The sequence below is a fragment of the Dermochelys coriacea genome, chromosome 10 (assembly GCF_009764565.3).
Source record: "Dermochelys coriacea isolate rDerCor1 chromosome 10, rDerCor1.pri.v4, whole genome shotgun sequence".
NCBI lineage: Eukaryota > Metazoa > Chordata > Testudines > Dermochelyidae > Dermochelys > Dermochelys coriacea.
This window is the reverse complement of record NC_050077.1, coordinates 82,702,076-82,990,433: the sequence shown is the minus strand read 5'-3', so window position 1 is coordinate 82,990,433 and position 288,358 is coordinate 82,702,076. Positions and strand designations below refer to the sequence as shown.

Sequence of the window (288,358 nt, the reverse complement as noted above, 5' to 3'; positions counted from 1 at the left end):
ATCTCTCCCCCGCTGAGCGTGATCGTCTGTGTCTGAGACGAACTGGAGGTGCAGTCTGATCAGAGTGGAAAAGGAACCAGAAGAAATAAGCATAATCAGTAATTAAAGTGCAGCTTTTCAGGCCTGGTTAAAATGTATTTGGAAGAAGACCAAAATTTCATCTCTAAACTTTTAATCAGAATTGATCTTGCAGGGAACCATTACTGACACACTTACTATTAGAATTACACTTAGGCCAACTCATTCTTTGCAGTTTTAATTAAGTTCTACGTAGTTGGATGGATTCCTTAACCAGAACTTCAGACAAAAGAATTTAAACTTTTTTGCAGCAGTTCTCAAATGTCCAGCCAAACTATGAATTCTACACACATTAAACAGGCCTGAAAAAGCAGTTACGCAAGATAGTTTCCATGGACGCATTCCTGGGTCAAATGGTTTGTTTCTCAGGTATAAAGGGAGCAGATTCATGGCACAGATTTTAGGAGGCGTTACTTCAGCAGAGTCACTCAAAGATGGGAGGCCTTAAGTGTATTTCTGGGTAAATACTGTGGAGAAGGAAGAAGCTTGACATTAGCCCCTCTTTCCAGAGCGAGACTGGTCTGGCACTCAGTTGCTGGAATGTATCAGAAGTTATTGATGTGTGGATACCTCTACTCTACCCGCACACCACCCACCCTCTGCTGGGCAGAACTAGAAGTATGTTTTAACCTGCAACAGAAGATCTGTTAAATATGGACCCTCTTATGAGATCACAGGTGAAAATGTTACAAGAGGTAGTATTATTATGCAAGAAAATAAGCTTCATGCTGAGATCTTCTCTGAAAGTTAAGCAGAAGGATGGCTGAAGTCTCAGAAGGGGCAACGTAATCCTCTTCTTAAGAAAGAATTTGAGGGACCTCTGACACAAGGCCGTGATTTATGTTCATCAAACTGAAATCATTCTTGACCAAGACATGACTTTAACAAGGTGCATATTTTAAATGCTGCTCTTGATGTGGAGCTGAAGACCAACCATGGAGGGGCCAATCTGAACACCACACTGAAGGGATGAAGTTATAATGGTACTTCCCACTACCTTCTTTTGAACTGCATAACTGGGTGACTAAGTACCAACCCTTATTCTACAGAGAGCTAGATTCAGGATCAGAGTCTAGAAGTAAAATCCCAGCCGCAAAGAACAATTATATATACTGTTGTCCCCCTGCCAAATAAACTCTACAGCAGAGGTCACTTAATATCCTTCCAATGAGGTGCAGGGAAGAAGAGGGGAAAAAGGGCCTCTTTTTGATCCATCCAAAGTACACAAGATCTCCATTCAGTCACACAGTTCACTGTCCCCATCAAATTCAGCCTTTTCCGCCTATCATGCGAGAGTTTACATTGCTCAGTTTTAAGAGAAGTAAGATGAAACTAGCAAGACCACTCATATGGGTAAGTGTTCCTCTGCTATCAGGCTCTGGGAACTAACAGCTGTAAATAATAAGGGGAGATTTTACACTTCTGTCTCACATATACACCCAATGAAAATCCATTTCATTAGTGACATGTGGCAAGACCACCCAACTCAGCTCCATGGATATTAAACCCATCCACTGCACTTCCAAGACTTGAGCATTGATTGCATTGTATTTTAGCAACAGGTATAAGGCTTACAGTGCACCCTCTTGATAGGTCTCTTCTCAGAAGCCCCAAACACTGTTTACAAGCATCTATGTTATCAAAAACTACATGCTGCCAGGATGTAGAAAGCAACATTAAGATTTGGGCAAAGAGAAGTTTTCAAGGCTCACCTAAAGCTACCTACAGTAACCGTTTTTTTTGGCTGGGTGAGTGAAGTATTCATTTTCCAATTGGTAATTTTTTGAGACAGTTCTGAAAAGCTGCCTTAGGAGTTTAGATCCTTAAAAAAGGGTGCACTGTATTTGACAATAGACAATGTTCCTTAACTTGCTACCAACAGGGGTTAAGATAAAGTTTAATTTGAATGGCATTAGTATGAAATGCATCAAAAAGTTTCTGTTACAGGAACTTTGTTTGTAATACAATTAAGGGAGTCCAAGATATGGATTCACAATGTAACAGAGATTTTACTCCTGTTTACAACGTCTCAGAATAATCTGGTATTTGTATTTGTCTATTAGTTTTACCTGAACCCCTATAGCAAGAATGTGATGATAAAGCGAATAGTGTTAAGACAAGCATCTCCTTGATATGAACTGGTACACAAAAGAATCACTTAGACCAATTAAAACTGAATGAGAACTGCAAGTAAAACCACCAGTTTTATTACAAATATTCAAATTTAGTAAGAACATTTTAATGGTTGTATGAATCCCAGACTCAGCTCATTACAAGTGAGACTGCTTGTCCAAACAGTTTCCAGCTGATAAATGAAATTTCCACAAACAGCTCATGAGATCTTTAATCTGCCCAAAAATGACTGGCAATTGCAGACTGCCAAATAAGTTTAAGAGACAGACAAATGGAGACACAAGGAGGTTTATAGTCAGAAAAATTAAATTGTTGTTCCTGGAGAGAACTATACACACGCTGACGAGACACAGACAGACATACTCCTTTAAGGGCTTTTATATGCTGACTTTAGAAACCAAATTAGACCATGTTTTGCAAGTGCCATGACACATAACTTGGAGGCAGCAGTCAAGCATGGAGAAAATTTGTAAAATTGGGTCCAATTCCATTTCAGGGGTGAGCTCACATATGGCAGCACACACTAAGCTTAGCAATGGTTTGAGAATGGTAATCTTCTGAGCCACAGCAACCAAGCACTGCTACATGTAACCATTGCTAGGAGTAGCACTAACCCTGCAGCATTGGTCCTCTTCTATTTCTATCTCATCTCTACGGCTGGGGACCTCAATGACTCCAGTCCAGTGCATCCCTCGCCTTCTGTCTGACACATTACAGTTTCTATTTTGCTCTGGTTCCTGTTGTCTACTCCTTGCCTTAGGTGTGCCAATGGTATGCTTGTTGTATGGAGGAATTTTCTGCTCCCACTCCGAAATACAGGATGCCACACAAATGCTGCTACAAGAGTTAGAGCGTCTATGCAGCTGTGGCTGGCTCATGAGAGGTTGGCTGTTAGGGACTTGAGTAACATAGTTACTAGAAAACTGAAGAAAATGGGAGAGAAGTTAGTGAACACATACAATTTTGAATTGGTAAAGTATAACACTTCTCAGAAATCATCCTATATGGCTGACTTGCGTATATGCAGAGAGTAATAAACGCAAGTACTTCACATAATTAGGGGTTTCATTGTCAGCTTTAAAAAGCCAGGGCACTCTTTCAATTTGTCAAGTGTAAGGTAAAAGAGCATGCAGAGACAACACACTAGAGGGGAAAAAAAAAAACCTTAAGGAATTTAGTAGAGCCCAAAACATACTCATTCTCGTGTCCCATTCCCAACAACTAGAGAGAAAAATAATCAGCTACATTTAGCTTTATAAAACCTGTTTGTCTCTGCACTGACGTACAAAGAGATTCACATATAACATACTGGTGCTGGCGGGGGAGACACAGATCTCTGAAAAACCTTCTCCCGATCCTTCTCCCGTGAAGGCCTCTCTGGTTTTTCATTCTTTGGTTCAGTAACAATAGCTTTCAGTTGCTTCAGTTTCTCATCTTTGACCCAGAGCTTGTTCTGCATCTCCAGCTGTTTTGCCGCCACACGGCGCTCCTGCAGGTGAGAACAGAGTGGAGGATATTGTTGTAAATAAAAACCAAATTAGACAAGCATACATTATTGTGATGACAAGTGAACTGAGGAGAGCTGTGTATTTCAAATGGAATGAAGACTTTCCAGCCAAGATGTGGACTTGTCAAAGTAGTCACTATGTACACTAGGCCTGGCCAACTTTGAAAGCTATCTAGCATCTTCAACATCCTAATTGAAGAACAAAGTGATTACATTCATTTAGTAGCACACATCACTCATATTGTAGTGGCTAAGTCTCTAGCTCAGGTAATGGATCACTATAGCAGGTTGGTTCCTCAGAAGCTATTCCCCCCCCCCCACACACACAATTGGCAGAAAATTTGCTGTTGCTAATATACCACGGGAAGAGCAGAACCCTTATGGCTAGGTCAATGACGACAAATGACAAAGAAAATCTGATTTTGGGAGGCAAAAAAGTTATGAACCAGAAGGAAACAATGCTAAACTGTTTAAAAAAAGCAAATATTTGTAAAATAATTTTTAACAAAATTTACCAAGTTTACATCAATACCCTTCTAGAAAAATTCTACTTCAGCATAAGATCACACTTGTCAAATTTCAAGATGAGAGTGGATGGTCTGGTCTCTGTCTCTCAAAACTGGATATACAAAGAAAAATTAATTTCAGCCTTAGCTTGGTACAACGAACATTGCTCCATTAAGCATTTCTAACAGATACGATAGTGTACTTACACATTCCTTCTCCCACTTCATTGTTGTCTCTGTCACCATGCCTTGCAATCGTGCTTCCAATCTACGCTTATCAGAAGCCTGCCGCTGCAATTTCTGACTCTTGCTTTCTAGCTCTTGCTGCAAATTACGTTTGTCTTCTTCATAAATTGTAGTAGTTTTCTCTAAAATCTCAATCTGGAGGAAAGACCATAGCATTTTTTCTTTTAAGTTTCACATTTAATTGCTCACAAAGCATTTTCTCAAAGAGGTGCACAATAGAGCAAAGGAGCTAATCATATTTTAACATGCTTTAGACCACAATCAGCAATTTTAGAACAGACAAACACTCCAGTAAGATCCCTTGAAATTTCAAAGACAATTTCAGAAGTTTGTAGCACATACTGTATATACTCGTTCATAAGCCGACTCCCCAAGATGGATAGGTAAAAACAGTAAAAACTGTACGACTCTTTCATAAGCCAACCCTGTATTTCAGGGGTTGGCAAACTTTAGCTCCCAGCCAGTCAGGATACGCCACTGGGGGGTCGGGACAGTTTGTTTACCTGGAGCGTTCTCAGGCACGGAGCCCCTCAGTTCCCTGTGGCCGCAGTTCGCCGTTCCCAGCCAATGGGAGCTGTGAACCGCGGCCACAGGGAACTGAGGGGCTCCGTGCCTGCAGATGCTCTGGGTAAACAAAACGACAATGTATTAGATATTCAATTCAATGATTTCAGAGTTTAAAAATCATCAAATTTGGTGTAGACCCATTTATAAGCCGATCCCTGCTCTTTGATGCGTCACTTTTTTACCAAAAATATTCAGCTTATGAACAAGTACATACGGTAGTTTAGCAATTTCTGGTTTTCTTGAAAGAAACTTAACTTTAACTCATGCTAAAGCCAAAACAAGTAAGACATTTTGATTAATATCCCCACCAAATGAGAGAAAAAACAATTAACTAAACTATTTTGAGAAAACCGTATGTGGAAAAAACTTCTGTCTTTGAATTAAAAATTTGCCATTTGCTAAGTAAGGTATAAATTTTGTGCCTAAGAACTGAGTAATTTAAGATTATGCAAGAACAAACCTTGTACTCTAACGTTTTAGTTTTCTTTTCCAGTCGTTCAATCTCCATTTTCTGTCCTGCTATCATTTTCTCCTTTTCAGTGAGTTTTCCTTGAGCGTAGTTTTCCTTGGATACAATGCTGCTATCAAATTCCTGCAGCATAGTTTTAAATGCGAGTACTGGAATAGATTCAGACATTGTAATCCATATAAATTCACTTAGGGAGAATCTTTGCACTCCCTCCCCAGAACATTAAACTAGATCAACTTTTGCCTCTTCCCTGCTAGCTTGAAATATGAAGATTGCCTTATTTTGCTTGCTGACACAACCCTGCCAAATGCCTGAGTATTTATATCAAACCACAATGAAGTTTTGAAGCATCATTCACGAATTTAGGCAAATTAGATATTTTCCGCCATGTGCCCACTGGGATAGAAGATATAGCTAATTTACTCCAGTTGCTTTGCACAACTGCCTTTCATGTATTGATTAGCAGAGGAATGGTTTCATATGGAGAATCAGAGTAGCAGCCATGTTAGTCTGTATTCACAAAAAGAAAAGGAAAAGGAGTACTCGTGGCATCTTAGAGACTAACAAATTTATTTGAGCATAAGCTTTCATGAGCTACAACTCACTTCATCGGATGAATTCGGTGGAAAATACAGTGGGGAGATTTATACACACACACACACACACACACACACACACACACACACACACACACACACACACACACACACACACACACACACACACACACACACACAGAGAACACGAAACAATGGGTTTTATCATACACACTGTAAGGAGAGTGATCACTTAAGATGAGCTATTACCAGCAGGAAGTGGGGGGAGGGGGAAGAAGGAAAACCTTTTATGGTGATAATCAAGGTGGGCCATTTCCAGCAGTTAACAAGAATGTCTGGTTTCAGAGTAGCAGCTGTGTTAGTCTGTATTCGCAAAAAGAAAATGAGTACTTGTGGCACCTTAGAGACTAACAAATTTATTTGAGCATAAGCTTGCATCCAGTGAAGTGGGCTGTAGCTCACGAAAGCTTATGCTCTAATAAATTTGTTATTCTCTAAGGTGCCACAAGTACTCCTTTTCTTTTTAAGAATGTCTGAGGAACAGTGGGGGGGGAGGGAACACGACAAAGAAAGAAAATAACAGAACACCACTAGCCATCACCTTCAGCCCCCAACTAAAATCTCTCCAACGCATCATCGGGGAGAATATATATGGAGAATCAATGCTCACCATTTTTGGTGAACTCTTCTGACAACATCTGCCGCATTCTGTGGCGTTTCTCAAGGACTTCAATCAGTCTAGGAAGTGTTTGGTCATCATTCACGTCCAGTAGTTCACATGATGGTAATGGAGGGAAGTTCTGCAGAAGAATTTCTGTCACAGACTGTTCTTCTGTTTCTGTAAGGATTTAAAGCAGACAATCCATGACAGCAAGCTATTCTAAAACTACTTCAATATTACAGCACACAGACTGAAGCCACCCACTCACTCCCTCTCACCCCAAAGCATTTTGGAAATATAAAAGCCTGGACATTTTAATCAGGAAGAGTTTCCACCACCTAGATGGTAGCTGATCAGGCACAACTGTACCAAAAGAAGGGTTTGAATGTGACACTGCTGCATGTAATAAGTGTTTCAATTAGAGAAGCTATAAACAAAAGGTAGGTGTAAAGGGAAGCTTGGAAATTTAAGAGAGATTAAAAGTCCTTTGAGCATACAATTTTTTATCCAGTTTAAAAATTATTTTTGTCCAAATATTGCTGTATTTCTAGATCCATGACCTCCCTCAAGGGAGGGGCTAAGGGAAAAGTTCATCTACGTCTGTTACCACTATATCAAAAATGTATATTGGAACTAGTAATATGTGCACTAAAACCAACTTTGTTCATTATAATTTATAACCCTGCAGTATAAACCCAAGGTAACAAATATACTTATGACTTCATTGTATCGGTTAAGTTATAGATTATGTAAGAGATTTTTGTTTTATTTTAATGTTATTTTTCTATTAGTCAGAAGTCTGGACTTAAGTCTGTGCTATGAAACCATGTATCGTCATTCCAGTTTTTACCTCCGCCGATTGGGCCACCTCGAATCTCAAGTCTTCGTGAGAGTTCATCCTTAAAGGCCTGGTTTCTAAATCGGCGTCCTGGGGTTAAGCCACACAGTGGTTTATCAACAGGTCTTGCAACTTCAACTTCTTGGGTCATTTCTGCAAATCGCATGACTTGCTATGATAGAACAATATGCAGTTTTAGATACTCCGTATTTAGTTACCACAATCTTTAGCCACAGTGTGAACTTGCAAGTATCTAGATACATATTAAAAGGGACATTATCAAGTTGAGATGGCTTTTAAAAGCCAAGTTACAGGTAGTTCCAACTATTACAGCTCCTGCCCAGTTTCCCTGGTGGTTTTACAAGGGTGTAAAACCCTCCCCACCCTCTCCCTGATGCTGCCAACAAACGAAACAGTGAAAGTGACTATACAGAGTGTTGGCAAACAGTTAAGGCCTAGGAGAAATGTGGCTTCTTTCAGTTATAGTATTCTTCAATGCCATTTCTAGGAATAAGGAGTGTGATTGTTAGGTTGGGGGTTTCCCTTTAAAGTTTGTTTGTTCCTTGTGAGATGAAGTGAGAGATTCCCTCCCCTTTATATTTTCTCTCTCTTCATATTCATTTCATCAGTTTGGTGGGAATGGAATGGGGAGGGGGGGGGGGAGAAGAATCAGATGCAAGTTACCAAGCTTTCCTCATAGTCCTCAGCCTTGGGGTTAACGCACACGACCATACGCACTTTTCCTTCTCCATCAAAGTAGTTCTTGAACAGATGGGTTAATTTGGAGTCTCGATAAGGGACCATCTAAAAAGAATGAAAAAAAACCCCAACAACATTTTCAAGCAAAAGTCTTGACAGGTTAAACGACAGTAAGGAGGTGGGTTGTCATATACCTTGTTGGTTCCATACATTTGGTTCTCCCGTAGAACTTCAATACATGTTCTTAATGTCATAAGTGACTGGTTAATATTACCTGAAAGAAACAGAGCTAGTGTTAAGCGCTCAGATGGATATTGCCCCTTAGTTACAATATTCCAAAGTTAGTGGCCAATTTATGCCTAAAATTGCATTGTTTGTGGGGGATAAACTATTCTGATTAAATTAGGAATACCTCAAGCCTTTTCTAGTTACTTTAAGACAATGAGTAAATGATACAATGGGTAGTATCCAGCTTTCCAGACAAGGGGATTTAAGAGTCATTTGACTTAATAGAACAAAAAGACACCCCACCAGGATATTTATCTTGAGCCAGGAGGCACTACCATATGACCAGCTTTCTAGTCCACAAAACAATAGTTGCATATGAGCATATAAGCAACAGACCATCCAAGCCAACTATACCTGCTTCACGTAGTCTGTTTCCTTCAGCTTTTGTCCTATTCGTTCTTTCACTTCCAGCTAAATCAACCAAGGACAGCTGGCTTAAAGTTATTTGTTCTCTCTCCTGTTCAAGAAAAAAAATAAAATGTTTAATGCCATTTGCAACGTCCCAAATATAGGGGAAGAAATAAAATTACATGAGACTTTTAAGCCTTACATAAATGTTGTAAGTTAACACTTAATAAAGGTTAAGGAGAGAATTGAAGATCTCTCTTATAATTATGTGAGAGGCTATGAGCTACTAATGGTTTAGTGCCCTAGCATTCCAGGTTCTGGAATCCAGGATCCATGTTCTATTTCAGGCAGTCTCAAACTACAAATGGCCTCTCCCAAAACCTCTCCCAATTTCTATATGCTTAGTTTTTGCGTAACAGTAGCCAAGACAAAGAGCAAGGGAACAACAAACTTTGCTTATTTTATTAATGCTCACCTTGACAGAGGGAGCTTTGACTTATGAGGCGTTTAAAAAGTGCAACTGGAAACTAGTAATTAGAACATCCCAGAGAGGAGCCATTGTCTAGGTCATCACCGCCCTTCCCACACACTCATTGTGCTCTTTAAAATAATTAGCCTCTGAATTTCACCTGCAGGACATTATCTCCATCTGCATCCAGTGGCGCCTGAGCCAACTTAATCATAAACACGCTGTGAGAACGACTAGATTCGCGATTCAGCTGAGTGTTAGCAATGCGCCTTTTCTTTTGACCTGTTAAACAAGAGAGCCCTTTAATCTGAGTGGCAGACCAGTAGAGGCCATGCAGATCTTCATGCCTCAGATATACATGACTAAAGTGACCACTACTCCTGAACATTTCTTACCTCTCCAAAAAACTTCAAAAGCTTCTTCAGTAGATTTTACCTCTACTTCGGTGCATCCTATAACATACATGTTGTGATTCTGGTCCTCACGGAGTACTTTGGATTGTGGAGGTCTGCAAAGAGCATGGTTTAGATCAAGCTGACAGGCAGCAAGGCTTTTAAAGCAAGCACCATGCAAATCCTTATGTTTAAAGATAGATGTCATACATAGATGTCAAACATTATCCCACACTAACAGAACGGAGAGCCAATACAAATGCATGGGGAAATATTTAGGCAGGACTAGATACAGTTCAGTTATTGCTTTGCTTTTACACATTTAATTGCAATGCATAGTAGGCACTATGAGACTGGAGGACTATTGCTACATTCCTACATGCATAAGCTCATACAGAATCATATAATAGACTTCATCAGCATTATTCTGAATTTCCTAGAGAAGCAGAGAAAGGGATGGGGTCTGAATTTATTTACAGCAACACCATACAATAAATTCAGCTTCTCCATTTTTAATAGAAAGGAGAATATGCTGGGCACATACATAAAATCACCATTCCGCACAGGAGTGTTGCAACTGTTCCACCTATCAAGGGAATAGGGTAAAATATTACAGCACCCATAGCAACCTCTTAACATTTTAATCATTGTAGTTTGCACAACAGGAAATAATGTAAAAGTTAAGACCAAGTTATGGAAACGTTTAACAAGATGGTGATCCTCTAGTTAGAGCTTAACAAGTGGTTAAACAAAATAATAATAATAACAACAAAACAAAATAATTGCAATTCTCCTCTTAAAGCCTCATGACATAGCCAATATGTTCTATTGGTTTGTGGACCCTATTCAGAGAATTAGATCCAAAGACCTCAGGCCAGAGCCATGACAAATCTGTGTGCATTAATTGTTCTGCCATAAGCGTGTCAAGTTTCACAAAGATATTTGTACACCAGTAGCTATTTGTGAGAACCTTAATTTTAGATCCATTTAAACAGAAGCACAAAGCAGAGAGTTAACGTGGAGACAAGACAAAAGTTTAGAGGTGCGCTTGTGTTGTCCCTAAAGGGCACTGTTTTCCCAAAAGTTCCCAAACACTGTAATGGTGGGAGGGAGCTCACCCAAAGGCTGCCTCCAAAAGCCAGAGTTTCAAACTGACACCCAACGTTTCTGTTCCTGTTTCAATGAAGCATGAAGCTGATTAACAGTGAGTCAAGGTCACCAAGCCAGTATCAGTTTCTTTGGAAACAGGAGTAGGAATGGCAGCTAAGAAGTTGTATAGATTGCAAGTTGTAGTCATCAGTCAAGAGTGCTGTTTGTAAGACAACATGAACAGATTTGGGAGTTCCACAGGTTCCAAGAGCCTGTACCAATGTAACAAACTTAAGTTCCTCTTTTTATATTCCCTTTAGAGTGTGTTACAATTTAGCACCAGCAATAAGACACCTGTTCCACAGTTTTAGATCCTGCTGTAGAAACTTAAAACAAGCCAACTCCACACTACCTCACAGCAAGTTCCCATTTTTCAGATGAGGTTTAGGCAGACTTGTACAAGGCTATGGAGGGTGTCAGTGGCAAAATCAGATTCAACTGTCTGGTTCACAGTCTTGTCTCCACACCACTGTACCCAATATTCCTTTCTTGAGTAATTTCGTTTGGACTCAAGACAAAGAGGTGGGGATTGTGAGCATGTCTCGAGGTAACCCAATATTAATTACAACCTGGAGAGGTGGTAAATCACTCAAAGAGGCATATTTAAAAAAAAAAAAAAACACTTACTTTGGTTTTATTGGATCGAAGGGAACTTCCTCCAACAGGTCATATATGTAGTTATTGTAGATTTCAATATACGAGACAAACACACTGTAGACGTTGTCTTCTTCAACCTCTTCCACTTTGCAATGATCTCGTACACTGATCATATCAGCAAATTCTGGATCTATTTGTCGTCTGTTAAAACCATGCATGACATTATTACAATACAGCATCCATGACAAGCGGATAACTCATCACATATACCCTAGAATTAGAAGCTATACTAAAAGCAGCATAGTCTAAGGGTATGTCTACACTGCAATTAAAACCTGTAGGTGGACTAGGCCAGCTGACTTTGGCTCAGGCTAAGGCACCATTTAAATGCAGAGTAGATGTTTTCAGGCTCAGGCTGGAGCCCAGGCTCTAGTACACTGTGGGGGTCCCTGAGCTCAGAACGCAGCCTGAGCCCAAATGTCTACACTGCAATTAAACAGCCTCTTAGCCAGAGTCAGCTGGCATTGGCCAGCCACGGGTATATAACTACAGTCACAAAAATGCCCACGTTGAACACTGATGCCATGTATCCAGTTCTCCTCCAAAAAGAAAGAGCTAGAGCACTTGTGAAAGCAGTAAAAAGCTTAAATAGAGTCATGTTTATTACTATATATTGTGATGAAAAATTTTCAGATGTAGTTGTGTTACCTGGTCAATTACCAAGCAGTTACAGTTAGTCAGCCCTATGCAGAGCTCATTAATACTTTGTACTTATAGCATCTTCCATTCATTGAACTCAAACACTTTTTAAATTTAACATATCTTTTACTAACAGGAAAGGCTAAACCACAGACAATTTAAGTGACTTAACCAAGGTAATGCTACGAATCATATTGCAAAGAATAGAACCTAGGTTGCCTGCCTCCAAGTACTCAGCTTTAAATGTTGACTAGACTATGCTTTATCTCACCAGAAGAAAAAGGAAGAGTGATACATTAACGCTTCCTGAAAATGGCGAGAAGCGTTCATGAAGGGTGTCTAAGTCATCAAAACTCAAGTTTTGGAATGACGTGCATCAACAGAGATAAGGTAGATGAGGTAATCTCTTTTATAGACAAATTTACAAGATTACACAGAGCTCTTCTTCAGGTCTGGGAAATGTACTTTGAGTGTCACAACTAAATAAACTCTCAGAAAAATGAGAGGCCAAAAACACCATATCACCTGTGGGTGAACACTTTTCACCTCTATCGGACCTTCAGTCCTCATCCTCAAAGGAATTCTGTACAATACCATCAAAAGTAGCCTGGGAGCTTAAATGAATAACTTTTCTAGATACTAAAAATCATGGATTGAACAGAGACACTGGATATATGGCTTATTACAACAGTCTATAATCTGCCTCCCCCACCAATTCTTGCCCCATTTTCTCTTTTCCCCCCATGCCTGGAAAGCTTGTAGCTCAAAAGCTTGTCTCTCTCCCCAACAGAGGTTGGTTCAATAAAAGATACTGCCTTACCCACCTTGTCTCTCTAATATTCTGGGACTGACACAGCCACAAAATTTCATACATATGTATTAATACACCATTTCATTCTACTTACTTGCCAGATGGAGTCTTTGGAATTGGCATGGCATCTCTTTTCTGACGCTCTAACAAAGCATCAACTTCACACTGCACATCCACACCGTTCTTGTCATCAAGTTTAAAAACCTGAGGGCAGCAAATGGGGTTAGCGGTCATGTGACGATCTTAAACACTGGAAATGGTAGTTCGTAGCGAGGGTTAATTGTGATAAAAATGTCAGCCCGATAAGAGTGAAAATATGACTAATGATCTCTGAGATAGTCAGACCTAACTACTTCATTGACGTGCCATCCTGTAGTCATTCTCCATTTTTGACCAGGCTCTGCTTCTGATGCAGATGTTTTGTTAGATTACTTTATTTTGATTAAAGGACTGTAAGGTTATTCTTACAATTTAACAATTTAGAACAGAGAATAACTTTGACTGTGTTTAGGCTGTTACTGGGGAAGTTTCTCTAAAGACTTAAAACAAAGCAACTCACAAATCGCTTGGCCTGAAATGGTCCTATGCTGTTGAAGATCATGTCTAAGCACCGGGGAAGAAGTCCTCCATCACCAGGAGAACCTGTCATTGTGTGTGTTTTCCCACTACCTGTCACACCATAGGTGAAAAGGAGACCTAGGAGTAAAACAGTTACAGTTAAATGTTCCTAATTGGACCTTATTAACAAGAAAACCTTCAACTTGAACTGTCACTTGATCCTATCCAATAAAGACAGAGGTGCGGGGGAGACTTCCTCATTTGGAATGGTTAACATGAATACTCAAGACATGTTGGTACCATCCCAAAGGTGAGAAAGGAAAGAGTTAGTCCAAAGGAGGAAAGACCACAGCTGCATGTCTTCAGTGCAGTGACTGCCCAGAGAGCAGGACTGGGCCAGCGAGTGTAAAGCCATTCCCCCCAGCACACTGTAATGCTGCTCAGGACAAGACTAGCTGGCACTAGCAGAAAGACCTCAGGAAAGTACTAGAAACGAACAGTTTTTAACAAACTCTAGCTGCTCAGAGTTCCCCTTTCTGGTTAAGTACATTAGAAATGAGAGTGAAGGCAGCCATTTTGACCATTGCTTAAAACCTGACGGCGGGAAGATTGTTTGTTTTTATTCTGCTCTGAAGAGCTTCAGATACAGCAGCCAGATGGACCTGAAGAACCTGGCCTCATGGTATCAGACAGGTTTTGATAGTTCACATGAGCCAATCACCAAATTACCACCACTATATAGCTATTCAATAGTATTTTTCATCCGTAGATCTCAAAGCTCTTTTCAAAGAAAGTCGGCATATTATCCCTATTTTACAGGTGAGGAAACTGAGGCATGGAGTAGGGGAGTGACTTCCCAAGGTATCCCCAGCAGGCCGGTGGCTGAACCCAAAGTAGAACATAGAGCAAGCACTGGATTGGGATTCAGGAGATCTACTAGGCCAAACTGCTTGCCAATCAAGACTCTAGTCTATTTACCAAAATTATACATCATGGTTTTGTAGACAAAAGCCTCTACAGTTGATTGGTATGCAAGAAAATTAAGCCTCAATATAAATATCTTGCATGTATCTGAAATAGGAGTAATTTAGAATTGGGGGGGGGCGGGGTTCTTTGCACTTTGTTACAAGGAAGTTGTTTCTATTTTCATAAAAGAATAGGACTATTTGAAAACTCGTTTTCAGAAGACAAACTGAGAAACCTTGACATTTTTGGGGAGTGCCACAACAAAGTAAACCTGAAGAAAAGAAGTATCCTTAAGTTTTGAACAGCCTTAACAACAGTGGTTAAAAAAAGATTCCAGGAGAAAGGCAACCAAACAAGAGTAAAAAATAAATGGTTTTAGCTATGCACTTCCACTACAGCATGTTAAATACAAAACAGCTGCATACCATTCTTTCCACGAATGAGATCTTCTACTAGAGGTCTAGCCACAACATCAAAGAGTGCTTTCTGAGTGACAAGAGTTCCAAATACTTCCTTAAACGTATACTGCGTCTGGGGAAAAGAAAAAACATTAGCACATTCCAGACAGAAGAAAAAGCCACCCTCCTTCCCGCAAGATAATAAGAGGTTAGAACTGTATTTGAGTAGGAGGATGAGGAACTGGATGTGTGCACAGTGTGTGGTCCCATGATGGAACTGAAGGGGAATGTGTTGCAGAGCTGAAGCCTGTTTCAACATGCGTTGAAGTCAGACAGATTCTTTCCACTGACTTCAATGAGCATTAGATCAGGCCCTTGATAGTATGTTAACATATTATGCTTGGGAATTAAAGGCATGCGAGTTGAGGTTATTGTGGATGTTAATTGGTTAGTTCCCTGATTAATAGCAATTGAGTTTAAGCCATTTAACTCTAAATTAAGAGCTTAGTGTGAGAATAAATACATAGTTTAATCAAACAGTTTACAAAAAAGTGAAATACAAATTTTAGAAGCCAGCCCTCTGTAGATTGATATACGAACTGTATGGCACGCCTATGATAAACAGATTAGGTCCAAAGTTTGCTGGACAAAGTCAGCATGAGCATTAGCTATCAACTTGTCCATTTTAAATTTGTTTCTACTGCTAGTCTTAAAAAGTACTATACCTCCCTGTATTCCCCATTCCGGAATATTCTGTATCCATCAGGAGGATGAATCTGAACTGTTGTTTCACTGATCACTTCTATGCAACACTCCTGATCCTGAACACTTAGGGGACGCACTCTGCAGTACACCTGATGGAACAGAAGTTTGTTTTCTTAGAATAAAAAGAAGTAATAATAAATAATAATAATAATAAAAAAAGGCAGTCTACTTTGGTTCAGGTTTCAGACTAGCAGCCATGTTAGTCTGTACTCGCAAAAAGAAAAGGAGTACTTGTGGCACCTTAAATTTGTTAGTCTCTAAGGTGCCACAAGTACTCCTTTTCTTTTTACTTTGGTTCAGTTTTTTTGACACAACAAGATGAAATTAACATTTTGATGTTTGCCACTACAGTTTACATGCACCTTAGAAAGTTAAAAACATTTATACATAAAGTTTATTTTAATACCCCAAGACATTTGGTCAATTGAATCTACATTAGCCAACCATTCCCAACTAGTGATATTTGTGCAGTGTATTTCATGCTGCAGAATGCTTAATTTATTCTACTTGAAAGTCACCAAAGAAATCGTTTTATCTCAGCATCTTATAATTGTGTACCAGATCATATGTACTTGAAAATACACGTGATGTACAAAAACAAAAAAAAACCACAACAACCCACATGAAGAAATTCCCTGGCTGCTTCTCTTCAGAGAAATTCCTACTATGGCAGTGACAGGACAATTTTAAGACCCCCGTTGCCCCCCAAAAAAATTTGTCCAATGCCATTAGCAGATTAACAAAGTCACTCTTTTAACAGATTTGTGTCTACTTCTGTCACTTGCCACTGCATACTGACAGTGCTGTCCTTGAAAATCTTTCTACTCTAAATTACCACACAAGAGTCCCAGATTTAGATTCTGGAGCACACAAAGCCCTTGTGGGAAAAGGACTGTCTGTCAAGTGCCGCCCATCAACTCAGGAGTGCCACTGACGGATTCTTATGATCCCATACAATCCTTGTTGGCAAGAAGTAAAGTTATAACTCGGGACCTTGAACCACATAATCAGGGAAAGATGAGAGGGGAGTAAAACTCTGCTGGGGATGGGGAAAAAAAGAGAGAAATTGAGGGAATAGTCTCTGCCACTACATGGCTTTCCTCCCCCTTCATTCCCCAGAACTATAGATGGGATTCACCAGAAAGGAAGCAGAAAAACATTGAAGAAATGGATTAGAAATGCATAAGCCTGATCACAACAAGTGGATTCCAAAAAGACTTAAACACAGGTATAAATAAGTCTGTACAACAGGAGGAGAGGTAGGGGCTGCTTTCACCACATCAGCATTATGTCAGGCACACACAAAACAAGGAGACCACAGTGCTAGTAGAAAGTTAATCATAGAATTTAGACTCACTGGGCTGCCATTCAGCTGCTTTGTAGAAACATTCTCAGACATTAACACTATGGCACCATTTCTGAAATGTTATTAAGATTTACCCCAAACAGCCTCTCAAAGCTACAGTAGGTTTGCTTTCCAGTTGACCTGGAAGAGCAAGAGGGGAAAGCAAGACACCTTACCCCAACTGGATCTTTCAGATTTGTGTTGGATGACTTCTTTAGCACTGGTTTTCTAGGAGTTTTAGTTCTACTGAAAATAAAGAACTGAAAGTTAGACTTGTCATCTAGTCACACGATACATATATTGATTAGCATAGTTCTACCTAAAGAACATTAACTTGCCTCTCCCCAACAATCTTTTAGACTAACTTTCCAACAGCAATGATCTACCTACATCTCTTTAGGAAAACACTGGCCACTTATGGAAACAGGACACCATTGCTCCAAAATGGCAAGTCATAGGCTCCTCAGGCCTTGTATTCACTACTGAAGGCTTTTGTTTTTGATTCTTATCTCAGGGTAAAAAACATGAGAGCTATCCCGAGATACAGACACAGTGAAGACAAAGCATTTTACTTTTACCTAAGGTAAAATAGGAGAGGTCAGGATTGTACTGTAATACTTACTTAAAGAGGGATTTATTGCAACTAAACTTGGACAGATTAGATTTTTTGTGATCGATACGTGTCAATAACGTTGGGCGCAGAGAATTTTAGGGAGAGGGATAGCTCAGTGGTTTGAGAATTGGTCTGCTAAACCCAAGATTGTGAGTTCAATCCTTGAGGGGGGCCATTTAGGGATCTGGGGCAAAAATTGGGGATTAGTCCTGCTTTGAGCAAGGGGTTGGACTAGATGACCTCCTGAGGTCCCTTCCAATCCCGATAGTCTATGATGAAAGTATTTTTTTAGTTTGTGTGTTTATGATTAAATTGATGTTTATTGATGCATATCGATTACAAAAGCTAATCTGTCCAAGTTTAGTTGCAATAAATCCCTGTTTAAGTAAGTATTACAGTACAATCCTGACCTCTCCTATTTTACCGATAATCATCAAAATTTATAGATAGGCATAGAAAAAAATGCTGCCTGAAAACTGTTTGATTTAAGACTATTTACTATGTATATTTTGACATGTGATGTTGACAATGTGTTTTAACAGTATAAAGCTTTAATTTTTTGAATCAACATTGTCATTAAATAATTATTGTCTGACCAGCTCCCAAAAATTGGGGATTGGTCCTGCTTTGAGCAGGGGGTTGGACTAGATGACCTCCTGAGGTCCCTTCCAACCCTAATATTCTATATCAAATTCTGCCACACCTAATAACAGAAAAACTAATAATAAATAATAAAAATATTTTCAAAAAGAAAAGGAGTACTTGTGGCACCTTAGAAACTAACAAATTTATTAGAGCATAAGCTTTCGTGAGCTACAGCTCACTTCATCGGATGCATTCCGATTCTGTAGCTCACGAAAGCTTATGCTCTAATAAATTTGTTAGTCTCTAAGGTGCCACAAGTACTCCTTTTCTTTTTGCGAATACAGACTAACACGGCTGCTACTCTGAAAAATATTTTCAGAACCCTCTCTTCTGGTCTTCAAACCCCCAACCTCATCATCACAAGCAAGTGACCCACACACCAGGACTCACCAACTCAAAGCGGTAACAGAACCTGCCATAGCGACAGATGCAAAACCTGCAGACATATCCCCACTGTTACGAAGATCAATAATCCCACATCAGACCTTTCAAGATCCATGGGTCTTACAAATGCCCATCACATCATGTGATGTACCTGACCAGTGCACTAAATGTCCCCAGTAAAAATGATATGGGTGAAAACAGACAGACAATCACTAAGCTCTCAAATGACATACCAAAAAAAGATAAAAGACAAACACACCATATCACCCAAGAGTAAACATTTTTCACAATACAATTACTCCAGTTCTGATCTCTCAGTCGTCATCTGCAAAGGAAACCTGCACAACGCCTTCTAACACAAGTCTGGGAGTTTAAATTCATAACTTTGCTAGACCCTAAAAATCACAGTCTAAAGGATACTGGATTTCTGGTTTATTACTACAATCTGTAACTCACTAACCCCCCTTTTTTGTCTTATAACTCCAGTGGGGTTAACAGCCATTTCACCTTGAATGGTCCCTTACAATGTGCAACTACTTATGATAAACAATCTTTTCCAGGTTTCAGAGTAGCAGCCGTGTTAGTCTGTATTCGCAAAAAGAAAAGGAGTACTTGTGGCACCTTAGAGACTAACAAATTTATTAGAGCATAAGCTTTCGTGATCCCGATGAAGTGAGCTGTAGCTCACGAAAGCTTATGCTCTAATAAATTTGTTAATCTTTTCCACTATGTATTTAGTTGTGACACTCTGAGTACTTTTCCCAGACAAGATGAAGAGCTCTGTGTAGTTGGAAAGCTTGTCTCTCTTACCAGTAGAAGCTGTTCCAGTAAAAGATAACATCTCGCTCACCTTGTTACTTTAAGGCTTGGTCTACACTAGAGTTAGGTCAACATAAGGCAGCTTCACACTCCAGCCTTGCTCCCACTGATGTAAGTGCCCTACACAACACTGACATTATAACCACCTCCACGAGAGGAGTAGGGCTTATGTCGGTGTAGGTAGGGTGACGCAGTGTGGGTGTAGACACTGTGTTAATCCGCTGTTGGCTGTCACTCATGCAGGAGCCATGAAACTGACAAGAAAGCTAGGCTCCTGGCAGGGAGGAGCTGTGTGTGGAGCTGACAGCCCAGGCTCTCAGCCCCCCACACTGCCCCTGTTAACTCAGTATAAGCACTCCTCATGGGGGTGGGCGCACCACAGACAAAAGCAGGGTAGCGGGGACATAAGCCACTGCAGTAATCACTGTGATGATTGTAAATCGACCTAACACAGGCCAATGTAGACATACCCTAATCCCCTGGGGCCAACACAGCAAACAAGCCTAGTGACAGAGACAAGGTGGGTGAGGTTTATTGGACCAACTCCTGTCGGTGAAAGAGAGGGGCTTTCGAGCTTCCACAGCGCTCTTTGTCTCGCTAGCATCCCGGGACAAACAGGGCTCCACCGCCGCTGCAAAGCCGAAGAACATACCAGACAAGGGCCTCACAGGAAGCTAAAGAGCCAACACCCTCTACTGGGAGGGGGCTGATCACTACCGTACCCACGTGGGGCTGACCTCGCTGGACAACTGCACGGCCTGCTTTCCCCTGGCGGCAGAGTTGCTGTAGCCGTGCGGGTCCCGGCACCTCGGAGGGGGGTGTGCCCGCGGGGGGGGGGGGGAGGGGGAGGAGGTACTGGCTGGGATTGAGTCAACTTCGCCGTCTCTTTACCGCAAGCGGGGATTTCTCAGGCCCGCTGCTCGGCCCCGCTGGCAGCGGCCAGCCCCCGTCACGCCGCTGGTTGCACACGCGGGATCTTTGCCGGGTGCGGGGTGGGCAGGGCAGGGGGTGACTTAGGCCAGGCCAGGCCAGGCGCCCCCCCCACCACACACACACACACACACACTCGCGCGCACACGCGCGCGCGCTTCCCCCTCGCTGCGCTCGGCGGGGCGGCTCAGCCAGCCGCCCCGCCCCCTTCGGGCGCGCCCGCCGCCGGGGCCTTTCTAGCCGCCGCCGGCCTCGAGTGGGGCAAGAGCTGGGCTGGCCGGGGGAGGGCGGGGACCCGAGTGGAGCCGGGCCGAGCCGAGGTCTGCCCCATACTCACGCCGCCTTCATGGTGCCGAGGCCGCTCTCTCGGGTCGCGGGACGGTGGCCGGGCGGGCCGGGGCCGGGCCTGGGTCGCGGGACGGTGGCCGGGCGGGGCCGCTCTAGCCGAGGCCTGGCCGCGGTGCCGGCCGGAGGGTGGGTCGGTCGCGCTCGCGCTCGCTCGCTCGCTTCAGGGATGATTCGATTTCAATCCTCCGCTCCCATCGGGCCGCGCGCTGCTGTGATTCAAATCCGGCCAATCAGAGGGCGCCGTGCGGCTGAGCGTCGCCACGCAACGCGTATGGCGGGCCGGAGCGTCACGCACCGTCGTCGTCTCCATGGAGACGCCGACAATAACGCCCAGGCTGCAGGTGGGGGGCTGAGGCCCGGTCCCGTGCAGCGCAGTGGGGGGACTGCCCCCGGGCAGACACAGAGAGGGGCGGGAGCGCTCGGGGCAGGCCCAGAGGGGAGAGAGCCCCCCCCGGGGACCCGCTGCCTCGGACGTTACCCGGGGCGGGTTTCCCGTTTCTTTTCCTCCCCTGGTGGCTGCAGGGCAGCTGGGGCCGGTGTGATGCAGGGAACCCGGGGGCAGGCGAGAGCTTGTATAAAATGTTCCCTCCCCCACCTTGTCTCTCCACTTCCCTCCAATCCCGGGCAGGAGAGAAGGGGCCGTCGCCCCCGAGTGCCTGAAGCCTGAGCCTCTAGGCACCTGCCTTCCTGGGGGTTACATTTCTACGCCTTGAAGTTACTGAAGACAGCAGTAAATTGTTCATTTCTTTTAGCAAGGGACTGTCCACGAGGAAACTATCCTTAGTGCTGAACCCTAAAGTGTGGTAATTAGGACACGTGACAGCAGCCAGAAAGCTAACAAACAAGCCCAATGAGGGACCCAAAGTGGGTAGATGAACGGGCCAAATGCCCTAGCTTCATGTTCTTATTTACTATAGTAGTTATCCATCATTTAGATTTATATAAACTGTAAGAAGAGTAGTCCATCTAGTGCTCTGGGCACCCTTGCTATAAATATATCTATTTAACTACACAAAAATAAGCAGATGTATCAGTTTCCCTAGATCAACTTAATTACACAGCAGCAATATGACTATAGCTGAAATGAATCAATCCCCTGAGTCCCACCCTCTGCCCTACTTGTTTCCTCTGGACCTCAGGAGAAAAGGTGGTGCCTCTACTGGGCCCTGAAGGCTGACAAAGTTGGGCTGTTTCAGACCTGGAGAGGAAGCAAGTTCCAAAGGCCCAGTGCTCTAACAGAATATCCTGCCTGCTAGCCAGTTTCCAAATAATTTAATATGGAGAGCATACTACAGTGTCTAATCTCAAGGTGACAAAGGCATAAGTGATGGTTGCAAAGCCTGAATCCAAAAAAAAAAAAGGGGGTGGGGGGGTGCATTACCTCCTAGCTCTCCATAGATGGAAAAAGGATAACTTGGCAATAGCAGCTACCTGATCTTCTAGCAACAGCCATGATCTGATTGCTCTGAAGATTGCAAATCCCAGCCCCCAAAAACAGGACCACACCTCAGTCAGTGGGCAGAAAACCCACTTCTCTCTTCTGGTTGCTTTTTGTCAGTCAACCAACATCACCTCAGGCTTATGTGAACTGCATCTCAGCCAGTTAGCCCTCATCCATGCCCCAGTTTTTCAACGACAGTAAGTAATACATTCAACAGCTCCTGATAATCAGTGGGGTGGAGATGGAGAACATTGGACCTAAGAGGTGGACTAATATAATTCTCAGACTAAGGAGGGGATTAGGGCTAGGCATAATATTATGGGAACAGAGTTAGTGTTGGGAGCCTGGAGTAAAATAAAGACTAGGGTTAAAAATAAGGAAGAGGTTAAATTCAAGAGATAGCGTCATACTATGTAAAATCCTGACCAATGTTCCCTTTAGTTTTTTTTACATCCATGTGCAGAATGAATTTTGTTATATGCACCAATATGGAGGTGATATGTGGCGGGAGTGAAGCCAAGGGGTTCAGGGGGTGGGAGGGGGCTTAGGGCTGGGGCAGAGGATTCAGATGCAGGGTAGTGAGGGCTCTGGCTGGGGGTGTGGGCTCTGGGGTTGGGCTGGGAATGAGGCACGTGGGGTGCAGGCTGCCCTATGGCTGCGGCAGGGAGAGAGGATTCCCCCTAGCCCTCTCTTGCCCACAGCAGCCCAGGGCTGGGGAGAGTGCCTCTCCCCGGTGGCAACGGCAGCTTCAGCGGGGGCAGGGCCGAGGCACCTCTCCCCCCTGCGTGGCTGCACAGCTTAGAGGGAACTTAGAGCCTGGCACTGGATCAGAATGGATAGAAATGACAGACACATCCAGGGGTGAAAGTAAGTTAGAGGACTTACCAGTACAGTGGAGTCCTGAGTAGGAGGCGTGGCCTCAACCAGAAGAGGCAGGGCCTTAAATGCCCGGGCCCTTTAAATCACTGAGAAGCTCTGGGGGCTCCCGGCTGCCACCGCTACTCGGGGCTCTGGCAGAGCTTAAAGGGCCTGGGGCTCTGCTGTGGTAGTAGCTGCCGGAGCACTTTAAATCCCCGCCTGAGCCCTGCTGCCCAAAGCCCTGGGGTAGCGGCGGCAGGGCTCTGGCAGGGATTTAAAGGATTCCGGCAGCCGCTACCACCCCGGCCCTTTAAATCCCTTCTGGAGCTCCGCCACCACTACTCATGGCTTCAGCAGCAGGGCTCCGGCAGGGATTTAAAGGCCCGGGGGGGTAGCAGCGGCTGGAGCTCTGGAACCCTTTAAATCCCTGCCAGAGCCCCGCTGTTGCTACCCCAGGGCTGTGGCAGCAGGGCTAAGGCGGAGATTTAAAGGGCTCCGGAGCTCCAGCAGCCGCTACTGCCCTTTAAATCCCCTCTGGAGCCCCGCCGCAGCTACTCCAGGGCTCCGGCAGCAGGGCTCCAGGGAGGATTTAAAGGGACAGAGATGGCAGGTATCTGTCCAGGATAAAGATAAACACTGTTTGGGACATGTCCAGAGGTGAAAGTAAGCCGATATGCCCTGATACGGTGTACCAGTAAGAGCCGGTGCGCCGTTTCGGGACCAGCTTTCCCAGACAGCAGTTTAAAGTCCTGGGGTAGTGGCGGCTGGAGCTCTGTGGCCCTTTAAATCCCCGCTGGAGCCCCGCCGCCACTACCCCAGGGCTTTAAATTGCTGTCTGGGAAAGCCAGTCCTGGAACGGCGCACCGGCTCTTACTGGTTCACCGTACCAGGGCATACCGGCTTACTTTCACCTCTGGACATATCCCAAACAGTGTTTAACTTTATCCTGGACAGATACCTGCCATCTCTGTCTCCTTTTTACACTTTTGCCACACTTGTATAGCTTGCCATGCCAATAAAGTATCACTGAATTGAAATATATAACTGAAATAATCTTCAAGTTTAAGACCAAATAAATCTAGAAGGGCTTTCCCTATTTCTTGGTTGGGAGTCTGATGAACAGGATGCAAGTTAAGGTCAGTGTTTGGGACAGGATAGGTCAAACATTGCCCTTCAGTTTACAGGACTCTGTGTTTGGAATACAGACATGGTAGAGAGGGTGAAGGAAACAAACAGTTATTCTGGCATTCTTCACATGTAATAATATGACAAGACCAATTCTTTATAAATAGACTTTATTTCTTTACATTTGTATAGCTTAATTTATTGCATAGTTTTGAATGTGTATCTCACACACTATAATGAATCTGGCTTCTCTTTCCATATGCTGTGCCAAGATCAGAAAATGTCTGATTTGCTCTATTAAAATGTGTAAGTGTCAGACCAGATCCCCATGTGACACTACTGTAGGGTCTAGAAGGATGAAGGAGCAGCTACCATGTTGAACAGAAACCAGTTTTACAGGTAGTTCTCCTATGAACCGCTGCATATTTGAAGTTACCTAATTGTGGGTGTGTAATAGTCACAGAAAATAGGACTTATTGAATCTGAAAAGTTAGACTACCAACTGAGAAAGAAGTTGTACTGGTTAATTAATTAATGCTGTAGAATCTTAAATCACTTCTTGCAAACAAAACCCGACTCTTTCCCAGTTATACTAAAAGACAAGATAAACAGATCAACAGCACATATTAGCACTTTTCTTGTCATGGTTATGATTTTTTTAATTAAATAAAATGTTGGATAAGATCATTATGTTTCAGTGCTAATAAATGTTAATAGAAATCATGATCAGCTCTCAGAAGAAAGTAAGATCATTTCCAAGTTGTGTTTTTCCCAGAATATATTTAAAGATTTTGTTGTACTGTCAACCCAAAGTGCATCTATTACACCTCGATGGAGGCTACTATTTACAAAACATATAATAAACCCATACAATTATCAGGAAGCTTGATAATCTCATTGTAATTTTCTGCATTACATGTTTATGTACCTAATAAAAATATGTTCCAAGGTATTAGATAATCCAATATGCAATCAAGTCACAAATAACCTCAAAGCCTGAGACATAGTAGTACCACTCCTGTGTATAAAAAACAATAGTGAAAATACTCTAACGGACATTACAACCTGGCCTAGTACCTCTCTGGTCACCAGCTGAGTGCAAGTCGGTCCAATCGCAGGATGCCACCTGCTTCCAAGCCAAAATTTATGACCCCAGGTTGCAATTTTGATGGCTTCTCAGTGATAGTTTTTCAATGAGGTATCTGCTACAGCAGGTGCATATTGGGGGGAGGTTTAATTAGGAGCAATGGAGGCTTGATTCTCCTCTCATTCACATTACTGTAAATCAGGAGTAATGTGGAAGTCAGTGGAACTACCCCAATATAAGACTGATGTAAGGGCCCGAATTACAGCTCATTGTACTCAATGGAAAACACCCACTGACTGATCAGGCCAAGGAAATTTAGACTGAATGTCAGAAAAACATACTAACAGTGAACTCAGACTGGAATAATCTCCAGAGGGAAGAACTGAAAGGCCCAATCCTAGGGACATTTCAACTAGGATTCTACAGTGAAATCCTGGCTCTTACTGAAGTCTGTTGTAAAAAAGTGCCATTTACTTCAATAGGCTCAAGATGTTGCCCTACTTATTAAATATATAAAATATAGACACTTATGCCTATGAACTGACATAAGCACAATGTACCATCATGTTATAATCAAAATCAAGTTTCCTGGTTCCTCCCTAAAGCAGTCAATTGAAATCAATACAGATAAATGGCCATTGACTTAGAAGATGGTATCACAGTGAGTTTTATCATTTGGATTAAATCTGCCCTTCAAATACTGGCTTGCAAAATATGACACTTCTCCCTTTTACAGTGTTTTGATTTTTTTCTAAATAATTTCATGCTAAAATATCAACTTTTCCCGATTTAAAACCATTTCACAATCTGGTCTCCAACTTTAAAGTCATATGTACAAAAAGCAGTGCAATATAAAATGGTTCACTCTTGAAAACCCCTTGAGTGAGCGTCTTTCCCAAGAAAAACAATCAAAAAATCTCATCACCTTCATTGATCCAGTGCTAATGTTACTTGGTATTTCTCATTTGCAGCAATGTAACTAAAAATCAATCTCTACTTAAAGTTTAATGCCTATGTAGTTTTTCTTTCCTAGAGGACATTGGTGTTGAATAGAGAGCCAGTGAGAAAGCCCCAATGATAGTTAGACTAATGATAATGGAGATACCAACTGAACCAACTGTTTGAGAATGAGAGAGAAGTGGTGAGGAAGCTAAGAGCCAGTCTCGGCGAGCATTCATGTCTATAAAGATGGCCTCCATTTGGAAGTGTGTGCCAATGATCCCACATATATGGAAAAGCTGGTGGCTGTGCCCTGCAATAGAGTCAAAAATATTTAACAAGAAATTTCTCTAGGTTTCATTAAAATACACCTATGACAGCTTATCAAGTCTTATGTGCAAAAATTCTATTTATTTTATTAATTTATATAGCTCTTATTGTGATGCTACTAAACTAAGACAATTGTCCATTTGGAAACTCACTGAATCCCTGCGTACCATAAATCAAAGTTCTAGGTATATTGCTTTGTGCTGTGATTCTGCCAGAGACTACAAGCTAAGTAGGACTAGACTGGAGCTCTGCTTGGATGGGAGATCACCAAGAAACACCTGTGTGCTGCAAGAACTGGTATTGGTGAGTCAGTCTTTCTTCCAACTCAGTACTGTATAGCATGGCACTATGGTGTAGATTTTTGGATGGCAAAGGACCACTTTGTGGTCATTAAAGATTCTATGATACTTCCTGAAACAGCAGGTCATTGGAGATGGCTTCTTGTACAACTATGCATGGTTATTCTAACCATGAGCATGAAACAGTGAATGCGTTTTCCTGATATGAACCATTTACTCTGCTCCAGATATATTATATCCCTCATGAGATGCCCAAGCTTCTGTGCTCTTAAATGCTGGAAATAAAGAATAAAGAATCAGTGTTCTGAACTCACCAATATAGTCAAAGCATCCCGGTGCAAGTCTCTCAGGCAGATGTGCAGCAAAAATGAAACAAGTGAGGAAGGCAAACACACAGTGCCTGTAGTGGACTGGGATTACGCTTTCCATGCAGCTCTCCCCAGTACACAGATATAGCTGTGATATCAAAAGGAAAAATTACACATGGGGGTACCAAGAAACGGAAAGTTAGAGAACTAGTGAAGAATACCTCTTGATTGGGGCCAGATTTGCTGCTCTGCTAAGGTCGCCTGGCCTCATAAAATGGCTGGAGGTGGCTGGTGGAGTAGTTACCCACACACCAGAACTTTCCACTAGCAGAAAGCTTGCATAGGCAGTTCCCCTGCCTTCTGCACTAGCCACTTCTTCACTTCCAGTGTAAGCAGAGAGTGGGGCTAGGGCAGGGGCATTCATACACTGGGGCATGAGTGGGATGGACAATGAAGTGGGTGTGCCTATATCTGAGTCTTATTTGCCACTGGTGTAAGGTCCCTACGGGCCCTTATGCCAGTGTTGTAAATTAAAGCCTTTTTCCTGGAGTTTCAGTTTAGACTGTGGCCGGGAATCAGATAGCCTCAGTCAGCTCCTGTGCCCTCCCTGCTAGGTCACAGTGGAGAATCAAGCCCAGGCTGTCTATATTTAATGGCTTTCTTGTCTGTTGCATGTTTCCAAAGAACATACCACCTATTCCTGTAGCCCAGTATACCAAGATAATGAGGCTTTGCCATCTTAGTCTCAGGACTAAGAGTGGCCACTTGGTCAGGCTGGATTATTGTATGGTGGGATCTGGAACACCGTGGGCAGAACCCAGTAGTAGATATGAGAGCAGATGCAATCATCTCCATTTTATGCAAATTATGGTCCAAATACTGATGACCTTACTCAGATTTTGCTCAGGTAGAACTCCCACTGACATCCAAGAATTGGGCCTAGAGGCAGCTTTTGGGCTCATGGTAAATTGCTAATATGTTTGAGTGCCCCTGTACTGAACACAAAATAATCTGTACATCAACAGGTATTTGCTAAAAATAGCCAAACACCGTTCTCTAACTCGTATAGTTTTCCTTTAAAAAAAAGTCTGTATATTTTCCTAAATATGTGCAGTCTCATGTTCATAAGCGATAGTTACTTCACTGCAGGAAGCCAATGTATTTTATGGCATCTTAATAGAAGTTGAATGTTCAGCGCATACCCTGTAGAAGAGAGGGGTGCTGTCGAACAGGTACGGATATGCAAAAGCCAGCGTGCGAAGAGATTTACTGAGCCGGGGCTGCTGTATCTCAGGGAACCTACATAAAAAAGCATTTCAAATTACAAAATCAAGGCAAATAAGGATTGTGCAACTGCCAGGGATATTTTCGAAGGAACTGTGGCTTGCAGAATGTGCTTTTCGTGTAAGTTTTTTGCACAAGCTATATTTTCATAGCTGTTGTAATCTATACTAGGATACAAAAAGCTGTCTTTAAGTCCAGAAGTGGGGCTGGAGAAATTGAAGTCAAATTACAGCCATCCTCAATTTGTTTATGCAACTAAATTATTGTAAAACATGTGGGAGACAAACAAGCCACATAAATGTCCATGTTTGTTTGAACAATGGCCTTGTTTATAATGTATCAACCAATCTTTGCATAATTCAGCTGATTAAAATTGTGGGCCTGGCCCAACCCTACTAAAGGCAATCGAAAGATTCCCATTGCCTTTACCATGCATGGATCAGGCCTTTTGAGACGGGGAACCCACAATCATTCCACATTAATCATTCCCCATCGATTCCTCACCTCCTTGGCTCTCATGTTGTAGATAAGACAATTAAATTGAAAATAGCTGAATCTTGCACTAATACAGGAGTATAGCAGGCCAGTCATCGTTAATAATAAGGAATGACGAATGGAGCAGAGGCATATCTTGATTCTAAAAACTGTTCCATGTTGGGCCTCCAGTCTGATTGCTAGTATTGTGGTGTGATGCTGTGTCATTGAGGTGACAGAGTCCAGCATAAACAGACACTGGGAGCAGTGTTGGAATTGCTGGTTCCTTGTGTGGTTTACTATAACAATCTTCCCAATCGTTTTCTGCAGGCCACAGTAGAATTAGCAGCATATTGAGGAACCTGTAGCCATTTCCACCATGAGGGCTGAATCACACAAATTTATTTCCCAGATTACAAGATTCTTACCATTGTGTAAAATCACACAACAGAAAACAAATCAGACACAATTTTCTAAGCTCTGATTGGCTAAAATGACGTCTCTTCTAGATGTAGATTAGCATGCACCAGGCTCTTCAACACAGACTCTGAGCAGTTTTGAAAGCATGAAATCTTTTTACATCATCTTGGCACACATTTCAAAGCAGTATTAATGGCCTAAGGCAAAATACTGAGAAAGTGCTTCCTTTAAAATTTAGCAACATATATCATATGTCAGCTGGAAAAAACACAGAGTTTACTTCTTTAAATAGTTGCCAAAGTTATAGTTTTTTGACCTAGTTTTTGTACTGCTTGATCACAGGAGCTAGATATTGAACTCAGTGTTGTCATAAAGAGAGATCTATTTATATTGGATTACAAGGCCTTGTAAGTAAAGCAGCATTCATGCCATGGTCACTGATGTTGATTCATTAAGTTGAATCACAGTTTGTTTATAATGCCTGACACATATCTGAGAATACTTATATTTTACATCCAGCCAAGATTTTGTAAATGCAATATTTCAGGGAATACAAACATATCAGCTAAAATCCAAAATAAATCCGGCCCTTATTACCTTTCTATGATATCACGGTTATAATGGAGGTATGGAGCACCAAGCCTGTTGGTTACAATCATATGGTAAATGAGAAGGAAAGGGTACGTTTGGGTGGAGAAATATATGCTGGAATTTGTTAGCACGACAAAGAAAATTGTTGAGATGCACTTTATACTTAGTTGGTGCAAAGTCTAAACATAATTTAACAGTCCTCAACAAATGTGCAAAGAGCTGAAAGAAGTGGTAATTGTGCCAAAAAAGAGTTAGAAAGAACACCTCGCCTTTCAGCAGAAAGAAACATGTTCACAGGTGTTCACATGTTCTGATGAAGAGCCTGAGATTCCAAACCAAGATAGAACCAGCAAGACACACATTATTGCTCAGTGGTTCACATACAAAGTTCATAGTAAATGCAATGTATCACAATTGTATCCAGATCAGAAATCCAGTTGGAATATCAGTGATCGCAGACACTTCACTTATCCCTTAGAGTCAGATTCCTCTTTATGTCCGATATGGCAGTCACTCCACACACAGGACTCCCAGTGCAATGAGCCCAATTCATCTGGTGTCATTTATAAAGTGGGTGTAAAATGACACCATACTAATTTGGTAACATCAAGCACCCAGTTTGCATTGGTGAATGAAGATGCCAATTGCAGGGCACTTCTCCATGTGATTTTTCTCATGGATTGAACAGAAAAGGCCCAGTGTTTACAAAGATATTCAACTTCACAGGCAAGGCCAGTGGGAGGTTATGGGCACACGTTCAGTAGTCTGTGTTTTCACTTGATTTGAATTATGAAAGATCTGCTCCCTCACTGTTAAGAATTTTCCATACGAAAGAGCTCTACTACCGATGCAATCTCAAACGTACACTGGAAGGAAGCGAAAAGAGTTCAGATAGGTTGTGAGGGGCCCTGCCCTAATGGACCCAGTCCTGTTCCCCTGACCTCAGTAGGAATTTTGCCACCAAGTTCAGCGCAAGTAGGATATGGCCCAGTTTCTTTTTCACGGCCATTCATTTGTAAACTTCATGTGCATTTGCATGACAGTTACTGCAGTGCACAACCCATAGCCCTGATCTGATACTCACTAATCAAGGAATGAACACAGTGTCCATTGGTTTTGTATTTGCATTTTATTTATTTTAAAACTAAAACCAAAAAAAAACAACCAAAGATGGGGAGTGGACAGTACAAATGGGGATGAAACCAGATAATTTCCAACCCCAAAATTCCTGGAAGAGAAAAATGGAAGCCTCAGTTAAAACTATTATTTGCAACTCTCGTGGTACTCTGGGATATTTAGTTGTGTGAAAGTGGTTTCTCATTGAAGACTCAACTGTGTTTTTTTACCTTTCATTTCTTTTAGCATCCTAAAAAGAGAAGAGACAGGCCTTGATCCTGTAAATCCTTGAGTGGCATAGCACAAGTGGAGGCTACATGTGAGGGCAAGGAAAGTTAAGCATGGGGTGTAGTAAGGCGAAAGTAAGCCTCAAATCTCCTTCATGCCTGCTCTCAGTGTGGTTACATACAGTGCATTGAATGGGTGTGTTTTGATGCTAATTTGGGTCTTCTTAACTCTGCACTTTTCTTAGGTCTTATTCTTGCTATCAAGGAGAACTAACTTAGTAGCCGCACACCAGCTGTTTCATTGCTGCAAGTTCAAGTTCCTCACTGCTCCTTGCACCTTCTCCATGCAGCACTCTGCGCTCAGGTCATCTAAGTGCCAACTTCTTAGCTCATTTAACGCCCCCTCCCTGCAAAACAATTCTTTGTAACTATCTGGACTTTCTGAGCAATGAACTAGAGCAGTGTCTATCAAGTGTCTTTTGTACTTGTAACCCATTTCACACAGCAAACCTATGAGTGCGACCCCCCCCTTATAAATTAAGCATTTTTTTTTTGTATTTAACACTATTATAAATGCTGGAGGCAAAGTGGGGTTTGGGGGTGGAGGCTGACAGCTCACAGCCCCCCATATAATAACCTGGTGACCCCCTGAGGGCCACAACCCCCAGTTTGAGAACCCCTGAATTAGATACTTACTAGTGCTCTTCAAATCAGATGTGTAGCTGGCAAGCTAGCCCCCAACAAAGCTCTGACACAATTTGGATTTCTGTGAAAGCCTGTTGTAGCTCTGCAGACTTTGGGTATGAAAAATGATGGTGAGAAGATCCTATTGGCTTTCTTTTTACCCTCCTTGTAGGGTGCTGAGCTTCAGGTGCAAGTGAAGCTTCCATACTGTCCTGCATGTCAGCATGCCACCCATTCAAATACTGCTATTATTTGCCCCGCATTTTGCTACTTCTTTTTAGCAATGTACAAATCTACATTTACTTCCATTTCTGAAACATAACACCAGTTCTTCAGACCAGGTGCGTAATAATCCATGGGATTTTAAAGTTTAAGTGAGATGCAACCAATCCCAGAAATACTTCTGTTTTCTTCTATACGTCCAGTCTTTATTCTAGATCCATGTGGGAATCTGAAGGGAGATTCCCAAGTTTTCAAGCATGCAAGAGATATTGAGATGTGACTGCTGCACAGATGTTAATTCAGTGGGTGAGAAGGATATGGGAAGAAGTAGGAAGTTCTCAGTGAGAGCAATGGAGGCATCCTGCTTCCCCTAAAACTCAAAAATATGTTTTCAGCCATTTTTATACACTTTTACATTTGACAAGTCAGTATTCGTAAAGTACATAAAAGGAAAAAATGCTTTATTACTGACTCACCAACCAACTATCCAGTATTGAAAGAAATTCCTGAGAAGTTAGTAAGAGCTGGTATGGCAGCTTTATAGAAACCCATTAACTTTTTTCTGATGACCAGGATAAAGTTCCTGCCTTCATCAAGAAGTTCCATCTTCATGCTGATACACTGATTCATATTCCTGTTGATCTTCATGAGGAACAGTATGAAGTGGTTAAGATGGATGGATACATAGAATCATAGAAATGTAGGTCTGGAAGGGATCTTGAGAGGTCATCTAGTCTAATCCCCTGTGCTGAGGCAGGACCAAGTAAACCTTATTCTGCTGCTCTCGCTTTCCTTTCCTTAGAATCATGAAATCTATCATGGTCACTTTCACGCAAATTGCCTTCCACCTTCAGATCTGCTACCAATTCCTCCCTGTTGGTCAGAATCCAGTCTAAAATGGCTCTTGCCCTAGTTATTTCCTCCCCCTTCTGAAATAAAAAGTTGTCCAAAATACATTCCAAGAACTTATTGGACATTTTGTACTTTGCTGCATTATTTTTCTAACAGTTGTCTGGATAGTTAAAGTGCCCCATTACTACCAGGTCTTTTTTTTTTTTTTTTGGATATTTCTATTTGTTCTAGAAATGTCTGATCCACTACTTCTTCCTGATCTCGTGATCTATAGTAGCCCCCTACCATGATGTCACTCCTATTTTTTCCCCCTTTTATCTTTACTCAGGGATTTTCAACTGGTATGCTTCTCACCTCCTTTTAGACCTCAAAACAAGTGTATATATTCTTGATATATAGTGCAACATCTCCTGCCTTTTTCCATGCTGGTCCTTCCTACACAATATTCCAGTCATGAGATTTATCCCACCAAGTCTCTGTGATGCCAATTAAGTCATAATTTAGCTTATGTACTAATATTTGCAGTCCTTCCTGTTTATTCCCCATACTTCTTACATTTAAGTATAGGCATGCTTGTTGTTAAAGGCTCCAAGTACCCTGAGGAATCCTACCAGGTCCCAAGAATCTTTCTCCATTTTTAATTATTGTAGAGCAAGTGAAAATAGTTGCCAACTGCTTGATGTCCCATCCGGACAGGTTAATACTGAGCTGGCTGTAATCTGGAGCTGCAGGTTGTCTGATGGTAATGGCTACAGACTTAGTTTTGTTGGGATTAATAACCAGACCTATGCAAGCTACTTTGCTGTTTACAACCAGCTCAATATTAACCTGTCCGAATGGGACATGGAGCAGCTGCCAGCTGTCAAATACTTGAGTAGCGTCAAAGACAATGCTGAACGATGCTTGAAAAATGTGGATGCTTGTATAGCAGCATCCATGGTTCAGGCCCTTCAGCGGCCTCTGTGGGGACCTCATGACATCAAGCTTTCTATGAACATGCAGGTCTATAGAATGACAGTTACACCAACCTTGTTGCACAGAAATGAAACGTGGGCAGATCGGAGGGCTGAAGATCACTGGACTGATAGTTCTAATTTTCATTGTCTCCGTCAGCTGCTCCATATGAAGTGCCAAGGCAAGATCAGAAATTAAGATATTCAAAGCCAAATCCAACAATCATCTCCATCAGGACTGGAACGGTTCCAGCAGTTTTGTTGGTATGGATATATTATAAAAATGGAAGACCAATGAGTTCCGATGCATGCATGCACGCCAATGAATGCTGCTACCCCTCCGGTCACCAGATGGGTGCTAAATGCTTCGGTGGCATGACAAGGTTGCCAGTGATGGACAGAAACCTCAACATACAACCAGACAACCTTAAGCACCTTGCCAAAGATCGATCCGGATGGTGATTGCTTTACAAGAAGGCCACATCCCTTTGGGATTTGCCAAGATGATGATGATGAAATGCAAATGGCCTCAGTATTAATCAACCTGAAATCGTTATACCGTATTGTTGCAACGACATCTTTTATTCACTAAAATAATCTACATGCCTATGAAAGTTAGCGCCCAGTACTTTTGGAGGAGTGGAAGATGCTTATTGGAAGATGTGGTTGTGACGGGATCCCCCAGGGTACAGCCTGAGATTGTGGGATCACTGTGCTCCCTTAACTCTCTCCATCCTGGGCTGTCTCTCACAATGCCTTGATAGTGACCAGCAGCAAACCCTGCCAGGCGCTGTGGTCACTCAGCACAACTGCATGTGGAGCCCCACACCCAGCTAGATTGCATGAATGCTCCCAGAGCCACTCAAGAATCACACAGAGAAAGGCACCAGAGCCAGATCCCCCCAGCTCCCAGCACTGTACCCCAGGAATATACCATCTTGCACTGCTCAAGACGAGCAATACAGATTTATTAATTGGTTCACCACTTCATCAATGGAAAGTGGACATACACCTGAGCAGATTTGCCACGTCATACAAACTCACTGGTAAAGAAACAGTAAAACAAATGTATTGATTATAAAAGATAGATTTTAAATGATAGGCAAAAAGTCAGAATTAGTTACCAGAAGAAATAAAACATGACCATGTGGTCTAAACTCTCAATCCTATTAGACTGGGCAACAACTAGATTAAGCAGTTTTTCTCACCCCACTGGATATTGCAGCCCTTAGTATACAGATTTCCCCCTTGAAATCTGTGCCAATCTCCTCTGTTGGAGTCTTTTCTTCTCAGTTTGTTAGTTGCTTGTAGCATAGGTGGGAGAAGGAGAAAGGCCAAGCATATGGCCACTCTGTCTGTTTTATACCCTCAGTCCATGTACTTGGAAAACACAAGTCCTGGCATGTCTGGGTGGGCCTTGCTGAGTCTCTAGGCAAGGCTGAGCAATTCCCCTGGTGTGGCCTCATGCAGGTGAATCATTACATCCTAGCTCCCTTGCTGGACAACGGTTGTTGATTGCGCCACCTGGGCATTGGTCACTTTCCTTGCTGTTGCCTCTGGGGAGCTAATTCCTGGTCGATTCCCCAACTTACAGCATGTTTTAGTGACCACCATACAACACAATTCTCAGAACTTTACATACATTAATGATACACATATGAACAGAGAAATGACTTTCAGCAGGTCATAACCTTTTCCCTGATACCTTACAAGGCCTGCTTTATATAAATGAGGAATATGGGGGTTCCAGGACACTCCCCCAAGGTATAGACTGTCACTGTTTTTTCTGTGAAAGGTCATAAAAGCTATGATAGATGTGGATGGCCCAAGATTGCATTGGCTTACTACTAAGTGTTTTTTTTTTTTAAAGACAAGAGAGAGATTCATGGGTGGCTGCACTTCTAAACATGTTAGACTGCATTGCTACCAACACTGTCCATTCTGCAATTTGGACCAAATTTTGCTCTGTTATAACTCACACTGATTTTGAGGAAGAGATGCACTGGCATAACTCAGCAGAATCGGCTCCTTTCGCTATAGCAATTAAGATTATGGAAAAATTCTGTGTTGTATGCAAGCAAATGAGATTTACTGCGGTCACTGAACACTAAATTTCCTTCATGGTGCTAAATGCCTTAAACTCCCAGGGACTCAGTCAGGCCCTTAAATTCTCTCCCATTTTCTCTGCAATGTTTTCCTGTTGGAGCAGGCTCTCTGCCCCTCACGTGGCTCATGCACCCTTTGGGGATGCAATCGTGAGTTAGCCACTTACATAAACAAGGAAGAGGACTTTGGCGAAGAGACATTCACAAAACTATGGATTTTACAGAACTGTGCACTCCTAGTGTATTTCACTGAACATCAAGCCCCCTGGGGAAAGTGATTCCATGCCACAGGGTGGCATTGCTCTTCCTCTGCAGCTGTGGGCCAGAGCCTAAAAGAAAAAAAGAAAGGAGAGAGACAGACAAAAAGAAAAGAGGAGATGCAGAGTCTGGTAGCTAACAAATTCATTGCTGGCACAGTACAAGCTGAAGCTCCATGCTACTGCAGTTCATTTGACAGGGAAGCTCTATTTTGCGTGAATGAAGTTAGGGAAATATATAAAAGCTTCTAATAAGAGTTCAACATCAACTGCACAGAGATTCTCTGATTTTATTGTATGTTTATTATGAATAATAGAGAAGTTACCTATTCACAGGGGACAACATTGCACTGCTGATTGTGAAGCAATGGGATGGTTTGGGTAGGAAGAGGAAGATGTCTCTAGAATTCAAGAATGATAACTAGGGCAAGAACTATTATCCCATCAGAGATGGCCATTAGAAATCAGTGGGCCTGATTCTCCACTCAGAGTGGTATAAATCAGGAATAATATTATTTGAGTCAATGTAATCATCCTGGTGTAAAGTTAGAGCAGAATCAGGCCCAATACCCACAATTTCTGCTCATTTGGGAACTTTTTTTTAATTTGTTAAAAAGGTGACATTTGATGCACAGGTCCAATTGACACTTCAGCATTGCTGAGACAATAATGTTACACTGTCTTATCCGATCTAGTTAGTGCTGTACAAATTTGTACATGACCATCTCTACAATTCTGCAATTGGGTGATACTGGCATTTCAATTTGTAAATTAGAAAGAATTTAAAATAGGTTAAAAAAGCTACACTTGGACTGGTCAAATTCATTGACATTTCATAACTGTGTTAGCCTGGTAATATTTGAAATTGTAAAAGCTAGAGTTAACCCATTGTCACCCGTCTTCATTTGTCTAACCAGACAACAGAAATCAAAAGTCAACCAACACAAAGGAGGAGGGAAAACAAACAAAAGAAGAAGAAAAACAGAAAAAAAGGAAAAAGGAGTGGGGGGGGAAGGCAAGACAAGTGGAGTGGTCTAAAATATCAGTTCCTAATTCTGCAGTTCACATAATACTTGGTACTAAAATTAAAATGATGGAGGCAAACCTGCAACCCTGACTCTAGTGAGTAGTCCTTTGCAAGTACCCTACTGAACTCAGTAGAGCTACTTCTGTGAGTAAGTGGCTGGATCAGGACGCATCTGGGACACCCAAGCTTTGCAGCATGATTTTTGGTAGACCCATGTACTGCTACGCTATCAATTTGTTCCCCCCTGGAGTTGCTTTTTTTCTCTGCTACAGCAGAATCACCTCTGCTACTGTTCCATTTTGTTTTGGTGCTTTACCTTTAGGAATTCAAGCAAACCTATGTTATCCTGTGTTTCTTGTAGGCAGATCCTAAATATATTTCAGAGGTGATGAGCACTTGTAGCTCCTTCTGCAATTAAAGAAAGCTGCAAGGAAGGACAGGATTTCAGCACCTTGGAAAATGAAACCATTGATTTTTAAATAAGCCTCCAGATTCAGGGGCAAGACTATCAGAAAAAGTCCATTGTTGTTTGAAGCTGACTGATACTGGATATGTAGTGTTGTTGTAGCTGTGCTGGTCTAGAGACAAGGTGGTTGAGGTGATATTTTATTGGAGCAACTTCAGTTGCTGAGAGAGATGTCCGTCTCTTTCACCAACAGTTGGTCCAGTAAAAGACATTATCTCATCTATCTTTGTCTCTCTGATAGTGGATAGTCTGCCATTGACTTGATCAGAAGCGTCTGCGAGTGGACTAGGGACCTTAATTTAACACACGTGAAAGACAAAATAAGGAAAAAAGTTTCATCATTTCAGATACTAGGTTAAACACTTCGTTAATTAGAGCTTAGGTCTGTATCACACAGGAGAGAAACAAATTGACTTAGGACAATAGCATTCCCCTATTTATTGGCAGCCCAAACAGATAACATTCTATTCTATCTATGTTTATACATCTTTTTCTGTTAGAAAAAAATAAGGCAAATTATGTGGCTCTGGGATGATTCTCTTCTCACTCACATTGGGTTTTATGCCTGTGCAATGCCATTGACTTCAGTGGAGTCCCTCTTGATTGACTCCAGTGTAAGCGAGAGAAGAATCTGGCACAGAACCTGTTTTTTTCCTGTTGTAAAGTGAAAGGAGCAGCTGAAGCAAACTAAAATTCTATCAGGTATTTTACAAAAAACAAACAAAGAGCCCAACCCTACAGCCAGTCCTAACTCAGGTATTCCTCCCCTCCAGTGACCGATAGGGCTAAGTCAGTACTGCAAAATTGGTCCATTCAATGGATTTTTTAAAAATTGCAGTGGAGATGTTCTTACGTCTCTGTTGTACTTATGTGGTTGCCAGTGTATACACTTTCTTTAGTGTCATTCATATTTATGCTTGATTTATTTCATTAAGTGCTGAAGATAACTTTATTGTTCCAGTTGCTGTCAGCAGGACTTCCTTGTAACAGAGATCATGCATCCCACAGGGCCCATTCCTTTATAAATATAATAAATAAACCCAAAGGCAGTAACTTCATGTCAGGATATCTCTGATTTATAAGCAAGACGGCCAGGTCCCTCTGGATCCTTATGTAGATGCGGTTAGACACATCACAGAGGGGAAACTCTGACTCAGAGCAGAGTACTTTCAGCATCCCCTTGTATGACTGTGGACTGATAAGAATTACCAGCAACTTCAAAGGAAGCTGGACATGTCACATGATAATAGATAAAGCATGCTATGTTGGCACTGCACAAATGTAGAACATCTGAACCAGCAGGTTAGGGCTAATTTGCTTTACTTCATGGGCGGGGGGGCTATTGGGATGTGGAGCTATTTGGATCCTGCGATTTCATCCTTTTACTCTGAGCATTAGCAAAATGGCAAAATCTAAAAACGTTGGTGACACACGTTTTACAAGCCATGGGCCACTCCAAACCGAAACAGCCAGTGAAACCCACTGTGAACAAAAGCATGGGATTAATTCACAAATGGTTAGATGGCCTGCATCTCCCTTGATGGTATCAGTAAAAAAAACACAGCTATTCTCACACAGGTTACATGTACTCAGCATCCTTTCTATAGAGCCATAAGGCTACCGCTTTGATCCCCTCTTCCTCCGAGATTAACCATTAATACACAGCACAGGTTCATGATAGAAAAAAGTCACAGTTTTACTTCAGCACTCCCAGGCAGAGTGACTTTACCAAATGTTAACATGCAGGACTGTACTTCAACATTCTGTGGATGGTAGTACAAGTATCTAGGAAGCCATCTCTGACTTCGGCAGGTATCAGAGTTGGATTAAGTGTGTGTGTATGTCTGTCTCAAGCCCTGGGTGTGTCTTCAACACAGTCATGTTGCAATAGTTAAGGACTAGAGGTCCTTCAATCTCCCCTTGCTAATCGGTGGAGCAGGATTTCAAGGTGGCATGTGAAGGAAGCACTAGTGAGATGGACCCAACAGCTCCAGAGAGATGTCATCCGCCAGGCAGGCAGCAGGATAAGTCCTCTAGCTGGCTGGCAGCAGCATGCACCAGCCAGGGCAAATGCCATGTCTTTCCAAAAGAACAACTGTCCCACTGTGCCTCCCATAGTCACCCCAGAGAACCCAGCCCTGGGAGTCAGGATTCAAGCAGCAGAACATGAACCATCAGAGCCCTCAGTTCCAGTCCAGGGAGCATTTCATCTCTAATCTTGCTGTGGTTGCATAAAGGGAAAGGACCCCAATTTTGGGGTTGATGCAGGACTTGACTGGGGGGACCAAAGGTAGCTTTAAGCCACTTTTCATCTGTCAATCTCTTGGTTCCTGGCATAAATATCAGCAGCCTCGGGACTTCCTGTGTGACTTCAGACAAGGCATTTCAACTCTCTGTGCTTTAGTTTCTGTAACATAGGTATGACAATACTTCCAGACCTCATGAAGGTGTTGTGAGCCTTACTTCATTAATGTTCATTAAGTGATTTGAGATCCTTGAATGGAAGGTGCAATTTAAGTGCAAAGCATGAATTAACTGAAAAACACCTACAGCAATCCCAAAATACTTAAGGCATTAAAGACGAATGAGAAAAAAAATTAGACATTGGGCAACTTTTTCAAAAGCGCCTAAATGACTTAAAAGCCTAAGTCCTATTTTCAAAAGTGAATTAGGTGCCCATGTTCCATTGACTTTTAATTAGATTTAGGCTCCTAAATGCCAAAGTCACTTTTGAAAATGGGGCTTAGGCCCAGATCTTTAAAGGTATTTAGGTACATTATTCTTACTGATATCAATGGGAGCTAGGGGCCTAAATACCTTTGAAGATCTGGGCCCTAAGTCACTTGGATGCTTCTGAAGATGTTGCCAATTATTCGGTTACATATTTAACAAGACAATGTTTGGAGACTCTTACCTAAGCTGTACATACTAAGGGCACCATAATCAAAGAAATAACAAATATGTCTCGCCTGGGTGGACATCGTACTGAACGTGTGGGCACAGCTGGATGTGAACGGATAAATACAGCACGTGAGCATGTAGGCAAGAAAGGGCCAGGCATACATGTCATTCCAGATATCCAGCGAATAGGCCAAAGCAAACAACTTCCATAGGAAGTACCTGAAATACAGAGTACTGAGTTAGTACCTTGTGCGTTACTAGTGAAATCCCGCCCCGTTGAAATCAGTGGCAAAACTCCCACTCCCGAGGATTTCACCCTCACTGATTATTGTATTTTTGTCAGAAATACCATGAATGCATTGATTATTTGAGTTCTCAATTATATTTTCCTTGTCCCTCCATTAGAATACAGTACATTTCCCACCCAGGTCCCAAAATCAACCCCCCCCCATCACAAAGAGCCATCTACTTAGGGTGATTTTAAACATTTGAAAATACAGCAGTTAATAAAAACCAGCTCAAGTACCAGGCAGGCAAAAAATGTGTCCATATATTTAGTGTTTCATTTGTCATCTGGAAGACACTGAGGAGACAGTCTGCTGCAGAGCTTCTTGGATGGCGATACCCAAACAGGATGCCCTGTTCTCGAAACACCTGCAAAGGGATGATTAGAAGCGCGTCGTTTAGATGGACAGTACAGTCTGTATATTTCACACTGTGTCACAGGAACTGGAGCATAAGCATGAGATGCCCCGTCCTGCAGCAAAACTCCCACTAAACGTCTCCCTGTAAACGGAGAACTTTATCAAGCTGCAGTGCAGAATATTGGTAACTATTTAATTCAGAAAACATGCTACAAAGGAAGGAGAACACATGTTAACGGTGCAGAAAAATGGGTTCATGATCTCATCTAGGAGATGAGCTCGTGGGGTGAGGAACAATCGAGGTAATAGCTGTTAAACAGGGTCATAAGAACATAAGAGCAGCCATACTGGGTCAGACCAAAGGTCCATTTAGCCCAATGTCCTGTCTTCTGACAGTGGCCAATGCCAGGTGTCCCAGAGAAAATTAACAGAACAGGCAATCATCAAGGGATCCATCCCCTGTCACCCATTCCCAGCTTCTAGCAGAAGACTGAGAATACTGGGGAAATTCTTGATTAGGACCTTGAACTCAAGTCACAGGACATCTACATATAGGAGATGACCCTCTACCTGCAAGCCTGCAGCAGAACTGTTGGCAATGGCTGGTCCCCCAGATGCTGACTGCTCCTAGCCTCTGTTCCCTCAGTGGCATGCAGAAGCTAGGCTAGAGCTCAGCTCCAGCCCAGCCCATTTCTGCAAAATTAGGTCATTCCAAAAACAGCCACTGATTTGCAGTGCCTCCATTTGGGAGCCACATTTGAGACACTTTGGGCCTGATTTTCAGAGTTGTTGAAGAAAATAGCAGCTGCTGGGTCCTCAGCAATTCTGAAAATGAGCCCACTTAGTTAGGTGCCCACATCTGGACTACACTGCGTCTGGGAAGGAGCCTCTCAGCCTGGGTCCACAGAGTTGTGCTGACAGGACTTGTGCCAGCACATTGTAAATATCAGTAGGGCTGTTGCAGCTCTGGCTGGCGCTGGCTCTCAAACCAAATAAAATACTTTTATTTGAACTAAAAATATTTTAATCCAATAAATGGCTTTTCTTGTGAAAATGAAATTTTATGCAACAAAACTCAACATTTTTCCTTTTTCACAAAAAAAAATCTTGTTTTTAGTGTGAGTGAGCGAGCACGCTTACAGGTATTTAAATGAATTAAAACTATTATTGAAAATGATCATCAAAATATTTGATCAAAAACCTGGTTTTTGGTGAATGCAAGTTTTATAACCATTTTATAATGTTTTCAATTAAAAAAATTAAAAATACGCTGAAAAAAATTCTCTGGGCTATTTTTTCAATGCCGCTCTTTCAAACTCTTCAAAACAAAAACTTGACACAAAACAAAACAAATTCACCATTTCAAAAATTTTCCACAAAAATAGGTTCTTTTCCCAGCCAGGTCGAGGGCCACTGATTTGGACATAGGGTTTGGCCAACATGCTTTAATCAAGAGATTCACATTTAGAGCATTAGAAGAAAGTTATAATTAAAAAGAGAAGTTGTCGCTGAGGTTTTATTAGGCTACTGAGCCCACAGATTAGCAGTCAAATAGGAGATACATTTAACAAAAGCTTACTTACTTTAGGCACTTGATTAATACCGAGTTGCCTGGGCAATTTCCAACTCAGCATGGTGCGTTGGGCTAGGTGGTGTTGATTTTGGCTCGGAATGCTTGTTAAATCTTCACCTTAGAGACAGACTCCTGCGTAGTCTTCATCTATGGCCTCAGGCCAAACTCATCCTTATTTACACCTTCCTGTCTCCTCGCCCAGCTCTTGTCGCCAAGGCCCCCCAAGTGCTTTGGTGCTAGGGAGAGCAAGAGAACAAAACAAGGCAAATTGCTATAAAAATTGTTGAAGTAGGTCAGTTCTTTAAACCTGTTTGTATATTACAGTAATCGTTAAAAAATGTGTAATGTTAATAAATACATAGGTTTGATGAAACAAAGTAGTAGTTCTTAACGTGCCTGTGCTTAATTTGTGTTTTCAATGATTTACCTTCTAAAAAAATCTGGCATGTCTCGCAACCCCAGGGGGTGCGTGCACCCAGGTTAAGAACCACTGCCCTAAAGGAATGAGTAGGTAGAGAGACTCGGAACTCAGCACCAGACGCTGCAGGCCTTACTCAGGGTTTGATCAGTCCCACTGCTTTTGAGAGCAGAGGGTACCCAGAGCTGGAAGACACAGCTTCGAGGCACAGAAAGGAGAACGGTGTCTCCATGGCAATGCCCTTCCTCCTAATCCCAAGAAAGCCTCTTCATGGAATGAGGTATTACAGGGCTAGGCCCAGCGTGTACTTTGTGAGACCCCAGCCCTCTGGGAACTAGCAGGGGCTCTCCAAGTAGGAAAGCAGGGTGTTGTATAACACAGATCCCCTGCAAGTGAGGGAAATCCCTGCAATATGGGTCAGTCGTCAAGCCTCTACAGCACTGGCACAGGGGCTGGGAAACAGGATAGATGTATTGGATCTCTGCATGGGTGACCCTTGAATACTGCATGCAGATGTGTTTGTCCCAGATATATTGGAATTGGAAAAGGTACACAAGGGCAACAAAAATGATTAGGGGTATGGAACAGCTTCCATATGAGGAGAGATTAATAAAACTGGGACTTTTCAGCTTGGGAAAAAGACAACTAAGGTGGCATATGATAGAGGTCTATAAAATCATGACTGGTGTGGAGAAAATAAACAAGGAAGTGTTATTTACTCCTTCTCATAACACATAAGAACTAGGGGTCACCGTATGAAATTAATAGGCAGCAGGTTTAAAACAAACAAAAGGAAGTATTTCTTCACACAATGCACAGTCAACCTATGGAACCCATTGCCAGAGGATGTTGTGAAGGTCAAGACCATAACAGGGTTCAAAAAAGAACTAGATAAATTCATGGAGGATAGGTCCATCAATGGCTATTAGCCAGGAAGGGCAGAGATGGTGTCCTCTAGCCTTTATTTGCCAGAAGCTGGGAATGATCGACAGGGAACGGATCTGTTCTGTTCATTCCCTCTGGGGCACTTGGCATTGGCCACTGTTGGAAGACAGGACACTGGGCTAGACAGACCTTTGGTCTGTCCGAGTATGGCCATTCTTATACCTATGTGGACCTTGGAGACCTGTAAGTTTGGGCTAGAGCTGAGCGAATAATCAGTATTTCAGTTTGGTGGCTGAGCTGAAAAAAAACGGGAAAAACACGTTATGGATCACACCAAAATGAATACATTTCTGATTTCCTGGCAAAATTAAAAAATTGAAATAATTTCATTTTGTTTCATTCTGATGGGTTTTAAGACATAATTTAGGAAAATTCAAAACTGGAACATCTCGCCAAAACAAAAATATCAAAATGTTTCATTCTGGAACATTTCTGAAACTTCCCCCCACCCCCCTTTTTTTCTTTTGGACTGAGACTATTTGCCAAAATCTAGCCAAATTCACGGATTGTTTTGGTCACCTCACAACTGTATTTTTTTTTTGTGGAAAAAAAAAAAACTAGTCATGAAAAACTTTACCGAAGTCTAGTTTGGGCCCTGCCTATTTGGTCCTGGGATCCAAACTCCCCACCGTCGATGGAAGTATTGAGAGGAAGCTCAGACGCCCACTTGTCTTGACATTCTGAGGCCTGATGCTGCCAATTAATCCTCACTGAAAGCTCCCATCTGAATTGACATTTGCTCCATTCAAGGCAGGATTGGCCCCTTTGCAGAATGTCACTTGTTTCCCATATTCTTCTGTAAGTGGTTCCAGTTATGAGTGGGTGTCATGGGGAATATGCCGCGTGAGTAGCATTTCCTTAACACTCCATCTAGCGGCGTCTGAGATTTCCATTTATCATCAGACACCAAAAAAAAAAAAAATCACTCAGGAGACAACTGGTGAAATGGCAAGAGGACCAGCTTTCCATGTGTAGTACCCAGCCTTCCATGTGTAGTACCGTGCTACCACGCAGATGGTCTCTGCTGCTCAGTGATGTCCTTGGACATCAATAGACTGGGGAGGTGAGCTCTCCTTAAAGGAGTGGGGAGATGGGGGTGGAATCCAGGCAATGCTGCCAAACCTGCAGCTATTTGGGGTAATCTCAGTCATGGGAGCCCCTCCTTGTTCCAGCTGGTATCAGCCAAAATGCAAGTTTAAGTGCTTATTGCTCCCAGTCCAATACCACAAGGTGTGGAGTACAAACTCCTCCATGCCCAGTGACAGCTCAGTGGTATTAATAACATGCAGCCCCTGGGAAATCAGTACATCTCCCCCTTTATCTCAACCCCTATTGGCAACTTTCCCTAACAGTAAAACTCCATCTGTCCAGCCCTCTGGCCCCAGCTGGCATTGCTGAGGAGGTTGGGAGGTGGGTGGGAGACTGTCAGATGCTGAATCATGGGCATTGGCAACTAAGGGTTAGCTTGAATGCCCTGGCAGGAAGGCCCAGATGTGTTGGAATAGGACAGTCCTGGGGGAAGAGATACAAGCTGCCAGCTTCTACAGCAACCGAAAGGAGCCACGCTGCACTCCTGATGTCGGAAAATGCAAAAGGATAAAGGGTGGGCATTGCAACAGTCTGCAGTTGTTAGAGGCGCAAACTCAGGACTCCTGGGTTCTAATCCCAAGTTTGCCACTGACTCAGTTTGTGAGCTTGGACAAGTCCCTTCACCATGCTGAGCCTTAGCGTCTCAGCTGTAAAAAGAGAGTAACAAAACCTGCCTCACCAGGGTGTTGTGATGCTGGAAGAGCTAATGTATTTAAACCTGGAAGGACTCTGTCTGGGACAGAGGCAGGGGAGGGGAAGGGAGGGGATAGCCCTTTTCCATTGTTTCATCAAACTCCCAGCCTCTAACATGTGCAGTGATGGTCAAAAGTGCTCCTAAGCCTTTCAGAATTAAGCAACATTGCTGTCAGCTTCACTTTAAATTACAACATAAACAGAGCATTGGCAGTGAACGCCTATGGAAAGGTGTTTGTAGCACCATCTACAGGAAACTACACAGCACAGAAAAGGACCGAGGTTTCCCATACTGTCCCATAACTTGCTAACTCACAGATCCATGAAGTGAGTTCATTAAAACAAACGTTCTGCTGAAACCATTTCTAAGAACACTCAGTTTTCAAACCACCTCCTTTTTCAATTTGTTGGCTCACAATTAGCATGTTGCTATTACTCCTGGCATGGGAATGGTTTTCTGACAACAGTTACAATCGTGTGCATTTATTCCCAAGCTCTTATTTCAAGCTTACCTGCACAGTGCTAGTTTGGCAGACTAATTCCTGAAGTTTCCTCTGAAGGGGTGCGTTAGGGGGCTTATTCCTTCACACACTTACTTCCCTGGTCCTTCTCGCATGAACAGACAGCAACAATACCCAAAGTCCAAAGGTGCAAACAATTCAATATTTATTGGGGTGAACTTCCAGCAAGCATGATTCCAGTTTCCTTCCTGAGTGTCCCCCTTCCCAGCTCTGACACCACAGAGCCTTACACCTGTGCCCTTAGCCAAACATGATTCCAATTCCCCCACCCCCATTCCCTGTTCCCATTTCCCACACCCACCCACTTCCTGATTGACTGCAGACTATATACTAAAACTTGACTTCTGCTTCGCTATACCTTAACCAATCATTTTCCTGAAATTTAACTAACCAATCATAATGTATTGTAACATGATTATGTAACCAATTATATCCCACCACCTTAATTAGGTTACACCCAGCAAAATTAATTATTCAGCAGACAGAAACAATCACAGAACCAGACAAAGATTATGCAGACAAAGAATGGGGAAATGGGGACTACAATGATAAAACAATAGAAGTGAGGATTTCACATCCCAGCTATGGATAAGTGAGTTCTTGCCAGACAGGATGCTATCAAACTAAGTTTCCTTTTACATCTTCTAGGCACTTCCCTTTCTCTGGAGGTGACGGGTGTTATCAGGACAGGATTGTATCCTAACGACCCAATAGCACCTGATTTCAATGTGACTAGGTTGGGATGCGAGGAGGTGACCGGTCGCTTCCCAGCTTATGGCTGCCCCTGCTGCTTAGCCAGAGATCTTAGCCTAAGCACAGGGCCTCAGACTGTCACAGTAAGAGAAGGACCTTACGCGGCAGACAGTGATTTTGATTCTCTCTTTTATACCTCCAGAACTAGCCAAGTGATAGGAATACACCTACATTCTTAGAGTCTAGGCCTTTACAGACAGGCCTGAATATCTATATCCTAACAGAGTGGGCATGCCAGGAATGCATTCAGGGCCCGGGGATGCCCCTCTTTGGAGTAGCAGGTGAACAGTGAAATATCTGTGCATTGCTTACAGTTCCCCAGAGCTTTTTTTGGTCTCTGTTTCTGCAAAACCTTTTCAAACGTCTAACTCAGGCAGCCTCTTCCAAGTCCTCACAGCTTTCTTTCCGCATTAGAGAGACCGCTTTCTTTCCTTTTTTGACCACTGAGCCCTATTTCCACGATCTGTGCTAACCTGTTGCAGGCTGCTGGAGTTTAAATAGGCAGGCTCTCTAGCTCCAGGTCCCCAGACTTCTTACAGCCTGAACACGTGTGCTACTGCATAGTCAAAGATTGTGGAGAAGGGTCATTTAAGGGTGAGTATCCAAACACATATTTTATCAGCTTGCCTCGCCTTCCAGTAGGCCTGTAGCCAAGTGTTACAAACAGTCACATACCAATCGCAGTGCCTGGACAATATTTAAAACAGTATTATCCAAGTGACAGAAACTGGCACCACAAACTTAGATTTGAAAATGGCAGTTTCATTATTTTCTGTATCAGTACACACTTCTTGTGACAGACAGCCCAATTATTCCATCTTCCCCTTTTCTCTTGTGCGGAACATCCCAGTCACAACTTCAGAGCTGAGGGGCATTAGCCCAGTACAGAATCAGACTAAGTGCGGGACTGATTCCACATAGACACACAGCACCAGCGGTAGAGAAACTCCATATCAAGCAAAATCTTTGATATCCTTTTCCACCCTACAATTATTCTCTACCCGGAGAATTAAACACATTCCCCTTTTATTTTCCTGCAAATGCCCCACACCTTGTAATTAGAGTTTGCCTCACTCTCTCAGATCCAACCTTCCAACTCTATTAAACAAAGTTTGTGGCTGTGCAACTCACGAGCTGCACTGCATAATGGGAGAAGTGTTGTAGTCCACCATGCAAAGCTACTTCCCAGAAAAAAAGGGTTAGATGTTCACTCATCTGTTTTAAAAGAAGAAAATGAATACAGCCCTGAAATTTAATGTGTGACATAAAAACAATCAGAAATGCTTTTGAAGTTTACACTTCATGTCTGATTTTTTCCATGATCTGTAATTACTTTACTTCTTTCAGATTTATAACAAGGGTTTTACAGGCTAAGAGTTTTGTCTTGTTACATGCAGAGTATGGTCTGTTAAGGTCCCCTTTTTAGTTACGCATTTTTCTCACTGCAGTACAAGCGATGGGCCGAATCCTGTGGGGGAATGCTCCAGATCCCCATTGAAAGCATTCCACACCGTGCAGAATTGGGCCCTCCAATACTCACCTGGATTCTCAAGATCTGGAACAAGCTCTACCCGTTCCTATCCTTTGCCAGAACACCTTTGCTATGAACACAAATGAAGGAAGCCATGGGACAGAAAAAATACAAACTGTTATTTTAGTGAAACTGGAAAAGATGGGAGCTGCTCAACATATTTGTTACACCGTGCCGTGGTTTACATGTTGGATCATTGATCAGCACATGACCCATATTTTTAGTCTCAGACAAAGCCAAGTACCTGATATGGTGGGTTACCAGGTTGCAAATCAGCTAACTGGGCATACAACTGACTAGCCACTGACTGTCCATGTATTTAGGTTCTTGTACTGGCATCCATCAGCGTAGTATCTAAGAGCAGCTGATAATACTTTCAGAAATGTGTCCTGGAGGAGCAATATGCCCTCACTAGTGAGTTACTATGTTGTGTATCAATATAAACAAATTCACATAGGATTAGAAGGGACCTCCCGGGTCATCATGTCCAGGCCTGTACTTTTCCAGGCAGCCCCATCATATAATCCCATTCTGAAATGTATCAAATGTATCCATCTTCAAACTAGTTTGGTTGTTTGCCTGTATTAGGGCTAATGAGAGGCTGTTCCAAAACCTCACTCCTCTGATAGTTGGGAACCTTCTCATTTCCAGCTTTGATTTCGTCATGGCAAACCGTTTTCCCTTGTGCACAACTAGCTTGCCTGTCCGCCCTCCAAGCTGGCATTCACTGCTGACCAGAGAATCAAAGTACCCAAAAAGCTATGTTGATATGAATACATCTAATTACACGCTACTGAAACAGTGAATTGTCTTCTGGTCTCACTGTCCAAGTGTCAGAAATATAGTCCCCTCTCTAAAGCTCAGAGTAAACTATGCACAACTCTAGAACCAATGAAAAGACTAGGAAGGACAGACAACCCACCCTACGGTCCCATTTCCCTCTGCTCCCACAGCAAGACTCCTGTGGCCTCTGGGACGATACCAGTGGTGCTAGCAGAAATCATTTTTTGCTGGTACTGCACTCATGGAAGGGACATAAGGAGGGGCACGTGACCTTCCTACATGACCCTCCATGTGACTCCTCCCCATCCCACCTCCAGCCCAGGGCCCCCACACTCTTCCACCCCCCCTTTGTATATATAATCATCAACATACTTAACTACTCACTCTCCCTCTCCCCCCCCATATGTAGTATTCAATCTGTTTATATAGAATAGGGGAGTTGTATGAGGAGCCATTTCAGCATATGTATGACTTATTAAAAGATGCATTTTAAGTAGAATTGTATCCTAAACTGCTTTACAGTGTTGTACCCAAACATTGCATTTCAATGTGGGATTCAACTTCCTTTATAGGAACAGACTCCTGAAACACTTACCAGTCCACAAAAGTGTCCCATAGTCATGCAAATAGTCCTGTTGTCTTCCATGGGACAGATCAAATGATTAATGGTTTATAATGTTAGGTTACAAGTTTGTAAATTGTTCTGGATGAAGCTGACAAGGCCTGAGCTGTCAGATCAGAAGGAGCGTCATTCGACTAAAGGTGGGGAGACGTGTGATACGTCTTAGCTCCGTTGCTAAGGTGAGAAACATCTTTTCAGCAAAGTTCTTGGCAGATTCCTGAGGCAGCTGGTTTAAGGCTGTCAGTGTCCCGCATTATAATCTTCACTTATAGTTCTCTCACCCACAAATCTGGAAAATGAGGCATTTGTTTTGCTGCTCCAGTTCCAGTTCACAAAATGCATGAAAGGGTATGTCTACACAGCCAATGTTAAAGTGCTGCCACGGCAGTGCTTTAATATGGCTGTGCAGTCACGGCTCTAGCACTGGGGGAGAGCTCTTCCAGCCCTGTAAAAAACCCACCTCCATGAGGGGAGTAGCTCCCAGCGCTGGTGCAGTGTCTACACTGGCACTTTACAGTGCTGAAACTTGCATCGCTGGAGGGGGGAGGAGGTGTTTTTTCACACCCCTGAGTGCGGAAAGTTTCAGAGCTGCAAGAGGCGGTGTAGACAAGCCGTTAGACTAGTTTGGCTGCGAAGAAGAATTCTAGGTACACTGGGGACAAGACCTGATTCCTGTCAGGCTGCAGAACTGGGCTGACATCAGAATCCAAATCTCCTCTGGTCAGTGCAAGCAGAGGCATTGCTCTACTGATCTGGACTTGATGTGATGCAGTATGAACGTGGATTATTCAGACCAATGGGGAGAAACAGAATCAAAAACACTATTGAAACAACTTCCATCTCGCTCACCCCTCCCCTTTTGAGGACTTCTGACCAATACAAAAGCACAATACATATGCTAACAAACTTAATGCCTTTGTTTATGTTTGTTAGCATATGTATTGTGCTGTTAAAGCCATATAAAGAATGAATGTCCTCCCTAGCCGTGTTCTGTTCCTTTAAGGAGCAGAGGGCAGCCCCTCCCCCAAGGGGAGGAGGGGGGCTAGCCCCAAGTCTTTCCAGTACCCCGTACCCACTAAAAATTTCTTGCCGGTACTGCGCACTGCAGGGTACCACCCTACATGCACTCTTGGAAACTGCACTAATTTGAATAAGGGAAACATTAACAAGCAGCCAGAAAGTGGCTTATGAAGGGTGGTAAGGTGCACATGCAAGTGAGTTCTGCATGCAGTTGTGAGGATAAAGAGAGTTCTTTGTAAAAGTTACAACCTCCCACCCCAAAGACAAAAAGAAAAGGAGTACTTGTGGCACCTTAGAGACTAACAAATTTATTAGAGCATAAGCTTTCGTGAGCTACAGCTCACTTCATCGGATGAGACACAAACTTTCTCACAGTTTGTCCAACTCCCTTTAACACAACTTCCCCTTGTGCACGTCTCATGTTACTCTCCATTGAGTTCCAGGGGAGCAACATGCACCTAAGGGCTTCATGGTCCTGGTCCAAATTTGGCTTTGAAGCTTGAATACAGAGAAGCGTCTCCCTGCTTATCTTGCAAATGCAAGAAAGCATATGTTCACACATGCCAAGTAGATATTTTTACAAAATATACTACATACGGTGCACGCCCATATCTCCAATGGCAGGAGCCAGCCATTCTTCTGCTGTTAAGTTTACACAGGAATATTTCAGCCTGACTGTTTAATTTCCAGTTTTTGCAGATGGGTTTCTGTAAATGAGAAGCCCTGACATTCCCCCCCTCTTCTACAAGGGCGTGCTTTTTATTCAGGAAAATATGGGCCTAGGGTAAACAGGTCTGCCTGAAGCACAACCTTCCATTGTAGGGTTTCTATAGTTACATTTATTAGTACTGGCTGCATGGCAGACACAATCAGAGTTAAAATACAACAGTGCACACAGAATGATTTAAATTCAAGAAAAATGTTTTAGCTGTTAATTATTAACCTTTATGATTTACTCTGTACAGCACAAGAGAGAATTATTAAACTATAAAACTAGTGACTGAGCCATCCTGCATAATCACCACTAAAGGTAACATAAGAAATGCCAAACCCTTGTAGGCAGAACGGTGAGGAATTCATAATAGATTTATTATTATTATATCATTTATTACTTGTTTAGGGCCCAACACAGCAAAGCATTTAAAACACAAAGAAAAAGTTGTAAGTGTTTGCTTAAGTCCCATTGAAGTCACTTTCAGGCAGACTTAAGCATGGGCTAAGATGCTTTGTGGAATCCAGGGTGATCAGATTTCTACTAGACCCCAGAAATGGCTGCATTTCAGTGGCGTATATGTCTGCTTGTAAAGCGTCTTGGAATGACAGTGCAAATGCTATTATACACTTAAGATATTATTGTTACAGTATGAATGCACGAAGGAAGCAACTTCTTAAAATAAACAAATTGTGTCCCTCTCTCTCTCTCTCTCGATATAATTTTATATGAGTGGGCATGAGAAAGCTCAAACTTTTGCTTGCAGATTGCATATAGTTGGGTTTGGCAGAATTATTTTTAAAAAAAATCAAAATTTGACAGATAATATTGAGTTTTATTTTTAAAGTTATTTATTGGTTTAAATTTTCACAGTTGTGCAAAACTATGGGGTTTAAGCATTTTTTTTTGTTTATTTACATTTTCACAGTTGTGTGAAATTATGGGTTGGTCAGACAAGGGGGGGTTACACAATAATTGTTTAATGATAAATGTGGAGATTCAAAAAGTGAAAGCTTTATAATCATTAAAACACAAATTCCCAATATCACATGTCAAAATACACAAAGTAAATATCCTTCCATTAAACTCAAATAAGTATTCATGCAGCATTTTTCTTACTTTGTCTAGCTGTTAATTTTGATTTTCAGTGGAAATATTTTTTCGTTGGTTTCTGTGTGTTCGATGAAATCTACATTTACCAATAAAAATTTAATCCTTCCATGCCTAGTTACAGTCCAAGTGCTGTTTGCATTTCTTATATAAAGATTCAGTACATTTCACTACAAGCAACACAAAAGATCATCAAAAATGCTATATAAAATCCAGAAGCGTTGCTGGGAAGCAAATATGCACAGTACTTACATCTCTGCCTCGGGAGCCGGGATGCACGCACTAGTGCCCTAATAACCAGAGGAGCTGGCAGCCCCCCTCAGCACCAGGATGTCAGTACTTCTTCTTTATACAATGGAAAATGCACAGATCAGCCCTGTGCTAGAAATGTGGTAAGTAGCAGAATTGTTTGGGGCTGAGCTGGAGTGTAGACAGCAGCTCAGTGAGAGTAAGTGGGCCGACAGGTTTGCAAAAGAAACAAAACCAACCTGTTGACCTCCTAAGGGTAGGGCAACAGAAGCAGAGAAACTCTGCGCAAGATATGCTTGCAGCAGCCACTTGGCCAGGCAGTACATACACATTAACGAGCTGTGGTGTGGCATGCAGCATGCTGGCTCAGGGTAAGGGAAGGCGGTTAAGCATGCATGCTGCTCTCTGGGATTAGGAGCAAATTAATTCTGACTCACGTTTTATTGGAAATAACTGAGTCCAAAATAATATCAGATTATGTTCTGGATTAAGTTTACTAAGACCTACAGGAAGCAGAATACAGGTACACAGTGTATAAATCCACAGGCCTCTTTAGTGTCCCAAATTCAACCTTTCTGTGCCTCCGTTTCCCCACCTCTGAAATGGAGATAAAAAAACATGCCTGCCTACCTTCAATGGTCTAGAAATCTTACATCATTCGTGTCAAAGAGCTTTAAGCAATCAAATACTATAGAAACAGATGGTTATATTGGGCCCAATCCTGTCACATCTATACACGAATCATACCATACTTCACACGTAGTTCCACAGATTTCAGTGGAGATAGTTGTGGAGTAAGGGACTATTCAGTGTGAGTAAGAGGGGCAGAATCTGTCCCATTGTGATCATAATTCAAACAGAAAGAACAGGGGAAAGAGCCTGGCATATCTCAAAAACTGGTCAAACAAACAGAAATCATCCATTTTGGATTAAAATGTGCTTACGACAAACTCAGCTGCTGGGATCATCCAGAGCCTAAATTGTCCCTTTGCGCGGAGGACTACATTTCCCAAGAACAGCAGGGAGGAGAACACAGGGCAGCATATGGTGTCAGTTCCCTTTTGTAACATCCAAAGAGGTTACAAAACTGGGATTGCTTAAAAGTGCAGTTATGGGCAGGAAAGTGACTATGTGAAAATGGCACCTTCTTACTCCACAGATCAGCTCCCTGAGTTTTTGAGTCACAACAGCTTGCTCTATACCCTAGTCAGCCACAGAAGAGTGAGCTGGATTCTGTTCTAGGGCTGCCAACACTGTATTCCAGTATCATCATCACCATGATTAATAATAATAAGCAGGAGTCACCTGCATTCGCCTGAGGTATTTCTTGCTGCTTTTTGCACAGCTCAGCAACTCCCGATCTTGTTGTACAGAGAAGAAAAAATAAGGGACGTCCCTTGTAATAAGGGACCGTTGGGAGCCCTAATTCTGACTCATGCACCATCCACAGAATTGTTAACTATGCACCAGCCTCAACATCCTTATCTGACAAATAGCAATGGCACATAAGCCAGAGAACCCAGCTTGTGTCTCAGAGCTTGCGTGAGGTCTGCAGAGCTGGCAGTTAGGGGACTGGGGGGCAGGGGGGGAGAATAATCCAAAACATCATTTTTGGTTGAAACTGCACCTACTTGTGCTTGAGCCTCTGAGACACAATCGATATGAGGTCTCCCATCACGGTTCCTCAGAGTAAAACCACACACTCCAGCCTCGATCCTGCTCCCATGGAAGTAAATGGCAAAACTTCCTGTGACTTTAATGGGACAGGATCAGGCCCTTAAAAAAGAAACATAAAATGCCAGAAAAGAGATGGATGGGGCAAACAAGGGTGGGCAAGGTGATAGCCTCCCTCCCCTCTGACCGGGGGACGGAGATAGCACACCAGAGGGGAGGAGAATAAGCAGTCCCATCTGAACGTCTGGAACAGATCATATGCCCAACGTACCCAGGGAAACTCTTTTGACTAGTCAAAGTTACTGTATGCAAAACCAAATGCATTCTTCTTTGATAAAGCCCCTATATTTACTTTAGCCCTCGCAGCCATGAGTAACATATTTCAAAATATTTGACTATAACAGACTAAGAGCCTTGAATCACTGAAGTGTGATACAAGGTCATTACTCTAGTATTATTAAGTAGTTAAAAAACTATATTGAGGCACAATGCATTATTCACAGATCACGAAGAGCAGAAATAATGGTCATTTTAAATCAGGCCTCATGAATATGCAACAATGTCCCAGGTTTTAATCACAAGGGGGGAAAAGAATCTTGACATAAAATTTAAAATCTGGGCATGTTAACCCTCCCTTTTCTAGCTCCAGAATTTTAATCATGGCTTTTCTTTGGATGAGAATTACCTAGTGCTCTTATTGCTGCTTTTAAAACTTCTCTCTTTAACCTCAGACTGAAATATATAAACCTGCATCGCATCTGTTCTGCAATCTCTTTTCAGCGTCATTTCCTTCAGTGGGACTATAAAATTATCCACACAAGGCAGCAATTTCAAATACAATGCCAACAAAGTGCTAAGGACAATGCAATAGACACATTATTGGTATCAGCATGTACAATGCAAAAACGAAAAGCAATGTTCTTCATGGTCTTGCTGGCTCTGAATTTGTACAAGAAATCACACCTAAGATTAGCTAGCGAAGTATTCCAGACCTCTTGCTAAACACAACCTCTGTCATATTTATAAAAAGAAAAGGAGTACTTGTGACAACTTAGAGACTAAAATTTATTTGAGCATAAGCTTTCATCCGGATGTATCCGATGAAGTGAGCTGTAGCTCACAAAAGCTTATGCGCAAATAAATGTGTTAGTCTCTAAGATGCCACAAGTACTCCTTTTCTTTTTGCGAATACAGACTAACATGGCTGCTACTCTGAAACCTGTCATATTTATGACATAGATCTAGTAAAATAATGATAAAACAGATCTATGCATACAACAAACAGTTCACATTCGGTTCCGTGCTGGTTGTGGGGTCATGCTGGTCAGTATTTCTGAACATTCAGGCGATCACTGGAGCTTTCAGAAAACTTTTCCCAATCCCTGGAGGTTTCGCACATTCATGCCAGAAGCACGTTTTTTGGCATTTGATGTTGTCCTGCTAACAGTTTGTCATCCACTCAGGAAGCAGAACCAAATATCACGTGACCAGCTGCACATTACAAATAGTCCAAATGCACAATTCACAAACAACCACCCATTGTTACAGGTATTCATAGAAACCATTTTGCGCTAATACTTACACCTTGGCCCGGACTAGCACCAACAACTGCTGACTGCACGCACAGCTAACAGGACTGGCTCTCACATGACTCAACACTCATATCAGAAAAGGCAAAACCCTCTGATTTCCAGCTGCGTGACTACAACAAGACCAGCTTTGGTATCACGGAGCAATTGAAGAAGCTTGGTCAATCGCAGCAGTGAACACTTGCCTTTGCTATCAAGAATAAATGAAAAAAAATTCCAGACATACCAAATGCTCCACCAGTCAAACATTGAGAACTGGGTGTGTCTCCAAGGTGCTTATTGTTAGTTTAGCATTGGGGAAGTACGTGCAGGGCAGCAGATCTGCACCCAGGAAAGGCAACTGGAGTGGGTGTGGGGAAAGAATGCAGAATCCAGCCCATTATGTGGTTAACGTTGCACATACACCCTGCGCCGAAGCCACAGAAAAGCCCGACTGCTAAGAAATCAATGCAGGTAGTTTCACTACATGGAAAAAGTAAGCATGCAAAAGCAGATGCCAGGCTGTAAATACGGCCCTGGAAGCAACAGTGGGCCTCATGACACAACCTGACAGGATCCTTGCCAAGTTACACAGTCACATAAAGCAGTTTTTTCAGAACCCTAGGAAATGAATTTTCCAACTGGAGGTGAGTCACTGGTCCCATTAGACAGACAGATGTCTCTGGATAAAGGTCAGGCGTGGGCCTCCTTTTGGTACAATCCGTAAACAGCTGATTTATTTGGATTAACAAAGTCAATTCATCCCTCATGACACACACACCAACATTACACCACAACATCCTCTGGTTCTGGAACACTATCCTGGAGAACAAAATGCTCTTTGGCTGCACAAAGTGGATGCATATTTTTTCCCCATTGGCCAGCAAATTGGCAAAAAATACTGATTTACTAGGAAGCAAATTGATGGGTAAACACGTCATTGGTGAACTGGACATTTGGCGAGTGCCTCTGCATCCAGCTGCGGTTCAGAGCCTGCGTCTAGTCCCAGTAAAGCCAGTGGGAACGCTGCCATTAACTTCACTCAGTGGGAGCAGGATTGGGGCCCCGCTTCGTAAATGCTTTATATTCTTGAGCCCCAAGTTATATCGCCGAAAAATGCGGAGAGCAAAGGAAAGCTGCCGGCTTTCTGCCCACTCCTTGCAGTCAGTGTGGACTGTATACGTCAAACCCATTTTCTGTACCTCTGTCTATGTTCAGCCATGCTCTCTGACTATTTCCTGACCATTCATCAGGCCTCTGGGTCTTGAAACTGGGGGCACTCCATGCCTTACAGGGAAGGGCGCAATGTCCCGGAAGCCATCATCTGTGCAATGACATTTTAATATCAGCAGACTGGCCTCTCCCAGACATGGCTAAGAGAGCCCCCTAGGTAAAACATGCTCCAAGTTCTCTTCCATCTCATGCAGGTACGGGATAAATGACATTGCACAGAGTTACACCGACTGTAGTCTGTGCCCTGGGATCTGATCAACATACGCACCATATTTCTGAACCAGATAACTACGCTGAAAGGGACACAGAACAGGTGTTATCCATTCATTATTGTGGGGCAGTTCTCTGACCTGTGTCATACAGGAGGACAGACTAGATGATCACAACTGTCCCTTCTGGCCTTGAAATCTGTGGGTCCATCTGCACTGCAATAAAAAAACCCCGGCACAGAGTCTTAGAGTCACCTGACTCAGGTTCCTGGGGCTCGGACTGCAGGGCTGAAAACAGCAGGGCAGACGGTCAGGCTCAGGCTGCAGCCCGGCCTCTAAACCCTCTCCCCCTGGGGAGTCTCAGAGCCCTGGCTCCAATCCAAGTGCCTACACGATTTTTTAGCCTTGCAGCCTGAGCCCAAGTCAATTGGCCCAAAGTGGTGCCGCGAGGTTTTGGGTTTGTTTGTTTGTTTGTTTTTTGCTGTGTAGACAGACCCTATGAATTGATTAATCTGCTCAAGTTGTAGAAAAGAAAAGGAGTACTTGTGGCACCTTAGAGACTAACAAATTTATTTACCTACAAGTTGTAGGTAGCTCTCTGATTCTACTTTTCCCCTATCTGAAAATTTAGGTGTAGAGTTATGCAACCTACTTCCATCTACTGTACCATGGCCAATCAAACAAGCTGGAAAAAATAAAACCAGCTGCTGTATCATGATAAACTAACTAAACACTTGCAAATGACTCCTGGCTTCCCTTTTTTTTTTTTTTTTTTTTTTTTAAAAACCACAATAGTTGACACAAACCCATCCAATAATTCAGGGCAGTGATTCCCAGTTACTAAAGCTGGCTCACTAATGGAGCAGCAGCAGTTTTTCATGATGCACTGCCAAGAATTAATAGATTTATAACAGACTGCTAGATCCAGCTCAGCTGGTAACAGAAAGAACTCCCACTGAAGCCAGTGGGGACTCTAGATCTAGGTGCTTATATAGCCCTTACCACTGTAGTAGCTGAGTAACTCAGTCATGAATGGATTGTTTTCTTTACACATTTTTGTAAGGCAAGGAAGAATTATCCTTTTCCAAAGGGGAAACTGAGGCACAAGGAAAATTAAGTGACATGCCCAACGTCACACAAACTGTATGGATAAGCTGAAAATGGAACGCTGGTCTTCTGAATCCCAGTCCAGTGCATTATCCACTAGACCCTCTTTTCTACCCTGGGATCTATTGAGCCCTTTTAAAGATCCCATACCTAGGGTCTAGTCATGTGCCTGACACAGTTCATATTTCCAAATCAACTGTGTACACACACACACACACACACGGGAGAGAGCAAGATAGTATCTCATGTAACCAGAAGAGGCTGTGAAGGGCATTACAGTCATGCCTTGTGCACTAGAAACTGGTATAACAAGTTTCGATTCAGTGGAAACTTACCAGTTAAACATCGTTTTCAGATATCAAACTTTTGGCACAACCTTAGCTACAGTTTTTGCGAAAGCAATGCTGTAGTCAAATTAAGACTCAAAAGAAAACCGTGTTAGCAGGAAGTTCTAGGTACTTGTAAAACAGGAACAAAAGCAAAAGAAATTGGAGTTTAGGCTCTCTGTTTCCTCGGGTCATGAGCCGTTTCCTCTGGGGAAACTGCAAAACCGTCCCGGGATTGCCACACTTTAAAAACCTCCCAGTGCTATGACCTTCAGGTGACAGCCCTCTTCAGACACAATACAAATTCAGTGGTTGTGGGGAAATATAGCTTTCAACCCATGTTCTGGGGTGTCTGGGATGATACTGATATTGATACTGGAATTAAACCGTATCTGTACTTCATAATTGCTCAGATAGTGTCACAGCATTATCTAGACAATCCTTCATTATGCTTAGATCTACTATGTCAACTTGAGAGAGAGAGCGCGAGCGCTTTTATTCCATGAATCCATTCACATTAAGTTTAAAGGTGCAGAGTTAAAGACTCTTTGATGTGGTGCAGCCTCTTTTGTACCCCATTGCTGGCAAAATCTGCCCCTAAAAAGGCAACTGAACAGCCCTGGAGGGATCTTCTCCAGTGCAGAGATGACCCTCCAGTACTATAGATCTGGCCGAGGGTCCCTTATGGTATTCCTCTCCCTCAGGCCTGCAGAACAGGCTCCGGGCGGAGGGGCAGCAGCCACATGGCAAGGGCTAGGGCTGTGCAGCCCAGCAGCTGCTGACAGGGGTGCTCTGGGGTACATGGCACTGCGCAAGGGCCAGGTGTGTGCTGCGGTAGGGGTAGGGTTGCCAACCCTCCAGGATTGTCCTGGAGTCTCCAGGAATTAAAGATGAATCTTTAATTAAAGGTTATGTCATGTGACGAAATCAACAGGAATTTGTCCAACCAAAGCTGGCAACCCTAGCTGGCGGAGTGGCTGGCACTGGCTGTCACAGGCTCCCCATGGCCAGTGTGGAGCCAGCAAGGCAGGGGCGGCTCCAGCTGCACAGATCAGTCTGGTGGAGCCACATGCTGGGGGCCGGGGCTTGCGACAAAGCCCAGGAGCAGGCACTGCTCATGCCCAGCTGCAGGCTGGAGGGAAGGGGGCTGGGAGACAGACAAAGGGGAAGCACAGACAGAGGGGCAAACACCCACAGACAGACAGACAAAGGGGGAACCAGACAGACAGACACAGGGAAAGAGACTGACACAGACAGACGAGCTGGGCTGAGACAGACAAGGACACAAACATGGCCCCCGCCCCCAGAGACTTGGGAAGAAGAAGAATTATTGATAAAAAACATTCCAAAATCCCAGGGGCTGATTTCAGCGGTGCCTCCCCACCCAGAGCTACCAGGGACTCGGCTGGGACGGTTTGTGGGGAGAAAGCAGTCTCCAACATGAACAAGGGGGCCAGAACCTGGCCTGAAAGGCCTTTTTGGAGCATCTGCACAGCTTCCAGAAAACAAAGCCTGGCTGGATGGTATCATTATGGTTTGGAGTTTTTTAATGGAAAAGGAGGGAAGGAAGGAGGGGTGTGGCTTTTTTTTTTTTTGGACTCTGAAGAACATAGAAATTACCAGCTTGTCAACTCAAGGGTCCTTTTCATCCAGAATCTTGCCGCTGCCAGTGGCCAGCACCAGATGCTTCAGAGAAAGGTACACGTTCTGGGGCAAGCTGCCCAAAGAAAGTTGCCTCTAACCCACAACACAGTAGCATTTTTAAGTGCAAACATGCAACCTCTCAATACCGAGTGGCACGGAGAACATTCGCTGTGATTTTTATAGACCCACATGTGATAGCGTGACCTGTATCTGACTGTTCCAACAGCATCTAATCTCTTTCTGTCTGCTCATGCCGCTGTGGGAGCTGGGTCTTGCGGGCATCAGGCTGTAAGTCGTATTTAAAAGAGCGCACACAAATTATGCAGCAGCGCCAAATACATGTGCACTTGCATTAAGTGGCTGCAAACAAGAGGCGTCCACTGGGGCACATCGGACATAAGGGCATTGCCATAGCTGCTACTGTGTGAGCAGAGGAAAACACAGGCCAGAGCAACAGATCTCCAGCCACACTGTGGAATGTGGGGCTGGATGGCACTCAGATACCGCAGCCAGAGCCGATACAGAACAGGACAGAAGGCAGCAATCAGAGTGAAAACCAGAACTGTTGCTACGAGTCATCAGTGTAAGAAATCCCAAGGACCTCCGGGAACCGAGCAGTAGAGAGGGAAGCATCAATGAATGTCATTGACAAAAGGGGATTTTTTTTTCCTGAGACTGAGCCAAACAAAAAGCAGCACAGCTGGTGCTCCCATCTCTCCTAGGTGATGATGGAACTGAAAATAGGAGACCTGGGATCCCCATTGTCTTAACATACGGCAGGGCATAAGCACTTGAGAATACAGCGAGTCCTCCCCGTCCCCCACAGTTTATCCACCAAGTACTCACCTGTCAGGGATAGTCTGGGTTTAATACGTCTCCAGGCCGTGTTTTACTTACAGCCAGCTAGCAAGAGGCAGGGGCAGTTGTTCCTGTAGACAGTCTCTAAGAAAAGGAAAACTTTTACCATGGACAAACTTCTGCCTTCAGAATGACTCTACTGGGTGCTGCAAGGACGTACGTTGAGGACACATGTGGGCCTGTGTATAAATTCATATCAGCAGACACTTGGGTTACAATCACTTGAGGTTGCTGAAGTACCAAACCCATCGACGCAGACTCGTGGAAATAGCAGGTGGAGACTGACTACTTACCAGCTCTTAGCACCCTCACATCCTGGTAACCACAGACATTGACAGATTCCAAACCTCCGCAAGAAAGTGTCTTCCATCTCCAACCTATAAACACACACAGCAAATTCCTACAGCTCCCACTGACACAAAGCCTGGACTCCATCCTAAATTATATTAATATACATGTAACAGACAGATGTGCTTTAGGTGTTAGTTGCAGAGTTAAGATTTCATATGCATTTTCGGTTGCTTAACTTCAGGCTGAAATTTTCCATGTTTGGTCTCTGCTTCTGGTTGGATCTTTAGGAAAACTTTGGGCCAAAACTCTTCAGCTGATTTTGAGAATGAGATTAATGAAATATATAGTTTTTACTATATATTTTACATATAGTGAACTTTTGCCAAAGATCCAACCTGAGGTAGAGACCCAGTGTGGAAAATTTCAGCCTGAAGTTATAAGCAACCAAAATCAGGGTTAATAATGGAAAGTGTTGCACAGTCTTCACTATAGGTAAAAAGAAAAAAAGAGTACTTGTGGCCACAAGTTCTCCTTTTCCTTTTGCGAATACAGACTAATATGGCTGCTACTCTGAAACTTAACTATAGGTGTCACTGCTGCTCCTTCTATGCGTGTGTGGACTATAGGGCTATTTTCAAAAGTGCCAGTTTCAGAGTAGCAGCCGTGTTAGTCTGTATTCGCAAAAAAGAAAAGGAGGACTTGTGGCACCTTAGAGACCAACAAATTTATTTGAGCATAAGCTTTCGTGAGCTATAGCTCACTTCATCGGATGCATTTCAAAATAACAGACTCAGGAGCACAAGACCTAGTGAAAGTCAGTCGGATATGTGCTCCCAACCTTCTTTGGCACTTTTGACAATCTCCCTTTAGATACTCGATAAACACACAAAATCTTCATTTAGTGACAGCTAGGGACACCACATCAACGCAGACCCTGAAAAGGGAAAAGTCCCCAGAATTCCTTGCTGCTTTCACATTGCCTGTAACAGCCCTGTGGATCATACCCTTCAGGGTACTTTCATTTCCACCTCCGACATAGCAATAAGTACTCCAGCTTCAGCGAACTCTGTCTAGTGCAAAACCCTAACAGCAGCCTCAGACCCTCTTGTACCAGCAGATCAGCACAGCTGCCACTCATTCCATGCATTATCATTCCATGCTGTAACGTTGCTGAGGTCACCGTGGTGTGAGTTTGATGAAGGAGGTTGTGACAATCAGGGTCCAGACGCCCCAGTGGGAGAACAGAAGGTTTAAACTCGGAAAAGCAAGCTGTCAAACCAACTGATTGCATCCTATGTTATTTTACTGTAAGGACATATTGAGTAAGATCTTTTATAAAATCTTGTAATGCACCAAACTAAAAAATCATTACGAGAGCCATATACACTTGATAGTTATGAAGGGCAGGGGCTGTATTCATAGAAATTTGTAACTGTGATGCAATTTCAGCATCACCTCACAAGAGGACATTGAAGAAATCAGGCAGGGAGGGGCTACATCCCCAACCACAGGAGACTAGCTTCAAACACCATTGTCCAGCCAGAGGAACCATCAAAGCAAACGGAAACCAAGAAAGGAGGGAGTTTTCCCCACTTTGAATATCTGTAGTGAATGAAGAAAAACAAACAAACGGCAAACCCTTTTAAACGGAAGGGGTTTGAACTGAAGACCAGACAGAATTTGGGGGCTAGTCCCAGAGCAGGAGGCTGTCCGTGGACACTGGATATCTCCTATTGCTAAGGGTTACACTGGGAAGCTATTTTAAGGCAACAGGTAACTGATTGGAAAAGAGATTTTATCTAATATGGAAATGTAATACCTGAGGTTGTGTCTTTATGTTCATTTTCTGTGCAACTTGTATTTTATTTGCTCTCCCCAGGCTATTCAGTCTTTGAATCTGTGGTTTTATCATATGTTTAGTTTTATTGTCAGCAGATCCCTGGTGTGCAAATGGTGTGGAGTATGTGTGCCAAAGCGAGCTGATAACTGGAGGGCTGGTTTCACACTTTCAGGAGTGCTAAACTACAGGGGATTGGTCTGAGTGTCTGGTCATTAAGAACTTGGGGAGGATGGATTAGGGAAGACCTGGGCCTGGAAGGGATGTTGGTGTCAGCCTGTTTAAGCTGGTGAGAGCCAGGGTGAGACTGGTGGTCTGGCTGTTTGTGTCAAGGATCTGAACCCCAGCCGCACAGCACACAGGCCCCACAAGTTGCAGGGCAGGCAACAGGCCCCCTTACTGCTCTGGGTGGATCCCAAAATGTCACAGTGGTAAAAACCCTTGTCATCTAACCCTGCATGGATCCGGTCTAGACAACATGGCGATGCAAATACCACAGGCTGCTGGCACTTTGTCCATCAGGAAGCTTCCACTGACTTCAGTGGAAGATGGATCAGGCCAATTATTATTTCTTGTAACAGAGCTCAGGGCCCCATTGAGCGTGGCACAATACCAACACGTAATATGAAACAGATCCTGCCCTGCAGGCTCTCAGTATAAATAGACAAGGCAGACAAAGTAGGAGAAAGGGATTATGATCATGCTCCATTTTATAGCTGGATAACAGGGCACAGTAAAATTAAGTGAGATATAGAAGTTTTTCATGTTTGTTTTAATTGAATCACCACACTCCATAAACCCTCCATTGCATACACTACATGAGTACAGTAGATTTCTCCCATGCTATTAATAGTAATTCAGTGCATTGCTATGTATTTCTCTAATTAAACTAGTTTTTTTAAATATTGCAAATGGATTTTAATGCATTTGACTCGGCCTGTATCTAACTTCTGTCAATTTCTCTTTATTACCACTTACTTAACTGGACAGCTACTTCAAAAATGTTTTTTTTGCCACAGAGTATCCATTCAGGTTAACCAGTTTGTTAATTTAATCCAGTAAACAACATCTGAATGGAGCTTCCAATAGAATTCAATTAGGCATAACCTCAGTGCACATCAGTTTTGATCAATTTGCCTCAATGCAAATTCATGGCAGCCAATTACAGTAAAGAGAGGTGAAATAAAAACAACAACAACTAGCTTGTTCCCGTTTACCAATTGATCCCTTCTCACTGAAAAAGCCAAAGAGCCTTGTGTGATTACACCACGCATTAGCGGTTATCACTGCTGGTGCTTTGACTTTGTAAGGGATTTCTTCTTCGTAGACCTCCCAGCACTTTACAAGGTGGGGAGCATTATCTCCAGCGTCCAGAGGGGGACACGGTGGTGCAAAGGGGAAGAAACTTGCCTGCAGTTGCACAGTGACTCAGTGACCGACTGCAGCCAGGCTGGAGATGCAGCTCAGGCATGCGTCCCCAGGCAAGCCTGGATGAATTTAGCAAGCTAACATTAGCGATGCAGCCGCTAAGCTGCCCCGAGTGCAATCCCACCCGCCACACCACCTGTGCACTCCACTCAGCCAGCCGCCATGGCAACTCTTCATCTTCAGCCCGCTAGCTCGAAGCTGGAAGCGACACCTCCAGTGTAGACCTAGCCAGAGTCAGCAATAGAACCTCTGCCTCCCGACGCCCTATCCCCCTCGAGGTCGCATGACCACGTTAAGTGGAGGCCGTGTGCCATCTGAAATGCAGCGCTACTGAGAGAACAACTCTCCTCTGGGAAAGGCCCAATTCCACCAGTCCTCCCGCTCCCTGCTGCATGCAGGACTCCAGCAAAGCCCCTGGGAGTTCAGGGCACTCAGGGTTTTCAGGAGCAGCCTCAAAGTGAAGAGAAACAACGAGGAGTCCTTGTGGCACCTTAGAAACTAACAAGTTACTGTCATGCCACCAGCACCACTTCCTCCGTCAGAGTTGTCTACTGCTCCAGCTCAGCTCGCTGGACTGCCACATGCTGGATCCAAAGCCCACTGAAGTTAGGAGTCTGTCCATTGACTTCAGTGGGTTTTGGGTCAGAACCTCTGCCAGCTACGTTTTAACCCGTACCTAAATGAACACAATTACTGTATTGTTTCCCCATCCTTCGCTCTTCCTTCCTGTCCGTAAGTGCTAATTGCCGGGAGCCCTCACATGCTTGGCATGCTGGGTTCCGGCTTAGGGTTTATGCAGAGATGGGGTAATTTTCAATGGGAGTGCCTTCTTCCTCATTTTATTCCAGGAGATTCTAGGCATAAGGAATTAATGCACGGAGTGGAATAAGCAGCCAACATCTATGCAAACACATGCATATGTAAGTAAATTTATGCACATCTGTATTGGGTTTTTTATTTGCAAGTATAGATGGATACGGATTCTGCCCTCAACCAAGCACAGGCATGCACCATTGTAGTCTTCGATGAATGTAGAAAATATAAGCTCTTTGGAGCCGGGATTGTATTAATAGATTTTAATACATCAACTAGCACAATGGGGTCCTGCCTCCTGATTGGAATCCTTTGAATGCTACCATAATACCAATCCATTCATAAATCCTGATAACATCATAACCTCTGTGCTTCTTTCTCCTCCCCCAGGCTAAGTTCAGCTGTTTTGGAGAGTTAACTAGCTGGATCATTCAGCGGATATAATGATCTATTCTCATGTTCACAGACCAGTAATAAGTGTTGCACAACCTTGGTCCCTGTTTGAGTTCACCAGAAATGCCTGTTTTGTATCAGACGAATATCACCACAGCATGGGCAACTTTTTGTAAACTATCCAGTTATCGTTTAAAAACCATCCTCAAACCCACCCTGAATAAGACAAAACGAGAAGGGCAGGAAGAACATGCAATTGAGTGTGGACATGGGCTACTTGAAAAGGAGATGTCGTCAAGAAAATGGAGTCCTACTAGCCACAAATCAGACAAGCTCCTGAGTTATAAATTGTGTATGAAAATGCTCTTCAGAGCCCCTTCTAAATATTCTAGCGTCATAGGGGAGTCACTAAAGGAGAAGTGAAAGGATAACTAGGTTAATATTTAATTTAGCCCTAAGCCAGTATCTTTAATAAGAACGTAAGAATGGCCATACTGGGTCAGACAAAAGATCCATCCAGCCCAGTATCCTGTCTATTGACAATGGCCAATGCCAGGTGCCCCAGAGGGAGTGAACTTAACAGGTAATGATCTAGTGATCTCTCTCCTGCCATCCATCTCCACACTCTGACAAACAGAGGCTAAGGACACCATTCCTTACCCATCCTGGCTAATAGCCATTAATGGACTTAACCTCCATGAATTTATCCAGTTCTCTCAAACCCTGTTATAGTCCTAGCCTTCACAACCTCCTTAGGCAAGGAGTTCCACAGGGTGACTGTGTGCTGAGTGAAGAATTTCCTTTTATTTGTTTAAACCTGCAACCCATTAATTTCATTTGGTGGCCCCTAGTTCTTATATTATGGGAACAAGTAAATAACTTTTCCTTATTCACTCTCTCCACACCACTCATGATTTTACAGACCTCGATCATATCCTCCCTTAGTCTCCTCTTTTCCAAGCTGAAAAGTCCTAGTCTCTTTAATCTCTCCTCATATGGGACCCGTTCCAAACCCCTAAATCATTTTAGTTGCCCTATTCTGAACCTTTTCTAATGCCAATATATCTTTTTTGAGATGAGGGGACCACATCAGTACGCAGTATTCAAGATGTGGGCGTACCATGGATTTATAGAAGGGCAATAAGATATTCTCCATCTTATTCTCTATCCCTTTTTTAATGATTCCTAACATCCCGTTTGCTTTTTTGACCACCGCTGCACACTGCATGGACATCTTTAGAGAACTATCCACGATGACTCCAAGATCTTTCTCCTGATTAGTTTTAGCTAAATTAGCCCCCATCATATTGTGTGTATAGTTAGGGTTATTTTTTTTCCAAAGTGCATTACTTTACATTTATCCACATTAAACTTAATTTGCCATTTTGTTACCCAATCACTTAGTTTTGTGAGATCTCTTGAAGTTCTTCACAGTCTGCTTTGGTCTTAACTATGTTGAGCAGTTTAGTATCGTCTGCAAACTTTGCCACCTGACTGTTTACCCCTTTCTCCAGATCATTTATGAATAGGTTGAATAGGACTGGTCCTAGGACTGACCCTTGGGGAACACCTCTAGTTATCGCCTCTCTAGTCTGAAAATTTACCATTTATTCCTATCCTTCGTTCCCTGTCTTTTAACCAGTTCTCAATCCATGAAAGGATCTTCCCTCTTAACCCATGACAACTTAATTTACGTAAGAGCCTGTGGTGAGGGACCTTGCCAAAGGCTTTCTGGAAATCTAAGTACACTATGTCCACTGGATCCCCCTTGTCCACGTTTGTTGACCCCTGCAAAGAACTCTAATAGATTAGTAAGATGTGATCTCCCTTTACAGAAACCATGTAGACTTTTGCGCAACAATTTATGTTCTCCTATGTGTCTGACAATTTTATTCTTAACTATCATTCAACTAATTTGCCTGGTACAGACGTTAGACTTACTGGTCTGTAATTGCCAGGATCACCTCTAGAGCCCTTCTTAAATACTGGCGTTACATTAGCTATCTTCCAGTCATTGGGTACGGTAGCTGATTTAAAGGACAGGTTACAAACCCTAGTTAATAGTTCCGCAATCTCACATTTGGGTTCTTTCAGATCTCTTCGGTGAATACCATCGCATCCTGGTGACTTGTTACTGTTAAGTTTCTCAATTAATTCCAAAACCTCCTCTAGTGACACTTCAATCTGTGACAATTCCTCAGTTTTGTCACCTACAAAATATACATTTAATTCTTTGCCCTTATTATTCAGAGTGTAACCTGACCTACTGGGCTTCATAGAATCATGGAAATGTCAGGCTGGAAGGGACCTGGAAGAGTTAACAAGTCCAGCTGCCTGAGCTGAGGCAGGACCAAGTTAACCTAGACCATCCCTGGGAGGTGTTTGTCCAGCCTGTTCTTAAAAACCTCCAATAATGGGGATTCCACAACCCCCCTTGTAAGCCTATTCCAGAGCTTAATTACTCTTATATTTGGAAAGTTTTTTCCTAATATCTAACAAATCTTTCTTGTTGCATATTAAGCCCACTACTTCTTGTCTTACCTTCGGTGCACATGGAGAACAATTTGTCACTGTCCTCTTTCTAACAGCCCTTAACGTACGTGCTAGCTGTTCTCAGTCCACCTCAGTCTTCTTTTCTCAAGACTAAACATGCAGAGGGTTTTTTAAGCCTTTCCTCATACATCAGATTTTCTAAACCTTGATCATTTTGGTTGCTCTCCTCTGGACTCTCTCCAGTTTATCCACATCCCTCCCAAAGTGTGACACCTAGAACCAGACACAGCGCTCCAGCTGAGGCCTCACCAGTGCTGAATAGAGCAGGACAATCACCGCCCCTGTCTAACATACCACACTGCTGTTAATACCTCCCTAGAATAATATTAGCCTTTTTTGAAGCTGCATCAGAGGGTCGACTAATATTCAGTTTGTGATCCACCATAATATCATATGATCCTTTCCGGCAGTACCCACCGCCTAGCCAGTTATTCCCCATTCTGTAGCTGTGCACCATAAGCTCAACTTAGGGTTTGATCCAGCACCCATTAAGGTCAATGGAAAGACTCCTATTGACTTTAGTGGTGCAGGATCAATCCCTTTGGCCCCCGTCCTGAAAAGACTCATGAATGTGCTTAACTTTAATCAGAACATTTAAAGGGCTTAAACTTAATGGAGGTTATTCTCAATGCATAAAATTAAGCACGTGCATGCGTCTTTGCAGGACTGGGGCCTTGCACTGCAAACTCTACAGAAACTAGAAGTTTTTTTGGACAGAGACCGACTTCGTTATGTGCATGTGCAGCACCTAGTTCCATGGAGACCTGACCCTTGAGTGAGACTTGTAGGTGCTACCACAATACAAATATCCAATAGGAACAATGTAGAGGATTGAGACTGTGGAATATAAAAGCAACTTTTTATTCTAAGAAGTTGTTCTCGTCCCATAAAAGGGAGTCAGCTACCTAGCCAGTTAGTTGTCGTGACCCAGAACTGTTGTAAAGAAAGGAAATCACTTGTACCATAACCTGTTTTCACGCAAAAGAACCACACAAAACATTAGCAAGCCTTCTAGTTCACTATGAATCGAACGTGCAGTACTGGAAAATGTCAATAGGTAACAAAAGGCCAAGCGGTCTCTTGCTTTAGGTATTGAAATGCTGACCAAACCAGTAGAGCAAAACATGTGGGCAGGTGCTTTACTTCATTGGGACTTACGCTGATATACTTAACAGCTTTCCTGCCCCTAGACCCATGTTCTGTTTATTCTGGATATGATGCCGCTCTTGAGTTGGCATAGTCCAGGGAGCACGGATAGCATCATTGGAGTGTAGTATAACAGGTTTCAGAGTAGCAGCCGTGTTAGTCTGTATTCGCAAAAAAGAAAAAGAGTACTTGTGGCACCTTAGAGACTAACAAATTTATTTGCGCATAAGCTTTCGTGAGCTACAGCTCACACCGAATGCAGCAGATGATGTGAGCTGTAGCTCACGAAAGCTTATGCTCAAATAAATTTGTTAGTCGCTAAAGTGCCACAAGTACTCCTTTTCTTTTTTGGAGTGTAGTGTAGCTCCCTTGAAATCAGTGATGTACACTCACCATTGTCCAAATGCTTGAAGAAAGTCGTTGTGTAAGGAGGCAGAATGGGCAAGTCAACAGGGCACAGGACCGAGAGCCAGGAGATTAGAGCTCTATTATTGGCTCTTCCAATTATTGGCTATGTGACACTGAGCAAGTCATTTCCAAACTTTCTGGGCCGCAGCTCCTCCCGAGTGTAGAACGGAGAAAATGCTACTTAGCAGTGGTTTCCCCAGGAATTGAAATGGGGGGGGGGTATTCCAATTTACAGGAAGGGGTGTCAGGGCCTTTGAGGGGTGAGACTGTGAGGATGAAGGTGGGCTGTATGGCACCATAGTAAAAACTGAAAAATGTTTCATTTTATTAGATTTAACTCATGTTTTTAAAATCATCATACTAATTAAAGTTGGCTACTCAAGCCTTCTATGAAGCACTACGTCTACATCCTTCTTAGTTTGTTATAATTTTGCACAACTCTGTTATTGAACTTCTTGAATGCAATGTATTCATCTTTGGTGGCTTCTCGTGTGTCCAGTACTTCCATTCCTTCAACTGATATGCTCATTAGTTCATTCACATGATCAGGCAGAAGGTGACTTTTTTCAGAACACAAAATTCTATTCAATGATGAAAAAGAACGCTCAACTGTAGCTATTGTGACTGGGAGTAGCAAGAAATGAATTCCTACTTCTTTCTTCCCAGGAAACAAAACACAAAGATTGGGTCGAGCCACTACTGATGATAAAAAAAGTTGAAGTCAAATCTTCATTCATTCGTCGTATGATATTCCACTCTGTGTTCAAATTCTCTATTCTGTCCTGAGCACATGGCAGCCCCATTGCTGGGAGTGCCTCACTCCACTCAACTGTTGGTGTTTTATAGGACAGGCATCTGTAAAAGCTATGTAGAGGTTGAGTAGAATCTAGAAGTCGCTGTTGTAGATTTTTAAGAATCAAGTCTGTGTACTTTTTCAGTTGTCTTAAACACTTCTTGTCTTCTTCACTCAAGGATTCAATATAAATGCCTTCATTAGTCAACTTCTAGACTGAAGTCTTGCTTCTTCCAATACTTTTTCAATGGATAGCTCTCTGATTGATCCAAATGTAGCTTCTATTGCTGGACAAAGATCTACTACTGTTGTAGCAGATGCCTGGATGGCATTGTTTAATGACCCAAGTGGTTTCAACAGTAGATTTATGAGAGAGAGAATGGCAATAGTCTTCTCTGAATGTAGTAGCAAAAGTAATCCACCAGCCTTACTACTTAGATCCATCCCATCTTGGTAGATACTTTCCAAAGCCAGTAATAACGGCTGGAGTAATTTTAAGACAACAGCCAAGGATTGCTCATGAGAAAGCCAGCAGGTTTTCCCAGGTTGGACCAATTTGAACTTCAGTCCCAGTATATCTTCTATATTTTCCAAGATATTCAGTCTTTTTGGACTCTTGCTGAAAAAAGAATATAATGAAGACATTAAATGTATAGCTTTTTAAATGTCTTTTGAAGATTCTGCAGCTTGTACTAGCGCTAGTTGGAGTAGATGGCCTCTGCTGTGTGTATAGGAGAGATTAGGGTAACACTTTTCTCTGAGCAAAGTTTGTGCTCCACCGTGTCTTCCAGAGAAGTTTGCAGCTCCATCAAATGCACAAGCAGCCATCTGTTTGGGGTCCAATTGACAAGCATTTAACTCTTCTAAGATGTGGGTTGTCACAGATGCAGCTGATGTGTCTTCTATAACTTGAACATCTAGAAATGTATCTATTGGCCTACCCCAGACATCAAGATAACAAACAATGACTTAATACTTGATGCCCATTTGCATCGGTGCATTCATCAGCCATGTGGTGAGAGAGTTCTTCACTTTTTCAACTGTTGAGTCTTTCGCTGTTGCATTGCATGCTTCTAGCCAATCAGTTGAGTTTCTTGCAGAAAGATAGTGAGCATTTGCTGGTCTTGTTCAGAACCAGTGTTCAACTTCAAGATGAACAAGTGACAATGCACTTAACATTAGCCTCCAGTTAGTAGTGTGTGGTATCTCTTGCTTAAATAGAAAGTAGGATGCCACAGCCACGTTTGTTTGCATGAACTGGTTGCGTCTCCAGCATTCTTAACAGCCTCATTAAGTACTTCAACAACAACTGCCTGGAAAGCGATTCAAGATCCTCGGAGGAAAGGTGCTATCGAAGTCCCAAGTATTGCTATAAATCATTGTTATTAACTACTTCTAAATCAAGACTGCAGGTGTCTCTGAAAGATCTGCTCTAGTTCAAACAGGAATTAATTCAGGGAAGTCCTATGACTAGTATTATATGGGAGGTCAAATGAGATGATCCCCAGTGGTCTTGGACTCTAGGAAATCAAAATGTATATTTAAATGTGTTCATATAAACAAAGTCTCCACTGCAATGAATGGGTTCAAACACACAGAGAAGCGAAGTGGGCTAGTGCACATGACTGGAACTCAGGAGACAAAGGATCGATCTGCCACTGACCTGCTTTGGAGTCATGGTCAAGTCACACCTCTCCGCTGTCGTCCACGCACCCCACTGTTTGCCTGTCTTGTCTTTTTAGCTTGTAAGCTCGTCGGGGCAAGGAGACGGGCTCTGACTGTGTTGGGGGGCTGCCATCTTAGTTTGGCTCTCCAGGTGCTCCATAATCTGAATAATTGCTAAGAGCTGCTGTATATTGCTGCCTCGAGCAAGCCATTTCCAGTACACTGCAACCGTTTATTGATTCTACAAACCCCAGGGATGCGGCTGTAGTTGAGTGCCATCTACTGGCACTTTATGAACTATTTCCTTTTATACATAGAGCTCTGTGGTAACAGCAATAAGTGGCCCACGCTCATGCCCATTGACACCAAAGAGTTTTCACCTGGATTTTAATGGGAGTAGGAGCAGACCTTTTATCCACGTTGTTTTGTCTTTTCTTGGCTGTCAACAAAAGGCAGCTGAGTTCTTCTTGTTTACCAGTGTCTAAACACCTTCTGATCCATCTGGTGTGTTTCTAGCCCTGCTGTGTTGATACACGGATGCTGCTAAGCCAAGTCAGGTGCAAAGTAATTACTGTGTAGATGCTAGGTGAGTAAAAAATGTTGCTGCTAGTGGTATTGTCAGGAATGTAGCAATCCTGGCTCAAATTCTGTGTAATGAGCTACCGACACCCCGCAAGTGTAGCTAGGCATATGGACTAGATAAAGCCAGCACAACCAGAATGAATGAAGTGTATATGGGGCCACATTTTCCTAAGTCATCTTACCCATTGCAAACTGTGCTTGCTCCCTTTGCAGAACGTATGAAAAAGGTGCTTCCCAGTAAACCGTCAGGTACTTGCAGATGGCAGCGTTTTTGCTCAGTTACAGGGAGGGAGTCAGTGAAAAAAATTTCCCAGACAAAAACCACTTTCAGTTACTTGGACACAAAGATCACAGACAGATGGGAAAGTCAGGTCAGCCAGCCCAACTCCCCGTCAATACAGCACTGTCCCTGCAGGACACGGGCCAATGTTTGGGTTCAGTCTATTTTAAAAGTCCCAAGTGATGGAGTGACAGTGCTGCCTTCCTCCCATCTGGGTCAACCATACTCTCTAGGTTTGATGTTGCTGGAGTCTCCATTGAAACACCCTCTTACACCCATCTTTCCTGTGGCGTGCCCACAACATTGTCTTCTTCCCACAACTCAGGCTCAGGATTCTCCTGCTGTAGAACCCTAAGTGGTGTGTTGTCCATAAAGTCCTTGGAGGTTTCTTTAAAACTTTCCTGAGCTCCTACAATTTCACCTCACTATCTGTCCATTGTCCATTTGCACTTGAGATGATCTTAATTGGTTTCCTGGTTGCACCAGTGTAGCTGTGTGCCAGAACTTACCCCGTTTGTTAATGGTTGTATCTGCACTTTGTCACCCAGCTCCAGATCTGTTAGATCTCTCACAGATCTGTTGTAGTAAAATGTTTGTCATTTTGGTTGGTTTCTCCATAGTTCACCAAGTGAAGCACCTGATTATTCAGGCTCTAACAATCTTCCGCTTGTCATCAAGAGTGTCCACATTCTCTGGCTCAACAGTCTTTGGGCCGGACTAGAATTTAGGCCTTATGAGGGAATATTCCTGTGATCTAATAGTGCTACGTATGGGTCAACCTCAGCAGTTTTTCCTTTTTTTCCCCCAACATCCCAGTCCTTACTGAACTTCCAGAACTCTCCTGAAAATAAACGGTGGTCTGTTATCGGAAAACACTATCTGGTATCCCGTACTGTAAAAAATGTGCTTTATCTTCCGTACGACCGTTCTCAATGCTGTGTCTGGTCAACAGTCTATGGCCCAGAAATTGGAAAAATAGTCTACAATGATCATGTATCCTTTGTCTTCAAAGGTAAAGAAATCCACTCCCACCTTTGCCCATGGACTTTCTGGAACTTCATGTTGTCACAGGGTCTCTTTCGGTTGACAGTCTTCCCAGGATCTGCATACATCACACACTTCCATAAAAGTCCATAATTGCTCATTCATTCCTGGCCAGTATATAGTCTCTCTGGCTTGCCTTAAGCAACCTTCAGTTCCCAGATATGACAAATGAACTTTGTGCATATTCTCATTCCTAAGAGCTGCAGGAATAACTCTTCTTTCTCTCCAAAATAGAATACCATTCTACACACACAAATCATCTCTTATCTGAAAGAACGCTGTTCTCTTTTTAGGTCTTTTGTCACTGGCCAGCCTTGTAGGATCATTAGTTTCGTCATGCTCTGTACCTTTCAGCATCTCTCGCCTTTCTTCTGAGATAGATATGTACTGTACCATATTTATTGTCTCCAACTCAGCCTCTATGGATCCCTCCTTTCTGGATTCTGTCAGGTATGCACAGCTCAAGGTGTGCATCAACACCAACTCTCCGCCTGGGCAATCCTTGATCTGTATGTTGTACCCCTGCAGTCTTATCTTCTGTAAGCACTTTGGTGCACTGAGTAATGGCTTTCTCCAGATGCTTTTGAGAGGTTTATGGTCTGTCCATGATGCAACTCTAAGCGCATTGGTAAAATTTTTCCATTCCAAAGAGTATTGCTAGCAACTCTTTCAATTTGAGCATAGTCCTTCTCTGTCACAGACAATGCTCTGCTTGCAAATACAACAGATTGTCCCCCTTGCAGCATAGTAGCTATCAAACTGTCTGGACTGGCTCACAGCCATGAGTTCCAGCCTCAGGGCAGACCGTTAAGAAGCATGGCACAAACCCCAAACTGGTTCTGAGCTCTACACTAGATTTCACCAGCCAAGTATCAAGTCTGAACTCCCCAGGCACTACAACAGCTTTAACATGGAGTCGCAGACAATCCCCTTGAGTTCTCCTGTCTATTTTACCCCCAGGCAATTTTGCCTTTGTGATGGATGGTCCCTTACACCAAAAATCACAGCAATATTCAAGTTATTCCCAGTCCCAAAGGACGAGTCACTTACCCCAGGTCAGTTGTACCTCAGATCTGTCACCAAAGACAAACGCTTGTAGCCAATCCTGTAATAAACTAACTAAAGATTTATTAATTAAGGAAAAGAGCTGTTTACAAGGTTAAAGCAGCTAAAAATACACACAAATGAGTTACAGTCTTAAGTTCCAAAAGACGATAGAAGCTGTTGCAAGTCCCATGCTCTGTGTCCTTTAGGGCTAACCCAAACTGAACAGCCAGGGATCCTTTGCTTATGCCTAGAAGTCTTGCTTTCTCCCTGAAGTCCAGACAGCACAGGGATAACAATTGCTCCTTGATAGGGATTTTACTACCTTCCCCTAGAGCTCAAACTGATGGGATGAGTGTTCTTCATGGGTGTGTGGGAGAAGCGATCAACAAGGTCTTTTGTCCACTGATGTTCCACAGAGGCCTATGGGCCTTCTTTTGTTGGGCAAAAGAGGACAGCTGTTGTTGTAAACTAGCATTTCACACTTGGTAAAGCTTCTCACCTGACCGGGGGTGGGTGTGTGTGTTACAATTTCAGAGAAAACATTTTTATGGTTAGGGACCAAACACTTAAATATTACCTTATAACATGGGATAGAGATATTGTAAGTGTGATTACTGAACGCAGCAACTCTCAAGTATTTCATAAAGTCTAAACACAAACACATTTTTGATAAATCTGATGCCTATTTTAACAATGCTAACCCACAGGTGAGTCAGACTAGTTTCTAGCTATGCACTTGTCAGTGTTCAACAGAGTCCGAGAGGCCTTGGCATGAGCTAGCACCTATTCTGCCACCATCAGAGTAGCCCTTAGATCTGACTTGGATGCATTACATTGCAGCATCAGAGGTTCCTATGCATTGTAATATTTCACAATGGGAGCCCCCCCAATCATCTCTTTTCCTTCCTGGGAAAAGCTTGCTCACATTGGTCCATCCATTCCCATATGGTGTTGTGATGTGTCAGCTGTTTCAGGATTTCACAGCTCTCAGACAGACGGGTGTAAAACTTTGCTAAATAATTGATCATTCCCAGGAATCTACAGGCTCCTTTAACTTCGTGGGGTCTTGGCATTTTTCTAATTGCCCTCACTGTCTCTGGGTCTACTTTCAGGCCTTTGGAGGTCAACAAATGTCCAAAGGATGGCACCTCTGTTACTTGTCTAAGTTCAATTTAATATTCTCTGTGCATTTCTGTAAAAACTCTTTGTGCTTGTTCTAGATCCCCATTCTTTCCCTCTAGTAGCACATTGTCCAGATTCCTGTCAAGCCCTCCAATGCTTGGGACAATCTTCTCTGGAATACCTCCAGTATCACACTGATTCCCATTGGCATCCTTAATCCAAATAAAGTTGCAAAGGTTGTCAAGTAACAATTTTTCATTCAGTTCGATGAGCCAGAATCTCAGAATATATCGCATATTGAAAATAGTCTGGGTTTAGACAGATCTGGTAATTTGTCCTCAATTGTAGGCAGAGGGAAATGGTTCAATTTCAAAACATTATTTAAAGGCTTTGGGTCTGTGCATATTCTTAGTTTTCCAGATGGCTTTCTTACCACCACAAGACTGCTTATCCAGTCTGTGCTCTTCTCTACAGGCTGTAGAAATCAACAATTCCATGGGCTCTGTGGTTTGTCTCGCAGGGGCTGTAATAATGCAATGGGTACTTTTCTTTTGGGGCATTTAACTGGCTTCATGCTCTCAAAAGAGAGTGTCAATCTCTATTTTATAAACACCATCTAGTTGTCTGTCTCCTTGAAATATCTTCTCCTGGTCCCAGGTAAATCATCCAAGGTATCTTCAATCACTCCACGTTTCCTTTCATTATGTTCTGGAACTGTACTTTTCTCAGGCTCATTGCTTGGACAGCCTTGCTGCTGTCTCATCTATGACCACAAACTCCAGGCTCTATTTCTTTTTGTTCCTTTGATGTCTTAATTTAATTTTATATTTCCCAATGGGCTTTAATGTGGTATGGTTGTACATTGTTAACAGCCAGTTAACCTCTTCCAGCTGTATGTCTGGGTTCACTAGACTGGTTGGCATAACATTACCACTTGTGCCACAATCTAATTGAAATCATATCACTTTCTTCCCAAGTAACATGGCTGCGTACATCTGTTTCTGGTGCTTACTAGGGTCTTCTTGCACTGTGTTTACCAGCTGTTTGGTCACTCACATTATGGTCTCATACTCATTGCTGCTCTCTTCAGTTACTGTGTGTACCTTGAATTTGTTTCTCTTTTCCTGGGACAAACTCTTGGCTGAAAATGATTAAATTTGTCACAGATATGGCACTTTCCCCAAAAAGCTGGACACTTTTCTTTCTGATTTATGTTTTCTTCCACAGTATTTGCATTTGTACTGTTGTCCTCTACTGATTATGTATCTGGTTTCCATTTCTCTTTCTTTCATATTGCATGGACAGGTTCTGCCAACTGCCCTACCAGGTTCTAATCCTCTCTTTGGACAGCCCTGTATAGTGCCAAGCTTTTCCCACAGTTAAGTCGGGTTCTCTCAGCAACCGCTCTTGTATTTGCACATCTCATGTCCCACACACTATCCAGTCTCTTATCAATGAATCTTTAACAGTTCCAAAATTGCAACTTTCTGCCAGAACTTTTCCACTAGCACTATACTCAGCAATAGCCTCCCCAGCTGCTTGATCCCAAGTAAAGAAATTCTATCTTTCCACACTTTCATTCTTCCTGGGGTTACAGCGAGAATCAAAACAGCCCATTATTGCTTCCAAGGTGCATTGAGCTTGGGAAATTTCTGCACACAGAGTCTGACTTAGCTCTCTCCCCTTTTCTCCAGTCTGGTAACAAACCAAGTTTATTTTCATAGCATCCTCTTTATGAGCCATAGCAATGCCTACACAGAGGTTAAATTCCTCTTTCCAGCTCTTCCATACCTGAGCTAAATTCTTAGTTGGAGATTTAATGTCCTCAGAAAATTCCGCCCCTTCATATCCTGTTATCAGCCTGGTCTTGTCAAACAAACTGCGCACTCAGACGTATTCTGTTCTCTGCAGTGCAGCTCTGAACGGTCTCAGGTTTGATTATCACTGCCACCATGTTATATGCTTCATTGTCTCTGGATCATCAGCCTTATGAGAGCTCACTCTGGCACATGGTTAATTAACCCACTTCACCCGCATGGCTTCACAGACCCTTCCAAACAGTCCCCTCCAGGAAACAGTCTGCTGCCTGAACGCATCTGCTAGCGCTTCCATATTGTTACATGCAGGAGGGCATGCAGCCCCCCCACATAGGTTAATGGCTGCTTTGCAGCTGCCTAACAGCAACAAAGCACCACAGATGTACAGTGGCCAAAACACAAGTGCGAATTCCCTTACTTTCTCTAGGCAGCAAGGAGACAGACAGTGACCCCAAATGTTGGCTTTTGCTGCACAGTGCAAGAGCAAGGCCAGCACCACCCACTGATCTCAGACGAGGCTCCTGCCCTCGCTCATATCACGGGGATGGGATGGGTTGATGAAGCTGGCTTAGGGTGTTCCCCCCGCTTCCACCCCAGGAGTGGTTCCCCTAGACCGGGAGTGGTTCAGGGTGCATGTGTGTGTGTGTGGGGGGGGGGTCCATCCATCCTGCAATGAGTCAGTGCTAAAGAAGCCCTGTGCCAAAAATGGACTTGTTCGAATGCACCCACCTGGCATTTGAATCTGGAGTGTGGTGCTGGGTGTTTGTGCTTACTCATGCCAGCAGGTCACTGAGTGTGTGTGTAGCCCCGCTTTGTCCGCCCTCTTTCATTGGGGCAGGTTTTTAGTCTATTTGATTATATTGTTCATTTCTTTTAGCAGCTGGTGTCCATATTTCCCATTCGGGGCTTAGCTTTACATTGATTTCCTTTGGTGCCTAACTCCAGATGGCACTGTTGTTCAGATCATGCTATTCCACAAGCTACACAGGGCTAACAATCAAGTTGTTTTGTTCGCTGGCCATTGCACCCATTTCAGCAACACACTGCTACTCCTGGGGGCTGGAAGGATAGGCAAGAGAATATCATTTTATTGACCCCGGGCAACTTTCCTTATGGTGATAGGCAGGGACTTTTCTTCCCCATCAAACCTTCAGTTCACATGCTGCACTCGTAGATCTCACCAAGTGCACTCTGGGGGTTAGTGACTGGTGTTAGCACAGTGGCTGCACTACCTTGAGGAAGAGTACTGAACGGGGAGAACAGGTAAATTGGTAAATGACTGTTGACTGGACCACACTGGAAACTACTGACCTCGGCTATTCACTTTCCTTCAGGTGGGGAAGCATTTGATTAGCGCCTGTATTGTGCGTGCCAATGAAGTGGCAACACCTTCACTCAAATGACTTCCGTCAGGCACATACTTGAGAGCTTCATGGATCACGGTTTGCTGTACAAATAGCTCCATTGCACTGGCACCATGCCTGAGTCCTGTTTCAACATGCACTGAGCTCACTGACTTCTGCTTTGGAGCTGGGCATAGTCTCCTCTTTGCTCAGGAACACCAGGGGTTGGCCACAGGACCTGAGAGAGCGCACTGGAAGATTTTCCTGAAAATAACTCTGGGGAAGGGGGACAAAATGGTTTGGGGAAGGGGAAAGTCTCTGGCTGCAAGAAAAGAGTCAGTAACAGAAGACGGTTGATGATTGTATTAACTGGGGCTTGGGCTGGGATCCTAGGAGAGGGGAGAATCACTACTTGACATTTACCAGTTAATCAGGGATTGAGATGAGATTCTGCACCTTCTCTCTCTAGCATACATCTCTCTGGTTGGTGTAATGTTTGAGAAATCACATGGATTTTATAATGAACAAAACTTCATCCTGATCCGTGAGTGGCAGTCGTCCAATGGCATAAGTGGCAGCGAGGTGGGCTGATAAACCTGCAGCTTAGCAGATAGAAATGAGGAGGGGCCAGCAGCACGGGCCCAATTGCTCTTTCCTGGCCATAGACTGAGATTTCTCCAGCCTTGCCACATCCTGGAAGTTTATTTTACTTTGCTCCTTGCAGAAGAAGTTAAGCCAACTGCCAGCTCCAGCCTACAGTCTTTATCTGTCTTAATTAGTATTTTTAATTACAAAACTACTGTGCTGACAAGAGCAGCGTAGGGGCCTGTCAACCTGCCGAATGTGTCAGTGCAGCCGCTTGAATTCAAGGCCTGCATGTACTACGAACAAGAACCACCTCCTAACGATGGGTGGCGGGTTACACTCACCATTGCTTGTTCTTGGCGTTCTTTTTAAACTGTTTGCTTGGGTAGAGGAGGCTATTGGGACAGATGGACAGTGAGGTGGGGAAGGAGTGGGACAAAAAATAGGGGAAGGAGTGAGGAATCAGCATTGTGTGACTGTAGGATGCAGCGATGCTGACTGATATTAGGGTCCCTCCGTGCTAGGTGCATCAGAACAGTCCTCATAGAATCATAGAATCATAGAATATCAGGGTTGGAAGGGACCCCAGAAGGTCATCTAGTCCAACCCCCTGCTCAAAGCAGGACCAAGTCCCAGTTAAATCATCCCAGCCAGGGCTTTGTCAAGCCTGACCTTAAAAACCTCTAAGGAAGGAGATTCTACCACCTCCCTAGGTAACGCATTCCAGTGTTTCACCACCCTCTTAGTGAAAAAGTTTTTCCTAATATCCAATCTAAACCTCCCCCATTGCAACTTGAGACCATTACTCCTCGTTCTGTCATCTGCTACCATTGAGAACAGTCTAGAGCCATCCTCTTTGAAACCCCCTTTCAGGTAGTTGAAAGCAGCTATCAAATCCCCCCTCATTCTTCTCTTCTGCAGACTAAACAATCCCAGCTCCCTCAGCCTCTCCTCATAAGTCATGTGCTCTAGACCCCTAATCATTTTTGTTGCCCTTCGCTGTACTCTTTCCAATTTATCCACATCCTTCCTGTAGTGTGGGGCCCAAAACTGGACACAGTACTCCAGATGAGGCCTCACCAGTGTCGAATAGAGGGGAACGATCACGTCCCTCGATCTGCTCGCTATGCCCCTACTTATACATCCCAAAATGCCATTGGCCTTCTTGGCAACAAGGGCACACTGCTGACTCATATCCAGCTTCTCGTCCACTGTCACCCCTAGGTCCTTTTCCGCAGAACTGCTGCCGAGCCATTCGGTCCCTAGTCTGTAGCGGTGCATTGGATTCTTCCATCCTAAGTGCAGGACCCTGCATTTATCCTTATTGAACCTCATTAGATTTCTTTTGGCCCAATCCTCCAATTTGTCTAGGTCCTTCTGTATCCTATCCCTCCCCTCCAGCGTATCTACCACTCCTCCCAGTTTAGTATCATCCGCAAATTTGCTGAGAGTGCAATCCACACCATCCTCCAGATCATTTATGAAGATATTGAACAAAACGGGCCCCAGGACCGACCCCTGGGGCACTCCACTTGACACCGGCTGCCAACTAGACATGGAGCCATTGATCACTACCCGTTGAGCCCGACAATCTAGCCAGCTTTCTACCCACCTTATAGTGCATTCATCCAGCCCATACTTCCTTAACTTGCTGACAAGAATGCTGTGGGAGACCGTGTCAAAAGCTTTGCTAAAGTCAAGAAACAATACATCCACTGCTTTCCCTTCATCCACAGAACCAGTAATCTCATCATAAAAGGCGATTAGATTAGTCAGGCATGACCTTCCCTTGGTGAATCCATGCTGACTGTTCCTGATCACTTTCCTCTCCTCTAAGTGCTTCAGGATTGATTCTTTGAGGACCTGCTCCATGATTTTTCCAGGGACTGAGGTGAGGCTGACCGGCCTGTAGTTCCCAGGATCCTCCTTCTTCCCTTTTTTAAAGATGGGCACTACATTAGCCTTTTTCCAGTCATCCGGGACTTCCCCCGTTCGCCACGAGTTTTCAAAGATAATGGCCAAGGGCTCTGCAATCACAGCCGCCAATTCCTTCAGCACTCTCGGATGCAATTCGTCCGGCCCCATGGACTTGTGCACGTCCAGCTTTTCTAAATAGTCCCTAACCACCTCTATCTCTACAGAGGGCTGGCCATCTCTTCCCCGTTTTGTGTTGCCCAGCACAGCAGTCTGGGAGCTGACCTTGTTAGTGAAAACAGAGGCAAAAAAAGCATTGAGTACATTAGCTTTTTCCACATCCTCTGTCACTAGCTTGCCTCCCTCATTCAGTAAGGGGCCCACACTTTCCTTGGCTTTCTTCTTGTTGCCAACATACCTGAAGAAACCCTTCTTGTTACTCTTGACATCTCTTGCTAGCTGCAGCTCCAGGTGCGATTTGGCCCTCCTGATATCTTTCCTACATGCCCGAGCAATATTTTTATACTCTTCCCTGGTCATATGTCCAAGCTTCCACTTCTTGTAAGCTTCTTTTTTATGTTTAAGATCCGCTAGGATTTCACCATTAAGCCAAGCTGGTCGCCTGCCATATTTACTATTCTTTCGACTCATCGGGATGGTTTGTCCCTGTAACCTCAACAGGGATTCCTTGAAATACAGCCAGCTCTCCTGGACTCCCTTCCCTTTCATGTTAGTCCCCCAGGGGATCCTGGCCATCTGTTCCCTGAGGGAGTCAAAGTCTGCTTTCCTGAAGTCCAGGGTCCGTATCCTGCTGCTTACCTTTCTTCCCTGCGTCAGGATCCTGAACTCAACCAACTCATGGTCACTGCCTCCCAGATTCCCATCCACTTTTGCTTCCCCCACTAATTCTACCCGGTTTGTGAGCAGCAGGTCAAGAAAAGCGCTCCCCCTAGTTGGCTCCCCTAGCACTTGCACCAGGAAATTGTCCCCTACGCTTTCCAAAAACTTCCTGGATTGTCTATGCACCGCTGTATTGCTCTCCCAGCAGATATCAGGAAAATTAAAGTCACCCATGAGAATCAGGGCATGCGATCTAGTAGCTTCCGTGAGTTGCCGGAAGAAAGCCTCATCCACCTCATCCCCCTGGTCCGGTGGTCTATAGCAGACTCCCACCATGACATCACTCTTGTTGCACACACTTCTAAACTTAATCCAGAGACACTCAGGTTTTTCCACAGTTTCGTACCGGAGCTCTGAGCAGTCATACTGCTCCCTTACATACAGTGCTACTCCCCCACCTTTTCTGCCCTGCCTGTCCTTCCTGAACAGTTTATAACCATCCATGACTGTACTCCAGTCATGTGAGTTATCCCACCAAGTCTCTGTTATTCCAATCACGTCATAATTCCTTGACATCACCAGGACCCCAGCTAGCTTAGATAAGACAAGGCAAAAGCATGAAAGAGGACCCAGAGGCTCATGCTGCTGCCCAGGGGAAAGGGGAGCATTGGGCCGGGGGCAGGGGGAGAGAAGAGGGCGACAACACTAGGACAATGTAAAGGAATGACTTTCGAAAATTAAGGAAATTAGTTAGGGAAGTGGATTGGACTGAAGAACTTATGGATCTAAAGGTAGAGGAGGCTTGGGATTACTTCAAATCAAAGCTGCAGAAGCTATTGGAAGCCTGTATCCCAAGAAAGGGGAAAAAATTAATAGGAAGGAGTTGTAGACCAAGCATCTTAGAGGTGATTAAGAAGAAGCAGAAAGCATACAGGGAGTGGAAGATGGGAGGGATCAGCAAGGAAAGCTACCTAATTGAGGTCAGAACATGTAGGGATAAAGTGAGACAGGCTAAAAGTCGAGTAGAATTGGACCTTGCAAAGGGAATTAAAACCAATAGTAAAAGGTTCTATAGCCATATAAATAAGAAGAAAACTAAGAAGGAAGAAGTGGGGCCGCTTAACACTGAGGATGAAGTGGAGGTTAAAGATAATCTAGGCATGGCCCAATATCTAAACAAATACTTTGCCTCAGTCTTTAATAAAGCTAAAGAGGATCTTGGGGATAATGGTAGCATGACAAATGGGAATGAGGATATGGAGGTAGATATTACCATATCTGAGGTAGAAGCGAAACTGAAACAGCTTAATGGGACTAAATCGGGGGACCCAGATAATCTTCATCCAAGAATATTAAAGGAATCGGCACCTGAAATTGCAAGCCCATTAGCAAGAATTTTTAATGAATCTGTAAACTCAGGAATAGTACCGAATGATTGGAGAATTGCTAATATAGTTCCTATTTTTAAGAAAGGAAAAAAAAGTGATCCGGGTAACTACAGGCCAGTTAGTTTGACATCTGTAGTATGCAAGGTCCTGGAAAAAATTTTGAAGGAGAAATTAGTTAAGGACATTGAAGTCAATGGTAAATGGGACAAAATACAACATGGTTTTACAAAAGGTAGATCGTGCCAAACCAACCTAATCTCCTTTTTTGAAAAGGTCACAGATTTTTTAGATAAAGGAAATGCAGTGGATCTAATTTACCTAGATTTCAGTAAGACATTTGATACCGTGCCACATGGGGAATTATTAGTTAAATTGGAGAAGATGGGGATCAATATGAACATCAAAAGGTGGATAAGGAATTGGTTAAAGGGGAGACTGCAACGGGTCCTACTGAAAGGCGAACTGTCAGACTGGAGGGAGGTTACCAGTGGAGTTCCTCAGGGATCGGTTTTGGGACCAATCTTATTTAATCTTTTTATTACTGACCTTGGCACAAAAAGTGGGAGTGTGCTAATAAAGTTTGCAGATGATACAAAGCTGGGAGGTATTGCCAATTCGGAGAAGGATCGGGATATTATACAGGAGGATCTGGATGACCTTGTAAACTGGAGTAATAGTAATAGGATGAAATTTAATAGTGAGAAGCGTAAGGTTATGCATTTAGGGATTAATAACAAGAATTTTAGTTATAAGTTGGGGACGCATCAATTAGAAGTAACGGAAGAGGAGAAGGACCTTGGAGTATTGGTTGATCATAGGATGACTATGAGCTGCCAATGTGATATGGCTGTGAAAAAAGCTAATGCAGTTTTGGGATGCATCAGGAGAGGCATTTCCAGTAGGGATAAGGAGGTTTTAGTACCATTATACAAGGCACTGGTGAGACCTCACCTAGAATACTGTGTGCAGTTCTGGTCTCCCATGTTTAGAAAGGATGAATTCAAACTGGAGCAGGTACAGAGAAGGGCTACTAGGATGATCCGAGGAATGGAAAACTTGTCTTATGAAAGGAGACTTAAGGAGCTTGGCTTGTTTAGCCTAACTAAAAGAAGGTTGAGGGGAGATATGATTGCTCTCTATAAATATATCAGAGGGATAAATACAGGAGAGGGAGAGGAATTATTTCAGCTCAGGACAATGTGGACACAAGAACAAATGGGTATAAACTGGCCACCAGGAAGTTTAGACTTGAAATCAGACGAAGGTTTCTCACCATCAGAGGAGTGAAGTTTTGGAATAGCCTTCCAAGGGAAGCAGTGGGGGGCAAAAGATCTATCTGGTTTTAAGATTCTACTTGATAAGTTTATGGAGGAGATGGTATGATGGGATAATGGGATTTTGGTAAGTAATTGATCTTTAAATATTCAGGGTAAATAGGCCTAATCCCCTGAGATGGGATATTAGATGGATGGGATCTGAGTTACCCAGGAAAGAATTTTCTGTAGTATCTGGCTGGTGAATCTTGCCCATATGCTCAGGGTTTAGCTGATCGCCATATCTGGGGTCGGGAAGGAATTTTCCTCCAGGGCAGATTGGAGACGCCCTGGAGGTTTTTCGCCTTCCTCTGTAGCATGGGGCATGGTTGACTTGAGGGAGGCTTCTCTGCTCCTTGAAGTCTTTAAACCATGATTTAAGGACTTCAATAGCTCAGACATGGGTGAGGTTTTTCATAGGAGTGGGTGGGTGAGATTCTGTGGCCTGCGCTGTGCAGGAGGTTGGACTAGATGATCAGAATGGTCCCTTCTGACCTTAGTATCTATGAATGGCAATGCGGCCGGGGGCTCACTGAGCACCTGAAGGGGGAAGGGTGGGATGGGGCTGTGGCAGAGGAGGATGAAGGGAGAATAATAACCAGGCTGCGAGAGGAGAGGGAACGCAGGACTGGCCAGCTTCTGAGTCAGAGTTTAAGGGTGAAGGGTTATCTTGTCTGACCTCCTGCACCTTTCAGTGTCGTGGGATCTGCATTTTTGCCAAAAATTGGATGAAGCCATGCTGGGGTTTTCTAAACTCCATTACTTTGGTTGTATTTAAACTGGCCCTACATGTGTTACATCCTCCCATGTAGTAAAGGGTGCTGACTCAGTCAGCTGGGCTCACTACGAGGGTGCCTCTTTCCCCCTTTTTTGTTTAAAAGCTCTTTGTATTTGGGATTCAAAACCCCATGCAAAGCGTTTTGCAGATGTAGAAGAGAGCTAAAATTCTGCTGCACCTCCTGCCACGGGAGGAGGCAGCTAATTAACACCAAACGTCTCCATTTCTTTCCCCAGGAAGGTGGCCGGGGCTGCTGGTGTTTCTCTGGCAGCGTCCTTGTTGAAATGCACTCGCAGCTGGATTCACAGCTTCCTTTCAGCGCCCCTTTTCCCCCACTGATTTTCTTCCAGTCCCTCGGTTGCTTGCTCTTCGCTGCTACGCAGCTCCCTGTCCCCCAGCCAGGAGGGCAGCCTGCTCCAGTCCCTAAGACAGAGGTGTCCCAGAGCTGATTGAATCCCAAATACTCAAAAATTCAAGCCCCGACTTGCACTCCCAGCCCTAGAGTCCATGCCTGCCTCCATTTTCCTTAGCCTCCTGGGTCTGCCATACAATCAGTGCTTTCCTGTGCCAATAACCGCGGGCAAAACCAGACCCTTTCGTAAACCCTCCTGGTGCTTCTCTCTCAAACTCCCGTCAGTGCCCAGACTGGCTGCAGCCAAGTGAGGAGGAAACTCATCCCGCTAAAGCTGCTCTGGACAGAGTCCAGACGATGACATTGCCAAACCCTTGACATCAGAGCCAGCGGGGCCAGCTGAGAGGCCTCGAGCAAGGGATACACACGAGCAGCGCTGAGGACCGGATCCCGGGTAGATTCCTGGGATCTTGCTGCCGGAGGGAGTCTCTGTAACGAGATGGTTTCCCTCCCTGTGTGGCATGGCTGTTGGGGTGGGGAGGAATGTGGCGGAGGTGGCAGGAGAAGTGGGAGCCCCGGGTAGGAAGGGGTCAGAAAGGCTGGCTCTCGCCCAGGGAAATGGCAGGTGCATAGACGGGGTGGCTCACGGCTACGCGCAGGAAATGCTGCTTTTAGGGCTCCTCTACACTAGACATGCTACAGCGGCCCGGCCGCAGCACCACCATTTGCTACAAGACACAAGGGGTTTTTGCATCCAGCCCTGGAGAGGCAGCAGTGGGGGCTATACCAGGGCTTTGGGCAGCGTAACTCCGTCTCTCAGGGCTGGCCGACGTAGGTAGGACAGCCCAGGCTGTGGGTGTAGACGTCTCAGGCAGCCGGGGGTTGGCAGCCGCACGTGGCCCCTGCCTCGTGAATTCCTGTATTCTTGTCTGTGGCGCTTCCTCCCTGGGGCGTTCGATAGACGGGAACCGGGCCCCCAGGAGCTCCCCCTCCGAGTTAGTCTGGTAGCAAATACTGACACTAGAGACCCGCGGGCAGGAGAGGAACGAAGGCAGATCGTAAAGAACGAGTCCAGAGGAGCTGCCTGCACAAGCTGGCCTGGTTTCCAGGCACTTCTGGCTCATTACAACACCCTTCTTAAGGGGCTTTTAAAATGTGAATTTAGTGTCCCACGGGTTTAATAGGGCCTGGGTTTTAAAACGTGCTGGAGACTAGTGGAAGGACTGCAAGGAAGGGGGGGAGGGATAGCTCAGTGGTTTGAGCATTGGCCTGCTAAACCCAGGGTTGTGAGTTCAATCCTTGAGGGAGCCGTTTAGGGATCTGGGGCAAAAATTGGGATTGATCCTGCTTTGAGCAGGGGGTTGGACTAGATGACCTCCTGAGGTCCCTTCCAACCCTGATATTCTATGAAGGCAGGGCTGCTGGGGCCCTAGGGCACAGGGAGAAGGGAAACCAGACTGCTACACTGTGAGGACCACCACAGGGCAGGCTCCCAAGAGCAGGAGAGAGGTTTCCTATCAATCACCGAGGACAACAAGCTGGGATTGCAATGGCCACAGTCTTGTCGAAGTTAGACACCAAACCCGGGGGAGCAGGTAATGACATGCCAGCGTTCAGAGTGCACGTCGATGGGGCACAGGGCAGGAACCCGAGTGGGACAGCAGCTGTCCTGCTCAGAGGAGTTTCTTCAGAGGAACAGGGGCCGTTCTCAGGCAGGGAGAGGAGAGAAGTCCTAGGAAAAGGACGATTCCCCTTTGGCTCAGGAAGGCTGCTCTTTCCGTGCAGCCCATACAATGGGTTCAGTTACATAGGCAGATGGCTCAGGTCCAGGGAGGGCGACGATTATTTCTGGCAGCTGTGTGCAGGCCCCGGGCGACCGTGTGTGTTTTTAAACTTGCCTCCTTTTACGGGTTTATTTTTTTCCCCCCCTTAAAGAATCCCCAAACTGCGGCCCCACTGAGATTCAGTGTCGCCTTCCCCGGAGATCCAGGAGTCACACAGAGGAGCCCGCTTCTGGGGCAGTAGCTTTAGCCTGAGCTTCCAAGCAGGGGCATGTTCAGCAGGCAGGAGGGCTGGCACAGTTTGAGCTGATCCCCGATCCTCTCTGCCTCTCGTTGGCTTTGAAATCCAGCCGCCCATGCAGGGAGCTAGTGCAGTCAGCCACGCTGATTTCAGAACACGGATGCCCTGGAAGGCTAAGGCGGGATTGTTGGCTGCATGGGACTTGAGCCTTGGCTGCTTTCCAGCCCCGTTCCCAGCACGCCTGCACCGCGAGCTGGACGTGTGGCTCTCATCTGCAGGAGACGTTCTTGCGCCAGCTTGCTCAGAGCGGTCAGGCTAACAGCAGAGCATAGCGGCAGGAGGGCTAGGTGCCTGAGCTGCTACGCACATGCTCAGGGCGGCTGGCCCCCTCCTGCTGCCGCGGCCATGCGTGTTTGAGCGTGCTGGCTCGACGGCGGCCACCGCGGGGCTGGCTCCTGGAGCCGGGAAGCACACGCCCAGCTCAAAGTCCGGACGTACCTTTGGGCGGAGCAGAGGGCTTTGAGACATGACTTGGCTGGTCTAAGGAAGCAGTTTCCGGGGCTTAAACAGTTGAGCTGGCAAACGCTAGCACTCGAAGCGACAGTCATAATGAAGCCCTGGACACGTCGGTTGCTATGCGATCGTGCGTGGCCTTTGGGCTCACTGGAGACAGCTAACTAGGGTGGCAGCCAGCATCCAATGGGATATTTTCCTCCTTGCGGGACTCTGACGGGTACTAACACTTCTCTCCCACAGCATTGAGCAGCAAAGGAAGCCTTTGGCCCGGGGCTGGTCTGGCCTGGCACTCCTGGGCTGTAGGGGCACGCGTGCCAGTGACAAGCAGTGCCGTTGGGGTGCATTCACAGTTGGGAGGGGAAGCCGGCCCTTTGCACTGGCTGGCCCAGCTGCCTGAGGGTGGATGTCAGGTCCATGAATTACAACCTTTGCTCTTTTAAGGAACTTCCATTTTAAACTCTGACATCAACACCGCCAGCAGATTCACCACGGCATGCGACAGCTGCCCACATTAACTAGGGGCACCTTGGCCGACTCCAGCTAATCCAGCACTAAGAGGAGCAGCCACAGCCAACAAATAGCGTGAAAACCCACCAATGCCAGGAGGCTACGTTGCTTTTCCAAGGTTTCCCAACAGCCTCCATCCAGAGCTCTCAGCCACAAGGAAACCAGGGCAAGGCAAGGCGAGCCTAGTGGTTCTCACACTCTCCGCTGCACCATGGGGGGCTCTGCAGAGACACTGCACTGCACAGAATGAGCCACAGATGAAGGGGGTGGAGATCAGCTGCCTAGTGGGTTTTTTCTTTTACAATGTCATCTGCAGATGGAAAAAGCTGGAGCAGCCGGGCAAGAGCCATTAACACCACAGAGGGTCACCTATTTCCTGCACCTCGCACATCTTACAACCCCTGCGGATCTCGTTGTCCCTGTCCATCCCCCCCACCTGACATCACAGCCAATGCCCCATCATTACGTTACATTGCTGAGGCCCTGCCTTGAGGAACTGACATTTGGAAAGTCCTGGTTACACTGTTGCAAAGGCCTATGAAAGTCATCCGTACACACTCACGCACAGCTCTAGCTTCGGTGTGTGTGAGGCGTACAAAGGCTGGGAATACACTAATCCCAGAAAGGAGTCGAGTCGCAGCTGGTTAGTGTTTTGAACTACATAAATAAGGTTTAGTGCATTAAAAGGCCAGTACACAGTATTAATATTTAATTCACTCTAAGCAGCTCATCTCCCGATTAAGCACACAGCAGCCGAAGCTGCACTCCCTAAACAGACAAAAAAGGCAGTTTACCACCAGCTGCTTCCGCTGACATTTGATTGTTCAAACAAGCCACAGTAAAAACAACACCGAAACAGTGGAATATGAGTATTTAATAAGATCCGACCTACCCAGGCTAGTACTTGGGATAAAGAAGGGATTTTAATAAGGCCTCTTTATGATCCAATTAATGGAGTCACATTCCCCAGCTAAGCGGTGCCATTTGAACATTGGCAGTAATGGGCTTTGCAGAAGCAAATCCTTTTAGATGCTTCATGCGCATTGGGCCCAAATTGCTGAAAATGCCTCCCTTAATGCCCCAAAGGTCCTGACTAATTTTGTACATTACAGGGCACCCTGTAAATGTCATTTTAATTTCCGAGGCAGGAGGCAGCGAAAGGCATTTCAACAGTCAGACGCTGCTGCTGAGTGTGAACATCTCGCTGACAGCATTCCCTTCAGCACAATGGGGAACTTTTGGACACAGAATCCTACAGTCTCAAAATTAGACACCACAAACTATTCATCACTGATCCTTAATAGGCAAGAGGGGGCACCAATGAGCTGCCCCTGGTGGTATGTTCCTGCAGAGGGCTCAGTACATGGCCTTTGCACAAGTCCCAGAGACTCGGAAGCAGCATTGGTGAATGTCCATACAAGCATGGGCCGGATCCACAGCAAGTGGCTATCAGCACATTCCTACTGACGTCAATGGAGATACTCCAGGGGACAGCAGCTGAGGATCCTTTCTGCACAAGTCCAAGTTCGGGAGTGGATGGCTCAAGGAGCCAGTCATGGGATTAGGAGACTACCCTCTTTAGTTCACTGGTTCCATCCCAGAGCTCCCCAGTACCTACCCAAGGCTTTCAGCACCATCCTGCCTCCTTTTACATCAGGCAACAGGATCATTTTGGCGTTGCAGTGACCGGGCTGTCATGGGTTCAGGTCAAGCCTTCAGCTCAGGGCTGGACTATGTGACAGAGGGGGAGCACGCACTGTCACCGTCCATTTGGGGTTTATCACATCACCGCAGGGCAGTCCACCACCTCTCAGACTGACTAGGTTAGAGCACGTCCCGTTTCTCCAAACACCACTTGACTTTGCAGGCCTTGTGGGAAGAGTAGCAGTTCTGTTTTAATTTACTGGAAACAAAAGCACTTACTGCTCTGGCTGGTTTCCATCCACGCTAATCCTCTACAGTTGTGTGGCTCTGTCGCTTGGAAACAATGGCCCCAGGCTTACTGTGGTGCCAACTCCTGACGTTCTGGCTGCTTCTCTAGGACAGCCTGGCGCTCGCTCTCAGGCCCCCTACAGTGCACAAAAAGTTCATTTTTTACATTATTTTTTCCAAGTGCCTGTAATTGCCTTTGTTGTTTAGAACCATGATTCCAGACTAGATGGAAGAACAAAGTAGGAACGAGCCACCCCCAGACAGAGCACAGTCCTGGGCTATCACACACACTAGGCCTCTCCCATCCACTCTGCCATGCTTCCCTTTAGAGCAGAGAAATTCTTCTGCCTTGTCATTTAATTTTGTAAGATTACAGAAGTTGCCTCAATAGGAGCAAAGCCCAGATACCAGCCAAAGGTGGGTTCTCTCCCTCCATGTGTTGATTACTGTACCGTGCAGGCAAGGTTAACAGAGAGTCAGGTGACCACCATGGCAGCTGTACATCTCCAGGAAGTTCCTACAATTCTTTCATCCTATTCCTTAGTACCTGGCTATTCTCACAGTCGGGGTGCGTGTGTGGAGGTAACTCTAGAACTACAGCAGGAATTTACCAACATGAGTGACTGATATTCTCACGACTGCACATGTAAACTAGGAAAACTGAGGCCAGAGTCTCTGCTAGCCCATTAATATGTCATAGCATTTGGGATCAGTAGATGACTCTGAAACTACCTACAGAGAGGCAAATCTATTGCTATAAATAATCAATGATCCTAGTAAAAGAGCACATTGCTGAACTCTGACGTAAGCTTTCTCTAGGATTTCTGGTTTATAAGAAAGCGTGTTAGGTCATACCGTAGACAAAAGGCAGCTCAATGAAACTTGCTCCAGATTTGCAGTCTAGTGGAGAGATAGTAGAGATGTTTCTCCAGAAACAAGACAATTAGGATCCCAAAAACGCAAAGAAAGGATGGGAAATAGGGAAGTTATGCCAATGCAGGCTGCCAGGATGTGCTTTACAACTGCAAGGTTGAGATGCCTAGTCCCAAAAGTGAGCATGCGTAAAATTCTACTAGACAGAGCAAGCAAACGTGTGCTCCAAATACAAACACAATGAATGTTTAAATAGTTACAACAGTCCAAACTCTCCAGTAGAATTCACAAGGCCCCACAGCAAGTAGATAGCCAACAATACAAGCCTTCTTTTAAGTCAGACTTCAACAGGGCCTCTTTATACCAACAAATACTTTCACCCACACAAAATGACAGGTACAGATAGATATCAAACTGTCTATGCTCACAATTCATGTATACGTCTAACTGCTACCATTTGAGCCCAGCAGTCATTGTTGGTGCAAAAATGGAGAAGCCGTCTTTGTGGATGCACAACTGCCTCTGTAAAAACAGGGATCATTACTAGAAATCAGGCCCATTTTGAGCCCAGAAATATAAGAATCCAGGGAAATGCAGGAACCAAGGCAGGAAGTTCATATAAAAATAGCCCAGTGTTACTATATATTTTCCTAGCCCTGTAAGCACCAAACCTGCACAAGCCACTACTTACCATAGTCACACAGAGAAGCAAAGATGATCAAATGACCAGGAAATTACACTTCACAGACAGAATGTGGATGAAACCTTTTCTTTGTTGCCTATCAATAAAATATTACTGAGTCTTTCTTCGGGGCTGTACAAAACACAGTGATGGTGGTAGAGACTGGCTCATGTGCATTCTTATAAGCGGGAAGCCACACAAAAAACAGAGCAAGTTGCATTAGTAGCTAAGCAAAGCACATTGAGAACGAAAACAACTGCAGTCTACGGCATGATCATGGCCTCTCAGTGGCTTTCCCGAGTCCTTAGTGGAGGAGATGAAAGCGATGTCACTCACCAATGGTATAGGTTAATGAATATCTTTGGGCTGTTCTGGCTGCAGAACAATATGGGCTGGTGAGCATCATGAGTACATCGCTCACTGCAATGGAAACAAACTCCTTTAACTGTCCCTCCTCTGACTGCTAGAAGCTGGGGCTGGATGACAGTGCATCACTCAGTACATTGGGTTACGTACATGATCCTTGAAAGAACAGAAACCCCAACTTCATGTCAGAGCTGCATGGGTTGCCATTTACAGATACAAGAGAAGGCACATCCATGATAATTTTCGTTAAAGAATCATTCCTATCAAAGGCCCAGTGGTGAGGAGCAGAAGACCTGGGTTCTACTGCCAACTCCAACAGTGATTTGCTGTAAGAGTGTAGGCAAATCACAGCTATGTGCCTGGGTTTAATCATCTAATGGGAGAGTATTTATGCACAAGCATGAAGCACTGAAAAAATCCTTGGGCAAAAGGTGCTATACATGGGCAAAAGACTAGTTCTAAGAGAAGCAGTTTTACCACATGATTTAACAAAAACAAAGCTTATTGTGACAATCAATAAGGCAAAGCATGGAGAAGGAATTAGCTCAACAGTAACAAAAAAAAAAAAAACCTCTATATCAGGAGTGGGCAAACTACAGCTCGTGGGCCGCATTCAGCCCATCAGACCTTTTAATCTTGACCTGGAGCTCCAGCTGGGGAGTGGCGTCGGGGCTTGCCTGGCTCCACGCAGCTCCCAGAAGCAGCAGCATATCCCTTCTCCAGCTCCTACACATAGGAGCAGCCAGGGGGCTCCACACCACTGCCCCCGCCGCAAGCACCAGCTCTGCAGCTCCCATTGGCCAGGAACCGTGGCCACCGGGAGCTGCAGGGGCAGCACCTGCAGATGGGGTAGCATGCAGAGACACCTGGCTGGCGCCATGCCTCCGCATAGGATCCGGAGGGGGGACATGCCGCTGCTTCCAGGAGCTGCTTGCGGTAAGCGCCACCCAGAGCCTGAACCCCTGACCACTTCCTGTGCCCCAACCTCTTGCCTCAGCCCTGATCCCCCTCCTGCCCCCTGAACCCCTCGGTCCCAACCTGCAGCACACTCCTGCTCCCCAAACCCCTCATCCCTGGCCCCACCCTAGAGCTCGCACCTCCAGCCAGAGCCCTCACCCTCTCCCGCATCCCAACCCTCTGCCCCAGCCCAGAGCCCCCTCCCGCAACCTGAACTCATTTCTTGCCCCCTCCCGAGACCGCACCCCCTCCCTCAATTTCATGAGCATTCATGGCCTGCCATATAATTTTCATACCCAGATGTGGCCCTCAGGCCAAAAAGTTTGCCCACCCCTGCTCTAGATCAACCTGTATCAACACCATCCTGCCTTTCTGCTAGTACACGTTTTTAAAGCAAGACTGTAGCATGACAAAAGAAAGACTGTGGTCTTCACATTGCTAAACCTCTGGTGACCATTATGCGAGTTACTTACTGACAACTCCTCTATAGGGTTGTAGAATCCTAGAAAACGCAGGGCTGGAAGGGACCTTGAGAAGTCATCAAGTCCGGCCCCCTGAGCTGAGGCAGGACAAATTAACCTAGACCAGCCCTGACAGATGTTTGTTCAACCTGTTCTTAAACTCCAATGATGGGAATTCCATAACCTCCCTTAGTATTGTATTCCAAAGCTTAACTATCCTTATAGATAGAAAGGGTTTCTTAATATCTAACCTAAATCTCCCTGGCTGCAGATTAAATATTAAAGAATGCTATATTTAAAGAGCATTGTACTGTCCTAAAGACTCATGTGTAGCACCATTCGCACTTCACCATAGCAAAAACCAACCTTGTTTAACACACTAAAATGCTGACCACTTGTGTCATTTAAATAGCTCCTTCCATTTTTGGAAGAGGATTAGTAAGTGATAGAAGAGAACTATTTAACACAGTCAGGAAATGTAATGCACACGCGCGAGTTATCAATCACTGTAGGCAGATGGTAAATGTATCTCCTTTCACCACAAATTGAGCAGCAAACATTCAAATTCATCACCAAGACAACATATTTAAATTCACTTCTATTTTCAATTCAGACATTCTCAACAAATTGCTAAGTAATGAAAATCAATACTTTCGTCCAAATAGTTGAGGGAAGATGCTGGAAAATCTGCATCATTGTAGCGGAGGCATGTTCTAGCTATTTGAATTGTATAAAAGTTGTTAAAGTTGTTTACATACTTACGTAGGTCAATGTTCTCTGCAGCTAAAAATCTGACTTTTCACCTCCAAGCTAATAGCGACCGAGGCCACAGCAGCGACTAGCAAGATATTTCTAAATTTGCTGTCCCTGTGTGTTAAAGCAGGAAGTTTCACTTCAGTAATGGAACAGAAAAAGCTTTGCAGAATAAAATTCAAGGGGCCCCCAATTCCTTTTTTGTTGCAATTTCAATTGAAGTTAAACTTTAGTAGCCTTACAAAAAAAAAAGTTTAACTTTTATACCTACAGGTAAGGCAGATGTATTTACACAAGACGTATTTAGCGAAAGCTATAGGTAAAAATGAAACTGGTAACACTCTTGTATAGATTATGGCAAATGCAGATCATCCATTTGCTTCATTAGTTTATTGTTCAATGATCAAACAGTATGAGAATTAAATATATTTAGGTTCTGGGGCCCTTTAGTGGAAATAACTGACAGTATCAAGCTTATTTGGGAGGCTGGGGATCAGAGGTATGAGTGGAAGTCACCTCAAAGATGAAAAGAAGCCCCAATAAGCAAGCTAGGAAGAGGCAGAAAGAGCCTGCTCCACCTTCACTGTAGAGCAGGGGTGGGCAAACTAAGGCTCGTGGGCCGCATTCGGCCCTTCAGACCTTTTAATCTGGCCCTTGAGCTCCAGCCAGGGAGCGGGGTTGGGGGCTTGCCTGGCTCCACAAGGCTCCCAGAAGCAGTGACGTTCCCCCTCCAGCTCCTACATGTAGGGGTAGCCAGGGGGCTCCACATGATGCCCCTGCACCAAGCACTGGCTCTGCAGCGCCCTTGGCCAGGAACCGTGGCCAATGGGAGCTGCAGGGGCAGCACATGCAGACAGGGCGGCACACAGAACTGGTGTCATGCCTCTACATAGGAGCCAGAGAGGGGACATGCTGCTGCTTCTGGGAGCTGCTTGAGGTAAGCTCTGCCCAGAGCCTGAACCCCTGACCTTGTCCCGTGCCCCAATCCCCTGCCCCAGTCCTGATCTCATTTCTTGCCCCATCCTAGAGCCCGCAGCCACAGCCGGAGCCTGCACCCACTCCTGCACCCCAACCCCCAATGTCATGCCGTACAATTTTCATACCCAGATGTGGCCCTTAGGCCAAAAAGTTTGCCCAGCCCTGCCATAGAGGGTCATTGCTTACAGGATACGGTATCCCGAAAGGGGACATTTATCAAACCATTAGGAAGATTGTTAACCACATAATGGGTTTGTTTTTACCTATGTGCAATCAAGCAATTACATTTTCTCATGCAGGTGATATATATATGCCAATTAAAATGTAACACCCAAAACCATGTCTTAAGATAAAAATTTTTATTTTACAATTTTATAAAGCAGCTTTACATTAAGCACAAATGTTGATCCATTTACTTTGTATATAAACATAATAATACCTCTTTCCCTCTGCAAAAAATCATGTCTTGCTGTATATAAAAAACTAACGTGCACATTGTGCTTAAACTGCAAAGTCTATACAGCTTTACAAAGGACTACCCTTTAGAAGGGCATCCTGTAAACAATTTATTGCATATTTAACACATGGTGTGTACCCCCCATGTAAAATGTAGAAAGGAATAAAGTACAATTACAAAGTGAGTGAAAATAGCAGCTTTCAGTGAATGTCTCACACAATGGCCAAGAAAAACAGCACTGCCACACTTGTATAGTTGTGCTTGTGTCTCTGGTTTGCATATACCCACGTGCACTGTGTTTCTAATGAAATATACATGTACAGTAATCCTAGCGAATGGGTTAAACAGATCTTAGCATCTAAGATCTTTTGTCAGTTTAAAAACAGAGGTACAAAAGGGATTATTATACAGTGAAATCAAATAAATGAAATTACCGGCACTGGTGTCTATTAATGCTCTCCCACAGCCCACTTCGTTTTTAAAAAAAGAAGAGCAATCCATGCTTTAGGTTCCATAAGCACTCCTGGTTGATTGCTTAATTTACATGCATATGCACTCAAACAACAAAAATGCAATGGAGACTGCGTTAAAAATAGAATGGTACAACATCAGTTTCTCAGCTGAAATGACTAACCTATGTTTCTCAACAAATCTATTTGTCTGCTGCCGGATGGACTCCAATGTGAGGTATGAAACATGGAAAGATCAATGCCACTATTTGTTTTTAATACTTTTCCTAATTCATTTGGAAAAGGTGTTAACATTGTTAAGGCACTGATATTTGTCACAGAAGCAGTACCCAAACCTTCTCATTCGATTCTCCAAATCTAAAATGGGTATAATGTTGAGGAAACGCACCAGAAAGATCTCTCTTTCACTCTCAGATAGTGATCAGCCATCGCAGAAGTAGTTTTTTTCCCTTTTTTGTAATTTGAGGAAAATCTCCTCTTGAACACTTTGGTATTGATAAAGATTTTAGGGTTCAAAATAGTTCTGCTGTGACATCTACTTTTTGTAGGAATCAATACGATCATGTGTGTTTGCAAAGATCAAAAGAACTACAAACCTGTTTCACACATCACAGTAAGACTTTAAAGCCTTTTCTATTTTGCTCACTGATCTGCCCCATCTCTCCTTTCAGTGGTTTGAATTTATTTTGTCCTCGATACAAACATCTCTTCTCACTCAAACTCTCCTTGGTATTTTTTTTTTTTTTAAAATCACACAAGAAATAAGTAACATACAACAGGATCAAACGGGGGGGAAAAAAACAACTGTTAACTAATGTGTATACTTTACCATACTGGAATGTGTCTACAACTTAAAGGTCTGGGATTCATAATCTGTACTGACCGAAATATTAGCAGATACTAGTGATGCAGACTACCCTAAAAACAGTATTGGTCCAATGACATGAGTTGGTTTGTTTACTCTCTCCGAACTACAAAGAGGCAAAACGCATGTTTAGAGGCCTACCAAATTCATGGATCATTTTAGTCAATTTCACAGTCATAGGATTTTAAAAATAGTAAATTTTACACTTTCATATGATTCCATCTGAAATTTTACAGTTTGTTGTAACTGTGGGGGTCCTGACCCAAAATGGGGCAGCGGGATTGCCACCCTCACTTCCGCGCTGCTGCTGGCAGAACTGGGCAGCTGGAGAGCAGTGGCTGCTGGCTGGATGCCAAGCTCTAAAGCCAGCACCACTGTCACCAGCAGCGCAGAAGCAAATGTTGCAAGGTATGGGGAGGTGGGTTACCATATGTCCGGGCTTTCCCTGCAGCCTCTCCACCAGGATTGGGGGGTGACAGCTGGGGCTGCAGCCTCTCTGCCTGGGTCGGGGGGGCTGTCGCAGCAAGCAGCTGCAGTGCTTCCTGCAGCCGCGAGAGGTTTCCGGAGGTGGGTCTGGCCCAGCTCTAGGAGCAGCCTCTGCAGTGGAAGAAGTAGTCCCATCCCTCCCCAGCCTGGGCTGGGACTAGCAGCTGGAGCTCAGCCCATGGTAAGTGGCCCTGTGGCTGGGGCGCCCCCAGCCCTGCCCCTCCCCTACAATAACCAGATTTCATGGGGGAGATCAGATTTCATGGTCCATGATGTGTTTTTCATGGCCGTGAATCCGATCGGGCACTACACATGTTGAAATGAAAGACTAATGGCTACTGAAAAGACTTTATAAATATAAAAGGAAATATAAGGTTAATTCTGAACAATAATGTATGTCACTGAATGCATGGGTTCAACACATTCAGTTATTGCACAAGTACTCAGTTGACAGAGCAACTGAGAATTAATATAAAAAATTTAGCCAATATTTTGGGTATAACTAAGTGTAGAGATCTAGATTGTAATTAACATTTAAAATGCTTGATCCACTTTTTAAAAACAAATTTAAAAATTAAAATCGCTAGAAAAAATCATTTTGATACAGAAATCTCTCAAGTGTGGGTGAAAATACAGTACAAAATATCAGATTCCACAACAAGAGATTCCAACTACATGGGGGGGGGGGAAATGTTGATTAGCAAGCCTCAAATATATGACTGTAAATTCAAATTTAAATGGCATGCTTGCAGTTTTTGTGCAGTCAACTAATCCCACTTTGAGTTGTGCTTACATAATTTAAGAAGCCTGAATGCTGGCTGTGTTTTCCCATTTACACATCTTTAAAGAAACCATATGTTCAACATATTCCTCGATATATAGAATTTAAAATAAATTGTGTATTTTTCTCCCCCCCAGAAAAGAATTTGTATTAAAGAAACACTTAAAAAGATACACTGTTGACTACCCAGGTTACAAGTAAATACACATTTACTGTATCACATCACATGATCTGTAATTCTGTTTCCAACATATATACAGATAATTCCATTTTAAAAGAGGCCACATACTAACTTTTCAGGCAAGTGCTGGACTTTAGAGACCTGTATGGCTTCTGTAAATTATCTTTTTCCTACAAAAAGGAAAAATAAAAAACTTCCCCCACAAACTCAGGAGTACAAATGATTTTGTCCAGTGCGAATAATTTCACTATGAACACTATGGGCAGGTAAACACATTAAAGTACCAGCTTTTATTCCGTCCTTTGACTGGACCCCTGCTTCAAATTCTACTTCCCAGATAGAAGTATTCTCACGCTGGAATGCAATTACTTTCTGAAGATCAGTTTTGAGGACCACTTTGAAATAGTCCACAAAAAACTTAGTATGCAACCTTTTAAAATGTACCTTTGTTTAGCTTTAAGGAGTCCAATAATTCCTGTCAACAGCAGATAGCTGAAACGGGGTTTTGGTTGTGAGCTCTAGTTGTGCTTTGCCCTGCCACCTTTAAGGTAGCTCTTCCATCTCTTGACGAATTCTTTGAAAATTGGGGACTCGTCGATCGTGCTTAATAGCTGGAGTTGGTTTATGTGGGTAGTGTGATAGTCCCACCGGGCCAAGTTGGGAGCAGAGCCGAGCATGAAATGACGAAGGTCATAGATCGTTCCTGAGCCTGTATCATAGAGTGGAAGCATGGCTTTCAGGGACTCCATGCCTCGATCATAGAGAGACTTTGCCTCTTTCCCTAGCTTCTCACCTGCAGTTTCTTTTAAGTCATACAGTCCAATCAGAGAGTACATGAAACCATTTAAAACAAATGAGCTAGGAGAGGTTGGGTACTCTTCATACCAGTCATGTTTGTTCATAAAGACAGCTTTCACTCCATGCTGCTCTGAGGGGAGCTTGTAAGGTGCTGTTGCCTGTAAAGCTGAGTTGAGGAATGTGTGGTCTTTTGTTAACAGATAAGCCCTGACTAAGGTTGAAATGGCCTGCCCTTGTGCCATAGCAGAGTACCAGCCAGGGTCTAAAGATTTAAACCCTTCCCCTAACTTCCGTGTCACCATAATTGGCCAGCCACCTTTTTCATCCTGGTTCCTCACTAGCCAATCACTTGCCGCAAAAAAAGCTGCCATGTGGGCAGTTGTCGATATAGTGATGTTATCAATAAAGCCTTTTCCCTTAGTGATCAACCTAATCACTTTTTTAGGCATTATTTTTGTCTGCTTCACAGCTTTCGTGTTGGAGAGACCCACTCCTTTCCTTAAGTCAGTTACCAGATCTCTTGTGACTGTGCTCCAACCGGTCCTAGGTCCAATGCCATAGTAAATATCTCTGTCTTTAAAAGCGATCAGCTGAGTGTTCGAGACATAATGTATGGTGAAGAGCTGGTTCTTCTCAGTTGTTTCTAGAACCACAGATACGCTCCCATTTGTGATGAATTTGAGGTCAAAAGAAATAATAAAATCTCTTGAGTTCCCAAGCTGCAGAGACACCCCTTCAGTATTTTCTGGAAAAAAACAAAACACAAATGAAAGTGGTTAGGGGTAAAAAAAATGATCTGCCAGGATGTATATTAACAGAACATTTTAGAAGGAAGTTACACCATGCAATTAGGTTTGCCAGATAAAAATCTGAAATAACTCAAGGGCACTTAACCTAAAAATCTGTGTTTCCATTGTGTGTGTCAGTTCATTATTGCTTATTACTAAATTAAGAACACAGCATCAATTAATGGGTCATGGATGACTTCCCGTACCATAAGGGAAAATTTCCCTCCTCTATTCTACATTAATGCATTGCTGCATTCAGTCTAGGAGCAGTGCCAAGGTATCAGCCAAATTGCTTCTTCAGGATCCTATGCTAGCTGATCAATACCCCGGATGTAACGCAGATGCCAAAATGGACTCTTCAGGCAAAGGACAGCTGGCATAAGGAGTCAGAGGGTGAGATGAAAAGAGGTAGATGGGCTGCATCAGTGAGAACCTGAAATATGTACCAAACTGGACAGTCTCTACGTAAAAGAATGAATGGACACAAATCAGACGTCAAGAATTGTAACATTCAAAAACCAGTTGGAGAACACTTCAATCTCTCTGGTCACTCGATCACAGACCTAAGAGTGGCTATCCTTCAACAAAAAAGCTTCAAAAACAGACTCCAATGAGAGAGTGCTGAATTGGAATTAATTTGCAAACTGGATACAATTAATTTAGGCTTAAATAGAGACTGGGAATGGATGAGTCATTACACAAAGTAAAACTATTTCCCCATGAAGAAAAGGAGTACTTGTGGCACCTTAGAGACTAACAAATTTATTAGAGCATAAGCTTTCGTGAGCTACAGCTCACTTCATCGGATGCATTTAATGCTTATGCTCTAATAAATTTGTTAGTCTCTAAGATGCCACAAGTACTCCTTTTCTTTTTGCGAATACAGACTAACACGGCTGCTACTCTGAAACCTATTTCCCCATGGTATTTCTCCCTCCCACCCCACCCCCCACTGTTCCTCTGATATTCTTGTTAACTGCTGGAATTAGCCTACCTTGCTTGTCACCATGAAAGGTTTTCCTCCTCCTCCCCACCCCCCGCTGCTAGTGATGGCTTATCTTAAGTGATCACTCTCCTTACAGTGTGTATGATAAACCCATTGTTTCATGTTCTCTCTGTGTGTGTGTGTGTGTGTGTGTGTGTGTGTGTGTGTGTGTGTGTGTGTGTGTGTGTGTGTGTGTGTGTATATAAATCTCTCCTCTGTTTTTTCCACCAAATGCATCCGATGAAGTGAGCTGTAGCTCACGAAAGCTTATGCTCTAACAAATTTGTTAGTCTCTAAGGTGCCACAAGTACTCCTTTTCTTTTTGAAATATGTTTGGTAGTATTAAGCTATCCATAGTAGACTGCAATATGAACTAACCAAGCAACACAATTCAAAAAATATAAACCCCTCTAGCTACAATAAATCTTACCCTAATCAGGTCTGGCATTCTAGTAACACAGTATGGGCAATTTGTTCCAGCCGGTTATGATTCAAAGAAAGAAAAGCAGAAGAAAAAAGTCACTTTACATTGCATGTCATCTTTCAATAAAAATCCGATTGTGTGCGCGTAGATTGGGCGTCTGACACTAATTTGGCATTACATATTCTGGAACTCGTCACAAAGCAGTTGACATGATTTGTGCCAACAGATTATTAACTGCCCACTTCTCTTCAGTTCCCCAGTCAGAAAACTGTATACGTAGTTGCTGAAACTAGGGGTACTGTCACACCCCCTGGCTTGAAGTGGTTTCCATCCTATATGATTCAATGGCTCTCAGCACCCCCACTATCCAAACTGTTCCTGCTTGTATAGCTAAAATAAAAGGCAAAACTCCCCATGGCAGATTCTATTGTCATCAGTTTAGATGTTTACCAAGTTCCACCACAGGGCCCACCAGCTAACTGTGCAAATCTACTGAAGGCAATGGGTGTTGCACAAGCATAATTGAGGACCTAATTGGGCCTGCAGTACATCTGTTACTGGTGATGCACCAGAAGGAAAGAACCCAGCTTGATTTACAGAGATTCTACTGAGCTTATTAGAAAAGAACTCTTTCTACTTGCAAACTGAAAATATTTGAACTGAAATTGGGGGGGGGGGGGGAATTTGCCTTTGACATTTTTAGTCACACTTCAGACTAGAGCCACATTAAGCAAAACAGCTTGGAGAACTGAGAAAGAAACAGGTAGTTAGAGATCCATTGGGACCAAAATTAAAATCTATTAGCTGAGGTTTTGCCCGCTTGACGGTTGCAAGAGCAGGGAACTGATCAATTTAGTGGAAAAATGAACACAAAGCAACTTAACATTTTAATTTATTAACCCCTACTAGGGCAAAACTCAGAGCTGTCTGGTTTTACTTTTTTAAAAAAAACAAAAAACAAAACAACAAACATGTCAACAATTAAATAAGGTTCCAAAGCAACACACCATAAAGAAACCCTGTTTCCTCACACATTAGCTTTTAAGTATAAAACCAAATCCCCCCAAAACTGTAGATGATCAACCAGCTAATTAGTTTGTAAGACTGTACAGATCTTGTAGTTTTGAAAACACAGAGATATGATAAACATTTAAAGACAGTCATTTTAAATTAATGTTTTTAATGGAATAAAATTCTCTTGTGTGAAAGATTATTGTTTCCTTGCTTGTGTTCCTTGGTGTGAAATACCCCATAAATATTTCTAGGAACAACAACGGAGTTATGACGCACATTCCCTCAAGAATACAAGGCTTTCCCCATCTACCAAACTAATCCATTATGCTTTGCATCAAGACTGTAGTTTCACATGCTGCACTGTACAATGTCAGTTCTACCATATCGCCTTTATGATTGAATTTTATGTTGTTTTTTAAAACAAAGCTTTATTTCCTTTAAGCTCTGAAGTTCAGCATCTGCCTTTGGAGTAGAGAAATAGCAGTGCTTTGTTACATTAGTGTTCTTCTTTCTGTGAATGACTAACACACACCACCACCAAAATTCTGTAAAATTAATTCTTTATAAAAAAAATGTTAAAAAGTTGACTGTCCCCATCTATCATTTCTACTTATTCCTTTTGCTTTCTATCATACAAAACACTATGGGAAGAGGGGCAAAAACTTAAGAACCAAATAAAAAACAAAAAACCCCTAAAGGTTGCCCATTACTTGTACTGCATTAAGCACCTATAAATCCATTACTTAAGGCCATCTAAGATGAGTGGATTCGTACTGTGGCCTTCAAGGTCTGAAGATTACTCTGCCATCAATAAAGGATGAGGGGAGAATACATAAGAAATCTTATAACCTTTCCTCTTTCTTATATTTATCTACTACAAAGACACAAGTGTGTTCTAACAACTTTTTCCTTAGAGACCCAGGCTTAAGGTGCTGACTAAAATTACTTCATTGTCTTTTTAAGTAACGGACTCATTAATTCTAATGGGTATTGATTAGGGAGAAAAATACATTCAGTCCTTACTAATGAGGCTGTCTTAGCACAAGGGGAAAATGTTGCATAAAATAATGCACTCTGTTGTATCGATGATTTGTTTTGTTACGTATGAAACAGTATATGACAACTTGAGTGGAAGTAAAAGTATATTTTAGAACACTGAGTGGAGAAAGGAGCCGTAGGCATATAGTGTCTTAACAGGTATATACATACTGACTGGGAAAACTCGGAGGGCTGAGTAAGAATAAAGGCTCGAACATTGGCTACAACTTCCAAGCAAACAGTGCAGCTGTGAAGGTAACCTTTCCCTCCCCCACCTAAGCTAGTTGTAGCTGGGTGTCACTTAGAGCAGCCTGAAGGCTATTTGACATTACCTCAGCCACCCCCAAGGGACTTCCATGGTAGCTGGGACTCAGCAGGGCACAGGGTAGCCCTCGTTATAACTTTACTTCCTAGCCATACACTGGCAGCAGGAAGCCACTATTCCACTGGAGGATTCTCCTATACTGAGATGAACCTCCATTATCAGCTACTTTGCAGTTTTAGGGTCAGATTCTACCAGCAATGGTGCATAAAGCAATTGTGCTAGATCCCTTAAGAATACCTGAACACCTTGGGCCTGATTCCAGAGCCATCCTGTGCACGAAAGCTCATGCATAATGAAACAGATGGTAGGTTACAGAATTAGACATTCTTGATTTCCTCCATTAAACAGTAGTATATCTTTCTGGTCAGGAGGGTTTTGAACATTTGTACAAGACCCACCTTATGAATTAACCCTTGCTGCATGAATTTGTAGTACAGTTACAGAGAAATAGAACATTTAAAAAAATCTGAAGCCACATGTAGTCCAGCTTCTCCTCTTTCCTGAGGCTTAGGAAGGCCTGAATTGACAAACTAAATATCATAAAACATGTATGCTGAGTTTCAGCGCAACACAAACATTTACATTCTAATGAAAAATCTTAGAACACAGGGATTGATAATGGAAACACTGATGGAGTCCATGCAGTTAAGCCTGTAAAGAGGATATTGCAGGTTTACCCTATCTGTAATTTGTTAGCACTAAGATTGCGGAATTTATTTTACTCCCATTTCTTATTCTATAGATTGGTTCCCAGGTTATTTGCTTCCTCTTAGTTCTGTGATAGGCATGGCAACTAAAGGCTGCAGAATTTCATCTGGAGCTTTTCTGTTCTTTATCTGTGTGGTAAAATCTCTTCTATAATACAGCTTCTGTTCACTTTAGAGTTAGTTACAAAGTTGAGAGATAAGATAAAAGGAAAATAAGAGACAGACAGACAAAGCAGAAGACAGGTTTTCAGGTGAGATTTCAAAGATGAAAAGTCAACAGGGTTATATACATATGTATTTAATAAAGGACTCCCATGGTAACATCTGCACAAAATTAACACAAATGGCTTATCTGCGATGTAGTTACAACAACACACCTGGAGCGACAAACTGTTTAACATTAGTGAACCTGGATTTATCAGGTACTGTTGAAATAGAACAGCTTTTTGGTACAGTCCAATCAATGGATCTGCTGCTTTTGTCTTTGTCTTCTGCTGTTTCATACACCTCTATGTGAGGTGGTCTCTCAGTCAGATTTTTACTATAATGACTTAGCCCATATTGTGCAATCTGGATTGGGTAGAAATAGCCTTGAGGTCCCCACTGTGTGGATAATGGAACACCTGTAATATACGAAAAACACGAATCATTGTTAGAACATTTAAAATAGAAATTTAGAATTCTGTCTCCCCTTCTCTCCCCCACAGTTTTACATAAATAAATGCCATTTACCAGTAGCAGCTTTCACCATTAGTTCTCAGGCACAGACAAATTACTCTCCTTTTTACCAAGGTCTGCAAATACTAAAAACTGATATCAAAACCGACCAGATGCAGAAGGCAAAGTCAAGTTCTCACCATGTTCTACCATACCTGGGCATTTACTTACTTATTGCAATACCAGACTTTAATATACAAACATTTTTATGGATTTTTCCTTCCACTGTGGAGACCATGAAATCCCTCTAATACCACATAAATCTTTGCAAATTAAATGTAAAACAACATTAGTAGAATTTTACTAGCATTTTTTCATGAACCTGCAATTTTACTCAATACTTGCAAATCTAAACTGTTACAGCTCCCAAACTAGAGAGCTATTACAAATACATCCTGAAATAATGTCTGTGTAATCAGAGATTTCCCCCACCCTGCTCTTTGCAGAATTTACACATACTCTCTGGTCTAAACTTCTCTCTTTCAGGTTTAGCTCAACATATAAATAAAAAACATGGCAACCTAAACCTTTGTCCCCTGAGTTGGGGTTTCTCTCCAAGGGCATCCTTGTCCCAGACCCTAGTTGCCTCTGAGGAGAAAGCTACTTCCCCCCTTATATTTGAAGTGGAATTAAAGTCACAATCTACCAAAATCAGTCAATAAGAATTAACTGGCACATCTGTACAGAGCTCCAACATCTGCTAACAGTTGGGCCCCCAGAGACCTGCTACAACCTGGTAATTTGTATAACTGAAGCTCACTGCGTAATGTAATGCTCTTGAAACTTCATTCATCAATACACATTTTCTAACATTCTCTGTCATGACCAATCGCTATGATGTGCTTAAAAAGAGCTCCCCCCTCCATGTAATCAATCAGTTTCCTTCTGCCCAAAGCCCTCACTAATGTCCATTCAGTGAGGACACCCTCATTATCATAGCCATAACTGATAACAAACATGTCACATCACTGAAGCAAGAGGAGCTTTAGTATATGGAAAGAGGCTCTAATTTATATGCCAATATCTGGATAAATGGTAATATGAAAGGAAATGCACACACAGCATGAAGCATGGATAACACTTTTTTCAAAACTTGCTGGAGTTTAACAAACATGATTTACTGGTCTTCCAATTTAGTCTCAAAGCTGAACCTTAATATGGAAAGTGTCTTGAACCCCTAGTAGGATACAGGATTCCAGCCCTTCAAACCTTTGAATGGCACAAAGTGAAGAAAGTTAAAAGTGAAAAATACGGTGGCATTTGCACCATTTTTGTCCCTTGCAAATGTTCAACTTGGAAGCTAGCTATCCCTGGAACCTGGTGTAATGAAAAGATTAAACTAAATTAAATAAGATGCACTTTCATAGATTATCGGTGCTTCATGTTACTAATAGTAAATGTTCCTGAAAGTAACTTGATGGACTACTTCTGAAGAGTAAAAGCATCAAGGGAAATATTTAAGTACTCTGTATTATCTCAACTGCTGGAAGCTAGCTCACTTAGTATTAATAAGTGTTCTCAGTTAAGGGTGCATGTATTGGGATCATAAGATGAAATCTGCTGTAAAAGCTTTACTTGTAGCCATTAATTTAAGAAGATGACATGATTAAATTGTCCAGGTCACAGGACACAAGGCAACATATTACCTTGTACAAGAGAGACCAGGTAAAAATATAACATGAGCTTTTCTTCATTCCATCTAGGTGATAATATAAGAACTACTCTATCATCTTGCATCATTCTATTAGTTTGCATTTGAAACCTAAAACCTTTTCAAACGGTTTTACTTTGATATCCATCCTCTCCCCCACAAACAGTAGTTATTTCTCCCCTGAAACCTGTCTGCCAGATGCTAGCAAGTGTATTTCCCCAACCACATTAGGGCTCTTGGCACCACATTGCACGACAATAGCTCTAAATGGCATAATGCAGAAAGCCAAATTTGTAGGTAAAAGACACTTGACACTTTGATTAAATTCATTCACAGAAATTTGTGGCTGAAATATACATCAGCTAGACATATTCCACATCTGCATGGAGCCTACATATTTTGCAAGTTGAGATGCTCCAGAACTTTTCTTGCATGGTTTTGCATTGTGGTTTCACTTCGCTTTTCAGTCTAAAAGTCAGCAGTACTGCAAAGTGACTAACTGCAGTGATCTTCCAGGTACATTCTAAATTTAAGATCCAAGACTTACAGCACATTGAGCACCATGTATGCGCAAAGAGGGGAATTTTTAATGAAATAGAACATCAATTAGAAAGTCTGATGTAGATAATCAGACTTTCTACATGATATTCTACATAGGACTTTCTAATCTATTGTCTGTTTCATTAAAAATTCCCCTCTGCGCATGTGCTGCTTATTGGGTCTAATTTATTTGTAATTTTGGGAGAGTCAAGACTCAGCATGCACCTGTGTTCCCTCTAATTTTTCAGAGGTATGTGCGGAATGAATTTTGTTATGTGCACCAATATGGAGGTGATGCGTGACGCCTCCTTCGGCCACGGCAGGTCTGGGGCTGCTTTGGGGCCAGGGGAGAGGCATCTCTCCCCCCTGCAACCCTGAGCGCTTGTGTGACGCTTAATAGGCTGCTGCACAGCCACACAGCTTAGAAGGAACTTAGGCATGTACTCTCTCTTTTCCCTCTGAACAGAGATGAATTAGTCAGGCATCTTATGGCTGGTCTATGCTCAGAACTTACATCGGCATAGCTATGTCTCTCAGGAGTGTGCAAAATCCACACGCCAACACATGGAGCTATGCCAACCTAACCCCAATGTAGACAGTGTGTGGTGGACAAGAATTCTTCCATTGATCTAACCACCACCTCTTGAGGTGGATGATTACCTATACCAGTGGGAGAACCTCTCCTGTCAGCATAGATGGTGTCTACACTGAAGCACCACAGCGGTGCAGCTGCAACACTTCAGCTGTGCCGTGGTAGTGTTTGAAATATAGACAAGCCCTTGGGGGGGGGGGGGGGAGTCTAAATTCAGAGCTAGGCCACCTTGCAACCCAATTGAATCGGAATGTGTAGAATTAGTAAACACCTTTCTTGTAGGGCACAAGAACAGCTCCAGATGTCCTCCCTCTCTTTCCATCTCATTCCAAAGCAAGGTGGCAATTTAAAAACAGGAGGAGGATACCACTACATTTTGAGATATTAGGGCTAAGATGTCATCTAGCGAATGCCCAACATTAAGATAAGGTGAATTTTTAAAAGCAGCTACAATGAACCCAAAATGGCAGTTACAGAACATAGGAAAAGAACACAAATTTAAAGAATTGAATTCAATAGTTTTGGAGAGATATTTTAACACCATGTCCATTAAAAATAGTAGTTTTTAGAAATGTGTTTCGATAGGGCATCTTATATTTTTTCAAAATATATTCCAGAGACTAAAATAATTTAACACATTGACTGAAAAGATAGAATAGTATTTGCTTGGTTGATACCTAAATTAGTGGGAATGTGATAATATAACCTGGAAGGATCATAGCACATCTTATCATGATTAATTCAGACATGGTTCATTCACTCCTGTGCATCTTTTAAAACAAACTAATCTACTAATGTTCAGGGGTTTAGAAGTGACCCTACACTGGAAATTAGAACTGATACTAGCATACAATGAAACATCACAAATTACTGAATTTTTCAAACTAGTAAGTTAATTAATGTTAGGAAAAACTCAGGAATACACCACCACATTAATGCACTTTGTTCATTTATTTCACAAGTGCAGTTTAGTTTTAGTTATTTATAGGATATGACAGTATGCCAGTAAGTTTCAGTAGTACGTTTTGTACAAGTAATTAATTCTTAGTTATGAGATCTTGCTGGAGTTTTCTGCTATTAAATCTTTCCTATGAAGTGGAATGAGAGCTGTTTGTGTACAAATTATCGATTGAGTGGCTCAGCAAATTAGAAAAGTTCTACTGTCCTGTAATTTTATTCAGAGTCTTATGAGATAAAGCTTTAATGGCTTAAATTCCTTCCCATTCAACTCACATCATTCTTTGAAATCTCTCCTGTAATTACACAGGAAAGCATGAATTTTCATAGTACAATTTAAAGAAATACTCTTATCCGGTCTTCAGAAATCGCAGTGATTCTGTTACCTTGTTGCATAAAGCCTGTGCTAGGCTAACCTAGATGTGGAAGAATCTAACCTTGCACTGTTTTCTGCTTGTACACATTTATTGTTTTGCTCTAAAAATGTTCCAAAGCACAGCTTACATTGTTGTGCTAACTCGGACATTTATAAACCTGAACAAATAAAATTCATAATCTTGTTAAATGCAACAGAAAGACAAAATACAATAGACAGTTTAGACATAGGCTACTGCATGGCAGAGCTCTGCCGTATGGTTTGTCATCTCTCTCCATGGGTGCTAGTAAAGCATTAGAGCACTTTCTAGTACTGCAGGTGTCTGCTGTAAACCAAAATTAGAGCTGTCAGGATGACACTGGAGGAATAGTAAGGGACAGACTAGAATAAACTCGGTGTCACTCATCCCCATTCTTTCTTAGGGAGGTTGAGTAAATGAAAACAAACATCTTGAATATCAAATTATGAGAGCCAATTTTCAGATGCATTTCATTAAGTTGTAAAATACATACACCACCTACCTTCAACACCACTTATGCACTTCACTCTATCTCGAACTTCTACATTGTAGCCCTCAAAGGACATGAATACTCCATCAGGGTGGTAAGGTGCTCTCTGTGCATATACTTTGGAGTAGCTATGAGAGAACTCAAATCTGTCATAGCCATCATACTGAGCAATTTTCCCATAAACCTCAAAGTATTTCTCCACCCAACTGAAGGGCAGAAAGACCTCGTTGCCCTCTCTCCTCCCTTTAATTGTATGCTCATCATTGATCAGACAGTCAATTTCTTCATATTTAAGTCCCAAAATTTTGTTTCCATTGCTATTGAACCCTCCAACAACAGGGGGTGCTTTCTGTTGCTCTTGGGGTGACGCCTCCTCACTCTGCTGTTTGGCTAGGTTATTTACATAGTTGTTACTTTCAGATGCAGCTGTTCGTTTTTCCAATCCATCTACTCGGAAGCCATTGTTCAGATTTCGGGGAAACTGAGTAGTTTTATCACTGGAGCATCTATTCCACAGCAGGACTGTGACCAGAGTGAAGAGAGCGCAGATGATGATCAGAGTCTTATAGTTGACCCGAGCTGCCAAGCAACGCATATTCACACCATACCTACAAAATAAAAGGAGATGTTCTCAAGTATAAATGTGGAGTAGATTAAAACAGGGGAACCGACGGCTTTTGCTTTTACTTTAGTCGACAGCGATAGAGCTGGTGACAGGGCACTCCACCGCCACGTGGGGGAGCGGGTGTCAGTTTGGATGCAACCTCACCCCTGTGATTCGCTAGCAAGCTCTCTGTCCGACACATGGACTCTTTAACAATAGGTTTCAGAGTAGTAGCCATGTTAGTCTGTATCCGCAAAAAGAAAAGGAGTACTTGTGGCATCTTTGAGACTAACAAATTTACTTGAGCATAAGCTTTCATGAGCTACAACTCACTTCATCGGATGCATTCAGTGGAAAATACAGTGGGGAGAGATATACACAGATAACAGATTTATATACACAGAGAACATGAAACAATGGGTGTTACCATACACACTGTAATGAGGTGGGCCATTTCCAGCAGTTGACAAGACCGTGTGAGGAACAGCGGGAGGTGGGAGGGGAATAGTTTTACTTTGTGTGGAAATGGCCCACCTTGATTATCACTACAAAAGGCTCCCCGCCCCAGCCCCGCTCTCCTGCTGGTAATAGCTCACCTTACCTGATCACTCGTTATAGTGTATATGATAACACCCATTGTTTCATATTCTGTGTATATAAATCTCCCCACTGTATTTTCCACTGAATGTATCTGATGAAGTGAGCTGTAGCTCATGAAAGCTTATGCTCGAATAAATTTGTTAGTCTCTAAGGTGCCACAAGTCCTCCTTTTCTTTAACAATAGTATCCGGAGGGATAGGTGTGAAGCTCTCAGACACAGGTAAGCGTGACCGAGGCCTTTCATGCAGCAGGGTTGTGCACAGGCATGACTGAATTAGGAGCACCGTACAGTGGGGTATTCCTCAGGATCCCTCTAGGTCGCCTCCATCCCAACGAAGTGAATTTACGGATTAGTAGCTCACATCACCAACTTTGGACTATAACAGAAAGACATTTATCAACACAATTTTGTTGTGCAGCATGAGCAGGACATACCAGAACTGGCAGTAAGCTTTAGAACCATAGTATATTTTCAAGTAAAGTCATAAATCTAGCAATGAAATGCTCAGCAGCAGGCGACTAGAGCTGCAAAAGCACTCTAATCCACTCCGCAGCACACAGAGAAGTCAAACAAAGTACAGCCACTATGAAGTGTGACATGATGAATCATTTCTACTCCAACTCCAGAAAGAAGGGGGAGTAGGGGCGGAAAGCTCAGACAGGTAATACAGACAGTAATTGGTTAAACTAGTAATTGGTTAAACTATCTAAAAAAACGTAAATTTCTGACAAATGAAAAGACTAAGCTCTAAACTTGGATTTGTTTTGCTTTTGTTGGACTGAGATGCCACCAAAAGATTTTTTTTTTAAAATTGGTGTTTTTAAAAAACTCTGTGGTTTGGAGTTCTGTGACAGACTGGCACATCTGTTGGCTTATGTGTATTTGGAGAAAAGAGTGAATGAAATATTTATCTAAAGTCATTGCTGATCATTTAAACTGCCTCATTTCAAAGATTAAATCTCAATCATTGCTTTCTTCAAAGGGACGCTTTCGAGAAGTTAGCGGCTAATGCTTAAAAAAAGTACTTTAAGTTTTTAGACACCGACAAAAAAAAAGTGAGCTGATTTAAAAGAACTGGAAATATACAAGTTTTTTCGGGCGTGGACATTGACATTCAAACCTAGATCAATTCTTTAAGTTTCTACTCTTCAAATACTCTTTTCTTTTTGTAATTTTAAAAAGGAGGACTTGTGGCACCTTAGAGACCAAGAAATTTATTTGAGCATAAGCTTTCGTGAGCTACAGCTCACTTCATCAGATGCATCCGATGAAGTGAGCTGTAGCTCACGAAAGCTTATGCTCAAATAAATTTCTTGGTCTCTAAGGTGCCACAAGTCCTCCTTTTCTTTTTGCGGATACAGACCAACACGGCTGCTACTCTGAAACCTTTAAAATTACAGTTTAATACTGGAGCAGGCAGACAACTGGGCTATGTAGCGCTAACTACTGCCCTGTTCAAAGCAGACCTCAGGCTGGGAAGGACGCCAGGGAGTTAGAGGCCTCTACTAAGTAGGAACAGAACTGGGAAAATGGGAGAACATCCCAGGGGACTACAGACTCTCAGCAGAAGTGTTTTTGGTCCAGATTTCTTGCACAGTTTCCACAGAGTTAATAAGAACACAAAAAATGAGTCGGAAAGGCTTCTCTCATAGCAAAGGTCCCATTCCCCCTTACCAGTTTTCTTGTAAAAAATTCCCCCTGCTTCCCCCTCCGCACCCTACATTACAGCAGGTGAAAGATGACGTTGAAAGAACACGTCAAAAGACTGGGAAATATAGGAATAATGAGAATAAATTTAAATTATAAAAGCATACTGGCATAAAAAGCTAGCTTTACTCAAGAATGGAGCAAAAAACCTGATACCACAAGGAAAACAGGAGCATTTTTTAAAAAAACCCACTGAATTACACTATGTGTTGCAAACTATGTTTTTAATTTTTGATACTTGGATTTCTCTTCACCAAGGAGCTTAATCAAAAGCTTAATTCACATACAGCCTTCATGCCAACATCTTTTCCCTTTGAAACGTCTCCTGAGTTGATGGCAAAGAGTGCCCAAAGGTTAAACATGTAACTACCTGATCTGATTTGTGAAGCACAGAGCTGAGCTTTTGTTTAGCACTATGCTTCAGGAGCTGCCCTTATCTTGCCAAGACGCTTGGAAGAAATACTTTTATAAAAATCTTAGCGCTACTCTCACACACAATTCAATACGGAGGTGAGACATCACTACATAACTGAGAAACAGCCAGACGTCATGGGGCAGAGGTGGGGACGGAGAAAGAAACAGAGCAGATCTGATCTGTGCCATTACACAAACCATCCATGAAAATAAATAATTAGTATTATACAGGCTGAAGTACTACAGATTAAGATCAAAAAGAAAAGAAAACTAACAGACTAACACGGCTGCTACTCTGAAACCTGAGATTAAGATCAGGAAGTCAGGCCAGGAACAGTAACCACTGCAAGCATCTCACTGAATGCAATCATCCATAATAGACTTTTCCCCCTTAGCTGATTGGTGTTCTAAAGAAGCATCCACTCCCAGCCAGAGATCAGCATTAAGAAGGTATCAGGATGACAACAGGATAAGATTTCTTGTATCTAGTGGCACAAACAAATTAATGGTTTAATTGCAATTAAGGACTATGAAAAATGGCTTGTTTATTTCTGAATTCAGAAAATGTCTGGCCCACAACATTTTAATAAATGCCGTAACAGTACAAAGTTGTAGCACTACGTACTGCCTTTGGGCAACTACAGGAGGAACCTAAAGGAATATCCAGTGAAATAAGCATGTTAGCTCTTAATATTCTTTGGAGCACAACTGAATAGGCAGAGCTAGTAGTTAAATTTTACATTTAAAATAATGGTCACACACACACACACACACACACACACACACACACCCCACTAGGGACTATCCACACAACTCTCTGAATCGACCTCAGATGACTAAATGAAATGTTGCGGCAACGGCTAGAGTTTCTGCTGACAGACAAATATGCAGGAATGATACTGAACAACAAGAAAGGTTCTTACCTCAGCTTGTCTTTAAAAAAAAAAATAGAAACAATGAATCACCTCACTAATTTTATGCTTCCATATTGTAAGCACCATCTGGCCATTTGAAACTGGACTTTAAAAGATAAGTGTCCTATTTTCCTGAAAGCCTAGTTTACTACAAGCTTTTAGAGAATACAAATTTGTATATAATTGTATTTTTATGGAAATGCTAATATAAGAATAAATCTAATTTTCTGCATCAGCAGATAATTTTTAGTGATGATGCTTTCAGGATGACCTCAACAAGTACACTTTGCTTCTTTTATACAGAGAGATAATTCACTTTTAAATGGAGAACAGTACTTCCTACACTTCACCCCAGCCATAAAGTACACTTTACATTTAGTTAAGCCATCTGTATTCTGGGGGGTGGGGGGAGAAGAGCGGGAAGAGAGAAACAGCTCAATACATTTTTATGTGCTTATTACTGCATATTTTGAACAGACTATTAGATGTTATTTTATGGCAGTGAATAGGGCCCAGCTATTCTCCAGTTACATAATATATTTGTTTTAATCTGTGCATGTCCAGTGCATTGGAAGGCAACACATCTGCTGGTTAGAGCAGTGGACTTGAACTAAGCACAGCAAATTTCTGCTCAACTTTTTCCACCAACTTGAGGAGCGATCCTGGGCAAGCTCTGAGTCCTTCCGATCCCCACTCTGCTTAATGGAGAGGATTCTTACTGTTTTGACAGCACTGAGATTCTTAGATGAAAAACAGAAGCGTGAAGTATTAAATGAAATCCAACATTTTTGGAAGATGACCAACAGCAAACGGCAAGTAAACTCTGGGAAGGGAGCAGACAAAAGCCAACCACCAAACTTCAAAATACCTATCAAGAAAGAAAGAGTCTTTGGCCTGCCTTCTGATTAGAATTCTCTATGTATGCCAGAGTTAGTGTCATAAGCAAGACCTGTCATCCTATACCACCAATACTTTGAGTTGTTGCCTATGAAATATGGCCTCCCTGGTGTGTTTCCTTGACTTGGGTCACACAGATTGATGCATACCATTCTTCTAAAATGACGGCAGCAGACTGGCAGCAACGGCATGGCTAACCATCTTCTAGGTACCACTTGGAGATGAGACCCAAGTTGCATTTGGCTCAGAAGTGGAAGAGAATGGTGTTTGCAGTCCAGGATTGTGAGCATATTTGATCACAGTGGCAACTGTTCGCCTCCATTCAGAAGCCTGTAAATGGAGGATTAGGTACTGCTGCAGTTTTGGGTTAAAGAGCACATGAAGCTTTGTGGGAAAGGCTGCCTGGTGCCTGTATATTTTACTTTCACGATAAGCAATGTATTTTAACTAGAATGATTCAGAAAGAAAAAAAGTGAAACATTTGGGAAGAACCATCATATGAGATTTTATTGTGCAATGAAGAGGGCCTGATCCAAAAGCCCATTGAAATAAATGGAAGTCTTTCCATTAATTTCAGTGAGCTTTGCATCACATTCTAAGGAGAAAAGCATTCCTGATGCACTCAAGAAAGACGGGAAAATGTTGGAACATTAATGCTGGAATTAAGCATTTTCTGTTTTGCTCTAGCCTAAGTTTAATACTACAAAAATATTTGTAATTGGCTCCTAAACACCACGTTAAATAGGATCCCAAAATGGTATTTAAAAAACACATGCAATCTTTATGAACATTAGCTGAAGACACCACAAAATAAGAGGTATCCAGCACTCATGCTAAGAAACAGATCAAATATCCGCAACCAACAAGTCCCTTTCCTCCCTTGCTTTTCGCATGTCTGAATTCTCAATCCTGACACATATTGCTAGCTCTCACTTGGTGAATCTATCCAGCAGCCTGTGCAGCAGTTTAAGGTCTGCTCACTGAGTGAAGTTTAAAGTGGCAGGTTTTTAAAAGAGCTACCAGAAAATTTTTATGGATATGTCTACACATTTTTCTAGCAGTCAGTATATTTTCTGTATGTTCCCCTTTTTCTCTATTATGAAAAATATTTAACATGTAAAGATAATTGTTTTGAACTACTCATCAGCTCCTCCCCTAAAGTCACAATTCAGGTTTATGACAATTTCACAGCAACCAACTGTGAAACTAGAGAGAGGATTTTGGGTACAGAACAAGCAAAAAGTGGAGAAATGTACTTGTCAGACAAATGCCCATAGTTACCAAGAAAAAACACAAACATTCTCTGAACTTGCATACACATCTACATCTACACTTTGAGACATTCCTTAATCTTTAAAGCAAGTGTACACACTAGATGTAAATGGATGGACCAAGAACTGTACAAGTCTCAATAATGTAAAGCAGACCTACAAAGGATTGTTTTAAATTGACATTGTGCCTTTTTTATTTGAGCATAAATTTGTTAGTCTCTAAGGTGCCACAAGTGCTCCTTTTCTTTTTGCGAATACAGACTAACATGGCTGCTACTCTGAAACCTGTCATTGTGCCTTTTGTTCTTCATTATGATATATAAAAGGAATATATTTTTTTAAAATTCTGAAATAAAATGTAAGGTAGTATATATGGGAGGGTCTGCTCTCTCTGTATATCATGGAAATATCAGGGATATTATGTCTGGTCTTCACGGATTTTGCTGGAGTATTCTAGGAGAATCTCTGGAAGTGTGCTGAGAGTTCTCACACCATAACTGAAGGTATAGATTAGATTGTCTTTCATAAAGATTCAGCATCTCTTTCACTGAAGTTTCCATTAGTATTAGGAGTTATAGATATTAGCAAAATTCAAGTATTTCTAAACAGCCCGACACTCAACTGCTCAGCTTTTAAAAGCCGTTACTACCTGTGACTATTGAGACCTACAACTAATCTATGCACACATCTGTTTGATGTTATTGTGACCAATTCCCCCTCTCATTTGTCTTCGTATTAACCAGTACAATGGGGACTCTGTTCCTGTTGTGGTAACACCCAAGGACCTCAAGTTGGAGATCAAAGTTACCTTTAAAGAATACTTTTCTAAAAATATAGTGAATCCAAATTACCTCTGAAAGTTCAGTATATTCTTGTTGAAGCAAAAATTACTTCACAGAATCATAATTTATATGCAAGGAAATACACAATATTTTACCGAGAAAATAACTAGTCAATTTTAACACGTTAATGGATATAACTTGTATGGATAGAACATATTTTGACGCACAAATGAAGTATCAACATTCTTTGTTTTTGAGTACAAAGAATAAAAAACTAGGTTAAAGAAAAACTAAAACTTCAACTATTCCTGCTACTACCGTTATATTAATTAAGTGCAAGCAAAGAAGTCTTGGTATTCAGTGCTAAGAATTATAAATGAGGAGTCACTTTATACCTTGGGCTGAGAATGCCAGAATTTAATGCAGTGTTATTGTAACCGTATTGGTCCCTGGAACTAGAGAGACAAGGTGGGGGAAGTAATATCTTTTATTCTTTCAGAGCTCTGTGTAAGCTTGTCTTTCACCAACAGAAGTTGGTCCAATAAGAGACATTACTTCACCCAACTTGTCTCAAATATCCTGGGATGAACATGGCTACAACACTGCAAACAACTAATATGCAAGGACACCTTGCACTAGAATCCCCTAAAGGTAAGCAGCTCATGGGTCCAGGTTGCTGTTAGGTCTCCCTGCACAATGGTCACAAAAGACCTATTTTATAAAGAGATCATGGCAAAGGAGGATGTAAACTGTTTCACAGCCTCTAACCATCAACTCCTCTGACTATCTACAGCAGTAACCAAATCCAAAGCAAGCTTGGTGGATGAGAAGGGCTCCAGCAGGAATCCTATACATGTTTATAACAGCTTGTTTTGCAGATGCTCCTTTGTTCAAGACCCATCTCATTACCTACAGATTAACATACAGGAACAAACAGACCTGTTTACTGGCTAAATCTTTTCTTGACTAGGTTACCCCAGGCCAGACTGGTGCACACCCCAGAACAGAAAACAGGCAACAATCAGAAGCAGCTAAACATGTGCACTGCTACAGGCTGGGGACTGATTGACTAAGCAGCAGTTCTGCAGCAGTCCTGCAGAAAAAGGACCTGGGGATTACAGTGGACGAGAAGCTAGATATGAATCAACAGTGTGCCCTTGTTGCCAAGAAGGCAAACGGCATATTGGGCTGCATTAGTGGAAGCATTGCCAGCAGATCAAGGGAAGTGATCATTTTCCTCTAGTTAGCACTGGTGATGCCACACCCGGAGTACTGCTTCCAGTTTTGGTCCCCCCACTACAGAAGAGATGTGGACAAATTGGAGAGAGTGTCCAGTGGAGGGCAATGAAAATGATTAGGGGGCTGGGGCAAATGACTTATGAGGAGAGGCTGAGGAACCTGGGGTTATTTAGTCTGCAGAAGAGTAGAGAGAGGGAGGATTTGATAGCAGCCTTCAACTACCTGAAGGGGAGTTCCAAAGAGGATGGAGCTCAGCAGTTCTCAGTGGTAACAGATGACAGAACAAGGAGTAATGGTCTCAAGTTGCCGTGGGGGGAGGTCTACGTTGAATATTAGGAAACACTAATTCACTAGGAGGGTGGTGAAGCACTGGAATGGGTTCCCTAGGGAGGTGGTGGAATCTCCTTCCTTAGAGGTTTTTTGACAAAGCCCTGGCTGGGATTTAGTTGGTGCTGGTCTTGCTTTGAGCAAGGGATTGGACTAGATGACCTCTTCAGGTCTCTTCCAACCCTAATATTCTATGATTCTATGCGATCTTCCAGTAAGTCTAGCTATCTGCTCTTCAAATCAGTTGAGAAATTACAGGACTAAACATTTCTAGATTAACCTTCCCAGAGCAATTTATTGACTAGAGATCAACCAAACGGACAGGTTAGCATCTTAACGAGTGAACAGTAGCAGAAGAAAGTAGGCAAGATGATCTTTTCTGAACTGGCCGACACTAGTCCAGATGGATGGGATTGGAGTAGCAATAACTAAACATTACCCAAAGGAAGTGAAAGCAAACAGAGCAGAGTAAGCAGGAATAGATGTCTTCCTGGAGAAAGAATTCACACAAAGAAAGGGAAAGCTCAAAACCAACTCCGCAAGCTATGGACAATGGTCTTCTAGGTTAGCGAGGCACCTAGGACAGGACCACAAAAGAGAACATTTTACTGCAGAATGTGTGTAGGGAAGGGCAGGTGCAGCTGTGACTCAGCCAAACAAGGAAGATTTGTATTCCAAATGTATTGATCCTAACAAGCTAAAAAGCACAGGATGTTTTACTGTACAGCCATGGGAATATGGAAATGTGTCCAGCAATAAGTGGATATCTGTGAGGAAGTCCCTTTGTATGTAGCTACAAGCACAGAATAAAAAGTTACCCCCCCAGAGCATTTTGGTAGTTAGCAAATTTTTTCTGGACAATTTAAAGACCTGCCTTAGCTGGTCTCCCTGGGGAATGACGATAGGAAAGAACAAAAGCCAATAGTTCTAGTTTACAGTGACAATGGCCAAAGGAAAATGGATGTCTGTGTATGGCTATCACAAACCCTCGCATTTGGAGGGCCGCAGAGGATAAGCCGCTACAGTGGTTTGTTTGTGCAGCATGGCTTCTCAGGTGACTCATATTTGAATGCTGGAGTGAAATCCTGGCTCTCCTGATGTCAGCATCAAAATGCCCATCAATTTCAACAGGGCCAGGATTTCACCCCAGTCTCTTGCTCTGAAGGTCAGTAGAGTCTGGGAGTGAGGGAATGTGCACAACTGCAAAGAAAGGGAGGGGTAGCTTGTATAGCTAAATGGTAAGACCTCCATATGATTAAGCAGGAGCAGCAGACAGGCTCAGAAATGAGTCCTCAACTTGGATGGACATATACTGTATCCGAGCAAAGGCTTTGAAGACAGATGGAAAATAACTGTGGATTTGTGTGTATTTCTCAGGGCTTCAAGGGCACAGAAATTCTGTGATCTGAGAGCAGGAAACAGAAACAGACTACTGGTGAAAGAATTAAAGACAGGATTCTGGAGGAAACACTGGCACTCAGAAGAGAGTGACCCAAGTGAATCAATATTGGGGCTTTACGATGGATCACCAAGATACAAGTAATGAGGGAAAACAATCAGACTTCAAGTGGTTACTGCAGCTTGTACATTTCCGAAGTCTGGACTGACCTGAGGATAGGAATTGTGACAGCTTTGGCAAGCTGAGTTCTGATTTGGCACACAACTCACAATCCCATGAAAGAATGAGCAGTGCACAAAAACACTGACCCAGCTTTGCAACAGGCTGACCCAATTTGTTAGCATTTCAAAATTGAAAGTGTGGATGGACTTTTTAGGGAACTATTGTTGCTCTGAATTAAAACAAAATCTTTTAATCTCCAGTTTACAAAGGCAATTTTAACACTAATGAAGCATTAGGATGGGGGGGGGGAAAGAAGGTGTCAAGATAACTAATTAAGGTGTAAACATCAGAATGACTGGTTTAGTTGAAAACTGCAAACTAACCTTCGGTTCCATTTTCAGGTAGGCAGGCTCAAGCCAATTATTGGCAAGGATTTTTTCCCATGTCCTGGCAAGGATTTTTAAACACATCATGTAAACCCCTCTCCTCCTATTAGACTGTCTACTCATAGTTCTGTCTCCCGGACTAAAGACAGGCTCCCGACAGCATGAGTCTATGTCAAAGGGTGTCTTTGTTCCAAGGCCTGACAGGATGTAACTGGGGAAAAGCTTGATATGGAGGAATTAGGCCTTGTCTACATGACAGACTTCTGATAGCACACCTACATTGGTCAGGATGTGAACAGGAGTGAGCCCTAACCCACATGATGTGCTGGCAAAGTCCCTAATATAGACACAGTTATACCTGAAAAACTGTGCTTTTTATGGGTAGAGCTTTTTTCAGTTGAGTGATGGGGGGGAGGAGAGAGAGAAAAAAAATAAGCTGTACCAGTAAAAGCATTATTTTGCCGCTATAAATTGGCATCCACACTAGGACTGGGTCTATACTACAAAATTGTATTGGCATATCCATCAGGCAAGTGAAAAAATAAAGTCTCACCCTTAAGCAACATAGCTACGCCTGAAAAAAAATCCAAGGTAGACGCAGCTTATGCTGGCAAGAGTTTGTTTGCTAGTATACACAAAAAAGAAAAGGAGGACTTGTGGCACCTTAGAGACTAACAAATTTATTTGAGCATAAGCTTAGGCAGCTTAAGTATACAGGCCAAAGACCTCTTTTTGGCAGAATAAGCGGTGTCTCCACAAGCAGGGTTTGCCAGCAGAACTATACTGGCAAAACTTTTATAGTGTAGGCTAGCCCAAGGAGCTCTTTGAGGTATACTACCCCTAGTATAGACAGGGCCTTAAACTGGAGCCTTCAGATGGAGGAGAAATGTTAGTACCAAGGAATTCCATAGAAGTGTCTAACTGTGCTCACCTTACACAAGCAAATAGCTCAGCTGATTCCAAATCAGGCTACTTGCATGAGCAGTGTCAGCAGGATGTGCCTGAGGATGAGTAAATCACAACAGACTAACCTAAAGTGCAGAATGGTGAAAAAGAAAAACTTTTCAGGTAAGACATAAGTCTATTTATGATAAAAAGGTTGAGGGCTAAAGGTTCAAGGTTATTGCCTGTTCACTAAAAACAAAATCATAATGCAACCATAACAAGCTCTCTTGTAAAGTAATGTTAGATGGCAAGAAAAACGTCCCAAGAAAGGGCTTTGTTACCATGTTAGACCTAGACTATTTATTGCCATGACTTTTCCTCCAGAAGGTGTTTTAAACACATGATATCAACAGCTAGATGTTGAGTTGCTTTTTAGTGCTGGATAGAACAGAAAGGCGGCTAGGTCCCTTTTCAGATGTTCGGGGGGAGGGCGGGGGGGAAGTAAGATGATGAATCCAGGGTCCTCGGCACTAAAAAAAATTTACAATGAAGCTGTTATCAATCTTAACTATGCTACGTTCAGTTCACAAGAAACTGATAATTAGTCATAGAAAAAGACAAATAGAAGAACAACACTTACAAACTGATTTGTTAAACAAACAGACAGGACCAAACAGTTCAGGTCTACAGAAAAATCTTCCACATGCTACTTAAGAAAATTTTGCAAAAAAGAAAAGCAGTACTTGTGGCACCTTAGAGACTAAAATTTATTTGAGCATAAGCTTTCGTCCAATGAAGTGAGCTGTAGCTCATGAAAGCTTATGCTCAAATAAATTTGTTAGTCTCTAAGGTGCCACAAGTACTCCTTTTCTTTTTTGCGAATATAGACTAACACGGCTGCTACTCTGAAACCTGTTAAGAGAATTTTGTTCCACCTTCCTTACAAAATTTCAGCATCAGGTAAATGCAGCAAAATAGGTCCTGCAATTTGCTGGCCAAAACCCTCCGTTTGCAGTTCTGGCATGCCTTCAAAACACAGAACATGGTTATTTTGTAAATTCAGTGTGCCTTGATATATGCTAAGAAGGGCAAGATTGGTTTTTTCCCCCTCAAGCCACTGTACTCGCTAGTTTGAAATGCTAATGTAATTCTGACAACTTCACCTTACAAGCTGTTCCCAGTCATATTTGCCATTAATGATGCAGGGTTCATCTTTATTCAATCTGAAGAATTCTCACTTGTGAGGAGGATGCGGAGATGTAGAATTGAGGGGGAAGGCTTCACTAGAGGATAAAGAGCAGTGTCAGAACTTGCACTAATCTCCTTTCCAGATTATAGTGATAGTGAACAGTCTGCAGTTAAGAAAGTAAGGTATACTGTACAAGAAAAGGGAAATTGGAGAGACCAAGCTTATTAAACTCTACAAGAAAATGAATCAGCCAAAGGAGCTATATCTATTTTTTATTTAGCAAATATCCTTTTCACATTCTAGAGAGCTGCTTTGCAAGACTTTGTACTGGGGGATTCTCTCTTCATCCAAAAATGTGCCTCCTACCCTGAGCTATTGAAGCGGGTTTGTGTATAGTTACCCTGAGGAAGCCATCACCATAATGTTTACATAGCTACATAACTGGTCATTGACCTTCTGTAGGTCACTCCTTGGCAAACATGGTCTAAATTAGGCAGCGAGGGTGGGGGGGTGGGGGTCTGGATTTCACAGCATTCCAGTGTAGCATACTGGAGATTCCAGGGCAGCTTTTAGATAAAGTATCTCCATTAAAAAAACCTAATTATGAAAATGAATGTATAGTTCCTTGTACTACCGAACACAATATTTAATTAATTGTATACTAGCCTTACATTTTTATGGGATGCAGACCTGTCTCCTGAAAATGCACAATGGCACTATAGAAAGCAGGGGTAAACTGGAGGTTTGGGGAACTGGGGAGAAGTCAGCTGTGGCTTTGGATGCCTGGGAAATGGTGGGAGGCAGTGTGTGATTGTGGGGTAAAGCACATTAACTGAATGTTTCTCCTAAAACACTCAGCAATGAACAATGTTAATCCTTAAATCATCACTGGTGGTTTCCCAGTCAGCACCCCACTGAGATGAACATGGCAGTTCACACCTCCCTTATAGCTTTCATTGTTACAGACAATATGCCATTCCTTGGCATGTAGTGAATGTTTTTAAAGGTTTTCTTCACAATGATATAGGCTAGATTTTTTTTTTTTTTAATTAAAACTCTGGAGCACCTATCTCCCCAGCCACAGAAAAGCAAAGTACACAGGATCCCAGCTACAAATCTCCTATTTTCCAAGAGCTGTATGCCACAAGCATCCAAATACAGGCTCATTCGTGCTTGTTCAGTCACAGCCAGCAGGCTCAGTCTGTGGAAGAAGAAAGAAAAGGAGTACTTGTGGCACCTTAGAGACTAACGAATTTATTTGAGCATAAGCTGCTGGAAATGGCCCACCTTGATCACCACAAAAAGGTTTTCCTCCTCTCCCCCCCACGCTGCTGGTGATGGCTCATCTTAAGTGATCACTCTCCTTACAGTGTGTATGATAAAACCCATTGTTTCACGTTCTCTGTGTGTGTATATAAATCTCCTCACTGTATTTTCCACTGAATACATCCGATGAAGTGAGCTGTAGCTCACAAAAGCTTCTGCTCAAATAAATTTGTTAGTCTCTAAGGTGCCACAAGTACTCCTTTTCTTTTTGCGAATACAGACTAACTGCTGCTACTCTGATCCCTGGAAGAAGAAACAAATCATAGCAAATTGAGTAGGAGACCTGATTTCCAATAATCCCTTCATGTAGCTTTTTGATCCCAATTCCCCACCATCTCGTTTCAGATGCTAGGATTTTCTCCTAATGTTCTAAATAAATGGAAATATTAGTACTGTTGCCCCTTCTTCCAATACTAGTGTCCCATTCTGAACCCAATGTCTCTCATCCTTTGCCAAGAGGCAACAGATGTCTGGGGCTATGGAAACCAGCTTTCCAGTGGAGGAAAAAACAGTGACAAGGGAGTCTGGATATTCCATAAATAAAGCATGTATACTCTTACAAGTACACAATAGTCTGGGAACGGAGATGGTCACAACAGCGTGCAGGCAAACCCTTCTTCCAGAAATCTCTGCTCACACACCAAAGCCTGGTTTCTCAGGAAGCAACTCTGCACTAAGGTTTAATTCTAGTTAGACTGAGGCAGAGAGCAAACTCCCCTGCTACCCTATCTTCTCTCAAAGGATCCATGCATAACCAAACTAATGGATTACAAAAGCATTTCTACCAAGAGTGCAACTTGTCTGTATGCCACAAAATAGCTCTTAGACGACGTGTAGCATTGTTATGGCAGATGTCATCAAGAGGCACTACTTTGTACTACTATAATCTGAACACTTTGCAAACAGATATGAAACCTTCTCCAGATAGGACGTCCATCACGTCTGCAATGATTGTAGTGCCCACTTGATCTTAAAATCACCTCCAGCCTCACCCCTCAAGGTTTTTCTTGGCTGTATCCAGGTTAGGAAGTTTATGGGGAAAAATCCCACCAGTACTTCCACAAATTCACCTGCAAGAGTGAGAGCCATAGTGTAGATAAGGTGATGGCAGCTTCCAGCATTTTACAATCACTTCAGTTGCCCTTGTTTAGCATGGGCATGTATTGCACACCCAGGCAATCTGCTAGCCACAGTCAATGGGCTCTTTTAGCACTACTGGTTTTTTTCCTAACATTGTATGGCTCAGTCTTGAATGGACTAAATTCAATGATTACATAAAGCTTCAAATTATTAAATTCTTGCTTTCTATATAGAAAGACAGCTGAGAAACATTAGCGAGCATGACAGGTTTCAGAGTAGCAGCCGTGTTAGTCTGTATTCGCAAAAAGAAAAGGAGTACTTGTGGCACCTTAGAGACTAACAAATTTATTTGAGCATAAGCTTTCATGAGCTACAGCTCACCTCATCGGATGCAACAAAATAAATTTGTTAGTCTCTAAGGTGCCACAAGTACTCCTTTTCTATTAGCAAGCATGAAGCACAAACATTTTCAAAACAGGCTGTACAAGTTGGTAATACATTAGAGTATTCAGTTTAAAAAGAAATGCGTTTAAACAATAGTCAAAAATAAGTTGCCCACCGAGATTTTAAACTTCTCAGAACTGACATTCTGTTTACTATGTATGAAGAAAGACTGTATTTTAACTTAAGACCATGGATTTCTGCTGAGTAGTGATAAGCTACCTATTTACTTTGAAGTTTCTATACCAGGCTAAACTATTTAGTCAAGGGGGAAAAAAACCACGGAATAGTGACCGCCAATCTTAGATATGTTAAATATGATACAAAGAAAAACAAAAGCCACATTCCAATAGCAATTTAGCAACCAAATAAATCTGACAGACTAGAATTCCAACAGATATCCTGATCACAATAATGGAAAAAATAAAGATTGTTATAGGTACATAAGAGTGAAGAAAAAAGTTAGAAGCAGAAAGTGTATATTTAAGCAGTCATGCTCAATACTATAGAAACAGTTCAGTTTGTCTCAATTGTGGTCATTTTCCTTCATAGGAAAATAATTTAATAAAAACTCCATTGTACTTCTGTACCACTGATGTTTATTTAAGACTTGAAAGCCAGATTTTTTTCAGCATTTATAAAGCCTCGCTGACAGGAATTCTGCTGTGCTCCCAAACACTAAATCTGCCCTTCGAAAGCTAATTAAAAATAATTTGTTACTAGAATTGGCTTCGTGAATGTTTGCCAAATTCTGTTTCACAACATATTTATTCCCACAGCAGCAGATGATGCAACAAAACTAGAACTACAATTTTGAAATAGGCAGAACTGAGAAGTAGGTGAGAATATGGCTGCATTTATTTTAATAAATATACACATTGGCAGAGGCATTAAAATATCTTAGTAAGTAGGTTTTAGTTGACTGTTAACCTGTGAAGACTGGTTTGGGTATAAGCGCCTAATTTAATACATTAAATTATAATTAATCTGCATTTAATCTATATGCAGTTAGCATTTTAATAGGTTTTGATTAAATAAAATCAGAAGAGAATTTGAACAATATATATGGTTTCCTTTTGTGCTGAGAAATTATAATAATGTACAAATACAAATGAATAGACCTAACATAATTGAATCTAGATCACTACTCTACATTGGCTGACTCCAAAACAGATTTACTATTTAATTATGGCAGTTAGTAATATTCCATCTGTATACCACATGAAAGGAAGATCTAAATTGTAAAGTAAAATAAGTGTCCAGTAATATATCCTACGATTCTCTAATGTGACTACAGCCTAATATAATTTCCTTTATTGTTCAACTAATTACATCTACTGCTTAGATTTAGAACAGAAGTCTATTTACATTACATTGTTGTGATGAGGTAAGAGTTGTTTTAAAAAGCATACTATAATTTTATATCAGTGTATTTGTAATCATTACCCCACTTAAAACACAGCGAATTCCTTATTTAGTTTCAATGACGGCCACACTCAGTATATTCATATTTTTTTACAAGATTTTGAGCATCATTCTTTTGGTGTAAAACTGCACAACTGATACCATTTTCATTTGCACTTCGCTCCTGGCTAGACAGATTTGGTGAGAACTGAAGGTTAGATCACCTTAGAAAAAGCATATTCACTCATTCCCTTGTGACCTGTCCCTCTTCAGGGCCAAGCTCCCTCATGTTTTTCAGTTCTGACAAAAAGCACATCTGTGTTTACATTAGCACAGACAGCTAACACAGACTGGACTATCAAAATGGCAATATATGCAAACTACCTTCAAAAGTCAAATTGCAACATTTTTGCACTATGGATAGACATTATACACACACACACACACACACACACACACACACACACACACACAGTACAGATATATGTCTATCCATAGTCTGTAAAGGTAATCAGGAATGGTTTATCAATAAGAAAGTTGATTCTGCCTTGATGCAGGGGAATGGACAAAGTAACAATTTTGTTAAATGAGGGTGCGGGTTTAATTTTGTTTGAGTTTTTTGCATTTTTCCTTTCATATAAGATTATTCAAATCACTGAAGTTACATGGTAGATAACCTGTCTTTATAATTGCAAGAAAGCATTAGTTTTACATTATAGAATTTCATAAAACCTATCCAGATTTAATATATCACAAGTAATTCTGTATATTATTTTAAATATCTTTTGTAATAGAATTGAGGGACATCTAAACCATAGTCTTTGCTAGACTGTTTTTAAATCTTTCTACGCTTGACAAATGATAATATTACTGGGTTTCTCATGCAGCAGAAGCGAACTTATCTGTGCAGCATTAATGTCATCAGGAAGGGTTGTTAAACAATAGAGATCTAACATAGCAAACATAAGACTTTAAGTGCAAGTTGTAGGGGCGCTTGTCTCCTTCCCTCCTTTCTCAATCCCACTCATGCTGTACAGACTATTGAAAACATTCCCCACCAGATTATATTAATTTTAAAAAACTGCTCTAAGTCAAAGTTCAGTGGTGTCCTCCTAAATCTACATTGACACTGAAACGTTTTACGTTAGATGACAGAGCCTGAGACACTTACAGGAGTTACACGGCCAACAGCCAGAATTTAGCTTATGTGCACAATTACCCAACTTGTGGGTGCATTTGTACTAAATGGATGTGCAAATCAGACATCCAGTTACATGCTATTTTTAAAGTTCAGGCATTCAGTTATCAAAGTAAGAATGCAAAAGATGTCTTTGTTGTGTACAGCGATGTAGCTGTGATGGTCCCAGGATATTAGACAGACAAGGTGGCTAAGGTAATATTTTTTTATTGGACCAACTCATGTTGGTGACAGACAAGCTTTTGAACTACACAGAGCTCTTCATGTCTAGGAAGCTCACTCACCTTGTTGTTAACTACTCATGCTAAACAACCAGTTCCAACTTGTATATAGCAGCGACACTTAGTTTCCCAGGCCCGAAAAAGAGCTCTGCGTAAGCTCTAAAACTTGTCTCACCAACAGTATTTGGTCCAGTAAAGGATATTACCTCAGCCACCTTGTCTCTACGATGCCTCTGTCATTCTACTGAATTAGAATTTAACATAAAGCTTTGTTACTATTGATTTAAATTTTTTCAAATTTTGTACCATATTTATATGCCATACTAGAAAAAACAGAGTTAGTGGAAATTTCCGTCATGATTAGGAGTTCATTTAGCATACAGGAATAAATCTACTTGCTCTCCAGGTGGATGAAGCTATTAAAACACTTGTTGATGGCACAAACTCCAAAATCTAGCAACTTCTTACAAAAGTATTACTATGCTTTTTAAGCTACTAAGCATTACATTGTTACCACACAAATAGATGAAGCAGAAGCCTAATCAAAGATGAAACAGTTTCATCACCTTCTCATGTTTATGCTTTAAAACTATAATACACTAAAAGCCACAAGTCTCAAGATAGCAACATCTAATCACTGTAACTAGCCTCTCAGGGAAACAAAATCTTTCACTATATCTTGTCATATACTATTTCAGGAGTCAGGGTCCTTTCATTAAACAGGTAAAATTGCAAACAAATTCATATTCTTGTTTTTAAGAAGCGTCTTAATTTCTTTTGGTGTTGGTTGGCACATCATCTTTCACTGTACTGTAGTTACCTACTCTGGACTGCACTGGCTACTACAGAGCTCTACTAAACTCATCTGCTTGCGCATTCAGCTCAGAAGCCGCTTTTTAAATAGCTCAAGCAGATACTTCTACCTTCTTAGCAGCACCCCTCTGGACACTTATCCTAGCCCCATGAGGAAATGCCAGTCCATGGCACCCAGAAGCCAGTTCTCAAAATAGAGACTGACCAGATGTATAGTGCCAAAACTTTCAGATGCAAACTTGGAAAAAGGAGGTTTTACAGTACTATGTTCAGCCATCCCTACAATATGTTAAGAAAATCATATGGTATGTTCGAACATTTTCTCTTTGCTAGCAACTGAATTACTGACTTTAGTTTTCAGGATCTAGGAAGGAATTAAAATTATTTTCTAGTTTACTACTTCATCAATTACCTGTTTAATTTAAAAATCTGCTTTGTAGCAGAACTGGTGCAGTACCCTTAAACAAGAAGGCAGGATTTGATGTGGGGGTTCATGCAGAGTATGAGCCTCTTGCAGGACAGCACAGAGAAGAGGGAAGTATGGCCAAGGGATCCCTCATACTGTGGCTCATCCTGTCCTGTTCCAGGAGAATGAGAACAGGCCTGAGTCTACAGGAGGCTTGAGAATGGAGTAGCCTCTCCAAAGAAAATTCTTCCAGCATACATCATTCCCCAACACCCAGCCCATTTACTCACGGCAGAGGAGTGGGTTTGCTGCTTTCTGCATTCAACAGCATAGCCTATTAGCTTTTTAATGGCAAGTTTAAGATTTATATATTTTCCATTTCAACAGAAGTTAAGACAGGAGCCTGATATTTGCACTGTCTCCTCTGTGCTACTGTTTCATAAGAACATATGGCTTCTTAGCTTCCCCAAGGTGAGACAAGTGTGGATAGGAACAAGTAAAATAAATCTGATTTTTAAATTAATGATTTTTTTTTTTAAAAAAGTTGAATGTTAAATTTGTTGTTGTGACCCAGGGATCACGCATTGAAATCAACAGGCAGCAGGTTTCAAACAAACATAACTAAGTACTTTGTACAACATACAGCCAACCTGTTGGAACTCAATGACAGGGGATGCCATGAAGGCCAAAATGATAACTAGGATCAAAAAAGTATTAGGTAAGTTCTGGGAGGAAAGCTCCATCAATGGCTATTAGCCAAGATATTCCTGGATGCAAGCCCAAGTTCTGGGTGGCCCTAAACCTTTGTTGGCCAGAAGCTGGGACTTGATGACTGGGGATGGATCACTGAGTAATTGCCTGTTCTATTCATTCCCTTTGAAGCATTTAGCACCAGCCACTGTCAGAGACAGGATACTGGGCTAGATGGACCATTAGGTCTGATCCAGTATGACTGTTCTTACGTTCTTCTTACAGGTTTTTCTTTCTAAAAATAAAGAATCAGAGGAAAAACATCTAACTTTGGAGGTCAAGCTTTATAAATATGGGACAATAGGCCATGTGCTGTGTTAAGGGCTTGATCCTGTGTACTACTGGGCACAAGAGACTGGCAGCAGCATCACAGGCACTGGGACTCAGCCTCTGACTCCAGGAGACACCTCTCTCATTTGAGGGTCATCCACTGAGCTTCTTATACCTCTGTTTTATAGCTTCTCCCCACAGGAGCTCTGACTGGGTCAGTTCTCAAGTTATGAATATTTATGATTCCATCCACAAGGGAGACAAAACACTGATCTGCCCAGTAACTACCAGTCCTTGCTTCTGCATGGTTCTGGTCACCAAGGAAGTGACCTTGCTCTGTCTCCTGGAATGTCTACACAGATACAAACAAACAAATCCATTAATTTCCCAACTGCCTCCCTCTGTCTCTAAACAAATAAAATCGTGCTGTGCAAAAGGCACATGGGGTTACATGAGCAGAAATCTTGGACTCTTAGTTCTTGTTTTTCTGGGAGTAGGGGTAGGATGGAGGTTACATAACAAGGGAGAAGGAGCAGAGTATTCAACTAGAAAGAAGCAACACTGGTGTCAAAGCAGGACACTACTGGCAGACAAGACAACGCTCTTCAGAGTGCAGCCTCTAGTGTTGATTTCAACACTAGGGAACTGGAGGAAAAAACTGCCACAGCTGCATGTCATAAAAAAGGAACACATGCCAAATGTAAAAAGTGCAACATAAAGAGATGCGAAGCCTGTTTGTCAGAATGAAATATTATGAAAAATGCTCTTCAGAAGGCAATGACTTTGAAGATGATGATGTGGACATCTCCGAACAAATTAGTAAACTTATTTTTGCAACACTTTTATGGATTGCCTACCATTTCTTACTAGTTTAGTAAATGCTAATTTAGATTACTGTCTAAATGATTAGGAAGTATCAGGAATAGAAATATTGGGATTAGGATTTGGGAGTATCAGGAATAGAATCCCTTGCTCCTGAGGAACCTCCTCCTCCACTTTTCCTATGGTAAAGAGTCCACGCCTCGTGGATAAGGTGTTGCTCATGAGAAGAGCCCCTGAAGAGGGACAGGGAAGAGGAGTGGGAGGGAGGGAGGAGCAGAATTGGAGAGAATATCCCACTTCTACTGTATGAAGGACCCAGTGGTCCAATGTTATTTGGGACCAAGCATGGCAGAAGTGAGACAGACTGGATCCTTCCCCTTGCTTCTTGACTAGAGTCATGGCTGGTGTGCTGTCCTCAGGCACACCTTCAAAAGGCCTGCTTTGAAATCAACAATGGTTTGGTCAGGCCTTGGCCCTGCCTGGGCAGGGGGTGGCAAGGTTTTGACCTGCTATTCCTGCCCCTTCTCCTGTAAAAGTCCTGCCTCGGCCGTGGAGGATAGGAGCGCTGCTGCTGTGGCTTAAAATGTTTGCATTGGGATGTTGGGATGTGCATACCCAACTATTTCAGTTGCCTGGGAATCTTTTAGGCTGTGCAGCCTGCAGTCCGTCTGTTCTGCAAACGGGCCCACCCCATCAAAAGGCAAGTCCTGCATTGTCTGTTGGACCTCAGGCAGAAGCTCCAAGGCTTACAGCCATGAGCTATGCTGCTTGGCGATACCAGAGGATAAGTTGTGCGTCGCTGAGTCCGCAGTGTCCAATGAGGCCTGTAAAGAGGTCCGTGTCACTGCTCTGCCCTCCTCAACAATAGCTCCAAACTCCTCCCTGGACTCTGCTGGTACCAGCTACTTAAATTTCAGCATAGAGTTCCAGGAATTGAAGCTTCCAGCTAGTTGGCAATCCTGATTTGCAAACCCCCAGTGGAGTACTCCTTGCACCCGAACAGATCAAGGCGCTTAGAGTCCTTCGACTTATGTGCTGGGGCTTGCTGTCCCTACCTCCCCTTCTCATTCACTGCGGTCACCACCAAAGAGCAGGGTTGCGGATGTGTGAAAAGGTATTCAATACCCCTTAGAGGGGATGAAGCATTTCCTCTTCACACCCTTCGCGGAGGCTGGGGTCTGCCAAATGGTCTTTGCGTTGGCCTTGATAGTTTGATAAGGGGTAGAGCCAATGGGACTTCTGGGGCCAAGATGTCAATCATAGGGGTCCTCGGACTCTACCACCTCCTCGGCCTGTAGACCCGTGTTCCACACCATGCTGTGTAGAAGGTGCTGGTGGGCACAGCTATTTATGGAAAGTGGTGCCACAAGGCTGGGGAGCAGTGCCACGATCTGGAGCGGTACTGTGAATAGGGTCTGCGCAGAGACGCCGACCGGCACCAGGAGCAGGACCTGCTGTGCGACAGGGATCGGTGCCGTGAGGATCGGTGCCACAGTCGGACACGCTGATGCGACCTGGAGCGGCACCACGAGTCTGAGCGGTATCTTGCCTCCACTGGCGGTGCTGAAGGATGAAGCATTGCCTGTTTGCCTCAAGACAGTGCAGCATGTTGTTGCGCCAGAGGCTTGGCACAGAGGACCCGGGACCGTGGCACCGTCATGGCAACGAGGTCCCTCGTGGCCTCAAAGGTGTCCAGGTGGACGGCAGTTCCACCTCCTCCATCACCTGGCTTGGGGAGTCCAACAGTACTGGACTGGACAGTCCCCCTCGTGGGGCCAAAGTCGACAGTGCCGGCTAGAAAGTTCTTGGCACTCGATGCTCCTCCCTGGGACTGACTCCTAAGGGGTGGGTCTCAGAGTTGGAGATCCACTCCTCTGCCGCTACTGGTGCTGCTTCTGTGGCACCAGGGAATGGGACAGGTGCTGGGCCATTCCCACCGGTTTTGGCGCTAGGGAGCAGCGGTGGCACAGGTCTCTGTGTCCAGAGACCTTCAACAGTGCTGCTTCTCCTACTGCCACTGGAGCACTGCACACCGATTAACTCTGTGCCGGGATCGTGCCATGCCAAGGTGCATTGTGGTCTCAGCACTGTCTCTATAAGGAGCTGCTTTAGGAGGAAGTCCTGCTTCTTTTTTGTTCTATGGTGAAATCCTTTACAAATCCTGCATTTATCCACTTGGTGCACTTCCCCCAGACACTTTAAACAAGCGGGGGGTTGCCCATTGGCATGGGCTCATTACAGGGTTTGAACCCCTGGGACTTAAGCATGCCCCGAGTCCCCAAAGGGAGAGCACTGTCGGGGTGGAAGGGAAATCCCCACTCAACAGCTATTGTCATAACTACAGTAAATTAAAACTAAATTAGGCTAGAAATAACTCTGAACTACACTAAACTAAAAGGCTCGGGAAAACAAGAACAGCTTGCTAAGCAAATCACCACAGTTCCACTGACTGTCACTGGTGGTAAGAAGGAACCAAGGAGGCTCCGGGTCGGCAGGGTCATATATTGAGTGCAATAGAGGCGCCACTCCAGGGAGCTCCACAGCTGACCTGATGGGAGCTGCTGGGGGAAAGCTTTGCATTCCTCAAAACACTGGGAGCTGACTGGAAACAATGAGTAGTTTCACGATCTTCTCTCATCATGTAAGGAAGTTACTAAAGATAGATGAGCACATGAGTCCATGGATCAGAAGGAAGTGCAGAAGAGTTAGGGGTCTTGCCTTAGGTCAAATCCAGCAAGCATATCCTCCTCCAGTGACATGTACCCTGGCCCGAGCCCTGCATTTATTTATTCTTGCTCCTTTCAGCTGAAAATCTATGGAAATCAGATGAACTGGCACATGCATTCTTTATATTAAGATAACACAACATCTGCAGACAGGTGTTCAAATTGGTTGTCAATTCACATCCCAAGTAATTCTACAGGAAATTAACAAGAGCACCTGAAGAAGATCACTGAATAAGCCTGAAGAAAAGGAGTACTTGTGGCACCTTAGAGACTAACAAATTTATTTGAGCATAAGCTTTTGTGAGCTACAGCTCACTTCATCGAATAAGCTTGAAAGCTTGTCTCTTAACACCAACAGAAGTTGGTTCAATAGCAGGTATTACCCCACCCATCTTGTCTCTCTAATATCCTGGAACAAACAGGATTACAATCACACTGACAACAGTAAAGTCTTTCAAGGCTAGTTACCAGGAGACTTCTGAAGTTTGAATTATCATTAGATATGAAGGTCAAGTGTCTAAACAACCTCCTTCAGCCATTCCAAAGGATTTTAATTGTCCACTGCAGATTACTGCTCATTAGGTTTGAAATTAAATTTCAGAAAGAATAAAATCACATGCTGCTATGAATGGTTGGTTACTTTAGGAAGCAAAAAGCTTTTACTTCAGTGAAAATGGCTTGCAATACTTGTTAGTATGAGTGATCTCACCTTTTATCCTTGCAAATATTGGGTCTTCATTGTGTCTACGCTGTGCCCTATGATTCTGCCACTTATACTTATGCAGTCTTTGCACAGGTCACATTTAATCATGCATGGCAACTGTTACAGATTATTATGTCAAGACCTATTTGTGAACTCCCTTTAACAGTGTGGGTAGAGACTAGAGAAATTTGAAATTGGCATAACTCCCCATCTTCCACCTTGTAGAGGAAGGATGGAGTTATTCTTGAATTAATTCCTGCACATATACTATGGTAGACTCATAGACGGAGTGCTAGCAGCTGACAGTTCAGCAGGGCAATATGGTTCCCATTCTACCTCCATTTCTGGTTGCCCATAATGTCCCCTGGCATTTAGCTTTTTGAGCTAAATTTTTCAAGAGTGATCTAGGTCAACAGATTTTTTTTGTTTTTAAAGTTTGAGCAATCATCCATTTGGGAGAATTATGATACAGTAATAACCAAGTCACCTGCCATTTCTCATACAATACAATTTATTCTACAACCATAGATATGTAACATCTTCTAGTACTGACCAGAGTCTGCACATTCTAAGGTCCATTGAGTTCAAATATTTATGTAACAAGTATACCATAAAACATCCTTACACAACACACTGTGTATTAAACATAATACAGTAATGGTGACAGTGTGTTGGCATATATAGGCACCAACATTTTCAGCTATGTTACCTTTGTTACAGGATACAGAGATACTATGGGCTACAATATCACAAAACACAGATTTTTATCAATCAATATTCATGGTGGGAAAGGAGTTTCCATTTTCCTTATTCTGCATCCATCTATCTGTGGGCTTGGGCTTCTCATTTCCCCAAGATAATAAAAAGAGTGCCCACCTGAGTGCCAAGATGTGTTGATGAATACAGACCTTGTAGTATACACCTAGAGTACAACATTGCACATGGCTGTGTTACACTTCCATTGAAAGTTACCTTATTTGCAGCCTAAGTAATTTGAGACCATGTACTTGTATAATTTGAAAATATAGTTTTCCTTCTTTTATTCTCTCACACAATACATAAAATAAGCCAAAGAAATAAGACTGCCTATTGGAAAATTTGTCTTAAGTCAACTTAAAATATCTAAAATAACTGGTTGACTATGCTTTTTTATTGCTTAGCAAATTCTGGAGTTCTGTACAGGTGGTACTGCTTGAAAGAGCTATGGCTGACACTTAATCAGCAGCAGAATTAAGCATTTTCAGTGAATTTTTGCTGCTTCCAATTACATATCTTCAAAGAGAATGGTCCGCAGAACACTGAACAATGTAAAATAGGAAAAGTTCACAAAAACTATTTTCCACTGAAGGTTTTTCTGCTGCTACTTACCTTGATGTATGTATTTTTCCCCCATAGCTCTCAATTATGAGATAAATCAACAATTGTAAATATTCCCTCTCTTCTCAGAGTACATAATACAAGATATCGGCAATGACTGTGAACCTTATCACTGATAAATGTGAATTAAGCATGAACCTATGATTTCCCAGATGGACTATTTTCAAAACCAAACAGTAAGGTTACAAAACCAAATTAACTTGAGCTCAGCAGCAGACTTCATTCACCTCTCACTTATGACCTCACAGCATGCTCAGCAAAGAGTAAAGATTCCTCTTTGTTGGTTTCAATATTCACACTGAACACATGTAACTGCAATATTCCAGCGTGCTACAGCAACACCACAAGTATTTTACTGAGTTAACAGAAAGCTCAAACAAAGTGAAAAGTATGTGTCACTTTGTGAAGTCTTGCTTGCAAGGCCTGGACTGGTATGCAAAAAAAAAAAAAAAAATGTACATACTAGTAAACAGTGGCCAAGGTCTAACTAGTTGAATAGAGACAAAGTCCAAGAGCTAGAATTATAAGCATTTAACAATGGAATCTCCCAGCTATGTTACATTTTTGGGAGGAATGCTGCATTTTCTCCCTTTAATTCCTGAAAAATTAATTTAATTCCCGTTTAGAATCCAGCATTAACTTCACAGACAAATGTGTTTAGGACACATTCTCTTTCCACAGTTTTTCATATCCTGCAAGTCAGAGGTGCACCAAGCATTGGGTAGGAAACAAAGATAACATGCAAATCCTCTTTTCTATTGAAAACTCACCACAAAGGCAGATCTATCTTTTACACAAAAACAGAACAGTTTATAAACCATATTTCATAATATGCCCCATGAAAGTGCATATATAATAAGGTATAAGATTGCACAGTATCTTTAGAGTTACTGCTTTTGTTCTTCAGAAAAAACTAATGCAAAGCTATAAGACAGAACAAATTATAGGTTATACACAAATCTGCTGAAAGTCCGTTGATAGCAAAACAGTTTCAGATGCAGAGGAATGAAACTAGCTTCCTTACAATGAATTGGTTATAAAGGAAGCAGCTACTTAATGTCTAATAGACAGAGAACAGAATTATGACTTTAAGAAGAGGTCCAAAGAAAGGTCAAAAGGATTTTAACCTCTGTTCTTTATGAGAATAGGAGCAGTGGAATAAAGACAATTCCCCCAAGAAATGCTTTGAGCTCATTGTATCCTAAATCTTAAGACTTTTGCAGTAAAGCTTTTCGACTTCGGGAGGAGAAGCAACATTAACAATGAAAGGAATTTTGTAGGGGAAATATTCTGACCACTGTTAATGCTACATTCTTGTTATTTGCAAGATTACTTTCAGCCAGTAAGCTGAGTTTAGAATTGCTGGGTTGGGATGTAACAGGCATTTTATATAAATAAAATCCTCCAAAAAAAAAAAATCTCACACACATGCCTTTTGAATGTGGAACATATTACAGGGACACTAGTTTTTTTAAATTCATTTTGGCTGCTAGGAATTTGAATTGGCTGGCTAAAAAAACTTTTATATTATGCCAAACCATTCTGAGAAGGCTGTCTTCCTGAGGGTCAAGGATGTTAGCTCAAAATAAGAGGCAGGTCCTATGTAGGATATACATTGGGGTTACATGTCTCCCATGAGCTCTCTGTCTGGAATGACATTTTCTTCAGTGTCCAGATTCAGGCTTTAATAATTTTCTAATTAGATCAACCAGTAGTCTTCCCTGATCTTCGCGATTTTCTGCTCTGCTGGTTTTGCTATTAAACTCTTTGTACAGTTTTCTAATTTGAGTCTTTGCCATATCCATTTGCAGCCCTTTCAGACACAGCCAAATGTTTCATATTTTACAAACCTTATATTATGAACCTATGAGAGGACTAAAATTGTCTTAGTTATGCAAATATTTGTGGACTGCACTGTTTTCACCTATGCTTTACTGCAGTGGTTTTCAACCTTTCCAGACTACTGTACCTGCTTCCAGGAGTCATTTGTCTTGTGTACCCCAAGTTTTACCTCACTTAAAAAATTAATTGGTTACAAAAATCAGACAAAAAATCAAAAGTGTCACAGCACACTATTACTGAAAAATTGCTTACATTCTCATTTTGTCTGTATGACATTTTAGTTTGTACTGACTTCACTAGTGCTTTTTATGTAGCCTGTTGTAAAACCAGGCAAATGTCTAGATGAGTTGATGTACCCCTGGAAGACCTCTGTGTACCCCAAGGGATGGGTACATGTACCCCTGGCTGAGAACCACTGCTTTACTATATACTCTTTCTACAGAACACAACCCACAATTTATGGAAAAAAGGACAACCTCCCACCAAATCTAGATCTAAGTAAGTACTTGCATTAGTTGTATACAAGTCATTTACTCAGGAAGAGCAGTCTTGAATTGTACCAGCAATGAACATGCCAAGGAATTTGGAATGTGAGAGCACAGGGGAGTGGAAGAACAAAAAAAACCCCACTGTACAACCTCACACCCATCCAGTCCTTCCCCACAAAACACTGGGCTCAATAAACACCAGCTATGTTGATTCTCCAGTACACCTATTCAAAGGTAATATTCTAAAGGGCACTACAGGGAAATGCTTATTCTATTTTATCAGGTTGCTAATTATTAATATTTGCATTGTGGTAATGCCTAGCGGCCCCAGACAAGATTAGGGTCTCTTCCAGCAAGGGTCTGTACGGACAGACAGGCAGGCAGACAGAATCCCAGCCATGCAGAGCTTAATATCCAAGATTAATTGCTATCACCAAATACTCCCTCAGACAAAGTTTTATTAGTCTCATATCCTTGCAGCCTTAGCAATTACTTAATGCCCAGTGTCACTCCTTGGTCAACTGTTAGGAGATTAGCAAGTTTAAGTAGTTTGTTCTTAGGCAACCTAAAATAATGGCATTACAGACTGCACGGTCAAGCACACCCTACTACAGGACTGACATTCTAGTCTAATGTGTCACCCATCAGAAAGACAGAAGGATACTTTATTGGATACTACTCCATTATCTCTGCCATATGGGTCCTTCTACAGATGTAATTATGGTGTGTGTGGGAGGAGAGACTTATAGCTATTAGCCCAACACCTTATAATGCAGTAGCCTGGAAAGCTCTGCTCTTACTACTCACAAGCAGAAGGTAGTTTACCCACAGACATACAACTATGTCTTTTAGTAACCTGTACTGTTAACGTTTAGGATAGCCTATTTCTTGACTCAGGAAAAAGGTCTGAGTGACGGATTATATCTATGCGCTTCATAATGATGCGCTAAAGAAAAGAATAAAGACTTAAAAGTGAGCTGCCTCACTGGAGGAGCTACAATTATCTGCTTTAGATTTTTCAAATTATTACTAAGTGTTCCTATAACTAGGAAATAGTGATTACACCATAGTTAAAGGGGAGATATTTTCTAGGTGGAATCTAATGTGATTCTACTATTACTCAGTAGCGAAGATGGTTTGAGGAAATAGTGTAATAGACAGTGAGATTTTCACAGTCAGCACTGTTTCACAGCTGAATTATTTGCATCCTTTACAGAAGGGAAGTGCACTAGAGGGATCTGACACAGCTGTAATGTCATATGAGAAAACCTAGCTGCAATCACTGCTTATTTAGGATTGGTAGTGCAGTAAAAAGCCATCCTATACCCTGCATTACCTTCTATTAAATTATAACCAATAGCCAGACTCTCTCTAGTAATGGCTGGAATGCTCCCATCCACGAATGGCCCAATTCAAAGTATAAACACTGTAGAGACTGTTATAACCAGAAAGGTAAGGAGGACAGATCAGGGAGTAAATTCCTAAAGCTATTATGTTGCACTGAATTCTTAATAAGAAAAGGAGTACTTGTGGCACCTTAGAAACGAACAAATTTGAGCATAAGCTTTTGTGAGCTACAGCTCACTTCATCGGATGCATTCGGTGGAAAATACAGTGGGAGATTGAGTGACTTAAGATGAGCTATTACCAGCAGGAGGGGGGGGGGGGGAGAGAAGGAGGAAAACCTCTTGTGGTGATAATCAAGGTGGGCCATTTCCAGCAGTTAAGAATGTTTGATAGATTTCAGAGTAGCAGCTGTGTTAGTCTGTATTCGCAAAAAGAAAAGGAGTACTTGTGGCACCTTAGAGACTAAAATTCATTTGAGCATAAGCTTTCGTGAGCTACAGCTCACTTCATCGGATGTATCCGATGAAGTGAGCTGTAGCTCACGAAAGCTTATGCTCAAATAAATTTGTTAGTCTCTAAGGTGCCACAAGTACTCCTTTTCTTTTTAAGAATGTTTGAGGAACAGTGGGGGTTGGAGTGGGGGGAGAAATAACATGGGGAAATAGTTTTACTTTATGTAATGACTCATCCACTCCCAGTCTCTATTCAAGCCTAAATTAATTGTATCCAGTTTGCAAATTAATTCCAATTCAGCAGTCTCTTCTTGGAGTCTGTTTCTGAAGTTTTTTTTTTGTTGAAGAATAGCCACTCAGGTCTGTAATCAAGTGACCGGAGAGATTGAAGTGTTCTCCAACTGGTGTTTGAATGTTATAATTCTTGACGTCTGATTTGTGTTCATTTATTCTTTTACATAGAGACTGTCTAGTTTGACCAATGTACATGGCAGAGGGGCAATGCTGGCACATATCACATTGGTAGATGCGCAGGTGAATGAGCCTCTGATAGTGTGGCTGATGGTGTCCCCTGAATAGATGTGGAAAGAGTTGGCAATGGGCTTTGTTGCAAGGATAGGTTCCTGGGTTAGTGGTTCTGTTGTGTGGTTGCTGGTGAGTATTTGCTTCAGGTTGGGGGGCTGTCTGTAAGCAAGGACTGGCCTGTCTCCCAAGATCTGTGAGAGTGATGGGTCATCCTTCAGGATAGGTTGTAGATCCTTGATGCGTTGGAGAGGTTTTAGTTGGGGGCTGAAGGTGATGGCTAGTGGCGTTCTGTTATTTTCTTTGTTGGGCCTGTCCTGTAGTAGGTGACTTCTGGGTACTCTTCTGGCTCTGTCAATCTGTTTCTTCACTTCAGCAGGTGGGTATTGTAGTTGTAAATGCATGATAGAGATCTTGTAGGTGTTTCTCAGTCTGAGGGGTTGGAGCAAATGCAGTTGTATCGTAGAGCTTGGCTGTAGACACTGGATCGTGTGGTATGATCTGGATGAAAGCTAGAGGCATGTAGGTAGGAATAGCGGTCAGTAGGTTTCCAGTATAGGATGGTGTTTATGTGACCATCACTTATTAGCACCGTAGTGTCCAGGAAGTGGATCTCTTGTGTGGACTGGTCCAGGCTGAGGTTGATGGTGGGATGGAAATTGTTGAAATCATGGTGGAATTCCTCAAGGGCTTCTTTTCCATGGGTCCACATGATGAAGATGTCATCAATGTAGCGCAAGTAGAGTAGGGGCATTAGGGGACGAGAGCTGAGAAAGCATTGTTTTAAGTCAGCCATAAAAATGGTGGTATACTGTAGGGCCATGTGGGCACCCACAGCAGTGCCACTGATTTGAAGGTATACATTGTCCCCAAATGTGAAATAGTGATGGGTGAGGACAAAGTCCAGCCACCAGGTTAGCCGTGACATTATCAGGGATACTGTTCCTGACGGCTTGTAGCCCATCTTTGTGTGGAATGTTGGTGTAGAGGCTTCTACATCCATAGTGGCTAGGATGGTGTTTTCAGGAAGATCACTGATGGATTGTAGTTTCCTCAGGAAGTCAGTGGTGTCTCGAAGATAGCTTGGAGTGCTGGTAGCGTAGGGCCTGAGGAGGGAGTCTACATAGCCAGACAATCCTGCTGTCAGGGTGCCAATGCCTGAGATGATGGGGCGTCCAGGATTTCCAGGTTTATGGATCTTGGGTAGCAGATAGAATACCCCAGGTCGGGGTTCCAGGGGTGTGTCTGTGAGGATTTGTTCTTGTGCTTTTTCAGGGAGTTTCTTGAGCAAATGCTGTAGTTTCTTTTGGTAACCCTCAGTGTTTGTCAGCCTTTTTGATTATGATGTCAGAGTTGCTTCTGAGGCTGTGGATGGCATTGTGTACTGCACAGCTGAGGTTATGGGGCAAGTGATGCTGCTTTTCCACAATTTCAGCCCGTGCATGTCGGCGGAAGCACTTTATGTAGAAGTCCAGTCTGTTATTTCGACCTTCAGAAGTCCACCCAGAATCCTTTTTGTAGTGTTGGTAGGAAGGTCCCTGTGGGTTAATATGTTGGTTAGAGGTGTGTTGGAAATGCTCCTCAAGTTGGAGATGTCGAAAATAGGATTCTAGGTCACCACAGAACTGTATCATGTTTGTGGGGGTAGAGGGGCAAAAGGAGAGGCCCCGAGATAGCCCAGCAGAAGAATCTGTCCTAAGAGTATAGTTGGACAGATTAACAATATTGCTGGGTGGGTTAAGGGAACCATTGTTGTGGCCCCTTGTGGCATGTAGTAGTTTAGATAGTTTATTGTCCTTTTGCTTTTGTAGAGAAGCAAAGTGTGTGTTGTAGATGGCTTGTCTAGTTTTTGTAAAGTCCAGCCATGAGGAAGTTTGTGTGGAAGGTTGGTTCTTTATGAGAGTATCCAGTTTTGAGAGCTCATTCTTAATCTTTCCCTGTTTGCTGTAAAGGATGTTGATCAGGTGGTTCCGCAGTTTCTTTGAGAGCGTGTGGCACAAGGTGTCAGCATAGTCTGTGTGGTATGTAGATTGTAATGGATTTTTTACCTTCAGTCCTTTTGGTATGATGTCCATTTTATGCTCAAATAAATTTGTTGGTCTCTAAGGTGCCACAAGTACTCCTTTTCTTTTTTGCGAATACAGACTAACACGGCTGCTACTCTGAAACCTGAATTCTTAATACAACTGTTTCTTGCACAGACCTCATCCTACTGCAGTCAGCTCCAGATTGTGAAACTTTACAGGGGCAAGTGTTAATTACTCCATGATCTCAAATGTTGTTGCCACACAGAGCAGACAATAAAATAAAGCATGGCTGTAAAGTAGTCACTTCCATGAAAATGCAAAGTTCTCTTCTCCAGATCACCTTTAACAGGAGTAGTTCTGTCTTTAAAATGGGGATGGGGTCTTGATCCCTTATATATGTGACACCCCAACTCACTCAAAAAAAGGGGGAGGGAGTAGTAACTTACTTTCCTTCTCAGTATACTCAGACTAAACAGGTTTCAGAGTAGCAGCTGTGTTAGTCTGTATTCGCAAAAAGAAAAAGGAGTACTTGTGGCACCTTAGAGATTAACAAATTTATTTGAGCATAAGCTTTTGTGAGCTACAGCTCACTTCATGAATGCATGAGCTTATGCTCAAATAAATTTGTTAGTCTCTAAGGTGCCACAAGTATTCCTTTTCTTCAGACTAAACAACTTCCTTTGCAAAAAAAACCACACACTGAAAAGAAGGATAGCCTTAGTTTGTTTCCCAAACCCTTTTGAGGTCCCTCTCTCATTTCTCCCACCACTCTTTGTTTTTGCTTGTCTCTTCCCCCGATTTTTCCTGCAGGTTCTGTATTCCCCTCCTTTGTTTCAATCCTCCATTAGACACAATCCTCCTTATTTTCCACTTCAGTGGGGCCATATTAGTAAAGTGCTTTAAAATAGCAGACATGATCTTCTGCTAATGTGGAAAAAAATAAGTAAAATAGATCTTTTGCTGACCCTGCACATAACTGCCTTGATCAGGATCACATCTGTTTTACTCGGTTGATAGGGAAGCACTAAATAGAGAAGCAGCAGCACCAATACAATCCTCCTACAGGGGAATTTCCTAAGTGCAGAAAGTAGGAACCACATCCTCCATGCCCACACCAGATTTAGATCCTTCCGTGGGGAGTGTGGCGAACAGCTGTAGTAACCTGAGTCTCACACAATCAAACTAAAATGCGAGGTAAAACTGCCTCAATCTCTTTGGATCCTCAAAGACAACACACAAAGCCTAAACCACGGCTCTGTTCAAAACACTCTTTGGTACTCTCCCACTGCAAACAGGTCCTAAAATCTAGTTTACTCAGCTCTTGGAGAATCACCCCTGTGTAGGGGAATCCTTGGGCAGTATAGCCGTATGCCTCTCCACTCCTGGTCAGCAATGTAGGGGGCACTGCTTGTGCCTCACCATTTGCTCAGATGACATAATAGCACCTTGGGGTCTTAAGCCTGCTCCAGTTTAACCTCAGGAGATCTGAATCATAGAATCATAGAATCATAGAATATCAGGGTTGGAAGGGACCCCAGAAGGTCATCTAGTCCAACCCCCTGCTCAAAGCAGGACCAAGTCCCAGTTAAATCATCCCAGCTAGGGCTTTGTCAAGCCTGACCTTAAAAACCTCTAAGGAAGGAGATTCTACCACCTCCCTAGGTAACGCATTCCAGTGTTTCACCACCCTCTTAGTAAAAAAGTTTTTCCTAATATCCAATCTAAACCTCCCCCATTGCAACTTGAGACCATTACTCCTCGTTCTGTCATCTGCTACCATTGAGAACAGTCTAGAGCCATCCTCTTTGAAACCCCCTTTCAGGTAGTTGAAAGCAGCTATCAAATCCCCCCTCATTCTTCTCTTCTGCAGACTAAACAATCCCAGCTCCCTCAGCCTCTCCTCATAAGTCATGTGCTCTAGACCCCTAATCATTTTCGTTGCCCTTCGTTGTACTCTTTCCAATTTATCCACATCCTTCCTGTAGTGTGGGGCCCAAAACTGGACACAGTACTCCAGATGAGGCCTCACCAGTGTCGAATAGAGGGGAACGATCACGTCCCTCGATCTGCTCGCTATGCCCCTACTTATACAACCCAAAATGCCATTGGCCTTCTTGGCAACAAGGGCACACTGCTGACTCATATCCAGCTTCTCGTCCACTGTCACCCCTAGGTCCTTTTCCGCAGAACTGCTGCCGAGCCATTCGGTCCCTAGTCTGTAGCGGTGCATTGGATTCTTCCATCCTAAGTGCAGGACCCTGCATTTATCCTTATTGAACCTCATTAGATTTCTTTTGGCCCAATCCTCCAATTTGTCTAGGTCCTTCTGTATCCTATCCCTCCCCTCCAGCGTATCTACCACTCCTCCCAGTTTAGTATCATCCGCAAATTTGCTGAGAGTGCAATCCACACCATCCTCCAGATCATTTATGAAGATATTGAACAAAACGGGCCCCAGGACCGACCCCTGGGGCACTCCACTTGACACCGGCTGCCAACTAGACATGGAGCCATTGATCACTACCCGTTGAGCCCGACAATCTAGCCAGCTTTCTACCCACCTTATAGTGCATTCATCCAGCCCATACTTCCTTAACTTGCTGACAAGAATGCTGTGGGAGACCGTGTCAAAAGCTTTGCTAAAGTCAAGAAACAATACATCCACTGCTTTCCCTTCATCCACAGAACCAGTAATCTCATCATAAAAGGCGATTAGATTAGTCAGGCATGACCTTCCCTTGGTGAATCCATGCTGACTGTTCCTGATCACTTTCCTCTCCTCTAAGTGCTTCAGGATTGATTCTTTGAGGACCTGCTCCATGATTTTTCCAGGGACTGAGGTGAGGCTGACCGGCCTGTAGTTCCCAGGATCCTCCTTCTTCCCTTTTTTAAAGATGGGCACTACATTAGCCTTTTTCCAGTCATCCGGGACTTCCCCCGTTCGCCACGAGTTTTCAAAGATAATGGCCAAGGGCTCTGCAATCACAGCCGCCAATTCCTTCAGCACTCTCGGATGCAATTCGTCCGGCCCCATGGACTTGTGCACGTCCAGCTTTTCTAAATAGTCCCTAACCACCTCTATCTCTACAGAGGGCTGGCCATCTCTTCCCCATTTTGTGTTGCCCAGCACAGCAGTCTGGGAGCTGACCTTGTTAGTGAAAACAGAGGCAAAAAAAGCATGAGTACATTAGCTTTTTCCACATCCTCTGTCACTAGCTTGCCTCCCTCATTCAGTAAGGGGCCCACACTTTCCTTGGCTTTCTTCTTGTTGCCAACATACCTGAAGAAACCCTTCTTGTTACTCTTGACATCTCTTGCTAGCTGCAGCTCCAGGTGCGATTTGGCCCTCCTGATATCTTTCCTACATGCCCGAGCAATATTTTTATACTCTTCCCTGGTCATATGTCCAAGCTTCCACTTCTTGTAAGCTTCTTTTTTATGTTTAAGATCCGCTAGGATTTCACCATTAAGCCAAGCTGGTCGCCTGCCATATTTACTATTCTTTCTATCTGACTAGCTCACAGCCAATCTCAGACTAGAGAAGCACAAAGCAGGCTCAATGCACGCATTAGTATGTGTGTGCACACCTCTAATCCTCACATGAAGCTCAGGGTCTGGGCCATAGAGTTGCCTACAACTCCAGGATCCTGAAGCCATTTGGTGTTTTGAGAAAACCATGACAATGTTTATAAATCTAGAGACCAAAGATAGACAGACCACAGCAGAGTGGAGAGAAATCTGTTGTGATGATGCATCTTCTTCACAGGGGAAGACAAAACAGCCATTCTAAGCATGTTGCAAATTATTTTACACTATGTGCCAAGAAAAAGGAATGAGCTAAAGTTATGCAACAGCAGAAGTAATGGAAGGAACAAAGTGTGAAGGAAGGAAATCTTTCACTTTATTAGTCCAGTACTAGTGATTAATCCCAGAAAATAAAAATATTTTTGCTAAAGGGGTTACATGGACAGCTGCCGGCATCTCTCTCTCTCATATCTATCTAAATATATAGATAGAAGGTCTTTAGGATGCTCCTGTTATTTTCTCTTTCTATCCAGTAGCCTCTACGACTAAAAGCTCCAAATACTTAGGGGACTCAGGAAGATACAGATCTCATGTATACAAGACAGGGATAAGAATTATCAGACAAGGTTCACAATCTACCTTAATCCAGAAGCTCCCTCTAAAAATCTTTGGCTCAGCTTCTCAAAATAGATTTTAAGCGTTTATTGCTGAATTATACAAGGAAATATTTTAAAGCCCACTATAAAGAATTATATGCAGCATCCCCCAAAAAAGTGATACTAATTAAGCTTCAACCCGTATATGTCATATAGCCCACAAGGACAACCTGAGTCAGAGTTTTCTTTTTACTATCATTCAGGGAATATCTCCCCCCTCTGCTTTTCTGCATGGCATCAATCTTTGGTAAAAAGGCGGACAGAGAAACCTTGTTTGTCCATCAATATAAATTAACTAGAGTAAAGGAATAGCAGCAACCTTTTACTCAGTTTCATGAGAAAGAAATTGCAACAGAACAATCTTTGTACTGGCATGAGCAGTCTGATTTTTCTGGGTTTGCAACACTGTTTTTATTTCCCGCATGAGGCCTCTGACTGGATGAGCTCCAGCTTCAGTCTAAGGTGCAACTTCCAACAAGAGACTCACAATGGGATTTTTGTCTGAGGGACTGCAGGACTGGGCTTTGTGAGCTTGTGTTCAGTTGGGATCTGGGGTTTTAGTAGCTTTCTTCAGTCCTAGTAACAGTCTAGATAAACATTCCTCAGCTACACAGTCAACAAATACAGGTCTGCACAGCTCAGAGGATGCTCTAGTCTGAGTACAACAATGGAATCTTGAGACTATTTTGCCATTCAAGCAGCTGCTGTCAATAAAGTCTCTTAATTTACTCCCCTACGAAAAGGTTTCTGAATAGACTAAATCAGTTAAAATCATGAATATTTTGACAGAAACTTGCACCTAAGGCCCACCAGGATTTTGCTTGGGCTCATCACAACCCTAACATCTGGTGCTCAAAAAACCGCAGAACTCAGCTTTACCCAATTTTGAAGCTTCCAGTGCTTTTTAATAGGCTATATCATTCCACTACGTCATCCAAAGAGAAATAATTACTGTTTCTCTCTTTGTGCCTTTCCAAACAGCTAAAACCCCTGTAAACTGGAGACTGAACAGGAGTGAAGCACAGCAGCCTTCAGACAGACACTAAGTTTGATCCCATTCTCACTGAAGTTAGAGAGTTCTGACTTCATTGAAAACAGGATTAGGCCCTTGTCTGGGAGTTCTGTCCCCTTCCCAGAAGGTTCGTCCCTTACCCATCAGACATATTGGTTGCTTCCTTCACACAGCTACATATGACATAACTATCATCCAAGTTCCCACCTGATTCCAAGTCCTCAACATGAAAACTGTGGAAGATACCTCCTTGGATCCCACTGGTCCAAGGGAATGGAGAGATGTATGGAACACACCTGTGGAAGCTAAGCACAACCTACAAGAAAATAAAGCTTGCCCAGAGAGTTCTCCAGTTGTCTAAGGAAGATAAACAATCCTTACTGGGGATTCAATACTCAGAAGAATCAAAAGAACATTCTGCAAGGAACAGGTGGACAAAAGGACTGTGTTGCCTTTCTGGAGTCAAGAGACAAGACATCACTAAGATTGGAAAAGCTTTTGAAGTCAGTGGGCAAGGATCCACTGGTGATGGTTAACATCAGCACTAATACCATTGCATAATAGAGGACTTCAAGGAACTTGGAAGCATGCTGAAGACCGTTCAAATGAAAATGTCAGATCCTTCTCATCCCACGAGTGATGGAAGTAGACTCTGGAAGTGGTGAGGTAAGTGGAGGAGAGTTTTGGTTTTGTGGAATATTGGTTCACCTTCTATGGCTAGAGAAGGCTGTATAGTTGGGATGGCCTTCCACTTCTGTAGAGGGAGCAATCTCCCCAGGGACAGGCTGTCTAGCAGAGTCAGTATGTAGGGTATTCAACTAATAACAAAAAAGGGAGAGTAAGAACAGGGAAGGTATGCACACTTCTTTAGCACAAAATCAAGATATTGATAACATATGCTGAAGGTCTCATGCTGCCAGTCCTAAAACATCCTTGGAATTTCTAAACATTATACTGACAGTTCCTTAATCAAGAAGTATTGCATCTGATGCTGAGGAATCTATATGAGACTTCATTTTGATGGATAAACCGGAACTGATCACAGAACAAATGGTACTTAGGTACAAGTGGTCATGACTAGATCACATTTATAATGCACAAACAGCATAAAAGTCAAAACCATTAATTTTTATATGTATAATTTATATACGTGTATAATTAATGTCAATCAAAATGAGTTTATGGAAAATAGATCCTGTCAAATTAAGCCTGATTTTTTTTTTTGAGATTACAAGTTAATAGTGCTGATGTAATATACTTAGATTTCTACAAGGTGTTTGACTTCGTACCATATGACATTTTGACTAAAAACTAGACAGAAAATTAACATGGCATATATTAAATGGATTAAAAACTGGCTAATTGATAGGTCTCAAAACGTAATTGTAAATGAAGAATCATTGAATGGGAGCGTTTCTGGGATGGGGGGGTCCCACGGGGAACGTTCTTGGCCCTACGCTATTTAACATTTTTACTGAAAGAAAACAAAATAGTCACTTGATCAAGTCAGCAGATGACAGACTGGAGGAGTGGTGAATAATGAAAATGACAGGTCACTGATACAAAGCAACCTGTATTGCTTGGTAAAATGAGTGCAAGCAAATGATATGCATCTTAAATGGCTAAATATAAAATGTATTCATCTGGGAACAAAGAACGTAGGCCATATTTACAGGATACTAAACAGGAACCAGTGTCTATACAGCGTGGACTTTGGTGGAACTAAGGTTAATGGAGAAGAGCACGTTTGCTGCTGAAGACTGAAATGACAAGTGAACTTTTACCTAAGCATCTTTGTTTCCTGGTCCTCTCCATTCTATTCACCCCCAATTTATTACATGTGTTCTAAATCAAGAGTGAAATCCTGGCCACACTGAAGTCAATGGGAGTTTTGCAATCGACTTAGGTGGGGCCATGATTTCACCTCTAAGCATGCAAGCTCTTTTACTTTATGTCTATACAGCTCTTAGTATAATTGGCACTAATCCCTGAATGGGACCTGTAGGTGCTGCTGCAATAAAATAAATAAATTATCAATGTTGTGAGGAAAAAAAAGGAGCATTTTTTTTCACAGGAGGTATTGGCATCAAAACTGAACACAAAATAACCAGAATCATGTAGCTCTCTATAAAGGAAGTGTTTATGAAAAGCCCATTAGCCACAAGTAAGAAGCCGTGGAAAGGCATTTTCTCATCTTCAGTGATCTTCCAACAAAAGACTATAAATTTCAATCTTACATATAATTTCCTTCTGGTCACAGAAATGATCTGGCATATACAAATGTTCTTCAAATCACACATTTTAAGATAGATTCTAAACTGATGATTTCCCCTAGTTAGCACTAAGGTAATTCAAAACTTAGAAGAACTTTTAAGGGCCTATTCATTCACCATATGCACTTGTTACAATATCCTAAAACACCTGGTCAGGTATTATTTTCTACCAATCCCAGGTTATTTCTCCCGCAAAGTTAGTTTTACCATCACTGTTTTATGCATTAGTTCTTGCAGCTATTCTGAATACACTGATGGTATCAATTATTTGTTTTTATGGGTTACTTATTTCCCCAGTATGTGCTCAGTCAGGCTCCATTTTGTGGAAGAAGGAATTCTCATCATCCTAACAAACAGTATCATCTTTACTTGCTTTCTGTTTTTGTGAACGGCTATGAAAGGTCAATAGCAGCCTAGATCTTTTCATCAAATGCTCATAAACTCATTAAAAAGTAGCTTCCTACAGCTCTTGTAATTACAAGGAAATTTTTATGAAAGTACAATCTTATCCTTATGGCACACTCAAAATGGTGAGAAAAAAACCTGCTTCTTTCCTATTTTTCCCCCTCCACTTTTAAAAGAAATTAATTTAGCTTTATTGGGATACAGGAAAAATAGCTTTAGTAAACTTTATGTAATTTTTTTAGCCTTGTGAATTTGTCCAACTGTGATATGAAAGTTACTTTTATTAAACATTTCTCCTGAGCTACAAATGAAATTTTCATTTTTGCCAGAGAAAAGAGCAAGCTGACAGAGGCATGAAAAACGTGAGGTTAAATATAAACTCTACATGCTTATGAAATTTAACACATTGAAAATCAAATGTGCAACTATCGTATCAATGTGAACATTTTCTAAAAAGAGACTGGTTTTCACCAGAATAGACGAGACGCACACTCCAAGAATAGAAGCAGCCTTTTGCGGCTTCATATACCGCTACAAAAACTAACCCAAAGCTCAAGAGGCTCTGTGTAACCTCTTAGGGATCCAAGCATACCTTTCCCAATAGCACAAAACCCCATAAATATTTAACTGAACTGAAATAATTACTGAAGATCACTAACCAAATTGACTTTACAGTAAAAATTCAATTAAAAAAAAGTTTAAAGAGGCATTATTTACAACTGTTTCAGTATCATTTCTCCTCTACACAATTTGCATTTTAAGTAGTCATCCTGGCAATAGTCTCTTGGGAAAAATGAATCAATTAAAATTACATTTTTTTAGTCTGAAGTCTTTGATTTGGATTTATTAGAAACCCTGTTGCTGGTAAATCAAGAAAGAACACTTTTTGCATTAACAATTCCTAAAGCACTTGACTAGACACAAATTGCATTATTTTTATTGATTTTACATTAGGATAAAGATTTGCTTTTGCAGTAATTGTGTAGGTTTCGGGAATAATTAAAAGCACTCCCAATTTTAAACTGACAACAGAATGCTGACTTTTCCATGACTGGAAGCTTTGTTTTAATAAAAGGGTTACAATATTCACAGTACAGTGATTAAACATGCCTAGACTAGCAGGGTAGAGATTCCAGATCTTTCTACCAGGAGATATTCTGCAGAACTTTAAAAATAGTACATTAGTTTAAATGCCTTAGAGTTTGATTTTCTTCATCCAAAGAGAAAAGGAGGATGTGTGGCACCTTAGAGACTAACAAATTTATTTGAGCATAAGCTTTCGTAAAGAGACGCTTACCACAACAGATGAGTTTTTACCAAGAAACTACTGTAAGAGAAAATGCATTAACCTCAACTAAAATATATTCAGCATCAAGATTTTCACTGAGCTGAGGTAAAGACAAACCTTGCACTATACCATGTCAAAAAATTAAAAGAACAGCCCATTTTTTAAGGCAGCAAACATACAATGAAGACCAGATAGAGTTTGGAATCACAGAATATCAGGGTTGGAAGGGACCTCAGGAGGTCATCTAGTCCAATGGCCTGTTCAAAGCAGGACCAATTCCCAATTTTTGCCCCAGATCCCTAAATGGCCCCCTCAAGGACTGAACTCACAACCCTGGGTTTAGCAGGCCAATGCTCAAACTACTGAGCTATCCCTCCCCCCCAGAATATCAGGGATGGAAGGGACCACAGGAGGTCATCTAGTCCAACCCCCTGCATTATATATCTGTAAACTGTATTTACTCTGTCTCCCATTGGAATTGTTTAAGTTCTGGAAACATACAACACACATTCCAACCAAAGTTCAGTATTGGATACATACGTTGTGGTGAGGTTTTGTTTTCATTAAGTTATTCGCCAGGAAAATCAACTTTGCCCGGACCAATTAGGTTAGGGTTGAATACACATTTGTCAACAGCTTTATTTGTGCCTCATAATCTAGTTCAGAAATTAAGAAGTTTAGATTTAAATTTCTTGAAAATGAGATCAACTCTGATTTATACATTTGGGGAGGGGTGTGTGTGTGTCAAAGGGCATATAAGACATTACTGACAACATGAAAATAATTGCATTCTAGCTACCTGCCTAAGGTGTTTATCAGCAACTGTGGTCACTACTATCTGTGATATATTTTAATGGCCTGGGAAATGGACAGTCCAAAAGGTACTTATGATACCCGTTTCTGAAGGAGTCTTTTAGCCACATGGGGAAGATGGATTACATAGCTACAATGTCAGGTTTCAGAGTAGCAGCCATGTTAGTCTGTATTCACAAAAAGAAAAGGAAGTACTCAGTTTCTTTTTGCGAATACAGACTAACACGGCTGCTACTCTGAAACCTGTCATTATGCAAGGCACTGAATTGAGCCATATGGAGTGGAAATCTATAGTGCCACAAGTACTCCTTTTCTTATAGCTACAATGTGTGTCTTCTAGCCCGTATGTGACAGAGTGGATGAAGTACATTGGTTTCTCTGGAGATGGTAGAATATCCTCAGTTCTGTACAATTTCTGAACTGCCTATACAGAATATATTAGATGTTTACTGTGAACCAGAGGATGGTGTAAACAGGATGATTCTCATGTCTGTAAGCACAATACAGGGAGGTATACTGGGTTGTCACTACAGGTAAATTAGATGAGGTACAGTCATTATGGTTGTTGATAGAGTTGCTTTACAAAAAAAAGTGCTTCAGAAGACTCTAGAGCTCTGTGGAGGCATCCTTATTGTAGTAGAAATCCAAATTTCAACCCCAAAACAAAAAACAGGTAGGTGGGCAATAACAGGTGGATCAGAGTTAACGTTATTTGCAAAAAGTTAACTACAAAGGTAAAGATTTTTGTTTTTAGTATTACGAATATCATAACTGCCTTGTTTGAGAAATCTTACAAAATCACAGCCCAAGAGCTGCAGGCTGCAGCTGGATTACCCATGGGCGGGAGGGGCTGAGCACCCACCAGCAGCCCCCCTATCAGCGCCTCTTCCTCCCCTCAGCGCTTCCCATCCACTGGCAACCCCACCAATCAGCGCCTCCCCCTCTCTCCCAGCACCTCCTGCCCACCACGGATTAGCTTCTCCGTGGCATGGAGGAAGCGCTGGGAGGAGGGGGGAGGAGTGAGAGCAGGGCATGCTCAGCGGAGGGGGTGAAACTGGGCACGAAGGGGCAGGATGGGGGAAGGTGTGGAGTGGGGGTGAGGCCTTGGACAGAGCCGGGCGCTCTTCCCTCGGCACATTAGAAAGTTAGCACCTATGGCTGCAGGCCATTACAATGACTGTCTCTATGTCTATCTTACTTCCAAGCATACATGGCAAAGAGTAGGCCCTCTGTCAGGTTAATAAGATTTCATTCAGGCAAAGGCTGAAATTTGGGCATCTTTTACAGTTTAATTGAATTAAAAAAAAACTGATCACTTAAATCTCAGTTTCCGTGGTAAGTGAAGTGTACTTTTTGTATCAATATTTACAGATTTGCAAGCTTCTAACAGATCATAAATACACTGGAAACAAATTCATAATGATTGCTTTATAGATAAATTTACATCCATCCTACAATAGCATCATTAATCTAATGAGAGTATATAAAGAAAAATGTGTTGAAACTGACAAGGATACTATACCTACACATTAATCTTGACCATACAACATTACTTCAGGCAAAAGAGCTATTAAGCTCAAGACTGTTAAACCACTCTACAAATGGAACCTATTGATCCACGATAAAATTAGTTTATTGGCAAAACAGTTTACAGCATTCTGTGAAATTTTATAACAGTTTATTTAGCATGTTCTATGCCCACTACCATTTTCAGGAACTTCAGGTTCAAGACTAAAGAGTTACTTTTAAAAAATTGGTTTCAGAGTAGCAGCCATGTTAGTCTATATTCACAAAAAGAAAAGGAGTACTTGTGGCACCTTAGAGCAGCGTCACATATGTACATGCAGTCACATGGCCCAATACTGTAAGAGTCTGTACAGTGAAGGCTGGGTAAGCGATCATCCCATTTACCAGGGAATAGATTGCAAGGAAAGTATCCTGAGGTAGATATGCCTAAACTACTTCCAAATCTATTCTAGCTGCTATGATTTCTAACATTTGCACTGGATGTTCAGGGATGATTTCTCTTGGTTGATCACGAGAGATCACTGCGACTGGGTGAAAAGGGCTAATGCAGCGTCTCGATCTGTCATGGTTTCTTTTCAAGATCTTTGCCTGGTCAGCCAATTCTCTAGGTAATAGACATCAAAAACCACCCTTTCTCCTTAGGTGCACTAATGTCCAAATTAAAAAAAAAAAAAGGGTAAACTAAACAGACCAAAAAGAGTGAATAATTGCTTCACAAAATAGTTAAGGACAAATGCTGAAGTGGGTTGGGCAGTGAGGGTTCCAGCCTGCTGCCATGGATGCTAAAAGGAAACTAAGCCAGAGTCAGGGCCACTCCACCCTTTATGCCTCACACGGGAGCACAGGGTACATGCGTGGCCCCACTGGACACAGCTATTCAAAACATTCCAATTTCATGTGCACAAGGGATATATGCACCCACAGTGGGAAAATCACACTGATGCATATTCAAAGAAGAAATACATCTTGCACTTGGAGCAGAAGATGAGGAGGTTTGTGACAGTCCTTAGTTCCCTACTAGTTTATTCACTAGTTGAAACCAAGGCCAATATTTTGTATATCCCATCTCAGCACACTCTAGCACTTGGCCCTGGGACCAGCAGGCAAACCCTCCCAAGTCAATGGGAGGGCTGGCATCAGGGGCTGAAAGGATCCCCAAGCTTGTTGGGAGTGGAGACAGAGCGCAGCAGTAGAGACCATCAAGCACTTGGGCTGGATGTAAATCATTTATAAGAATACAAAAGTATGAAGTAGGCAGACTCTGCTGCTGTCACTGCTGCTAACCCATTTATTCAGAATGGTTTAAAAAGCACCTATCCCACCACCTCTTCAACAAGATCTAGGCATTTCCTGAAACCTCTTAATAGAAACTGGCTTCTCCCTGTGTCAGTGAGAGCATAAGAGCAGCAATCACTTGAATGTGCAGTATCATATTGGTAAGTGAGGTGAGGGGCTTAATTTCCGGTAACAGCCTCCATTTCTGTGGGCATGATTATTGCAAGCATAGTAGTGCCCACAAATATAGGTGCTAGGTACAGGTCCAGCTGATAATCAGGACCAGTAACCACTACTATCAGGATGGGTAGGCCAAGTGTCTTCGTTAGCATAAAAGTTTATATATAAAAACCAAGCAGCAGAGCTGCAGACAGATTAATCTGATCTGAAAGAATTTCAATTTTAGCTGAAGTTAGCAAATTATAAGAAATGTGTTTTAAAGGTTCAGCACCCATTTAACATTGTTAGACAAGTCAAGTATTTGTCTATACCAAAAAAAAAAAAAAAAAATGCAATTAGCAAATCTGCCAGACAGGATGCTGATACCATATTCATCTTCTAAGGAAGATGTCAGGGGCTGCATCTTCCTATTTACACTAACATTTAACTTTACAGATTTTCATTTATAGAAGGGGAAAACCAATTATAAAGAAGCACAACATCTTCAGACACCTCTAAGCAATTAAGTCTCCTCTCCATGTGACATATTGTACTAGTCTTGGTACATTTTATTCATCAAAATAATCGCATCCCAAACCAAAAGCTATCCATATGATTAGGCAGTGTGAAGATATTTAAAGTGCAACAAATAAATTGCATCAAATACTTTCTCACAGTACTTGTGTACAGTTATTCTCTTGACTAATTGAAGGATGTATTTGGCCAAAAAATATGGATCAACTTTGTTTTCCTAACAAGAACATAAGGTTTCAAAAATACATGTCTGACTTAAATTTAGGTATTTTTCATCTCTAAGTAACCAGACTAGCCTTCCTGTGCAAGAAATACATACAATGCTGTATGTGACTTCATGGGGCTCTTTGGCAGGAAAGAAAAACCAAATAAAAAGATTTTTTTTTTTTAAAAGGAAATTCAAGCAACAAGATTAAGCAAAAAGAAAAGGAGTACCTGTGGCACCTTAGAGACTAACAAATTTATTAGAGCAGAAGCTTTCGTGAGCTAGTCTCTAAGGTGCCACAAGTACTCCTTTTCTTTTTGCGAATACAGACTAACACAGCTGCTACTCTGAAAGATCTAAGCAGTTATTACTGACTCCACTATTAGTTACTAAGCTTATCCAAAAATTCAGTTTAGTCTAATTTGTTTTTCAGCACTAGCTTGATCTGCAAAAGCAAGTGATAAGGATTTCACATTTTAATTAAAGCAACTCATTTAAGAAATATATTCAACAAGAAAAATACATCAGAATCTAAATGCTTGTTTAGTAAGAAATGCTAGATTTTGTTTTGAATTGAGTCAATTTTTTAAAAAAATCTCTAGCCTTCCATCTCATGAAGACAACTCCTTCCTGATAACAGATCAGGGAAGGGAATACATTCTGGATGTATTCACACAAGACTGCTTCCAAGATTACGTTCCCAAGATGATTGTTACGTATCTTGAGATAAGACAGACTTAAACCCATTGTGCTCCAAAGGCCTAGATGTAGATGTAAACAAAATCCACTCAGACATTATTAGTTCATTAAAACTAAGCACTAATTTTATGTGAAAGACTGAAAGGATAAGACAACGCAGATTACAAAAAAAAAAAATCTCTTGAAATATTTGTGTACTGCTGGGCACAACATTAGTTTTAAAATCTCAGACAAACCTCTAGAAGCAGGGAAGGGACATATCTAATACGTCACTCTGAACTTAACAAATAAGCAAAAAAAGGAGGAAAAAATATTGCTCTAGGGCTGAGCTGCAGCTTGAAAGGAATCTTCATCCACAGGCTGCTTCAGAGGCAGACCTGATCCCATAATGTCACATGAAAGCATGCAGTGGGAACCAGATTGCTCCACTATAAATTTCCACTGAATCTTGCCTCCTTCCTCAGCTGGAGTATATTTAGAAACTGTACACCCTTCCAGACAATAGTTTTCTTACAAGGTGTAACAGAATATTAACTCATGGGATAAATGGTGACAGAATCAGTAGCAATAAAATATAGCTGCTGCAGCAATGTTAATTCTGACTTTGTGCTGTATCTCAAGCTGACCATTGCAACAGTATTTTGAGTTGAATATAGATCTAATGCTTTTAAAGCAGCAGGATAATTTTTTGCATTTTTGTTTGGTTCTTTATAAAGAAGAAACTAGAGGATTTTTCCCATGCGTCTTTTTATATTAAAAATATCAGGTCTTGTCAACAGTGCCTTCCAGAAACAACAGGGTATATACAATTACAGCAGATTACTAGCACCACAAGAAATTTTTGGATGCTATTAAAAACTAACATGCTAGGTACTTCATGTAAGATACAGAAGAGACTGCCCTTGCCTGAAAGGATCTAAGCTACAAGATAAGTGCACAAGAGGAGAGACTTTTAGTCAGTGTTTAAAATTGTCCACTTTTGTTGATACCTGAGTCACAATCTCCTGATGAACACATAGGAGAAAAACTCTTTGTTAAAGATTCATATATGCATTCCATCAACTGATATCAGAAAAAGCTCCCGTTCCAGTTCCTGAGTTAAAACTGAGAAAATAAGTCTTGATACAGCCAAGAACATATACACATTACTAACCAAAAATAGGAAGTAATTTTTCCTTCTTTAGATCTCCACTACATTATTTTATCTCAGGTGTTCTTTTGTTTTGTTTCATAAGATATTCATAAGACTCCCCATTGAAAATGCTGTTAGTAGAGCCTACAGCTGAAGGTAAGAGGGGACAGAAACTGCTGTGTTATTCTGCCCTCATTTGACTTGTGTTTTTACTCATTGATTTGGACATCTCTAATACTTCCCCAGAAACTCTGCAGAACTGAGGACAGTAGAAAGATTTATTGAAAGATTTGCAATTGGTAGCAAGTATTGTCTTATTGTAGCTCCAGCTTTAACGATACATTTAACATGCCTCCGTTTGTTTTTGACATTAGAAGAGCAAAAATGCTTGAAATAAACAAGGCAATGTCTGTGCTTTAGCCATTTTCAGAAACTTGAACTGCTGCGCAGACTGACCTTTATTTGGTATATATTTCCACATAATTATCAGCCGGGAAGCTGAAATAGCAGTTACTGCTTTTACCGCCTTCTCAGGCTATGTTCTACACTTATGGCAGCATGTACAATACATACATTGCACATCACCCAGCACAAGTATAAATAGTGTAGACAGCGAGGCATGACTCAGCTGAGTCAAGACAGGATAGAACCTTAGGGTAAGTACCCTACATGCTCAAGCAATGTCTCCCACATTTACTCCCACATGGTATTTTTAGCAGTGTTGTGTGGTACCAGAGCCTTGCCCCACTGCCTCCGCCTGGCATAGGCTTTGCTTTCACGGCCACATTGCAGGGTGGATGCAGTGTGCTTTTCATTGTGGCATGTACCTACACATACCCTACACCCTGCTGCCAGTGTATACAAGGCCAAATAGAGAGGTGCACTTCTTTACACAAAAGAGCTGAAAGAATTTGAAGACCAAATTTTCTAACTTGTGCATAAAAAAAAAGTAGGTGGAGAGTGTAGATAACCCCACACATCTGATGGCAGGCATACAAATTTTGTAACCACATATCAGGGCATGTGCATGCACACCTGCAATGTGTTCAAACACCCCAACCTGAGCATGCACCATAGGTAACACACCAGAAAGACACTACAAATTCATGCACCTTTTGCACATGTGGCCCCTACTGTCTTATCAGGGATTTTAAAGAAGAAATGTTAACGTTTACTAGATAAAACTATTGCTCCACAAACCAACTTTATTACAAAAGTAGTACTGACCTCTTTCTTGGATCTAAATGTTTGTTTATTTTATTTTTTACCTTCTATCTTTAACATTCGAAAACCTGCAAATATCCTTTGACTGCTGTAAAAGCCCAAGGAAAGTTTACATATTACTCCTTTTTGTTTGAATTCCAGATATCCTACTAGTGCCTGTGTTGTTGTAGGTTTAAATCCGAACAATACTGTTCTTCTGTCACAAATATTTGAATTTATTAGGCCCAGATTTTTTTGACATATATGTGCGAGTATAAAACATTTAGTTACTTGAAGTAAAGTAGGTATATATTAGCCATACCACAACCTTTAAAATTGCTTTTGTGCTGTCTACTTTGAGAACATCTCACTAGCACATTAAAGTAGTGAAACAGGGTGCTGTGGCACTTTCACTGTAATTGCAAGAATGCATACTTGGACACTGCCCCTGGAATTCAGCCAGGCTCATCTCCACAAGTAAACAGTTGAACAATATACAAAATAAAATGAATTTGTTTTTGTGGAAATTTCCAAAGGGACGTTGCTCCTTCTGAGTACACCCTGTTGTAGTCCCCCTCAGTTAAAGCAACTTTGATTGGTTTATTCAAGACTGCTCATGGACACAACTATAACATAATGGGGGGGAAGGGGGAAGAAAAGGCCACTTGGGATGTCCCAGCAAATTCCTAACTTACAAGGTGAAGGAAGCCAGTCAGATTCCATGAAGGATAAGAAAGGAAGATACTAGCAGTCACCAGTGGTTTGTGGGAGGAAATCTCAGCTCAAAAATGTGGTAGCTTGGAGACAAGCGAGTTTGAACCTCAGTATCTGAGACAGTCTGTCTCAAATGAGAACCAGGCCACATGGGAACCAAATACTGCATTTCCTGAATTGTTCTCATCCTGACCAGCTGAGCTATAGTGGACTTCACATAATCAAGAGTTGGCAACAGGGCTGCACAAAGGGCCCAACATTATGCCATTCACAAAAGAGTGGTGATGCGCCTTTCGCTATCTAAAGCGGGCAAGATTTTCCTGAAAACTTAAGTTTCACAGATTGCTGGTTAAAGCGAGACTTGGTAGCTGTAACGAAGTGGATTTTTTCCCTTGTTATGTTGCATGTGAGCCTATGTGAGTCTTACTGTTTTGCATGAATATTGTGTGTGCCTCAGTTTCCCCATGTATTGCCCCAATGCCTAGGTGGTGGGAATAAGGGTGTGTGACTTTTGCCGAGACCCTTGGGGCCAGGTGAGGAGGCTTCAGCTGCCTGCATGTAAGTGATAGCCAATGCCCTTCATAACCCGAGACCCAGGAGGGGGATGTGACCAGGTGACACTTTGCCCAGAAAGCGAGACAAAGACCAGGAGGAGCAGCAACAGGCATGTCAGGGGTCAGGCTGCTGGAAGCTGGGCAGTCTCTGGTTTGGGACTCAGAGGGGGGAATCCAGGGCATCAGCTCGAGATCACCCTCAAAATGGACCTTGCTGAAAGTCACTGATTTCTGTGCTACCAAGCTCTGTTCATGCTGTGTTCCTGATGACTAATAAACCATTCTGTTTTACAATGCTGGCTGAGAGTCATGGGTGACTGTGGAGTTCGGGAGCAGGGCCCTCAGGCTTCCCCAGGGGTCCCATCCGGGTGGACCCGCCAAGGGGAAGTGTACGGTGTGAACAGAGATGCTGAATGCTCCGAAGTCAGACCAGGAAGGCCATAGCTGAAGAGGCTTTTTGCCCTGGACAGCGTGCCCTGAGGGGAGTCATACCACCCCAGAGTCCTGATTGGTTTCATACAGAGCAGTTCCAGAGCATTGGATCTGTGACTCCATCACAGGAAGTAAAGGGGCAAAAATAGAAAGAAACCCACAATTCTAAAGACTATTGGATGTTGTCTAATGGCTACGCATTTGCAACATGAGTATCCAACACACACTTCAGGCACCTACTTTGATTTTGTGTGATACATACAAGTTCAGATATGTACAATTGGGGGGGGCTGGGTAAAAATGCTTAGATTTTGGTCTGGTTAACACCAACTGCTATCAGGCATCATTAAGTAGAACAGGAGAAGAGCCCAAAATGTTTATGGAAGTGATTTTAAATTCACAGCTAGCTCTGAAAGTTCCCATAGAGGCTATCAAAAGGGCAGAGGGCTCATTCTTTACACATATTGAGGAACATGAATTGCCCTCAAGCAAATTTGGGTAGGAGGTGATAAGGGCATTCCACTAGGAGTGGACTGGAGACCTCAGAAAACAATAGAAGGACCAACCCACAGAACCTGAGATGTGATCTGGTCCAACTAAGAACCTCTGCTCCAGCCTGCTTGAAGCGACACAGTTGAATGACTGTTCACACTACAGTCAGCTTTCCCGAGCTGTGCGCTATGCTGTAGGTATTACTGCCATACTCCAATTTCTAGCCATGTTAGCAATATAAAGAGAATAAGGCTTTCAGAAAAAAATAAAGCTACTTTAAAGCATTTGCTTGTACACACACAAATTACATTTTAAGATATCTCTATGCTGCATGCTCTAATAGATCAGTGCATACCATATAGTCGTGCTTTAAAACTATTACATAGGACCAGATGGAACAACATGAGTCCACCATGTCATGGAGTGGAAGGGCCCCAATTCCATCATGTATATTTGTAAACTTTTTTTTTTTTAAATGTTGTACAAGACAAGGGCAGACTTACTCCCCTGCAAAGGACAGCATCCCCTTTTTAACCCCCTTTGACTGACTCTTCTGGGCAGTTGTTCAAATAATTTTACCACCACTTTAATGCCAGAGAGCAATTTAATTTCTTATTAATGCTACTGGACTCCTCAACTGGAAGTCCATTACACTTACTCCCTATTTATGTCCAGTCTCCTTAGAGTCCGATATATATTGTAATGAATCCAAAACCTCCCATCGGGGTTAGGGCTCTGTACTAAAAGCATTGTGGTCCCTTATCCCAAAGAGCTTAAGTTTGGTCTCCTAGTTCTGAGCTGCTCAACGGTCTTAAATATGGGATAACACCAAGTGCAAAGGTATACTGATGTGTTTTGGTCATAAAATATACTTTTCAGTTCAAGTCAGCAAGCCATTCTTCACTGTTGCTGCACAACTGACAGAATTTATCAATAAACCTAGATCTTTTCCCTTTATCATATTAACTGATTCAGTGTCATTTGAAGTGTAATACTGCAATATAGCAGACTCAAAAAACTGAATAATTCATGAAGAGAAAAAAGATCTTTACACAAAACTAAAGACATTTTACAAACCATTCATTCCCTCCCCCCCCAGTTTTATTTTTTTTACTGAACTTGGGGGAAATTAGCATCTCTGACATAGTTATAGCAACAGCAAAATCATTAGGAGCTCCTTCATACTACTGTTCTACACCATCCCTCTCTTCAGAAACATGCTTAAGACAGGAGTTTGAATTTCTCCAGGATTCAATCTAAAATGCTTCTAAATATGGATAATGCCTAGACTACATTAACACATTAAAGCTTTGTAGATTGCAATCAGTGCTTCCACAGCTTAATTTCATCTATCCCTCACAATTCAGATCCAAAAGCACTTTCATCCTAAAAAAAAAATCATTCCAATTTAAATATAAAACTCATGATGCCTGCATAAGCAGATTGCAAAGCATGTTTAAGAGGATATATATTTAAAACCCGACAGCAAAATTTTATTTCCTCCCTAAATAGTCAAATTCTATTGTTTTCAAGTTAATAAAAAAAAAAGCATATTCTACAATCAGTTAAGTATGGTAAGGTTTGGGGAGTATGATTACATTGACAAATCAAACTAATTTTTCTGAAAGTCAGAGGCTGTCTTTGTAGAGAATACACTAAAGCGATGGGATGTTATACGTTTGAAGTGACTGATACAAAACTCAAATGGATCTGCTGCATTCTTTTACATTTAGAAACTGCACAGAAGGAACAATTCACAATACTCATAACACAAAATGGATGCTTTGTACGCATAGCACTAGTGTAACTCTGGAAGAAATTTGTGTCTCTGGTTATGTAACATTCTGCTACCACTTGAATGGAGGATCCATTTTAGCAGTTCAACTCCTATTTCCCGCTACCATTTACAAATTTAAAAAATAAAGACATTTTAAACTCCCTCTTATCTGACAGACAGTCCTGCAGCTCATAATGACAGATCATGTACACCAATGTAGGTTACGAACATGGGACATTATGGTCAGATTAGTTTGAGATTCACAAGAAGTACCTTACATAAGCCAAATAAACTCATCACACGGAGTTAAATTTTAAAGAAAAAACACTAATAAATAATTTTCTATTTTCTTAGACATAAAAAGGGTTCTGTATATTAGTTTTTAGACATACGATTGAAGTATTCCTTTAATATAAAACACTTCGAAATTTTTTTTTGGTATAGCAGTTCAAATTCTGCTTTTAATCTGTAAGCCAGAGCATGTCAGAGGAACACCAGAAGTTCAAGACAAGGCTTGCAGGTCTCTAATTTTGGTTTTCCTCCTTTGTAATTTGGTTTTCTAAAATTATGTGCGGCTAACTATACCACACACAAGTAAGGAAACAGTTTAAATACTCCTCCATCAAAAGGAATATCATGAGGGTTCATATATTTATTTTAAAAAAAAGCCAGGTTTAATTTGTCGAATATGTATTTATGCTAAAAAGAGCATTTTTTCAAAAACTAAAGTTGTTAGTACAAATATGCAATGTTCCATTCTTATTCTTAAGGGAAAAAGGCAGTATATCACTATTCATTTTTATCTAACATGACAATAATAATAAATATATACCTTAAAAAAGGAAAAAAGGCTGTTTTGTTTTTTTTGTTTTTTTGTTTTTTGCCAAACAAACCTTAAATGGTTAGAGATAAATATGCACTAAGCACTTGAGTAATTTTATGTTGCCATAACAGCTGCTTACCTGATCTCCTGTTTCATTGGTTTATTGTACAGAACTACAACATCTCGAAGGTAAAAAAATTTTAAACGCTTCCTCTGCCCTGTAACCCCCTTGTAATTACTGAGCTTGCTTACAAACCAAATGAAAAAAAATTACATGAAACCTAATTTACTATAAAATAATAAAAAGCAACCAGCTCCTCCTCTGAGTAAAATGTACTATTACCACACTGTTTATTCCTCCTGATAAATAGCCTGCTTTAATTCCTCTGGTCAAACAGAACCCAGTTATCAACACACCACCTTCTGTAGACATAGACCCATGTGCCCTTTGCAGCTGAAAGTTATTAAATTGAATGAACATTAAACCATTTAAAATGCCAGGGGTGCAATGTAAATTTAAAATGCATTACAATACGGAATATCAGATTAGATAGAGTTAAATTTAAAAAAAAAACCACACATTAAGCAGAAAGATGAAAGGGGAAGGTACACTTTTCTTAAGATATTCTTACCTTAATCAAACGAAGGTCTCTGAACTCTAGTGCATCTCAGATTTCAAAATTCTAAAATATATTGGTTTCAAATAATCACCCACAATTTTCCTTTCCAATCTCCTAGGAAAAAAAAGAAAATAATGTATTTAAGCATTTGTACTTAAATTTTCTGTCTGTAAAAATCCTCTTACTCAGCTCTGCCTGCTCTTAAGACAGCACTGCTGACGAATTTCAAGGCTCAGTTCTTGACATGCAGAATCACTGAAGGATCAAGAGCATAAATGTCACTTCCTCTAGACAGCGCATCAGCTGCAAAGGAGTCTAATCTGCTATTCCCACCACAATCCTACCTAATTGAAGAGTAAATCCTGACATCTGCCTCCTGGTGTCATAAAATGCATGGCTTTCATTAAACATTTTTGAAGAATTCAGATTTAAATCCCATATTTAAAGGATTCCATTTTTAAACAAACCATCATGGTGTTCCACTTGAGAAACTACATTAAAGGAACAGATAAAAAATTAAAACGCTAACAAAAAATTGGAGCCCAGTTTTCAACCTCAAACAAATTATGCTGTCTCCACTTGCACTGCAGAGGTAACCAAAACCTTGAAATTACAAAGTAAGTTTTAGAAAAAAAAATCCTAAATTAAACATTCTTATAAAGTGCTTTGTTTACAATGTCTGTGCTGGTCCCACAATAATTTGTGAAGATTTTCCATCTACTCTGAGTTTTGCATATTTCTTACACAGTCCAACTGAGAACAGGAATAAGAAAAAGTATTTTGCAATGCAGTGGTCCCACTTTCCTGAAAACAGAAGATAAATTGCTATGTGCATAAAATATTGCAGATATATGCTATACTTGAATCAATAGGTGTAAAAACATTTTTTCCACACCTAAAATGTTTAAAATGATCTAATTTTTTAATTCACTTTAAGCCGCATGTAGTTAATTTTTCCAAAAAGTAGCATTTTAAGCATCCCGTCTCCACATATGCGTGCACACATATACCCCCACCCATCCACCCCACGCACACCTCTTGGCTCTCATCTCTTTCCCTTGCATTCTTGATTTAAAATTAACAAAGACTCCCCTGTTGAACTGCTTTGCCATCAAATCTCTTGGTTTAAAAAGGATTATCCTTCACTAACAAACTGGTCTCCTTAAGCAGAGGTGTGTTTATCTGCTGCAGGAAGAGACTTAAAGTACACAATCTACTATACACCTGAAACTAGAATTTTCATTTTCTAAAGCACTTGAATGTACTCACTGTTCTAGTCCAGCAAGGTAAATTTACTTTTAATACCCATTACAAATTATGCCCAATTCAACTCAAGTCTGCATGACACTTCTTCATACAATCTTCTCACTGGAGGCCCAATTTAATAAACAAAGACAGCTTTAATAATTCAAATCTTACTTTCAAAGATGCGATGCGCCTGTCAGAAGCTTTCTGCAATATAGTCAGTAAATTTCTTCAGTCTCTCCAAGGCTTTGCATATATTTAAGCCTGCGTTGTGCCTTTTGAATGCTGATAACTACAGTGTTTCTTTTCTCTCCTTTAAAGGATTAAACATAACCACACAGGCATTTTTATTACTGTATCATGCACCATTAAATTGTCAGTTTTTCTTCTAGGAGTCTAAAAAAAAAGGTGGCCTTCAAAACATCTTTACAACAAAATGTTCATTTTCCAGCATTTCTTATTTATAAATTGAAGCAACAGAACCAAAAACCAGCTTACAAAGCACTTCACGTTTTCTTACAACTATCAAAAGTTAAAGGCTGGGAAGAACAGTTTAAAAAAATTAAAAATCAAACTCTGGTGGAATGTGGACTTTTAAAGATTATAGCACACTAGGGTAACATCTCCTCAAAAGCCCCACAGATTCTAAAAAGCATCCGTATTTAGTTTTTAATAACGGCCTTGCTTTACTTTCCAGGAATAATTTTTACTGGCTTCCTCTACCACCTTCAAGTTTTAATGGCCAAAGTTGCCAGGTTCAGCAGAGCCTTTGAGTGACCACTCAAGAGACTGACTACTAAAACTAAAAATCAGTTTTACAGCTGAAATGGTCTGGTCCTTAATGTTTGTCTAAAAGGTATGTGAAACTGGAGATAATTTATAGTGATAGCTTACACCAGGCAGTTGTCTGCTAGATTGGGATTCAGGAGACCTAGGTTCAATTCTCAGCTCTACTACCACTGTTTTGCTGGTTGACTTTGGAAGAGTCACTCCCCTGACCCTGTGCTTGAGCTTTCCCATCAGTAAAATGGGGCAAATGAACCTGATCTCCTTTGTAAAGCATTTTGAGATCTATGGATGAAGAATTCTAGATAAGAGCCAGGCATTAATTAATTATTATTACTGGAGGTGGCCCTCTTTAGTTTTTATTGTGTTTAAAATATAGAGTCTACCTTGGTATACCCAGAGAGAGCCAGGTGTTGCCTCACAGTAAGTCTAAATAAGCCTTTTGGTTTTTATTCACATCTCCATCCCAAACTACCTTTTAATCCCAAATTATAGTCCCAGCATTCCTCTACATTCCAGCTGTGCATTGTATTAGGTCTCACAACCAAACAATATAAAATTGTTTCAGAACACTAACCGACACCTCCCCGGAGACACATAAAATGCTTAAATCCAACAAGCAAGCGTCCAAACTAAAATACAGTCTTGTGGAGCATTATGCTTACATAGATCTTTAGGATCTTGAAGAGTTTAGTGAATATGGAGAACGGGTTCTTTGGGAACATACTCAGAAGGTATACAACACAGTATCAAGAGGCTGAACTGGGTACCACCACATCTCAGGCGGTGAATGGAAACAAAAGCAACTGATCACTGTTCATTTTGAAAGAGACTAACAAGTAATCATGAATAGCAGTCAGTTATTTTTAACAGCCGCACTATCACAATTCCATTAATCTAATTCTGTCACTGTCTTCAGAATTTTCTCAGAGGTGGGCAATCTGAAATGCACAAATGCGTTACTCACCACCTTCTTCGCATTCCTGACAACTGGTTGCTACTGCAGTTTGCACGCTTTCCACACTGATAATTCCACCGACAAAAAGTACAAGCCAAGACAGAACTGCCACACCTTTAACATTGATGCCACACCAATTCCCTATCAGAATGGAGGAATTACTCTTATTACTGTTCAGCTTCAAGATGGGAACAGCAATCCCTTTAATAAGTGAGTTTTATACAGTAGTTCCTTATAGCAACAGTCAGTGGGCTTGTCTACACTTAACAGGGGATCGACTAGCAGTGATCGATGCTTCGGCATCTAGTGAAGATCCGCTAAATCAACCGCAGATTGCTCTCCCGTCAACTCCTGTACTCCACTGGATCAAGAAGAGTAGGGGGAGTTGACGGGACAGCGTCTCCAGTCAACATCGCGTAGTGTGGACCCCGCAGTAAGTAGATCTAAGCTACGTCAATTTGACTTACGCTTTTCACATAACTCAAATTGCGTAGATCAGATTGAATTTCCCCTGTAGTCTAGACAAGGCCAGTGAATCCCAGGTATCCCCGTAACTTTCTGCAGGGACAGGAAACTAGAGGAATTATTTGTCCAGCAGTAGGAAGTTGCCACTAAGTTCACTTCTTGCTGACTCAACTGAAAAAACAACCCTTTTTCCTATCAAGATATGCCCCGATGAAGCCTAACATTTGGGGTACCAGACCCCTCCCTAGTAATACCAATAGGTCAGGCACTTAAACGTGATTATTTTAGATTTCCTCTTTATTCTTAATATAACATCCATGGAAGTATATGGAATTTTAAAACAACTGTTAAAATAGCAGTAAGTCCCTGCATTACAGAACTTGCACTTCGGAAATGTACAAACGAGGAATGAACTAATAAAAAAAACACCCTTATGATTCTTCTGCTATCTAGTGTGAACTATTTTTATTTGTGTTAGTCCTTGCCCCCTTTCTCCTCCCCCTTCATTTTTCTAATTTAAAAATTGTGAACTCTTCAGGCCATGAACCATGGCTAATCTCTAAACAATAAGCAGAGGTATGGCACTAGATAAAATGTTTTATAATTGGGACTGACTTTGCTACTCAGAAATAACTGACGTAAGTGCACATACAGGGACTTCCAACATCCTTGATCAGATAATCCTGTTCACTGACTGCCTTTTGTATCACTGACAGCTGTGAGGGGGAGAAAAGTATGGCTAATGTTAGCATTACTTCACTCAACAAAACTATAGTTGAAATGATACAACAGCCAACTGAACTCATGTGTCAAGATGGATAAGAGCTCCACAAGTATTGAAAGACAAATTTGGACAAGGTAGGGGAGCTAATATTGGAGGCAGCCTTCTGCATTTCTCATTTCAAAGCATTCTACAGAAAAATGCAATGCATAGCTGTGAAGTTAAATTTTGGTATTTGTTTACAGTTCTGAAGCTAGCGTATACAGTTACTGCAATATAGTAATAGGATACTACAGGATGTGTATTAGTAAGCCATTACTATATGCCTTGCATGGTTAAAGGACTCGCAGCCTTAAATTTCAGTATTTCCAAAGCAGTATTAACAGATTACCAAGTTATACCCTATTGTATCTTATATAGTTATTGCAACAGAACATTATGCTAGTTCCAAATTATAACAGCATATCCAAATATGGAAGTTTTAGACAGTCAGCCTCAATATCTTTTTATTGAAGTCTGTTAAACACGAAAGAACAGAATTTTAGCACAGAATAAGCCTTGGTAGAATACTATGGAAATATAATACCTGATATGATTTTTAACCCTCAACACTGTCAGCATTTATGCTCACTGCAACTAAACGCCCAATTCTGGCACAGTCTGCCCCATGACATGCAGCTTTACCCAGAGTAAGAGTGTGTATCTCATCCAATCAGCTCCACATTCTTCCAGAAAGAAGCTGAAGATGCTCACTCGAGACAATTTTTTTCCTCAAAGACGCATACCAGGATTAAAACAATTTTGGACACTAGGAAGAGTTGAGTAGGGGAAAGATAAGCTGTTTGATTACTTATGAAGCTTCTCTTTTTTAATAACACAACACTGAAGACAGCATACAGATTTGCAGATTCCAAGGCCAGAAGGGACCATTGTGATCATCTCGTCTGACCTCCTACATAACACAGACCATAGAACTTCCCCCAAAATAATTCCCAGAGCGGATCTTTTAGAAAAACATCAAAACTTGATTTAAAAGTTGTCAGTGAGGAAGAATCCATCATGATCCTTGGTAAATTGTTCCAATGGTGAACTACTCACTTAAAAATGTATGTCGTATGTTCAGTCTGAATTTGCCTAGCTTCAACTTCCAGCCACTGGATCATGTTCTACCTCTCTCTCCTAGACTGAAGAACTATATAAAAGAGTCAGAGCTGGTCAATGTAGCCAGTAAGGTGTCAGCAATTTGCCCAGCTCTAATACCTTATGCCAAAGGGTTAACTAGGTCAATGAAGAATTTTTATGCTGCTTCCTAGAACCGACATAACCTACAGACATCTGATTTTTAGATCGAAAAATCTGGAGTGGTCCAAACTCAATTTAAAAAAGGGGGGAAAAAAAGGTAGAAAGATTCTGTTTAAAGGGACACCACTACATACTTTAAAAAAACAAACATATAAACCTACAATTGTTTGCGGCACCCTTATGCAAGTCTGTAAACCGAGCTTTTCCTTGGGTGTTTTCATCCTCATATTGGGAACTTTATCACCTGTTTTAAATGGAGCAGAAGTCAATGTGGCTTCCTGTTACACCTTCTTGTTGATTTTAGTGATATTCAAATAGCATTTGACTGATAGCATTGGGCCTCATCTAGAATTAGGAAAATCAGTATTCCCTTTTCTCTCCCCCAGCATCTCTACAGTGCTAGCATAAACAAGGTTCAGTGTTCTCACTGCTGCGTCATACGGATTTTATGGTCTATCCCTTTTCAGTGCTAAGGATTGGGCAGGTTTCAGAGTAACAGCCGTGTTAGTCTGTATCCGCAAAAAAGAAAAGGAGGACTTGTGGCACCTTAGAGACTAAAATTTATTTGAGCATAGGCTTTCGTGAGCTACAGCTCACTTCATCGGATGCATTCCAAATGAATGCAATGAATTCCAAATGCATCCGATGAAGTGAGCTGTAGTTCACGAAAGCTTAGGCTCAAATAAATTTGTTAGTCTCTAAGGTGCCACAAGTCCTTCTTTTCTTTTTAAGGAATGGGCAATGTCTAGTGTTGTATTGAAATAGTGACTGTATATTTTAAGTTAGATATTTGATATAACTATCAAAAACACTTGAGTTTATTCCTCTCAAATTTCTCCATCTTATCCCCCAATTTCTGCATTATTCTCTCCTCCTCCAGCTCCATTTTTGCCCAGCCACTGAAATAGAGCACATAGATTACTTTTCAATAACTTCAAAACTCTACTGGTTCCCAGATGAACAGGATGGTATTTTGATCCCCTGCGTTATTAATGTGAAGGCAGCAATGTTGTAATGGAAAAGATTTGATCTAAAAGGCTATCCAAATAGCACAAAAGACTTAAAGGTTAAAGAGTACTTATCAGGTAATGAATGGTGGGGGAGATGAAGCTGGAAGGCTGATGCCTTTAGAGTTACATTGAGAACACATGGAATTTTATACTGACATTTACTAAAAGCACTTTTCAGTTTAAATATGGTATTTAAAGTAGGGATGACACCCAATTAACTGCTCAGTATCAAGATTATACCAATATTAATGAAAAATACCAAAGGAGAAGGAGTTCTTAATTGTCTGAAGCCATATGTAGCTAAGCTGAAGTAATGGTATCCCATCCAAAAAAAATTAAGCATCAGTTTTAGCCGACTTAGTTTCCATTCTGACTTTCAGTCATTTTAAATGCTCAATGATTTGAGTTGAGTCCAACTGTCCCTTCTGGGGGTGTGGGGGGAAGGGGGGGAATGCACAGAACCCAGCTACAAAGATGCTTTCAGTACTGCAGATCTCACTGCTGCATCTCCAGCAAAGGCCTGAACTAGCAGGTAATGTCTAGCGAATGTGTGAATGGAGCTCCAGGAGGCAGTCCTGTGTATGTCTTGTATCAGGACTTCCTGCAGGGATGCTGTAGAGGTGCCCTGTACTCTCATGGAGCGAGCTGTGACACTGTCAGGATGCGGGATGTTTGCTAACCTGTAACACTCAACAATGCACCCAGAAGCCCGTTTAAAGATTCTGTGAAAGACTACAGCTTTACCTCACAATCTTTCTGCTACGGCTAGGTTGGTTCTTTGCAGGTAGAATGCCAGGGCATATCAGATGAAGATGAAGTCTCTTCTCTTCAGCATAAGTGTGGGGTTTTGGAAAAAAGAAAGGTAAGTGGATACTTTGGTTGATGTTGAATTCAGAAGAAACCTTGGGGGAAAATTTAAGATGGAGGCAAAGGGATTCCTTTTCCTTGTGAAAAACCATAAGAAGGTTCTGTCACGATGGCTCCCAATTCACTGACCATTCCCGCCAAAATGATAGCCACTAAAAAAAAAAAAAAAAAAAAAGCAATTTTTGGGTGGAGGCATGGCACATATCTTATTGACACAAGATCATCATCTGAACTCTTGTTGACAAGATTCAGGGACCACGGAGGTGTAGATCTGACCACTGGCTGGAAGATCCTGATCAACCTCCCACCTCCCATGAATAGTACTGTATCTGAGCTGGTGAAAATGTCCATCTACTGGTGGGAGGAAGGACCTAATCACCACGGGGTGGACTCATAATGAGCTAGTAAAAAGTCTTGAGGTTTTTTTTGTTTTTTTAGAGAGAGGTGATAATCTAAAATGACTGGAGTATCTGCAGTGATTGGAGAAGGTTGACAGTGCTGCACTCAGGCAGAGAAATGCTTCCATTTAGTTAGGGCCTTGGTGAATCTTTCCTACTTTGACTAAGGATAGCCTTTAATGGGTGCTGAGCAGAAGCATTCTATTTCAGACGCCCATCTCAATGCCAGACAATGAGGGAGTGAACTTGGATCGGGGTGTCTGATTCTGTCCCCCACCCCCCTCTAGAGATCAGAGTCTGGGAAGGGGTGAATCTTGATTAGAGGCAGGCTGACATTGTCAGGAGCTCTGGGAATCAAAACTGCCTGGACCAACTGGATGAGAGAAGAATGATGTTGGCCCTGTTGTGATGCATGTTTCATAGGACATGTGAAAGCTGGGGAATGGGAGAAAAGGCATATTTGAAATAGTTTTTCATGATAACAGTGAAATGCTCTGGGAGTTCTGGCCCATGGTTCCTCTGGAGTACTACTAAGGAATTTCTGTTTGTTTCAGATGCAAAGAGGTCCCACTGAGGCATTCCCCACTGAGAGACTATTTCACTCAGGACACAGTGGTGGATCTCCCCCTCATAGTCTGCAGAGAAGTGCCTGCTCAGGAGTTCTGAATACCTGGGAGGTATGTGGCCTGGACAGTGATGCGGTTTCTGATGCACCAGTTTCAAAGCCTGACTGCTTCCAGGCAAAGGGGAAAAGATCTTGCTCCACCCTGTTTATGTAAAAGACCATAGTGACATTGTCTGACATCACCTGGATATGGAATGACTACATAATTCTGAGAAAAGCCCTGCAAGTGAGGTGAAGTCAGTACTGATGATAAATCCAGACCCATGCTCATAGATGGAACCGGTGGATGGCTGTCTTTATGCTTCAGTGCTGGAGTCACCAACAGATCTTTCTTTCTGCACACTTTACCCTCCAGTCTGGGGGTTTTCAGTGGTGTCGGTCCCTTAGAGTCCACGTGCAAAAGCTCACCCACCTTGACAGACTTGGGGATGGAGTGCATCTCTTGTTGACAGTCCTTGACAGGGATCTGTCCTTGCAACCATGAGAGTGCCCCCTATTCTCATGGAAAGCCCTGGAGGAAAAGTCCTTGGGTTTAGGAATTTAAGACTTCTATTCTAAACACAAGCTTGGAGGGGCGCTGCTTGTCTGTTGAGGCCAATGCGCTGGGAGGGTGGATAGGGCAAGTCTCCCTGGCTTGGATCAGAGGAGCCTCAGAGCCTTCTCCATCAGGTATTTCCTTAGGTGAAGCTCATGAGTTTCACGAGTTCTTGGTGGAAACGAATTACATATTATGCTTTGCAGAAATATGCATTTCACCCAAGAAGTAGAGGCAGTGCTGCTGATTGCTGCTGATGGAGAAGGAGAAAGGGCAAAAGATGCAGTTCTTGAACCCCTGGACTCTGCACATAGTCCCAGTCCATGGGGACAGCATAGGTTCTGGAAGTAGGGGTGCTATCACATACCCCTGGCTTGACGCGGACTCAGTTATATACAGGGTTTACAATTTGGTTCAATGGCTCAGCACCCTCACTATAAAAATTGTTCCAGGACCCCTGGAGGAGGGAGTCCCCAGCAGGTGACAACAAGCAACATTAACTATGCTATAAAACTCTAGCTAAACTAACAGGCAAAACTATTTATAGGTTTTATCAAAAAAAAGCTGGAGAAAACTGAACACAGGATTCCAACTCAGACCACGTGGCAGTAAGAAGGAACTGGAGAGACGCTAGTCCGCATTGCCTCTTATGCTCTGGAGCACGAGGAGATCCACTGCGCATATGCCGTCCAACGAACACTGTTAGAATTTCCAAACTTGGGCGCATGACACACACACCCATGTGTGGAACACACATAGCAATCAACACTAGAGAGGAAATAAGGGTTATGGGTGATAACTCTCTGTGATACCCAAACATATGAAAGATATCTGGAAAGTATAACTTAGTCTTCCTTGCTTTTGAGGGCTTGTTAATTCACTGCATGAAGCTCATCAATCCTTACATGTTTACTCTTAAACTGGAGTGTATTACAAGGTTTTAAACATTAGATTAGAAAGTAGAAATCCCTGTCATATGCAAAGCCTCCTCTCCTTCAAGCTGTATACTCATATCCTATGAGGAACAGGATCACGAGGAAGAATATTCTAGAGATTGGATTTGTATGGAAACTGACTGAAACAATCTGAAACCGGTTGACTAACCCCAGCATTCCATGGAACAGCATTAGTCAGGCTCCTTCAGCTTTAGAGGTTGAGATAGGACTTTCCTCCAACAATGGCAGCACTGTACAGTTTTTGGACTTTGCAGCTGTGCTAGTTTTTAATTGGCATCTAGTTATCAGGTTCTCTTCAAATTCAGAAGGGCTTTTTTGGCGTACAGGTCAAGATTTCTGAAAGGCAGAATGACCACCCATTTTGCCACTATGGGCTGTCAGGAGATGCTATTTGGAGTGTGTTTTTAATTTGCATGCAAATAAAGACATTAAAAATATTAGAACTGGAACAAACCGTATTAAAATAAAATTGAGAATACATGATTAAGAGCAGAGAGACAGATCAAACTGCACTCAAACATGCTTGGATGTTCCTTCATGATACATGAAGGTAACATAAAAAGAATGTCAATTGTTTCACTACAGTAGTTTATGTTTTATCTGCTGGCTGCAGTCTCTAGAAAGGGAAATGATCACACTTGAGCAGCTTTGACGTTCATTCCAGTAGAGGGCACTACTACACAATGAGAGGACAGACTGGATTATATAAATGTTGCTCAACTGAAGAAAAAAAAAAGCAAACCTTGTATGTTAAAAGCCAACTTGATTAGTAAGTGGTCTAAAAGTCAGTTGTAAGAAACTAATTGCATGCCACTGAGGAAAAAAGCTTATTTAAATGCATTCTTTTAATCTAGTGTTTAGCAATAAGTCAGCATCTTTACATGGTCTATATGTAGCAGAAAGCTTTGTATATTATAGGGACAACACTTGCATGAAGTGCTGTGCATGAATGAGTAGTGTAGAAAATGTTTCAATACATTTAAACACTAGTGCCATGGAACTCTGGTATCCAACTTCACAGTTCCTCAACCAGGTGTTGCATTTGAACAGGACAGGAGAGCCATCTAAGAAATTATTGACCTCAAAGCAGTGTTTCTTAAGTTGTTGAAAGTGAAGTCCCTTTTAGGAAAGTTAAACCAACTGCACACACATATTGGAAGATGTATCCATTAATAGGTGTAGGTCTCTACCATGCTTCCTTTCCTCAAGCAAATCCTTCATACCCACTCAAAACCGTGCCCAACCTTCCCTCTGTCCCTCAACCACACTCACTTCAGGAAAAGCCTGGGTTGAACTTCAAAATATGCTCTTACTTATTTTGTCAAATCTATTGCTACTCATCAACTGACATTTAAAGCATTACTGGCGTTCACAATATTACCCTCTGAAATGAATAGGGTATTCACACCTTCAGGTGCTCTCCAAAAGGGCTTCCATTGACATAGCTAGCTTCATTCAGGGAGTTGATGTTCCTATACCAACAGAAGACATCCTTCTGTCAGTGTAGACCACATCTACAGGGCTATGCTGGCATAGCTATACCAACATAGTTACACCAGTATAATCCCTGTAGCGCAGATGTGCCCTTATAGATATCAATTTAACGTCCATGCTGGAGGCACTCTTTTCGACAAGGTTTTGTGAAAGCAGCATTGAAAGCCTAAGCCTTAAAGAAAAGACTGAAATTTGAAGCTTGGTTTAACAGACTATTTTAAATGTCAGATAAAAGCTTCTATTAGTGAGTCAAGCATGTGGGAAACTAGTTAACAGTTGTTTAGTGGACGCCTTCCCACTGAGAGTCAAATGACCTCACATCTGAGCAAGATGGCACTTAAATTAGCATTTCAGCACCTACAAATGCCTTTTGCAGTTTTTTGTGGTGAAAAAAAATGCATCTTACCTTATGAACTCTGTCTATTCATCCACACATTACAAATTCAGTTGTCTTTTAAAGATAGGATGAGCTACTGCTGAATTGTTTATTCATCATGTAGACTAATATGCATTTAAAATGTTGTTAGTTTGTAGTTGAGTCAACTGAAGTGACCGTACTAAAATAAGTTACTCTTAGTTTCCACAGCAATAAAATCACTGCATTTTTTAACATGTGGGGAAGTCAGCTGAGAAGTATAGTTAGTACATGTTACTATTAAACAACCACACACTTCTTAAGGCCTCAAGTCAACACCCATTAAATTTCAGACTTTAATTCAAGTTTGCTTGGGCATTGAACATTTACACTTTTCTGGGGAAAATGTCCTTAAAGAAAGCATGTGGAGACAGTAAGTGCTAAGTTAGCCTGTTAGTATAATGGCCTTCCACTGCCTTCTGAGACATGGAGAAGGATAGTCTAATGGTGCAGTATATTCACACTGGATACATACTGCAGCTATGTATGAAAATCCACATGGCCAGAATGTAGGACATTAATTTCATGCTCTTGCTTTAAAAAACACCACCATAACTGATACTTAAGACTACAGCTATCTGAAGTTTAAGACAGGTTTCAGAGTAGCAGCCGTGTTAGTCTGTATTCGCAAAAAGAAAAGGAGGACTTGTGGCACCTTAGAGACTAACAAATTTATTAGAGCATAAGCTTTCGTGAGCTACAGCTCACTTCATCGGATGCATTCCGATGAAGTGAGCTGTAGCTCACGAAAGCTTATGCTCTAATAAATTTGTTAGTCTCTAAGGTGCCACAAGTCCTCCTTTTCTTGAAGTTTAAGAATTATTGATCTACAATTGCTCATGTAACTTCATACGGTTATGTCTGCAGAGCATGGACTACTTGCACAGCAAACTGTTTCAAAACACATTTGAAGGTTGAAGATAAAACTAGGGAAGGAGACTGCTCACTGTGACTCATGAACAAGCACAATTCACTCAGAATTCAAAAAGGTACCTGCCTCACTTTCAGTGAATAGTCAGACCACCCAATAAAAAGAAACCCAAAAAACTCAGCTGAACTGCAGGAACTACTGCAATTTCCAAACATGCTGCAAGAGATTCCTGAAGTGGATTATTTCATGAATTGAAGCACAGTATTCTCAGAGAACCATCTCAAAAGCCATGCCAGACAAAGTCTGTTTTCTTACCTAAATAACCTCCTCAGAAAAAACAAAGATGTTAGACAATAAGACCTAAGTCCCCAACCTGCCAGACAGTGGGACCTCAGTGTGAGCTAATGTAACAAAGCTCTTCACATTTTTTCTTGTCTCAGCCTGCTAATGGGAGGAACTAAAACCACTTGTGAGCACTGGTACAACACATTACAGCCTAGGTAGAAACAATTTTCCCCTCACTCTTCGCTATATTTCACTCCTCTGTTGAATGAAATATGAATAGCTCATCTGTGTCAGAGGCCCTATAATGCTCATAGCATTCATATATGGGATGGGGTTTTGGAACAGAAAAGTCTTATTCTACTCCTGCAGCCACTATGAAGTCCCACATTAACACCTGTTAAATCCTATGTTGTCAGATTTGTTAAGTATAGCACTTAAATGTCAATATTCCAGAACTAAAAGTAACCTTAAAAAAAAAAGTGTACCAGTTACTGCAATTTGGTTTTAAGAAATTGGAGAGTACATAAGAGGCAAATGATTGATTAAAAAAAGCTGAAAGGTTTGTAAACACAAGTGTTTAAAAGTGATTTACAAATACAAACTTAATCCTACACTGAGACTATCAAATTTGTTCATCTCCGGGTGAGGGCCATGCTAAAATAGCCCCATTCCAACAACAAGGGGAGCAATAACTGAAGTACTTCAGGAGTATTACAATATGAATTCCCGTTAGTTACTGATCAGTGGAAAATCTTTTTTTTTTTTTATCATCATCATCTAGTTCTGGAGCAGACATGCTATGAGCACACTGAAAATGCTGTAAATACTTGAAAAATTCTATGCCATTAAACAGCTAAAACATTCCACGTTCAGCTATAAAATTCTGCAGCTGCCAAAGGTTTTGGAAGCATTACACAGCAGGGAAGATTTTCTGCTCTAAAACACATTAAAGAAAAATATTTAGGTACTTAAATCTCTAAGCTTTTCGATAGTAAGTTCTTCTTCTTCTAGATCTCCCTCACAAAAGTGCAATGTAGTTAGCACGTCTACATTTTTTCATTTTGATGCACCAATTTTCTGTTTTAAGAGGTTTTTAGAACATTGCTATCCCTATAAAATGGCACTGATAAAATTAGGATTTAAAAATGTGACCTACTTTACATGACCACATAGGATTCAGTACGTGGAGGCATTAGACTGTGTATTAATCATTATGCCAACAGGAAGTACTCCATGTCAAGTTGGAATTTCACTGCTAGTTATAAAAGCAGCACCAAAAATCCAATGAAAGCTCAGAGCCATCCTGGCAACCCACTATGGACACATATACTACTTAATCCATTAAGCATAGTGTTCAGTTATGCAGTAATTGGAGCTCCACACTTCAAAAACCAGATGTTCAAATTCTCAAGAACTAGCACTACATTTAAACTAACCTAGAAACAAGAACTAAGTGCTTACACAATATACAAGTTCTCACACCTTTACATACAGAGTACTGAAATATAGATTAACTTCCCAGACTTGAAGAGTTTTCTAAATTTAAATCTTAATAGGTTTTAAAGCTTTCCCACAAGTTAGAGACACTCTAAAAACATGACCACCTGAGATCAGCTCCATCTAACACAAAATCCGTGTTTAAAAGTTTACCAGACACCTGCTAACCTGCAACCTACACCTATCAGAGGCCAATCAAGAGGTGAGTCTGATCAGGAAGGTGAAGTGGTAATGAAAGTAGTCCAGGCTCTCACTGGGACCCTCCAGCTGCTGTAGAAGATGACTGAATTCTTACCAGGGTGCTGTTCCCAGACCTAATCCCGAGAATCCTTCTGGAATCAGCTTGTGGCTAATAAGCATTTGATAAGCTGACAGTTCCTCCAGCTACTTGCTGAAAAAAAAAAGACCCCCTCTTGACTGGTGGGCTGATCTCTGCTCCTGTAGTCTTCCCCACACCTCCATTTTTGGGGTCCAATTTCACCTCCTAGAAATCTGAGATTTTGCAAAGTAAAATTGGCATGATTTGCCAGTTTTGCCACTGCCTTCAGAGTTCTGAACTGCAGCAATGAAACTCACCAGAGCCTTGACAGTTTTCGCTTTGATGCTAAATAAGGCTGTAAGCAGCAGCACTGGAGAGGGCTATGGAGTCAAAAGGAGCACTGAAACAGTTTACTTTCCACTCGCATTCAGAGGGCCAGCAATTTTTCTTTTAAATTCAATCCACAGAATCTTATATTAAGACTTGCACTCACCAGGGACGAGCGGATTTTTCAATCCTTTCATGCACACAATAAGATTCGCATGAAAAAAAATGTTAAATTGCATAAAGAGATTTACTATTTCAATAAGTAGAAGAGTGATCTAAGCTGTTACAGCAGAAGATTACGACTCCTACAATAATTAAGTTTGATCTATTCTGAGAGCTTACCCCAAAGTCATTTATCCGTGAGGTAGCACCACTAGCACAAACAGGCAAAGCCACTAAGCTCCACAGATGCAAGTAAGTAGTACTCATTGTCATTAGCAGTTTGAGTGAGTGCAGCTACATCAGAGGTTGGAATCAGGTTAAATCCCCGTGTAGACAAGGCTTATTTCCTGCTCTTCCTCTGACTTTTGGGTTCTCCATTTCCACCATTGTTAGAACAAATGTTACACTATTAACTTACCTCAAAAGGTTTAGAGGTTTGTAAGTCTTCATGACCCACGAAAGAAAGGAACAGAACTAGAAGAATTGCAAGGAACAGAAAAGTGCCCGACTGTATACCATGTAACTTTGGGTACTTGCTATTGGCACAATGGCAAATCCCAGTAGAAAAGTACATAGGGAGACTGTGAAGATCATATCTCCAAAGTTATGGTCAACACTGTACACAGAGAAATACACTATTTTTTTTTAAACTGCAGCCTTATTCTGCCCCTTTCAGCAGACTAAGGGATCTCACAGAAACCATTACCTTCATTGCTGTAAACGCTGTGCGACCCAATTTACTTTGTTGCTATACTGTAAAACAGAACCTACCAAAAAGACTAAAAACTACACTTTTCCCTTGCTGTTGTCAAAGATATCCTGATGTAATTTGTTGACATTTATCATTAAGGAGAGAGAGAGACTTCTGAAAGCCTTACAAAGGAATAAAGCTTCTTAGGATTTAAAAAAGCCTACATTAAACAGCAGGGATGGCAAGAAAGGATTAAGTCCTTCAGATTGAGACGTTACAGTGAAACACAAAGTTCTGAAATAACTAAGCTAAGATGCGGTATTGAGTGATTTTCAGCACTGCTAACAAACTTTGTCCTCAAATATTTATTTACCAAGTACAGAATACAAAAGTTTGGTTGACTGCAATAAGTTAGTCACTCAAATGTTGCTGCATTTTTTTTTTGTGACTACACTAGGTTAGACTTTTTTTTTAAACAAACAAAAAAATATATTCATTTGCTACACACACACACACACACACACACACACAATAGAAGAACAAAAGAATCATTCAATTCTTTAACTTTCTGGGAAGCTCTTTCAATAACATTTTTTCCATCTCTGCAGAAATTTACACAACTGTCTATTTTCTAATAAATCTCACGATGCTTTGAGTAAGTAGAGGATAGAATCTTATTTGCAGAAGCAGCAAGATGATGTGAGAAGTTCCATTTAAAATTTATAAACTCTGAACAAAATTCTCCAATTCTGTTTTTTTCTTGGGTTTCCATCTTGCAATTTCAATGCATCTCACGTACCTGAACCTCCACCTCAAAATGAATGCACTACTTGTGGCAAAGCGAAAACACACAATGAAAACAAGGTATAAACACTAACATTTTGGAACAGGAGCATTTGGCGTTTGTGAGAAAAAAGTCTGAAAGCTAAATTTAAAATTATCTGCAGAATGGTTGCTTCAAGGCCATGTTGGATTGGCTTAATAATATATACGTGTAACGGGAATTCATTCATATTTACACAAGCAATCAGAACATCTGTAAAACCATGACCAATGGTTTAATTCAAGATCCACTGAAGTCAAAGGAAATCTTTACATTAATGGTAGTTCAGTGCCTAAAGCCCAATTTTTCAAGAGAGCTCAGCTGCCATTTTGGCACTCAAAAGAAGTAACCGACATCAAGCTGCTTCTCAACGGGAACTGCTTTGTGCTGAGCATTTTGACAATCTAATTGCTCCCATTTAGGCACACAAATGGAACAGAGCTTTTTGAAAAGTCTACCCTAAGTGTGGAGGACCTGCACAACAGGCTCAAACCATAATGTCTCCTAAAAAGACAAAGCACACACTTCTACTCACCCCCTACATCAGAAGCCTTCAAGCTTTGTCCTCTCCTCAAAGTAATGTTTCTATAGAGACACCCTTAATTTGCTTTTGCTATATCCATCCCTTGTATTCACAGACTATCTTGCTTAGTCTACACTTAAAATTCACTGCTATAGCTATACGGACAAGAAAGTGTTTTTGCTGGAACAGCTTATACTGGTTCCCAAGCAAAATAAGCTATACAGACAAAAGTACTCTTAAGCCAGTATACTGCATCTACACTAGTGCTTTTGCCAGCATAGAAAGTCCAAAACCACACACCTCTAAACAACGTTAGGCCACCAAAAGTTTTAGTATAGATCTGACTGAAGTCTTTTAGCGTAAGGGCTATGACTTCATGCCAGTGTGTACAGTACCTATGCTGCATATGAATTCTAAAGCAGTCCATTATCCTATTCTTGTACTTTTGACAATATCAGAGGTGAAATAAAGAGAAAGATTAAATCTGCCCCAAATTCTGCTTGGAATTTAATTTAATTTAACTTGTGTGTGCTTATACCAATTCTACAATTCCAATTCCTGAGCTTTCTGATCACAACTATTAGTTAGTTAGCTACATTTTAGAAGTATATCACTTAAGTGAGCTGCAAGAACTGTTACATATAAACATAACTGTTTAAATATAACAGTTACATTAGTGTCTTATAAAGATTTTTTTAGATTGACAAAAGAAAGCTGGACCCTGAACAGCAAGCAATTCCTCTGTTGCACTTTATTTCCACCCACACATCCCCTTTTGGATATTCTAGTACAGAAATTGTACCAATTGATGTTATACTGGCACTGCCATTCAGTTGAGGAACATTATGAAAGAACTTGCAAATAAAGCCTATCAACCACAAAAAAAAAAAAAAAAGCAACCCTCACTTGGTTAGTAGCTTTTTTTAAGCCTGTGCTTCTGGCCTTGAGTTGAGAGATCTCTAATACTCAGAGAAGCTATCTGAGAAAGTAGACAGGATCCTTGAATTGGCCCTGCTCAACGGCCGAAGCACTGGGATAGGTGGAGGATCCACTGTTAAGCCAATCAAGGCTGGGGACTCCTTTGAAACGTTCCTATAAAGACCCCATCCTTGCCAGAAGATGACAAAGAGGGGAGGAAACAGACTTCTAGAGAGCTGCTGAGAAAGCACCTGGCTTTGATCCAAGAGACAGAAGCCTGGGAAGTGGGGTCTCTACATGTTCACCAGGTGTGCCTGTAGAAGGTACCTATAGGATATCACAAGAAAGGTGCGAAAGTACCTTTTGCTTGCCTCCAAGCCTTTAAAAAGGTGGGTGAAACAGCAGCTCCATGCCCGATGCAGCAGTTGATTTTCATGATAGGAACCTTGACATTTTCTGACAAGATGGTTCTGCATTTCAGCGTACACAGCCTTTTAAGACGTGCAGAGAAACCTCTAACCCAGTAAAAAGCACATTCTCTAAGTCAGCATAGTTTTGAACAGAAAATTAGATAAAGAAACAAGACTAATGGCTTTCCAGCAAAATTCACTGAAAGAAACACTGTCCAAATTCAGGTTTCAGAGTAGCAGCCATGTTAGTCTGTATTCACAAAAAAGAAAAGGAGTACTTGTGGCACCTGAGAGACTAAAATTTATTTGAGCATAAACTTTCGTGAGCTACAGCTCACTTCATTGGATGCATTTGGTGGAAAATACAGTGGGGAGATTTATATACACACACAGAGAACATGAAACAATGGGTTTATCATACACACTGTAAGGAGAGTGGCTTAAGATGAGCCATCACCAGCAGCAGGGGGGGAAAGGAGGAAAACCTTTCATGGTGACAAGCAAGGTAGGCCATTTCCAGCAGTTAACAAGAACATCTGAGGAACAGTGGGGGGGTGGGGGGGAGAAATACCATGGGGAAATAGTTTTACTTTGTGTAATGACTCATCCATTCCTAGTCTCTATTCAAGCCTAAATTAATTGTATCCAGTTTGCATATTAATTCCAATTCAGCAGTCTCTCGCTGGAGTCTGTTTTTGAAGTTTTTTTGTTGAAGGATAGCCACTCTCAGGTCTGTAATCAAGTGACCGGAGAGACTGAAGTGTTCTCCAACTGATTTTTGAATGTTATAATTCTTGACGTCTGATTTGTGTCCATTTATTCTTTTACGTAGAGACTGTCCAGTCTGACCAATGTACATGGCAGAGGGGCATTGCTGGCACATGATGGCATATATCACATTGGTAGATGCGCAGGTGAATGAGTCTCTGATAGCGTGGCTGATGTAATTAGGCCCTATGATGGTATCCCCTGAATAGATATGTGGACAGAGTTGGCAACGGGCTTTGTTGCAAGGATAGGTTCCTGGGTTGGTGGTTCTGTTGTGTGGTGTGTGGTTGCTGGTGAGTATTTGCTTCAGGTTGGGGGGCTGTCTGTAAGCAAGGACTGGCCTGTCTCCCAAGATCTGCGAGAGTGATGGATCATCCTTCAGGATAGGTTGTAGATCATTGATGATGTGTTGGAGAGATTTTAGTTGGGGGCTGAAGGTGATACCCAATACATTCTACTATTTAAACCTAATAGCAGCTTACGAGCATATAAAATGGTGCCTTAGATAAAGATTCAATTGCCTGTAATGTATGTTAATTTTATGAGCAAAAGGTAGGATAAATGTGACACCCGAGTTTTAAAGTCATATAGATATAAAATTAAATTTTTTAAAGCCAACTTAGAAATTAAACAGACCTTCAGACTGACTCTCCCCCCAGTTTTATAACATGTAAATTAAGATGCTTACACACTCCCCAGTACAATACTTACTGTTCTTATACATGAGCAAATCAAGTTTAGTTGAGCTCCAGGGATCTGAACAGAGGCAGTGTGCCCAATTCATCAGCACTATATTTTGTTTAATACCATTCTCCATATCTTTGCACTCACTTCACCTTGGGCAGTGCAGGGCAATGGGGACATTAGGTTTTACATATTCAGAAATGTTAAAGTATATAAATGTACTACAATTTAGTAAATGCCAGTGCGCATGTATCATGTTTGTGGCATTCCATTCCCTACAAAGAATGCACCCTTATAATCCGCAGTCAATTCCATTACTATCTCAAGCCCTCCCCTTTCACCAGTTTTCAAACCACACAAACAAGATACAAGAAAGTGAAGCAGTGAATGACAAGTCTTCTAGGAGAGGCCACTAGTGACATGGTCCCAATGCCAATCAGGTATTAGAAGAAAGTTCGCCAAAGGCCTCAGGGTATCTCTACACTGCAATCAGGAGGTCTGACTGCAACACATGTAGCTTGCTTGAGCTAACTTGCTAAAAATAGCAGTGGTGCCATGGCATCAAGGGCTAGGCAGGGTCCCATCTCCTGAATGCAGGGGACATACCCTTTCCCTATTGTGGAGACAGGACCCAATCTACCTACCTGCCTTTTGCAGTTTCCTCACTGAAAGCCAATCTGCACTTCCACTGAACTTAATGAGAGTTTCGGCATTGATTTCAACGAATGAGGATTTAGTTTAGAAAATTTCAAATTGAATCAACTCAAAATAAGTGATAGGATTAGTAAGTAAACTTTTCTATTGTGACAATAAGGGTAGGATTGTAAACTAGTAGTATACATTACTAGTTTATTTTTAAGTATTTTCTCATAAATAAAGTAGTAGCCCACCCCCACTGGAAATAGTTTCTAGCCTTTGGGCAATCATACATTAACCTAAATGCTTCTGGCTCAAACAAAAGAACTCTTAATTTTATGAAAGTAGCAGGGAAAAGGTAACATTTGATTCAGAAAAGCCAGAAGAAACACCAGACTGACAATACAATAGAACCTCAAAGATACGAACACCAGAGTTATGGCCTAACCGGTCAACCAGACACCTAGTAAATCCAGAAGTAACCAATCGGGCAGCAGCAGAGACCAAAAAAAGCAAATACTGTACTGGGCCTGTATTGCATCTTAAAGGTAGACACATCTGGACTGCTTGTCCCCACCCCTCACCCCCACCCAGGGGGCAGCCACTTACAGCAAGACATTGGGGCTGCCAGCCCAAGTCAGCCAGCAGAGCAGGAGCAGGGCTGGGGTCTGCACCGCTTTTGCTGCTCCTCCCTGCACCCCATCGGGAGGGGGGGACACGCTGTTTTCTCAAACACACACACACACACACCCCCACCCACCCCCCTCACTGCCTGGAGGGGGACAAGCTTGCAAACTCATGCCGGGGCTGCCTAGTGAGCTCAGCTGCTGCTGAAGCCCAGCCTGAAGCATCAGCTGCTGCATGTAGAGTCCAAACTGTGCTATGTTCAGAGTTACGAACATTTCAGAGTTAGGGATAACCTCCATTCCTGAGGTGTCCATACCGCTGAGGTTCTATTGTATACACTTTTCTTACGACTTCAAAAGAAAAAAATCCTTTGCACAGAAATAAACTACATTTCCCTGCGATTTCACTGTCCACTTGGTTCAAAGAGCATCCGTTGCAGTCAGCTTTACATTATGCCTAGTTATGGAACGCATGTTAGGAATACAAAAGAAAGATTCTCTTCAGGGTATGTGACTTGACATTTTAACAATTGTTGTGCTAATATTTTACTTCTAAGCCACATTTACCCATAACACAAGTGAATTTCAAGATGTCACAGAAATTGCCAGCTTTCATAATGCCGTGAAAATGACGTGACAAATTCTCTCCTCAATAGGTTCTTTCAGAAAAGTTACTTCCTTCTGAGGTTAAGGGTTTATTAGATTATGAAAAACTATCTTCAGACAAACCTGTGAGGTACAGACAAGTTTTAAACATTAAGCAACCAAGTCTGCAGGGTAATTTGTAACTTCTCTCAGTTTTTAATACAAGAAGTCATGTGCGTACGTCTGCAACAAGGTCTAATTAAACCAAAGCTGTATACAATTTCAGATTGCATGCTACCTTAAAATTAAGTTTGAGAATTTTATGTAGTAGAAAACGGTTATGGAAGCTTCATTTGAATGCCAACTAACAAGAAGCGTCCTACCTTAATCCTAGTGAGGTACAGAACCAAGGTATTCCATTTATTTTATAAAATGTGTTGAGACAGAAGTTAGCTATCTACTATAGCACCCAACCTATTGGTATTTATGTTCAATTTTTATTTTAATACAGTATTTTATGGACTGAAGCTTTTTTTAATACAGCAAATATACTGCTCTTAAAAGGTGCCAGATTTAGAGCCCTGAAGGCTTCATCTGCAGAACAGGTACACAGAAGTGTAGTGACAATTTAAGTACTCCCCATATGGCCTCCACTATAAATCTTAATTATGACTAGACTGCCTGATTTTAGGTTACACTAAATTCTAACCCCCCAAAAAATATAGCTGAGTAAATTAAATTTGTAACCAACAAATCATATTAAATCAGATTTTAATCACCAGTGACGCTAGCCAAGTTGCCAACTCTCAAATCAAGAAATACCAGCTCATTTTTAACTCTAATGGTGCTAGCAGTGCTGGCACAATTCAGAAGATCTGTGCATAAGGTGGCGTACTCAAGATAAAGACAGCAATTAAAACCTCATTTTCTCATTTCCTCTTAAATTAATGATGAGCATTCTTTTAGAAAATCTAGTTACCATGGTTTTGTCTCCATGACTCTTCCAATATTTCAACTGGCATTCAACAGTTATTAAAAATCTAGCCTAAAAATTATGCAAAGTTTATTCTGAAGAAAAATATTTTATAGTGAATGAATGATTACAAAAGGTATATCATGCCATAACTTTGCACAGCATTTTACACAGATTAACATATACCCTATCCCTGCCTCTACCCAAAAAAAAAAAAATCACATTTAAATATAGGACATGAAGATAGAGAAGTCAAGGTGATTGGGAAAGAAAGGACAATGCTTAAAATAAAGAGTGAGCCATTATGTAAAGTGCCAGTTACATGTTTAAGTATTTTTACACAAAGACAGAGTGCAAGATGAGAGAAGTAAACAGCACAGGAGGGGAAGTCGGAGTGAAAATAAAGACTAAAGAAAGCAGATTTTGAAAGCAGGAGAAAGGAGGACACTTGGTGGATGAGAAAACAGATATCATTCCAGGTACAGAAAAGAGTCTTCAAATAGGCAAAGACAAGAGGAGAAAAGTAAAGTAATGGAGCCACAAGGTGAGAGTGAATAGCGTGCAAGAGAGGAATGAAATTCGAAGCAAGCAGAAGTTATGCAACATCTAATATGAGCATAAGAAGTTTGAACTGTTGGTGGAAAGAGACCAGGGGCTAGTCAAGTGAGTTGAGAAAGAGGATGATCTGGTCCAAGTAGTAACTATAACAGGACCGCTTGGAAATAGCGACCAAAATATAACAACATTTAACATTCCTGTGGTGGGAAGAAGGCCTCAACAGGCCAACACTCTGGCATTTAATTTCAGAAAGGAGAACTATGCAAAAATGAGGAGGTTAGTAAACAAATTAAAAGGTACGGTGACTAGAGTGAAATCCCTGCAAGCTGCATGGACATTTTTCAAAGACACCATAAGAGGCTCAACTGAAATATGTACCCCAAATTAAAAAACAGAGTAAAAGAACTAAAAAAGAGCCACTGTGGCTAAACCACCATGTAAAAGCAGCAGTGAGAGATAAAAAGGCATCTTTTTAAAAGTTGAAGTCAAATCCTAGTGAGGTAAACAGAAAAAAGCATAAACACTGCCAAATTAAATGTAAAAATGTAACAAGACAAAAAAGGAGTTTGAAGAACAGCTAGCCAAAAACTCAAAAAGGTAATAAAATGTTGAAGTATATCAGAAGCAGGAAGCCTGCTAAACCACCAGTGGGGCTCTTAGATGATCACGATATAAAAGGAACACTTAAAGACGATAAATTCATTGCGGAGAAACTAAATGAATTCTTTGCTTCACTCTTCACGGCTGAAGATGTTGGGGAGATTCCCAAACATGAGCCATCTTTTATAGGTGACAAATCTGAGGAATTGTCACAGATTGAAGTGTCACTAGAGGAGGTTTTGGAATTAATTGAGAAACTTAACAGTAACAAGTCACCAGGACCAGATGGCATTCACCCAAGAGTTCTGAAAGAACTCAAATGTGAAATTGCAGAACTAAAGTTTGTAACCTGTCCTTTAAAATTAGCTACAATACCCAATGACTGGAAGATAGCTAATGTAACGCCAATATTTAAGAAGGGCTCTAGAGATGATCCTGGCAATTACAGACCAGTAAGTCTAACGTCTGTACCGGGCAAATTAGTTGAAATGATAATAAAGAATAAAATTGTCAGACACATAGAAGAACATAAATTGTTGCACAAAAGTCAACGTGGTTTCTGTAAAGGGAGATCACATCTTACTAATCTATTAGAGTTCTTTGCAGGGGTCAACAAACATGTGGACAAGGGGGATCCAGTGGACATAGTGTACTTAGATTTCCAGAAAGCCTTTGGCAAGGTCCCTCACCACAGGCTCTTATGTAAATTAAGTTGTCATGGGAGAAGAGGGAAGATCCTTTCATGGATTGAGAACTGGTTAAAAGACAGGGAACAAAGGGTAGGAATAAATGGTACATTTTCAGAATGGAGATGGGGTAACTAGTGGTGTTCCCCAGGGTTAGTCCTAGGACCAGTCCTATTCAAGCTATTCATAAATGATCTGGAGAAAGGGGTAAACAGTCAGGTGGCAAAGTTTGCAGACGATACTAAACTGCTCAAGATAGTTAAGACCAAAGGAGACTGTGAAGAACTTCAAGAGATCTCACAAAACTAAGTGATTGGGCAACAAAATGGCAAATGAAATTTAATGTGGATAAATGTAAAGTAATGCACATTGGAAAAAATAACCTTAACTACACATACAATATGATGGGGGCTAATTTAGCTAAAACTAATCAGGAGAAAGATCTTGGAGTCATCGTGGATAGTTTTCTAAAGACGTCCACGCAGTGTGCAGCAGCGGTCAAAAAAAGCGAACAGGATGTTAGGAATCATTAAAAAAAGGGATAGAAAATATCTTATTGCCTTTATATAAATCCATGCTATGCCCACATCTTGAATACCACGTACAGATGTGGTCCCCTCATCTCAAAAAATAAACACTGGCATTAGAAAAGGTTCAGAAAAGGGCAACTAAAGTGATTAGGGGTTTGGAACGGGTCCCATATGAGGAGAGATTAAAGAGGCTAGGACTTTTCAGGATGGAAGAGAGGAGACTAAGGGGGATATGACAGAGGAATATAAAATCATGAATGGTTTGTAGAAAGTGAAGAAGGAAAAAGTTATTTACTTGTTCCCATAATATAAGAACTAGGGGCCACCAAATGAAATTAATGGGTAGCAGGTTTAAAACAAATAAAAGGAAGTTCTTCTTCACTCAGCGCACAGTCAACCTGTGGAACTCCTTGCCTAAGGAGGTTGTGAAGGCTAGGACTATAACGGGGTTTAAAAGAGAACTGGATAAATTCATGGAGGTTAAGTCCATTAATGGCTATTAGCCAGGATGGGTAAGGAACGGTGTCCCTAGCCTCTGTTTCTCAGAGGGTGGAGATGGATTGCAGGAGAGAGATCACTAGATCGTTACCTGCGAGGTTCACTCCCTCTGGGGCACCTGGCATTGGCCACTGTTGGTGGACAGGATGCTGGGCTGGATGGACCTTTGGTCTGACACAGCATGGCCATTCTTATGTTCTTAGGACATTAAGATGAAGCCAAAATCTGCTCTTGATTCAGAAATTACATCTACTGCGTGACTTCACAGAAGTAAATGGAGTTACTCTAGACTTACAACTGTTTACACAGCTGTATCTATTAAGTGCCTTCAATTTCCTGGAAAAAAACAGTTTAGGACAGGGCACTGGTAAATATTAGCTTAAATCGGAGGTCCCCAAAGTGGTCCCTAGGGGGCCATGGAGGAACATTCTAGGGCAGGCGGGCATGGCCTGGGCCAGCCCTCCCCAACCCCAGTTCTTCTCAGGTCCCACCCCCCCGCCACATCCCCAGCTTCTGGCCCCATGTATGGCCCTGTCCCCAGTCTCAGCACGGCCCCATGCCAGCCCCCAGCCTTGGCTGCTGGCCATGGCTCCATTCCTGGCCTGGGGCCATGGCTGAGGGAAAGGCTGGGAGTGGAGCCACACCTGGCCACAGGCCCAACTGCTAGCTCCCACCGCAGCCCAGCTGTGGCTCCACTCCTGCCCCAGCCTCGGCCCTCTTACCCCATCCGCATCAGCCCCCACTCCAGGCCCCAGCTCTGGGGGAAGGGGGGGCAGGAGAAGCACGGACAGGGGTAAAAGGGAGCATGATCCTCAAAAGTTTGGGGACCCCACTGGCTTAAGCCCAGTTTAAACTAGGAAACTGGGAAAAATAATTGCATCAGTGCCCAGCAAGTCCAACAAGCATAGAATGAATTTTTTGGACTTTGATACAGCCATTCAAAAACGGAGGAATAGAGTTGGTCTATCCACTACCTCAAAGTCAGTCTTCTGCTACAGAATGCTGCATGGCCAAATGGACACAGATTGGTATCTGCAATTCTGCATGCTTCTGGCTGCGTAATGCTACAAGCCTACAATCCTGCATTACTGACGATTTTCATATAATTGAATGTTTTCATCTTGTTTATTCAATATTGAAAACTGAAGTATCATAACATGTATAACTTCCTTGAGAAAATACTGAACCAAAACGTATAGACATTCCAATATTCAGTATTATTACATATTAGTATTATGCCAACTGCAGTTTTACTTTATTTGTACAAACTTTAATCTACAGAACCATTGTTTTATGTAACACTTTGAATATGTAACTAAAACTAAGTAATGTGATGTGAGCTAGTATTAATGGGGGATTTTAACTTCCCTGATATCTGTGGAAAGACTAATACAGCAAAACATAATATGTCCTGCAAGTTCTTAGCATGTGTAGGGGACAACTTTCTGATTCAGAAAACTGAGAAAACAATTAGGGGGTCCATGTATTTTGGATCTGGTGTTGACCAACAGGAATGGAATTAGTTGCAAATGCAAAGGTGGTCAGAAACTTGGGAAGAAGGGATAATGAGATGGATGAATTCAAGATCCTAGGAAAGGAAGACATGAGAATAGCAAAACAAGGACATTGGACTTCAGAAAGGCAGATTTCAACCAACTCAGAAATAGTAGGCAAGATCCCACGGAAAGACCAACTAGGGGAAAAAAAAGGAGTGGAAGGGGGCTGGCAGTTCCTAAAATGATGCAATACTTGATGCTCTATATCAAGCTATTCCAATGCAGAGGAAAGAGAAGAGTCATAGGAGGTCCATGTGGCCACACAAGCAGCTTTTTGGCTATCTAAAAACCAAAAAAGGATACATATAGGAAATGGAAGTAGGGGCATGTCACCAAGGATGTATACATGGGAATAGCACAAGTGTGCAGGGACAAAAATCAGGAAAGTCAAAGCTTGAGTTACGGTTGACAAGAAAAGTTAGACAACAAGAAGGGGTTCTACAAATACAAAAGAAAGATCAAGGATGATGGGCCCACTGTTCAGTGGAGGTGGTGAGCTAGATAACAGAAGATGCTAGGAAGGCAGAGCTGCTCAATGTCAACTTTGCTTCAGCCTTCACACAAAAAAATTGCAACCAGAAGACTAGCAAAGTTATTACAGACATTAAAGGGGAAGGGATGCAGATCAGGATAAGTAAAAGATCTTCTGATTAATTTGAATGAATTCAAGTCAGCAGGGCCTGATGCTATTCACCCAGGATGCAGAAGGAATTACCTGATGAAATCTCAGAGGCAATAATATTTACAAACTCATGGATGACAGCAGAAGGGCTAACGTAGGGTCCATCTTTAAAAAGGGGGGGAAAAGGAGAAGCTGGGGAACTATAGACCAGTCAGCCTAACCTCGATACCTGGGAAGCTACAGAATAACGTATAAAACATTCAATGTGTGATTACCTGGAGGATGAAGGGGTGATCGCTAGCAGCCAGCATGGATTTACTAAGAACAAATCATGCCAAACCAACTTGATTTCCTTCTTTGACAAGAACGAGGAGTCCGGTGGCACCTTAAAGACTAACAGATTTATTTGGGCATAAGCTTTCATGGGTAAAAAAACCTACTTCTTCAGATTTGCCCAAATAAATCTGTTAGTATTTAAGGTGCCACCGGACTCCTCGTTATTTTTGTGGATACAGACCAACACAGCTACCCCTCTGATTCTTTGACAAAGTAACTGGTTTGGTAGATAGGGGGAATGCAGTGGACACAACATACCTGAACTTTAGCAAGACTCTTGACACAGTCCCACATGACAGTCTCATAAGTAAGCTGGAGAAATGCAGGCTTAGTGGAACTACCGTTAAGTGGCTACATAATTGGTTAAACAGCCATAAACAAAGAGTAACTATTAACGGAATGATGTCAGGTTGGAAGAAGGTCTCAAGTGAGGTTCCACAGGAATCCGAGTCCAGCGTTATTTAACATCTTTATTAATTACCTGGATATAGGAATAGAGAGCATACTGATCAAATGGGGAGATGATCCAAAGCTGGGGGAATTGTTAACACTTCGGAGGATAGAGCTAAAATTCAGAGGGATCTTGATAAATTGGAGAACCTGACTATAGACAGCACATGAAATTCAGCAAAGATGTAATGTGCTACACATAGGGAAGAAAAACCAAATTTACAAATACAGAACGGGAGATAACTGGCTTGACAACATCACTGCTGAAAAGCATCTGGGAGTTGTGGTGGATCACAATCTCAACATGAGTCAACAACATGATGCTGTTGCAAAAAGCAAAGACAATTTTGGGTTGCATTAACAGAGGTATAGCATGCAGGTGATGGGAGGTGATACCACTGCTTTACTCTATGCTGGTTAGTCATCAGCTGGAGTACAGTGCCCAATTTTGGTCACTAGTTTATAGAAAGGATGTAGAGAAACTGGAAAGGATCCAGAGCCAAGCAACAAAGATCATCAAAGGGATGGAATGCAAGCCCCATGAGCAAAGACTGAAAGAATGGGTATGTTTAGTTTTGAAAATAGGAGATTAAGGGAGGGACATGACAGCGATCTTCAAATACTTGAAAGGCTATCATAAAAAGATGGAGAAAAGTGGTCAGTCTCTTGCCACAGTGGGCAGGACAAGAGGCCATGTGTTCAAACTACAGCACAGGAGATTTAGATTAAATCTCAGGAAAAACTTAACTGTAAGAACGGTAGGACAGTGGAACAAGGTGCCTAAGGAAGACATGGAAGCTCCTTCATTGGAGATTTTCAAAAAGAGACTGGATAGCCATCTAGCTTGGGTGGTTTAGACCCAACAAATCCTGCATTTTGGTGGGATTAGACTAGATGACCCTTGCTGACCCCTCTAGCCCTATGGTTCTATAAAACAGTTTTTGAAATCGAAAATGCCTTTAACTGAGTCTAGCTAGCTTTTCCCATAGCAGTAAAAGCCATTATTTTATCTGGTAAAAACCACCGCCGGTTAACACCCTGCCGTCCCTGTATCGATCCTCTGAACTTTGTATAGGTGCATAAAATCTTTAGTGCAGTGGTTCCCAAACTTGTTCTGCCACTTGTGCAGGGAAAGCCCCTGACGGGCCGGTTAGTTTATCTGCAGTGTCCGCAGGTTCGGCCGATCGCGGCTCCCAGTGGCCACAGTTCGCTGCTCCAGGCCAATGGGAGCTTTGCCACTGGGAGCTGCGATCGGCCGAACCTGCGGACACGGCAGGTAAACAAACTGGCCTGGCCCGCCAGGGGCTTTTCCTGCACAAGCGGCGGAACAAGTCTGGGAATCACTGCTTTAATGTAATAATTTTGCTAATTTGTAATATAATGAAAGATAAGTCAACATCTCTGGACACATTCACTCTGCATCCAAAGCAAAATATCAGATTTCCCTCACTTGAGAGTCTACTGAAATGATCAATCTGTTCTGAAGGCCTTTGAAAGTCAAAATATTAAATGCTTTAGAATTTTAGAATGCTTAAGACTTGAATCCCACATTACTTCACGTAGTTCATCAAACTTTAAAAAAATAAAAACTTTTTTTTTTTTTAAAAATATCAACCAAATGGTAAAGTAACCATTTTGAGAAATCACATAGTAATTGCATAAGAAATCTACCTTTTAATCTTATGGCTCAATCAATTGTTTGGAGACCCACTTAAGTTAACCTTATTGAAGCTCAGCTTCTCATTTCACTCTTACCAGTGAGGGAACAGAAAGTCTGCCAAAACAGCAATATGCTATTAGACCAAGAAAGCCACAAAATAATGATATGTATGCAGGATAAAGGCAGTGTTCTGATTATTACCACCACCTATTTATATTACAGCAGTACCCTGACATGTCAGTCAAGATAAGTGCCCCATTGTATTGAGGGCTGTACAAATATAGAACAATGTCCCTTATTTTATTTTTTAAGTCTAAAATCAATACCCCAATCTAGTTAGTGTAATTCTATAATAAAGACAGGAAACATCTCAACTAACTAATTATTTTGGAGATAATCTAGTCACTATTTTTCCTGTTGAGGTAGCACTGTAAAAACCAGTATTATAAAGCATTATATTGTCAAAGAATCTGCTGGACAGTAAAAAGAGCTCAGGACACTTGCTTTGCAGAAAATTACTGCCAAATGCTGCCAGACCCAGCTTTTCTTCTGTCTGGGCCACTGGCCAGACACTAATGTTTTAGGCACCTACTAATTTTTTTTTTGAGGATGCTTTACTGAACTTTATCTCATGCTTTAACATTTTGCTATTGTTTCCATACTGAAGGTAATACTACTACTAGGAGAAAGGAGATATGGCGGTTCACAAGACCATCACTTCAAAAGCAAATGCCCATATTTCCTTTCCCAATACAAATGCTTTCACTTTACTTTTAAGTTGCTTCTAATATTTGGAAACACGATGGCAGAAACCACCACATACTTGGTACAAAAACTGCATTTAAAAAATGTTAGTGTCACTTTGGTTAAACTCACTGAACTAGTTTGGCATGTCATTAGAATCATTTCTTGAGCCAACACACGTCTTCAAACGCATCTTCAGAATCATATTACTGGGTGAAAGTTTTCACAATATGCATATTTGAAATCTGTAAAACAGTTTAAGTTGCAACTTGTCAAGTTGCTCCCTCCTCCATCCCCACAACTGAACAGGATTCAGTTACCTACATAAGTTGGATTGGTTGTAGAATTACACTTAGACTTAATACAGACATATATATATTACCATCACTGTGGCATCTGATAACTTTACAAATTCACTGAAGTGAAAACAAAGACGCTAGACAGACATCAACTGAAATATGTGACCCATAAAAAGTTTGTTAATAGTGCCAAAGAATATATTTGCAGAGCAAAATACTTTTACAGAACGTGCTTTGATAGTGTCATTTCACTTGTTACAACATGCCAAATTCAGAAGTGCATAACGTCCTTACAGTCTTTCCTGTTTAGCTAGTGCTGACTGAAGATTTATTAATAAAACTGGCAATCCCTACATCTACAGGCTGTATTGTTCAAATTCATACTATCTTTAAAAAGGCTACACCCAAATCTGATTCTGCTGGCCTTGGTTTGCAAAACTCCCATCAAAGTCAGCAAGTGTTGTTCAGGAGGACTGAAGGATTAGGTTCATGTATACATAATTCTTCTTGCTATCTGCAGGACATGGAGTATTTGCTTGAGCCAACATTAAGATTTTGCAATAATATTTATACTCATGGAGGATAATACCAAGAACAAACAAACGATTTCATTTGCGTGTAGACAGACACAAAACTGTGCAATGGTTATTAACAGACCTTCCCCTTGCTAGATTCTTACAAGTAATTGTATACACAAATGTATTTTTCCATAAACAAATTTCATGCAAAATCTTTATGCAAAGGGTTATTTTCATATTGCATTTTTGAAAGGGTACATGCTATGCAGAAAAAAAGATGCAGGTGTAACCCCCATGCCAGCTTGGTGTGGTGCTGTCCCCCTATAGTGGCACCTAGACCATTTAGAGCAGGGGTGGCCAACCTGAGCCTGAGAAGGAGCCAGAATTTATCAATGTACATTGACAAAGAGCCACAGTAATACATCAAAAAGAAAAGGAGTACTTGTGGCACCTTAGAAACGAACAAATTTGAGCATAAGCTTTGGTGAGCTACAACTCACTTCATCGGATGCATTCAGTGGAAAATACAGTAGGACAATTTTATATACATAGAGAACATGAAACAATGTGTGTTACCATACACACTGTAATCAGAGTGATCACTTAAGGTGAGCTATTACCAGCAGGAGAGTTGGGGGGGGGGGCACTTTTGTAGTGATAATCAAGGTGGGCCATTTCCAGCAGTTGACAAGAACGAATGAGGACCCATGGATGGGTCATTACACAAAGTATAACTATTTCCCCATGTTTATTCCCCGCCCCTGCCCCCCTCAGCACTGTTCCTCACACGTGCTTGTCAACTGCTGGAAATGGCCCCCTTGATTATCACTACAAAAGGGCCCCTCCACACCCCGGCTCACAGCAGCTCTACCTGATCACTCTCTTTACAGTGTGTATGGTAACACCCATTGTTTCATGTTCTCTATGTATATAAAATCTCCCCACTGTATTTTCCACTGCATGCATCCGATGAAGTGAGCTGTAGCTCACGAAACCTTATGCTCAAATAAATTTGTTAGTCTCTAAGGTGCCATAAGTACTCCTTTTCTTTTTGCGGATACAGACTAACACTGCTGCTGCTCTGAAACCAGTAATACGTCAGCAGCCCCACCCATCAACTCCCCCACCCTGCTCCCAGAGCTTCCCACACACCAGCAGCCCCACCGATCAGCACCTCCACCTCCCCCTCCCTTCCCGCACCTCCCAATCAGCTGTTCCATGGCATGCAGGAGGCCCTGGGGGAGAGGGGGAGGAGTGAGGGCACGGCAGGCTCAGGGGAGAGGGCAGGGTCTGGGGCAGAGCCAGGGGTTGAGCAGAAAGCACCCCCCAGCACATTGGAAAGTTGGCACCTGTAGCTCCAGCCCCGGAGTCGGTGCCAATACAAGGTGCCGCATGTTAACTTCTGAAGAGCCGCATGTGGGTCCGGAGCGACAGGTTGGCCACCCCTGATCTAGAACTTGATGAGTCTACTACAGCCTTGGCTAAGAGCCAAACAGCTTTTAGCTCATGCAATAAAGACTCATACATTTAGTTCCAGAAGGTCCCAGATTCAGTCCTTCCCACTGATGACTGGAGTCCATTCATATTACACTGGTAGGTATCGTAGTTCTGATTATCTAACCTTAAATTTGCCTACACAAGACCTTCCCATTGCTAAGGTGCTGAAGCAATGGCTTGAATTATTTTAAATTTACCCTCCCACAGAAAAGTATGTTTTGATCATGTATTCAGTACTTTTTTTTTTTTTTTTTGCTATATCCTCTCCATACCTGTGCAGACTTTGACAAACTGAATGAAATTCAAAATTAAAGAGGCTAGATATACCTTCATTAACATCTCTAGCATAAAAATGCTTAGCTACTGATTAATAATGTATCCATAATATACCAAAGCTTCAGTTTATGAGATCTACTACATGTTAATAGGGTAATGACAATACTTTACATAAACAACATCAGATAGAAGTAGACCTGTTCAATAGGTTAATGTACTTTCACATATGTAGGCTATGCAGTCTTTTTTTACATATGGCCTTAGGGGCTAATTCCGCTGAGCACTCTTAATTCCCAATGAGTTCTTATATGATAAAGTACAGAGTAAATAAGTATCTACAGTACTGAAATTACATTACTGACATTAACGGGGGCGGGGGGGGAAATCAGTGATAACTGATGAACAAATACTTTTAAGAAACCAATTGTGGAATCAACATTTAGTCAGACAACTGTAATTACACCCCTTTGTATTATGCAACATATTTCAGAGACTGTTTTCAGATGAATTACAATCAGAGTACAAAAGCAACCTTAGCTGCCTTTTTGCATGTGAAAATCAGATACAAAGCTGGTAATATCAGGAAGAAAATATTGAGGGAGATCATCAAACAAACTAAAGGATGATCTAAATACTGTACTGCTGAACAACAGTGTCAAAAGAAAGACACACACAACTCAAAGATTGAGGCTTCCATTCTCAATCCTTGTTTCCAGATGCCCTAGGAGCCTATTTTCTCCATTGACAAATAGGGAATATCCAGAAACGAGCAATGTGAGAACATATGAGAATTCTAAACGCAACTTAAATACTCCACAGCCCTTGCTATTGTCTCAACCCTCAAAACTGGGTGTAGATTAAAGACAAAGACAGTGATACAACTCCAGCATGTTAGATGAAAAGTTTACATTCTTAAGATATGGCAGCACAACGAAAAGGTATGTGCATTAATAGACTGCTGATGCACATCTTGGGTACATTGCTTTGGTCTTCAGCTGCACAAGACATACACCAACAGAAAGTCAGGTCTGGCTAATTGCTAGTAGAATACAAATTATTTTACGTTTTTTTTAAAAATAACCTTTGAAAAAAGTTTGACAAAAAAAGTCACTCATCTTCTTGTAACTTGTTCTTCGATGATGTTCATGTCCATTCCAATCAGGTGTGCGCACGTGCACAGCAGCGAGAAGATTTTTCCCCTAGCAGCATCCGTTGGGTTGGCTTGGTCGCCCCCTGGAGCCGCGCCTTCATGGTGTTCAATATAGAGCCGTGCCGACCCGCCAACAACAGAGGAGTAGGTAGGTGTGTATTGGAATGGACATGAACACCACGTCTCGAAGAACAAGTTACGAGAAAGTGAGTAACCGTTTTTTTTATTCTCAGAGTGCTTGTTCATGTCGATTCCAATCAGGTGACTCCCAAACCTAAGTTTTGGAGGCGGGGTCAGAGTTCAGATGTCCACTGACTGGAGCTCTGCTCTGCCAAATACCACATCATCTCTGGCCCGCTGGGTAATTGCATAATGTGCAGTGAAAGTATGAATGGAGGACCAGGTCACCACTCTGCATATTTCCGAGGTCGGAACTTGCGCCAGGAACACTGCTGAAGAAGGGCCTGCGCCCTGGCACCTCTGCCAGGTTGTAGCAGTCTCAGATTCAGGACGTGACCCACAATGAAATTCGCTGGGAGGAGACCAGAAGACCCTTCATCTTGTTGATGAAGGCATAGGATAGAACACTGAGAGAAAGATGTCCTGGTTGATGTGAAACTGGGAGACAACCTTCGGGAGGAAAGCTGGATGAGGCCTGAGCTGAACCTTTTCCTTATAGAACACAGTGTCAGGAGGCTCTGATGTTAAGGTCTTGAGTTGAGGTTATCACCACCAGAAACACTACTTTGTACGACAGGAAGAGCAAGGAACAAGTCGCCAGCAGCTCAAAAGGCGAATCCATCTATTTGGAAAGGACCAGATTAAGATCCCAGGTCGGGGCCAGTTGCCAGATGTGTAGCTACAGGCTGTCGACACCTTTTAGGAAACGGGTGACCATCGGATTGGCAAAGACTGACCGGCCCTCTGTGCCTGGATGGAAGGCAGAAATGGCTGCCAAGTGAACCCTTATTGATGACATGGACAGTTCCTACTACTTGAGATGGAGAAGATAGTCTAGTATAAGTGGTATAGGGACGAGCGTCAGGGACAAGCGATGCTGCGCTGACCAAACTGAAAACCTCTTCCACTTGGCAAGATAGCCCTGGTGGAGGGTTTCCTACTGCCAAGGAGGACTTGTCTAACTGGGTCTGAGCAGGAGAGCTCCATCTGGTTTAGCCATGGAGCTTTTACGCCGTGAAGTGCAGCAACTCAAGATTCGGGTGCTGGAGACGGGCGAGATCCTGAGTTATTAAGCCCAGGAGGAGCGGCAAGGTGACTGGGGCTTCCACGGACATTTCCAGGATCAATGTGTACCAGAATTGGCAGGGCCAGGCTGGAGCTATCAATATCAGTGAAGCTTGATCCCTCCATATCTTGAGGAGCATCTTGTAAAAGAGGGGAATAGACAGAAACACATCTAGGAGATGGCCTCGCCATGGGAGAAGGAACGTGTCCACAATGGAGCCTGGGCTGCGATTCAGGAAGGAGCAAAACTGCTGGCACTTCTTGTTGTGTCATGCCCTTGCCCTTCAGCTCCTGAGGAACCTCTTCCACTGCCCAAACAATAGGAACGAGTGCACCTCCTGTATGAGTCGCCGCTCGTGAGAAGGGTCCCTGAAAGAGGACGGGGAAGGGGGGTGAAAGGGCAGGAGGGTCTAGATTTGCTAATACTAACTACACTAAAAGGTAATCAACTATGTACAACAGACACTGCCAACAGCGCTTGCCAAGGCAAGAGCTGTGGGAGGTTCCAGCTACCCGTCACAGACAGCAAGACGGAACTGAAGGGGTGGCGGATTGGCAGAGCTCTATATTTTCTGCCATGAAGGTGCGACTCCGGGGGGGTCCCAGGCTGACCTGACAAATGCTGCTAGGGGAAAAAGCTTCCAGCTGCCATGCACACACGCACATACCTGATTGGAACCACCATGAACAAGCACTTGAAGAACTTAATCTATCCTTTCAAAATGAGAAGCAGTCCCGGGATTAAAGAAAATAGTGGAATGAGGACACCAGGCTTTTCTTTACTATGTAGTATATACACAATATAAATTTTAACCTTGACATAATTTACAGGTCCCACGAACTAACACATACTTTTTCTTTTACAACACTTCTCAACCATAGATCTGCAACAACTCAAAGGTGGGTAAGTATTATCCTCATTTTTAAGATAGAAAGTTGAGATGATTTGCCTAAGGAGCCGATACTAGAACCCAATTTTTTCCTAACTATCTGGATCCTTTTCCTCATCCCTCAGAAGCCCAGCTGCCCTTTCAGCAGATTGTGGCCCATCACTCACTTTGAACTAACTATCTATACTAAAAACCTACATTAGTAATATTGAACCTATATAGTTTTTATGATAGAAAGTGCCTAGAGATCCACAAACTACTGTTATCAACAGCAACCTTTTCAAGGGAGAGAAGGAAGGGGAAGTGCATTGAATGGGGAGAAAGAAGCAGAGAGAACAGTTTAAAACCATTGACAGGTTTCAGAATAGCAGCCGTGTTAGTCTGTATTCGCAAAAAGAAAAGGAGTACTTGTGGCACCTTAGAGACTAACAAATTTATTTGAGCATAAGCTTTCGTAGTGAGCTGTAGCTCACGAAAGCTTATGCTCAAATACATTTATTAGTCTCTAAGGTGCCACAAGTACTCCTTTTCTTTTTTAAAACCATTGCATTCTTCTCTATCCCAATTTCTATTCACCACATGCCCAGCTGCCTTTACTCTATAGTCTTCTCCCAGCGATTAATGTCCCACCTGCACAAACATGCACCAAAAGTTCAGCCAACCATTTAGAACATGGCTTTAGACAAGCTACATGCCCAGCTACTAAACATTAAAAATGCTGTGTTTGGACAAAGTTTTAATATGTTTACCATAACCTCTTAATTGTTAAACATCTCCATATCTTTTTAAATAGATGCCCTAGTAACATTTGTCATGTCATACCTGCTACACAAACACAAACATACATCTCTTGAATGTTCCACAATATCCAAAAGATGTAGAAATCCACCCCCCCCGCCCATATTTCAAAGAACAGTCAGGCACCACTTATTACATACTTGGGGGGAGGGGGGAAGGTGTAAGAAATATTAATTTGTTTAAAGAACATTCCTGAGCAATGCATGCAGTTTCATAGACAGTGACATCTAAGTTTCTCCTACTATACATACTGTACTTAAAAACAAAAATGCAACCTCCTGAATATTTGTAGGTTTTCCTTATATGGCTGCAAATTTAAGCCAGACTGCACCAATTAAGTAACTGAGACTCCATACTGACTCAGACTGATTTTACCCATTTACCTAGATATCCAATATATTTTACTCTGCTACTCCATAAATCAGTTATGATCTTCCATACATTGAAAATTATCTGGAAGAAGCTATTTTGGCTTTATCTCTTAACAATCAAGCTTCATTTTAGTCCAAAATAAAATAAGATAAGTGGGGGTTTTTAAATGCAAGTTTGATAAATGGACTAATACAATCTCTACTTCTACATCTTGCTAGGCCTTTTGAATTCACCCACTAAGCAAACTATTCACAAAATTGTCTCTTGACACAGATAGATATAAAGGGGCATACATATTTCTACAAAGAATATTTTGATCTCAATAGTTATATTTGAATGTTACATAAACAGTGCGAAATGGAAGCGGTTTCTCCTGTTGGGAGTGCTTATTAGACCCACTATAGCTTGGGCCCTTAATCAGCATTATGCCCTGGTTAGGCATATTTAGAACTAAAATACATCTAAATCTGCCTATTTTATAAATGGAAATCAAGCGGGGGCGGGGGAGGAAGAGAAAGTCAGACAGACATCTTCGTGGTTTCGGATCATCTGACAAAAAAGCTAATCAACTGCACAACCATCTTTGAAGAGCATTAGCATTTTTATGAAGTTTCTAGATCAAAATTGGAGTGGTCCCATGGATGTAGCCAGAGGATATAGGTATATTTCACAAAAAGGCACTTCCCACTGAAACGGTTGTCAGAATCATAGAACTGTTGCAACTAATTGTAACAGCTATAGTAGCATCAAAGATTAAGTACTCCTAAGTTTTTGTATTTCCTAAGATAAGTCTAACAAATCAAAATTCTTTCTGTCCCACATAAGCAGCTAATATTCTGCCCCACTTCTATGGAACCACCACCATCACCACCAAGAGGGAAATCCATGTCTTTTGGGAGGCCAGAATAATGAGTCAAGATCCACTGTTACAGATCAGAGGAAAATATGCCCCTTAACAAAAGCGTTAGAATATTCAACATTGCGTCCCTATGTTTAATTCATGTTGTCTTTTGAAGCACAAGTAGCTGGCAACAAGTCTCTAGCAATAACCAGGTAATAGGGGCTAAATTAGGGTCAGAAGCATAGCCTGAGCTTTAAATATTTCTGCTTTAGTCAGTCCACATTACACCTTTAAGGAGACAGTAAAACTACCTCAGTTCCACATGAACAGGTGCTAGCACAACATAAAGAGCTATTCACAAGCTCTTCTATGCCAGACTGCACCTGCACTAATGAAGCACACAAAGAAACAGCTACTCTTGACCAAGAAAACAGGTAGCATAAAAATTCCCAAATAGTGTCTCCAGTGACTACAGAACATTTCAGATCCAGTTATGTTAGTCTTGTAAAATTCTATACACCCACTCAATTGGGATGAGTAAGTTTACTCACCCATCAAAGTTTACTCACCCATCCGTTTCTTTAGAGGATCATCCTAAGGGTGGTAAATTTTTATGGGTGTTTGTTTAAGATCGGGTTACTCATACAATGCTCTGGCAGCAAAACCCAGTACTTTACCCACTCTGATGAATGAAACAAATATCAACCTGCAATCAGTGCCTTTATCCTGTCTCCAGAAAGAGCTGCTATTGCTCTCCCTTCTCCTCCTGGACCTGGAATTTCAAAATCTCCATCCTGAAAGGTGAAGTCTCTTCTACTAAGCAACTTGAGGAAGAGAATGGAACAAAGCACTTTTATTTGCTTTGCACAGAAGCCAAAGTGAACATGAAAGCAAGAGTGTAAAACTCCGATACAGACACAGAAGAGCATGGAGCTGAAAAAGTGGTGGCCAGGTTTGACTGAAAACAGCTACAACCAAGGCTGTCAGGGTAAAGCAAATATGTCTCCTTTCTGCAACAGCCTCAGAGTGCCTGACTTCCTGGAGAGACAACAGAAGAAACAGCCAACTGGGGAGTTTCGAGACAGTCTTGCCTATAACCCTTGCACACCGCTCCCAGGTACCATCATCCTCAGCTTCTACTCTCTGCACCAGGGCAGGCGCTTGCTGTTGCCAGACCCGAACCCATCGGTCTCTGCACTCGCCGGGCAGCCTGACCATTGCTAGACGGAGTCAGAGGAACAGGGTGGAGGAAAGAGACTAGGAGACTGCACAGACCTAGCGCCCACCCCACCCAGCAGAGATCCCCCAGGACCCCACATGGCCCCGAGGCAAGGCAGGGGGCAAACCAGAGCCCCTTGCCGCCACCGTGGGGGATGGGGGGGCTGGGACAGCGTGTACGCGGGGGGGGGCTGGGAGCCATGACCCAGACTGTCACCCCTGTGTACGATGGAAACCACCTCAAGCCAGGGGGTGCGGCAGCCGCTCCCCCGCCCCACCTGTCAGGGGAAGCCGGGCCCGCAGCCGGCCCAGGCCCCCCAAGCCCTGGCCACCCCGGGGGACACGAGCCAGCCCACACGCCGGGGAGCTGAGCCCGAGACGCCCCGCAGCAGCGCCGGCGGCGGGAGACGGCCCCGGAGCCGGCGCGGGTCCCGGCCGCCCCGCCCCGCAGGCCCCGGCAGCTCCCACCTGTGCAGGGCGGCGGGGCGCGGGCCTCCCTCGGCGCGGCAGCTCCTGCCTGTCCCCGGCCCGGGCGGAACCAGAGTGCGGGGGGCCCCGGGAGGCGGCGACGTGGGGCCGCGCCGAACCCCGCCCCCGCCCCCGCCCGCCAGCGGGGCGGGGACACGCGCTGCCCAATCCCAGCGCGCCGCCCCCAGACCGCCGGCCAATCACCGCGCGCCGCCGGGCTGCCGGGCGCGGGGCTGGAAAGCCGCGCTCGCCGGCAGCCGCGCGGAGGTAGGAGCGCTCCGGAGAGCGGCCGCCGGCGGCCCCAGACCCACCCCGGCGCCCCAGGTCCCGGAGCCCGCAGCCCCTTCCCCTCAGGTCCGGGGCACCTGGCGACCCTGCACCCGGGGGCGGAGCAGCGCGGAGCCCCGCCCCCCCGGAAGTTCCTACCTGTGGGGGCGGGCGCGGCGGAACCACAGCGCTGGGGGGGGGGGCGAGACTCCGGCCCCACTTCCCGCGAGAACCCGGCGGGGAGGGCGGGGACCCATCGCCCAATCACAGCGCTCCGCCCGCAATGAGGGCGGGCCAGGATGGGACCCGCCGTCCAATCCCAGCGCGCCGGAGGGGACGGGGGCTGCCGCCTGCCCGGGCCCGGGCAAGGGGCGGGTCTTGCGGGCGGCGCCCCGGGAGCCCCCCGCGGGACAGTCCGGTCCCGTCCCGCAGCCCCCGCCCCCGCCTCTCCCCGGGAGCCCAACCGACCGGAGCTCATGGGAGCCCCGCAAATCCCCCTCCCCGCAATCTCCCCCCCGCCGGCCCCCCGCACCGCGGCGCGGCCCCGCCCCGCCGCCGGGTGGAGCGAAAGCGACCGGGGCTGTTGTTCCATCGGGCACGTGGTGATCCCCTGTTCTGTTCCTTCCCGCTGGCGCTGCCGGCTGCCCGGACCCTGGGCTAATGGGCCCCTGCTCTGACCCAGCCTGGCCGCCCTTACGGTGACCACGGGCCCTGTGCTGGTCGCTGTGGCAGCCTCCCAGTTCATCAGCCTCCCTCCCCAGGGCTTAGGGCTGGAACCCAAGGGCTCAGCTGGGCTTTGTCTACACTAGCGCTTTGGTGCCTAAAACGTTTGTGGAAAAACACCACCCCCACCAACCCCGACCGAAATAAGTTTCACAGGCAAAAGTGCTGGAATGGACAGAGCTATGGTGGCGAGAGAGGCTCTCCCACTGACATAGCTACCCCGGCTCTATGAGGGTGGTTTAATTACACATAGAGCAGCTACATGGGAGACCTTCCAGTGGCACAGCAGCAGTGGAACAGCAGCTCATCTGTAGTGTAGACATAGCCTCGAGATGCCACAGGGAGAGAGAGGGGGAAAAACAAGCTTCAGAGGAGACAGCTTTAGACTCCTGTCTTTAAGGAAGTCCGCTTTGAGATGCCATAGACCTGGCGTCCTCCGTGGGCTTTGTGCTCTCTCTTTCTCATAAAGAACCAACCTTCCACACAAACTTCCTCGTGGCTGGACTTTACAAAAACTAGACAAGCCATTTACAACACACACTTTGCTTCTCTACAAAAGAAAAAGGACACTAAGCTATCTAAACTACTACATGCCACAAGGGACCACAACAATGTTCCCGTAACCCACCCAGCAATATTGTTAATCTATCCAACTATACTCTTAGCCCAGCGGAAGAATCTGTCCTATCTCGGGGCCTCTCCTTTTGCCCCTCCACCCCCACGAACATGATACAGTTCTGTGGTGACCTAGAATCCTATTTTCGACGTCTCAGACTCAAGGAATATTTCCAACACACCTCTGAACAACATATTAACCCACAGAGACCTTCCTACCAACACTACAAAAAGAAGGATTCTGGGTGGACTCCTCCTGAAGGTCAACACAGCAGCCTGGATTTCTACATAGACTGCTTCCGCCGACGTGCACGAGCTGAAATTGTGGAAAAGCAGCATCGCTTACCCCATAACCTCAGCCATGCAGAACACAGTGCCATCCACAGCCTCAGAAACAACTCTGACATCATAATCAAAAAGGCTGACAAAGGAGGTGCTGTCGTCATCATGAATAAGTCGGAGTATGAACAAGAGGCTACTAGGCAGCTCTCCAGCACCACTTTCTACAAACCATTACCCTCTGATCCCACTGAGAGTTACCAAAAGAAACTACAGCATTTGCTCAAGAAACTCCCTGAAAAAGCACAAGAACAAATCCGCACAGACACACCCCTAGAACCCCGACCTGGTGTATTCTATCTGCTACCCAAGATCCATAAAACTGGAAATCCTGGACGCCCCATCATCTCAGGCATTGGCACCCTGACAGCAGGATTGTCTGGCTATGTAGACTCCCTCCTCAGGCCCTTCGTTACCAGCACTCCCAGCTATCTTCGAGACACCACTGACTTCCTGAGGAAACTACAGTCCATTGGTGATCTTCCTGAAAAAACCATCCTAGCCACTATGGATGTAGAAGCCCTCTACACCAACACTCCACACAAAGATGGTCTACAAGCCGTCAGGAACAGTATCCCCGATACTGTCACGGCTAACCTGGTGGCTGAAGTTTGTGACTTTGTCCTCACCCATAACTATTTCACATTTGGGGACAATGTATACCTTCAAATCAGTGACACTGCGATGGGTACCCGCATGGCCCCACAGTATGCCAACATTTTTATGGCTGACTTAGAACAACGCTTCCTCAGCTCTCGTCCCCTAATGCCCCTACTCTACTTGCGCTACATTGATGACATCTTCATCATCTGGACCCATGGAAAAGAAGCTCTTGAGGAATTCCACCAGGATTTCAACAATTTCCATCCCACCATCAACCTCAGCCTGGACCAGTCCACACAAGAGATCCACTTCCTGGACACTACGGTGCTAATAAGCGATGGTCACATAAACACCACCCTATATCGGAAATGTACTGACCGCTATTCCTACCTACATGCCTCTAGCTTTCATCCAGATCATACCACTTGATCCATTGTCTACAGCCAAGCTCTACGATATAACCGCATTTGCTCCAACTCCTCAGATGGAGACAAACACCTACAAGATCTCTATCATTCTTACTACTACAATACCCACCTGCTGAAGTGAAGAAACAGATTGACAGAGCCAGAAGGGTACCCAGAAGTCACCTACTACAGGACAGGCCCAACAAAGAAAATAACAGAACGCCACTAGCCATCACCTTCAGCCCCCAACTAAAACCTCTCCAACGCATCATCAAGGATCTACAACCTATCCTGAAGGACGACCCATCACTCTCACATATCTTGGGAGACAGGCCAGTCCTTGCTTACAGACAGCCCCCCAATCTGAAGCAAATACTCACCAGCAACCACACACCACACAACAGAACCACTAACCCAGGAACCTATCCTTGCAACAAAGCTCGTTGCCAACTCTGTCCACATATCTATTCAGGGGATACCATCATAGGGCCTAATCACATCAGCCACACTATCAGAGGCTCGTTCACCTGCGCATCTACCAATGTGATATATGCCATCATGTGCCAGCAATGCCCCTCTGCCATGTACATTGGCCAAACTGGACAGTCTCTACGTAAAAGAATGAATGGACACAAATCAGACGTCAAGAATTATAACATTCAAAAACCAGTTGGAGAACACTTCAATCTCTCTGGTCACTTGATCACAGACCTAAGAGTGGCTATCCTTCAACAAAAAAGCTTCAAAAACAGACTCCAAGGAGAGACTGCTGAATTGGAATTAATTTGCAAACTGGATACAATTAACTTAGGCTTGAATAGAGACTGGGAATGGATGAGTCATTACACAAAGTAAAACTAGTTCCCCATGATATTTCTCCCCCCCACCCCACCCCCCACTGTTCCTCTGATATTCTTGTTAACTGCTGGAATTAGCCTACCTTGCTTGTCACCATGAAAGGTTTTCCTCCTTTCCCCCCCCCTGCTGCTGGTGATGGCTTATCTTAAGTGATCACTCTCCTTACAGTGTGTATGATAAACCCATTGTTTCATGTTCTCTGTGTATGTATATAAATCTCTCCTCTGTTTTTTCCACCAAATGCATCCGATGAAGTGAGCTGTAGCTCACGAAAGCTTATGCTCTAATAAATTTGTTAGTCTCTAAGGTGCCACAAGTACTCCTTTTCTTTTTGTTTCTCACCCGCAACCCTTAAACACCTGCTCTACCCAGGAGTCTTTTAGCTGAGGGCTCAGATACTGGTATCCACCTCCTATTTCCAAGAGCCTGGGTTGCTGTTCCCACCCAGGCTCTGCACCCACATCACAAGAAGTGAGGAAGTCCAACCATGTTACAGAGTCCCCAGCCGAGCCTTCTCCCAAAAGCATGAAACTTGGGCTTCAGCCTCTTTGTTCTCTTTTCATCAGTGAGAACATTGAAGTGGTTACAGAATCCCCCAGCCTCAGTCGCAGCCTCACCATACACCAATCTAACTGCCCCATAGACCCTAGTCACGATGTTATGACCACGTCCTGATGCAGCTTCATGAAAATTGTTACGGTAAGGACCCTTAGGGTGGCTAATACACAAGATATGAAAACTATCCTAAGACCATCTACTCCTGCATTCATAATGCAGCCTTAGGGAGTCACTGATCCCCTTTCTAAACCACAGTATGTGGGCACATTCTCCTTAGATCATTCAGAATGTGTGTCTTTCAAATTTCAGATATCTTGGAAGAGCAAATTTGAATCTGTGTCCCATTAACACAAACAGGTTGAGTGTGATCTCCATTTAAATCAGCATAAGGACTAATATTGTGGATGCACCTGTGTAAAGACTAAGTGACTGCTTGGGGACCACGCACTCCTACGGTGACTCCACCGGTTTCCTTGAACGCTTCTTTTAGGAGCAGCATGAAGTGTGGGAGTTAAAAACATGTAGCCTGACATTTCTCCCCACTGCATTCACAAATCAGTTTGGAACCCTGGTAGCTAGTCTTTGGTGGGTAACCACTACAGCCAACAACAGATTAATGTAGTTTCCTATCTTCATGTCTTGAGTCATGCATCTTGCCTACATACTGCTGCCAACAGGATTCTCAGAGAGCCACCCTCAGTGGAGTGAGTAGGCACTGTGCTAAACTTGTCTCATCTAACAGTTACTGAATGAATATTTCACACTGAATCTCAAATTCTGTAAGTGCAAAAATTAAACCAATTTATCTTTTTAAAGCAATCTTTTTATAGCCATGATCTTGGTGTCCAGATTTCTCTGCCCTGTGGTTTTAGGAAGACTACAGAACTATCAGATATTTTTTTTTTTTTTTTTTTGGAAAACCTACTCAGTCCACTCTGCACATTTAAAATCCTAAAAGTTAAAGATACTATATGATTCCTCTACAATGTAGTGCTTTGAAAACACCGTAGGCCAGCTCTTTAATTGATGTAGTCTGTGTAGCTCTGTTGAAGTTAGCTACACAGTCCACATCCTGTAAGGATCTGGCCCCATGTAATCTTCAGAAGTATTGCTGTTTTAAAGTAAAACCTAACACCCCTTTCAGAGAGCAGGTATCTTTTCAGTTCATTAGAGCTGTAGCAGGGATTCGGCTCACAGCCATAGGAGCCTTCAGAGTCTCCTCAAACATCAGCACTCTATGCTTCCATTCACTTTGTACATGTGCTAATTATTTTGTCAAGAGGAATTATAGGAAAAATAAAGAGATTCATAACTACATATGCTGGGATTTAACAGCCACATTTTTCTTCCCTCGCTTAATAGCCTTAAAAAAAGAGAAGAAAAATAAATTGAAACAAAATCTGAGATACTTTCAATATGTTTAATTCATGTTCATCTCAATTTGATCAGTATAGAGATATTCTTGGCTAGTGCTGTGTGAAAATTGCAAAAAAATCTTCGCAAAATTTCTCAGCACAAATCTCAGTTTAGTTCTGGGCTGCTTCATGGCTCAGAACTTTAGGTTTCCACACAATTATTGCATTGAAACATGCACAATTCCACCACTTCTACAGCTCCCCTTCTGCAAATCTTTACCACCTGACTATCAGTGCTCACTACTGAGAAAGGTCCTACATAAAGTAATAGGGTTATTTGTAGCAGCAAGCACTTCATCAGCTAAATAATAAGGCATTTGCAGGATTGGTTTCTTTGTCCCATTCCATGGATAACTTCTTAGGGTCAGATCACTGGGTCCTAAGAGGGGCCAGTCCACTGCCCAAAATAGAGTGCAGCAGTCTCCAGCCATGCCCTGATATGTTCTTCCATGCTACTGGGTGCTGGGAGAAGGAAGAGGAGAGCCAGCTTTACACTATCTGGGGATTTCCCTATGCAAGGGGAATACCCACCTGCCCAATTAAGACAGCTTTCTGACCAGTGCAAAGTAGTCAGAGGGGTGGCAGGGATCTGACCACATGGCCTTTACATTCTCACTGGCTTATTGTTTGGTCAGGCTTCGTCTGCCAGTCAGTTCCAAAACCAGACCCTGGGCTTGATTTTCGTCTCATACCATTTTTCTGCTGGTATTACACCAGTGGTAACTCAGGATTTACACTGAAGGGGTAAAGAGAAAATTATTCCCTCAACCTTTAATCCAGCCTTACTTAGATATTTCAGGTCCAGGATTCTTTCAGTTTTAGTATAAACTTCCATTGCTAAATTACAAGTGTTGCCTGAGTCACTTAGGGCTAGATCCACAATGGGGACTTAGGCTCAGCATTGCAATGCCTAACTTTAGGCACCGTGCCTAAAGGAATCCACAGCACCAAGGTACATGCCCAGGCTCCCTACACCAAGGGAAGAGTTCGGCACATAAGAAGGGGAACTGCAAAAGCCAGCAAGCTGAGGCCTGGTCTACACTACACAGTTAGGTTGATGTAAGGCTGCTTACATTTAATTATGTCAATAGCTACATTAAAGACTTGTCCCGCCAATGTAAATGCCCTAGTACACCAAAGTCAGAACTCCACGAGAGGTGTAGGGCTTATGTTGGTGTAGTTAGGGTGACGGAGTGTCTCTGTAGACACTAAAAAGAAAAGGAGTACTTGTGGCACCTTAGAGACTAACAAATTTATTTGAGCATAAGCTTTCGTGAGCTACAGCTCACTTCATCAAATGCCTTTGGTAGAAAAACCTCATCCGATGAAGTGAGCTGTGGCTCACGAAAGCTTATGCTCAAATAAATTCGTTAGTCTCTAAGGTGCCACAAGTCCTCCTTTTCTTTTTGCGAATACAGACTAACATGGCTGCTACTCTGAAATCTGTAAACACTGCGTTGCTTTCATCAGCTATTGGCTGTCTTGTCATACTGCTCCATACTGGAGCTGTTAAATTGACAAGAAGGGTGGGCAGCTAGAGCCCAGCTGCCCTTGGCTGTCCACTTCCAGCCGGGCTGCTGCCCGGAGGCTCCCCATTCCCCACTTCGGGAGCCATGAAGCCCGAGCGGCTGCCCCTGCTCCTGTCCTGGCTCACAGTTCGCCCCTCTTCAGTCGGCGGAAGCGCTCCTGGTGAGGATGCACACCATCAACAGAAGGAGAGTAGTGTGGACATCAGTCACCACAGTAATTAGTGTGGTAGTTGTAAGTCAACCTAATATAGATTGATTTAGGGCTGTAGTGTAGACATCCCCTGAGGCAGAGCAGGGATTTGACCCCAGCTAGCCTACGTGAGTGCCCTAACCCCTGGGTGAAGGGGATTCTGGCATGGGTCTCTCAGTGTCTCCCATTGAAGCTGTTCCACTTTATATAAATAATTAAATAGTAATTGGGACAGGGACTTGACTCTCCCTAATTCCCAGTGAGTGCCCTAACCACTTCCTAGAAAGCCATTCTTGTACTCTCACTGGCTACATAAGTTTTTCAGACATAGTGGAACAGCTTCAACAGAGGAGACTGAGGGAGACTTACCCCCACCTAATTACATGGGAGAAGAGAGCTGGGTTCAGATTCCTACTCCATAGCTGGTAGAGGGGGGATTTGAACATAGCTCGCCCACATTTTGGACAAGTGCTCTAACCCCTGGGCTAATGTTACAAAGGTGATGCAGTGCTTTCTACGCTCCGTGTCTGGGATCTGAGCACACCTGTTGAATCCAGTCCCATAGCAAGACAGGTGGGCAAGAGCTAGTGTAAGGATTCCGGTAGGGATTAGGCACCTGGGACATAGGGTATGTCTACACTGCAGCTGGAAGATGCAATTCCCAGCTCAAGTAGACATACCCACACTTGCACTGATCACGCTAGTGCACTAAAGACTGACGCATACCAACTTCCATCCATATACACTGAGGATCTTGGAGAGGATCGAACTCAGGGCCCCTAGCCCAGGGGTGGGCGAACTACTGCTCGGGGGCACATCCGGCTCTCCAGACATTTTAATCCGGCCATCAAGCTTCTGCCAGGAAGTGAGGTCTGGGGCTTGCCCCGCTCTGGCACTCCAGCCAGGGAGCAGGGTCAGGGTCTTGCCCCACTCCGCACAGCTCCCAGAAACAGCAGCATGTCCCCCCTACAGCTCCTATGCATAGGAGCAGCCAGGGAGCTCTACATGCTGCCCCCACCCCAAGTGCTGCCCCCCCCCGCCCTAACCCATCCTGTTGTCTGTTCAGCAAACAACTGTGCTGCTATTTTTAACAGTCTAGCACAATCAAAGCTAGTGTTTGCCTACCCAAGCTGGAAGTTATGTTGCAGACATACCCATAGGTGGCTGTATGCATACCCAGCAGCAGAAATGAAAGCACCTAGGAGACTTTAGCAGCAGAAACTAAGGTGCCCTCAGGGTTAGGCAGCAGCTAAGGAGGGGGATTTGAGGATCTAAACTTGGATTGAGGCACCTAAATCCCTTTGTATGTCTAGCGCTTCATGAACTCAGGAGGATAATGGTAGATTGACCTTTCACTGATTTCAAATTAACCAAGTGAAAAAGCACTCAGTACGGGCCTTAATTAAAACATTATCTTAATAAATCACTTTTGGACAAATTGTAGAAGAGGGAAAAGTATCTTATGGTGCTTCATTGTTATGTTACTTAGAATGATGCCAAAGGTCACATGCAACTGAAGGGTCTTAAAATTAAATTGTGATTCTGATGACTTTTCAACATGTGAACAGAATTATTTTTCAAGTTTCTCCCAAAGATTGCTTCCATGGTCGCATACACACAACACTCCCTCTTCCAAAGTATTCATTTTTTAAAGTTACCTAGGGAAGGCAGAATCATAAAGTAAAATGCAAAGAAATGTGAGGATTCTAAAGGTTATTGCTTTTTCTTTCCTTTTTTTTTAAAAAAAGAACACAATAGGTACTTATAACCGTAGTCATCACAGCAAGTCACTTTCAGAAATTCACAATTGCAAATGAATTCAAAACCATAGTGATGCTTTTACATTCCTATGCCAGATGTAATAGGTTATATACAATACATTTCTTATATTTACCAGCTTTTGTATTAGAACTTCTCAAAGTGCTGCACAGGGAATATAGTTCAATATACATTGTCAGTTTCCCCACATTAAAATACAACAATAAAAAAGAAAACTTTAGATTTAAAGGCCCAGTTCTTTTATTGTTGAGCACATTGGTGTACTCAATGCCACAATTACCTCTTAAAGTAAGGGTAGCAGAATAGGCCAAATGGAGCTAATGGAAGCTGAGTGTTTCAAAAACTCAGCACATAGAAGGCAAATGTCCTTGCTTTAAAGAACTTCAGCCTATTTGGTTAGACAGCCAAAAGCCCAGTATCAGTTCAATACAACATGCAGAAGGGGAATGAAGCATAGAACTGTGCAAAATGTAACATTTAGCTTGACCAACTAATCTTAAATAGATTATCATAAAGGTTTGAAAAGTTTACAAGAACCAAGGCAATTTCACAATCTGTTTCAACCCTTTCCTTATGTAGAAAAACCACTACATTTACACCCAAATACGAAGTAGAAATAAATTTCTTGGAGATGCCTCGCTCCTCTTAAGTCGGCGTTCTTCCACTACAGTCCAGCCATGCCTGTTCAGCACAGAATCCACAGCGCAGCCATGCCTTGTGCCCCGTGGTATCCTCCCAGCAGACGGTCTGCCTGGGCCAGATCTCTAGCATACACATTTCACAGTAGCTACCAATGTTAAATGTTCTTTATCCAGTTGTTTCTTTTGTGGGCAGTTAGCACTTCAGCATCTACTGTGACGAAATGTTGAGGTTATTCTTGGCGCTTGCTACGGAAGTCCTCAAGGAAATAGATACTGTAGAGCCTTGATTTTACAAACATTTTAATCTTATAAATGATCAGTTATACAAACTAGTTTTCCCACCTGAAAAAACCCCACATCACAAGAGTGATGTTGACGAAAAACAAGTCAGCAGCTCTTCCCATCCTCATGCCTTCAGTGGTTTGTAAATCACTTTGCAGTGGGGTTTGAAGGGCAAGAAGGAGGCAATACAGTGCACCAAACTACAGCCTATGCACTGTACCTAATCTAGTTTTGAGATGTTCAGTTTTATGAACCTCTCAATCCTCAATTAGATTAATAAAATAGGGGTTCTACTGTTAAACTCTTGTTTAAATGACCGCACAACTTTTCAAGGTCCTCTACCATCATTGTTGGATCCTTCCATGCTCTTATCTTTGGAAACAGCACCCCAAATCCAAATAACTCTGAGGTTGAGGCAGGTTCAAAAACCTGAATTCAGGTTATGTGGCTTGGGCCACCCTCAAGTTTAAAGGCACATATCACCAAGGCTGTAGGCAACACCAAGGACTGCTGTTGATTGCAGTGCTTTGTCACCAACTTCATCGCTGGAAAACTACTGGATTCCTCAGCAGGAATAGGATAAATGAATCCCCAGTCTCACACCCCGCTATGTGAATTGGGACTTTGGTATTCAGTCACAATTGTGCCTTTGGGGATATACTTTTTTATTCAGGGAATATTAAAAATACCATGAAGAATAAGCAGAACAGTAGAAAAGTCAGATTTTTTACCTTCCATAAATGGAAGAGTCTTAATTTAGAATGGAAATATTTTATTTGGATTTGTTGGATTTATTTGGACTATCCTCCATTGTGGCTATTTTACTTTAAAATACTGAATGAGAATTCTATGTCAGAAGGTAATTAGGTATGCTTAAAAGTGAGAGTTTTAACAGATTTTCTCTGCTCGGGTTTCAGCAAAGCACAGAGAGGTTTTCAAGTAGAGCCCTAAGTATTATAATGCATTTAAACAGCATTTAAAGGATGTGTGTGATCCCAAAGCTAAAGTGAAAATTTATTCTGAAATTATTATCTTGTTTTTACAGATTTTCTGCTGTGCATTATTTGGAAAATCCTTTACTTCAGACAGCCAAAATATCAAGTTCAGTTATTTTCCTTTCAGTCTTTTACTGAGTTGGGTTCTAAGGTGATGATTCATGTATTAATATGTAGTTATTAGATGACTCCTCTACCTCTACTGCTGTTATCTGTCTTTGGCAATGGAAAAAAGAAAATTCATTCTTAAAATCTCAGCAACAAATGGAACATGCACAGAAATCAATCCTGCTCTCATTGACGTCAAAGGAAAAAATTCCATAGACTTCAATAGAAATAGAATTAGGCCCATATATCACCTATTAGTTTGATTTATAGTGCTGAGAAAATCCATACATCTGAAAGGGAAAAAAATGTATCTGTTAAAAATAAGTCATAGGAATTAGGTGACTGTTGATGATATTTATCTCAAATAGGGAAAAACAAATATTACAGCTGTCAATTATAAATATTGGGTAGGTTACCTATTACCTAGAGCAGGGGTTCTCAACCTTTTTCTTTCTGAGGCCTCCCCAACATGCTATAAAAACTCCACAGCCACAGAGGGCCTTGCAAAGCTAAGTTGCTCAGGTTTCAGCTTCAGCCCCAGGTGGCGGGACTTGGAGCCCCGGGTGTCAGCCCCCGGGTGATGGGGCTTTGGCTTTCTACCCTGGGCCCCTGTAGGTCTAATGCCAGCCCTACTTGGTGCCCCCCCCGAAACCTGCTCGCGGCCCCCCCAGTGGGCCCCGACCCCCTGGTTGAGAACCACTGACCTAAAGGTCCAACCAAAATTAGGGCCCATGCTACTATGAATTGTGCATATACATACACATACTAAGAGACAGTCCCCAGTCCAGAGAGATTACAATCAAAGGCCCCAGTTCAGGATAACACTTAAGCACATGCTTAAGGTTAGGTGCATACGTAAGTGCTATCCTGAATAGGGATGCTTTACTGAATTAGGGCCTAAATAGACAAGACAGACAAAGGCAGTACCATTATCACCACTCTATAAAGGGGGAACTGAGGCAGAGAGTGAGATAAAAGGCCTGATTTTCCAAGCACCCACAGGGCTCGTTGACTTCATTGGAGTTGTGGACATTTCTCACCTGTAAATAACCAGCCCACAAGTGACTTGGCCCAGGTCACACAGGAAGTCTGGGAAGGGAACCCAAATCTCCTGAGTCCTAGTCTTGTACCTTTAGCACATATCTGTCCTTCCTCTTACTCATTGGAGGCTTAGTATTTGCATGTCTCAATCTTGTAAACTTCCTTAAACACGAAAGGATAAACCACTGAAAAAAAATCCAAGAAGGCACAAAACTCTCCTTTGCCATGATACTGCCAAAAACTTGACAGTGGATGGGCTGCTGGTATGTGGTGATCACTGCCTGTCATGCCGACCAATATTGTCTCATTGTGCCCTCGTACTCCCCTTTCTAGGCGTCTGTAGCCATCTGTTGTCTTGTCTCATACTTAGATTGTAAGCTCTGGGGGGCAGGAACAGTCTTTTTGTTCTGTGTTTGTACAATGCCAAGCACAATGGGCTCTGGTCTAGTAATGGACCAGGGCCCATTGTGCTTGGCACTGTATAAATAATCATACGGTAATAATCGTAATACATAATAATAATTAATACTACACTTTGCTTTGCAAGTTAGGTTCCCATATTACACCTGAAAGGTTACAGGGCACTTAGTGAGGTTACATGTTGATATTGACTTATATGTTCAGTCAAGGGTTTTGTTAACATTACGGCCCACAAAGTCAAAGTTCAAGTAGTCCAACAAGTAGGAGACTGAATTATAATGGTAGTTTTAAGCCTTTGACAATCTACTGTTACGTGTATGCTCATAAAGGAGTTTTTACAGGCAGCGAGATTTACATCCTGCTGCAGATATGGAGGCGGCCTGCAAAGCGTGAATGATAATATGATGGAAGCTGCTGATTGTGGGTCATCGTATACTGTATGTAGACAGAAGGAGAGGTGCATCACAACACAAGGAATAATTAAGAACACAGATAGCTAGAAACATCAAATTACTAAGAATAATAACTCTTTATAGTCATCCTAATTAAATAAATGTTGAGTGCCTAATGGCTTGCCATTCATTTGTTTCGGAAGTAGCTAGTGCTCAAAATGAGACTTAAAGAGTTATTACTCTTTAATTAACTTATCTGCCACATACATTTCATGGTGAGTTTCCATCTGTTTTCCACTCCCGTTGCTTTCGGTGCAGCCTACAGCATGTAACTGTGGACACACACATACCCTGGTCGGCAGGATCTAGAGTTCAGTACATTCTGCCAAGAAAGCGGGGCCCACTGGAAGCCAAGAGCAGCATTATGATTTCTGTTAGCAGAGAGAGAAAAGTGAAAGTCGCTGTCAGTCCACGCTGTTCACAGAAGACAGTCATCTTATGTAGTTCAATGAGGTTATGGATACCAATTTTAAAAAAAACCCCTCAATCATAATACCAGATCCTTATAAACACATTTCAAGTTGCGGGGGGGAGGGGGGGTCCCAAGTCCCCACCAGACTACGATTCAAGTTATTTACAATGCCCTGCCCCTGTTTGTAGCACTTGAGGATTTCTCCAAGCAAACCAAACAACCATCAAAAGGTCCTTTTTTCTCTCTTTCCTTTGAGAGAGAGGGGAATCAGAAGAAAAGGAAAGCAAAGATGGTCTGTCTCTTAGGCAGTCTTTTGGGGTCACCCCTTTGGGGCTTGGCTTATCAGCTGATATCTTTAATTAGGGTCTGCCTCCAGCCCCTCCACTTAGATCACCATGCTTTATAACTGGTCCATGCAGTCTCAGGGACAGTCAGGCCTGAGACAGGCACCATCACGGCTGATCTGTTTCTGTGCTCAGCTATCTTCTTTATATTCGCTGCCCTTTCCTGTGGCAGGCTGTTTCTTTTTAAACTTCCCCTCCCCACCCATCCAGACAAAGCAAGCCTTCCAGGTGTGCCTGGTTAGTGCTGGCTGAGCCCTGAAGAACTCAGCAGTCTCCTCTCTGCTAGAGCGAAGGGGGGGGTGTCGAAAAGTTGTTGACAAAGCTCACTGAAGTAAAGCTGATTTCATTCTCCCTCCCACCCCACCTTGCCCTCATCTTATATGGTAGATAATTTGTGTGACAAAACAGAAAGAGCAACCCCCAATGCTCAATATAATCTTTGTACCCTGTCAGATAAATGATGAATGAAGAACAGGGATAACGTGATATCTACTGGTTTTACTGAAGTCTGTTTGATCACCGGCCATTGGTATTCTGCAGGAGTTTCTAATTGTCACTTTGTGATATGTAGCATTGCTGTGGTTAAATACGCGGGGTCCTGTATCTGTTATTAACCTTTATGTTGTGCCTCCAGCAACTAGGGCAAAGTAAGATCAGAATTCTGATCAAGTTATATTTAATGCACTGTTTCTCTCGCTTGACTAACAACCTAGTATTTTAGTTAAAAATTGAAAAACAAGAAACTGGGGAAAATATAGATATTGATGACTTAGCTGTGGTAATGTCTTTTATTTACATATCTCAGGCTCGTTTTCCATAGGATGGTCCCCAGGTCATTGAATAAACACTGAGATTTTGCAGGTAACATATCAGTAAATCACTGTCTTTCAAAGCATTTTTACTACACCATTGCTTGAAAATAAGGATTTCATTTCATTCTGAATTTATTACTATGTCTATGCTACTATTTATCTCCGTGGCTCCAATGTACATTATTAATGGGTTATTTTATTGTTCTTCTATCCATGGGGAATCATATAGCCAAGGAATTTTTGTATTAATCACAGAATCTCTTCTGAATTAGAGTCTAAAAGTTCCACTATCAGAAGGTTTGGGGATGTTTTTGTTAATACGGTACCAAGAAAACAGCTACTATTGAAAGAGTAGCAGAAATATTGATTGTCTTGTTCAAAGACAAGTGTTGTTTATCCCATTCTCAGGTGAGTTTTCCAGCAATGGGTCAGATCCTGAGCCGACATAAATCTGCATCACTCCATGTGAATCACAGATTCACACCAGCTGAGGATCTGGCCCAACCCAATGTTTTCACTTATCAGGGTCATTTAATGCCTAGGTGTAGGCAGGCATATGTGTTTTCTGTTGCTGTTCTCCTCCATTGAACCTTTCATTAAACAAGTTAGCATCTGAAGCTGAAGTGATGGATTAGTGATCATACAGGTGCAGCGGCAGGTCTACCATAGGAGATTAAGGGTTTACTGCAGGCAGGGGAGCAATAGATTGACCAGTGTGTGTACATGTTACAAACTGCTAGACATTTTTCAGGCATAGTTATCTACTTCTCCATCCCATTACGCCAAACTTGTGCTGACATGTCTCCACTGAAGTCAGCACATGCATACTGGTGTGGAAAGGAGATTCAAGCCCTGCATAAGAACCTGTGGGTTAAATTCCCCTTCTGCTGACCTTCTGACCGGGGAGGATTTCACCTGTGGGAGAGAAAGTGCTTCTGTCTAGAGTGGCAGTCGTGACTGAGGCCTTCCTTTGGTTTGAGCACATCTCTCTGGCGCTGCATGCCGAAGCCACAAGCAAGTTATTTTTGCATCAAACCATAAAAAAGCACAAATCCTCTGTTTTGTAATTACCGTAGCACTTAAGGACACCCCCCCCCCATGGATTCTCTGCTCTACCTTTTTCTGCTGATAGTAGTTGCTGGAAATAGCAGCAAGGAAAAGCACAAAGGGCGACATATGATATCACAGACCTTTTAAACCCCACAGTAAGAGAAATGCCGATATCAGATTGTAATGAGCAATTTGTATCCTATATAAATAATTCAGATTTATTGTTATTTAGCACTGTGTGGTTATTCCTGGCTGCCAGCCAGGGAAAGACTGAGTCAATGTGGCACTAGAGATTTTCTGTTCATCAGCTAATCCAGCCGTCTTTAGTTTCAATTACTTCAAGGGGATGTTGAAAATAGATGTTCAGTAGAAGTTCCTGATTGTTCTGCACCAGGACTCAGAGGGAAGGATGATGATGTTATATTATTATTAACTAATTAATAATGGCAATTGGCTATATTTTTATTAATTTGCTCAAGGATTTTTTTAAATGTATATTTTACAGTTTAAAAATGATCCCCCAGCATGTTCTCCCCTTATGTATTTGAACCAGATTCAACTGAGGGCTCAATCTGACTGCTCTTACTAAGGTGAAATTCCCCTGAAATCAGAAGACATTTCCCCAAGCAAGGATTGCAGAATCCAGGCCTGCAAGGACAGACTGTGTCCACCCCTTGGTAGGTACCCAAGAATGGGAGGGGATGCAAAGCACCTGCTCACCATTCTAGGCACAGACCCAGTCTTTGCACTTAGGGGCTAGACTGGGGCAGTCTTTGCACTTATCTCTCTATCTGGGAAAAGAAGAACCTGGCTCCATAAAGGCCAGAAGAGCAGGAGCCAGCGGAACAAAATGCATGCTGGATCTGTTCAGAGGGATGCTACAGAAGCCAGATGCCTCATGTATTCCCAGGGTGGTGCATCAGCCTAACTCTAAATAGCTCCAGGAGCTCTTGCTGGGGAAGAGCCATAAGGTAACCGTTCGTTTAGAGAAAAAGTCCCTTCCTGAGAAGTAGCCCTGCAGAGTTCAGGATTGCAGGGGTAGAAGCGGATATTATGATGCATCTGGTTAGCATAAGTGGGTAAAATTCACTAAGCTGAGTAGTGAAAAACAACACACGGTGGGTGCGTTGTGGGGGAGGTTTTCACTATATTTTAGGATGGGTTTTAATTTACCATTCAAATTAGCCTTCCAGTGCAAAGGATTGAGTGTTCGATTTAGCAGAGACCATCCTTTCAACTCCCGGGCATGCTTCTGTTACAGGACTCGGCTTCTCTACCCTACCTGCACAGCCATACACACTGGAGAGGGCTGCACATTCCTGCAGCGGGAACCATCCCGGCTCACCCAATCTACAGTGTTGTACAACAGCTACAGTTTGACCATCACTCCAGAGATTGAGCTGGAGACCTCCAGAGTTGAAAATATGAGTCTCCACAGCTTGAGCTAAAGCCCCAGGCTCTGGAGTTGGGGCTGTCACAGACTCATAGCCTCTATGAATCAGACACAACACACGCTGGCCAGTGGGTTACAGTGGCACATCGGCTTTTGCACATTAGGGCTAACATGGTAAACTGCCCAAGCGCTGCATAAGGGCTCCTAGTCCCACATGCATTGGGCAGGCTGCGAGGAAGAACATTCAGCACAGTATCCAGAATGCAAGAAGGAACTGCAAGGCAGAACTGTCCCGTGGGCGTGTTTACTCTGAGCAGGCAGGGGCCGGGTGGATAACTGAGCTTTTCTGAGCTGTAAAAAAATTTTTTAAAAAGCAAAACATATAAATAACTCATAAGCCTGGGGCGGAGGAGCTGCAGCAAGGTGACAGCCGAGGAGTAGGGTTGGAATGAGACAGGTGGCAAGTGGGTGTATGTTTCCGCCAACTTTGGCTGCAAATACGACAGTTGGGAGACAGAGTCGAGGGCTTGGCGGGGGGGGGTCTTTCCACCCCTCAGTGCACGTGTGAGTCCTGTCAACGTTAATGGGAGTTATGCGCACCCAGCAAGGGGAGAATAGACAGACTATAGAAACCAGACTCCTTCCCTGGGAGTCTGTGCTGCCTTGAATAGGGCTGTGCAGGGTGGAAGTCACCCAGGGATTAGGCCTCTAGAGAGGAGTCTCATCTGCAAGGGGTTTAGTCTCTTCTCAGGGTGTGCTCAGGGTGTAACTGAAGATTGGCTTTGGCCTGAGATAACTAGAGAGGAGTTTGCGGCCAGTGCTGTGAACGCACTGAAGACAAGGGGTTGGCCCTGAGGCATGTGACTGCCACTCAGTCCCACAGAGGGAAGAGCTGTGCTGGCCTGGCTGATTCTGGGGACAGGCTGCTGGCTGTGATGGGGCACAGAGCAGTTCCTCTGCCATTTGCAGACAGGTCCTGCAGAGAGTTAGACCGGAGCAAGGAAGCTCTGCAAACTAATTCCCTGCCTCCCGCACTGGCTTGCCAAGATTCCCTTCTGCCTCACTCTCTGAAGTCCTGCAAAGGCTAACACAGCCCTGGGGCCCTAGCAGACCCCCTGGAGCAGCCTACAGGGGTAAGTGAAGGCAGCCAGGGCTAACCAAGGGTCCCTAAGAAACAGGCACTTCTGGGTGGGATGGTTTTAGTAGGATGCCCTGGTGGCCTGTAGAGACTGAGGGTGTGTCTGTGGGCTAGTGGATCTCAATGCTGGGAGTGCAGCTCAGAGACAGACAAGGGTCCCTTGGGGCTCTCACTGTCCATCCCGATGAGAGAGGTCTCCCTTGTCACGCCCCAGTTGCCCCACTGCCATCTATGGCCGCAGGGGTGGGAGCCACTGGATACCCCCTCTGGGGAGCAGATTATCCCAATGCAGGCAGTGAAGCAGACACAGTCTTCCCAGTTCTAACATCACAGGACGAGTCAATTCTAGGAAATCAGAGAAAGCTTTCACAAAAAGAAAAGGAGTACTTGTGGCATCTTAGAGACTAACAAATTTATTTGAGCATAAGCTTTCGTGAGCTACAGCTCACTTCATCGGATGCATTCGGTGGAAAATACAGTGGGGAGATTTATATACACACACAGAGAACATGAAACAATGGGTTTATCATACACACTGTAAGGAACGTGATCACTTAAGATGAGCCATCACCAGCGGGGGGGGGGAGGAGGAAAAGCTTTCATGGTGACAAGCAAGGTGGGCCATTTCCAGCAGTTAACAAGAACGTCTGAGGAACAGTGGGGGGGGGGGGGATGGAGGGAGAAATAACATGGGGAAATAGTTTTACTTTGTGTAATGACTCATCCACTCCCAGTCTCTATTCAAGCCTAAGTTAATTGTATCCAGTTTGCAAATTAATTCCAATTCAGCAATCTCTCGCTGGAGTCTGTTTTTGAAGCTTTTTTGTTGAAGGATAGCCACTCTCAGGTCTGTAATCGAGTGACCAGAGAGATTGAAGTGTTCTCCGACTGGTTTTTGAATGTTATAATTCTTGACGTCCGATTTGTGTCCATTCATTCTTTTACGTAGAGACTGTCCAGTTTGGCCAATGTACATGGCAGAGGGGCATTGCTGGCACATGATGGCATATATCACATTGGTAGATGCGCAGGTGAACGAGCCTCTGATAGTGTGGCTGATGTGATTAGGCCCTATGATGGTATCCCCTGAATAGATATGTGGACAGAGTTGGCAACGGGCTTTGTTGCAAGGATAGGTTCCTGGGTTAGTGGTTCTGTTGTGTGGTGTGTGGTTGCTGGTGAGTATTTGCTTCAGGTTGGGGGGCTGTCTGTAAGCAAGGACTGGCCTGTCTCCCAAGATCTGTGAGAGTGATGGGTCGTCCTTCAGGATAGGTTGTAGATCCTTGATGATGCGTTGAAGAGGTTTTAGTTGGGGGCTGAAGGTGATGGCTAGTGGTGTTCTGTTATTTTCTTTGTTGGGCCTGTCCTGTAGTAGGTGACTTCTGGGTACCCTTCTGGCTCTGTCAATCTGTTTCTTCACTTCAGCAGGTGGGTATTGTAGTAGTAAGAATGATAGAGATCTTGTAGGTGTTTGTCTCCATCTGAGGAGTTGGAGCAAATGCGGTTATATCGTAGAGCTTGGCTGTAGACAATGGATCAAGTGGTATGATCTGGATGAAAGCTAGAGGCATGTAGGTAGGAATAGCGGTCAGTACATTTCCGATATAGGGTGGTGTTTATGTGACCATCGCTTATTAGCACCGTAGTGTCCAGGAAGTGGATCTCTTGTGTGGACTGGTCCAGGCTGAGGTTGATGGTGGGATGGAAATTGTTGAAATCCTGGTGGAATTCCTCACGGGCTTCTTTTCCATGGGTCCAGATGACGAAGATGTCATCAATGTAGCGCAAGTAGAGTAGGGGCATTAGGGGATGAGAGCTGAGGAAGCGTTGTTCTAAGTCAGCCATGGGTATTTCCCCATGTTATTTCTCCCCCCCACCCCACCCCCCACGGTTCCTCAGACGTTCTTGTTAACTGCTGGAAATGGCCCACCTTGCTTGTCACCATGAAAGCTTTTCCTCCTTCCCCCTCCCGCTCCTGCTGGTGATGGCTCATCTTAAGTGATCACTCTCCTTACAGTGTGTATGATAAAACCCACTGTTTCATGTTCTCTGTGTGTGTATATAAATCTCCCCACTGTATTTTCCACCAAATGCATCCGATGAAGTGAGCTGTAGCTCACGAAAGCTTATGCTCAAATAAATTTGTTAGTCTTTAAGGTGCCACAAGTACTCCTTTTCTTTTTGAGAATACAGACTAACACGGCTGCTACTCTGAAACCTGTCATTATGCAAGAGAAAGCTTTGAGCTTGACACCATGGGGGTAAAGTACCCGCCACAGACCGAATCCTGTCCCCTTGTCATGCTCAAGTAGCAGGTGTAACGCATGGGACCAGGGAGATCGGTGCATCATAGTGTCTGCTGGGGCACCAGGGATAGAAATCCTTCCCACAGCAGAATGCTAGTGGGATGGATCAGCAGCGAACTCTAGAGTCCTGGTGAAGCTGGAGCAGCCCCTCCCTGGATGAAATTCACAGCTCCCAGCACGGACACCAGCCTGGTTCTGCTGAGGGGCAGATCCACCAGGCTTGTCAGCAAATCCAGCTGTGCAGGAGCGTGCAGGAGCCTGCTGGGCTTCTGATCTCCAGGGCTCACCTGAGATGGCCAGAAGCTGCCTGCCTGGGCTCTCCAAATCCTGCCCCCAGCACGCCACACAGCAAAGCCAACCCAGCTCCGGTGAGCCCAAGGCTCCAACCACTCAAAGAAGTGGGGCAGGACTCACCCCTTTCAGGATTGGATCCTCACTTATGGCTGTCATCGCCAGGGAGCCAGCAAAGCTAGATTCTGGAATGGCAACCCATCGTCACAGCTGAGTCACTCCACCACATTGTTAGGGACTTATTCCTTCACCCGCTTACTTTGCTGGTCCTTCTCACAAGAACAGACAGCAACAATACCCAAAGTCCAAAGGTGCAAACAATTCGATGTTTATTGGGGTGAACTTCCAGCAAGCATGATTCCAGTTTCCTTCCTGAGTGTCCCCCTTCCCAGCTCTGACACCCCAGAGCTTTACACCTGTGTCCCTGTTCCCATTCCTGCCCTTAGCCAAACATGATTCCAATTCCCCCACCCCCATTCCCTGTTCCCATTTCCCCACACCCACCCACTTCCTGATTGACTGCAGACTATACAGTAAAACTTGATTTCTGCTTCGCTATACCTTAACCTATCATTTTCCTGAAATTTAACTAACCAATCGTAATGTATTGTAACATGATTATGTAACCAATTATATCCCACCACCTTAATTAGTTTACACCCAGCAAAATTAATTATTCAGCAAACAGAAACAATCACAGAACCAGACAAAGATTATGCAGACAAAGAATGGGGAAATGGGGACTACAATGATAAAACAATACAGAAGTGAGGATTTCACATCCCAGCTTGGATAAGTGAGTTCTTGCCAGACAGGATGCTATCAAACTAAGTTTCCTTTTACATCTTCTAGGCACTTCCCTTTCTCTGGAGGTGACGGGTGTTATCAGGACAGGATTGTATCCTAATGACCCAATAGCACCTGATTTCAATGGGACTAGTTTGGGATGTGAGGAGGGGACTGGTCACTTCCCAGCTTATGGCTGCCCCTGCTGCTTAGCCAAAGGCCTTAGCCTAAGCACAGGGCCTCAGACTGTCACAGTAAGAGAAGGACCTTACGCGGCAGACAGTGATTTTGATTCTCTCTTTTATACCTCCAGAACTAGCCAAGTGATAGGAATACACCTACATTCTTAGAGTACAGGCCTTTACAGACAGGCCTGAATATCTATATCCTAACACACATCACAGCTGCCATCTGGGCCGGAAGTCGTCTCCTCCTTCCTGCTTTAACTCCTCGTATCATCCTTAGCATGGTCACATCCAGGGTCACAGCACCACCTTCCACCTTCTTCAAGCCCATTCATCTCATTCCATAGCACCAATGTTTAATATTAGACGGTGTATTGGTAAGGCAAAAGCCACCACTGCAGACCCACGTTCCAGCCAGAGCAGGGTCAGCGCCAGCATGTCGATCCCCCAGCTAGAGTAGTTGCAGCTACCTGTTTAGAGAGTGATGCCTCAGCCACTAATCTGTACCACCTAAACCCAAGAAATACAGGACCAAGGCCTGGACTCCTCATTCCAATTACCTCTCCCTGAACCCAGTGGAACTTTGCAGAATAACAGATTGTCGAGCAACAAGGGTTTGGCCTGTAGTTTGCAAGGCCACATGGGGACCCAATCCTGCCCCCCTCATGTCAGTAGTCAAGCTCCTGATTATTTCAATGGAACAGGATTGGGCCCCAGCACTGAGATGCAGAGAGGGGGGAAGAAGTTTGCTTTCTGAATAGGCCACGGTGACTTTTGGCTGCTCTGGACGCTTTGTCTTAGCTGGCAAAGGAATCATTCATCAATGCAGAGCTTGGAGAAGGATCTCGTTAAAATGGTGACGTTGCTGGAGGGCCAGAGGGCTCCTTCCACAGCCAGCATTCTCAGCACCTTGGACGGTGTCAGACCACTCCTGCTCCAGCAGCCAGGTCTCCTTCCTGCCCCAGCCCAAACCTGGGTATGCAAAACAAAAGGTGATCAGCTGTTACACTGGTATTTGAGCCCAGCCAGTGGTATGAAGATCAGCATCCTGTAGCTAAAACCAAGAATTAGGAACAGGAAGTCCAGCTGTGCTGGACAATAACTCTAGACAATCAGCCACAGAAAGATTGATAAAGCTATTACAACCCGCTTACGGCATCCAGTCATGAATCACATTCAGCTGGATTCCCAGCTATAATTCTGAGAGAGAACACAAATGTGTGCCAAGATAAAATTCACCCAGAGCCTCATTATTCAGCCCAGGAACAATGCCTGCATTTGCACAAATGCAGGTAGCTGGACTAATCTGGCTTCTGCAGCACAAGGGATGAAGTTTAACACAGAAAACAAGGACTCGGACTGGTAACGCTGGGTACAACTGAAATGGGACATATTATTATTATGTATTGCAAGTTTCTGCAAAGGGACATCTGGGTGCCAACATCCAGCAGAGCAGATACATAGAGCAGAGGGATAGCTCAGGGGTTTGAGCATTGGCCTGCTAAACCCAGGGCTGTGAGTTCAATCCTTCAGGGGGCCATTTAGGGATCTGGGGCTTTGAGCAGCAGGTTGGACTAAGATGACCTCCTGAGGTCCCTTCCAACTGTGAGATTCTATGACTGTTATGTTATCATTCTATGTTATCTTGCTCAGAGTGACTCTGTCAAGTAGTTTAAAGCCTGCCCTGGCTGTTATCGGGGGGGGGGGAAGGGTAGGGGGCTGGGAGAGTCTCTTGCTTCTTAATATTCAAGAACCAAACCTTGAAGTTCTTTGAAGAGTTCTTTGAAGTTCTTTAAAGGCACAAAGGGAGGTTGGCTCCCAATTCCCATTGACTTTCAATGGGTGATTAACTGCCTTTTGTGTTCTGAAAATACCCTCTCTTAGGGCAGTTCTGCTCTTAAAACACTGCAGCTTTGCCACTGTAGGACTTCAGTGAAGATGCTCCTATGTGGACGGGAGAGCTGCTGTTGGCAAAGTGAGTCCACCTCCGCAAGAGGCAGTAGCTGTGTCAGCGGGAGAAGCCCTCCCATCACCATAGTGCTCTCTACACCAGGGGTGAGGTCAGTATAACTGTCTCTCAGGGGTGTGGATTTTTCCGGTAAAACCAACATTGGAGCCAGTGGGATTTTGCCTGAGTGCAGACAGATGTTACCAGGATCCAGCCTGAGGTGGAACATTTTCAATCCTCTACCCTGCAACACAGAAAGGAGGGGTGACGGCCTCAAATGACGGCTGCTGCACAACCAGGCTTTCCGCCCACAAAAAGAGCACAAGTTAATGAACTATGATCTAGATTAATCCAAACTTCTGAGATGCCTCACTCAACATAGACCCTGCTGCAGACCTCCACCGGGTCTAGGAGTGGAGGTTGAAAAGCCCCTCTACCAGCAGCCTAAAAAGTGGGTAGGGAGCTGATTGGGCACATCCCCCTGGCTGCCTCCACCATATGGGGTTGTAAAGAGCCCTAATCATAACCCTGATAGGAGGCAACCTTACCTGGTTTCTCTTGCCATGAATCCACCTTGGGCACCTGGAGATGCAAGTCACAAGGAGTCTGGCCCAAATCTGTCTCTGGAACTATTCTGGGGTATGAAAGAATCAATTTCTGGTATTTCTGTTATTGGCAACGATGTCAAAGTCTATATAGACCAAAAAAAAGATGGAGGCAAATTTCACAAGGGAAAACGAAGGAATCTGGGTCACTTCGTTTCAGTCAGAGAGGCTCAGGTTCCTGGGCCAGAACTAAGTGTTGCTATTAGGCAGTAGCTGTGGGTGGACTTAGAAGACTTCTCAGCATTCAATGCTTTGGCGAAGACAGCTGTGCATCCTCTCTTTGTGAAGTTGCAATGAATTAACATGAAAGGTTTCAGAGTAGCATCCGTGTTAATCTGTATTCGCAAAAAGAAAAGGAGTACTTGCTCAAATAAATTTGTTAGTCTCTAAGGTGCCACAAGTACTCCTTTTCTTTTTTAAAATGAAAGGTGTCTCAGCAGAAAAAGGTAGAGCAGCAAAAAGATAATGGTAGAAAATGCAACAAGAGGAGTAAACACCCTGACAAAGTGCAGAGACAAGTTGGTTGTGTGGCAGGTGTTCAGGCCACTGTGCTGCCAATGGAGAAAGGCGGCCATACAAGTCAAGGCTGAGAGCAGAATCAGCTTTCCGGGCCATGCAATGGCAGAAGCAGGACATGCCATCTGGACCGCAGCTTTGCTTCCTGTCAGCTGAGCCATGAAGAGGCATTTTGTGTCAAGTCTCAGAGGGAGCCAATTCCCTCTTCTCCCAGCCAAAGGTGAGATGCAGCGACAACAGCTGCTAAATGAGGAGTGGTACATTGGCTCCAAATTTGTGAATAACCTAGAGACTTGTTCTTGCTTCGGGGTCCTGACATAAGCAGTCAAGTCTGTACATTTGCCAGCCTGCCCTCCAATACACAATGGCAGACATAATGGCTCCTTGGAGAAAAATAACACATGTGTATTGCAAACAGAGGCATGTTTTCCTGCCCCTAACACTATACTATAAAGTTATTGCAGGGAGAGGATCACACAACAAATCCCCCACCCGTCAAACATCACACTGATAAGCTACAAAGCAGCAGTTTGGCAGGCAGAAAAATTGACTATGGCTGCTCGGCTGGGCTGATCTTTCATTGTGGAAAGTCACTAATTGATTACGTTGCCATAAAGAACTCCGGCCTTCCATCTGATTGTATTGACAGGAACCCCTGCCATCAGCACCAGACAATAAAGAAATAATACGTCTCTTAATATTATATTCCTGCAATGAATACCAAAACAGGCCACGACAATCTTCCTATTCATGTGCCCAATTCCCCTGTCCTGTCTGACTCTAATGAGAATAAATTAGACAGGGCTAATGCTGCTTCCAGATCTCTAGGTGTTTATTATATTTCTAGGGGAATGACAGCATCCTGAACATGGGGCATTTTCCTAATATACCAGCATCAAACTGTATGTGAATGTAACCAGGTTATGCTCCAAGGCACTACCCAGAGCTCTCTAGCCATCCTGACAGGGCATAGAAATGTTAGTCTCTCACTACTACCTTTAGATGATGGTCACAGACCAGGAACCTTTGCATAATACAATGCCAGGCTCTCTTTTCCTTTTTCTTTTCCTGTTCTAGAAGTTGGCCTAGAGCTCTCACCTGGGTTTGTAAGTTAGACAAGGCCAGATCTTCAGCTAGTGTAAATAGGGTTGCTCCACAGAAGTACCAGAGTAGATTCACATCAGCTGAGGATCCAGGAAATACACTTTCAAACTAATGAAAGCTTCCAATAGTTCCATGTCTATATTGCTAAAGTGTGATCATGTTTTATTTTACATATGTAATCTAGTGTGTGGTGCCAGGGCTGGGAGTCAGGACTCCTGGGTTCTGTTCCTGGCCATGCCGCCATCTTGCTCTGTGACCTTGGACAAGTCATTTAGACCAAAAATTTCAAACCTGGGTGCCCAAAGCAGCATATATATAGGCACTAAAAATAAACACAACCTGATTTTTGAGTGCTTCTGAAAGTGAGGCCACATTTATTAAGGTGCCTGTTTATGACTTTAAGTGCTTAGCTTTGAGCGCCCGGTTTGGACTATGTTGGGTTTAATTATCTCGGTGCCTCAATTTACCCATCTGTGACATGCATATAATAATACTTAGCTGCATCACAGGATTTAATCCTGCTTAATTAATATTTGCAGAGTGCTTTGAGATTCTCAGATGAAAGACATAGAGCTTCAGAGAAATCTTATGCTGCTCTCTTGAAACAGCACACCTAAGAACTAGAGACAATATTTACTCCCAGCTCATTGAATTCAGGCAGACTTGGAGCCTTTAAATGGCCTGCGTTATGTTTGATGCTCTCTGTCACAATCTCATAGAGATCTTTGGCAGAAAAATGACATATAAGCAAAGCAGACAGGCTCTGAATTATTGATATTCCAGGAAGCTGTAGCCGGGCTGCCATGTATTATCAGGACAGGAGAGTTAATGACTATTTTAATCAAAAACTTGAAGAGAATGTAATTACTACACTCAAATCTGTTCAAAATACTCCAGCATTGCTGTTGGTGACCACATACAAAAGAGCTGGTAGGAAAGTTTGTTTCAAAACAACATAATAATGTACCATGTAAGACAATTGATCTCTTGGACACACTTCCAAAGAGGCTTGAAACTCTAGGAAATGTTTATAAGAGACAGTGTGCCATAACAACACAGACTGCTCTTTCTGCAAAGTCAAATATACCTTCACGAATTCATTGTTCATTCTTAAAGACTTCTTAGCCAGCCAGCCCAAACGATCTGGGCATAAAAAATTAAATTACTTCCTTGCAAATAATTCCTATGAATAAATGTTTCAAATGAACCTTTGGATATAGCATTATGCACATACTGTGCTAGTTATTGCTGACAGGAGTGGAGGTTTACAGTGCAAAATTACTGCCCCATGCCGGGAAGCACTGAGTGACAGCACAGTAACACATCTGAAGCCAAGCTGGAGAAACACAGCAGAAAAGTTTACCTCATTATTCCTGCCAGCTGGTTCTACTCATCTGCTCAGCCACTGATACTCGCTCATTTGAGCAAGCCCGGTTTGGTCTGCAAGTGTACCCGCAGAAGGCTGAAATGTCACAAATACTCATGCAAACAACTCTCAGAGAAGCATCCCTGCAGACAACCCAAAAGCTGCTTGTGACCGGGGAACGCGGGGGGAGGGGGGGGTCACAGCAATCAAATAAGCAGCAGGAGCAAGATGATACTAGCATGGGTTCTCTTATCAGCACCACTATGCCAGAGGGAAGAGAGGTCCTCAGGCTGGTGTTTCTTCAGGGGCATGGGTATGTAGAGCCTTGCATGGATACAAAATTTGTATCTGCATCCGACCCGCAAACGTGGCCCGCAGATATAAAGTGGATAGCCTCAGCTTTGCAGGGCTCTCTGGATATGCCTCAGCATCCAGCTGTGTCGCTGGAATCTGGCCAGGTTGTCAGGAGGGTTTTCTAATGTGTCTGGGACCACCAGGCTGCATGAAGAGGTTTACGCTATGTGGCTGTGAAAGGTCACCCCGTTTCAAGCCACCCAGTTTCACTTGAGTCCCCGAGCAACAGTGCCCAGGGTGTTGGGTGGAGAGCAGCAGCAACAGTACCAATGGAGGGGGCAAGCAAGCAGTAGCAGGCATAGCATTAGGGGTGGAGGAGACCTGCATGCTGCCTGCAACGTGGGCATGGACCATGCGACAGCACCGGCCTGTCAGGGGCAGAGGATCAGATGAGGAAGGAATGAACCCTGCAGTCTCGAGACAAGGTGCTCCATGACAGCATGTTGCTGCTTCCTGCCTGCAAGCAGAAACCACAGAAGGCAGTGGCTGGAGGGAGGCTGTGATGGGTTTTGCCCTATATCTCTAGCATATACCCTGCTCTTGCAGTGCACACAGTGCAGGATTCTGCTGCACTTGGCGCCAGCTCCTACTAGTGTTGCATGAATTAAGGCACACAGGTTTGAGGGGTAGTCGGCCTCCTGGCCCTGGCCCTATGGAAATGGGAGAGGCAACGACTTGGTTAGGTTGGTTTCGCTATTTTGTAACATTCAATATAAATAACTCTATACCAACAGCCCAGAATGGTTCAAACCATCCTCCTGCTCGGCCAGTGTCCTCCGCTGTATCTTAATGCTTACAAGTGACTGTGATTTATGTTGCCATAGCAAGAGGCAGGTGCTCCTGGTTGAAAATGGGTCAGTGTCGGTCTGTCAAATCCTAGTTTGCTTCAGCAGCAGGTTCACAAATGACAGTTGCGTGAGAAGTCGCTCTCCAGCCTACGCACTTGAGGTCAGACCCTCCACTGGCACAGAGTGATGTAGTCTCATGACACCAGTGGGTCTCCATTGATTTTCATCAGCTCCGTTTCAAAGGGAGGCATAACATTCTGCGTGTGGAGAGGTGTCTCTTGTTGGGGGCTTTCGCCTGCACTTAAGCACGAGTAACTTTACTTACGTGAGCCGTCCCGTTCTTTTCTTTAGTAGAGTCCACGAGCCACATCCTCAGCGGGTGCCAATCAGGTCCAAAGGACTGAGCACGTCCCCACCAGCAAAGGGTCAGGCCCAACATGCTGACGGGTTGGAACAGCTCTCTTGTCTTTTCTTTTTTAACCTGACGCTGAGACACAAACCCCTGAAGGGGATTTAATTGTTCCATGCTGACGAATTTTCACCTGGGAATTCCTGAATCTTGCTGGGGTGACAGAAATCTGTCATTGGCAATGAGCAAAGTTACTCACATGCTTAAGTCTTTGGAGGGTCAGGGCCTTCGTACCAACGACAGAAGCAAGAAATATGATGAAAGACACAGCAGCGGGCAGTGGAAAGGCAAATGCTGAATGGCCAAAAGCACCAGGTCTAGCCACACAGCACTGTACCTTCCTTTGCACACCTCATCTGGAGCTGTCTTGTGCCCTAGTATTCTCCCAGAACTATAATATGTATCCGGTATATAATGCCACCCACTCACTCACCACTCATTGTTGATGTTCTGTTTTATTCCCATCCTCCTACCACGTTGTGAGACAGATGGCATCGGCCTCAATATTTCAGAAACACGTTAAGGATTGTTATTTCTTTCATCCCCTCCTTCAGCCTCCTGCCTGCCAGAAGAGAGACAGAGAGAGAGAGAGAGAAGCCTGTTTCCTGAAAGGGTCTAATCGTTATTGGCCTGCAGCGCCCAGGATCAAAGAACAGGAGGTGGAGGAGAAAGCAGAGGGCAACAGAGATGACATTTCTCTCTGGCTGATAAGGAAGCCTGTCTCCAGCGAGCAGCGGAAGAATGGCTGTTTTCTTTTTAAAATGGATCAAACAGTGCTGCATCTGCTCAGTGTCTCCACTCTCAACACCTCTCTAATTTATACAGCATGCAGATCAGTCCATGCGCAGACAGCTTGCCACTGCCTAGGGCTGCGCTCTCGGCCAGATTCCTGCAGGAAAGCAAGGTTTGTTTTCGTTGGCTGCTGCGGAGAAAGGACGGCCTTGTGTCTGAGGTACTCGGGTAGGACCTGGATTCAAATTCCTGGCTCTGACCTTGGGCAAGTCACTCTGGGCCTCTGTCCCGCATGAGGAAATTGGGGCTAACCCTGTGAGGACAAATTCCTTTGTTTGGGAGGCGCTCAGATCCCACAGGGATGGTGGCCAAATAAAGTGTGTTTGAAAACAGACAGTGGAGAATTCAACCTGCCTTTCTTCTTGCATGGCATGATGCAGTCATAGGGAAAGCTGTCTGAATTGCTCAGCTCAGCCTATGCTTTGCCCAGCGATTTCTGGTGAAATGGAACAACTACAAGAGTTTTAATTTATCCACCTTCTGTGGAAAAAGAGAGGCATCATATCTACTCAAAGGAGGCGATAAAACGGAAACAACACTCCAGTGCTGGCTGAGATTAGAAATCGGTGCTTCAGGCCTATTCTCTCCCCTCTGCCAGCAGGCCCAGCAGGCGCTATCTATGGCTCAGGGAAGAGACCTCTGCATCACACAGGGGATTGTGCAGTTCCCCCTGCCCCAGGTTCTCTGCAGTTTGGCTGCCCCCTGGTCCTTCGTAACAAAGACACTGCATTCCCCCTGGTCTTTGCCTGCTGCCTCGACTTTATGATGGGTGGTGGTTTTTAAATCCTTCTTGCTTCCACGAGCATCAGGCAGACTAAAGATTCTCGGCACACGTTGGAACCGGGTTAATTTATCACCCGCTGGGCTCTCAACATACCTCCATCCTCTGCTGGTATGCCCGTCTCTCCCAGTGCCGTCACACTCTGCTCAGATGGGAAGAAGTGAGCAGACATAGGGCTCCACAGCTCAAACACCCAGGCAGGTTGACTGGAAAGAAAAGAATGCTCCTCTCCAAGGAGGAAATATGCCACGGCAATGCTAGGTGAGCCCGTTAAGGACGAGAGCAATGCAGAGCAGGGAAGATTTGTCGACTCTCCGGATGTAGCACTTCGCCTCACCACTTTTCATCACGTCACTTTTCTCGGTGGCTCTCTCTGAATACGACTTCCTCCCCCCTCTGCTGCAGCACACCTGCAAATTCAGGCATCTGCACATTGGACACTGTCCGTAACAAACAGTTGCACATACACCAAAGAGAATCTCATTACCCCAAACCCTCCCTTAGCCCCCAGTGAATCCTGTCCCCATTGGCCATGGAAGGTGGCCTTGTGGCTAAAGCAAAGGCTTGGGAGATAGCAGCTCTGGATTTCCACAGACTCCGTGTGTAACCCTGAGCAAGGCACTTAGGCCCTGGTTCACAAAGGTGTTTAGGTGCCTGGCACCCACTGATTTTAGTGATAGGCAGGTACCCAAGTGCCTTTGTAATCTGGGCCTTGCCGTTATGGGGGCTCAGTTATCTCATCTGCAGGGTGGGTTGAATGATTCTGAACTGCCATTCTGCATGCACCCCTGATCCCAAACACAAAGCAACAGGCGTCGGGCTCATTAGAAGTGGCACACAGAGAGCCTCGGCTCTGTAATTATTTAGCCTGGGACTGAAGAGAATCGACCGAATGCACATTCCTTCTAGTATATGTTTAAAGTGTCTGGCGCTGGCACAAATACACATACCACATATACACTAGGCAGAATAAAATACCCTGTTACTCAGCAGCAATGTGATTTTCCAATTAAATGTTACCCCAACATTTTATCTATTAAAACAACCCCCGCCCCCAAGGCCATGCTGGAGACCCCATTTGCCCCACACACTCTGTGCTCTTCCTTCTCTTTGGGTGACATTTACAAGAGTCGAATGCCAGGCTTTGGTGAGAGCGTGCCTGCTGGCATCCTCAACAGCATCTGGCCCATCGGCAGGCTCCTCAAGCTGCTGTGCTGCCAGGATAAACCTGTCTGCGGCTTCTTTGTGGAGTTGGGCTGTTGGCAGTGCTTTAGCTTCTTGGATAGCATCTGCCTCTTCTGCCATCTCTGATGAGTAAGTTCCTGTATGCTGGGAGGAGGGGGGTGATTAATTCTAGGACCAGACTTGGAGTCCTCGCCTGCAGCCTCTTTCTCTACCCAGAGCCAATGTGAATTTAGTGCTGGTGAAAGGTGACAGGCCTGGAAATTAAAGTTTCTTGTTTAATCTGGAAACTAGCTCAGGTTGGGTGACCAGTAAGGCTGCCAAGTTTGGTGGGATAGTGGCTTCAGGACACATGTTCGCTGGGAACTAGACTGGAGCCATTGACTGACAGGGTGCTGAGCAGCTGTCATATGGGAATGGGTTTTCCAGCCACAGCCATCCTGTGTCCACTGTGAGCCACTGACATAGAGGGGACAGAATCTGCAGTCCAATATCAATTGCTGAGATTGTAAGGGGCTGATCCAAAGCCCACTGAAGTCAGTAGAGAGGCTCCCATTAACTTCAGGCTTTGGATATGGTTTCAGGTCACCAGTGTTATATTACCAAGAAACAACAACAAAATCCTTGGCTCAGTAGCCCATAACCGTTTCACCGCATGAGCACGTACAGAAATGCACCTGCAGCTCTGGTAGCTGAGACCTGGGAAAATTAGTAATGGTTTTCCTGAAACAACCATCCTTCAAAGGAAGCTTCTAAAAATTCATGAGACTTTCCATTACGACTTTGTGTGATTACAGTATTATGCACTTAGATCAGCTATCACCCAATGTGCCAAATTTCAACCTTTCCAACCTGTGTTTCACATATCTGGGCCATATACCTGAAAATCTTACAGCACAGCATCCTGCACTTTTACTAGAAGCCAAGTGGTACTTAGCCTATTTCTACAGCAACGCTCTCCTGGCAGAGCCATTCCTACTGATCAAGTTTGTGTGTAGCAGTATACTTACTCCTAAGACGTGTCTTTGGTGCCCTTAAGCCCCACAGAGGGAGGGTCTTTAAGATGTGTGATGACAAGGTCTTGAAACAAACAGTACCACCGGTGCACATCCAGTTCCTAATGGACTAGACTCAGGCAAGCTGTCACAGCATCCCATCTTCCAGTAAGACCTCCCAGTTGAAAGTGAATTTGTTACAGAGGGTGAAATCAGCTCACAGGTTACAAATTAATTCAAGGCAACATCTTGTGCATACCAGACACAAGGTAGCTTTTAGAGATTAAAAGTGTCTGGTACGTGACTTTAGCCTGCAAACTTCTTGGGGCAAAGATGAGTCTCTTCTGTTGGGAACTGCCTGTCTCGTGGGCACAACCAGAAATGAACCATAAATAAGAGCAACCACCAGTATGAGTAAAACTTATTGACAGTCATGAGTTAGTGATAGTCACCTGAGTATATCCATGCCCCGAAGGGAAAATTACCCTGAACACCCTTGGGCTTGTGCAGAAAAAGGCACAGGCCCCCAGAGGGATGCTCACAGAGAGTAGGCCTTTGTTGCAAAAAAGGCTTGTTCTTAACTCGGGTAAGCTAGTTAGTTCTTTAACTCAGGCTAAACTATCAGTGAAGACACAGCAATTCAACTTTTAACTCAGGTTAGCAACTTGAGCTCAACCCTATGCTCTCCTATAGATAGGCCGTAACCAGAGCTGCTAACCCAAGTTAAAAGCAGGGTTGCCTGGTCTTCACTACTAGGTTAGCCTGAGTTAATGAACAAACCCAAATTGAGAACACACTTACTTTTGCAGTAAGGACAGACCCACATTTAGTGACAATAACAGTCTAGTCTTTTTCCTGGTCTAAAGAAAAGCACATTGTGGGTCAAGAAGATCAAATATGGTCTCTATATTCAAGGCCAAAGAGCATGATGCTCTCTTGCACAGGAGGACAGCCTAGCAAGTGTTGTTATAAATTTTATATGAACATGTCTTAGCTCAAGTTCCTTTTGGTTTACACTGGAGGAAGGGAAGGGGGAGGGGTGGGATGGGAATACTATACCAATGAAGCACATACCCAGCTGTTGGGCATTGGTCCTTATTTTATAATATTATGCAGGTAGACCTGTACACTTGGTAAATGGACTAAATTTCATCACGATTATGAAATGACTGAAGCCGAAAGACATTCTTCTCAAAGTACAGTCACTTGATGGCAGCTGATAGGAAACTTCCAAAGTTACCTTACAAATACCTAGGAGATGGCATCTGGCAGTGCTCGAGCTTCACATAACTGAGGTAACAGTCCATACTGATTACTTCATTTGTAGCAAGAGGTCCATCAACAGAGTGAAAAAGACATTGATCCTTCCTGGTGATCTTGAAATCCCAGGGATACATCTTTTCGCTTGACACACTGTCCTTGTGCCAGCATTGTTGTGGTTTTTCTTGAAATGCCCATGGGGTCATGCATCTGCTTTGTAACTAATCTAGTTAAAGGTAGGGCATCCACAAACATGTTTGATTAGCATACATTCTGAATTAGAGTCCTAGACTATAGGGCAGACATCATGTTTAGCTTTGTGTTTGTACAGCATCTAACATTATGGTAGTGCCCTGATCCTGATCGGCACAACAGGGCACTACCGTAATATCATAGAATATCAGGGTTGGAAGGGACCTCAGGAGGTCATCTAGTCCAACCCTCTGCTCAGAGCAGGACCTATCCCCGACTAAATCATCCCAGCCAGGACTTTGTCAAGCCTGACCTTAAAAATCTCTAAGGGTATGTCTACGCTACAAAATTAGGTCCAATTTATAGAAGTCGGTTTTGTAGAAAGCGTTTTTATACAGTCGAGTGTGTGTGTCCCCACACAAATGCTCTAAGTGCCTGTAGTCGGCGGACTGTGTCCACAGTACTGAGGCAACAGTCGACTTCCGGAGCTTTGCACTGTGGGTAGCTATTCCACAGTTCCTGCAGTCTCCACCGCCCATTTGAATTCTGGGTAGAAATCCCAGTGCCTGATGGGGCTAAAACATTGTCGCGGGTGGTTCTGGGTACATATCGTCAGGCCCCCATTCCCTCCCTCCCTCCGTAAAAGCAAGGGCAACAATTGTTTTGCACCTTTTTTCTTGAGTTACCTGTGCAGATGCCATACCACGGCAAGCATGGAGCCTGCTCAGCTCACCATCACCATATGTCTCCTGGGTGCTGGCGGACATGGTACTGCATTGCTACACAGCAGCAGTTTATTGCCTTTTGGCAGCAGACAGTGCAGTATGACTGGTAGCCATCGTTGACGTAGTCCTGGGTGCTCTTTTAACCGGGTGCTTGGGCAAACATGGGAGTGACTCAGCCAGGTCATTTCCCTTGTTTTGTCTCATGGTGATTGAGTCCTACCGGCAGTGCACTGTCTTTTAATTTGCAACCAGCAGAAGACGATGGCCAGTAGTCATATTGCACCGTCTTCTGCCGAGCACCCAGGAGGTGACGATGGCTAGCGGTCATACTGCACAGTCTGCTGCCAGCATGATGTATAAAGATAGATGAAGTGGCTCAAAACAAGAAATAGACCAGATTTGTTTTGTACTCATTTTCTCCTCCCTCCCTCTGTGAAATCGATGGCCTGCTAAACCCAGTTTTGAGTTCTATCCTTGAGGTTTTGAGTTCTATCCTTGAGGTGGCCATTCAGTTTCTCGCAAAGCCACCCCCTTTGTTGATTTTAATTCCCTGTAAGCCAACCCTGTAAGCCGTGTTGTCAGTCGTCCCCACTGTCAGGGCAACAGCAGACAATCATTCCCTGCCTTTTTTCTGTGCAGACGCCATACCACGGCAAGCATGGAGCCCACTCAGATCACTTTGGCAATTAGGAGCACATTAAACACCACATGCATTATCCAGCAGTATATGCAGCACCAGAACCTGGCAAAGCGAAACCGGACGAGTAGGCGACATCAGCGTGGTGACGAGAGTGATGAGGACATGGACAGAGACTTCTCTCAAGCACGGGCCCTGCCAATGTGGGCATCATGGTGCTAATGGGGCAGGTTCATGCAGTGGAACGCCGATTCTGGGCTCGGGAAACAAGCACAGACTGGTGGGACCGCATAGTGTTGCAGGTCTGGGATGATTCCCAGTGGTTGAAAAATTTTCACATGCGTAAGGGCACTTTCAGGGAACTTTGTGACTTGCTTTCCCCTGCCCTGAGGTGCAAGAATACCACGATGAAAGCAGCCCTCACAGTTGAGAAGCGAGTGGCAATAGCCCTGTGCAAGCTTGCAACGCCAGACAGCTACCGGTCAGTCGGGAATCAATTTGGAGTGGGCAAATCTACTGTGGGGGCTGCTGTGATGCAAGTAGCCAACACAATCAAAGATCTGCTGATATCAAGGACAGTGACCCTGGGAAATGTGCAGGTCATAGTAGATGGCTTTGCTGCAATGGGATTCCCTAACTGTGGTGGGGCCATAGACGGAACCCATATCCCTATCTTGGCACCGGAGCACCAAGCCAGCGAGTACATAAATCGCAAGGGGTACTTTTCAATAGTGCTGCAAGCACTGGTGGATCACAAGGGACATTTCACCAACATCAACGTGGGATGGCCGGGAAAGGTACATGACGCTTGCATCTTCAGGAACTCTCATCTGTTTCAAAAGCTGCAGGAAGGGACTTTCTTCCCAGACCAGAAAATAACCATTGGGGATGTTGAAATGCCTATAGTTATCTTTGAGAACCCAACCTACCCCTTAATGCCATGGCTCATAAAGCCATACATAGGCAGCCTGGAGAGTAGTCAGGAGCTGTTCAACAAAGGCTGAGCAAGTGCAGAATAGTGGTAGAATGTGCATTTGGACGTTTAAAAGCATGCTGGCGCAGTTTACTGACTCGGTTAGACCTCAGCAAAACCAATATTCCCACTGTTATTACTGCTTGCTGTGTGCTCCACAATATCTGTGAGAGTAAGGGGGAGACGTTTATGGCGGGGTGGGAGGTTGAGGCAAATCGCCTGGCTGCTGGTTACACACAGCCAGATACCAGGGCAGTTAGAAGAGCACAGGAGGGTGCGGTGTGCATCAGAGAAGCTTTGAAAACCAGTTTCAAGACTGGCCAGGCTATGGTGTGAAAGTTCTGTTTGTTTCTCCTTGATGAAATCCCCCGGTTCACTCTACTTCCCTGTAAGCTAACACCCTCCCCACCTCCCTTCGATCACTGCTTGCAGAGACAATAAAGTCATTGTTGCTTCACATTCATGCATTCTTTATTAATTCATCACACAAATAGGGGGTAATTACCAAGGTAGCCCAGGAGGGGTGGTGGAGGAGGGAAGGACAAGGCCACACAGCACTTTAAAAGTTTAAAAAACTTATTGAATGCCAGCCTTCTGTTTCTTGGGCAATCCTCTGGGGTGGAGTGGCTGGGTGGCCGGAGGCCCCCCCACCGCGTTCTTGGGCGGTCTGGGTGAGGAGGCTATGGAACCTGGGGAGGAGGGCGGTTGGTTACATAGGGGCTGTAGCGGCGGTCTGTGCTCCTTCTGCCTTTCCTGCAGCTCAACCATACGCTGGAGCATATTAGTTTGATCCTCCAGCAGCCTCAGCATTGAATCCTGCCTCCTCTCATCACGCTGCCACCACCTTTCAGCTTCAACCCTCTCTTCAGCCTGCCACCTCTCCTCCCGGTCATTTTGTGCTTTCCTGCACTCTGACATTGTCTGCCTCCATGCATTTGTCTGTGCTCTGTCAGTGTGGGAGGACAGCATGAGCTCAGAGAACATTTCATCGCGAGTGCGTTTTTTTCGCCTTCTAATCTTCGCTAGCCTCTGGGAAGGAGAAGATCCTGTGATCCTTGAAACACATGTAGCTTTATAGTCCATTTGTCCAGCCCATACTTCTTTAACTTACTGGCAAGAATACTGTGGGAGACCATATCAAAAGCTTTGTTAAAGTCAAGGAATAACATGTCCACTGCTTTCCCCTCATCCACAGAGCCAGTTATCTCATCATAGAAGGCAATTAGGTTAGTCAGGCCTGACTTGCACTTGGTGAATCCATGCTGACTGTTCCTGATCACTTTCTTCTCCTCTAAGTGCTTCAGAATTGATTCCTTGAGGACCTGCTCCATGATTTTTCCAGGGACTGAGTGAGGCTGACTGGCCTGTAGTTCCCTGGATTCTCCTCCTTCCCTTTTTTAAAGATGGGCACTTTAAAGATGAGCACAATCATAATTATGAGAAGAGAAACAAGTAGTGGCAGGATGGACTGTTGATATAATCTATAACTTATTTTGTCAAGCTAAGGCTGTGATCCAAACCGAAAGCCCATCAGATAAGTTTGCAGAGTGGCCAGACAGAAGTAAAAGCTCTCCCAAGCATGGACTACCATGGGCAATATGTCTTGAATTATCTAGCTAGAGGCCACATACTTGTCTTCTGTCAGTTGTAAGAAAACCAACTAACCTGATACATGAAGTGCTCTCCACAGCGGAGTGACACCTCCGAAGTCCACATAACCCAGTGGTTGGTTAGCAGAGCCAACTCATACCTTTAAATTCTAGTCAGGACAAGACAAGCTGTAGTTTAGCACATGTTCAGCTGATCAAGTAAAAGGCTGGGGCCAGCCTAGGAAGCATTCATTAGATCAAACTAGCTAACACAATCTAATATCACACCTTTACATCAGAGTCTAGACAAAGCCCAAGGTCATGTCCAGAATGTGGTGCTGTAACAGATCCAGGTTGTAAAGGAGAGCGGGTGAAGTAGATATCGTGGATTTTCTTACTGGTGTGAGGCAACACAATCTGACAGGGACACCTTCAATTCGTTCAGCCGCTGAGTTTAGTGGACTTGCAAGGTATCAATTTCCCAAGTATGGAGGGCACAGAGCCTTCATGTGTCAAAATAGCTGGCTCACCTACAATGGTCAGAAGAGACATTTAGCTGTACAAGAAACTGGACCACACAACTGTGACTTCCACAAGCAGATGGATGCAGAAAGAGGTCTGCATGTGATGCTGGCACCTGTGTTCTTTGCATCAATGTGTGTGTTGGTAATAGAGGTGGCCTCTGATGCCATTCAAGGTTAATCACAGTGAGCTGGTTCCATTTTCTGGACATTTCTGCCACCTCCAACAAGTCGGGAGAAGTAGCCTCCCGCATACAGTAGGCCTGATGAATTCATTAATTAGTTACTTGCTCTGGAACAATTTAATCTTGCAGATGCTGAATCAAGTGCCCAAATGTAAGCCTCAACTATTTCACGCGGCTCAGGTCCCCAACTGCTGGCTACGGTTGCTAGTGGCCCATGCAAATCACCAGTGCTAGAGCCAGAGCTTTAAAGTCTTGGATGCAACCCTTCCAGAGCAGCCAGTTTCCACAGCGCTATCTCTGCAAAGATTTGTTCCCCTTGTCATTGTGTTGGATGACATGACGGATAGTGTTTAAAATCTCTTCTTGCCCTGCAACAGTGCCAGGGAATATCTGAGGCCTGCAGGGACATGATGGCTACAAACATTTAAGTAAATGTGTCATGTCATCGCTAGCGGTAAAAACCTAGAGTGAAAATGAAGAGTAAAAATATCAGTGGCAAATATATCTTTATTTCAATCAAAGTAACATGAGCAGGAAAGAAGGGCTTTTAAAAATGCTTAAGAGCATATCCTCAGATGGTCCAGATCGGCAAGACACTTATCTTCCAAGAAGCTATGCTGGCTTACACCAGCTGAGGATCTGAGCAACGGGAGTCTGAGTTAGACCTCACATATCCCAGGGATAATTAGGAGTGACCTCACTTCTGAAGTCAGTGGCTGGTTTGCTATCAATGGAAAAGAGCTAAAACTCAGCACTGCAATTTTTTAGCTTGACGGTGACCCTCCACGTGTGACATGATGTAGGACTAGATCAGAGAGAATAAATACAGAATGTTCAAAGTGAGGAAAGCCCCTCTCTGAACGCAACCCGATCACAGACAGAAACCTAGTCAATGCAGTGCACAGAGTAGCACTGCTGGGAGACAAAGTGAGAAAGACGGACTGTCAATGCCCTCTTTGCTGGCGCGAGAACTGAGGATGCAGGGTGAGGCCTTAAGGGCAGGAATGAAGGAAGCTGCAGCCCCTCACAGCAGATGGAATTGATGTGATTAGAGCGGAGGTGAATGCTAGCACCCTGTCTGTGCTGGGAACTCCTGGTGGAGATGAACAGATTTTAGCAACAGTGGGAAAGCTTTGCAAAACTTCCCTAATGCAGGCGAGGCGCTAGAGCAGTGCTGGGCAAACACGCTGCTCCTAGGTGAGTGGCTATATACCTGCACCCCTGTGGAGCCCCACTGATTTCAATGACTATGGCTTTCAATGGGCCCTCACGCCGGTGCAGGGATACAGCCCTATAGAGTAATTTATGGGATCAGGGGCCAAAGTCTGGAAACATTTATCCTTCATAATCCTGATTAAGATTACCTAACTCCTGAGGCCTACAAAAGTCAACACAGTGCCTGTATCTGATCAGATCAATCCAGCAAGCCTGGAGGAGAATGAACTCTGGTGGGGAAGGGTAGGAACAAGAGCTGGGTGACACATTTCACCCGAAACTTTTCTTTGGCAAAAAATGCAGATTCAGTAACACCAAATCATTTAATAAATTTGTGAACGTTTCACCAATTTGTTCTTTTTGGGGAAAATAATTCTGAAAAATTCAAAATATTTCATTTCAATATCTTCTAAACAAAATATTTTGGTTTTATAGGTCAAAAACCACTTTTCACTTAAAAATTTCATTCAGTTTTATTTTTTAAAGATGCAAAAATAACCCAAATGCTCAAAATCAAAACTAAACAAACCGTTTTGTTTGACCTGAAATTAATTTTTTCATTTTTACTTTTTGGCAGTGTCAGCAAACTGAAAAATCTCTAGCAGGAGCTCTAGTAGGAGTTACTGTATTACCTTGTTTCCACAGGAAGGCTTGGAAGCAAAATCGTATATTAATTTCTAGCTTCACATTTTCATCTGCACTAAATCTGCGTTAGCGAGTTTGATTTTCCACTTTCCATCCCCCTCCCACACAGACTGAGCAGGAGAACATGGTAGAGGTCACCAGCAGTCTTTGTTTCTCTAATTTGAAGCCACCATCTAATTAGATGTCAGCCAAGCAAAATATTAGAAGTCACATAATAATTATATCAACAAAATCAACAATTTAACAGCAAAGGTTAATTACATTTATATAAAAATCCAATAGAAAAAATGATGTTCAAACAGTTGGGCAGACTAATTGAAAGCTAATGTTGCTTCTAAATTGAATTTCAAATGAATTTTACGTCCATAGTTCATTTTGCTAATTCCATTCTCTGTATCCTGTAATTTGTGGACAGTGACTGATTACTTAAGTGAATAATATCTATGTACCAGGACCACTTAGTAATAGAATAGGCCTTGTGTGACCACCGTACTGATGAATACAGTTTATTTAAAACACCAGTCTGTGTTTGGATTTCTGAAGAACAGTGGAATGGCTTTGGCAATACCAACAGTGCGTAATAGCAACAAATTCCTACTTTATTTCTTTTTTCAATAATAGGTTGGAAAGAAATTTTTGCCTGTATGGCAGCAACATACTCCAGCATCCAGAGCAGCCGTTTGATAGATCACATAATTTCAGCAGCTTTCACACCCTCATTTCCATTTGTCAAAGAGCAAGAATGACTATTGACAGTTTGCAATGAAATATTCTGCACAAATTCACCTAATTACTGCACGTGACTTCAAACCTGACCCAAAGCCCTTTAAAGTCAACGGGCATCTTTCCACTGACTTCAGTGGGCTTTGGATTGGGCCCGTATAGAGCAGTGCAGTCAATATTGGTTACATTTCCCTTTCTAATTGGTAGAGGTTGAGGCAGAATCAAAAAGCCGCAGATCTTTGCCTCCCCTTAACAGAGCAGCTGGTGAAATCCAGAGCTGCAGATCAATTTTGAGGTTTCAAACTGTTGCAATAAGGAAATTTTAGATAACTCTGCGTGGCTGTCACAGAGGTCACAGAAGTCACGGATTCCATGACTTTCTGTGACCTTTGTGACTTCTGCAGCTGGCTCCGGGTCTGCTCAGGCAGCCCCTGGGCCAGCCACACCAGCCACTGCTAGGGCAGTCTGGGCCACCGCACTCCCCCTCACTCCAGCAGCAGCAATGGTAGTTTGGGTGTGGGAAGGGGCTCAGAGCTGGGGCAAGAGGTTGGGGTGCAGGGCGGCACTTACCTCGGGTGAGCTCCCCGGAAGTGGCCGGCATGTCCCTGCAGTTCCTAGGTAGAGTCACCAGGGGGTTCTGTGCACTGCTCCTACCTGCAGGTACCGCCCCCACAGCTCCCATTGGCTGAGCTTGGAGCCCCTCTGGCCTTCCCTCCCCATAAGAGCTGCAGCGACATGACTGCCACTTCCGGGGAGCCACGCGGAGCTGGGTAGGGAGCCTGCCAGCCCTGCCACCCGTCCCCCCCAGCACTGGCAGGGATCCAGGGCCGCACGCCCCCCCACACCCTCCTCTCAGCTCCAGCTGGAGTCCCAGGTCACCCCACCCACAGCACCCCCCCTGTACTGCCCCCCCCTCGAGTACCCGCAGTGCCCCGGCCCAAATTTTAGTTAGGAGTATATAGTACAAGTCATGGACAGGTCATGAGCTGTGAATTTTTATTTACTGCCCGTGACTTATCCATGACTTTTATTAAAAATACCCATGACTAAAACATAACCTTAATTACAGACAACTTGGGATGCAAAGTTTGGATCCAGATGCAAACCACAGCAGTGTTTGTCGGGTCCATAACCAGGCTTTTGGTTCAGGTCCCATCTGTAAAGGAAACATAGGGCTGGATTTTCCAGAGAGCATGGTGGGTACAGAGCTTTTTTGAAAATTTGGCAATAAAATGTCACCCTGGCAGCTGCCGTCCCTTCTGAAAGTCTGGCCATTTCCTTGTGATGCCTAAATGGAAACTGAGTAATCTGAGGGGAAAAAATCTCTCTCCACTTATGGGTGCTGAGCACTGGAAAAATCTGCCCAATCAAATGCTTTGTGCCTGCACTCCAACATACATTCATAGATGCCAAGGCCAGAAGAGTTCTTTGTGATCATCTAGTCTGACCTCCTGTACAACACAGGCCAGAGACCTGCCCCACAATAATTCCTAGAGCAGCACTTTTAGAAAAGCATCCAATCCTGATTTTAAAATCAGTGATGGAGAATCCACCATATCCCTTGGTAACTTTACTCTCACAGTTAAAAATGTATGCCTTATTTCTAGTCTGAATTTATCTAGCTACAACTTCCGCCTTTGGATCATGTTAGACCTTTCTTTGTGAGATTGAAGAGCCCATTATTAAATATTTATTCCTGCTGTAGGTACTTAAAGACTGTAACCATGTCCCCCCTTAACCTTCTCTTTGTTAAGCTAAATAGATTGAGCTCCTTCAATCTATCGCTATGAGGCAGGTTTTCTTATCCTTTAATCATTCTTGTGGCTCTTCTCTGAACCCTCTCCAATTTATCAACACCCTTCTTGAACTGTGGACACCAGAACTGGACACAGCCGCAATCACACCAGGCCCAAATACAGAAGTAAAATAACCTCTGTACTCCTACTCGAGATTCCCCTGTTTGTGCATCCCAGGATTGTATTAGCTCTTTTGGCCACATTATCACACCAGGAGTTTACGTGCAGCTGATTATCCACTATGAGTACCCAATCTTTTTTAGAGTCACTGCTTCCAAAGATAGAATTCCCATCATGTTAGTATGGCCTATTTTGTTTTGTTCTTAGATGTACACATTTACATTTAGCCATCTTAAAGTGCATATTGTTTGCTTGCACCCAGTTTGCCAAGTGATCAGCTTGCTCTGGATTAATGTCCTATCCTCTTCATTATTTACCACTCCCTCAATTTATGTGTCATTTGCAAACTTGATCTGTGATGATTTTATGTTTTCTTCCAGGTCATTAATTAAAATGTTAAATATAGAGGCCAAGAACAGAACCCTGCAGGTCCCTACTAGCAACACTCCTGTTCGATGATGATTCCCCATTTACAATTACATTTTGAGACCTATCAGTTAGCCAGCTTTTAATCCATTTAATGTCTGCCGTGGTAATTTTATATCTTTCTAGCTTGTTAATCAAAATGTCCTGTGGCAACAAGTCAAATGCCTTACAAAAGTCTAAATCTATTACATCCACACTATTACCTTTATCAACTAAGCTTGTAATCTCCTCAAAACAAGATATCAAGTTAGTTTGACAAGGTTGACTGTCCTTCAGACAAACAGACGCTTCCAGCTGAATGCAAGGTTGCTAGGGGTTGTGATTTTATTGCAAATCCTATAGTATTTGATGCTTTTCTGAAAGCCACAGACACTGGAATTAAGAAATTACATGAGGCTCTTGGCTTTCATTTAAAAAATCAGACAAGTTTCTAGTCCTTGCAGAGCAAACATGAAGCAAGTGCACCCTGAAGGCTCAGAAACCTGAACGCAAAGGAAAAACCCTCAACATTTATATTTAAAAAAGAAAAAAAAATCTCATGGCTTCTAAGCCAATTTCATGATTTTCTGGGACCCGGCTCATGATGCTGGAACATGACTGTGGATTTCAACAGGGCTAACTCACAGCCAGGGCCAGCTCTACCGTTTTTGCTGCCCCAAGCAGGGAAAAAACCGGTCACCACCAAATTGCCACTGCGGACAGCAGGAGAGAGAGAAGCTGCCGCCGAATTGCCGCCCCTAGCACCTGCTTGGAACGCTGGTGCCTGGAGCTGGCTCTGCTCACAGCCTAACCAGGAGTGAGGGCGGTAGTCAGGCCCGCAGAGAACAGTTGGGCTGGGGGAGAGGTGCTCAGCGGACGAGCAGTACGGGCCACGGTCTGTGCGCCAGTGGCAGTGCCCAGCGAGCTGGAGGGTATGACGTTCCAGCGAGCTCCCCGTAGTGTGCAGCCTTCCAGAGGGAACATGTCTGGGCACTGGGGGGTGGCCACAGCTCCATCCCCTCGTTATCAGCTGTAGGATGGAACACAGACCTCTCCCAAAGGTGCAGCAAGGTCGCTTGGGTGTACGTGTCTCCCCATTGCCCTGGATCCATGCCTGTTTCCTGGTTTCAACCACAGCCACTCGGCTGGCCCGTCTTTTCCCCAGCACTGCGTGGGCTCTCGATCTAAGAGGCCGTATTGTGCCCTGGTGAGCTATTACGGTGCCAATGGAAATCATCAGCAAGAGGGGCCCTGCCATTGATGGGGAGTGAAGAGCTGTCCCTGCCCTGAGGCACCTGCAGTCTAAAGGCAGGGTGGAAAGTCCCACCTCGTGCAGCGTTCTGCAGTCAGCTGCACTCAGGTGCAATGCCATCCCTCCCCTCCTCCACAGCCGCCAGGGGCCCTCAGATGTAAAGGGGCTGCTGCCATTCTGCTGGGGGGGAAAGGAGGGAACTGGGGTGGCCCTGTGCAGGCCAGAGCCCAGCTCTAGAGGGACTCCCTGTGTGTCCCAGTGCAGCTGAGTGTGGGTGGTAGGACCAGGAGCTCTGGCATTATGCTGAACTATTGCCCCTCATGGAGCAGCAGTGGTGCACTAATAGCTACAGAGGGGCTTTGTTACACTCTGCAGCCTAGGTAAGATGGATTCCTTCCCTCCCCGCCCCATATTGAGCCCATCTACTCCTGCGACTTAGCTCTGAGCATTTGTACATGGTTTACGTTAATGGGCATTCCAGGCAGCGGCCGTGCAGTGTGCCAGACAACTGGCACTGCATTTACAGCATTTGCTTTGGCCAGGTTTGCACCCCCGGTGCATTTGCTCTCTGCAGACATTAGTGCAATTGAGGCTTAATAGCACAAAAGCTCAGAGACTGAGTTATAAGCCTGCATGCTCAAGAACTTGCAGAGAGCGAACCTTGAATTTGCTTTCCACGAGCAGTCGCAACAGGAAACCAATTCCAGGAGTTACTCATTTACTCAGAAAGAAAAGGAGTACTTGTGGCACCTTAGAGACTAACAAATTTATTAGAGCATAAGCTTTCGTGAGCTACAGCTCACTGTAGCTCACAAAAGCTTATGCTCTAATAAATTTGTTAGTCTCTAAGGTGCCACAATACTCCTTTTCTTTTTGCGAATACAGACTAACACGGCTGCTACTCTGAAACCTGTCATTTACTCAGGGGACAGAAACAATGCCATGTGACTGGTGCCCTACCAACTCTCTAGTGCCCCTGCAATTTTGGATTTTGGATACAAAGTCAGAGACAGTAAATGGAATTCCCAAAGCAGTTGGGTCAGATGGTTGTAAAGAATATATCTGAGAAAATTACAGTCTGTTTCTGGATGTTCCACAAGAGAAGAGGAGATTAAATCCATTAACTAATTTATCAGTTATGACTTGATTGTTTCACTCGATTTGCATTATGGAGAAACACAGCACGAATAAACTGGCAAGAATATTGGGGGGGAAAAGAGTATTTGCATTAGAAAGTCTGTATGTCTAGTCTGTACTAAACGCTACATTTCCCATAATCCATTTGCACTAATGTTGAAACTTCCAGAAGCAGCTAACCCAAGATGGGGGTTTCTAAGGTTAGCAATTTTTTTTTTTTTTTAAAATCGTATTTTTCCAGAGGTGGCCAATGTTACAAACATCACAAAAGCTAAACTAACCACATTATCCTCAGTCTCTCTGAAGCACCCACTGCTGCAAGAGGAACACAATTACATCTCAATAAAATTTTAATATAGGGAATTATGCACTTTGCAACCACCAAGCAATTAGCTGTTGCTATGCTACAGTCAGAATGTAATCACAATAATGAAGCAAACAAAGGGAAGACATTGCTCAGAGGTTACATCATCAAATATAACCTTGGGTTGTTTTCCATCGAAATCCTGATTGAAAGACTCTTGTTGCTTTAACATTGAAAATTAAAAAAAGCATGGACCAACTCATCAGCTGGTGTAAATCAGTGTAGATGCATTGACTTCAAAGGAGCGTACACCAGCTGAGAATCTGTCCCCTGGTGTTTATTTGACAAAATGAGGAGAAGCAAAGTCAGCACATGCCATGGAACTTGTCTCACGCATCATCATGGAGAGCCGGATTCTGCCTGGTCCTTCTGGGGCATGGGGCAGGGGACAACTGAAAAGAGGGGTGGAAAAAGCATCCCCCTCCCCTAGGTGCCAGGTAAGGGGCAGGCAGAACCGGAGCCCCTGTGGGCAGGAGAGTGAAGCTCTGTTCCAGGGGTGCCCAGCACGTCCTAGGGTTGGGAGCGAGGTGGGGCCCTGTCCCTGCTCCACACCCACCCATGGCCAGCAGAGGGCAGCAGGCTGGCTCCGTGCATAGGGTGCTCCGGGATGCTCACTTAGGGCTGCATCTGGAAGGACCAACATTGCCCAAAGGGGGGAGCAATAAAGTCTCCATTGGGAATCACCCATAGCTAGGCTCCATTTGAGTCTCTTGTCACAGGCAGAGGCAGCTGAACGTAGGGAGAGAGATTGCAGAGTGGGACGATCCCATTTCTTTAATGCAGGGCTGTATTCTGGCTATAAGCTGCCCGTGGTCTGTAGCAGACCTAGGGGTCAGGGAGCCTGACTTTCAGGATGCCTGGATTTTCAGTGTGTAAATGGATGGGTTCTGCCCCAAGTCCAGCACCAAATGCAGGTCCGCTGGCTTCAGAGGGCAGGCCCTATGGATCAGGCTGCATGGCCCAGAGCAGAGCTAGCTGGAAATTCAAATGTCCCGTCTGGGAAATTCCGACATTTGAAATTTTGCTTTTGTCCCAAACGGGAGGGAAGAGATGAACTTTACCAAGAAACAAAACTTCTGAAATACTTTGTTTTGGAACCATCGAAGTGACTGTCTTGAAACGTTTGACTTTGTCCTGCCAACTTTCCTGTTCATTAGATTATAATTTATAGTACAGATGTCAAAATATGGATGGTAGCTATGTGAAACCTTGTGACCTTATCAAAATCATTCATTTTGATAACTCTCCATCAGAAGTTTAGAGGAAATCGATACATCCCACAAAACCTTTCAAATGTGTCAAAGCAACATTTTCCAGTGGAAACCTGTTTCATCTGGAAATTTTCAAGGAGATCTCGTCCATCTGTTTTTGGATGGATTTGTCTTGCCAGACTGGGTGCCTTATACCCCTTGGCCAGCCCCATTCTGCCTTCCCCCAACCATGCCATCCCATGCCAGGTGCACAAGTTATCTGCACAGGACAACTGTGCTTAGGGCCAGCGCCATTGGCTGGGGATCCAGTGCACCCACTTTCTGGCCAAGCACATACAGTCACCAGCCAAATACAACAAGTGTGACAGAATTGGGTCCCCAGAGATGTTTTGTCCATTTTTAAAAAGCCAAACTTCCATCACACCTTTGAAAAACCTGCCCCCAATTGTTTAAACACTCTCCCACAATCGGAACAGCTTTGCTCATTAAATCTCCCACCTTGGCATTTAGTTCTAGTTAGCATGAGAACCTGGGATGGTTTCCCAAGCTCGCTTATAAATAAAACAGCTTCAGTGCTGCGTTAGAAAGACATACGGCAGGTCCAGAGATGAGAAATCTTAACCCTCCTGGAGTCACGGCAGCTCGGAGCTTTACGAAACCCAATGGTCTGGCAGTTAGAACCCTTTGCTTCTGCTCCATCTTTGTTCTCACTCCTGGTACCCTGGTTGTTTGTTTAAATGAAAGCAAACAACCCCCCCAGCCAACCGTGCAATGATATTCTAGTATTTAGAGCAGCACTGATTTCATGCAACAACTTTAATCTCTTTTAATCATTTATTCCCTAATCCGACGGGAATGCCCGATGAGCTGGAGAGGTGAAGAAAATGGAAGCTGATTGAGCGTGTGGAGATGGAGAGGAAGAAATTCATTAATTTTTCATTGCCAGGGTTGAGATGTGCACCACTTAGTATTCATCATGTCAGCAGTGACCTTGAGGCTGCTTCTGTTCCCCCTTGCAGAGCTCTCTCCAACCATCTGGTTCATATTAGTCTGGTTGTGACGCTCACCTTCTTGTCAGGATGAAAGAGAAGAGTGCCGTATTGGAAAGGCAAAAGGCAGCCTGAGCCACGCGCTCTTTGAATTCAAGTACAGGCAAAACTAAGTGAAAAGCACGTCATTTGCCATCAGGCACATTTACAGAACAACTGCCCAGAATGGTACCAATTAAAATATCACCAAGCCCAGCACTGTCCTTTTTAGGAGAGGGAGCTTATCAGAGCTTGCAGGGCTGATGCTCGCCCAGGTCTCCAACCACCACGAGACTCTCAGCACTAAGCCCAGTTTAGACGTGGACCGCAGCTGCTCCGATCACTAGCCTGCCGTCTAACTGGAGCATGCCAGGTTGCATTCTGCAACTTTCACTCCCAGCTCTGACAACTCCCCGCCAAAGAGGAGTGTGTTTGTTCAGCGATCAGGTTCGTTCTGACAAGACATATGTAACCCTGAAAAAGGCATGCATGTTTGTTTGCAGGAACCCTGCCAGTTCCATAGCTTGCGCACTATAGTGCTTTGTGTCCGCAAACACTGTCGACATTAAAAATAATATAAATCTCAGAAGAGCTAAAAAAAGCCATTTGGTTCATATGCGGCAGATTTGAAGCAGTGCATCAGCCCACAGTGAGAGGCATGAGTAAGCAGTTAGCATTTTCATAGGGCTGTGAGTCCCACAATGATTTGTGCAACACACAAATGTACAGCACCACTGAAATGCAGCCACCTCTGTGTGGGAGCCAGCCAGACAACCCACCCATAGTGGGGAAGAGAGAATTTTGGCCAAGAACATTTGGGTGAACCCTGCTTAAATACAAATGGCCATGAGGTCTTCAATGACCCATCAGGACGAGCTGGGGCTCAGAGTCCAAGGTCTCCTCTAAAGGTATTCACCCAGGGCACTGTCTGGCACTCAGCAAGGTGAAGCCCCGAGAAGCGTTGGAACCTGTGATTCTGAGCAGGGAGTGCACAGAGCGCAGTACTGACGTGTGGGTTCAGCTCCTAGCTTCCCTGTGTGACTCTGAGCCAGTCACTTCATCTGCCCAGCGCCCCAACTACCCACCTGGAACTCCAGGCTAATGCAGCCTAGCTCACAGAGACATTCATTAATGACTGTGGGGTGCTCGGTTGCTATAGTGAGGAAACTATCCAAGTACCCAGAGAGTAATTTGCGTTGTGACAAAGACGGGACACATGGGCTCATCCAAGATCGGGCCACAATTACTTCGCAAAGATTAAAACACGTTGGCATGGCAATACTGCGAGTGGACAGCACACAGATCGAACCCTGCACATCTGCGGAGAGTCGCTTTCTGGCCGGGGACCACGTTCATGGTTCGGATGTGGAGACAATTTTTGTATCTGCGCAGGGCTCTGCATACAGACCCTTCCACCAAAGCACTTTACCCACACCTAGCTGAATGTCGCCATACACCCGTGCGGGAGGTAACTGAGATATTATAGCTAATTCGGTTGGTCCTACATAGTTACCCATATTGATGTCATTAGCCAGCTTACCCCTGAAACGCAATTTCCAACCCACTTACTGCAAGGTAAAGGCTGCTAGTCAGTCTGGCCCTGTGAACTCGTAGCAAATCTTAAAGTGTTTTCAAGTGTTTTGTTTGGGAATGTGATGAGGTGTCTGGTTGGCCTCTCCCCTTACACTGCCGTTAATCAGGAGTAACTCCAGGGCAGTGGAGAGGCTATGCCAGTGGAATATAGGTGTGACAGGAGAATGAGGGTCCACACTATGTATTTGCAGCTCTTTCTAATTGTGCTTACTGCCCAGGACCTTCCAACTCTAATCTCCGACTCCGTCTGGGACCTCAGGGGAGTGTTTTTAACCCTGCAGCGTCTTTTCCCCAGCCACCAAGGAACAGGAGATGCTGGGAGTTAGTGGAGCTAGGCCTCTGAGAGATGTCTATGAAAAATAGAAACTAATATCTGAATGGTGTTAAAAACACAATTATTTCTGTGTATTTCAATGTATCTGATAACACAGTAAAGGCCGATCCCTAGTTGTGGCCAGTGAGGTGGGTTCTTTGTAATTCAGAGGTGATCTCCCTCTCATTGGTATGTCCAGACATAGCACTTAAAAAGAAAATATCTTGTTATTACTCAGGAATCACAGAGTATCAGGGGTGGAAGGGACCTCAGGAAGTCATCTAGTCCAACCCCCTGCTCAAAGCAGGACCAATCCCCAATTTTTGCCCCAGATCCCTAAATGGCCTCCTCAAGGATTGAACTCACAACCCTGAGTTTAGCAGGCCAATGCTCAAACAAACCACAGTGCTATCCCTCCCCCCCCCATTGTAAGGACTGATTTCATTAGCCAGCTGAAATTCTGCACAGCATATAGCGCCATTACAGTCATTTACTCCTCCAGTGCTGTCTTACCCGGTGCCACAAACCCTCTTCATTGTCTTCCTGTTGGCTCACATTTCTCAGTGGTCGTGCGTAGATCAGAGCCGGCTTGCGACATCCTGGGACGTGTGTGGCTTCAGCTGCTGGAACTATAACCCCCACTCTGTTTATACTGCTTTTTCCCTGGAGCATCAGAGAGCCTTACAGTGACCAGGTGTCACCACAAAGATCTCTCTTTGCCTGCGTAACTTCGGCAGCACTGTCTCAGCTCGGACTGGCAAGCTGAGATTTCTGCATGTAAATGAGACACAAACAATTGCAGGATGAGTCATTTCCAGCGTGCGTGTACGCAACTCTGTTTTAGGATGGTGATGAAGAGATCCCATGTTTTAACAGATATTTGCAAATAAGGTTAAACATTTAAGCATCTAGGAATTGCCAGGCAGGATCAGACCGGTGGTCCACCAAGTCCATTATCCAGTCTCAGACAGTGGCCAGTGCCAGATGCTTAGGAGGAAGGCGCAATTAACCCCATAGTAGCCAATTATGAAATAACCTGGCTGTAGCAGTGTGAAAGGAGAGGAGTCTTCTGCAGATCCACCCGGTTAGCAGACACCTGCTGAAGTTCTGCTGACTCACTGTCGAGCTGTGGTCCGTTCACTCTCTCCTGGATATAAATGAGGAGGAAGAAGGAACGAGATGTGAGAACATAGGAGCTCCTGCAAGGAAACCCTGGGGACAGCTCTGCAGGTGTGGTGTTACTACTGAATTATCAGTAAACTCAAATCCCCAGATAAGGGTGAGTTTGGCCCCCTAATTCAGGGTCTGGGCTCCCTGCCCTTAACAGAAGAGGGACTTTGGCTGTTCTCACTGCCCATAATGACAGTTCTTTCTAATCCCAGTGATTATGGTAGTTGGCTTATGCCCAAGGTATGAGGATGTAGATCCATTTCACATTTTATCAGTTAGTTTAGCTGTGCATATATCATTATTGCGGATATTCCTATGCTCTAAAAAAACAAGCCAGTTTTGAATCCTACCACAGTCTTAGCCTCAGATCTTATAGCAGTGAGTTCCAGCGGTTAAATTTGCATTATATGAGAAATGACTTCCTTTAATTTAATTGGGTGACCCCTTATTCCAATATTGTGAGAAAGGGTGACTAGAAGCACCAGACTGACCTCCCCCATAACATGCACTATTGTACCTCTATCGTGTCCCTTCTCTGAGCGATACAGCTCTATAGCTAGGCTGAGGGTCAGAGTTTTGGTTCACAGAGATTTGTGCCAATCTTTGTCTGGCTTCAGTTCCCATGAATTCTCACCCCGGAAGTTTGCTTTGAATTTTGAGTTCCTGTGAACCCCCACAACAAAGTGAAGCTCAACTGACAATGCTGAGTTTTGCCTCCTTTTGGTTGGAAATAACAACTGGCCCCAAACTGGCCTCAGCTTCACTGTATTCTCAAAAGTTCAGAAACTGGAGCATATTTTCAGTGAACCCGAGCTGAGTTTTGGGTTGTTAATGAAGCTGCAAAGCAGGTGACCCATGTCTGGTTTATTACACCTCTGAACTGTGCATGCAGATAGACTATGCATGCAGCTAGACTGAAATAATAAGGCATTTATTATTGTCACCCCGCTTGCCATTCTGGTTCCATCTCATGCTGTCTCCTCCATCTGTCATATCGTGTCTTGTAGACTTAGACACTGCTGCAGTATAATATTAATATAATCGACTGTGCCAGACAGCTGCAGGTGTAGCTCTATACAACTCTTTGTCGGGCAATCAAGTGAGCCACAAGTGGCCACATTCCGTGTCCTTTACCGAGGTGAATGTGGCCACTGATTTTGATGAGAATTAAGTAGGGCCTGCTGGATTTGGCCCAAGAGCAAAATCCTGAGCAAAACTCCCAAAGGACAGAGAGAAAATCCATAAAAACAAGGGTCTAATTACAACCATCTGGCACCAGTGTTGTTCCCTGGGGTTTCTGAACCCAAAATTCTTGTTAACTTTTACTCTTGGCGAGACGGTGGCAGGAAATAAATCAATGGGGACCTGGCCGTCTGACCGACAGATGGTTGGCACAAGCAGTACAATACAAGAGTGCTTTTACTTAAAGCTTTACTTTATTTAGTCTCCAGCATTTGCATACACCCGCAACAGGTTGGTAAAACACCCCCCAAAATCCCAGATTCATATTTACCCAGGGTATTGGGGAGCTCTCAAGTGGGTAACTGCAGATGTCCAGTGGCCGGCCTTCCCTCTGCACGGGAACTTGAGGGGTGTCCAAGCGTCCATCGAGCTGAGATTTCTGCCTATTTTAATCCCCAATTTAGTATTACAGAGCTTGTCCATTAAAACAACTGCTGAGCAGAAGCTAAAGGTGGAGATTTCCAGCCTGTAGTTTTCCATCAGGTAACCAGCTGTAGTTAACTATTGCCAGACTTCCCAGCCTGTCAAAACCACATCAAGTCAGCAGGGCAGAGGTTTATGTTTACTCCTCGAGACCACATACTTCCCCCTCCCCTCGTGGCCTATTAGTCATTCAGAGGTTTCAGAAAGGCCTCCTTTTAGCTGCTTTCACCAGTAAGCATAACAATTGGCATTCCCACTGCTGGCAGTTATTTAAGCATGTTACTGGGCTCTGGGCTATCAAAAATCTGCTCCTACAATGCGACTCCCCCGATCTCGTAGGGTTAGTGCTGTTTTACCCAGGAGAATCAGGGTCAAGGGCTCCAAGCGGAATTAATCCAGAGCATGACAATCTCAGACATCCACAAGTCCAGACTCCCCCCGCCCTCCTGCTCAGACACCTTGGTTCCCTGCTTTTCAAAAAAAGTTAAAATCTCTCTTTAGACGCTTAAAGCAACAGAATATTTGAATGATGCACTCCAGTACCCTGCAATTCAGCGGGGATACTGAATGAAAATGATTATCAGCATACTCATAATGATTCATTCTGGTTATAATTGCTTTGACACAGAACAAGAATAGGGAGATGGAATTAACTTTTTTTTTTTTAAATGATTGAGATGAGTGTGTTTTTTTTAAGCCACATGATACATTAGCCTGCCATGTACAGTAACATCTTTCTGGTGTCTTTTCAAATGTTTGTGCAAATTCTCTCTCACTCTCTCGCTTACACACACACACAAATAGAGTCAAATCAGTCAGCTTAACAGAATGTGGCGGGATTCTACTCACCACACTAGCACCTCCTGCTGGCCATCTTGGGGATCAGCTCTTCAGATTGATACGCCCTCTCCCAATGGCATCTCACCCGCCATCACTTCTACTCCCGGACCCATGTCACTCCAAAGACCTCCGGCCAGGTCATGATCTGTGCTCCTCCCTTCCAGGGCCCCTGCAGTGAACTGTCCAGCCGCTTCCCCTAGTGGTGACTGCAACCAGTTGTCTGGCCACTTCCCCAGTGGCAAGTGGGGGACAGGAGCGGGGGACTTAGCCCACCCACTACTCCGGATCCCAGCCAGGGTCCCTGCAGATGGAGGGGATGCAACACGTGGCTGCCAACTCCTCAGTACGTTTCCACAGGCCACTTCCCCGTGGCCCCAGCACCCTTTTTGCCCTTGCCTCAGGGCCTCAGCCTGCCAGTCCTAGCAGCCAGCCAGGAACTCCCTCTCACTCCCCTGTTCCTGCCCAGCACTATTCTGTCCAGGGTGCAAGCTTCCTTCTGCCTGCCAGGCACCCAGTCCTCCCTCCTTGAGCTCCAAGGAGTACCTGACTCTGCTTTGCAACTCATCTTATATGGGCCTTCCAGCCCCTGATTGGCTGTTTCTCACTGTCCGTCTCCTATTAGCTGTTTCTTGTGCAGCCTTCCTAGGGCTCTGTTAACCCAGTGTGGGGTCAACACCCCATCACACAGAAACACATTCCTATTAGACCATAACGCCAAGCATCGGGTTTTTTTAACACTTCTCTAAGCCCTGGAGGCAGCAGCAGTCCTAATTTGCACTAAGACGTGGTGATCCAGTGCCCCGGCTTAATTAGCCCCCTCTAATTATGGAACAAGGACAGTGACCGTCGAGATGGATCTGAAAAACATCCAGTTTGGATCCAGCTCTGAACTTCACAGCTGAGGTTGGTCTCTAGGAGATGTAACCACAACTCAGACAATTTGATATTTGCAGAACTTTGGGTTGAAATCTAGATCTGAATTTCATATCTTGGACCCATCTTTAAGAAACCAATTCAGGAAAGCCTCCTTATTCAGGAAGAGCATTTAAGCATAACTTTAAGTGTGTGCTTAAAATTAAGTACGCGCTTTCCCAAATCAGGTCCTAAGTGAATTAGAATATTCTCTTTCCCCAAATATTGCCAATAGCTGTAGAAACACATGTCTGAGAAAACACAGGGACTGATTCGCTATTGCATTGAACGTTAAACATACATAACTCTGGTTAAACTAGTGGAATCACACTGCCATAAACTGGAGTAATGGAAGGGTGAACCAGGCCCATAGATTTGCAGTGGACCTAAACATGCTCACTGCTATTCACTCAGTAATAAATGGTCCAAATGATCTGCCAGCTAGAAATCCAACCTTGATTAGATTTTCCAAACATATTTATAATCAGGCTGGCAAATGCAGAATGATAGGAAGGATCCAGCTAATCTCTTCACAAAGATGCTTGTGGCAACACATTCTGGACACATCACAGGAACCATCAAACCAGACTCATAAATCAAAGTGTTCTTTCACTGATGGAGTCACTGACATCTTTGACTTTCTCACATCCATACTTTGGAGGTTGGGAGACAGAACTCAAGCAATAGCAAATAAAGATTATTTGTAAAACAAATGTAGCTCAATAATATATAGTCTCAGGAATGTGGTGAAATGAAGAGAAAATGGGAATGACATCAACATGCTAACACTATTGGAAGGGCTCAATTGAATGGACTATATTAGATTTCTCCTAATGGAGCAGACTGGAAAACTACATTAGCCAAGGTTACAAAAAATTGATATTTGACTTTGGGATCTTCACCATACACTGTGTGTTCACGTGGTACTCAGAGCTCCCCCACATCAATCACATATCACTCATGGACATACCCCAGCCAGATCATTATCGCAAGTGTGAACTAGTGCTGGTGGCTCTAGGCCAGTTGACACCAGCCTGGGATCTAGCCCCATGTCATTATTAATACAGAATAATAAACATTAATGAAAAAGCTATGTCAGCAAAATCTTGAGGCATAATCTACGTGGCTGCATTGCTAGTGTTTCCAGCACAAAGACGAAGAGGACATAGACAAGAATAATTTTTAGAATTTACATCATTATTTTTTCCTGCTGGAGAAAGCCTGAGATTTTTTGACATGCCTCAGGACGGAGTCAGACGTAGGGAGAGATGAAAAAAATAGTCTTTTCCGGGTATATCACAAAATTATCCCTATGCATCAGAAGGCTGGGCATTTTGGCTTGATTGTACTTTGAGCAGCTCCAATGAAGGACACTTAGGGAATGTCTACACAGCAGTGTAAGCCCAGGGTTCAAACTCAGGCTCACCTAACCCCTCTTTCGTCTACACACAAATTGTACTCAATGTACAATTGTGCTAATGTACTCAATGCTTTTTTTGCCTCTGTTTTCACTAACAAGGTCAGCTCCCAGACTGCTGTGCTGGGCATCACAAAATGGGGAAGAGATGGCCAGCCCTCTGTAGAGATAGAGGTGGTTAGGGACTATTTAGAAAAGCTGGACGTGCACAAGTCCATGGGGCCGGACGAATTGCATCCGAGAGTGCTGAGGGAATTGGCGGCTGTGATTGCAGAGCCCTTGGCCATTATCTTTGAAAACTCGTGGCGAACGGGGGAAGTCCCGGATGACTGGAAAAAGGCTAATGTAGTGCCCATCTTTAAAAAAGGGAAGAAGGAGGATCCTGGGAACTACAGGCCGGTCAGCCTCACCTCAGTCCCTGGAAAAATCATGGAGCAGGTCCTCAAAGAATCAATCCTGAAGCACTTAGAGGAGAGGAAAGTGATCAGGAACAGTCAGCATGGATTCACCAAGGGAAGGTCATGCCTGACTAATCTAATCGCCTTTTATGATGAGATTACTGGTTCTGTGGATGAAGGGAAAGCAGCGGATGTATTGTTTCTTGACTTTAGCAAAGCTTTTGACACGGTCTCCCACAGCATTCTTGTCAGCAAGTTAAGGAAGTATGGGCTGGATGAATGCACTATAAGGTGGGTAGAAAGCTGGCTAGATTGTCGGGCTCAACGGGTAGTAATCAATGGCTCCATGTCTAGTTGGCAGCCGGTGTCAAGTGGAGTGCCCCAGGGGTCGGTCCTGGGGCCCGTTTTGTTCAATATCTTCATAAATGATCTGGAGGATGGTGTGGATTGCACTCTCAGCAAATTTGCGGATGATACTAAACTGGGAGGAGTGGTAGATACGCTGGAGGGGAGGGATAGGATACAGAAGGACCTAGACAAATTGGAAGATTGGGCCAAAAGAAATCTAATGAGGTTCAATAAGGATAAATGCAGGGTCCTGCACTTAGGATGGAAGAATCCAATGCACCGCTACAGACTAGGGACCGAATGGCTCGGCAGCAGTTCTGCGGAAAAGGACCTAGGGGTGACAGTGGACGAGAAGCTGGATATGAGTCAGCAGTGTGCCCTTGTTGCCAAGAAGGCCAATGGCATTTTGGGATGTATAAGTAGGGGCATAGCGAGCAGATCGAGGGACGTGATCGTTCCCCTCTATTCGACACTGGTGAGGCCTCATCTGGAGTACTGTGTCCAGTTTTGGGCCCCACACTACAAGAAGGATGTGGATAAATTGGAAAGAGTACAGCGAAGGGCAACAAAAATGATTAGGGGTCTAGAGCACATGACTTATGAGGAGAGGCTGAGGGAGCTGGGATTGTTTAGTCTGCAGAAGAGAAGAATGAGGGGGGATTTGATAGCTGCTTTCAACTACCTGAAAGGGGGTTTCAAAGAGGATGGCTCTAGACTGTTCTCAATGGTAGCAGATGACAGAACGAGGAGTAATGGTCTCAAGTTGCAATGGGGGAGGTTTAGATTGGATATTAGGAAAAACTTTTTCACTAAGAGGGTGGTGAAACACTGGAATGCGTTGCCTAGGGAGGTGGTAGAATCTCCTTCCTTGGAGGTTTTTAAGGTCAGGGTTGACAAAGCCCTGGCTGGGATGATTTAACTGGGACTTGGTCCTGCTTTGAGCAGGGGGTTGGACTAGATGACCTTCTGGGGTCCCTTCCAACCCTGATATTCTATGATTCTATGATTCTATGAAATTGCACTAACTCAGGGCTCGGACTCCAGGTCCCTGGAACACCCAGGAGTGGAGGATCTGAGCCTGAGTCAAGCTGGGATCCTGGGTTCAAGTTCTGTTGCTTTGCAACAGGGACAACGCCTCATCGGACTCGTGCTCTGGGAGTCCACCAAAAGTATCCCACACTCCCATAGGCTGACTTTCTTGGTCCTCGGGACAGTCAAGTTTTCCCACATACCACAAACAAAGGGCTAGAGCGGCCATATTTCGGGATGGCACTAGGAAGTCTGGGATATGGGTGGTTGAACTAGGGCCCGCATAATGCAGCGTAGAACCTGGAGCCCCAGATCAGGACCGAGGGTTCAACAACTCCGAACCCAGGGCTATAAACAAGTGTAAACACTCAAGCCCTAGGTTAACAAATCCTGGGTCTGCTAATTTGAGGTCTACTAACCTGGGCTTACATTGCAGTGTAGATATACCCTGAGAGTTGCAGTGGGAAGTCCCAAACCCTGAGCTCCAGCCCGAGCCTGGTCGTCTACACTGCAATTTTATAGCCCCACAGCTCAAACCCAGTGATCCCAAGTCAGCTGACACAGGCCAGTGGCACGTTTTATTGCAGTGTAGACATGCCATTAGGGTCCTGGCTTCTGTGCTGCTTTACAGTCTGCTGCACATATTTTGGGTAAAAAAAAAATACTGATGCTGAATTAAAGTCCCCCACTGAAATGCTTTGGGGGAGATTTGCAAAGGTACAAGTAGTAGTTCGGCTCCTCCTGACTTTCAATAGGTGTCAGGTGCCGACCTGCCATCTGTGCTTTTGATAGTCTCCCCTTTGTCTCTGTCAATTAAGTTATAGGCCAGGCTGCCAGAACAGGATGAAGCTGCCCAGCTGTTCTATTATTAGCATGATTCTTTAGAGTTATCAATAAAATATGACATGGCAAGTGGCAATGCATTTGTAGAGGGTATCGTAGTGCACCACATGCATTACTTATAGGGCCATGGTTGCAAACCTTGGATAATTGAAGGTACTCTGGGTTTGGCTGTGTGCCACACAACACACCCTAATCATGCAGAAGTGGTAGGCTAATGCGTGTCCTGTTCTTGCTTAAAGGTGAACTGAAAAGCTTTCTGCAGCACTCAAGGCCTGAATGCAGAGTTCTCTGTTTCTCCCGCAAGAGCTGCCAACACATTCATTGCTGCAGCAGAGACAGGGGACCTGGAATTTGGTTCTTGACAAGGAACGAGAACCTACGAAAAGGACAACCCTGCAGCTGCAACGGTGTCAGCTTTGTGACCTACAGTGGTGACTTTTTCTTTGGAGAGGTTGAGCTCATTTGGTTTCCTTGTTCTTGTAGTTCGGAGAGAAAAGGGAACATGGGCAGCTACTGGCCCTTCATGTCCTGAGGGTGTGAACTGAGGACATAGGAACAAAGGAACAACTTTCTTATTAAAAACACAGGTTTCAGAGTAGCAGCCGTGTTAGTCTGTATTCGCAAAAAGAAAAGAAGTACTTGTGGCACCTTAGAGACTAACAAATTTATTAGAGCATAAGCTTTCGTGAGCTACAGCTCACTTCATCGGATGCATTTGGTGGAAAAAACAGAGGAGAGATTTATATACACACACACAGAGAACATGAAACAATGGGTTTATCATACACACTGTAAGGAGAGTGATCACTTAAGATAAGCCATCACCAACAGCAGGGGGGGGAAGGAGGAAAACCTTTCATGGTGACAAGCAGGTAGGCTAATTCCAGCAGTTAACAAGAATATCAGAGGAACAGTGGGGGGTGGGGTGGGAGGGAGAAATACCATGGGGAAATAGTTTTACTTGGTGTAATGACTCATCCATTCCCAGTCTCTATTCAAGCCTAAGTTAATTGTATCCAGTTTGCAAATTAATTCCAATTCAGCAGTCTCTCCTTGGAGTCTGTTTTTGAAGCTTTTTTGTTGAAGTATAGCCACTCTTAGGTCTGTGATCGAGTGACCAGAGAGATTGAAGTGTTCTCCAACTGGTTTTTGAATGTTATAATTCTTGACGTCTGATTTGTGTCCATTCATTCTTTTACGTAGAGACTGTCCAGTTTGGCCAATGTACATGGCAGAGGGGCATTGCTGGCACATGATGGCATATATCACATTGGTAGATGCGCAGGTGAACGAGCCTCTGATAGTGTGGCTGATGTGATTCGGCCCTATGATGGTATCCCCTGAATAGATATGTGGACAGAGTTGGCAACGGGCTTTGTTGCAAGGATAGGTTCCTGGGTTAGTGGTTCTGTTGTGTGGTGTGTGGTTGCTGGTGAGTATTTGCTTCAGATTGGGGGGCTGTCTGTAAGCAAGGACTGGTCTGTCTCCCAAGATCTGAGAGAGCGATGGCTCGTCCTTCAGGATAGGTTGTAGATCCTTGATGATGCGTTGGAGGGGTTTTAGTTGGGGGCTGAAGGTGATGGCTAGTGGCGTTCTGTTGTTTTCTTTGTTGGGCCTGTCCTGTAGTAGGTGACTTCTGGGTACTCTTCTGGCTCTGTCAATCTGTTTCTTCACTTCAGCAGGTGGGTACTGTAGTTGTAGGAATGCATGATAGAGATCTTGTAGGTGTTTGTCTCTGTCTGAGGGGTTGGAGCAAATGCGGTTATATCATCTCAGGCATTGGCACCCTGACAGCAGGATTGTCTGGCTATGTAGACTCCCTCCTCAGGCCCTTCGTTACCAGCACTCCCAGCTATCTTCGAGACACCACCGATTTCCTGAGGAAACTACAGTCCATTGGTGATCTTCCTAAAAACACCATCCTAGCCACTATGGATGTAGAAGCCTCTACACCAACATTCCACACAAAGATGGACTACAAGCCGTCAGGAACAGTATCCCCGATACTGTCACGGCTAACCTGGTGGCAGAACTTTGTGACTTTGTCCTGACCCATAACTATTTCAAGTTGCAATGGGGGAGGTTTAGATTGGATATTAGGAAAAACTTTTTCACTAAGAGGGTGGTGAAACACTGGAATGCGTTACCTAGGGAGGTGGTAGAATCTCCTTCCTTAGAGGTTTTTAAGGTCAGGCTTGACAAAGCCCTGGCTGGGATGATTTAACTGGGACTTGGTCCTGCTTTGAGCAGGGGGTTGGACTAGATGACCTTCTGGGGTCCCTTCCAACCCTGATATTCTATGATTCTATGATTCTATTTCACATTTGGTGACAATGTATACCTTCAAATCAGCGGCACTGCGATGGGTACCCGCATGGCCCCACAGTATGCCAACATTTTTATGGCTGACTTAGAACAACACTTCCTCAGCTCTCGTTCCCTAATGCCCCTAGTCTACTTGCGCTACATTGATGACATCTTCATCATCTGGACCCATGGAAAAGAAGCTCTTGAGGAATTCCACCATGATTTCAACAATTTCCATCCCACCATCAACCTCAGCCTGGACCAGTCCACACAAGAGATCCACTTCCTGGACACTACGGTGCTAATAAGCGATGGTCACATAAACACCACCCTATATCGGAAACCTACTGACCGCTATTCCTACCTACATGCCTCTAGCTTTCATCCAGATCATACCATTCGATCCATTGTCTACAGCCAAGCGCTACGATATAACCGCATTTGCTCCAACCCCTCAGACAGAGACAAACACCTACAAGATCTCTATCATGCATTCCTACAACTACAGTACCCACCTGCTGAAGTGAAGAAACAGATTGACAGAGCCAGAAGAGTACCCAGAAGTCACCTACTACAGGACAGGCCCAACAAAGAAAACAACAGAACGCCACTAGCCATCACCTTCAGCCCCCAACTAAAACCTCTCCAACGCATCATCAAGGATCTACAACCTATCCTGAAGGACGAGCCATCGCTCTCTCAGATCTTGGGAGACAGACCAGTCCTTGCTTACAGACAGCCCCCCAATCTGAAGCAAATACTCACCAGCAACCACACACCACACAACAGAACCACTAACCCAGGAACCTATCCTTGCAACAAAGCCCGTTGCCAACTCTGTCCACATATCTATTCAGGGGATACCATCATAGGGCCTAATCACATCAGCCACACTATCAGAGGCTCGTTCACCTGCGCATCTACCAATGTGATATATGCCATCATGTGCCAGCAATGCCCCTCTGCCATGTACATTGGCCAAACTGGACAGTCTCTACGTAAAAGAATGAATGGACACAAATCAGACGTCAAGAATTATAACATTCAAAAACCAGTTGGAGAACACTTCAATCTCTCTGGTCACTCGATCACAGACCTAAGAGTGGCTATCCTTCAACAAAAAAGCTTCAAAAACAGACTCCAACGAGAGACTGCTGAATTGGAATTAATTTGCAAACTGGATACAATTAACTTAGGCTTGAATAGAGACTGGGAATGGATGAGTCATTACACCAAGTAAAACTATTTCCCCATGGTATTTCTCCCTCCCACCCCACCCCCCACTGTTCCTCTGATATTCTTGTTAACTGCTGGAATTAGCCTACCTGCTTGTCACCATGAAAGGTTGTCCTCCTTCCCCCCCCTGCTGTTGGTGATGGCTTATCTTAAGTGATCACTATCCTTACAGTGTGTATGATAAACCCATTGTTTCATGTTCTCTGTGTATGTATATAAATCTCTCCTCTGTTTTTTCCACCAAATGCATCCGATGAAGTGAGCTGTAGCTCACGAAAGCTTATGCTCTAATAAATTTGTTAGTCTCTAAGGTGCCACAAGTACTTCTTTTCTTTTTGCGAATACAGACTAACACGGCTGCTACTCTGAAACTTTCTTATTGTCATCAAATGGGCATTTGACTTTTGCCAGCAGGATTAAAAAACCTAATTGTTTTTTAATCATTGCTGACGGATACAAATTGCTCAATATTGCCATAAACGGGGCAGAGCACATAGTTTCTCCCTTATTGATTTACAAGGTGCTGCAGTGTTCACCAGTAACAAATTAAGGATGCCCATGTACAGCAATGAGATGGCACAAAAAGTACAAGGGATAAGGCTGTGCAAGTAAAGTGGTACAAGTCAGCCAAGGTGAAGACATTAGAGGAAGACTCTTACAGCCTACAATTCCCATTTGTGCAAGGTCTCAGCCAACTCTTTTCAGACTGTGCATTGAACTCAGAGTTGGTAAATTCCTTGAGCACTTGGAAGTTGGACAGCAAAAGCTAGTAGAGACTGAGGGACCAAAAATATCTTGGGAAATCCCCAAACCATACCTAGTTTATTCAGACACAATCAACACAATACAGGTGGAGGCCAACACAGTTAACACCCTGGGAAAGTCACCCCCTCAGGACAAAAAGAAAAGGAGTACTTGTGGCATCTTAGAGACTAACAAATTTGTTTGAGCATAAGCTTTCATGAGTTACAGCTCATGAAAGCTCACGAAAGCGTATGCTCAAATAAATTTGTTAGTCTCTAAGGTGCCACAAGTACTCCTTTTCTTTTTGCGAATACAGACTAACACGGCTGCTACTCTGAAACCCCTCAGGACAGACATCCCAGTGTTAGCTGATCAGCTCATCCTGACCTTGCAATGTTAGTCCAGATGCAGCATTTTCAGGGGCAGTTCTGGTACTTACACAAAGTGTAGTAGAACAGCATGGTAGTAGTGGTCCTGGGGTTCAGAACCTGTGGAAGCTCCAAAACAGCTGAATCCCCTGTGCTGCATAAAGACTTTGAAGGAATGGTTACAAGTGCTTACCATGTGTAGCCTGAAGACAAGCTGACCTAGGGGGGAATTTGGAATTGATTTGTTTAGCAGTTTACCAACAGCTAAGAGGAATACACCAGAAGTCAGCCAGAGGCTCACCCTTCAGGGCAAGGTTGTGGCAGTGCAAGCCAAGAGACAGTCTTCAAGGCTTTGACAGATTACAAGACTATTGGTCAGATTTGAAATGATTCCTCTCAAGGCCTCCTTCAATGGAGCTTCCATGATAAATCCTTCAGCTTTACTTTGCTCATAATTCTCTCCCTCCGATGCTGGCCTGTACCTCATGAAGGGGTAATTTTTGCAAGCATGGGGCATGAGAGATGATGGAGCTGTCATGAGCAAAGTCAGCCAAGTCATACATGGGCACAATTACCGCTGCTGTTGCGATAGCAGTAAGGAACCCAGATGGAGAATGGTTTCAGAGTAGCAGCCGTGTTAGCCTATATTCGCAAAAAAGAAAAGGAGGACTTGTGGCACCTTAGAGACTAACAAATTTATTTGAGCAGAAGCTTTCGTGAAGTGAGCTGTAGCTCACAAAAGCTTATGCTCAAATAAATTTGTTAGTCTCTAAGGTGCCACAAGTCCTCCTTTTCTTTTTGCAGATGGAGAATGGAACATAAACACATGGAGCTTGGGGGTTTTAAAAATCCCTTGAAACCTGTTACTTGTCACCCCTAGTTAAATCCAACTGGCTTTATCTGTAATGCAAATAAGCCACACACAGTCATATCCAGCCTTCTGACATCTAAAGAGCGGACTGACACAGCTCAGTGAACAGCATGTTCTGGGGAAATACAGTTTAAAATGACCCCAGTTAAAACACCTACTTAGAGTAACCAAAACTTCATTGATTCTCGGGGTCAGGGCCTGGGAGCTGAAGGGTCCCAGTTAGCAGCAGAGGGTGCAGACCACAAATAATGTACTTTCATCTTTAAGCCTTTGGCTGTGTTGACAAGATGATCAGAACTCCAGGGCGATTAAAAAACCCATGTATTTTCACAAAGTCTTCCTTGATGGTGATTTCTTCTTAATAATAGTTGCAAGTGCATCGTGATGGTAATTTAATGTACAGTATAATGTATCTGAATGCATGTCTCCCAGTTAACCTGGGAAAAGGCTGTACAATAAAACCGTGTGGAAATTACTGGAAATTAAGCTAATTAAAAGTCAAGGTAAAGTTCACAGCTGGCAATGTGTCCACTTTTAATGTTGCATCAAATAGCTTAGCTTCAAAGCATCTGGCTCCTTCGCATCTCCATTTCTCTCTCTGCATTTACTGAGGCTTTGATGTCCTTTGATTAGGGGGTTTCTTCTCAGCTGCCATCACATGCACACACACACACACACACACACACACACAGAGCAGAGAGCCCTATGGGGAGAGAGAGAAATGCTAAATGGGCAAGTGCAGACTGTCCTCCTTTCCCCATCCTGTCTGATTCTTAGCTTAGCACATTTTTGTCAGAGCGAAAACACCCTGCGAACACCAGCGCTTGCTCTTTGCTCAGCAAAGGCTCCACCCTCAGAGTTTCGCGGCTTTTCACGCCTGTTAGGACACTAGACAGTGGGTCCCAGCACTAGTGCAGTGGGTCTCAAATCTGAAGGCCGTGAGATACATGGCGTTTCTTGCCAGCATAACCCAACCTGAGCATAGATACCCTGCAGCATACGCGCAGTCTGTAGCCACTGAAAATGACCAACAGCAACCATTTCTTCCCTGCTCCTATATCAACGCTGACACTGGAATGGGGATTCCCAGCAGCCCCCTGTTTCTCATGAGATGGTGGGAGTGGAGGAGGGCAGGGGGGAGCCTGTATTTGAAAAGGTTATTGTGCTGCTCAGGAAGAAAACAAGCATCATGAGCGTTTGCTGAACATGCTAGAGATCTAAAAATGCTGAAGCATCAAATTACTGGATAATCCAGGGGGCGCATCCTCCAGAGTCCCTCTCAGTTAGGCACAGAAATCTTGCCAGAGTCATTTTACTCCTTCCAGGTGAGATGACAAATTCAACACATCCCCTCCCTCTCTGAGGCAGATGACTTTTTTGCAAGCCAACCCTTGTGCCCTGTGAGATTCACACCTGAGCCCTGCATTATGGATTCCCGTGGGCCCCAGCACTTCATGCTGGGCATGGCTCTGCGGAGAACACCCATTGTGTTTGAGACGCTGTGGCCACGAAGATGAGACAGCTGAGAGAGAAACCCCACTCCGCACTGGGATGGGAGCGTGGAACCAAGTGGGTGGAGTCACTGGCAGCCATTCGAAGTACAATAGCAGAGAGAATCACATGTGAGAAATGCTCGTTGTGTGACTGAGTGCATTTCTGGAAGGTGCTCTGCTCAGATCCTAGGGCGGGGAAGGTGGTCCAAGAACCTAAGCAGGACAGAATACTCTAGTGGTTGAAGGATTTTTTTTTTTGTCATCCTCTCACAAAAGCCAAGATAATCAAATCATTCGCCATGTCCATTAGTACAGAACGGTTGGAAAACCCTTAGAGCGCTCAGCAGCATTTGGTGTCCCCCAGTCCATCCATGGAGTCAGCAGTGCAGGAAGTCTCCTTGTGGCCGAGGCACTTAAATGATTTTCTGCTGTATGGGTTTCCCCCAGTTACATTATTTATTAGACGATAGGCAGGTCCTTATGTTGTTAAGCTGTCACTATATTGAGTTATTTCCTTTTCTTTCTCAGAACTATCAAGACAATCAGTTAAGACTAAATAGATGCTTGTGAAATAGATGAGATGCAACAGCAGTGATGAGCAAGGCACAGCTGAGCGCTGCTGCAGATACCTTCATCCCAGTACGTCTTCGATTTGATTTTTCACTTGGTGGGGCACTACCTTGGCCACGCATGCTGGGTGGATGCAGAAACTTTTACTCCCCAATATATTTGGGTGACTCCTCGTGGAAATGGTAACGGGTCTGTGACTACGGCAAACCATATATAGCAGGAAAGAAAGGGCACCCCACTATGTAAGACTAATGTCAGGGCACAGATCTGGCAAGGGCTTAGAGCCAGCTATTCTCACTGAGTTGCCTGTTCCACTGGAAGATCAAGGTGCTCAGCACTTTGCAAGATTAGAGGGCTGGAGCTCAAATCTTGTCATGAGGAATTGAACTGGAAGATGGGAGTTGATGGTCTATCTATGTTTGCCCAAAACCAAAATGTGTATGGGGAACATATCAAAAAGCCCATTCTGCTGGCTGGGCACCCTGTTAGCAGGGAGAGTCTCATCTGTTGCCTTCAGAACACACCAACCATTTCCTACAGAGAATAACATTTTAAACTAAATTTAAAAAGACAGCGTGTTCTATTTTCTCTGTGACATGAAGAGGAAGGCTCTTTAAAAATTCAGTTAAAGTCACCAGAAATCAGATTCCAGCTCTGTCTCTGGAGTGGGTTGACTTCACACCAGCCATTAGCTTGCTCCTTGGTGTGAGAAATGCCATCAGAGACTTCCTCTATGTAATAAGAACAAACAGTTACTGGGAGAGCTCAGTGGATTAACAGAGCTGTGAGAAGGCAGAGAATTTCAGTGGGAAACTGTCTGTTTCCATTTGGGTGATTTTCTGACCCTGACATTTCATTGGTCCATGAAGTTTCAGTGCAATGGTTCTCTCTTCTCCTGATACACATGAAAACACAGAAACCCTCCCACCTCTCACTGGGAATTTGGTGGACATGAAACGTTGCCCATTGTAAGCCAAGAGTCAGGATGGGGATGTGTTCAGTAGCTGGCGTGCTGCGAGAGCTGCCTGCCATGATGTTCAAAGTCATCTCATTGTTACCTTAGGCTTCCCCCGTCTGCTGCATGCACCAGTTGTGTTTTGTGAGACACTCACATTGTCAGCTCTTTGGGAAAGGGACTGTCTTTTGTGCGAGTGCACAGTGCCCGTGGCCTCTGATCCCAAACTGGGCTGTTCAGTATGGCTGTCACACAAGACAATCATTCTGCTGCCATTCCTTCGCCAAGTTTCCTCCCTCCTACTTGAGTCAGCCCTGGCTCTCGTACACGGGGTCTGTAACCTTACTACAGCCGCACTGCTCTAACCGCACAGCTCCCCGCATCAACAAGCGAGAGCCGCAGTAAATTAATGCCAGCCCTTTGCCAGCTTTGCATTACACAAGAGAGAGACCTGGGATGGGAGTGATGGAACTGAGGTCAGGAGGCAGGACAGAGAGCTAAGCCTCGCTCAGCAGCAAACGCCAGCAGTAGTGAGACCGAACGGAGAGGCTGAGCTGAGAAAGTGGAGTGCACAGTATCTGCCTGCCTCCAAATGCAAGAATGGAAGGTGTTCAATGAAATTTAAAAGACGGGAAATTCAAAACCAATACAAGGAAGTGTGGTGATTAATCTGTGGAACTCACTGCCACGGGAAGTTGTTGAGACCAAGAATTTAGCAAGATTCAAAAAGGGATTGGGTATTTATATGGAGACCAAGAAAATCCAGAGTTCTAATAGTTAATGGCTACAAATTTTGGAAGGGATATTAAACCTCCTGCTTCAGGGCTTAAGCCAGCCTCTAAATAATCGAAACCAGGACAAAACATACACAGGGGTTAGATTATCCCACCTCTGGTACGGCAGGGTCCTTACATCTCCTCCAACACACCTGACAGGATAAGGGACTAGATGGACCGGGGGGCTGATGCAGCTTAGCAATTCCCATGTTCAGAACAGCAGCAGACAGCAAACCAACCTCTCCCGTAGGAGCCCAGCATGCCCACAGCCTTCCTGATTCATGTAGGATATACAGGCAGCCGCAGGCGTGACAGCGGCTCTCAGTGCAGTGATCCTACGCTCAGCCAGGAGCAGCCGCAGCTGAGTTAGATGGACCTTTGGGCCCATCCCCAAGCTAGAATCCTCTCTCACTCCTGCCCAGGTGTAGCCAAGGCATCAGCGACGCTGACCTGTGTGCTTCCAGCTGGCACTGCACTGGACAGGGGCATAGAGGCCAGATGGTGGGGTAGGAGATTTAGGTGCTCCAGTGGCTTCCAGTATTCGTGCTGGCTGCAGTTCTCCCCTGCTGCCACCCCCCCAGTAAGCCAACCTAACTCAGCAAAGGAGCCTCAGGGCAGCAAATCCACACCTGTGTCTAAGAAGGATCCTAGGACCCATAAGTGCTACCTCTTATGCAGCACTTTTCATTGCTAGAGCTCAGAGTGCTTTACCAAAGGATCGCAGCACCATTACCCCCATTCTACAGAGGGGGAACTGAGGCGTGGGGTGACTTGCGCAAGGCCACCCAGCAGGCCAGTGGCAGAGCCCAGAATAGAAGTCAGCTTTCCTGAGACCCATCACCACTAGGCCACACAAGGGGGGACCACAAAGGTGTCCAGTTTAGGTCAGCAAACCAATTACTGGACACACAACCATATTGTCTGCCCCTCTAGAGACCTCCGCCGGGCCCCGAGACCTCTGCCAACAATCCCATCTCTTACCTATTGTCCTCTTCAGAGAAAATCCCAGTGAACTGCTACTCCTCCAACATCGCTGGAGGCAGGGCCTCTGTTCCACCCTCTCTCAGCTTTAACTCCTTGCTACTCCCACCAGCTCGCTGGGGAAACACATGCCTGGGAGCTCTTTGGAGGGGCTGCTAAGGAAACCTCCCTTCTGAGGCTTCTCGAAACAGCAGAGCTCGAAGTTCTGTTCGTGCCTGGCTCGGGCAAAGCCCAGAAAGCACAGCCACTTCTGACTTTCCCAGAGAACAGCTTCCCCTGACTCTCCTGAGCACACGGGGCAGGCTAAGCCAACCAGCCACCCACCTCAACGATCACCTGACCAACTGTACGAAATTCAGAGCTGCAAAGTCACAGACCCAGGGCGCTGGGATGAGAAGGTCCCTCTGGCTTGGAGTGAGAGGTGATCTCTCACAGGAGAGAGGCGCTGAAGGTCCCTTATTCGCTCAGTGGGCCAATCATTAAAGCCCAGGAGCAACCTGTGCTCACAGGCATACAAAGCTTCCCCACTACAACACTGAAATGCACCAGCACTTGGCCTCAGATACTGATAGAGGGTGACCAGACATCCTGATATTAGGGGCTTTGTCTTCTCTAGACTCTATTACAGCCTGCCTTCCGTCCTGATTTTTCACACTTGCTATCTGGTCACCTAGCGGGGCAATACGTTTCAAACACATTGTGGGAAGGGGGGGCATGTCCTGCTTTTAGATCAATGAAGAGTTTTGTAAATGTTCCATTTCTTTATTGTCAAAACCCAAAACCAATAATTTTTTCTGGGGGGGAGGGAGAGGGAGATGCTTTGTTCCCCCCCCTTTTGGCCACTTTCTTAACAGTGGCAAAGAGAAAGCAGGGAAGGGCAAAAATCAAAGCGAAAAGGGGAAGATACACCCCAAATTTCCAAAAGGGAATATTTTCCATAAAAATGTTCAAGTAAACTTTTATATAAACCAAACTCCCTTCCTTCCAGAGCCCAGACTGAAGAATGAAAACGATTTCACCCCAAATCATTGCCGTTCGCAACCAGCTGCAGCCTTGGAATTCTCACAGGTGGCCGGAAAAGGGGGCACAAAGACTTTTGCACGTTGGCAAAACTTACATTCCTGCCAAAACTAAAGCTCTATTAAATCTTCCTCTTCTCAGAAGCCTCCAGCACCAAACCAGGGAAATGCTGAATGCTCCAAGTTTTGCTGTGTGAACTTTGCACAACTCTTTCCACCAGAGCGTAGGGGATAGCGCTTGTGGCGATGGGAGGAAGAATCTAAGTAACCAAGTCTAAAAGCTTAACTATTTCACTCTCATTTTAAATCTCTGCAGGGGTGTTTTAGCTTTTCCTTGCTGAGATGCCTAGCAGAGGCAAGTAGGACTTGGCAGTGCTGAGAGGTACGATAAACACCCAGGAGATGAAAGCATCTGGAAAGGGGGGGAAGAGAACGTACGTGTCCTGTATTCATGGTGCTGTGGCTAATGAGACAGCAGAGTTAAGATTCGAACTCCTGCAGCTGACATCAAAGGGTCAGTGATGTATTTAAAAAGGAGATTGAGGCCTGAAAACTCACCCACTGCTCTTGCCACTAAACAGAGGCTTCTGTGAGTAAACAAAGTATTCAGCACTGGCAAAAGGAGGAGCTAATGAACCCAGAGTCAGATTTGCAAGATGAGGTCACTGTAGACAATCTAGGATTAGGCTGGGCTAGAACTGATGTGGCCTTACACCCAAGATCAGGATCTCCTTGTGGTCAGACCTGCCCCAAGGCTGCCGCAGTGCAAGGACTGGAGACCAGGTCTGTGGAATCCCATGCCAGCCCCTCTTCCACCAAGCCACGTACAGTGAAGTCGCTACTCGGTAAGGTACATTTTTAGAGTAACCTGTATAGCTCCCCACTGGTTTCATCCCTGCTATGCTCCACGGGAGATGTCACTCAGCTCTTCCCCCGCCCGGTGTGTGCAGAGCAACAGCCTGGTGCCGAGCCCCGTTTCATTGCTCCGGTTTCCTCCGCTGATGAGCTATTTTCCACATCGTTTTCTGGCAATCGAAAAAGAGGCTCCTGTGTCGTGGCACCTGCTCAGGGTGAGATTTATCGTTCCCTCCCCCAGGACGGGCATCCGAAACCAGCCAGCTCTTGAGCTCCGGTGACACTGTCCATTAGTCACGGCACTAATCCAGTGGCCAGGAAGCATACATGGGGTCTGAGTTCAGTATTTCCAGGTTGTGAAGGCTGGTCTCCGGGCTGCATGCATTTACGAGTGTCTGACTTGTAGTTACCTGTTATGCAGGAGGGACTATGCACCCCGAAAGTGACCCGTGAGTTACTATGCAGCTGCATAAGACCTGCCTTTAGGGATGAAACCAATAGAGTTCTCCAGTGGTGACGCTGAAAGCATAATGCACCGAATAGTGACTTTCTGGAGAATATTTTAACCATCCTGTAGCATTTAATAGGGAATTATGGCCCTGCAAACACACCTGTGAGTGACTAAGGAACATGAGCAGGGTTACTTGCCTGTATAAGCATTGGCACGGCTGGGGGCCAAAGGGACTGATTTTCAATGGTATTTAGGTGCTCGAAGAAGCAGGTAGGTGCCTAGTGGGATTTGCAATGCCTAGCGCTTCTGAAATCTCCAACTATTTGCTTTTTGAGGCACCTTCACCCCATTAACACTCTGGCCCTAAATGCCTACTAGAGAACAGAAGAACAGCCATACTGCATCAGACCAATGGGCCATCTAGCCCAGTGTCCTGTCTTCTGACAGTGGTTGACATGGGTGGTGCGTGAACTGCCCATTTGGGGAACCTAGCCCCTGGTCCTCTTGTGCCCGAAGCCCCATCTCTCTTCTCCCCTCCTCTGCTGAAGTCCTGAGACCCCCACTGCGGCCTTTGGGTCACCTGAGGGACCCCAGTCCAGGAGCACTAGTCAGATGGTGTGGCCCCTGGGCCCCCAGAGCACTGGCCAGGTGGTGCGGCCCCCAGCCCCGGAGCAGCAGGCAATGTGCCCAGCGGCCCCAGCCACCTGAGTCCCAGCTACAGGCCAGTATGTCCTAGCCCCACCCCAGCCTGGCCTGGGGGAAGAGTGGGAAGCAGGAGGGGGGCCTCGGGGCAGAGCACGGGCAAGACCACGTTTGGCTGTTTGGGAAGGCTTGGTCTCCCCTGGCCTGTGATACCTGCCACCCATGGTGGCCAGTGCCAGATGCTTCAGAGGGAATGAACAGAACCAGGCAATTATTAAGTGATCCATCTCCTGTCGTCCAGTCCCAACCTCTGGCAGTTAGACGCTTAGGGACACCCAAAGCATGGGGCTGCATCCCTGACCATCTTGGATGAGAATTCAATAGGTGGCTTCAAGAATTCTCTAGGAATAGTATCCTTCTCGATACAGGATTTTCCATGAGGGCTCCATTGTGCACACCTGGGCTGTTAGGTTCCTGCCAGCTGATATAATGTGCTGGTCTTTACTGAACCAAGGAAAGATCCCATTTCCCAATGTATCTTCTTCAGCCAGCACCTTCATATTTCTTGGGGTCAGCCTGCATGCCCTTTATAAAGCATAGAATGTTTCTTGTTTCACTAGTTTATGAACAGGTAGATAAAAAAGCCCATTTCCCAGGACTCCAGCAGTGCTCCTGAGAATGAGGCCTGGGGTAGATGCTAACACACACACACTGTTTTACAAGGCTTTCATTGCCTCTTCCAGCGTTTGAGTGCAAGTGCTTGAAGTGCAAAATACAGCAGATTCAAACAAAGGCTTTTTCTCTGGTCCCTTATTCATGCTACATAGCCGCTGGTTCAGATAGCGTATTATATTTGTGTACCCTTTAGGCAGTCAGATCAATTATCATCAATTATGCATTTCCCCTTAGCTCATTGCAGAACCGCTGCCTCCAGCTGCTTCTAGCTGTGTCTGTTGAAGCAACAATTCTATTCCCTCGGAACAGCCTTTCAAGACGCCCCTCCCCATCTTTAGGGGGAAGTAATAGTCTGGCGCTGGCTGATTGATGGCTCTGAGTTAGGCCCTCCCGAGGTCTCATTAAAACAGGCCCCATTTAAAAATGGGAGGTGAGAATGGCCTATGTCCCCTCCTCTTTCCCATTCTTCCTGCCTGGAACTGGCTGTGCCTGAGATTGTAACTAATGAGCTGCTGTCACAACTGACAGCAGCGTGGAAATCTTTGGCCACTTACAGGGACATGCTCCTGGGTGGCCCATGAGCCCTCTCCCCTGTCCACATCCCCTACAGCCACCGGATCAGACCTGACCCCAGCTAGAATAAAGCCATGGTCACTCCCACCAGGTATGTCTGTCTCCCGCCTGCCTTGGTTCTGTTCTTCCTACCTGTCTCTCAGTTCCAGCTTCCTCCCAAACATCCCCCCAGTGGCGGCTTTCTGCTGGGTGGACGACCTGCCAACTGGGTCCTTATTCTTAAATCCACCCCTGCAATCTTATTCCTTGGCCCATGACCCAGAGTGATGGGAGTTCTACTGAGTGGGGAGTGCAGGCTCCAGACTATAGACAATTAGGGCTGCTCAGGGTTACACCTCCACTAGGGAGCAAAAATGCCATCTGCAGCATTTGAGGACTGTGTTTTTTCTGCACCCATCCCTGGGGGGAGTGGGACTTTGCACTGGCTCTATTAGGACTGGAGAGCGGCACCTTTCATCAGCCATCTCCTGCTCGGATGCTGCCGTGCCAGCCAGAGCTCCATCATCACATGTCACTGCTTCAGCTTTGTCTCTCTGGGTGGAGATCAAAGACTCCACAGGCTGCCTGCAGCCACTGCTCAAGTGTTCGGAAGTGTTTCCTCTCATACAGGCTGCATATTTAGTCAAATCCTACAGGTCATGAAGCATTTACAAAGGTTGCCATCTACAGGAGCTCGGGATATTACTGCAATTCTGATTTTTATCCCCCCTTGAGTAACTGACTGACATTTTTGCATTTTACTCCAGAGCGCTGCTTTGAATAATAACTTGGGGACAAAGGCTTAATTTTCTGTTTCATAGTCACTTACCCCTTTAATTCTGCTCACTCCAGTCTCCTCTCCTCTGCTTCTTCTAGCTACAAAAAGCAAATGTGCTTTTTTTGTTCTTTGTAGATGAAAGGAAGGGAATTCATCCAATTTTATATGTACAGAATCAGGAAGAAATTACCTTGCAAATTGTGCTCTCGGGGCAGAGTTGAAGTCCCTGGTGAGATGCGTGGGAAGCATAAGCACTAGCTGAATGCGTCATACGATACCTGCCATTCACACAGAACCTTATTCCCAATCCCTTTAAATGATCGGCTTTCTCTACATCCGCCCACACCAAGCCCACGTGAAGCCCAAGCGAAGCAAGAAGGCTGGCTCACACATAACCTCCTATTTTTGAAATATATTTCAGAACAATACTATGGGCCATGTGAACTCTGATCCACGGGCCAATAAAACAGACCGGGAAAATGTGGGACTGAAGATACAGGACCCGATTCCCAGATGGTGTAAATCAGCAATGGAGTTGTGCCAAGTTGCACCTGCTGAAGATCTCTCTCAGCTTCCAAACTGAGGTGAGAACAATGTTAAAAGGGTTGGAGCTAAAGGCCTGGGAGGGTAGGAGCAGGAAGTCACATGTTGTGTTTCATGGATGATGCACAAGTACTGGCCCCTTAGCTTGATGTGATTTTGATCCATCCAAATTCCACTTCATTGACAAAATAGCTGAGTTCAGACCCCAAATATAAAGAAACATGAATTTTGTCCTGTTTCCCTGGAAAGCCAATCTTTTAGAGGGGAAAAAAAAACCCTAATTTTTGCTCCATTTGGCTCAAAACTAGGCCCATTCCCTTTTTTTTGTTCTAAATATTTAGAAGCCATCACAACATTTTTGGCAAAAAATGGGCACCGTTTTCTGTTTATAATTAAGGCCCCAGTCCTGCAGTTGGATCCAGGTAACCAGCCCCTTGCAGCTGCTCTGATGCTCACAATGATGGAGACATTGACCATGCTTTCTTTCAGACCTGGAGATGGCACAATGCATATATACAAGATAATAACTGCAATCAACGCAAGGGATTGTGCATTTCTGAGGGTGCTTAGCACCCTCCGTTCCCACTGACGTTCACTGGGATTTGAGGGGGCTCAGCAACACTTCCCAGATCTGCTCAGCTCTTAGCAGTCAAAGGCCCTGCTCCTGTAAGTGAACACAGCAGCCTGGTTCCCGCTCCCATGTAAAGTCCCGATGAGGGCAGTATGACTCAGTGCAGGGATAAAGGTCAGTGCTGACCCTTTGCAGGATTGGGGCCATCGGAGCACCGGTGTGCGCTTTCTCTTATAAGAGCCCAGGACCAATATTAACCAACAAGTCCTCATACAGCCCCAGGATGGAGACACAAGCCCATTCTTTAGTTGGGGTAATGGAGAGGTTCAATGCTGCTTGGGATCAGAGCCCCCGAGTTGATGGGTCTTCAGCAGAATCTGCACAGATCTCAGCAGATTGGGGACCAGAGCCTCTGCTTGTTCTTGGAGAGGCCCAAACTTCCTTGGAGAGGAATTCTCAATGGGACCCTCATGGGAGTTCCCATGGGGCAGGGAGAGCTCCCCTCCTTTGGAAAGTAACTCTCCCTGATTCCAGCCAGAGCCTTCCAGGCCAGGGGCTTGGCTCACTCAGCTCCAGGCAGGTGGCTACATGGAGCTGTCAAGCTGACTCAGTGTAAAACACACGGCGCGAGCTGTCCTTCACTGGGAATTAGTCTAGCCCATTCTCCAGCCAACGGGCTGTGACGGTTGCCTTTCTGCTCAAGGAGAGAGCTCCAGCTTTCTCCTGAACCTTCCCATTACAGTTTACATTTTGTTCTCCCCATGGATGGTTTTGCCATCAAATAAATGTCTTAACTGAATACATCTTATTTTTTAAAATGAAAGCGTCAGCATACTGGCCAGGCCAATCATAAAACGATAGATAAATCTGCCAGGAAATGCAGTTTAATATGAGTATTTGTTTAGAATAGCAATTGTTCCCTCGTGGGCCGTTGATTATAAAGAGAACATCTACCGGACGGTAGCAGTCCCATATCTTCCTTTAGTTAAAGGTTTGTCCTTCTTGGGTTTCTATGCTAAACATTTTTGGCAGATGCATTTAGAAGAAAATGAGATTGGCTAGCATTACTAAAAACAAACCAACCCTTTGGAATAGGGGCTGTTTTATACACTCTAAGAGCAGCTATAAAATGTTTATTATTAATTATTAATTATTATTATTATATTTTATTATAGGGGACGGTAAAGCAAAGGGCTGTTCCCATAGACACAGAGAAGGATCAGACAAGAATGGGGAACAGGGAACCGAGGGCACCAAGAAGACCAATTGTGATCTGTTGCTGTTTGACCCGAGGTGCAGAATCTCTGATCAAAGCAATCCCACATCTCCCTTCCACTTGTCACGACCGGGCGATCAGGTCAGAGGCCAGGGACAGCACCGAAGGTCCGAGCTGGAGTCAGGAACCAGGAATCTGTGCCAAGGGGCAGAGCCGAGGGTCGGGAACCAAACACCGAAACCAGGGGCAAAGCCAGAGTCAGAGTCCCAGTACAAAGCCCAGGGTTGGGATCAGAGTTGCAGTTCAAGGGCGGAGGCTGAGAGTCAGAGTCAAGCCTGGGGGATCTGAAAGTGAGCTAAGAGAAGCAGCTACAGCTGGCAGGGAAGTCTGCCTCATTGCAGACACCTCTGGAATTAAAGGGGGCCGGGAGAGACGCTGTCAGTCCGGCCAGCTGAGGTGGTACTTCCTGTACGGGTCTCAGTCATCATGCTTACGGCCCTATCATGACTGCCGGGGAGTGGTGTGGAGGTGTCCCCGCAGAACTTCACACTGCTGGAGCTCGGCCTGGAGCGATGCAAGTCTATTTCTTGTCCCTGGGGGCGCTGGAAGGCGAGGTGCATTCATCCAGACAGTGTTTACAACCCTGTGAAAAACTGGCTCTGAAAGATCCCACCCTGGGCTCCCACAACTACCCTCAGACTGGGGACATGGGGTGTTGATGCTGCAGCCACTTCTGCGGCACTGGCTTGTGTGCAGAGAGCTGAAGGGCATGCTCCCCACGTGGGCTGGCCCAGCCAGACAAGCGGGTGTTTTGTTATGTTTACCCACTAACTGCAGTCTGTCCGCACAGGGCAGGGAACGTGGGTACTGCTCGCCAGAAACACATCAGAGCCACCCGTCAACAGGCAAGAGGAGTTAAACTGGAAGCCCGCCCCCCCCCCCCGCCTCTGCCCAGGGAAACACCTGCCAGCAAGGTGAGCAAATTCTCGAGCTGAGGACTATTCACTGAGAACACCTTTCCACCTGGCACTAGTAACAGCAGCACCTAAAGGCATCAGCTCAGATCAGGGCCACAGTGTGCTGGGTGCCGTATAAATACATGGTAAGGGAGGCCTTGCTCCAAAGAGCTTCTGGTCTAAATAGACAACCTAGACAAAGAGTGGGAGGGGAAACTGAGGCACAACATGGGGAAGTGACTGCCCAAGGTCCCACAGCAGAGCAGTAAATAGAATCTAGATCTCCTGAGTCCCATCCTGTGCCCCTCCCATGATGCCTCCAGAGAACTAAACCTAGGGGCAGCTGAAGTGGCAGTGTACCTGACAAGGAGCATATGGGATGACACTCCCGTCCCACTCAGTATTGCGCACCTCCCTCAGCAGTTCCCAGGGCTGCTCAGCACCTTGCAGGGTGGGGCCCTTTGTAGCTCTTATATAAAGACGTTGACAAAACAGTACATTCACAAAAAGGTTGGGTGCTCCTCCCCCTGCCCACACCCCAGTCTTCCAGGCCAGTATGAGGTCTTTTCACTGACCCACCAGGTTCCTCTGCACAGTGTGGAAGAAGAGAGCTGAGAGTTTAAACCAGCAAAAATGACAAGCCCAGCTGAAGGGGAAAATGCTAGTGATTCTTCTTTGGAATCCTGCTTATTTAAACCATACAGGAAAGGGCTAGGCCTGCCCTCTTTCCACAGACAAATCTCCCATGGGATTGGACACTATATTGTTATTTAAAATGCACAAGAAACCTGGTCACAGTCCCCCGGGGCAAGGAGCTCACAAAGATCCAGAGGCTTTTAACAGCACATTGCTCCAGGGGATAGTTTCCCCTTTTCTTTTCACAAAGCTGTGCCAGTGCTTTGGTTGGCAGGTCTGCAGCACCCTCTTGTGGCTGAAGAATTCACCACTGGCAAAGTTGCTTTTTTTGTGTTTCTGGGTGACGCGCCAGGGTGAACGACACACCCTCGCCTGGCTCTGTGTCACGAGTTGAGACAATCCACGTTCAGCTCGAAAATCATTGCAGGGGGATGTGTAGCTGCATAGGGCAAATGCTGTGCTCCCGCCAGAGCCCGGCAACTTAATCCCGTTTTTACAGAAATGCGAATGCTGGTCAAGGTGACAGAATCAAGAGGTTAAGAATAAATTAGAACTGAATCCTTAGAGCCAGACTTCGGCCTGGATGCAGAAAGGTACTTAATCATATGCTTCTCTTTAAGTGAATGCATCCAATGAAGTAAGCTGTAGCTCACGAAAGCTTAAGCTCAAATAAATTTGTTAGTCTCTAAGGTGCCACAAGTACTCCTTTTCTTTTTTGTGAATACAGACTAACACGGCTGCTACTCTGATAAAAAAGGAGCTATAATGTGTCATTACACAAAGTAAAACCATTTCCCCATGTTTATTCCCCCCGCCCCCCACTGTTCCTACACGTTCTTGACAACTGCTGGAAATGGCCCACCTTGATTATCACTACAAAAGGTTTCCCCCCCCTCCATTCTCTGTCTGGTAATAGTTCACCTTACCTGATCACTCTGGTTATAGTAAAAAGAAAAGGAGTACTTGTGGCACCTTAGAGACTAAAAAATTTATTAGAGCATAAGCTTTCGTGAGCTACAGCTCACTTCATCGGATGCATTTGGTGGAAAAGAAAGTTGGGTGCTCCTCCCCCTGCCCACACCCCAGTCTTGAAGTGAGCTGTAGCTCACGAAAGCTTATGCTCTAATAAATTTGTTAGTCTCTAAGGTGCCACAAGTCCTCCTTTTCTTTTGGCGAATACAGACTAACATGGCTGCTACTCTGAAACCTCTGGTTATAGTGTGTATAGTAACACCCATTGTTTTATGTTCTCTATGTATATAAAATCTCCCCACTGTATTTTCCAATGAATGCATCTGATGCAGTGAGCTATAACTCACGGAAGCTTAGGCTCAAATACATTTGTTAGTCTCTAAGGTGCCACAAGTCCTCCTGTTCTTTTTATGGATACAGACAGACACGGCTGCTCCTCTGACACTTTAAGCGTGTGAGTAATCACATTGACACCACTCGGGCTACACATGTGCTTACAATTTGGCATGTGCTCACACACTTTGCTGGATCACATATATATACATATATACATATATACATATATATACATATATATATATATACATATACATATACATATACATATATAAAAAAGATTTGGTCCTTTCCTCTATAATGGGCTATACCAAGCCTATCAGAAACACCCAGGAAGTTATAATTTGACTCTGATTCTGG

The 288,358-nt window shown here is 43.5% G+C and overlaps 4 protein-coding genes and 3 long non-coding RNA genes across 21 annotated transcripts in view; 2 read left to right on the top strand and 5 right to left on the bottom strand.

Annotated features, from left to right (window-relative positions):
• KIF23 (kinesin family member 23) overlaps positions 1-20,991 on the bottom strand; it is a 25,976-nt gene extending 4,985 nt beyond the window's left edge. The window contains exons 1-19 of one of the 3 annotated variants that reach the window (XM_043494191.1): positions 20,775-20,991; positions 17,223-17,292; positions 15,662-15,790; positions 14,964-15,069; positions 13,574-13,710; positions 13,109-13,218; positions 11,535-11,705; positions 9,762-9,874; positions 9,527-9,648; positions 8,904-9,006; positions 8,456-8,535; positions 8,247-8,366; positions 7,575-7,734; positions 6,734-6,901; positions 5,498-5,655; positions 4,432-4,605; positions 3,521-3,700; positions 2,826-3,134; positions 1-55 (exon numbers count right to left, since the gene is read on the bottom strand). The exon at positions 1-55 is cut by the window's left edge and continues 176 nt beyond it. In XM_043494191.1, coding sequence (XP_043350126.1) covers positions 1-55; positions 2,826-3,134; positions 3,521-3,700; positions 4,432-4,605; positions 5,498-5,655; positions 6,734-6,901; positions 7,575-7,734; positions 8,247-8,366; positions 8,456-8,535; positions 8,904-9,006; positions 9,527-9,648; positions 9,762-9,874; positions 11,535-11,705; positions 13,109-13,218; positions 13,574-13,710; positions 14,964-15,069; positions 15,662-15,790; positions 17,223-17,292; positions 20,775-20,785 — 2,476 coding nt within the window. In that variant the 5' untranslated portion in view covers positions 20,786-20,991. The remainder of the gene's footprint in view (positions 56-2,825; positions 3,135-3,520; positions 3,701-4,431; positions 4,606-5,497; positions 5,656-6,733; positions 6,902-7,574; positions 7,735-8,246; positions 8,367-8,455; positions 8,536-8,903; positions 9,007-9,526; positions 9,649-9,761; positions 9,875-11,534; positions 11,706-13,108; positions 13,219-13,573; positions 13,711-14,963; positions 15,070-15,661; positions 15,791-17,222; positions 17,293-20,774) is intronic. The other 2 variants (XM_038419925.2, XM_038419926.2) reach the window with 2 other exon arrangements.
• A 3,377-nt stretch (positions 20,992-24,368) lies between these two features.
• Positions 24,369-43,064, bottom strand: PAQR5 (progestin and adipoQ receptor family member 5). The gene is made up of 8 exons (XM_038420822.2): positions 42,979-43,064; positions 41,278-41,405; positions 40,741-40,970; positions 40,314-40,396; positions 29,948-30,120; positions 28,375-28,471; positions 27,179-27,320; positions 24,369-26,548 (listed from the first exon to the last, which is right to left on the bottom strand). The coding sequence occupies exons 1-8, from the start codon at positions 43,027-43,029 to the stop codon at positions 26,301-26,303; spliced, it is 1,152 nt and encodes a 383-aa protein (XP_038276750.1). The 5' UTR covers positions 43,030-43,064; the 3' UTR covers positions 24,369-26,300.
• A 55,092-nt stretch (positions 43,065-98,156) lies between these two features.
• GLCE (glucuronic acid epimerase) lies at positions 98,157-208,655 on the bottom strand. 12 transcript variants are annotated; one of them, XM_043494198.1, is made up of 8 exons: positions 174,815-175,147; positions 170,582-170,713; positions 169,003-169,141; positions 167,596-167,697; positions 159,863-159,898; positions 112,486-113,086; positions 107,509-107,754; positions 98,157-102,595 (listed from the first exon to the last, which is right to left on the bottom strand). In XM_043494198.1, the coding sequence occupies exons 6-8, from the start codon at positions 113,066-113,068 to the stop codon at positions 101,571-101,573; spliced, it is 1,854 nt and encodes a 617-aa protein (XP_043350133.1). In that variant the 5' UTR covers positions 113,069-113,086; positions 159,863-159,898; positions 167,596-167,697; positions 169,003-169,141; positions 170,582-170,713; positions 174,815-175,147; the 3' UTR covers positions 98,157-101,570. The 12 variants fall into 12 exon arrangements, with proteins under 12 accessions (XP_043350133.1, XP_043350131.1, XP_043350130.1 ...); XM_043494196.1 differs by lacking the exons at positions 159,863-159,898; positions 174,815-175,147 and adding an exon at positions 208,637-208,655 and having other exon boundaries at positions 112,486-113,081; XM_043494195.1 differs by lacking the exons at positions 159,863-159,898; positions 174,815-175,147 and adding an exon at positions 208,211-208,315 and having other exon boundaries at positions 112,486-113,081.
• LOC122456163 lies at positions 108,171-112,478 on the bottom strand. The gene is made up of 2 exons (XR_006274860.1): positions 108,488-112,478; positions 108,171-108,384 (listed from the first exon to the last, which is right to left on the bottom strand). It is a non-coding gene; the product is annotated as an uncharacterized LOC122456163 (long non-coding RNA).
• Positions 171,820-207,441, top strand: LOC122456164. The gene is made up of 3 exons (XR_006274861.1): positions 171,820-171,895; positions 174,855-174,932; positions 207,261-207,441. It is a non-coding gene; the product is annotated as an uncharacterized LOC122456164 (long non-coding RNA).
• Positions 207,971-209,083, top strand: LOC119863070 (basic proline-rich protein-like). The gene has a single exon (XM_038420821.1). The coding sequence runs from the start codon at positions 207,971-207,973 to the stop codon at positions 209,081-209,083; it is 1,113 nt and encodes a 370-aa protein (XP_038276749.1).
• An 8,338-nt stretch (positions 209,084-217,421) lies between these two features.
• Positions 217,422-260,022, bottom strand: LOC122456162. Of its 2 annotated transcripts, XR_006274859.1 has the most exons (4): positions 259,387-260,022; positions 221,640-221,803; positions 220,560-220,722; positions 217,422-219,809 (listed from the first exon to the last, which is right to left on the bottom strand). It is a non-coding gene; the product is annotated as an uncharacterized LOC122456162 (long non-coding RNA). The 2 variants fall into 2 exon arrangements; XR_006274858.1 differs by lacking the exon at positions 217,422-219,809 and having other exon boundaries at positions 220,245-220,722.
• Between the last annotated feature and the right edge of the window lie 28,336 nt (positions 260,023-288,358).

Bases quoted from the DNA above. Each gene is read 5' to 3' on its own strand.
- LOC119863070 (XM_038420821.1), top strand. From the start codon at position 207,971: ATGGAAACCACCTCAAGCCAGGGGGTGCGGCAGCCGCTCCCCCGCCCC.
- GLCE (XM_043494192.1), bottom strand. From the start codon at position 155,547: ATGTGGCTAAAAGACTCCTTCAGAAACGG. The intron at 113,082-155,518 runs GTATCATAAGTA...TTTATTTTGTAG, and splicing joins AAAGACTCCTTCAGAAACGG to GTATGGTGTGAATATGCGTT. The intron at 107,755-112,485 runs GTAGGTGGTGTA...CGTATATTACAG, and splicing joins GTGCATAAGTGGTGTTGAAG to GTGTTCCATTATCCACACAG.
- PAQR5 (XM_038420822.2), bottom strand. From the start codon at position 43,029: ATGCTGAGTTGGAAATTGCCCAGGCAACTCGGTATTAATCAAGTGCCT. The intron at 28,472-29,947 runs GTAATAAGGGCC...TTTTTTATGTAG, and splicing joins AACCGTGATATCATAGAAAG to GTTCCCTGAGATACAGCAGC. The intron at 27,321-28,374 runs GTATGCGCTGAA...TTGATATCACAG, and splicing joins GCACCCCTCTCTTCTACAGG to CTATATCTGTGTACTGGGGA.